The sequence below is a fragment of the Pseudopipra pipra genome, chromosome 7, assembly GCF_036250125.1.
Source record: "Pseudopipra pipra isolate bDixPip1 chromosome 7, bDixPip1.hap1, whole genome shotgun sequence".
Lineage (NCBI taxonomy): Eukaryota > Metazoa > Chordata > Aves > Passeriformes > Pipridae > Pseudopipra > Pseudopipra pipra.
In genome coordinates, this window is record NC_087555.1 from 3,122,257 (window position 1) to 3,410,614 (window position 288,358).

Sequence of the window (288,358 nt, forward strand, 5' to 3'; positions counted from 1 at the left end):
CTTTATATGTGTTAATTTTTATTTAATTTATATTTATGGGACCAAGAAAAGGGACAAACTTTTGTGCAAAAGAGGATGAAATCAAGAAATCCCTTGATGCAGCAGGCTCAGATAGATCCCAAAAATGGGAATGCTCCTCCATGGAAGCACCTACACACATATGGAGCCTGGATGAACATCAGTCCTGGATCACTTGGTCTCTGTGCCCTTGAAAGGTGACAGAAAACACCCATAACATGCAAAATATTCACTGGAAAGTAGCCAAGCACTGAGGTGGGGATGTAAAATGTACTGATTTATGGGGTTTTTAGTCAGTTTTTACTCAACCCCAGCTCAGTTTAGCACAGACAACTCCCTCATTTTCAAAAGGGGAGGAGGGGAAATCTTCAGCTTTTTGGATTTTCAGCCAGTCCTTGATTCAGATCATATGAAATAATAATAACAATAATTAAAAGAAACCCCAAACAAATCCAAATCCCAAGTGTCACCCCTTGGGATCTCTTTTCCTCTGAGGCCACCCTGTTTTCACACACTGACAGCAAGGAGGGATCAGGAAAAGGGGGAATGCTGACAATTTTTCCCGGGGATATTTGGAGATATGGAATGTTGGATTGGCTGGGACCACCTGGGCAGCATTCTGGGGTGGCAAATTCAACCCCCCTGGAAGGGTGAGAGGTCAGGGTCACCTCAGCACTGAGATCTTGGTGAGGGAAACCTAAATCCCACAGAAACCTGGGACAGGAGGGAGCTGGGAGCTGTCAGGAGTAACTTCTGGAGTCAGGAAAGGATAAATCTCTTTACTGCCATTCTGAGTGCAGTGACAAAGGGACCTGAATCAGGGTTGGACATCCAGAGGAAAACCACACCCAGAAATCCCAAGTGCTGTGAAATCACCTCACCACTCCTGGAGGAATTTCCAAGCCCTGTGGATGTGGCATTTGGGAAAACGGGTGAGTGGTGGCCTTGGCAATGCTGGGGGATGGTTGGACTGGACGATCTTAGAGGGCTTATCCATCCTTAACGACTCTTCGATTCTTCAGGCAGATAAAACCTCTTCCAGCAGCTGCTTCAGCAGCAGAGGGGTGGCTGGAAGCAAAGGAAAGCAGGAGGAGAGGTCAATCCCAGCAGGAGGAGAGGTCAATCCCAGCAGGAGGAGAGGTCAATCCCCGCAGAAGACCCTCTTCCACAGCCCATCCCTTCACACTCCAACGAGCTCTCTTCTCAAGGAATTAAAAATCCCAAGTTTGTGGTCTCATCTTTAATCCTTTCTCCCACTTCTAGGACCAAAGCTGGACTTAAGCTGCTCCCCTAAACCCCGATTAGAATAGAGGCCCTGGCACAGACTGCCCCCTCCCTGGAAGGGTCCAAGGCCAGGTTGGAGCAACCTGGGCTAGTGGGAGGTGTGGAACCAGATAGTCTTTAAGGTCCCTTCCAACTCAAACCATCCTGTGATTCCGTGATTCCATTGTTACCAGCATTTAAACCAATTTTAACGGAACAATTCAGGGCCGTGGAGGTTTCTGAGCTGTATCTCCATGAGTTTTGTGGTTTTGATGCCATTCCCCCCTCCTTTGCAGTCCCAGGATTTGTTTGGGGCATGGTAAAGTGCACTCAGCCCTTTTCTGATGTCCTGTGGCCTCCTAAAGCTTTTTCAAATGAAAATATCCCCGGAAGGGGTCAGGCTGGAACTTAATTCATATTCCAACAAAACTCTTTCACCTCAGCTTGGGTTGCTGGGGGCCAATGGAGCTTCCCGAGGGCTTCGTCCCCTCAGGGCTCTGTTCGGGAATGAGCAAGGAGTCCACTAGGCCAGGAATGGAATTGCCTTCCCAGGAAAAATTCTCTGCCGTTGGGAAGAAAAGAATTTGAAATTCTCTGGAAGCAAGGGGGGCTTTCTCCTCCCTCCCCTCCTGAACTGTGGGAACAGAACGATGGAAATGGTGTAAAGACCTTGTCAAAGGAGCCTTTGGAGAAGGAAACTAAGGATTGATTTTCCAGTCAATCCGTGGATTTTCCTTTAATTATTTTTATTTTCTGGATTCACCCCACATTTCCTGCAACATGAACAGAAGATATTGTCCTTTCCCCATCCCAAAAGGCTGGTTTTCCAGGAAAGAAAAAGGAACTAGAGGCTGGTTTCTAAGAAACGTGAGCACCTGGCAGGGATTTCTCTGAGGCGATGCCAGAATTCCAAATTGGCAAAGCCAGAATTCCAAGCTGGTAAAGCCAGAATTCCAAGTTGATAATGCTAGAATTCCAAGCTGGCAAAGTTGGAATTCCAAGCTGGCAAGGCCAGAATCTCAAGCTGGCAATGTCAGAATTCCGAGCTGGCCATGTCAGAATTCCGAGCTGCTAATGCCAGAATTCCAAGCTGGCAATGCTGGAATTCCAAGTTGTCAAAGCCAGAATTCAAAGCTGACAATGCTGGAATTCCAAGCTGGCAATGCCAGACTTTTAAGCTGGCAATGCCAGAATTCCAAGGTGGCACAGGTATGTTCGCCAAGCACACACAGTTCTCCTGGACTTTATCTGTGGTTTCCCTTTGAAATTCCTCCTTAAGCTCCACATCCTGCAGCAGCTCAGAGCAGAAGTGCTGATGGATTTAACCTTCCACATTCCCTCTGCCTTTATTCCCTATTTCCCATTCCAGCCCCAGGATCAGAGGGTGGGAAGGGCTGGTTTTGCAAACTCCAGCGACTCCCGAGCTGCCAAACCCTGAACAAAGGCTGGGAGAACAATCTTTCGGCAGGAAGCTTTTGCTGGAATATGATTCATTTCTGGGAGATAAGTCCCATTTCCTCCGGCCAACACTTACAAAAGGGATCCCTCCATCATCCCTGCTCCAACCTGGATCGTGGATACATTGGAGCACATGCTTCCAGTGGAAAATCAGCGGGGATTTGCTCTCGTGCGAAGGGAGTTTGGGGTGGGGGACTTGCATGGATCACTCTGGCTTTTCCTAATCGCCACTGTTGTCCCCATTATATTCTATAGGGAGAAAGCACTCCCATGGAGACATGGGGACATCCAGGGGGACACCCCTGGGGACAATCCTGGGGACACTGTGGGTACCCCCCAGTAAACATGAGACGGTCCTTCACCTGTTAGGGCTCACTGGGGACAACCTGGGGGACATGGGGGCAACCTGGATACAGTCAGGAGGACACTGTGAGGGACAGGGGGGGGGACACCCTTGGGGACACCCTTGAGGACAACCTTGGGGACATCTTGGCATCCCCTCAATAAACCTGAGACTGACCCTCAGCTGCCTGGGCCGACTGGGGACACTGGGAGGGACATGGGGACATCCCTGGGGGCAATCTTGGGGACATCGTGGGTACCCCCCAGTAAACATGAGATGGCCCCTCAGCTGCCTGGGCTGACTGGGGACAACCTGGGGGACATCCCTGGGGACACCCTTGGGGACAACCCCAAGGACATCGTGGATACCAATAAACCCAATGAAATCCCTCACCCATCTGGGCCGATTGAGGACACGGAGGGGGGGCATGGGGACAACCTGGGGGACACAGGGTGGGGGGTGAGGACACAGAGGTGGCCATAGGGACATCCTTGGGGATATGGGGACACCCTCAGGGGACCCCTTTGGGGACACTGTTCTCCCCGCTCCAGGCTGTGGGAGGGGACTGTCGCCCCATTCCAAGGCTCATTGTTTCCAGCCCGGGTGAGACATCCCTGCCTGGTGACATCCCCGCCTGGTGACATCCCTGCCTGATGACATCCCTGCCTGGGGGGTGACATCCCTGCCTGGTGACATCCCTGCCTAGAGGGTGACACCCCTGCCCGGGGCCGTGGCTGTGTCCCCAGCTCCCGCAGACAGTGAGCTCAGCGGGTCGTTTGCGGCTCATCACGGCGTTGGAGCTGCCCCGGGCGGTCGTTAGAAAGAAAACATTCCTGCCTCGCACGTGGCCGGGAGATCCAGTATGGAATTTCCTCACATCCCTGCTTTCGGAAAGCCTCCTGCAGGAAGGGCCCTGCCAGAGAGCGGCTTGCTTTCCCAAATTCGGGATCTGGTGGAAACTCCGCGGGAACCGGGCGAGGGAGCAGCTGGCACGGCCCGGGTGAGACACGAGGCAGCTGCTGCAGAGCCGTGGGAGAGGGAATCTCCATCCAAGGGGCAGGAAGGGCAGCTCCTCGGGGGGGGGTGGACCCAAAATCCTGGGCAGGGAGCTCCATGGCCTCAGCCCTTCTCAGAAGATCACAGGATGGGTTGGGTTGGGTTGGGAGGCACCTTAAAGCTCATCCAGTGCCACCCCCTGCCATGGGCAGGGACACCTTCCCTGTCCCAGGTTGCTCCAAGCCCCGTCCAAGCTGGCCTTGGACACAAACATTTTCCAGTGCATCCCCATTCCATTCCTCCAAATGTCCATCAGATCTGCAGAGCTCTCACTCCACACACCCCACAACCAGCCAGGATGATGGGAGCAAAGCCCCAGGTGGATGTGTCCCTGCTCCATCCTGTGCAAGGCCCTGGGTGCTCCTCTGTGTCCATCCCATCCCTCCCACGGGATGACACGAGGGAAGGAGGTGAGAAAGACACAGGAAGGCAAAAGCCCCATTCTGAGAGGTGGCTGCAGGACACACATCCCAGCCCTGGGAGGGGCAGGACGGGGAAGTCCAGCCCCAGCAACACTTGGACTGGGAGCAGCTACCTCTGGTCCAGCTCAGCTGGGCTGGAATCAGATCTTACCCCACCCGGCCTCATGCTGGGATGTGTTTATATGGCCAGACCCTTTCCCCTTCATTACTGTTGGGGTCAGGAGGAGCCAAAGGTCAGGCTTGAAGCCCATGATTTCACTTCCAAACGATGCCACCGCCTCCTTCTCCCTTCCTCCTCAAGGAGCTCGGCTCATAAATTCCCATTTAGTACGAACAGGATGACTTCCCCCCCACCACCACCTTTACATTCCCTTTAACAAGGGGGATAGTTCATCCCCCCAGAACCAACTCCTGATTACCCCAAGGTGTTTGGGAAGCTTTGACCAGGATCCTTCCCCTTGCTCCGATTTCCCAGTGCTGGAAAAATAAATGTGGCAGAGATGGGAAACCTCCGGGTTGTCCCTCAGTGCCACTGCCTGGTTTTAATGGCTCTGCCACCTGTGTTCCCACAGCAGCAGGGCCCTGTTTGACATGCCAGGGGCTGGGAAGTGCAAAACCAAACCCTGCTGTCCAAAACACATGTGTTTGCTTGGCTTTGGAGTGAAAACAAGGGGAAAAGCAGGAAACACAGCTGGTTTCAGGTGGGCTAAAGCTTGGGATCAGAGAGCAAACCGAAATGCTCAGCATCATCTGCGTTTCTCCTTGGGAAATTGCCTCTGAGCCCCAGTATTCCTTTACCAACCCTACAATCTCTTAAGGAACTTAGCCAGTGGTGGTGCTCACTGCTCACCCTCCTGTTTCCAGGGAAGTTTCAGAGCTCAGCTGCTGTGGGGAAAGAATTTGGCTTCTGCCATGCAAAGGAGAGGTGATTTAGATCAGCCCAAAATAGGTGAAGAGATTTGGCTGCTCCAGTCCTGCCAGTGGGTGACTTCTGAGCTCTGGGATTCATATCTAAGGCCAGGTTGGACAGGGCTTGGAGCAGTCTGGTCTAGTGGAAGGTGTCCCTGCCCATGGCAGGGGGTGGGATAGGTTTTAAGGTCCTTTCCAACCAAACCATTCCATGATCTTCCTGCATCCACCTGGCCAGGAACCAAAGTGCTTCTGCAGCCCACTTGGGTTACTGTCAAGGAAAATTTCCTCCCCACAAGATCATCCTCACCTCCCCAGCCCAGTTCAGTACGAAGGACAGTGCCTGGGGACTGGTGCCGTCGTGTGGATACAGCTGCAAGGAGGAGGAGGAGGAGGAGAGGTGGGGGGCAGAGTGCTGGGAAAAGGACAAGGCATTGTCCAAGTCAGGGTCGAAGCCTAGTTCCCTCCTTAGTGAGAGCTTAAGGGGGTTTATCCAACCAGCACGTTGGATAAATATAACAGCAAAAGGACATAAAAGGACTGAGCACCTGCACCTTTCCTGCCCTAGGACACCTCCTGGTGCCACAGCAGATCTTCAGGGGAAGTTTTCCCAAGTGATGCCTTAGGAAAGCAGGATTGGTTGAGGTTCAGATCTCTGTCCTGCTCCAAAGGCTCAGCAGTTGAAACCACTCGACTTTTACTGTGGCTTTCACACCTGAAATGGGGCTGGAACACAAGCCTTGCATGGATCATGCCCTGCAGGATCTCCGGGACTGGCTGGTCTACCAACACTCTTGAGCCTGAAGGAAGAGCAGGCTGTGGATTTTGGCCGCTGGCAGAGGGTGAGTTCTTCACTCGGGGCTTGCATCCTGTCCTGGAAGTCACACAGTGCCCAACCTCCCAGTCACCCCCCCAAGTGACAGAGCAGTCCCAGCTCAGGATGGGAGCACAGGCTCTGCGGGGCCCTGTCGCTCCACGTGCAATGGAGCTCCTCCATGGCACTGCTCCACTGCCTCTTACAGCCTGGAGTGGGAATGCAGCCAAGAGATGAGCAGGGGGATAAGGAACTGTGAGCCTGGGCTTTCCTCTGGACACTCAAAATCCCAAGCCAAGTCCTGCTGGCCGGGGCGTTCCCGTTATCTTCCCAACTCCAATGGGCTCCTTCCCAAGCCCCATCCAAAGCTGCTCCCCTCAGCATTCTGAGATGTGGACAGGAGGATGAGCTTGGTTCCCACAAGGAGGGGAGGCATTCCTTGAGGATCCTGTCCAGGCCCTGCTCAGCTGTGTCCCCACAGCTCCCACACTGCCTGTCCCCCCGTCATGCCTTTGGCTGCCCCCGAGCTCACTCTGCCAAGGCCTTTGCAGAGCATCTGTAGCCTTGGAGTAGAGCGACTTCCCCTTTGGAATCCCACTCTCTCTGCCAGGATGGCTCTGGATCTTGGCTCTGGAAGAGCTGGACACTGAGGACCTCCCTGGGTGAGGCACGAGGTCAACACTCAACCACAAGCCCCTGGACAGCCCCGGGCTGGTTGTTGCAGGCTGGAACACCTGTAGGTGCAGGTGAGATGTCATTCCATGGTCCACCAGGGCACATCCAGGGCTCTCCCTATCCCAGCCAGGGTCAGCAGCATGTGCACGACTCCATCCAAGCCTCATTAAGGACCCAACCCCACGGTGCTGGTTCGGATTAAACCATTCCCAGCCCTGTGTGTTGTTATTTGGGAAACGCAGGAATTTTTCCCATATGTCTCTGGCCTATAAAAGGAACATCCCTCAAAACTGGAAGGTTATTGCCAATGACGACGTGTTTTCATTTCTGGGCTTTAAACACATTTTATGCTTTGCCAGAACTTTTGAGGAGGTTAAAACTCCAGGCCTCGACTCAGGAAAGCACTTCCAGCACGTGCCAAGTGGGACTCAGGCTCACACTTGTATCCCAGCACGTGTTACAGGCCTGGGCTGGACTGAGATGTTTCCCAAATTGATGCCAAAAAACATCTTCCTCGTCATTAACTCCTCAGCTCTCAGATTCTGCCCTCGATTTCTTCATCTCCAGGTGACATTTGCCTTGCACAGGGAGCAGCTCATTCCTGCGGCCTTGGGAAGATGGAAAAAGCCTGAGTAAGTAGAGGTGGGTGGTTGGTTTTTTTTTTTCTTTCTTTATTATTAGATAAAAATTTTAAATATTTTTACATTTTTAACAATACAATAATTCGAAGAATTTTCGTGGAGGAGGAGGTTGGTTTTAACAACAACAAAAATCTGACAGAAAAAAAAATCAGGAAGGCCCATTTCAAGTGTTTCTAAATGAAAACTTTGGAATTATTCTGTTTTTAATTTTTTTTTTTAAGTTTTATAATACTTCAGTGCTCAAGTAAATATTTAATTTCAGGCTGACAAATATCTCTTTACAAAGAATGTAATTTTTTAAATTAATTTTGGCTCACCAGACATTTCCATGATTTCATTTTTCATCCCAAATCAGTGTTTTTGGAGCTTTGCTGCTTTAGAAAAGTCAGTGCTCATATATCCTGGGAGCTGAAAAGAGAGTTGAAATGAAGAGGGAATGTGAAATTCCAACTCTAAAGTTGGTCTTTAAGAACTTGCCAGTCATCCAGGAGGGATCCAAGACACCACAGGTATCCAAAGGCAGGGAATCTGCTTCCAGGGAAGAAACATTTCATCATTACAAGGGTTTGTTTGCCCCTGAAATCCCTTAAAACTGAGGAGGTTTTCCTGGGAACTGGAAAGCAGCACTAGGGTGGGTCACTGGGGTTTTATTCCTGTTGACAAATGGTAAAATAATTCTCTGATTTCAGATGTCAAAAGCCTGTGAAGCAGCAAACAAACAAAGCCCAAAGCTTCCCAACACCACAGGACACGTCCATGGATTCGTGGACACAAGGAAAAGGACTGGGAATAAAAAATGTGGAAAAAAAAATGAACCTTCCTCAGAAGGGCCAACTTTAAGAGGAAAAGAGGTTGTGAGATCTGTGGGAAATGCTGATAAAAGGGAAGGATAAAAGAGACCAAAAACAGGGGAAAAAAGGAGGAGGAAAGAGCAGAGGGAGAAAAGACTCGGGATAAGGATGTGCCAGTCAGGAGGGATTTGGCCGGATGACGGTTTTGCTGCATTTAATATTCATTTAATGTAAGATACACTTTGATTAATTCTGGTGGACTACACCGAAGTCCTACTCCCAAATCCCAGGGTGCTAATTACGGAGAAGAGGCGGACACTGACTCATCTTGGAAACTTCCCAACTTCCAGAGGGGGAAAAGAAGGAACAAAAAAAAGAGGAATCTCAGTGCTCCGACAAACACGAAGGTCCCCTGATCTGCGCTGGGGGAAAGGTCAGGGCGCTGGGCAAGGAGCCTGGGATGGGATGTTCCCAAGGAGAATGGATCTTGGATGGCTGTTTCCAAGGCAGAGGAGGATGGGGGGCATGGGGAGAGCTGGAGGTGCCCCTCCAGGGCTGGGATAGTCCCAACATTTCCCTGTGCAGGCAGGACAGCTGCTCCCCCCCACCTGGAGGCAGGAATGCTGCCATCCCAGCAGAGGTGTCCCTGGGAGGCCATCAGGGAGGACATCTGGCAAAGAACCTGCTGCCAGGAGGTGGAACCCAGGAGGGCAGGAGCTGGGGGGTCGCTCCTTGTCCCTCCACCAGCGCCTGGAGCAGCTCCGGTGCCGGGAGCACGGCCTCAACCAGGCACCCCACCAGTCCCAAGGGATCACACAGGGAAAAACCCAGCCCCAGAGCCCCTGGGAAGCCTCAGGTGCCCTGTTCCCACTCCTCTGCTTGGGAAAGATGTCCACCCAGAGATGTTTGCTCAGCAAGGATCCCCGCCAGCTCCAAAGGACCTCTTGGGATGACAGCAGAGAAACCAAGGGGGGTCCTGATGTTTGTTATCCCAGCCCAGCCCCCTTCTCATCCACTCGTTTTTAACTCTGTGAGGGGCTGACAGCACTGGGAACTGCAGCCAAAGCATCAGATTAACATCATCTTTCTTCTCCAGGCTTTGGGCCACGTTTGGATTAGTTCAGCTCACGAATAAAACGGAAAGCCCGGAATCTTACAGGCTCCAGACAAGGGTGGGGGAGAAGGAGATGACAGATTTCATGCCTTGCAGCCAGTTGTAGTCACATTTTTTTCAGCTTGTCTCTATAGGGAGAAAAAAAATAATTACTTTTTTTTTTTAATTTATTTTTGTATTTTTTTGAACGTGGGGAAGCTGCAGGTTGTGACCCACACCTCCACCACCCCGGCCCAGCCTGCAGGGATGTGGCACGTGGGCACACGAGGTCTCTCTGGACCCGAAGAGCCCCATCTTTGTCCCTTCAGATGGCATCCCTGGGGAAAAGAGGCACTGCCAAGTCCTTTCTGTGCTCCTCTCGGCCTCCACAGCCACTAGAGGGGAGTGGAAGGTCACGAGCTGAGGGGATGGTTGTGTCCTCCTGGCCAGCACAGCCAGCATGGGGCTGGGGGGCTCTGCAGCTCCAGGCAGGGGATGGATGTCCCCCACGCTGCAGGGTCACAGCAGCCATGTGGGAAGGTTTTCCCATCAGCCCCAGCACCAGCAGGATGCTGAGGAAACCTTCGGCATGGAGGAGACATGTGGGATGGCAAGACCAGGTCCAGAGAGAACTGTAGAGATGTTGGATGGGGAATGAAGCCTTTTGGGGCTCCTTGTCCTTCCTTGTCCTTCCCTTTCCTTCCTTCCTTCCTTCCTTCCTTTGCTCCAAGTCCAACCTGCCCTTGGACACTTCCAGGGATGGGGCAGCCACATCTTCTCTGGGCAACCTGTGCCCAGGCCTGGATGAGAAATCCAGACTGGACTTACCTTGTTCAGTAATTCCTGAAATTCCCCGAGGGATGCGCGGGAGATAATGGATGTTTGGATCAGTTCACTGGGGTCCACCTTGGCCTCACCATGCTCCCAGGTCTCTGTGGTCTCTCCTCAGAGGTGACGTAAAGCTCATCCCAGCACCCCTTGGAGTGGGATTCACCTGGTAGGATCTTCCCTGCTGTATTCCCACAGGCAGAGTTGGGTATCAGGGCTTCTCCTTGTCCTGTGGACATCACAAAAATGCAGGAGCAAGAGAGCTCGAACAATCCCCATGGAAAAACCTCCTGATGATTGGAGTAAATTTCCATGTGGAGAAAACAGGGAGAAAGGGCTGAACATTTTATATTTTTCAGTCTTCAAGTCCTTGAGGTGCGTTTTATTTTCCCTCTCCAAATAATTTGGTGTGTTTCCATGTGTCCAAGCATTCCTCTTGGAGCACAATCAGCAGGAAATGCTGGACATGGTGGAGATGGATATTATAGACAGGGAATTTAGTGCCAGGCCTAGGACACAAGGAATATTCCTGGGTTTACTGTTGGGAAAAACTACAGTTTACTACCCTGAGTCCCCATCCCATTTCTTTTACTTTTTGAGTAAAAAATTATAAAAATCATGATAAAAATCCAGCTGAATGAAGGAAATAGGATATTTCTGGCTGTGGCCTCAAGGGATGGACAAATTTGCTGCTCACTGTTGATTGATCCATGGATAGAAATTATTCAGTGATAGGAATAAGCCCTTCTGGTTCTGGCTAAAAATCTTGGGACCTCTTTAGGGGTAGTATTTCTATGGTTGAGCTCACCTGGGTGGGAAAAGCAGGATAAACTTTGGAAAGAGTCAGCCCAGGTTGGAAGTGGAGGGTGCAGCTGCCCCAGGGCCTGAGGGGGCATCTCTGGTGCCCAAAAATGGCATCACTGGAGGCTCCAAACGGAGCAGGGGATGAAACTACTTGACTCAAGGTCAGGAAAGAAGGTTTAGATGGGATATTGGGAAGGAATTCTTGGTTGGGAGAGTGGGGAGGGGCTGGGATGGAATTCCCCGAGAAGCTGTGGCTGCCCCATCCCTGGAAGTGTCCAAGGTCAGGTTGGATGGGGCTTGGAGCAACCTGGGCTAGTGGAAGGTGTCCCTGCCCATGGCAGGGGGGTGGAAGGAGATGAGCTTTAAGGTCCCCTCCATCCCCAGCCATCCTGGATTCTGTGATGCCCTCGGGTCACTACAACATTTCATTTATTATCTCCTCCCCCTCCCCAAAAAATGCCCCTGCATATCTTCTCAAGGTGATGGGCTGGGGCTCTGCTCTAATCAGACAGTTCCCCCTTTTATCTCTCCCTGATCTGTCCAAGTGGCTCTGGAGTCCATCATTCCCGTGATATCATCCCTTGGCACAGCCCCTGCCTGTTTGCTTCCTGCCAGGATGGATCCTGTAAACGCTCCCAAGGAATTGCAGCAGGGCCTGGGGGAAAACACTTCTTTTTGCCTCCTCCCCTTCAGAGAAACAGCCCATCCTTCAATCCCTTTTCCTTCATCCCTCATCCCTCATCCTCCATCGCTCATATTTCCCAGCTCGGGGAGGGAGAGGAGGAAACGGAGGCTGAAGGGAAAGCAGGAGGAAGGTTGGGTTTTTCCTGGCGCATTGGAGCGACGAGGATGACCCGGATAACTATGGAAAACAAACAAACCCATGGATGGAGGAGCCAGCCGGGTTCTCTGCCAGTCACTTGATTTTTTGGTGTTTTTTTTTTTTTTTTGGAATCTTTTCTTTTGCTCTGCTCGTTGAAAAGGCTTTTCCTTGATATGTCACAGGTTTTGCAGAGCAACACCCAGCTGGGCCCGACCCAAACCTGGCAGCTTGGGCTGGTTGCTCAAGCAAACGAGGCTTTGGGGATTAAGGAGATGGATCTGTCTGCTCCTTTCCTTTTCCCTGCACTCTGGAGAAATTCCAAGCCCATTCCTTGTTCCCAGACTAATCTCAGCGAGGGCAGTGATCTGGGAAACATTAAATCCCGAAATGTTTCTTGCAAAGGGGCAGGGACACCTTCCACTGGCTCTGGTGGCTCCAAGCCCTGTCCAGCCTGGCCTTGGAGACTTCCAGGAATGGGGTTTTTATGGGAGAGGTGTCAGGCTGGGAGGATGCTCCACCACCTCCCCCACAGCCTGTGCCTTCTGGGGACCCCCATCTCACCTCGTTTTTCATGCCATGGTTTGGGCTGGAAGGCACCTTAAAGCTCATCCTAAAGCCACGGGCAGGGACACCTTCCACCAGCCCAGGTTCCAAGCCCCGATCAACCTTGAGCTCTTCCAGGGGTGGGACACCCACAACTTCTCTGGAGCTGCCAGCGCTCCCAAACTTTCCACGCCACAGGGAAAGGACAAACCCCCCGAACTTCCAAGCACCGTAAAGATTTTATTATAAACAGACCTCCCAGAGCTCTCTGGGAGCTGGGATAATTAACATTCCTTAGGGAAGAAGGTGGGGCAGGGGAGACACCACACCCTCCTGCGGGGCCCACCTTCCCTCCTCACCCCCCTGTTGCCATCTGGCACTTTGACTGGCCCCAGCAACGTGGCTCCCACTGATATAATGTGGAATTGCAGGCTGGAATTGAGGAAATTCCTCATGAATTTCACTTCCCTGCCAGAAAAGTTCAGGGCTGGGTCAGACTTTTATATGTGTTTATCTATAAAATATATATATATATAAATACATATATATTTTTTTTCTTCTTTCCAGGTGATTTCCACCTTTTCCCATCTAAAGGCTCATTCATCCTCATCTTCCCTTCCCACCAGGCTTTTCCTGTTGGCCTGGGTTGGGTTAAAGGAAATAATCCAAGGGCCAAACTCCTTCTTTTGGGACAACAAGCCCTCCGATGTGTTTTTAGGTGACTCTTCTAATAAAAGCTCATGAAGGTCTCTCTCCTCCTGTTTAACCAGAGGTCTGGCAGGAGTCTGGGGGTGTTCCTGCTGCCTGGAGGCTTTGGGATGCTCATTCTGGGCACAGGCTCTCAAGGAAACCCCACTGATGAAGGGTTTCCTGGATCCTTTCCATAGGTCACCCCGGTTTATAACCCAGAATTCCTGTTCTGCATGGAACACAGCCAAAATCTAGGAGAAGGTGGAGCCCGTGTGCCCAGGAGGGCAGGTGTCCAGGGGAGCTCCCACCCAGGGTGCAGGGGGGTCCTGGTGGGCCCCAAGTAGCTCCTGGAAAATCTCAGCTCCAATACTCCTGGATTTCCTCTCCCCTGCTCCGAATTAACCACACAAATTCCTGCAGGAGGGATGCACCCTTTCCCCAGGGGATTTTCCCACTGCAGAGCAGGTTTGCCTGGACACAATTGGGCTTTTGAAGGTGACTTCCAGCAGTTTTCCTCATAGAAAAGCAGCGCTGGCATCACTGCCACGTGTCAGTGGCTTCCCAAGGCACTGTTTTCCCACCACTGGTGTTGGAGGAACCCTTGCTGGTGTTTTCCAGCCCTTCCTGCTGACTCTTCCCTGTGAGGTGAGTTGGAGCTGGGCCTTTGTGCTGGTTCCTGTGCCAGGGGGGTGAATCCCTTTCCTTGCTGGCAGCTGGGAGACAGTCTGGAGGGATTCCCTTACACAGGAGGAGCAGCCACTGCCAGCATCCCTATTCCTCAGGCCATATCTCCATCCTGCTCCTTGAGATATCCCAAACAAGTTCTCCACCACAGAAACCTGGATCATTCCCTTGAGGAGGGGAAGGAAAGGACTTGCTCCACTCAAGGCACTCCAGCTCCTTCAGGAGATGACTCTTTTCTAAGACCACAGAATTCCAGACTGGTTTGGGTTGGAAGGACCTTAAAGCCCATCCCATTCCACCCCCTGCCATGGGCAAGGACACCTTCCATGGTTGCTCCAAGCTCATCCAGCCTGGCTTTGGACACTTCCAGGGATGGGGAAGATGTTCCTGTTGTACACAAGGCCACAGAAGAGCTGCTGGAGCCTTTCCCTCCCCAAATCCCATCCCTGAACCAGCCACACACCTTCCCACCAGGACCTGCCTCCGTGCTGCCTTTTTCTCACAGTTTCAGAGTTTTCAGAGTGTTCCTCCTTTTCCATGTCATTAATCCCCACAGGCTCTGGCTCCAAGCAGGCAGGAAGCCAAATGCTGCCAGACAGCTTCCAAGGGAAATCCAAGTTGTCTGGAAAAGAAGAAAATCCAATTAAAAGCTGGGAAAGCACATGAACCACACTCGGGTCCTCCCCAACCACCCAGCAGGGCAAGTGTGAGGCTGCTCAGCCAGCTGAGGGATTTGGGTGTCTTTTCCCATTCCACTTGACTTTTCCAGTATCCAGCAAAAAAAAAAAAAAGGTGTCTGTTTGACCAAAAAGTTTTAATTGTTCCCAAAAGGACAAAAAAAAAAAAAAATCCAAAATAAAACTGGGAGGTGATTTTGAAGTTTCTCAAGGAAGGTGTTGCTTTTGGAGCTGCCACTGAGCACTGTCAGCCCAGGGAGAGTATTCCCAGCATTTCTGCTGTGACTTTTCATTTCCTCTGTTTGAGCTGCTCCGCTGGGAATCTCCAACTCCCCAGAGTTCCAAAGCTGAGGCAAAACCTCCTTCAGACAGGGCAAGGGAGAAGAAGAAACCAGTCCTATGGTAGGACAAGGGGGAAGAGCAAAAACTCACTTGGACATGCCCAGAGGTCCCTCACTGTCTTCAACACCAGGTTGCCCACATGGTCCATCTCTGCTCAGGAGGATCTGAGGACCACAGAATGGTTTGGTGGAAAGGGAGTGTCAAGATCATCCTATCCCACCCCTTGCCACTGGCAGGGACACCTTCCACTAGCCCATTGTTGCTCCAATATGGCCTTGGACACTTCCAGGGATGGGGCAGCCACAGCTTCTCTGGGCAACCTGTGCCAGGGCCTCATCCCATCACAGAGAAGAAGGATGAGGCTCAAAAGAGCAGGAATAACACCCAAGTCCACCTCTCCTGCCTTCAGTTGCCCAGGGGAGGTTTAGGTTGGATATCAGGAAAAATTTCCTCATGGAAAGGGTTGTCCAGCCCTGGCACAGCTGCCCAGGGCAGGGGTGGAGTCCCCATTCCTAGAGGGACTGAAAAGCCGTGTGGATGTGGTACCTGGGGCCGTGGGTCAGTGGTGGCCTTGGCAGGGCTGGGGGATGGTTGGACTCGATGATCTTAGAGGGCTTAGAAAGTCAGGAGCTGCCAAGTTCCATGTTTGTGTTAATTCCCTCCCTCCAGAAGCAAATGCCAGCAGGGCTTAACTCAGGGAGATGTTTGGAGCTGCCCCAGGAATAAATTGCTGAACGGCCCAGCAGCACCGGCGTGTTGAGCCGGGATCCTTGGGAACAAGGGCTCCCACAGCCCACGGAGCGATCCATCTCTCCCAGAGCAAATCCGAGGAGCCCTAATGAAATCTGCAGATACTTCACTGCTCTGCTTGGATTCCTCTTCCTTCCCTCCCCCTCCAAGCCCCTGAAAAACAGAGCTGGGGAGCAGCCCGTGGTACTTAAATCCTAAGTCCTGCCTTTCTCCAAGGGAACCGAAAGGAATTGTTTTGGAATAACAGTGCAAATCGAATTTCCCGTGGCAGATAAGGGGGAGAGAGGTCAAATATGAAAAGGCTTTAGATGAAAGAAGAATTAGCCTGGAACTCTCCCGGAATAACTCAATTCCAGGCGCATTTTCAGCACCCCCAGAATCTGAGAGGTTCCATAATGAAGCCCAACAGACAAACCTGGCCAAGGCAATTTGTTATCCCGCTGCACACGGAGCTGTGTCACCGACCACATGCTAAGAATCCTCCTAAAATGCCCCTAAAACAGGGGAGAAGTCTATCAACGTGTTTGGGGCCACCATCAATCAGCCCTGAGGAAACCAGGCAGCCCCAGGTTCCAGCCAGAGCTGTGGGAAGCCACTCTGTGGTTTGGATTTGCAGATATTCCTCCTCCTCCACCTTCTCCTCCTCCTCCCCCCTCTCCTCCCAGGCTCCACATCCCTTGGAGGTGGGGTTGGAGACCCGGCTGGCCCAGCCTGCAGACATTCCCATGGGCTCAAAAGAGCCAGGAGAGGTTGCAGCCCCTCTTCTCTTGGCTGGAGCAGCATTCCCCAGCCTTGGCAGGGTTGGTGAAGGGCTTGGGAGGCTCCCAGCGGAGTTTTCCACCATCTCCGCTTCAACTTGCCTCTCTTTCTCAGACAAAGTTCTCCCCATCTTTCCCAAAGACATATTTTACCCCTTTTGGTCCCAACCTTCCTCCTCTGGGAGCGCAGCAGAAAATTTGGGAGCAGACCCAAGGCAGCCAACGCATCCCAACCGGAGAGTTGGGCATGGGAAGGGGACTCATCCTGGAGGAGAGGGATGTCTGCTGGAGAGGGGACACCCCACGGCCCTGGGGGTACAGCACCATGTGCAACAGCACCAAGGATCTCTGGGATTTGGGGCGGGACAGAGCCAGACACACAATGCCAGCTTGTCCCTCCGTGGGTTTTCCCTGTTTTCCCTCACTGGTTGGTGGCTTTTGGGGGAAATTCAGCCATTCTTGCTGGAAACTCAATTTTAGTAGGATTTTTCGTTTTTGCAGGCACTGCCAACACACATCTCAGAGCCACAAGGGAACTGGGAAGCTCCAGGAACTTCTCCACAGACATCCCAACATCCACATGGGGATATTTTCTCCAAAACCCTCACTTTGGCCCCAAGACTCCCCTTCCACGACAGCAAGGAACCCCTTCGTTCACAATGGATGAAAGATCCCATCCCACCAAAGGCTGGGCTTGGCTTGGGGGGGCCAAGGACCCTCAGCAGCTCCAGGACCCCCCTCCTGGATAAACAGGCTCCAGGAATTCCTGTCTCTCACCATGGAGTGAACCCGGCCTGGAAGGCGGTAGCTGAGCTCACCCTGGCTCCATTATCCACGGGGATTGGGGAGGATTTCAGGAATTGCTCCATGCAGTGGGGAAGGAGGGATTTTTTCATCAGTTTTTTTCCCTTCATGTAATCGAAGAGTGAAATTCTGAAAGCTTTGCTCAAGGACTCTGGGGTTTAATCATCTTTAAAGCTCAGGAATTGCTCCCCATTCCCTTCCTGATTTAATGGGAAGCAGGTTTCTTGTCCCTGCAGGCATCTGAAGCTGGTGACCAGTGGGTAATTGTGCCTTGACAGAGCACAAATGCACCGTGTCTGCATCCTCACCCTTCTAAACACAGCAAAACCCCCTTTTTTTTAAATTTAATTGCATTGAGTTTGAAGAATTCGGTGCCCCTGCCCATGGCAGAGGAGCTGAAACAAGATCATCTTTAAGGTCCCTTCCAACCCAAACCATTGTATGATCCCAAACCTTCCCCCTGTAGGACAGGGGAATGAATTCACTAAAAAACCAGATGAAAAAGGCCCATTATAAATGAGATAAAGGACACCTGTCTGAGACCTGACCCATCCCATCCCACCAAAAGCACCGGATGAAAAGAAGATCAGCAAGAGAAATCAGGGTGGTACTATAATTAACTTTTTTCTTTTTATTTACACCACAAGAATAACAAGTTGTCATAATGTGGTACAAAATACTGGACTCCTAATAAAGTTGAAATCGAAGTCGGTACTGTCAGAGAAAGACACCATTGGCCAGTAAAAAAAAAAACCAAACAAAAACAAAACCGAAACAAAACCAAACCAGAAAAATAAAAATAAAGAGAAAAGAGAAAAATAAAATAAACCAACCAAAAAAAAAAACCAAAAAAACAAACCAAAAACCAAAACAAACCAAAACAAGAAAAAGAAAAGAACGATAAAAATATTCCAACTCCACCAAGTTAAAAGATGAGCACAAAGAATCACTGAAAGGAGGGTCCATACAATAAAGAGTGAAATTTGTCTAAATTACAGCGTAAACCGGTAGCTGCTACCAATGGTGACATCATACTGAGCATGTATAGGTATAAAGTAGAATATAATATAGTTACAACTTTTTGATACTACATATCTGTAATAAGCTCTCGGGTGAATAATGTTTCAACCCCTTCCCCCCCTCCCCACCCCCACTTTTTATATATATATTATATATATAAGTTTGTCATCCTCATAAATTGGAAAATAGCGCCTCCACTATGGAGCACAGAAAAGTGTTAATTTATTTTCTTTCAATAGGATACTTTTTTTTCCTCTTTTTTTTTTCTTTTTTTTTTGTGTGTGTGTGTGGTTTTTTTTTTTTAATTTTTTCATCAATATCAAAGACAAAGCGAAGCCGAGCTGAGAACGAGCCCGACCTCACGACAATGAAGAAACACGTTTTGCCTTTCGCTGTAAAGTCTCGTTTTTTTTTTAAACCACAGTGTTGCACAGTACAAGACTGCTTAAAGTGAAACCGAGCACTAATACATCCTGGAAAAGTAATTCCTTACAAAAGTTCGGCTGTGCTGGAGAGTTAACTCTTTCAAGTCCTCCTCAGCCACGCAGCTCTCCTCGGGATTGGCGGCTCCGACGCGAGGGTCGCGTCCGTCGCATCCAACCTCCCCACCCCGGCGAGAAACCAAAGCGAAACACCAACCCAAACGAAAGGAAATGAGAAGAATAACGAGAGTAACCAGGACACAGGCAGTTTACTTGGTGTGTTCGGCGTAGTCCCCCCTAAAAACACTGGTTCCGCATAAATACAATAAACTCTATTATTGGTAAGTCACAAGTGCTAGAGAAATGTCTTAGTTTTTTTTTTTCTTCTCTTCTTAAAATGAGAAATGTGTAAGTAGTCCTTTGTCTGCTTTCTTTGTAGTTACTCTTTTGAACAACAAAAAGCACAATTTCTTATTCAGTTCAGTGAGACAAACAAAAATTCCCACTCTCCTTCCTTTCTTGTGTGTGTGTGTGTGTGTGACAACAACATCCCAACCTTTAGTCTCCGCAAATGCCACGAGAGGAAAAAAGAAAATCTCAAACCAAAATGAAACGAAACAAAAACCAACCCAAAAAAATTAAAAAAAAACAAAAACAAAAAATCAAAAACCCAACCCCAAACCACCATTTTTTTTGTTTTGTTTTGTTTTTTTGTTATTGTTTTCAAAGCTGCCAAGTGTGGCGTGCAAAATCTGTATACAATATAAAGACATGCCAACCTTACAGACCATGCAACCTCAAGGTGTAGGAAACTTAAAAAAATATATTCATATATATTTATATATATATTTATATATATCAATGCCCGTCAAAAGAACGTGGGCCCAAAAAAGTTTACAAAAGGAAGAATGGAATGAAGACGTGACCGTGACTAATAAAAAAAGGAATGTTTTGTATCGAAAGTAAGAAGAAAAAAAAACCCAAAACAACAACGCCCCCCCGCCAAAAAAAAAACCCCCTGATGGTTGTGTACTGCAAACTGGGCCTCACTTCACTGTCAAGAGGATTTAAAGATGCTCCTTTTCTTCCCAAGCAGGTACAAAGATGCCCTGGGCAGCACCACGGTGGGATGCGGGAGCATCCCGGGCTCCTGCCCTATGGCAAAGTCATCGGAAATGAAGAAGCAAATGGCTCAAAAAGGTGAAAAAATCCCAGGGAGCCTCAAAACGGGGGCTCCTTCCCCTCTCTCCGCGCCTGCACCAGCCCCAGAGAGCATCCTCGGGGAAGAGCATCCCCAGGGGAGCGGGTGACGCTCAAACAAATCCACGTCACCCGGAGTTCGGAGGAGACGAGCTCTGACGTCTCGGGAAAAAAGTCTTTCCATCCCTGGCAAAAAGCTGAGTGAAATGGTGGAAAGGAAGGAAGGTGGGATCCCGACGAGCTCCTCCAGTTTTCCCAAAGGAACTGGCTCAGCACGGTCAGCCGGTGGCTCCTGGGAAGGCCCAAAAGGAAGGAAAAAGCTTTGCCACGACCGAGAGGAGAAATGGGAAAAAAACCTTCCAGGGAAGAGCTGGCAAGAGAAAGGAGGGTGTGAACACGGTCACCGCCCACAGAGGGAGGACAATTCCAAGGATAATTCCAAGTCAGTCACCAAACTCGGCAGCGGGATTGATTTTAGGTCACAGCAGCAAAGTGGGCGGGCGGAAAAAATCCCGGCCCACCCCATCCCCAGGTCCCTCGTGTTTTCACACGGGACTCTCTTTAGGATACACTGAGGATGGTCCTTAAAATTCCGAATTTTCGGACGTACTTGGGTTTGCACAACTCAATTACTGTAGTGTTTTCAACTGCATCAGAAATGGAGGAATAAACCAAAAGCCTCTTGCCTTTGCTCACACGTGGGGTTGCACCTCCAATGCCTCCCGTGACTCCTGAACGGAATGGAAACGGCTGCTTGGAGAACTGGAAAAAGAGGAAGTTACTGGAAGCGGCCCCGTCAGTCATCACAGGAACAGGATAAAATAACAGGGATGGTAAAATGACAGGGATTGAGGAGAAGCTGCGTGTGGGGGTTGGGAGCAGGGATGTGCTGTCCTACACTGCTCTGAGGCGGCGCCGGCGCCTCCAAGATGCTCCTCTAGGATGCTCAACTCCTCAAGGAAGGGCTGGCTGCCTCTCCCATCCGGCATTCCCGGGGGAAAAAACACCTCCAGCCCTACCAGTGAGAGGAAGAAGAGGAGAGAAAAAGAGAGAGGTGGGAGGTCTGAGGGCATCCGTCGGTCTGGCGGAGAGAAAACGCCAGGAATGAGTGTCCAACGAGCTGTCCCAAGGCTCCCGTGATCCTTGGAGGACAAAGACATCGCCCATTGGATACTACTATGTCAAAGGTAAGGAAATTCCTTATTTTCTCTACACAGCTACTAGAAGAGAACTGAGGAAATATACAGTGATACAAAAGAGCTCACCACGCCCCCTATTCCTTGAAAAAACGCACCCAATCCCGAAAAAATCAACTCTGTCCGTGTGCCACGGTTCCTCACGCCTGCAGGAAGCTGCTGACTGTCCAAAAGAGTCGAGGAAAAGGAGAGAAAACCAGAAAGGAAAAGGTAAAACCCCAAAGGAAAATCCATGTCCAAGCAAGAAAAGCGGGAAGGGAGGGAGGTTTAGATGCTATTGCTGTCGGGGAAGGAAACCTGCCAAAGGGGAAAGAAAGGTCGGAGTCACACAAACAAGGCTTCCAGAGGGGGGCGGGAAAAGATCCATATAAAAATTAACAGCAAATTCATCGTCTTCGCTATAAAAAACTCTTTGTTTTCTTGTCTTTGTTAGAAAAGGATCACAACTAAAAACCTTAAATTAAAATACAAATGTTTAGGGTAGTTGCCCAGTGGCTCAAGTGTTGGCTTTCTGAAAAACTTCCCAACCTGTCACCTGAAAAGTCCTCATGTTTCAACCTGGATCCTTTTCCAAAAGCACCTTGGACGTTCCAATTCCCAAATCTCTCCCTAGGGAGCTTCCAATGGCTACTGTTAGAGTATGCATTTATTACATATATTTCTTTTTTTCTTTTTTCCTAGAAATGCATCATAAATATTTTTCTCAATAATTCATAGGAATCCGGTTTCTAAGCTTGGAATACATTTGGACTATACATTATACACATATATATTTATACCTAACAATTTAAGCAATATCTCATGCTAGTTGCTTTTAATAAAAAGCATTCCAGTCTTAAAACCTGCAGTTGTGTCTAATACATGCTTCGACAACCAAATCGATAAGTTCAATTGCCAGATAATGTAGAAGAGAGAGAAAACATTGGAAAATTTGTTGTTAAAAATGGTTGAATTTCAAAGACCCAACAGTATTTGCCACTTTTTTTGGCAACTACCTTATTTTTTTCTTTTTTTTTTCCTTTTTTTTTTTTTTTTTTTTTGAAACAGCAATGAAAGAAAACAAAACAAATCCAAACTTGTCGAGAGTTTTTGGAGACGCTCCGTTCAGCTGATGCCTGCTTCCCACCATCATGCCAGCACAAGCCAAAAAGTCTTCCTTCCTGATGGCAGTTCTTGGCTTTCCCAACCAGAGGAAAAATATTCAGGAACTGCTGTGTTCTTTGTGGTTTTTGTTTGTTTGTTTTTATTTTTTTTTTTTACTTAAGGCATTGTTCCTCAAACTTCAGAAAATCCAGCTGCACCAAATCCATCAATTAGAAAAAAAGGCACAAACTCATCTTCAGATGGCTTTGGAGACCATAAAGCCGACTCCATCTGGGCTCACGTTTCCCCCTTTCTCCTTCCCTTTCCTTTAGATGTCAGATGAGTCCCTCATTCCCTGTCCCTCCCCGTTAAAAATACACCATCTCCCAGAGTTCCCGTTCCGACAGGAGCTGTCGCTGACTCCCAGGCAGGCAAGAGCCATTCCAAAATATCCAAGAAATGAAACTACACGATGGGCTGAGTGGTTCAAGCGGAGATTGCTCAGTTGTGGGTCATCAGCTTGTAAGCACCAGTTTTATGTTAAGGTTTGTTTTATTTTCATGTGTGTTTGTTGTTGAAGCTTTGATTTCTTTATATTTTTTTGTGTGTGTTTTTTGGCAACTCTGCCAAAGACTTCCCGGGCGTCGTTCCTCGTTCCGCTCCCAGTGAGGACCAGAGGAAGAGCACCCAACGTTGTCAGTCCTTTGCTGCTCTTCACCAGCATTTTTCGGCAAATAGAGACTCAAAGATACGCAGAGATTCCGGTTTTGTTGTCGGTTGCTTTGCTTTACACCTGGCTGTCCTTCCCGTGTTCTGGAATTAACCGCGACAGGACGCAGGAGTAACAAGAGAAAGCTTCTTGGCAGAGCTTCGAGACGAAGACGAACAGACAGGAGAACTCCAGCTCGAAGGTTAATGCTACAGGGGAGGTTCCTCTTCCATGGGCTCGTCCTCAGGTCTGAGGGGATTCACGGCCAGGCAGGATGGGGAAGGGAGGGGAGAGAGAAAAGAGGGTTGAGCACGGCAGAGCTGGACAAAGTGGTGCCAAGTTTCACCCGTGACATTCCCATGACCTTCCTACCTGCCGGGCTGGGATCAGCTGGCTCACCTGGCATCAAAACTCGCCCCTGAGAAGGGTGTTTGGACAATCTGTTCTCACCCCTGGAGCTCTGGTAGCCTTGGTGCTGCGCCCACTGCCCCGGGGAGCCTGTTCAGTGCCCCACCACCCTCTGGGAAGAACCTTTTTCTAAACTCACCCTGACACAACTCCAGGCCATTCCTTGGGGTCCTGTCAATGGTCAGCCCCTGTGCAACATTCCCATTTCCTGCAGCAAGATCAATTCCCCCTCGTGGCCCAAACCCACGCCAGGCTCTGGCAGGAGCAGCAGGGCCAGGCACGGGGAGCACACACCGAGCCCACAACCCAGGAGGGGTTTAGGAATCCATGGAGGACAGGGAATGCAGAAGGAGAGGATGAGCCCAGAAGGGGTGGGATGGGAGGTGGGAAGGGAAGCAGCTCACCTCTTCTCTGCTGGCTTCACGCCCACGGACAGCGAGGCCATGGCCGTCACCGTCTCTGCCTCCTCGTTCTCACACTTCTGAGCCTCCACAAGGGAATAGCCCACCGTGGAGGCAGAACGCTGCAGGGAGTGCCAGTACTTGCCTGGGGGACAAGGGACAACAGGGACATCAGGGCTCCTGCCCCATCACAGCTCCTGCTTTCCCGGACCCACCAGCCCTCTCAGATCCACCCCGGGAACGCTCATCACACCCATGTGACCTTGAGCCCTGCCTGCTCTCCCTTCATGGTGCTCAAATAATAACCTTCCCGCTTTTCCCTTCCCTTCCCTTTCCTGAAATTCCCTTTCCTGAAATTTCCTTTCCTTTCCTTTCCTGAAATTTATTTCCTTTCCTGAAATTTCCTGAAATTTCCTTTCCTTTCTCACATCAAAAGCCTCAGAAACCTCCAGACCTAAGGACAAACACTGGAGAGGGAAGGATTCAGTCCAGACCTAGACTGGACACCTGTATTCAGTTCCTAACTCCCACATGCTTTTTCTGGGCAAATTCCCTAAAACTAAAGAAGTCCAAGTTGGATTTAGAACCGTGAAGGTTGGAAAAGACCTCCAAGATCATCAAGTCCAAGCTTCAACCTTAGATGGATTTTTTTTTATGCAGGCAGTTTGCCACCCTTTTTTATTGGAAACACCAGAGGGAAGGGAATAAAGGACATTCTCCTGGCCCCCAGGAATTTCCTGGTACCCAAATAGCCACAGCAAAACCTGAAAGCAAGAACCCAGACAGTGAGGGTGGAACAAGGGGAGGAAGGGTCTTGTTTTCAAGCATCTCCATTTCTCCTGTACTGGGCAGCAGATCTGAGGGTCTTACTCCAAACCCCTTTTAATTTGCTGTGCTCATTTTAAAGAGAAAAATCAATGTATCACTGGCTGGCTCAAGGTGCTGCTGAGGTGTCCCAGAGGTCCTTAAAAGCTTCTGGAAATGGAATTCAAATTCTAAAGCCACCTGGCATTTTTAGGGGGAAAAAAACCCCATAGTGTGGTGTCTTTTAAGCTTTTCACCCTATAAAAGGGAGACAATCCTCCTCCAGTTTTAAACCACAAATGTTGGATGTGGGAAGATATCAGGACATAGCAGTGGGATTCCCATATCACTCAGGCTCTTCCACTCCATCCCCCAAAGAATTTCCCCAGAAAAGCTCCACTGCAGTGATTTTAACCTTCCTGGATGAATAAACCTGAAATACCAGCAAATTTCACTCACAGAATCCCAGAATATCCTGAGCTGGAAGGAACCCACAAAGGCCATCAAGTGGCCCTGCACAGGACACCCCAGCAATCCCACCCTGTGCCTGAGAGCCTGTTTCACTTCCATGCCTGTCTATCCTTAATTAGGATGTCGCAACACCCAACAAGACTTGTGTTGTTCAGAGATAATTGCTTTTGAAGGAATAAGAGTAAGCTCTGATTGCAGCACAGTCTGTGCTTTACAGAGATCTTAGAGGTTTTAATCTCATTTAGTGTTGGATTAAGGGTTGGACTCGATGATCCTAAAGATCTTTCCAACCTAAACCGTGCCCTGATTCCCTAATTCCCCCCTGAGGGCCAAAGCACTGCCCTGAGTGACCTGCTCCCTGTGCATCGTGCTGGCCCAGTCAGACCAGTTGGAGGCGGCACAAACCCAGTTCACGGTGCAGTGACCGCCAGGAAACCAGGACACGGGAACACGGAGCTGCCAGAATGTGGAGAAGGGAAACAGGTGTCCCCCCAGGGCAACCCAAAAGGGACCCAGCTGGGTCAGTGGGGTACTCACTGTGGATCTCGATGACCTTCTCCATGGAATGCACTGCATTGGCGTTGGCTCTCTGCTGGAAAACCTTCTCTGGAAGAGGGTCAAGCTGGAAGGAGAAACACCACAGAAATGTTATCATTGAATCATGGAATCACACACTGGTTTGGCTCGTGAGGGACCTGAAAGCCCATCCAGTGCCACCCCTTGCCATGGGCAGGGACACCTTCCACTAGCCCAGGGTGCTCCAAGCCCCGCCCAGCCTGGCCTTGGACACTTCCAGGGATCCAGGGGCAGCCACAGCTTCTCTGGGCAACCTGTGCCAGGGCCTCCCCACCCTCACAGACAAGAATTCCTTCCAATATCCCATCTAACCCTGCCCTCTGGCAGCTGGAAGCCATTCCCCCTTGTCCTGGCACTGCACGTGATACAAAATGCCCTTTCCATTCTTGACAGCACTTCCTCCTGTTTTCCAGGAGATATTTTCCTCCTGCCTGACGGAGAGCTCTGCCCATATCCATCCCAGCCCTGGCAGCTTTCACTCAGCATAGACAAAGGGAAATCAGATCCAAACTGCAAAGCACATCCTCCTGAGTGGTGTTTTCCAGGAGGTGGGTGTTGCAGAGCACCAAGTCAGGGCTCTTCTGGTGCCAGAAAACATCAGCAAGGACAAGAAGACTTGGACATCCTCCTGTGTCAAGACCATGAGGTCACAACCCTGGCAAAGTCTGTTCTGCAGCAGAAACATCCCAGAGAAAGGCCCTGACAGCACTGCTGGAGGGTCGTTTTGGAGTTTCTTTGATTTCCTTTAGGAAAACCTAAGAAGAGGGGAACACCTTCACCCTCCCCAGTTCTCCACTCAGAGCATGAATTCCTAACAAACCTCCAAGGCTGAGTATCCAAAATCAGAGATGTCCACTGTCTGAAAATAGCAGTCAAGGCCCAACCAAGGATATTCTCCAGCAAAGAACAGCCATGGTTTAATAGTTAAAAAACCAGAAATCCATGGCAAAGTTTAACTGCTCAAAGCCAAGAGAAGCTCCAGCCAAGACTGCTCGTATGAGCACATGGCAGCCATTCCATAGGTACTTCAGGAGAACCAGGAATTGCTGCATTCCAGATTTAGTAATTATGGATTGCACTTTTTATTAATTCTCTGCTCTAAAAATAGTTCTGGTCCAAACTGGTTTCTGTCTGACATTAAGGGAAGGCAAAGGCAGTTCCTGGAGGAGTCGTTTAAGTAAGAGCTTTCAGACACAGATCCCAAGCACGTTCCTGCTTCCAGAGCACTCTCCTCCTCCTGGAATAACCCTCACACACAACAGCCTCAGCCACTGCTCTCCTGGGAAAGGGAGGAAACACCTCTGGGCATCGAGAGCCTGATCCTGCACAAACCTCCACTACTTCCACATGAAAAACAAGGACAAAGCAATTACAGCAGGGACAGGCAGCACGGTGAGAGCTGCAGGACCACGTCCCCCTGCACGTACTTCCCATCTCACTGCATACCAGTGGCAATTCCAATGGTGGCATCCCTGCTCCAGAGGATCCAACATCACTCCCTGGGAACAGGCAGAAGGCTGGTGATGCCCCTGATGGAGGGAACAGCTCTCTGTGGTTGCCCTGCCCTCCAGCACTGCTGGCAGGGGCTGCTTTGGGTCATGAACAGTGGCTTCGTGGTCTGAACTGCCATCAGCAGAGCTCAGAACCATGGAATCTTGGAATGGTCTGGGTTGGAAGAGACATTAAAGAGCATCTCATCCCACCCCCTGCCATGGGCAGGGACACCTTCCCTGATCCCTGGTTGCTCCAACCTGGCCTTGGACACTTCCAGGGATCCAGGGGCAGCCACAGCTTCTCTGAGCAACGTGAGCCAGGGCCTCACCACCCTCCCAGCCAGGAATTCCTTCCCAATATCCCATCTAACCCTGCCCTCTGGCACTGGGAAGCCATTCCCTGTGTCCTGTCCCTCCATCCCTTGCCCCCCCAGTCCCTCTCCAGCTCTCCTGGAGCCCCTTTAGGCACTGGAAGGGGCTCTCAGGTCTCCCTGGAGCCTTCTCTTCTCCAGATGAACCCCCCCCGCTTGGATTAAACTCTCTCCCTGCACCAACCCCACCTCCGCTTTTCCAACTCATGTCCCATCAGCTTCACACGAGTGCCCACAATGTCCATCCATTCCCAAGCCCCAGCACTGCCTCCCTGCCCAGCCCAGCCCTCAGCTGCACAGCCAAAGCCCCGTTTTCATTTCCTGGCCGGTTGGAAACGCGCCGGCTCCTGCTTTTCCATAGCGCCTGTTCCGAGGCGGGAGGTTTGATCTCCGCAGACGCTTTGGGGACTGGCACCGTTCCCCTCATTTCCTACCAGTCCCCACACGGCTCTGGGATCGTTCCTGAGGCAGCAAAGCTCCCACAGCTGCCTGTCCATGTGTGTGCAGGCAGGAGCCTCTCACAGGCTGTACATCAAACTGCATCAAAGGGCCGCGGCACAAAGCACCAGCCGCTCCCTCCGACTTCCCTGCATTAAAGAGATTTGAGGAAAGGCCGTGATAAAACTCGTGTTTCCTGCTTTTTGATGTGTGGGTAAGTCAGGGGGATATTGGCCTGATATCTGCACAGCCTTACAGCCCACCTAGGACAAGCAAGAACAGGTCTAGCTTGAAGTATTTTCAAGTCTCTTAGAGCTGTGATTAAAAAATTCCGTGTTTTTTACCTCTCACTCAGCTCAATGAAACCACTCAGGCTGCTGATAATGTCCAAGGTATTGGGAGTGCTGGGATCTCCCCATAGCCTCACACTTCCCAACACATCCATTGCTTGGCTCGAGCACTTACTGCAGGCAGATCCTCACACCATGCTGCAGTCACCCCCTGCATCCCAGGAGGAATGACATCCTTCAGGTGTTATTCCCATTGTTTCCCTTTCAAAGTGCATCCTGCCACCAGAGCCAGCTGCTCCCAAAGGTGGATGGAGCCAAAGGAATTGTCTGTGGTGACAACTTGGCTTAAGAGAGGTGGCTGATGCAAAAAAATCTCACGGAATTGTGGAATGGTTTGGGTTGGAAGGGACCTCGAAGCTCATCTTATTCCACCCCCTGCCATGGGCAGGGACACCTTCCACTAGCCCAGGTTGCTCCAAGCCCCGTCCAACCTGGCCTTGGACACTTCCAGGGATGGGGACCAGGGCAGTGGTGGAGTCACCATCCCTGGAGAGGTTTAAAAGATCTGTAGATGTAGCATTTCTTCCTTAATCCTACTGACACCAAAAGTGTGGGAGGAAAAAGGCAGAAAAGCTGAAGTATCTAAAGTTTCCTGTGCAGGAAAATACCCTGAGCTTCCCAGAATCCAAACCCTGTAATTCCTTGGTGTATTTCTCTGTCTTGCTCTTATCTTGCAACCACATCTCCTGGCCTTGCCAGCCAGTTTCTCTGACACAGCTGAGCCTCTTCCTACACAGCAACATGCAGAAAATACAAAATGTAACTCCAAGGGCAAAACACAACTGCAAACAGTGCCAAGCAAGCAATGGGTCTAGAGAGGGCAATGAAGAGAAGGGAAGGCTTGGAGGATGAATTCAGAAATAAATTAAAATAGTTATTTTCCAAAAAGCACAAAGCAAGTTATTTAGATCAACCCAAAAAATCAGTTTTTAGCTGCTTCACTCTTTCTAATTCAGACTGCCAAGCACAGGTAGCTTTTATATAAAAAAACACTCTTTAAATCAATGAGTGTCAGAAGGACCCAAAGCGATGCTGAAACTTAGGTGGGTTGGCTGTTTTGTGGGATGAGCTGCCCAAATCCGAGGAAGGTGGTTTTACCAGGATCAACCAGGCTGGAAAAGACCTCTGAGATCACTGAGTCCAATCTTTGCCCCAACATCACTTTGTCATCCAGCCCATGGCACTGATGCCACATCCAGTCTGTCCTTAAACACCTCCAGGGACAGGGACTCCACCCCTCCCTGGGCAGCCCATTCCAAGGGTTGATCCCTCTCTCTGGGAAGAATTTCTTCCCAATGTCCAACCTAAACCTCCCCTGGTGCAGCTCAAGGCTGTGCCCTCTTGTCCTACTGCTGTTCCTGGGAGAAGAGCCTGACCCCCCCAGCTCCCCCCTCCTGTCAGGGAGTTGTAGAGAGTGAGGAGGTCTCCCCTGAGCCTCCTCTTCTCCAGGCTGAACAGCCCCAGCTCCCTCAGCCTCTCCTCACAGCACTTGTGCTCCAGTCCCTTCCCCAGCCTTGTTGCTCTTCCCTGGACCTGCTCCAGCCCCTCCATGTCCTTCCTGATCTGAAGGCCCAGAGCTGGACACAGCACTCGAGGTGAGGCCTCACCAGTGCCCAGTCCTGGGGCAGAGTCACCTCCCTGGTCCTGCTGCCACACTCTTCCTGATCCAGGTCAGGATGCCATGGAATGATGCCAAGAATCATCTCCCTAGTTCTGCTGCCACACTCTTCCTGATCCAGGCCAGGATGCCATGAAATGATGCCAAGAAGGCCAGCTGGGCACCCCTGGCTCATGTCCAGCCGCTGTCACCATCACCCCCAGGTCCCTCTCTGTCCCCCCACTCTGTCCCCAGCCTGGAGCTGCCAGGGGTTGTTGTGGCCAAAGGGCAGGACCCGGCACTTGGCCTGGTTGAACCTCATCCCGTTGGATTTGGCCCACGTCTCCAGCCTGTGCAGGTCGCTCTGCAGAGCCCTGCAGCAGATCCCCCATGCCCCAAGCCGGTGTCCCTGCGTGCAGTGTCCCTGTGTGCAGTGTTCGTGCAGTGTCCCTGTGTGCAGTGTCCCTGTGTGCAGTGTCCCTGTGTGCAGTGTCCCTGTGTGCAGTGTTCGTGCAGTGTCCCTGCGTGCAGTGTCCCTGTGTGCAGTGTCCCTGTGTGCAGTGTTCGTGCAGTGTCCCTGTGTGCAGTGTCCCTGTGTGCAGTGTCCCTGTGTGCAGTGTCCCTGTGTGCAGTGTTCGTGCAGTGTCCCTGTGTGCAGTGTCCCTGTGTGCAGTGTCCCTGTGTGCAGTGTCCCTGTGTGCAGTGTCCCTGTACCTCGTTGCCCAGCAGAGCAGCCACGCAGGCCTCGGAGGCGTCGCAGATGGCGGTCAGGTCGTGGCCGCCCTCGAGGGCCAGGACCACCCGGCCCCCGGCCAGGCCCATCAGCTGCTTCGTCAGGTACCCGAAGCCTGGAGGAGGGAACAGAGCAAATGCAGGAGAAGGGCAAAGGTTGTGCCTGGAATGGGGCTCCTGGCGGCGGATCAAAGAATTAGAGAGAGGAATTACATCATATTAAAAACCCACCGGGGATTTGAAAGGACTTGGTGCATAATGTGAGCCAGGCTGGGTTTTAATTCCAGAGCTGGATGGATCTCCAGAGCACCACCATCCTCCCTCAGCACCCCAGCAGGGAATATTCCCTTGGGAAGGAGGGAAAGAGGCGGATTTTGGCCCTGCTTTGGGAGTTCAGTCCAAAAGGACTCAACGCATAATGTGAGCCAGGTTGGGTTTTAATTCCAGCCACAGCTCCCTGGGTGGGTCTCCAGGAGCTTATCCCACCATCCTCCCCATCACCCCTCAGCACCCCAGCAAGGAATATTCCCTTGGGAAGGAGAGAAAGAGGCAGATTGTGGCCCTGCTTTGGGAGACGACGAATTGGAGCAGTGGTTCAGGAGACACCAAGTGGGAGCAGTGGAAGGGGAGGGAGGAGGAGGGGGAATCAGGAATATTTCAGCTGGAATAGCAGCACTGCAGTGCCCCAGAGATATCTGACATCTCGTTCTCAGCAGACAGCTCTTCCCCTATAGGATATGCTATAAAAATTCCAGGGGCACCCGGCACTTTGATCAGATGACACACAATACATTTCTCTCCCCTTTAAACAAAACAGACCCAAGCTAGGAGGATTTAAAAAACGTGTCCTCAAAGCAACCTTCCCCCTCGGAAAAAATCCCAGAAGCCAAACAAAAGAAAAGCCAGGGAACTTCTCCCCTCCATCTCCCTGCTTTGTGTTCCGCAGAACTGGCAAATTAACAAATTAACAGGTAGATAAAATGATTCACTGCTTTGGGAGAGGAGCAAACCATGGGAAATTCAAGCAGCAGGTAAATAAGAGCTTCTCATTCTCAAGTGTTTCTGGAGATCTCGAATAACTTGTCTCTTGTAAATCTATTTCACTTTATTCTTATATAAAGTTTATAGGTTCAGGTCCCTCACGAGGTTTTTGAAGTTCAGTGGAGAGAACAACTCTCCTGGCTGAAACAAACTCTTAAAAAATAATAATAAAATCCTTTTTGCAAGAAAAAACTGTCTCCTGGATTCACTGGAATGAAACAGTGCCAGGTAAACCCAGCATAACCAAGGAGGGGGGATTTCAGTGCATCTCCCAAAGACATCCCGGATCCAAAGCAAAAAGGAGATTCTTGTGGGTCTCTGCAATTGCTTCAAAGGTGGAGAACAAAAATATTCAGCTCCAAATTTTAATAAGGGGTCCTGGAGGAAGAAATGGCCTCGTGGTAGCATTGAAAGCGAGTGTTTACAGCTGCTATTTCTGCAATTTTGCTTTAAACCCAGCCTAACTCTGCAATTCAGCAGCTGTTTTCTGCAGAGATGTGTCTACAAATGAGTTTAATGATATTTATAATATTATAAATATATGAAATTATATAAATATAATTTGCACTCCAAATTGAAATATGTAATGCTTAAAAAAAAAGGTAAATATATATTGTAAAATAAAACCTCACGAAAATTCAAAGAAAAAGGCCGAAAGTTTTGCTGCTGCAATGAAAGATCTGAAGTTAAATCCCAAAATGTAAAATTTAGGAATACTGTAGAGCAGCAATTGGCCCCAGTTTTGGCTCCCTGCTCTTGCCAAGCCCCAACTTACATTTTGCTGACAGGTTATACCCTCCCAGGGGGGTGGGATGTCCTTCCACCGCGTCGAAACCGGACGACACCAGCACCACATCCGGGGCAAACTCGTTGGCAATGGGCATGACCACGGTCCTGCAGCACAAAGGAACCAGGGAACACATCAGTTGGGCTCCTGAACAAAGGCAGGAATGTTTAAACCCTCCTAATTCTCCAGGCTGGGAGCGTTTTTCCATGGCAGCAAAGTCCAGCTCCTGTTTTCCTCCGAGGTGAGAGCAGAACACGTTGTGCTGGCTGTGATTTCTTCCACCAACATCCTCATGTTGTGAGCAGGGAAACGAGTTGTAATAACTTGTGCTTCCCATTTGGGATCATATCCTGCTCTACATACATGGGAATAAGGAGGAAATGAGAGGGCATCTGCCACAGGCTGCAAATCCACCTGGAAAAAGTCAGTTCATGGCACTGTCTCCGTGTCCTCCTTCAAAATATCTCCTTCAGGTTTGGCAAAGTGGTTTCTCTTTTCCTTGCTAAACTTTTCATTTCCCATGAAATTCAAGGTTGGGGATGTCCCACGGAGCAAAAAAAAAGCTTTAAAATGCAAATGTCCCACCCAAATACACCTCTTTGAACTGGTTCCCCACCCAAAGACACCTCTCCCAGTGCCAGTTCCCCATCCTCTGACATTTTATCCACTAAAAAATGGATGGAATTGCTCAGCATCCATAAACTACTGACTGTCCAGACGTATTTAAATGAAACAAGGGGTCTGTGCCTGTGGTTTCTCACCAAAAGACCTTTTCCCTCTGGTTTCTCTCTCTTCAAACACCACAACTTCTCCTCAAAACCAACAAGAAGCTGCAAACACCCCATTCCCCACCTCAAGATGCATTTTCCAATGTTCTTTTTCCATTATAACTTCCTACAGCATGAACTGGTTTGATTCACATCCCAAAGCAGGAACCCGTAAATATCTCTGCACACACGAGAAAGTTGCTTTACTGAATAGAGTCATTAAGGGATGCTCTGAAACAGAGCCCAGAGAGGGCTGTTCCGTGCTGGGATGGTCCAAGTGCTACCAGGACACTCCTAAAGTCCACCATAAATCCATAGAATCCACCTCCCTCACCAAGGACTGGAGGAGCACTTCCAAACTCAGCACACGCGGTCAAGGGTTTTATTCTCCTTGAACTTCAAAGTCCTGCTGAGCCCTTTAGTTCCCAACTAAAGGAGAACTCCTAAAATCATCAGATTTATTTTTTCCCCCAGAGTTCTCATGGCATGGGAGTTGCCAGGACCTCGCTGGAAGTGTGGGATCACCAAGGTGTGGGGACAGAGCAACGCACAGGACCGTGGATCCTTAAGGATTCTTGGCCACGGGACAGCTCACAGAATCATGGAATGCTTTGGGTTGGGAGGGACCTTACAGACCATCTCATTCCAAACCCCCTGCCATGGGCATCCACTGACGGCCCAGGACAAAGGCTCCAGAGGAACAGGGACAGTTGGTGACCCTTGACTGGAGGTCTCCAGGGGGTGACAGTGGTTTGGAGGTGCCTCCTCCAGCCCAGCCCTGCCCCGAGGGTTAACCCTGAGCCCTGGGGGGGGAATTTTAGGAGAGGACAAGCAGCAGTTGTTGGTTCAAAGTAAAGCAGGGCTCAGAAGAAGCTGCTCTGAGGATGTCCAGAGTTTTCTGCGGCGCAGGATGGAGTGACCTCCAGCCACAAGTGGTTACTCCAGCACGTACCTCCAACTGAGAGCAGTTCCAAGAGGTGCTGTGTGTTGCTGGTAGGTCCCTCAGAGTTTTAAGGAATGTGTCCCAGGTCCCCTGGCTCCCTCTCCAAGAGGTCTAGATGGACAGTCTGTGCCCACTGACTGCCCGAACACATCCCAAGCCAAGAGCACTCCCAAATCCAGGCCTGAAGCCTCTCCTTCCCCCCTGACTCCCACTCAAACACTCAAGGGCTGCTCTTGCTTCTGATTTTCTCCGAATTCCAGAACCACAGAATCTCCTGATCCCACCAGGATCATCCAGTCCAACTCCTGGCCCTGCACAGACACCCCAACGATCCCACCCTGTCCCTGAGGGCGCTGTCCAAACGTTCTTGGAGCTCTTGACACTTCCCTGAGGAGCCTGGTCAGTGCCCAACCACCTTCTAAAGGAAGAACCTTTTCCTGAGATCCAACCTAAACCTGCCCTGGCACAGCTCCAGCCGTTCCCTGGGTCCTGTCCCTGGATATGAGAGTAAAGAGATCAATATTCCAAAGCCACAGCCCATGTTGATGCTGCTCCATATCCATAAAAGCAGCTGTATCTTTGGACATAAAACTTGAACCAGGAGGGTCAGAGGCAGCATTCCCTCATTTTGCCTTTTTAATTGGAAAAAAGGAAAAGAAATCCCATGTGTTTCCCAGATGCCATCTGTGGACAACATTTCAGGCCCATCTCATCCAGCCTTTTCCTTTCTAATCCCCACAGAAAACCAGCCCCTTCGCTCAGATCCATCCCAGGAAAGCCAAGTCCTCGAGAGAAAACAGGGATTCAACTGCAAACAATCCCAGGGCTTTGCCCTGCTGAGGAGACCAGAAAAAAGCCAGAAATTCAAATTATCATCCAGGAGATGAGCAGTTTTGCTGGGAACCGGGGCATTTAAGGACTGGCTGTAAAGTTCTTCCGTGAGGAATAAATAGTCTTAACACCGAATATTCCTTCAATCCATGTGGAATTTTTTAAAACACAAGGAAATTGAAATTTCCTGAATTTCAGAGGCTTGTTTGGCTTGCCTAAACTAAATTAAACTCTTCTTTTTGAAGAAGCTGAACAGGGACAACTGGTGGCTGCAAACAGCAAAACCTCCCCAGCGTGTCCTGCCATCGCTTGGGAGCGAGGAAAAAAAATAAATGCAATTTTAGCTCTATTTTCCAGAGGCCTGAAGGAATTATTTTTAGCCAGTGATCAGCCAATCTGCCAATTAAATGCCTAATAAATGATATGCAGGTGAAACAACCCGAGAGAGGATTAATTTGGGGTTTAAATGCTTGATTGCAGCAAGGAAATCAGGGAAATTTAGGAGGCTGAGCATTTTAGTGGAGCCTTTCTCCTGCTGTTGGCCACATATATATATATATGTTTTATCTATATTTTTATATAGTTCTGTGGATATTTATATGTGCTAAGGATATATTTTTATATATTATCCATCTATTTGTACAAAATATATCTTTTATATGTGTTATAAGTATGTGCTAAGTATATATTTTTAAAAATTATATATAATATATAAATAATACAAAAAATATAAATTATCTACATTAATATATATTATATATAATATAAATACATTTTTATATATTATGTGTATATTTATATAAGTTAAGTATATAATATACATGTATTTATATAAATTATCTATATTCCACACGTTATGTGTATATATATGTTAAGGACATATTTTTATATATTATGCATTTATATTTATATTTAATATTTATATAAATATTTTTATATATGAGTATATTTCTCAATTTTAAGTATATATTTTCTATATATTATGTATGTATGCATGCAAATACATATTTTTATTTATATGTCTAAGGATATATTTTCATATAGTATGCATCTATTTGTATAATTATATTTTTATATATATTTATATGTGCAAAGTATATATTTTTATATAGTGTGCATCTATTTATATAAATACATTTTAAGTGTACATTATACATATTTTTATATAAATTAGCCATATTTTTATACATGTTATGTGTATATTTATATGTGCTAAGTAGATGTTTTATATATTATGGATGTCTTTATTTAAATGTATTTTATTTGTTATGCATATATTTATGTGTTATGTATATATTTTTCCATGTTATGAATATATTTATGTAAATATATTTCATATATGTTATGTGCGTATTTCTATATGTTAACAATATGTTATGCATATATTTATATAAATTATCTATATTTTTATGTTATGGGTATATGTTTATAAGGATATATTATGCATCTATTTATATAAATAATATATTTTTATATATGTATACCTTTTTATATATTATCCATATATTTAGATATTATATATCTATATATCATGCATATATTTCTATACATATGTTAACTATACATTTTAATATATTCTACATATATTTCTATATTATATATTTATATATCATGTGTATATTTCTATATTATGTGTATATATTTTATATATGTTATGTATATGTATTAGATATGTTATGTACATATGTACACATTATATATATTTATGTTATGTATATATATTTTATATGTCATGTGTCTATAATTATCTATTATATATTTTTACATTTAAAATATTTATATATGTAAAATATATATCTATATATGTTATGTATATTGTATATAAATATATATATATATAAATATAAAAAATAAATGTGTACATATATAAATGTATGTATAACTCAAAATGTCATCCACTGCTCCTAAGGCTAATCAGCCTCCTGAAAATTCCAGTCTTTCTTTCTCCAGGTATCCATCTCCATGCTCATTTTCCATGTCCATAGGGATTAGGAATTTGGGGATAAAATCAGTGTCAGAAGAGCATGAAATTGAAAACACAGAAACAACCGATCCAGGCAAAACCATCATCATTCCCCCCCTCCTGGCTCCTTATTCCTGCTTTATGGCTCCCAGGGAAAACCAAAATCCCCCCCCGAACTGGTTCCTGCACTCATTTAATGCTTTTTGCAGGATCTTCCCGACAGTCCCGGCTCTTCCTTGCGCTTTTAGGTGTTTGAAACAAAAAGCTGAGCTGTGTATGGAATTCTAACTGGGGAGGAGACCTCGAGACAGGAGCACAAATCCACTCCAATCACCAGGAAAACTTTCCTGCAGTAAATTCCCAGGGAAATGCCAGCAGATAATACAATTTAATTCCATTAAATCTTGCCGTGGAACAAGGAACCGGCCGGAGTTTTCCCGTTTTTCCTGCAGGTCTCTCAGCTGGGTTTGCACGTTCCTGAGGAGGATTTGGGGATGGAAACACCACTCCTGCTTGTATAAAATATCAGGGAATGACACATCCTGGACAGAAAACCCTCCAAATCTTTTACAACTGTTTGTTTCTAGAACAACAGAGTAACAGACACCAGGAAGGTCTGGATGAGTTGATGATTTTGGGAATAACAAGTCCTGAATTTTTTCCCTTTAAGGTTGAATACATTTCTCCCTAATCTTTGCAATTTGGGTTGCCCACATATTTTGGGGGCGAGTTCAGCCCGAAATTGGGATGGAGTGGAGTTGCCCCAAGCTCCCAGAAAATTCCCTGAATCCCTTCTGGAATCTCCACCCTGCATCCCCCCCTAAAAAATGCCACCACCCCAACCCTGAGGCGGTGATTTCAGCCCTGGGTTATGAAGATAACGAGGACAAAGTGCAGGGAAAGGCACATTTTTAACCCTTGTTCTCACTTTTGGAACATCCTGGTGGGATTAAGGAGCATCCAGAGGTCAGGAGAGATTCCGTGACCCCACTGCAAGAGGAGGGAGCCAATATTTGGAGGAGAAATAATAGCAGGAAAATCACTGATACAAACCCCCAAAACAGGTTTTCAGTGTGGGGATGAGTGATTTCATTAGGAATTATTTATTCCCTCATTTCTACGGACAATTAGCTCCGTTGTTTTCATTTCTCAAACCCACACGTTGGCTCGCCCTGAAATAAAAGCATCGAGTGGGTCGCTCGCTTTCATTCTGCTCGTTTTACGCAGAAAAAGGACTTTTCCCCCCCACCCCCAAAAAATAGGCAGGAATGTGAAGAGTTAAGGCTTAAAAAAAAAAAAAGAAAAAGTCTATCAGTATCTTTGCCTGGCTCAAAGGATTTCCACTGATTCCTCTCCAGACTTCAAAGCCTTCCCAGTTTGGCACCGGGACTGGTTTGAATTAAAGCTCAGCTCTCCACTGCAGAGTTTCCAAGTTCACGGTGAAAATGCCTCCTGCTTCTGGAGTTCATTATGGCCAATTTTCTTATCTTTCCTTCATCTCCTGGTTTGATCCCCGGCAAATGCAACGTGGCATTCGATGGGGTGGAATAACAAGGTGCTGCCTTGAAGGCATGAATTGTCTCAGGGGGCTAAAGCAAGGAAAGAAGAGGGGGGAAAAATAGGATATATGACCCATTCCCTTCACTTTCTGACTCTCAGGGGACTATAAATTGCAAACTTCAAAGAGTTATTTTACATTCAAATCAATAGAAAGATTCGGGGGGGGATGTTTTTCAAAGGACCTGGTTGAGATTTCAAAAGGTCACTTGATAATGGATTATCGTGCCCAACGTTGGAGTGAGATGAAAAAAAAGCTTCCTGTTAAAGTTATGGACTGAAGGTGTGCACATGGAGTCCCGTGAGCTTCCCAAAAACTCCTGAAATAAAGGGCTGTGAGCAGCTCCGAAGTATGTTCCCCAAAGAGCTGCACTCTCTGGGCAAAGACACCAGGAATGGCTGGAAAAGGCAATTTTCCAGGAGCCTGGAAAGTTAATTAATATTTAATGTCGCTCCGTCCCCAGCTTCAGGTTCTCTGCCTACGGAAGAGATCAGGCTTGGGAATGTTGGGATAACCAGACTTCCACCTTGGAGCAAAGTGCTGCCTTCCAGGAAGAAAACAGGGATTTGACAAGATGTTATTTTAAATTGGGAATATCCTCGGAAGGCTTTTTAATGGCAGGATGAAGAGGGAGAAAAAGCTCTTTTTGCTCAGTGTAACACAAGATAAATACACGTTATTTAGGACAGGGAAGAGTGCTCCTGGATTTAATGCCATCCCAGGAAGGTGATATTCCAGAAATTCACATCCCAGGCCTTGGAAAGGACATGTCTCCCTGAATTTAGGTGAGGTGGTCACCGGAGGTCACCAAACCTGGTGTGAGGACAGAAAACCACTTGAAAGTGTTTAAAAAATTCCACTTGGAGAGGCTGGAGCCACAGGTGGGAGGCAGGTGTGGGACAGGACAGTCTAAAAAAAATCATGGAATTTGGGTTTTGGGTTGACCTTAAAGCTCATCTTGTTCCACCCCCTGCCATGGGCAGGGACACCTCCCACTAGCCCAGGTTGCTCCAAGCCCTGTCCAACCTGACCTTGGACACTTCCAGGGATGGGGCAGCCACAGCTTCTCGGGGAATTCCATCCCAGCCCCTCCCCACTCTCCCAGCCAAGAACTCCTTCCCAATATCCCATCTAAACTTTTTTTCTTGACCTTGAGTCAAGTAGTTTCATCCCCTGCTCCGTTTGGAGCCTCCAGTGATGCCATTTTTGGGCACCAGAGATGCCCCCTCAGGCCCTGGGGCAGCTGCACCCCCCACTTCCAACCTGGGCTGACTCTTTTCAAAGTTTATCCTGCTTTTCCCACCCAGGTGAGCTCAACCATAGAAATACTGCCCCTAAAGAAGTCACAAGATTTTTAGCCAGAACCAGAAGGGCTTATTCCTGTCACTGAATAATTTCTATCCATGGATCAATCAACAGTGAGCAGAAAATTTGTCCATCCCTTGAGGCCACAGCCAGAAATATCCTAATTCACCTTGTTTTTATTATGGCACTCAAAAAGTAACTGCAACTACATGCAAATCCTGCATTTCTAACTTTGGAAAGGGAGAAAGCCCAGATTAAGGAGGAGAAAGAAACCCAGTTTAGGTGCAAAGCACATTTTGAAGAGGAACTATTCACTATTACCTGAAAGCAGTTAAATATTCTGTGTCTCCCATGGGTGGATCCAGGCCACCAGTAAATGCCATGTTAACGTTGAAACCAACTCCTGCTCCTGTGCCAACCTGGAAAAGGGAAAGGGGACTCTTAATTATGCATATGGAAACAAGGAATTCTGGCAACACATCTCTTGGATTCAATAGTGAGGTGAATTTTTCTCCGGTTCACAAAACAAGAGTGAAAATAAAGTTCCTCCCTGCCCTGATCCTTATGGGACCAGTGGAGTTTGGCTGCTGCTCTCCCAAAAAACACCTCATCAGTACCTGGATCCTCTTCCTTTTTTTCAGGAATGCAATACCTTCCCATACTTAATTCTCAGCTTTATCCAGAGGCATATTTTCTATGTCATTACAGTTGCAACTGGGGAAAAAACCCCGTATTTTAATCAGAGTGAGTTCCCCCTCTGCTGGGGAAAAAGAGGATTCACAGAGAGGAGGTTTTGGCTGCTTGAGGGACACGTGAGTGGGAGATGGAGATGGAATTAAATCCCCCTCCTTGCATGTCCCCATCTGCCCTGATTGCAACTATCTGAGACAGGGGAAAACTGAAAACTAAAAGAGGGGGTTCCAGCAATTCATTTGCCAAGAAGGTCTCTGCGTGGGAAAAAAAAAGTAAAATTGAACATTAATGTTTTGAAAATGAATTGCAAGTTCTACAGTGCACAGCCAGGGGATTCAGGGTTATTTATTCAACTGGGGCTTTGACTGAATTTCTTTTGTATCCTTTTGTTTTATTCAGTCTGGAAAGACATATTAAAAATGACTCGAAGGGGTTAAATACAGAGTGCATGGTTTAGTGCTTCCTTACAAAACCAGATATTTTGTAAGACTATTGGATTATTAAAGAGCAGGACTGATGCAAGGGGCTGTTCCTTCCCAACAAACAGGGTGATGGAGCAGCATCACATCCCATTTAATTTCTTAAGGAGTTGAAATGGAAACATGGATGTTTTGTGAATCAGAAAATGTAAAACTGGTAAGAAAACAGGGTAAGAAGTTTTCAGGTGTCACCTGGAGCGTCTCAGAGCACTCAAAACTAAGTATTCCATCAAATTTCCCTTTGATAAATCCCTCTGAAGGACCCCCAGGCAGGGGTTGGGCTCTGCTCCCAGGGAACAAGGGACAGGATGAGAGGAAACAAGTTGTTTAGATTGGATATTATGGAATATTTCTCCATGGAAAGGGTGGTCAGGCATTGGAAGGGGCTGCCCAGGGCAGTGGTGGAGTCACCATCCCCAGAACTGTCCAGAAAATGTGGATGTGGCAGTTGGGGACAGGGGTTCGTGGGGAACACGGTGGTGCTGGGGAATGGTTGGACTTGGTGATCTTAGAGGGCCTTTCCAACCTTAACGATCCTGTGATCCCATAAAGGGGAAATCCTGCAAAGTGATGGGAGAGCTGGCAAAGGGCTCCTCTGGAACAGGTTGTCCTTTAAGGGCTGGAGAGCTTTAATTACTCCTTAATTGCTCATTAATTACTCATTTTGAGCTGGACACAAACCCCAAGGCCGGGAAGGCCCCAAACACACAAACCAGAGGGAAGTGTTCCCAAAGGAGCACTATTGAGGCGGTAGGAGCTTCTCTCCAAGCCTGGCAGGGGCCTCCTGGGATTTTTGGGAACACCCGAGCAGGTCCTGATGCTGATCCATGCCCTTACCTCGTCGGGAGCGCCGCTGCCTGGGAAGAAATTCCCATCATCGTAGCGATGCAGTGAGATATAAAGGACATTGGGATCGTTGTAGAAGGCCTGCTGAGTCCCATTCCCATGGTGGACATCCTGAGGGACAGAGATTAGAGGAGGGAGATTAATATCTTCAGAAAAATGTGGATTAAAGGCATAAATTTGGGATTTGGGGGGGTTCTTGCTGTTGGGCTTCGTTTTCAGTGCTTCCCTGATCCGGCTGAAGCGGTTTATGGGAAATGGGAACAACCTGCTTTGCTCACCTGGCTTCAGCTTCCTTGTTTAACACAGAATAAACACAGTCCCAAGTGTCTGTGGAACCTGAGACAGGACTGATTGACTTGGATGGAGAGAACTGGATTCACACCAGAGACTGGGGGATAGAGAAACTGTATTTTTGGCCCCAAATCTGCATCTGATACCAGTAAAGTTGTGCTGGACCCAACAGGGTTGAACAACACAACCCATCTCCAGATCCCTCACGTGGTGTAGAAACACAGCCTGGAACTGGACAGGTGTTCAAAATTCCCCTTCCTGCTGTGAAAAACAGGTGGGAAGTGAGGAAAAGGATGTTCTTCCAGCAGGTCCAGAAGACAAATAAATCCATTTTAACTCGGTTTAGCCCATTTGACAATATAATCAAAACTCTTGGCTGATGTCCACCCACTCCAATGCCTTCACAGTCACATGAAATTTATTAGAAAATATAAAAATCTATGCATTGCCACAGCAAAACCCCAAAGGAGCTCTTTCTCAGAGGCAGGACACAGGGACAAGGACAAGCTGTGTCAGGCAGCCTGTTCCTCCCAGTAACTGGTCCTTACATCTTGAAAAGAAAACTGGGATGAACCAGGAAAAAAATAACCCTTGAGTTATCCTTGAGACTGTGGATTGGGCTTGTTTTAGAAAGCAACTACTTCTTAATTACAATTTTATTTGGGAAACTGTGGATTCTTTAAGAAATTTGTCTTTGTTAAAACACTGTCAATCACTTTAAACCCCAAATTTTCGCTTGCAGAGCACAGGTAACACGTGACTAAAAAAACCAGGGTTGCCCCTTGCAAGAAAAAAACCCATCCAGAATAATTTCCACCTGCTGTACCAAAGGGAAAGAAGTGGATTTACTCACCCAGTCCACTATCAGGATTTTGCTCACGTTGAGCCTTTGCTGGAGCAGCTTCGCTGCAATTGCCACAGAGTTAAAATAGCAGAAACCCCTGGAAGGGGAGACAAGAGGAAAGGACAAGGGTTAATTACAGCTTTCCTTGGTCCCAGTGCATCCATCACCTGGATGGAACACAGGAGGAAGGAATTTCTTCTTTGCTCCTTGGAAACATGGAATGGTTTCGGTTTGTCTTGTTCCAAGCCTCTGCCACAGGTAGGACACCTTCCACTAGGACCCACTTCCCACTGAAGATGGCCATGTGCTGAATTCCAGCAGCAGGCATCCTGCCAGCACTAGGGAAACTGGGAATGCTCCACATTTGCCCAAACCCACTGCAAGGAGAGGCTGGAATGCTGATCCTTGCTACAAAACACTCACTCGAAAGCACGAAGCAGGATCTTACACCCTTCCAGAGAATTGGATATAACACATCTCACCTCTCAATAAACAGGAACTCCGGAGGGACAGCCTAACAAAATTCCTTTCGAATTTCCAGCTGTGGATCAAACAAGCCCTGGAGCAAGTCAACAAAGCCCTCCCTCATACTCACATGGGGGTGCTCTCCTCTGCGTGGTGACCTGGGGGCCGGACAACGGCAAATCCATTCTACACACAAAAGACAGGAAAGGGAAGAAGTCAGAGGCAAAGATGGATGCAGAGGTTGCAGCAAGTCCACTCTGCACACAAAAGATGGGGAGAAGTCAGGGAGGCAAAGAGGGATGCAGAGGTTGCAGGGAAAAGCCTGAACTGTGCTTTGGAACACGACTGTGGTGGCAGGGGATGCTCTCCCTCATTTGGGAAGGGGGAAGGAAAGAAGTCCCGGAGCTCCTGGAGTCCTGCATCCCTGAGCCTCCAGCACAGCCCAGGGCTTGTTCCCATACCCACCTTGAGTTCTCCTGTGGCCACTTTGAAGACCAGCTCGATGACACAGCCCACGGCCAGGCGGGCGGCCCCCGACGAGTGCACTTCGTTCCAAATGGTGTCACTGTCGACCTGAGGGACACACGGGAACCACGTGAGGAGCAGGAGGGACAGGGAGCCCTGCTTCACACTGGCACTATCCACAGGCCAGGACAAGGGGGATGGCTTCCCACTGCCAGAGGGCAGGGCTAGATGGGATATTGGGAAGGAATTGTTGTCTGTGAGGGTGGGGAGGCCCTGGCACAGGTTGCCCAGAGAAGCTGTGGCTGCCCCTGGATCCGTGGAAGTGTCCAAGGCCAGGCTGGACAGGGCTTGGAGCAACCTGGGCTAGTGGAAGGTGTTCCTGCCCATGGCAAGGGGTGGGACTGGATGAGCTTTAAGGTCCCTTACAATTCAAATAATTCTTGGATTCTGGGATTCTGTGCCCATGGTATCAGGATTTCTCTTTAATTGTGCAGGAAACTGATCCCAGATGAAATAAAAAGGTTTAGGAAATCGTTCCATGATTCCAGAAAGAAAGAGGAAGAGGAGAAAGGGAAAGGAAAAGAAAGGGGAAAAGGGAAAAAGAAAAGGGAAAAGGAAAGGAAAAAGGGAAAAGGAAAAAAGGAAAAAAGGAAAAAAGGAAAAAAGGAAAAAAGGAAAAAAGGAAAAAAAGGAAAAAAGGAAAAAAGGAAAAAAGGAAAAAAGGAAAAAAGGAAAAAAGGAAAAAAGGAAAAGGAAAAGGAAAAGGAAAAGGAAAAGGAAAAGGAAAAGGAAAAGGAAAAGGAAAAGGAAAAGGAAAAGGAAAAGGAAAAGGAAAAGGAAAAGGAGGAAGAGCCAGTGCAAAGGGTTCCAGGTCTGTTATCAGGGATGGTTTCTGGTAATATCCCCCCAGAGGATGCTTTGGAAGCCACAGAAAAAGATTTGCAGAACACCACAGAGCCACGTTTGTGCCTCTGGGAAAGCCAGGAATTGGAGGGAAAGCCCTCCAGGGACTACTTGTGGTACCAGGAGCCCCAAAAGTTTGGGCAGTAACATGGGAACAGAAGGACAATGGCATCTGTTACATACAACAGCTCCAGCAATCCTGGATCAGCACTGCAGGACGTGGCACTGACCTGACCAGGACCCTCCAAAAGCCCAGACAAGGTGGGAAGAAGACCTCCCACCAATCAGCCCAGCAGGGCTCTGTGAGGGTCCAGCTTTGGGCTCCTCTATCTGTATCTAATCCATCTTTTTGCGTCTCTGACCCATCTTGGAGCACATCTAACCCATCTCTGGGTATATCTGACCCATCTCTGAGCTTATCTGACCCGTCTTTGAGCACACTTGACCCATTCTTGAGCATATCTAACCCATCTTCGGGCATATCTGATCCATTTTGGAGCAAATTTGATCCATTTCTCTTGGTCTTGCAAGGAAATGCGGCAGGACACCGTAGGTCACAGCTTCCCTCTCTGCCTGGACACAGCAAGTACCAGGCTCCTTCTGTGGATGCAGGCTTGCAAAGGGCCATCTTCATTCCATTCCAGAGGAATGGAATACAAAAAACCCCCCAAAGTCACGTGTCTTGAGGGACCAACAGATGCTTGGATCTCCTGAAATGGCTCTGGGTGCCAGTTTTCCCTATGAAGGAGACAGGAATCACCGGTGCCGAAGCCAAGCCAAGTTCAGGCCCTCCCTTGGATGCCTGGAGAAACCAGGCTGGTGGTGGCAGCACTCAGGAAGAACGAGGAGGGCAAGGCAGAGTGGATTTACAGTGATATTACTCAGGCAGAAAGAAATGGAGTACTTGGAAAAGAGCATTCCCACTGGGATTTAGAAGCAATTCAAAGGAGTCTGCTCACACTCAGCTTCCCAGCAGGAGAGGACTGGATCCAGAGATATCCACCACCTCATCCTGCAAACATCTCCAAGGTAAGGATTTAACACCCAGCCACCCTCCTGGAATGGATGGCTGAGGTGACTCCAAGGCAGCACTTCATCCTGGGAGTGCTGGAATGGTCCCTCCAAAGCCCTCGGTGCTCTTGCCATGCTGGAAAACGTTACTCATGTTGCCCTGAGCTGGACTGTTGTGCAGCTCCAAAGCTGCTGCTGTTTGGTGCCCAGGCTGCTGTTGACTCCTCCACCATTCCTGAATCCTGAAGTTCATTACAGGGAAGAGGCTGTTTGGCTTTCCCTGTCCGGGAGCTCTTTGATGTCGCTGCCATCACAGGAGTTGTTGGGCCAGCACATCAAGCTTTGCCATCTGGAAGGACTTTAGGGAGAGAGGAAGCACATTGCTTGCCTTTTTTTGGTCTAACAGGGTGTATTTCTCTTTTTTCCTCTGGATCTGGAGGACACCCCTGGATCTGTCAGAGACACCGACTCTCCCACATCGGCCGCGGTGAGACGAGGAGCCCTTGTGCTGCTCATCTTGAGGAAAAGTTAATGCCTCGATCATTCTAATGAAAAATTTGCTAGGAGAACCCCCAGAGAGGGCTCCTAGAGGTGGGGAGAGGGAATTCAGCTCCTGGGATCTGCTGCAGGCTCGCCCCCTTCACATCTACTGTTATGTGAGGAGGGGATGCACAAGAGAAAGGTCAACAGCTTGATCCAGTCTCTGTTCTAAAAGGAATGTCCAAGAAGTTTCAGGGTGAAACCTCCCTTCCTCACAATAAAAATTACAATTTCCTTATAGGAACTCCCTCCCTTTGCTAAAAGCTCTGGGTTTTATTAATATCCATGATGAGGCTCCAACTCACACAGTGAACTCTACTGAAGTGCAGCTATTTCAGAATTAAATGAGCACCTTACAAAAGGTTTCACTATTCTACTATTTTCTTTAGCTGAAGAGCTACACAGGGAAGAAATGAAGTGCAGGGACAGGTTGTGCCACAGCTCCAGACCCTGCAAAGTGAAGCAGTTCTGCTCTTCCCTTACGGAGCTGAGGCGACAGCAGCACCCAACTGTGTCTCCTCTGACTTGCTAATTAGTTTCTCCTCATTTCCATTCCATGGAAGTCCTTTTTGAGGTCTCTGTTCTGCAATAACTACTTTATTTGCACAAGTAAAGATTTTGACACACTCTAATCAAGGCTAATCAAAAATAGAGTGGGATGTTCTGGAGGAGAACAACAACATGAAGAACACCCTTTAAAGAACTGTATCTTCAGACGCTTTTAGAAAATGTGCAGAAAAATACTACACAGAAAAGGAAACACATTTATTAGCTAACCTAAGATCAAGCCTTTGGACGTTTGGAGGAATCTGGATGGGAATGATGCTGCAGATTTTCAAAGCTTAAACTCCTTTCTTGAAAATCTTTTTGTAATTAGCCTGGATTAGGTAACGCCGTGGTGCAGCTCAGTCAGACACAGAGAGGAGAAGTGAAGCTGAGCAAAACCACCCTGTGCTGCATTTGCAGATGCTGCTGAAGATCAGCAGAAATAAATTACTGCTGCTTCAACCAGAGCCCACACCTGTTGCTGCAAGTGCTTTTATGCTTTCTTCCTTCCCTGCTACAGCTGCAGGTGGAGGAGGTCTGTTTGTGTCAGCCACGGCCACAGGAAGGTTTCTTGGGACAAACCAAGGAGGAAAAAGAGTTTCCAAGCACCTGATATCAAACTGGCCCTTCTTCTCATTGATTTCAACACATTGAGACTTAGTTTTTAAAGAGAGAGATCAAAAGGTGTTATGAGATGAAGAGATTTGCTCTAAACTTTTCCTACTGCTTCACTTCAAGAGCTCAAGGAGAGCTTGGACAACGCTCCAGGCACAGGGTGGGATTGTTGGGGTGTCCTGGGCAGGGCCAGGAGTTGGACTGGATGTTCCTGATGGGTCCTTTCCAACTCAGGATATTCTGTGATTCGCTCCCTTGAATGTCCTTTGTCTTGCTCACTGCTGAGAACTCCTGGCTGCGCAAGCACCAGGATTCATTCTCCATCCTGGAGCAAAACAGCTCTTCGTGGGGTTCCCCCACCCTAAGTGTCCCAAATCACCTTTCAGACCCATCCACTTTCTTTTCATCTACACAACATCTCCTAGAGAAGAGAACTGCTTGAAGAAAAACCTCCTGGTTTCCAGCTTTCCAGTCCATTATTCCACGTGACACCCTCAGCTCCTGAATTACAAGCAACAGGAATCACCTGCTCCAGTACAAATCCAAAAGAGGATCTGTCCCACCTTATTCCACTTTTTCCTTTCTTTCCTTTTGACTTTCTGGTATTACATGCTCCTGGGAAGTATTTGGCAAAGCAGGGTGGAGCTCTTCAGGGAAAATGCCCCTTCCAAAGCCAGCTGGAAAGCTGGGGGGAGCTGAATGCAGGGGCTCGTGAAGTGTCCCTTTGTCACTCAGAGATAAACACAGCCTAAATCAGAGAACTGAAATCTAAGCTGAAATGAATCCCTTCTCCTTCAAGCTCGGGCCACAAACCACTGAGAGCCGAGATGATTTCTCTGACCATCACGTGTGCCTCATGTTCCTTCACCATCAGGAAAAGCAGGAATGCTGGGGAAGAGAAGGCCTGGAGAAGAGATGGCTCCAGGGACACCTGAGAGCCTCTTCAAGTGCCTAAAGGGGCTCAAAGAGAGCTGGAGAGGGACAGGGGACAAGGGATGGAGAGACAGGACAAGGGGGAATGGCTTCCCACTGCCAGAGGGTTAGATGGGATGTTGGGAAGGAATTCCTCCCTGTGAGGGCAGCGAGGCTCTGGCACAGGTTTTTCTGTTAAAACTGCTGCAATATTATAAAAAACTCAGTAAATATTTAATATTTAAGGGGCTGTGGAGACAACCAAGCAGCAAGTGAACTGCAAGCACTCTCTCCAGTGGGAGCACACCAACAATCCCAGCTCCGTGGCATTTCCTGCCCTGTTTTAGGATTTAATGCCAGACTTGTGGGCCCGTGCTGGGCCCAGGCCCTGCCTCCCCTCGTTACCATTCAGCTTTCATTTGCAAATGATAATTTTATATTTTACTTTTTTTTTTTTTTTTTTTGATTTGAATGGCATGCCTGACTGCAGGGCAGGGTAAATCCAAGCCTTTAAAGCTCCAGCCAAAAATTTGCCATGAATTAGGAGGCTGCAGCATATTTACAATACAAAATAAAATCTCTCCACGAGTGGCGGGATGAAGGAACGACGATTATTCTCCTCTTTTTTTCTTTTTTTTTTGACGGGATAATTTTCAAAGCAGCGATTTTGCAAAGGCTCAGGAAGAAAACAATTTTGTTTCATTTCCATAACAGAATCCAGACCTTGAAAGCTCAACCTCACGAGCTACAATTATGCAGCAGAACTACCGCTGTGAATTTTCAAACACAATGCCTTTTATTGTCTCTTCTCATTCTTTTCCCTTCCTGTTCTCCACGATTTTCTGTCCTGTCACCCTCCACAGAAACTCTGGAGCAGAAAGTCTGACTTGAAAGGGAAACATTTAAGTTCTCAGGCTCCAAAGGAAAACGAGAAAACCTTCAAAACAAGGTATTTAGGGTTTGGGGTTTTTTTGGCTTTATGGGAGCAAACAACAACAAAAAGTCTTATAATATGGAAATCTGGTAGCTGAAAAAGTAATGTTCAGCTTTTCCAGGAGGGATGGAGGGGTGTTTTAGTCACCTCCTTCAGAATCCACATGGATTTTTCAGGAGCTGGAGGATAAAAGATGCCAAATGCTGAAGACAAATCCCTTGTGCTGCACAACCTGTGGGACATTTCAATTCAAGGACAAACTTACTATTCACAGGAACTTCCCAAATACTGTCCTTGGATAATCACTGTTTTATCACCCCCCTTTTCCACCTGCTGTCGAGGCAGCTCTGAAGTCCAAGGACTGAAGATGAAACACCTACACAGCACAAACACATCCTGCTTTCCACGGAAAAGGCATTTTTGGATGCAAAGGGAGCAACCCCGAAGCCATTAAAACATCCCTGCCTGGGAAATGATTTTTTTCCTCCTAAAAGCCAGAGCCCAAACAAGCCTCTGAATGTCCCACACACTTGGACTCTCCAAAATAGCTGAAAAACCTTCCTGCTGCTTTTGAAGAAAGGCACGTGAGGCTGAGCAGCCCCACAGCCCCTGTTTATGGGCAGCATCTGGTCGCAATTACCCACTTGCTGGAATGCAAAGCAACAATTTTGTTGGTGCTGAGGGCACTGGGAGAACAAACAGGACATTATTTACACATTAAAGAGAGTCACTCACCCCGACACCACCGCAAGGCAGCCTGACAAACATCGACGTTAGAGAACCTGCAGGGACACAAAAAAAGGGACCCTGTGAGGCCAAAAGGCAAAGTTCACCAGATTTGGGGCCAGTTTGATGGCAAACACAGCAACACAGACTGGGGGGGTTTCTTTAATTTTACAGCACACACACACACAATGTACTTGGGCTTGTTCAAAAGCCTCCCCAGAAGAAAAGGCTTCTATAAATCACTTATTTTTATGCAAGGTTTGGGTGCTGTCTGACATTTCCAGCAGTGCCACTGACTGCAAACGACAGAGATGCCACCAACAATCTGCTGGGATGAACACTTTGACCCCTTTCAACTGGAGGCGGACAGGAAATCATAAAAACACCCCAATTATCACCCATCTGCAGTTACTACAGAGCTTTGGAGAGCAGGGGCTTCACAAAAGAGGAAGACAAAAACCAAACCAGTGGCAAGCAAAAAAAAACACGTGTTTTGTCTGGAAGAGCAAAAGCAACAGGAAGAATTGGAGAAAAATGGAGAAAAGCATCTGCAGGGCTAATTTTGGATCTGTAAGAAATGTAACATCACTTTCTGGGCTTGTGTGTGAGCAAATTATCCTCCTGACAGGACTTGGAGCAACCTGGGCTAGTGGGAGGTGTCCCTGCCCACGGCAGGGGGTGGAATGGGATGAGCTTTAAGGTCCCTTCCAAGCCAAACCAGTCTGACTGAAAGAGGAGTTAATGCATCTGGATTAAGCTGAGCTCAAAGGGAGATGCACTCTTTGATTAGATCCACGTGGAAGTTCTTAGATCATCCTGCCTCAGACCTTCTGTCACATCTTTCACTGCTAATCCACCCATTATTTTGATATTTATCTTCTTGACAACACTTTCTGATTGCTCCTCACAAATTAAAACCAGCTTTATTTGCCTAAGTTTCAACTTGTCCAACAGGTTCCAAGTCCCTCCACTGTCAAAGGAGAGATGTATTTTGTATCCTTGACTGTGAGGGGAAAATGGTTTTACACTGGAAGGGAATAGGTTAGGTGGGATATTAGGATTAAATCCTTCCCTGGGAGGGTGGTGAGGCCCTGGCACAGATTGCCCAGAGAAGCTGGGAGTGTCCAAGGCCAGGTTGGACAGGGCTTGGAGCAAGCTGGGCTACTGGAAGGTGTCCCTGCCCATGGCAGGGAGTGGAATAAGATGCTCTTTAAGGTCCCTCCAACCCAAACCGTCCCGGGAATCTCTGATTCCATGAAGGCACTTCCCCCTTATCGTTTACAGAAGCTTAACAAGAACCATCCTGTGTTTCCATCCCCCAGCTTCCCAAGCTCCTCCCTTTTAGGTTGAGGTTTCTGGTGCTTTTTTTCTTCCTCCCAGACATATCAAAGGCACAGAATTTACAGAGTCATCCCACACTGTGCCAAGACACTGAGCTCTAACAGACTCCATTTGCACACTGAAGCCTCACACAGAGCTTCGCTCTCAGCCTTCAAACCTGCCCTAACCTACCTTCCAATAGGTTTAAAAGAACCCCCACAGAGCCGGTTTGGACACTTAAAAGCCTTTTAAACTCTCAGCAGGAGAGGATGGCTGAGGGAGGGGCTGTTACAGAGTGTTCACCTCCCAGGTTCCCTGTTATCCCTGCAGAATCCAACAAGGAAAGAAGGAAGATGGTCATGCAAGCTGGCAGCCAGTCCCACTGCCAGCAGCTCAAGGCTAAAATGGTGCCAAGTGGGTTTAGGAAACCAGGTTTAAGCTCAGCTAAGAGCTACTGGACAGTCCTACTGGAGATCCTTGGGGATCTTCCTCATGTCTCTGACAACTTGGTCTTCTTTGCACCCAAAGAGACAACATTTTGTTCTGGAATGCCCTCAGGTGTTCGAATGATTTCCCTTCACTACAGGAATAAATTTGATCTCCACAGACATTTTAAAATGAGGGGTTAAAGCCAAGGGGGACACAGAGCAGAACTACAGGAGGACTCCCAGGCAGAGCAAGAGTTGCTCCTCTCTCGGGTTCTCTAAGGAATGATTCAGCGAGTGGGGGTGTCCCCAGATCCAACACTATCCAAATAAACTGTGGAACCACTGATCCAGACTGTGCAAAGGGTCACAGACTGAAAAAGTATCTCAAGAGGATCTTCCTGGACCTACCAAGGCAGACTTACACACCGCTCCTGTGGACTGATGGTTTCCCACTCCCAAGGATATGACATCGGAAATTCTTCAAAGGTTACACACTAACTGAGCCATCCTTCAGCTGGAGGGGTCTACTTTTGGGTTCTCTGAGTTTAAAGAGGTGGGAAGTGAGCTATAAAGACAGTGCTAATTGCCTGTTTAATCAACTGGTTAACGGTTTCCCTCTTTGGGGATCTCATGGACACACTGAGCACATGGCAAAATCTTTCCAGCCCCTTTGCTGTGACATCATGCAGGTCATGGAGTTAATCCTCTTTTCATATCATCCAAAGCCATGCTAATCCCAAAATAAACTTTCTCAATGTCAGGGTCCCAGAAATGTCTTTTTTTTTTGCTGATCCCCACGTGAGAAGTTCCCAAAATGCCCCTCCAGCCTCTCACCTGCAAACAGGGGCTGCAGACAGGCCCCAAGTAAAGGGAGGGGATGGTGTCTACAGGGAGTTGAGGTGCTAAAATCCACGTGGTTTGGTGCTTGGGGGGCTTGGTATCTCAACATCCATCCCTTAGGATTTTTGCTGAGGAAAAGAAATCTATATTTTCCACCAGCTGAGGCTCTGCTTCAGGAAGATCCAGACTCCAGAGAAAGGGATAAACAATCTTAGTCCACATTAAACAAATCTAAGACTAAGAGGTCCCTGCATCTCTCTTGCAGATTATCCACACAAACCTCACAGCTATTGTTGATGCCTGTGCAGCTGGTTGGGGCTGCAGATCCACATCCTTAGGAGGGTATTCCAGTTCCTCCCTAGCCATGGATAACTTCCTAACACACAGGATAAAATAAACTGTATGAATTATCTTCCCTTCTCAGGGAAACCTCCCTTCAAGTTCTGAAGACGTTAAAGAAAGGAAGTTTTAGCTATTTAGGCTTTAGGGATTACCTGAAAAGAGGGAGGTGTACCCTGTACATGGAGGTGGGAACAATCCTCTTGGGAACTGCACAGGGCTAAGGATGGAGGGAACCCCAACATCCCACCCTTCGTGTTGCTAAATCAAGGATGAGGATTGCAGTGTGAGTGCCAGGGGTCAGGAAGGGGGATTTTCCCCCAGGGAATGATACCTAGAAGCTTCTTGCTGTCCAGCTTCTGCCTGTTCAGAGGGTTTGTGCCGTAGAGCAGCGTGTGGGCTTCCGAGTGAACCGTCTGCAGCTCTTCCAGAGTCGCTTTCCTTCCACGGATGCACTGCAAGAGCAAAGGAAAGGGTGAGGAAATCACTCTCACTAAAGTGCTTTTCTTTTTCCTTAGCAAATCATAAAGATAGGGAGCAAAACACCCACATTTCTGGGTTCTTACCCAGAACAATTCAGATTTTGGTTTAATCTCTTACTCAAAACACCAGCTGGACACACAAAGTCATTTTTACATTTATTTCTGTTTTCAAATGTGCATTTGCTAAATAACAAAGGCATTGCTTGACTAATGAATATTCAGGATTTATAAGCCACTAGAAAATGATTCTCTAGTGAAAATGTCCCTCCAAACCACTCTCCAGCATCTCCACCACGATTATTAACTAAAAGTTTCTGCCAGACACGATTTCCAAAGTGAACTGTCAAGCAATGAAGGGTCAGTTCCAACCTTTCTGCTCTAAAACTCATGCGGGAAATCCCTGCAGGTTCAATCTGTTGCAAGCTGCTTTCTCACAGGAGGGTGCAGGCTGGGCTGGAGGCACCATAGCAAATCTACTCATCCCTCAGGTGAAACCCAGAACGAGGTGAGCTTTAAGGTCCCTTCCAAGCCAAACCACTCTGGGATTCCGGGATATTTCTGATTTGTGCCCCTTCTGGATCACTTCCATTGACTCTGAGAGAGATCACAGAACATCCTGAGTTGGAAGGGACCCACAAGGATCATCGAGTCCAGAAACAGTGGCAGGATCTCAGCCCTTGGGCAGGGTGTTTGGGAGCCTCTCAGCTGCCTGATGGGAACAGGTTTTCCCTTAGTCTGTGCATCTGGAATTTCAAAGTCAACATTTGTTTGCGTGACTGACATAAATATTTATCTGTGAGACCTTCGGCTTGGGGCAGGTGTGGGACAGAAACACCATGGGGACATTCCAGGGGACAGGCACCCAGAACTGCTGGACGAGAGAGCAGAGTGGGGGTTTAGTTGTGTGGGGAATGAGCTGTAAAACTCCTGGAAGAGGACAGGAATCCAGTGGAGTCTCGTTTGATCCTCCACAGTGTGTAAATCATTAGTTACCATGCAGGCTCCTGTGTTTTTAATCTGTGTTGAGCAACTCCTGGCAACCAACAGCATCAAACTACCCCCCTGACCACAGCAAAGGGCAGTTCAGGAAGGAAGGGGAAATGTCAGGATGAGGAAATATCAAAGCTCCAACTGTCCTTTTACAAATATGAAACATAAGAAATGGATTAAACTACAAAATCATGGAATCTCAGAGTGGCTGACGTTGGAAGGGACCTTCTTCCACCACCCAGGCAGGGACACCTTCCACTAGACCAGGTTGCTCCAAGCCCTGTCCAACCTGGCCTGTTTTTTTTATTTGAGGGAAGTCTGGATGTAGGAAGGAGCTGGAGAAACAGGGAAAGGCTGTGCCCATCAAGCCCAAGAGAAAAGTCAAGATAAAGAAGGAAACTTTCAGACAGGCATGGGCAGGAGATGGTGGGGATAAAGCAAAGGTAACCAGAGAGACAAGGAATGCAACCTGAAATGTCAGGGCAGACCCTGGAGAAAACCAGCAGGGAATTAAGGTAGAAACCTCATTAGCAGGTATTTATCAGCTTTGGGAAAAGGAAGAGTCTGAACTTTCAGACGAGTCTGAAAGGATGAGGCTGAACATCAGCAATGGTCAGAAGGGAAACACAGCTGGAAAGCAGAGTGAACATCAACAGCAGCTCCAAAAGCAAACAAAAGTACCAAATTAAGCAGGAAAATCAGGGGAAAAAATCTTCCTAAAGGAAATTAACAGGAAATGAAGGACAATAACAGATTGTACAATGAGGAATTTGTACATCAGGGAATATTTAACACCCATTTAAGTGACCAGCACTGCACAACGAGCTCCTGGAGCAGGACAGCACCGGGCACTTGGCTTTGCAGGTTTTTTGTTCCCAAATAATCCCAGAATTCAGTGAAATGGGCATCCACGGACAGAAGCAGCTTGGAAGGGATGCTGGGGGTTAGGGAATGCAGGCAATGGCAGTGCCAGGGGTCAGGGAATATAGGCAATGGCAGTGCCAGGGTTAGGGAATGTAGGCAATGGGGGTTAGGGAATGTAGGCAATGGCAATGCCAGGGTGAGGGAATGTAGGCAATGGCAGTGCCAGGGGTTAGGGAATGTAGGCAATGGCAATGCCAGGGTTAGGGAATGTAGGCAATGGCAGTGCTGGGATTAGGGAATGAAGGCAATGGCAATGCCAGGGTTAGGGAATGCAGGCAATGGCAATGCTGGGATTACGGAATGCAGGCAATGGCAATGCCAGGGTTAGGGAATGCAGGCAATGGCAGTGCTGGGAGTAGGGAATGCAGGCAATGGCAATGCCAGGGTTAGGGAATGCAGGGAATGGCAATGCTGGGAGTAGGGAATGCAGGCAATGGCAATGCCAGGGTTAGGGAATGCAGGCAATGGCAGTGCTTGGAGTAGGGAATGCAGGCAATGGCAATGCCAGGGTTAGGGAATGCAGGGAATGGCAATGCTGGGATTAGGGAATGCAGGCAATGGCAATGCTGCCACCACGTGGAAGGCTGAGCTGAGGGCTCGGGAATGTTCCTGCGCAGGGGCTGCCACAGCTGTTTATCCCAGGACATCCAGTCCCTCAGAGCTTGAACTGATGAACACACATGTAGAGCCCTATTTATCATCACTGGTATTTCGAACTAACAACTATGAATCGATCTTAATAACAATGCTAATACTAATAATAGCAGCATATAATTTAATAATAAAGCTTATAATTTAATAACAGTAACACTGACATACTTATATATTTCATATAGAATATATATGAAATATATGATATATTATATTTCTAACATACACTATACATCATTTATTTTATATATAATATCTAATATAGTAATATAATTAATTAAAAATAATGAAGACTATTAATATAATTCTATAATACATAGTGCAATGTATGATCTAGCATATCATACAGTAATATAATTTAATAATAATAAAAGTAATATATATATTATATTTCATATAAAATATATATCCTATACATTATATTAAATATTACATTTATACTATATATGGTACATAATAGATTTAAATATCACATATATTATAGTAATATAATTAATACTTATGAATAGTAATTAATAATAGCAATAATAGCAATACAATTCACATGCCATATATTATATAGCATATAATAGATTTATATAATTACATAATGGTAATATAATAATAATAACATCTAATGTAATTTAATAATAAGAGCATATAATAATAATAACATTGATATATTTATATCATCAATTCTTCCGTGTGAGGGTGGTGAGGCACCGGAATGGATTTTTAATACATGATATATATTCTATATATTATATTATATATTATATTTATAACATCCACTACACATAATGTATTTTATATATCATATCTAATATAGCAATATAATATTAATAATAACTAGACTATGAATATAATTATATAATACACTGTACAATGCATTATATAGCATTTAATATGGTAATATAATTTAATAACAAATGGAAAATATTTATACATTATATATCTCATATATAATATATATGCTATACATTATATTACATGTTATATTTATAATATACACTGTATATATTTTAAATATCGCATATAATATAGTAATGTAATTAATATTAATGAACGATAATTAATAATATCAACAATATAAATATAATTAATGCATATATCAATGAATAGTAATTAGCAATATTAATAACATCAATATAATTAATAAGCTTTATATTATATAGCATATATTATATTAATATAATTACATAATGACAATATAATGACAATAACAAGAACAACAACCGCCCCCCTTTGCTGTGTTTTCCCGTGTTTTTCCTACCTCACACTTGCCCCGCAGCCCGGTCTCCTGGAGCCTGGACCAGATGCTCTGGATCCTCCCCGCGTGCTCCGGGTGGCTGTTGGTGTTTCCACAGGTACACTGGTGCTTCAGCATCAAGGTGTCATACACGAGGCCTGGGACAGAGGGTCCAAAATTGCTCTCAGTAAAAAAAAAAAAAACCACCCAAATTTGCCAGATTTATGGGGGGGAAAGAAGCACGGTTTGTACTTTCTATTCAATGCAACAGCTCTAGAGCAAAACTGGGTGTTGGGCTCCAAGCCATGGAGCTCCAAGAAGGGAAAATCCAAGGTGCTGCTTTGAGACAGCACCAAACCTGCAACCATGCCTTCCTCTGGAAACCCTCAATGGCTGTGGCAAAGAAACCAGCACCAACACCTGAGGGTGTGACAGTGACAGCAGGAGGTGACACCCCAAAGCATCACTTCCGTGCCAGCGAAGGAACCGCATTTGAGGAGAGGAGGCACTCTTCTACTTGCTGCTAAAATGACTCCAGGGCTTGGGATTGAAAAGCAGAAGGAATAAGTCGTTGGCAGGACCGTGTTTCATAAAACAGTTCGTGCTGAAGTCGCTGCATCACCATTATTTGACAACATGCTAATTAAGGCCATTAGCACCCACTTGGGCATCGTTATTCAGCACGAGATGAAGGATTTAGCAGTGTTGTTTCATCTCAGTGCGGGAGTAAGGCAGCTAAATCCCCTCTCGTTCCCAAGGATTTATGGCATGACAACTTTGATTCATGCTCCACAGTTGCCTGGGTCCGTTTTTGGAAGGAGAGCTGAGATTCCAAAGCCAATGTTCTGCTGGAGGAAAACAGCAGGTCCTCCCCAGCCACGTCCCAGGGACAAATGACCTGTAATTTTTTTGCTCAAGCAAAAGACACACAGTCAAATGTTCAAATCTACCCTTCCCTTCAGCCAGAAGCTCCAGAAAACAGAATAAAAGGGGTTGGTTTGGGTTTTTTTCCTCAAAGAATAAGGTTTCTTGGAAGAAATATCTGTCTGAAAGTACAGTATGAAGTTGATCCAAGGGCTGGAGCCCCTCTGCCCTGGAGCCAGGCTGGGAGAGCTGGGGGGTTCACCTGGAGAAGAAAAGGGTCCAGGAAGATCTGAGATCCCCTTCCAGGGCCTAAAGGGGCTCCAGGAGAGCTGGAGAAGGACTTGGGACAAGGGATGGAGGGACAGGACAAGGGAGAATGGCTTCCCAGTGCCAGAGGACAGGGTTAGATGGGATATTGGGAAGGAACCTTCCCTGTGAGGGTAGTAAGGCACTGGAATGGATTTTTCCAGAGAAGCTGTGGCTGTCCTTCGATCTCTGGAAGTGTTCCAGGTCAGGTTGAAGCAACCTGGGCTAGTGGAAGGTGTCCCTGCCCATGGCAGGGAGTACAAAGCAGATGGGCTTTCAGGTCCCTTCCCACCCAAGGTTTTCTATGATTTCTGTGAAATCAAGTCTTGAGAATCCAAAGCCTCTAAAGGCAGGAGCTGGTCCCAGATGCAGGTGTTCCAGGATGTGCTTTGGCTGGTATCCCTCCTCAGAAATCCCAGATGAGCACACCTACACAGGCTTCCCCATTCCCAGTTCAAGTCTGGAGAAACAGCACAACTGGCAAGAGCAGGGAGTTAAAAGGGGTTTGTGAGGAACCCGACCCTGGGAACAGCCCCAGACACGCAGCCCGGAGCTGAGGGCCCTGCTCCTGCACGTTCCCAATGCTCCTGCACATTGCCAGGCTTGGCTCCAGCTGCAATCCCACCTCCTGACTGAGTGTGGGCATGTTCTACCACTGCAAAAATGTGGCTTCTCCCCCTGAGCAAAGCCTGACACTCTCAGGTATCCAGCCTCAGGGCAGGGGCCTGGCAGCTTCTCGCTTTGCTGGAGGTGAGGGAGGGCAAAGGGAAAAAACAGCCCACAAAACCCAAGCCATGTTCAGTTCCAGGGAAAGAACAGAGCCCTGGGGAGTTGGCTGGCTCTGGGTCAGCCAAAGGTCACTTAAGAAAGAAGGGCTTGCTGCAAAGGTCTTTTGAGGTCTCCCATGTTTGATCCACAGCATCAAACATCACAGCCAGCTGCTGGGCCAAGGCAAGTCCTGAATTCACCCGAGGAGAAGCTTCCACCCCAGTCTGAGTTTATTTAAACCAGTGCAAGGTCTTAAAGAGATTTTTAGATGGGATATGGGGAAGGAATTCTTCCCTGGGAGGGCGTGGAGGCCCTGGCACAGGTTGCCCAGAGAAGCTGTGGCTGCCCCATCCCTGGAAGTGTCCAAGGCCAGGTTGGACGGGGCTTAGAGCAACCTGGGCTGGTGGAAGGTGTCCCTGCCCATGGCAGGGGGTGAGATGGGATGAGCTTTGAGGTCCCTCCCAACCCAAACCATTCTGGGATTCTATCCCACCACAAACCTGGCCTTTACAGAACCTGGTTGATCAACAGTTTCTCCTTTCCCAAGGGTTCCAGGACAACAGCAGTGTCTCAGGGAATGAGCATGTCTTCCATGCTCTAATCACACGTCACTCATCATTCCTCTTTCCTAGAAACCAACCCACTGGAAAGACAGGAGCTGTTCCCAGTTCCTTCCTGTGGTTGGGGACACTCAGCTGAACACACGCACACACACACACACAGAGACACACAAAGGGAATCTTGGCAATTTAAGCTTAAAACACAAAACTCCATTGGCCGTTACAAGTTAAATTAAGTGGTGCTGGAAGCAAGGCTCTGCTCAGACACAAGAACAATCATTTTTAAAGGTCAGCACTAAAGCAAAACCAACTGGCTTTTCTTGGCAGAACAAACATATGATTTGAGGTTCAGATAATTATATTGCTCTGCACAGGAGAGAATAAATGCCTCCATTAGAAAGGAAAAACCCTTTAATGCAGAACATCAGAATAATTTGTGGACCCATTTTTACAGGAGATCAGAGACTGGATAATTGGAGCTATGCAAATTAATGGCCCAACCTGAGGATCCTTATTCAAGTGTGTAGAACAGGGCAGGCACAAGGATTCATTAAAGTCACGGGGCTGCTTGATCTGGAGAGGGCAAGTTCAAGGACTGGCTTTCTGGGAGGAAGGAAAATTAAATGTCATGCTCTGGGACATCAAACTGATTGCTCAGAGGAGTCAGGAAGGGCACAGCTTTCACTTTGATGTGGAGTAATGGACATCATGTTTGAGAGCTGTATTACGGGTTCTTTCCCCTGTACCTTTGAAGTCTCAGGTGTTGTCACTGAGAGAGACAGGAAAATAAAATATCCCAACCCCCCCGAATTTCCAGCTGTCTGGAGTGACTCTGTTCAGACAAAACCTCAGGTTACTGTATTATTTCTATATAATATCCCAAACATGAAGGGGATGAACAATTCCTTTGCCCGTTGGACAGTAATTGATCTCTTAAGAGCCACAGTGGTGTGCAGAGTGATCCTGGTTGGCTTACTTAGGGCCATTAATGAGGTTTGGTTCTTCCAGCCCTCTCCCCACATGATCACACCAATGCCAGCCCTCATTCCTCTGCAATCCAAAGCCCATAAGCCCGTTAGGATCAGTCTCCAAAGCAGCCACTTATCAACCAGATGGATTTTCCTAGGGAAAAAGCAGCCTGATGAGCTTGAGCACTTTGAAAAATACCCAAGACTTTAATTTCCTGCCTTTCAAAGAGTGGCTCAATCCCAGTGATTAAGCTTTAGCAGCCACCTCCAAACCCACGATCTCCGACACACCGTGCACAACTCCAGGAAAACATGAGGCACTTTCACTCACACACATGCTCAGCAGCTGAGATTCCTTTCCTTTCCTTCTCCCTCCTTCCACACCCCTAGAGTTGGGCTCTTTCTTCCTGCCTCTGTTACAGAATCACAGAATCAGCTAGGTTGGAGGAGACCTCATCGAGTCCAACTTTAAGCAGTGATGGGTAATTAAACCAGTCCTTCACCTTTTATGAGGGACCAAAGTTATAGGACTGGTACAGAGGTCTCACCTTTATGCTTTGCACCTTTATTAGTGCCAGGGAATGCCCAACACTTCCCCCTTGGACAGTGATTTATTGTGTTTTCCCTCCTCCATAAATGCAGAGATGGAAAGCATTGGAAAAATTAAGCCCTTGGAGTTTTAACCTGGATAAATGCCACGAAAAGGATATTTTACAGGTGAACCACACTAAGCATCCTTCATATCAACACACTGTGCAGTGCTAAATAAAAGCAATGTGATATTCCAGCTTTTTTTAATTGTTTTAAACCCTGCCTCCAAGGAAAAGAAATCTTAACACTGGAACAGCACCTTTTCCAAGCAGCCCCGTCCTCACATTTCCATTCTTCCTGTTCCCTGTGATTTGAAATGAAATTTAGAGGTGCAAATCTGAGCCAAATGCACAGCCTGGGGTAGAAAATGTTGTTGTATGTTCAGAGTCTTGTAGGTGACTGACAAGGCAACTTCACTATGAGGGGAGGAGGAGGGAAGGGGTGAATAATCTCTTCAAGCAGGGCCAGGCTTCCTCATTTTTCAAGCTCCAAGGTTTGGGGTTAAGCGTGTTAGAAGCTCAAGTTTCATGTGCTCTGACCCTGAGCCAGGGGACCACTCACTGCATCCCTGGCAGAAGCCAAAATCTCTTCATCTGGCCAGAACTGGAAATGCAGTTTTGCTGCAATTCAAAGGTTCAGTATTAACAACAAATTAGAGATTAAAGGGCTGATTTGTCAAAATGAGCCATTTCTTGGGTTTTCACAGGGCTGACAGCACACACTTCCCACCTTGCAGCTGAGGAAAAGTCATCCTGAACATTATCTATTACTACACCACCAGGGCCTGAAAATAAACCCGACTCACAGCACCGAGTGATGCAAGAAGTGTGGGTTAAAAACGGAATAAAGGCATGAGGGAAAGGCAAACAAAATCACGAGTCACTCCCATTTGGATGTTCTGGGATCTATTCCCCTCCTTCCCTTTTCCCAAGGCGCTCGGCACGTTGCAAATTGTTCATTCACAAAATACAGCCTGACATTTGGGGAAGAAGGTGGACTCCAAAATATCCCTCATCACCCAAAACAGGGTTTGGAGAGTTGCACAGAAAATTCCCTTTCAGCTGTTGCTAAGGGCACTGAAGAGACAGGAAGGATCTGGGGGGGGGGGTGGAAAGTTGGTTGTCAGGATTCAGGGAGAATTATTCTGTTTTTAATCTTGGATCATAAAATTCCAGAGTGGGTTGGAAGGGACCTTTAAGATTATCCAGTTCCACCCCCCCTGCCATGGGCAGGGACACCTTCCACTAGCCCAGGTTGCTCCAACCTGGCCTTGGACACTTCCAGGGATGGGGCAGCCACAGCTTCTCTGGGCAACCTGTGCCAGGGCCTCACAGGGAAGGATTCCTTCCTCACATCCCATTTAACCCTTCTCTAGGTGTAAAGACATTCCCTCTTGTCCTGCCATTCCACACCCTTGTAAACAAAGCCCAGCCTAAGGCAAACCAGTCCCCCCAGCCCAAGCAGCCCCCCAAAGCCTCACCTGTTGTGAACCTTGGCTTAGTGGGGGGCTCCTGCACAGACATTGGGAAGGTGGCTGAGGCTGGAGAGGACTGTGCCCGGGACAGGGGCCGGTGTCCCCCGAAGGACACGGGCATTCCGGCCGCCTCCAGCGACGCCTGGTAGTTCCTCAGCTGGTGGATCCGCTGCTGCTCCAGGAGAAGGGCTTGCTGTGGGGAAGAGAAGCAGGGAGTTGCTGAAAGTGTCTTCTTAAAAGGGTCTTTTAGGGTTTTTAAGGTTTGGAGGCTTGGATTCCTTTCCCTTGCACACAGCAAATGAAGATGTGGACGCTTCTAGAGCCAAGCCAGGCAAGAACAGCACGTGGAACCCCAGCCCTGGGCCTGGGGCACCTGAGAGGGCACCAGCACAGGCAGCTCCTTCCTCCCCCAGAACTGGCCTTGTCTTCCTTCCCCTGTGCTCCCACCCCGCTGCATTGGGCTGTTTAACAGTGCAGTGCTCCAGATCATGGATTGAATCCAGCTCAACCAGATCCCAGGCTGGAGTGGGAGCTTCCAACCAAGCTGGTTCTCTGCACAGCCACACCATCAGCTGGACAGGCTCCTGGGCAGGAGGGAGCTGTTCCAGCCTTCCACACTCACATCCCTTTCTTCTGTTTATTCCCTCTCTCTTTGAGGCAAAGACTATTTTAAAGACTCCTCAGGTGCACTCACGGATTCAGGATTAAGGCTGCCCTTTCAGAGGAATGGGATCACTGTGGTCCATCACTAGCAACACAGAATTACACAATCCCAGAATGGTTTGGGCTGGAAGGGACCTTAAAGCTCATCCAATGCCACCCCCTGCCATAGGCAGGGACACCTCCCACTAGACCAGGGTGCTCCAAGCCCCGTCCAACCTGGCCTTGGACACTTCCAGGGACAGGGCGGCCACAGCTTTCCTGGGCAAATGTAGTCCCTGAGCAACATTCCAGTGACATTCTTGTGGGACATAGATCAGCTTGTACCTTGTGATCAGATTTATCACCTGCAATCCACAGGCCTCCAGTGCTTGCCCTCAAAAGGGAGCCTGGCTGGAGGCTCCAGGATCTCTAATTCTGCAGAAGGAACACCCTCCATTGCACATCATCCCCTGCTCTTTTACCCAGGCCTTCTCTAGTTTGCTTTACAACATAAAACCAAAACAAAATCCTCTGCTAGCAGGATTCCATTTCTACTGAAAGCAGTTCAGAAATGCTAAGATACACTTTGTCTTCCCAAAGAAACAACCCCAGAAGAGACCCAGTGGCTGTAAACACACTGTGTGTTCCACATGATCCAGATTCTCCTCCCTGGGACTTGTGAGCTGATTCCAGGGAAGGAATCACCTGATTTTACCTCAGGATTCTATACACAGCCACAGCCTTAGAGCAGCACAAGGTGACCACCAAGACCCAACCAATGTCCTACAAGGGCCCAAGTGCCAGGGCGGTGTTTTGGGCACTCACCTGACGGAAGAGCAGCTCCTGCTCCGCCTGTCTCTGCCCGGGCTCCAGCTCCTGCTGAGGCTCTGCCTCCTCCTCATCGCTCTCGATGGGTTCCTGCTTCACCTGCACCACGTTGGCCAGTCCCGGGGCCTCCTTCTGGCCCGCGGCCCGGTCGCCGTAGGGCTCCTCCAGGAGGGCCTGGTGTTCCCGCAGCTCCTCCTCCGTCTCCTCGGGGTGGCTCTCGTGCTGCCGGGCTGGCTCGTTGGGTTTGGATATAATCTGAAAGCACACAAACCAAGAGATAAACCCTTAACTCGTCTCAGGTAAAGTTCATTCTGTTCTCCAGCCTCCTGAAAAGAGCAATTGTGAATTATGGCCTTTGTCTTACGAAACGAGTGCTCCAGGGAAAGGTCAGGGCAACCTTGGCATTAAGAGCTCTGAAATTCCGTGTCCCAGGTAATGACACCCCCCTTATTTTCCACTTAGTTTTCCCTCTGAAGAAATAAGAGCCCTTGTGCCCACTCCATTCACGTCCACTCATAACAACCATCAAGATGTCTGGCAATTAAATCCTGAAAGAATACAAGAGACACAAACCCCTCTAAGAGGGTTTTTGCTGCTTGTTTGCTCAACATCACCTCGAATCGCTCCCTGAATTTTATCTGTAAGGCTGGAATAAAGATTCCTTGAGAACTTGCACTGTCACGGAGCTGGTTAAGAGGAAGCTCAGGACACCCAGCTCAGAGTGAACCTCTGGTTCTAACCAGACCTTCCTAACTAGACACAGTAAACTTCTCCAGAAGCTGCTCCTAAACCGAAAGGAACAATTTAATTTTCACTATAATTCACTCAGACTCTTTATAAGTTCATTGGCAAGATAAAATTCACAGTTCTCCACCTCAGACTGCTAATAAGTTTTATTTGGAATAAAAAAAAACCCAAAATGTGACCTGTTTTAACTCTGGCAGAGGAAAACCAATCCATTTCCTCTCTCTCAGGCTGCCCCTGTTTCACAGGCTTATAAAGAAAGTGCTGCACTTTGAAAGCTGTCAGGGCAAGGTTTAATGAGGATTAGGTCACTGGGATGGAAGACAATATTGATTTTAAATCTAATAAAGCTAAATCAAAACCTGGTTATTGAGCACATGCAGGAGGAGTTACTCGCTCTTCGAAGAGCAGCGGCTCAAACCTGAAATTAAGCCCTTTTTCCCCCCCAAATTTAGGAAGAAAGGCTCTGCCATGTAAGTCAAGCAAGGAAGAGGGGCAGGAATGCGTGGAGTTGTGTGTCTTAGTGTGGATCTGGAAGTCAAGAGCTTAAATGCCAAATGAAGTGGACAAACCAAGATGAGTCCTGACAACTCGCAGACGGGAGGGTGGAGCCAGGGGGGGATTGGGCCCTTCTACCACCTAACAAACGACAGCACAAGAGGAAATGGCCTCAAGCTGTGCCAGGGCACATTTAGATTGGATATGGGGAAAATTTCTCCATGGAAAGGTTGCTCGGGCACTGGAACAGGCTGCCCAGGGCGGGGGGAGAGTGGTTTTCCAAAGGTGTGTGGATGGAGCATGTGGATGGTGGAGCTGAAAATCTGGAGAGGAGGAAACAGAGCAAAAGGCAGGACCTCAAGCCTGGATTTCAGGAGAGCAGACTTTGCCCTCTTCAGGGATCTGCTTGCAAGCAGATACAGCCCTGGGGACCAGAGGGGTCCGGGAGAGCTGGGAGATTCAAGGATTCTACAAGATCAAGAAAGATCCATCCCAAGTAGTGAGAACTCCAGCCCTTGGGGTTAAGAAAGCCAAAGCCAACCTGGAGCTGCATCTGGCAAAGGACATGAAGGGCATCAGGAAAGAAGAAAGGAAGACCAGGGAAATCCACGACATGGAAAAGGGCCATGGCAGTTAATACCTCTTACCAGGAATCCCAGGACCCTGAGACCAGAGGGAAAGTCTGGAGCAAGGAAGACTTACCCTTGGTGGAAGAACCACCAGGGTCAGGCAACACTTAAAAAACCCTGGATATACTTAAGTCCAAGGGACCCTGAGTTGTGCTCCCAGGTGATGGGACAAGAGGCCTTGGGCACAAAACCAAACCCATGGAATTCTTTCTGAACACAAGAAAACATCTTTTTTTTCCTGTGAGGGTGGTCAAACACTTGAACTGGTTGTTCATAGAGGTTCTGGAGGCTCCATCTTTGGAGACACTCAAAAGGCAATCAAATGTGGTCTTGGGAACTGCTGGAGCAGGGACATTGCACTCAGTGATGGACTCAGTGATCCAAACCTCTTCAGGATTTTTGGGAGGGCCCCCCTGCCCTCCCAGTTTCATTCCCTATAATACACAATGAATAAACCATGTTAAGCTAAAGGTTCTTCCATCCATGTCCTTTAAGCTCTCTTAGGCTTGATGAACATAACCCCTTTTAAAGTTAATTAAATCATCATAAACCATCTGCTGCTTGGTGGGTTTTTTTTCTGCTTGGATCGAAGATCTCAAGCTTTGAACTTAATACCTTTTGAACTTCTGAACTGCAGGAGGTAATTGCTGGGAAAAGAACTTACAATGTCACTGTCACATCTAATGGGAACAAGAGGCAGTGTCATCCCTGAGAAGTTTTACATTATTCCTACTCCTTGAAAATGGAAGAATTAAATGAAAACCACAATGAAGGTTGAAAGATCAAGTGGCCCGTGCCAAGGACACTTCAAACATTCCCTTTGCTCTCCAAATGCAAAGGGAATCTCTTGCTCTGCCACCGCTTCAAGCTGCTGCAACCCTGTTTTAAAGGACAATTCTGCAGAGAAAACACTTTGTCATGAACATATTCCATAGAAAACATGAGTATCTGCATCCCAGGCCTGTTAAAACTCCCTGAAAATCTTCCATCTGTGAAATTTTGTGCAATCTAAAATTGAAGGTAATAAAAATGCAAGGGGCTGAATATAAAGGGAGCTTTGAGAATGCTCCTAAATATATCTGAAATAGTGAACACAATGCACCATAAATATCTCCTCCATCCCTTAATTAGCTCTCTGGCTTCCTCTGCAATGAGGTTACTCCTCTTTTTTTACACCCAGTGGCCTCTGACTGTCACCTACTGCCACCATAAACCCTGTTAAAGACACTGCCTCTCCAACCTTGGGCAGGCAACAAGTTTACTACAGAATAAATGAGATACCTCTGCTCACAAGCATTTTTAAAAGGCTCCATGCAGTTGGTGAGATTTCTTCTCTACACCTTGGAAATACAAAAAACCCAGAAATTTTTTAAAAAGCATAGCAATGTCAAGTCATAAATACAAGGTAAAGCAAAGAATTCTTCCTTTTTTTGTGGAATTCCTCATGAGAGGAAAAAGAAGCTGCATTTCTTCGCTGGTGAAATGTCAGCTGGCATTAGGTTTGTCTAATAGATATGAGAAATAGAATCACAGAATTGTTAAGGTTGGGAAAGACCTCCAAGATCATGAAGTCCAATTTTTGACCAGGTACTACCGTGCCCAATGATCCGTATTTATTCCTTCTTTGCAGCGGTAAGTTCTTGGGACACTGAAGACTTGGAAGGTGCTGCTGAACATGTTAGAAACATCTAGTTACTCATCCAAGTTTGATGGAGAGTTCCCACCACAAAAAAATCCCAGACTCACAGGATGGTTTGGGTTGGGAGGGACCTCAGAGCTCAACAGATCCAGGCTGGAGGCTGAAAACAACCCCAGACACCTCCGAAGCTGAGGATAAACCATCCCATTTCCATACAGCTCATCCAGGGCTCTCTGTGGGGAGGAGAAGCTCAGAGATCACATCAAAAGCCCATTTCACCTGTCAGATATGTCCAAGAGTCAAAACCTTGTGGAGAGAGGGGTGTGCTGGAAGGTGGGCTGGCTTCTGTCCACATCCACACGTCTTCTGAACACCTCCAGGGATGGGGACAGGAGTCCCCACTGCCCTGGGCAGCCTGTGCCAGGGCCTGACCAACCTTCCAGGGAAGAAATTTTCCCCGAAATCCAACCTAAAAGCTTCCCTGGTGCTCCTCTAGGTTTGGGCATTAAACATGCAAAAAGGGAGGGAATTATTAGGTCAGTTAGAATCATGGAATGCCAGAATGGTTTGGGGGGGAAGGACCTTAAAGCTCATCCAGTTCCACCTCCTGCCATGGGCAGGGACACCTTCCAGTAGCCCAGGGTGTCCTGCCCAACTTGGCCTTGGACACTTTTAGGGATGAGGCAGCCACAGTTGCTCTGGGATAAACATTTGAGCAAGAAGTAATTCAGTATCTTATCTAGAATTTCATTTAATGTCTCAAACCCCAGCTGGAAACTTCAATAATGCTCTTTTCACTCACTCAAGTCTCTCCTGTCCCCATTTTTGGGGCGTTCCATGGGGGTTTTGTGTGTGTGAGTTTATCCTCTCCTTAAAGCAAACGTCACCAGCAGGTGACAAGAAGATGAGCAGGGCTGGGAGCCACATTTTCCAGACAGGTCCTTGCTCTGAGCAGAGCAGTCACTCAGGGCAGGTCAGCTCCAAGTGGGACGAACCACATTTGCTACACTCAAGTGATCCCCAAGCTGCACCTGACAGGGGCAGACTGGGGACTTTACACCCCACATGGGAAGGGATTCCCTCCAGTCACCCCATGGAGTCTTGTCCCTCCTTCTGCTCCATCCCTTTGCCCCCTCCTTCCCTGTCCTCAGTTCTCCAATTCCAAGTCACTCCTCCAAAGCCTCGGACGTCAAGGCTTCACAGCCAGATCCTCATGTTGATTGTTCTTATTAATTTTAAGCAAATCAACATATTTTTCCTTAGTTGCCTTCTGGGAAACAGCAAGACTTCTTTTGGCTGCAAATCTCCTTAAAAACTTCATCTGCTGCAGACACCTAAGGCCAAAATCTCAAAATTTGGAAAAATCACATGGAATTGAGAAGAGCCTTGTATTATTTATGGGAAATCAGTAAATAAATAAATTAATGCTATCAGTTCTGTTAAAAATTAAATAACCTATTATTTTATTTTTAGCTGTGCCCTTAACTCTCCTACACACGAGGGTCTTAAAATATCCCTGCATCTGGGAAAAGTCTTTTTCCATGTCAGCACTTGGATATTATCCCACAGGATAAATTTGCCACACGCACACAGTGTTAGTACTGAAGTGATTTTAACTCATTCCTTCTATAAATCAAACCCAGGGAACAGCCCCTCTGCCATCAGTTTAATTAAAGCCCCCTCTGCCTGCTTTTGCTATGGATGCCACAGATCCCAGCTCCAGCAAAGCCGGAATTCTGAGCTCCTGGGAGGTCCAAGAGAAAGCCTGGATGAGCTCAGAGGTTACGTCACGGCCAAGGCTCAGGAAGAGCCTTGAAAACCCTCAAACCGTGGAGCTGACACTTATTCCTGGACAAAGAATCCCAAGCCAGCGCCCCACACCCGATGACCCCGGGCCTGGCACAGCGTCAGGAGGGGGGTGAGGGGGTTTCTGGGGCAGCAGCAGCTCCCGGTGTGAGGGGCTGAGCCGGGGTCAGGCCTGGCACCCCCAGTCCGTGCTGGCAGCGCTCCAGAAGGACAGGATTGACGTCAGTGCCTTGTGTAATCACCCTGCCCCGGCTCCAGTCCATAAACAACGGGCTGGGGGGGCTTTGGGGGCTTCTTTCATGTTGGAATCCAGCTCTTGGTAGCTGTGTTTTCTCACAGGGCTGGAACGGTGAAAATACTTGGAGAAAGCCTCTCCATAAATGAAAGCACAGCGAGCCCATGGGCTTGTCCTCCCAAGCCTCAAACCTGCTACTGGAATTGCTGGTTTCCTAAGGAAAGCCACCACTGGGACTCCTTGAGAGGACTGTTTAGAAAGCCTTAAACCAGAAAAAAATCACAGAATGGTTTGGGTTGGGAAGGAACTCCAAGTTCCAACTCCCTGCCATGGGCAGGGGCACCTTCCGCAAAACCAGGTTGCTCCAACCTGGCCTTGGACACTTCCAGGGATGGGAGTCAGAATGAAATATCCCACTGATGATGATCCATTTCTCAAGTCCCCAACAGCCCTTTTACATCGGAAGGAACACCCTGTGCCTCTAAAATCCTGGGAGAGTCCCTCTGCTGGGTAAAACAGCACAGCTCCATCCCCACCGCTTGTGATCAGACCCCTCAGGTGTAACAGGTGAGTTTTACCTTCCTACAGCCTAAAACTCTGCTTTTTTAAACATTTACTCAATGCAATCATCTCAAAGCAGCTTTTTTTCTGCTTCCTCGTAATACTGGGATACCCAGAGAGGTGATTTTGGCTACAAAGCCAAAACTCTGTGCAGGGATGAAGGAGATCTGCAATGTTCACCTGAGGGTCTCCAGGTGATTTACAGAAAGCCAGGTGATAAACAAAGTGCTTGCTTTCCTCGAAGGAATTGCTGAATCACATCTAATTCATCTTCCAAACAACCTCTGCAGGACGCACAGCCATGCTGTCCTCACTTCCAGGAGAAGAAATGGATGGGACACTGTAATGCTTTACCTAGGGCTGGAGTTAAGGAGAATATGGACCGGAGATGGGAACAGCTCTGCTCCTTCCAAAGGCAATTCCAGAAAAGTCATGGAATGGTTTGGGTTGGAAGGGACCTTAAAGAGCACCTCATCCCACCCCCTGCCATGGGCAGGGACACCTTCCACCAGCCCAGGTTGCTCCAAGCCCCATCCAGCCTGGCCTTGGACACTTCCACAGATCCAGGGGCAGCCACAGCTTCTCTGAGCAATGTGAGCCAGGGCCTCCCCACCCTCACAGGGAGGAATTCCTCCCCAATATCCCATCTAACCCTGCCCTCTGGCACTGGGAAGCCATTCCCCCTTGTCCTGTCCCTCCATCCCTTGTCCCCAGTCCCTTTCCAGCTCTCCTGAAGCCCCTTTAGGCCCTGCAAGGGGCTCTCAGGTCTCCCTGGACCCTTGTCTTCTCCGGGTGAGCACCCCTAAGTCTCTCAGCCTTTCAGTAAATCTGAATAACTTCACTCACAAATATTTCCTGGTGTTGTGGTGCCTCCCAGAGCTCCCGGGACGAAAGCAGGAGGCAGAACCGCGCCAGACCCCGAAACAGCGCGGGGAAAAAACCAGGGGGAAAAGGCCATTGAAAGCATCCTTCCTACCTTGTTGATGTGCAGCTGCTGCTGCTGGAATTGCTGTTTGTGTTTCTCCAAGAACTGCTGGTGCTGCTGCTGGATCACCAACTGCTGCAGGGCCTGGGCGTTCTGGGGCAGGGGCGCGGACTGGGTGCGCCCCAGCGGGCGGTGCTGCCGCAGCTTGTGGATGGAAGGGGAGACCCGCTCGCCTCCAACCAGGGGCTGTGCGTGGAGGGGCAGTCCTGAAAGATACCAGTCTGAAGATAATATGGAGGAAAAAACAGCAGAGGAGAAACAAAAGGAAGAAGAAAAGGAAGGGAGAAAACAGCTGTTGAGTAACGATGTATCACGTTAAACCTCCGCCACCACTTACGGCCGGAGCGGCCTCGAAAGGGAGCAGGTAATTAATGAATTCATTAACGCTGTGGGGAGAAGAGAAAGGCTTTGCTTGACTGGGGTTCTTTGCTTGGTTACCCAGAGACCCCATGGAAACACCTCATTTCCTAAAATCAGCAATATCTTACAGACCATTCCAGAGTTTGAAGTTTAAATCCTGCAGCCTGGCTTAGGCAGTAATCCCAGGTCCAAGCCAAGTTGGCATCCCACAGCATCTAGCAGTTATCCCTGGATATGCTGAAGGGTGACGGATGATGATCAAGGAAGGCATGGCTGCCCTTGGCTAGGCTCTAGTCCACACAGGGAAATGAGCAGGGATGAAAACTTCCATGTGATAACCCCCTGACCAGGTCTGTGCTGGGAAAAGGAGCATTTTGGGAATATAGGAGCTGTCAGGCTTCGTTATTTCCATATGAAGAAAGGTCAAGATGACAAATAGCTAGGATTGTTTCCACCACTGCCCTGTGCATACATGCCAGTAACTACAGGAAAACCAAAGGTTATTTTGGGATAACTGGAGTTACTCATCTATCCTTGGCAATTTGGGTGTCATTGATGACCCCTCTGTGAAATATCCATCCAAGCTCTGGGAAGGGCACGTCTTCAGGAATTATCTTGTCTTCTTAGCTGTTCTTGGGCTGAGCTCTCTGAAAACACACCTTCCTATTCTTCTTAGACAGCTGGGACACAAGATCCACCCAGCAGGGAGCCCAGCCTAAGGGTGGAGGAGCTCAGGATACACCTTTACTCCTGCTTGTTACACCTTGGGATAGAACAGCATCACTGGGAACTTGGGAACTGCTGCCTCCCCAACAGGGGTAAGGCTGCTCCCACTTTTGGGAAACAATCCCTCTGCTTCCTTCAGGCTCTGGGTTAGAAGAGAAGCTGCCCAGGAGTCTGCAGCCAGCTCAGTGCCCTGGATTAGAACCACCCTGGCATTCCTGCCCCAGGATGTGACCTTCTCCCACCGATTCACAGAAGCGCCCTACGTGGAAGGATCTGACTCATGTAAAAGCCTCTTTTCCTGGGGGAAGATTTAAGGAGTTTCTCCCACTCTTTGCTCTTCTGAAAAGATTCCTATGTATTTGATTTTATAAATGCACGTCTACAAATGTCAGTGTGTACACACACAAATCTGGGTATGGATATACGGATCACTGGGAAAGGTGTGCTCCGTTTCCCTCAGAGCACAGCTCCTCCTCCCAAAAGTTCCAGTTAGACAGCAGAGTTTGCACAGGATATTCTGGAATACCACCTTCCTCCAAGGGAATGACCAAGGTCCCCGGGAATGCTTTCCAAGGAGACTCCTTGTTCATAGAATCCTGGAGTGGTTTGGGATGGGAGAGACCTTAAAGCTCATCTTGTTCCACCATGAGCAGGGACACCTTCCACTAGACCAGGTTTCTCCAAGCCCTGTCCAACCTGGCCTTGGATTTTGCAGCTGACAGGAGTCTTCCTCCAGAGCTGAAGGCCATCAGCAGAATCCTAACAATCCCCCCTTTGCTTCCAAGGAATTTGCAAGTCCTAAGTGCAGCTTGGCAGCCAGTCCCCTCAGGGCTTTGGGGAGCACGTGGGAGCTCTCTGTCTTCCAGCTGCTGCCTCTGGAACGTGTGTTCCTGCTGGCTGCTCTGCTGTGGGGGGACTCTTTCTCCCCAGTGTGGGTTTGGAACACGTTGTGCTCGCTCGGAAAACACCGCGGGCTAGAAGGAACATGCTTGGAAGCAAACACTGCCAATGGGGGGAAGCGAATACTGCAGCTTCCCAAATGTACATGATCCCAAGCTTATCACAACCCCACTTATAGTCCTGGGATCTGGATGCAAAGCGAGCTTCCACGATCCACGCTTCCCAACAACTTCCATTGGAAATGGAAGGGAAGGAATCCAAATTAACATGGCAGTAATGTTGGCAGAGCATCCTTTGTCCCACTGTCCCACTGTGTAAACCAGGAGTGCATTCTACTAGGAATTACTGCTTGGAATCGAGCCTATGTATAAGAACACACCTTCCCACAGGCACCTCATCCTGAAAATCTGACCCTGGGAGTGACTCACAGCAATTAAATCCCGAAAATGGGACATACCCAAACAAATACAATCTGCTGGAAGGCAGCTGGTTGTGCCATGGATTTGGTATTTATATTAATGATGAGAAGGAAGCATTTTAACCTGGAATTTGTGCCCTTCCCACACGGAACAGGAACCATCCATGGAAAACAGGGATCCTAAGGCTCAACTTGCCCCCGCTTTAATCTGCAGTGGTTAGAACTCTTAGCTAGAGAGTTCTCAGCTTTTACTTTTTGTGGAATAATACCATTTATTTTCACCTCACCAAAATGACAAGGCAGCTCCCCCCTCCCTCAGGATGAAGTGGGAAACCTCGGATTTGGGAAAAGTCCCCACTATCCAAATGAATGAGCAAACACATCCCAAAGGTTCTGTGCTCCACCTGCAGAGATGATGCAGTATCCGGAGGCTGCCTTTCCAAAAACCCTCCAGGTTCCTGGAGGTTCCCTCTGTTTTCCAGCCGTGTCCGAGCGCTCTCACCTGTGACTAGGGGAGTTTGTGCAGTTGGTTGTTCCAGTAAGACCATGTGTTGCAGGAGAGGGTTATGTGCAGTTCCCCCATCCCTTTCCAACGTTGTAGTGCTCAAGTAGGGAGTGAGGTGAGTTCCAGGGAAGAGGGAGATCCGCTGCTGCAGGGTTGGGATAGCGAGTCTCTCCGCGTCCTGCTGGGCTGATCCCGCCTGCAAGGAAAAGGCCCCGCGGGCGGCAGGGAGGGAGTTAAGGGAGGAATCCATGCCAGGGCCATTCCAGAGGCTCATCCCAACCCCACTTACGCTGGAAGGGCCGGTGGCAGGCAGGCCGAGCGTGATGTTGGGCAGGGAAGGAGAGGTGTAGAGCGGGAGCTGCGTCACGGAGCCCTCGCGGTTCACGAGCCTGTGGGCCAGGCTGGGCTGGGAACAAAACAGCAACATGGGCCTGGTTAGAGACCCTGGGAAGGACCCTCCAGGATCACCAATCCACCTACGGGCCCTGCACAGACACCCCAACAATCCCACCCTGTCCCTGAGGGTGTTGTCCAAACGCTCCCTGAGCTCTGGACACTGCCCTGGGGAGCCTGGTCAGTGCCAACCACCCTCTGGGGGAAGAACCTTTCCCCAATATCCATCCCAAACTCACAGCTTCAGCTGTTCCCTTGGTACTTGCCCTTCTCAAGCTCTTTTTGAAGCTAAAACAGATTATCTTAAAAAGAAAATTGCTGTTGTTCTCTTTAGCAAATAACAGACAATTTCTGTTATTAACTGGTGTGCGTAAATCAGGCTTCAAAACCTCACCCAAAAGCCTTAAGGTTGCACTTATGCAGCTATTTCCTGATTTTCAGGCTGAAACACAAGATTTCCTGAGTTATCTTCTGGGCACTTAAAGCAAGAACACTTTAGTAAAAAGACCTTTAATTTCCAAATACACACTAGAAAACCCATTATGAAAATGACAATAAACTGCCCGATTTTCCTGTTAGGAAACAACTGTTCTGAGATCACCCTGAATTCTCTGCAGGTGATTTTCCAACTTAAATAGAATTTAGACTTCAACAAGACTTGCTATAGAATTTCTACTGTTAAAACACAGGTTGCTGTTGTGAAAAAGGCAATTTTTGATTAACCTGATGTTCTACCATGGGACAATCTTTACCTAAGCTGTGGCTGCCCCATCCCTGGAAGTGTCCAAGGCCAAGTTGGACGGGACTTGGAGTAACCTGGGACAGTGGAAGGTGTCCCTGCCCACAGCAGGGGTGGAATAGATGATCTCTAAGGTCCCTTCCAACCCAACCCACAGTTGTGTGTCCTTGCACAGGCAGCACAAACTCAGGTTTGGAGGTGTCCTGATAAAGCTGTTGGTGGGTCCACTCAAACTGTGATAAATTCAGGAGGCTCTCAAAGATTATTCTATAGCAAATGTTTGGTTTTCAGTATCAGCTCTTTCAATATGTGCTTTATTTCCTCCCCCCCCAACAGTTTGCTACAGCAGTTTTTTAATCACAGAATCATTTAGGTTGGAAAAGACCTCTAAGATCAAGTCCATGACTCACTCTGAAAGTCTCCCTGACTTACAGGACTCTGAGTTTCAGTCTAAAATGCACCTCAGTTACACCCCTCTCATGGAATCCCAGGATGGTTTGGGCTGGAAGGGTGTCATGGGCAGGGACACCTTCCACTAGCCCAGGTTGCTCCAAGCCCTGTCCAACCTGGCCTGGGACACTTCCAGGGATGGGGCAGCCACAGCTTCTCTGGGCAACCTGTGCCAGTTTTTTAACACCCTCATTATAAAAAACATCTTTTTTATCTCCGATCTAAACTTGACCTTCCACGTGACTGTTTGTACCCACACACTTCTTCCAAGTGATTCTGAGCACTACCAGCAATTTGGCTTTAATTTAAATCACACACTGTTAGTGTTCCACATGGAAAATAAGACAGTTATTGTAAGCAGAGGAATGAAATGTTTTCCTGAGATGGCAAATGAAACAAAACTACATCCATTTTCTCTTTGAGCAATCAATACTCTGGAGTTGTGCCTCAAACTATCCCCCGGGGGTTTGGGATGAAAACAGCAGGGAGAAGAACACAGCAGCTTGATGCTCTCAGCACATGGTATTTGGCAGCATTATCAGCACTTCAAACACCCAGATCCCATCTCTGGGCTGCACAAACAGGCTGCAATTGCACACAACAATTTCTGCAGGGACAATTTTCAGCTGTAGTCAAGTCCTTTTTACAGTCTTGTACCAACTGCAAAGGCAACGAATCTCAGCGAGGGAAAAACCTTTAAATCAGCATTTAAAAATAGAGAGTGTCTATTTGAAAGGAGGCAGAGCTCTAGTCATTCCCCACTGAAGGCAAGCACTGAAACCTGAATAATGAACCTGGACACCACCTTCCAACACATTTGAACTGGTTCAAATGGGGACATCATAAACTAAGAAGCAACAAGATCCATTTCTCATGGAATGTAAAACACAAAGCCGAGAATGAAACACCAAGTTGGCAACATTATCTTTTCAGAAACACTGAAATATTTCTAAATCTGTGTAAATATTTAATGGTGAGGGATCCTGGTCAACTGACCTTAAAGGAATCTCCAGCACTTGGGCTCTCAGCTCGTACAACTTCTACTGAGGAAGATTTTAAAGATTTTAAACCCCACTTATTTTTTTCCCAAATGAAGCAATACAGGCCAGTGGATCAGCTGGGATCACACAACATGGAATGCTGGCACGAAGTGCAGTTATTTTTCTTTGGGAAAGGGAAACTCTTTGGCAGGACAGGGATTGCTTTCCAAATCATCTGTGCTGCTCATGCCTCAGCCTAACTTCCAAAATTACTGCCTTACAAGCAGTTGATGGGAAGTTTTCCTTATTATCTGTGTCCATTTGATGAGGAATTGGTGGTCTGGTCCCAGATGATTAGCTCCAATTATTTAGCTGAAAAATTAAATGGATAAGGAGAGTGCTACGGGCTCACATTCCCCTGCAGGAGCTCATGGAATGGTTTGGCTTGGAAGGGACTGTCCAGTTCCAATCCCCTGCCAGGGGCAGGGATTTGGGGGAAGCTTCCTGCTCTGCTCATGCCACAGAAAACTGTCAAATCCACTAGTTTTTCCAGCAGCAATAATTGGGGATTTCCAGTTGGCTAAGGATACACAATACTGACAACTCCTGGAGCAGCAAAATCAATAACTCCGTGCTCATCTTCCCGGGGCAAGAGAAGCCTCCACCTTCCACCACCTTAATCTTTACAATAATTATTTAAGTCTAGAAGGTCTCCTATGGACTTGGAATGTGTGCTGGATAATTCGGCAGGGGAGAGGCTGCAGGAGAAGGCATATTCCCCATCTTAAATACTGTTACACTACATTAGAAATAAAAATAAAGTGAAAATCTGTCCAACACTAGAAAGCAATAAGGGCTGACATTTACACCATGAGAAGTCCTTTTCAATTCTGAGGGAATGCTTGTGGAGAACAAGCCCAAGCCTGTTCTGAGAGCCCTGATGTTAAGACAGAGTCTATATTCATGGGGAAAACAGCTAATGGGAAGCTGGATAAAAAGAAATGCACCAGTAACATCAGACAACCACACTGGTTTTCTACTTGCAAGGGAACGGTGGGAGCCAGTTACTGTGGCCCACACCCTAGGAAAAGCTGGGCTCCAGAATCCCTGGAAACAGGAGCTGCCGGGCTGAATCCAAGCCCAGCCGACCCAGTCCAACCTGCCCTGGACATCCACAGCAGATGCCTCGAGTGATGGTGAAAGTTTATGGGATTATAAACTGGCACATGGTAACAGTCACCAAGTGTTCAAAGCCCCAGCTGGTTAAATCCCTTTACTCCAGCTCTGCTTTGGTCACACTTCAACTGACCTACTGCACACAATAAATTCACCCCATACACAAGAATAAATTCCCTAAACACTAAAATACTTGCATTTGACCTTGCTAAACCACTTTATTTTTACTCTCTCCTCACTGCAAAACCACTACAAGTCACCACAAGCTGCCTGTGAGCTGCTTCAAACCAGATTTCCTAAACAGATAACGTGGCCTGTCAGCCCAGACTGAGGGTAATTCCCAAGGGCCGCTCCGAGTCACAAGCTGGGCTTTTCCTTTCGTGTGGTTCCTCAGCCTAAACTCCTCCAACCCTGCCAAACTTGGCCAGCAGCCCAAGTGGGCAGAAGCAGAGGGGGAAGGGCTCTGTACCTCTGCTGGGATACTCGTGACCGATCCCGCAATCCCGTTCTCGGTGCTGATGTTGTTGGAGCTGTTGTTTGGAGAGCTGGGACCAGATCCAGGAGCACTGTTGCATGCAGAGTCTGAAAAACACATCCAAAAGCAACTCTGAACATTCCAAACAATCGCTGGGATGGTATTTAGTCAGATAACAACCCCTCAAGCTCTGTTGTGGAGGAAAGCAACCCTCCTCCTCCTCCCCATCTTCCCCCCAGATATTCCCAAGGCTCTTAAAATACCAACAAACACTTCCAAATGGTTTGTCCAAGGACCTACTTACCATATTTATGTCTTCTCTCCATGGGGATTTCTCTCATAGTGTATTAATAACTTTAAATATGATTGAAAGATAATAAAAGGCATGGAAGGCTTTGGATTTGGTTTGCTTCATTTTTCTAGAAGTGCTTCTCTCCCTCTCTTTCCCCTCTCACCCTGAGGACACCTCAGACTTCCCTCAGAAGGTCTCTCACCTGGTGCATGGCACAGCCACCAGTGTTTCTCCTTTTACTTGGGAAGTTTAATAACATTAAACCTTTTTCTTCTGAACTTTCCTCCTCCCCAAGCACAGCATTTGCCCAGGGGCAGGAGAACCTCCCAGCAGTGGTTCAGGCTGCAGCAGGTTCCTCATTGCTCCAGGATGGCCCAGGAGAAATAAAACCTAATTATTACAAGGGCCTGGAGTGCCAGGACACAGGGAATGGCTTCCCACTGCCAGAAGGTGGGGTTAGATGGGATATTGGGAAGGAATTCTTGGCTGTCAGGGTGGGGAGGCCCTGGCACAGGTTGCCCAGAGAAGCTGTGGCTGCCCCTGGATCCCTGGAAGTGTCCAAGGCCAGGCTGGACGGGGCTTGGAGCAACCTGGGCTAGTGCAAGATATCCCACCAGAATACCCTGTATTCTTCAGGGATTAAACATCATTTTTATTCCCTGAAGTGGGACTTCTTAAAAAAGTTATTTTCCATTTAAAAATCCCCTTTTCCCATGAAAACTCCAGAGTGGCTTCTTGAATCAGCTCTATATCAGTGAGAAAGGGGAGCTCCCACTGCCATTTCTGAAGGCGTTACTGGGAGAAATGGTCACTCAAGTGACTCAAGTAAAATCCACGGGCCATACAGCAATATATGAGTGACAGAAATTTGATTTCCAGCTCTGAAAGCCTGCCAGAGCTCAAGGAGTGTTTGGACAATGCTCTCAGGGACAGGGTGGGATTGTTGTGGATGGTTCCGTGCAGAAGGACTGGACCATCCCAGGAGTTGGACTGGATGATCCTTGTGGGTCCCTTCCAACTCTGGATATTCCATGATTCTTAGCTCTTGAAATCACCTCCTCCTTCTGCAAGCAGAGAGGTTCTGACACAGAGAAGTGCCCAGGGTGTCCCAAACCCACCACGTTCTCCAAAGGGAGCTAATTTTGAGTTCCTTTGAATGGTGATCATGTGCCTTTGAGTGAGACAAGTCTGGGAAAGCTGTCACTTGGTGGTACTTACCCAGAGACATCCCTAGATGGTGCTAAGAATTAACTTTATGGGAAATATCTGTGCTATCATCTCCTTTGCTCTGAGCCCTCCTTACAAACTCCACTCCCAGAAGAACATGATTTTTCAATAGGAAACTGTCAGATACAAGTCAAAACCTATAAAAGTGCTGGATGAAGAACCTTTTCCTGATATCCAGCCTAAACCTCTCCTGACATGGAATGACAGGAGCTGAGTCCTGTCCCTGCCACAGGGAGCAGAGATGGCCGGGGAGACCCTCAGTCTCCTCCAGCTGAACAACCCAAGTTCCCTCAGCTTGGTTTCACCAAGGCACACGAGAGATCCCCTGCCAGACTCAGGAGCCCCTTTTGGGAAGGGCCATCCTTGGGCAGGGGGTGCCACGCTGCCTTACCCGCCGTACCTGTGACGTCCAGCGGGCGCTTCTTCAGCGCCGTCACCACCGGCCCGTCCTTCCTGCGCAGGAGGGGGCTGCTCCTCCTCTCTGCCACCTTCTGCTTTAGCCTGGATCTCAGCTTCAGGTTGGGTTCAGAGGCTGGGCAGGAAAAGGGAAAAAGGAAAAAGGAAACAGTGTTTTGGTTACAATTATTTTAGCAGTTTTTTACTCAACTTGCAGTTGAGTTGAGTTGAGTTGAGTTGAGCTGAGTTGACCTGGCTGCAGTGGGTTGCAGTTGAGCATTTGCAGGAGGTTCAATTGAATCAGTCATCCCATAACATATTTTTGGAACACACACCTTTTAATACAACAAACGGGTCCCAGCCTATTTGACATCTGAATTCACTGACAAGGAAAGGCAATGGCATTTGAATTAGAAATATAATAAATGTCCTGCAAAGCCTTCTCTGAGTCTTCACAGACTTACAGACTGCTGAGAACTCGCTGGGGTTAGTGCAGAGAGCATCATTCCCATCTCCCAGTTTCCCAACTCTGCCCAACTTGCTCCCAACCCAGCAATAAACCCAACTTATCCAAGGAATCAAGAGAGGAACGGGTGAGACGCCGGAGATGCTGCTGTTGGTCAGCGCGGAGCACCCCCGTGGGCTGAGGTGTATCTCTGGTGTGCTGCTGGAATGGGCAGCTCCACGCCCTCGGAGGCATCCAAGCCCAGGGTGAGGGAGGGACACCAGGAGAAGAGGAAAGAAAACACCAAACTGGAACCCCATGACCAAACCAGGGGAGTGTTTCCTGCTGGTTCCACCCCCTGAAGCAACTCAGCTTGGAGTCACGTGAGCCTCAAGGAACGTCCACTCAAGGAAAAGGGCCTCAGAGTGTGGCCAAGGAAAGCCAGCACCAGGGAGGAGAAGGTTTGTTTATTTGGGGAGCAACTTGGTTACATCATCACAGCCCCAAAGTTAAGCCAGATCTAAAAACACATCAAACGCTCGGAAGGTTCTGGGCTGCATTTCCTGTGCCCACAGTCTGACTTGCTTTGCGGACACCACGCTTTCCAGAGGCTCTTCCAAACCTCTGCTGTGCCCCAATCCTAAGATTCCATCTCTTCCAGAGCTCCTGGGAAGTCCTAAAGGCTCTGGGTTGAGGACAGCTGGAAACAGTCAACATACTTCTCAGCTCTTTATAAAGGTGATGCAGCATCAAGTCAAGATGATTTTCTCTGGAAACCTTCTCATCTGTTCTAGTCTCGAGTGAAATCTCTGCTGAGGCTTCAGGGCTCCTGACAGTTCTGAGAAGTGGGAACTGGCCCCATCTTTTCCCTTCCCCAACCTCTCAACACAATCCCTTTGAACCAGCAAATCCTGCACTCACACCATTAACAACCAACACACTCCAGGGCCAATAATCTCCATTTCTTTAGAAGAATTAAAACAGGGCTTACAAACTGATTTGAATTAACTAAGCCCAGCTACAGCTCTATTTCCCTCCAGCTGGCTTTGACCACCAGGTCACCTCAAAGATCAAGTCTGACAATGTTAATTGCAGGGCTCAAAAAATCAGAAGGCTGATGAATTCAAGATCAAATGCTTCAAGTTAAGCCATCAAAACAGTTCTTTGATGGAATTTTTAGGAGGGGAAAAAAAAAAGAAAGAGCTTGTCATGAATGTTTTGGACAGAAAAACGCCAGCAAGAGATAAAGGGAGCACTAAAAAGAGTGTCAGGTTCCGGGAGCTGATGCTTCAAATGCAGAATGAACTGCATTAGCAAGGGGGGAATCATCTGAGAGGGCATTTGCATATTAAATGGCTGCATGCAAATTGGAAGAGTGGACCAGTTCAAATACAAGCAGAGGCTCTAAAACAGCTCCTCCTCAAAGTGCTCTCCAAACCAGAAGTTGACTTGGTAGCTTAAAAGTAGTCTTTGGGTACAGAGCTCACCCCACATCCTTTAAGTCACAGCTTAAATCTGTCCCAAAGACTGAGCAGTAACAACTGCCAGGATGGTCTGATCGAGGCTGGAATGAGGTGATCTCCAAGGTCCCTTCCAGCCCCAAGCACTCTGGGATTCTATGAAGTGGGAAGGTGTCCCAGCTGGGGGCTGATACACCCATCTGAAATCAATGGAACCTAAGCTACAACTGTTGGAAGGACAAAGGAAAACATGTCAATAAAAACTGTATTTCAGCCCAAATTTTATTCCTACCCCATTCATACCCTGCTGAAGGATGGGAACACACCAGTAATTGGGTGGCTTTCAAATACAGAGAATGAATTGGTTTAAAAAACACCTTAAAAATGGGCAGGGAAACAAAAGATTCGGGGTCATAGAAGTCCCCCATGTAAAGCCACAATAAAAACATTCTTTTATATAACAAGAAAGGAATGAACATAGAAAACTGCAGCCTTAAAAAACACCTCCAGAATAAGTTGCAATGTATTGGAATTTGTCAGATTAAACTATTTTAAGGCGAAATCGTCCTGTATTTTCCTCCTTCGCTTCCTCAGCTGGAGGATCAAGTTCTGAAACACCAAAAAGTCTATTTAAAGAACTGCTCTGATTTTGTTGTTTATCCCTCAGATATAATCCCAAATCTAACATGGCATCAAGTCCTGGGAGAGCATAATCCCTACATGGATTTAATTGGGTGCTTGAGAGCCCAAAGTAGGTGAATTAAAATTCAGCACAGAACAGCCTCGAACTCGCAGAATTAACACAAAACCTATTTTACAATAAAAGATGAAGCTTCCAAAACTCAAAGCATGAATTTCACCTTATTCAGATGGTTTTTAAAGTATTTTATAGGAAAAACATTTTGAAGCTGAGGACAGCTGTTCTTCCCAAGCATAAAACAGGAATTTAAGCAACACATAACTATCAATTCCTGACAGTCAATGCACTGTTCAGTGTTCCCTCAGGAACACCCATCCCACTGGAAATCTCCCCAAATTCACCAATATGCCCAACCAAAGCCTTGTTAACTGGAGCAAATTTAAGAACTGGAGACTAAATGATGTAACTTCAATTAAAAAAAAATCCTGTTCCTCTACCTCTTAAAGTGGAATCTTTCAAACAAATGCTGTGAAGTCGATCAAAAACCCCCCTCAGTAAACAAATGAAGCCCATGCCCAAGTGTGAGTCAGCTCCCACAAAGCCAGTGGGATTTCTGGAGCCCTGACATCCTTAATTTGGCCTATAATAAGGATTTATACAAAGAATATTCTGTTTTCCTCCCAGGAAATTAATAACCAGAACATAAGCCAAAAAGCTTCCCTAGTTTTCACAGGCTCCAGCCCAAGTTACCCCTCTCCTACGTCACTGAGTGCAGCAGGACCCATGTAATCCAATTCTTCCAACATTTATGTCAGTCCCATTGTTTTTTTTCCTAGAATTGCAGCCCTTAAGCTGCTCAACTAATCAGACATTAAGTCTGAAGGCAAAAACCCACCAAGTCCTGGGCAGACTTTGCCCTGTTCCCATTGCCTATCCACATTTAGGGAATAAAAGCCAACAATGCACCAGGAAAACCCTGCTCCCAGGCCTTGGACAGCTTCATTTTGGCAGCTGGGGACTGAGAAGGGATGTTATTCTGTTGTTGTTATTATTATTATTATTATTTTTAATATTTTAATTATTTTCCTACTAAGCCTCACCAGCCAGGCAAAGGTCAACAGAATCTCTTCTAACATCCAGGTCACTCCAAGAGAAAACAGGGGAGAGGGAGAAATGCTGCCTGGAACCAGCCTTTTGCAACACCCAAAATTTGAATAAAGAGAAATTATCTCTTTGCTTCAGCAGTAGAGACAAATATAGGAGTAAAACTGCCCAGAGAGGCTGTGGCTGCCCCTGGATCCCTGGAAGTGTCCAAGGCCAGGTTGGACAGGGCTTGGAGCAACCTGGGCTAGTGGAAGGTGTCCCTGCCCATGGCAGGGGGTGGCACTGGATGGGCTTTAAGGTCCCTTCCAGCCCAAACCATCCTGGGATTCTGTGACTCTCCATAGGATTTGGAAAAAGCCCACAGCAACCAAAAAACCCAAGAGGAAAAGCATGTTAAGAAGTTAAATAATTCCCTTTAAATCTCCATGGTGGTGGTGGCAGCTTTCTAATTAACAGAGTGTTTTAATACATCCACTGCTCGAATTTCAGAAAGCAGGGAATGCCTTTAACAACCTTGTTCCCAGGGAGAAAATGAGGACAGAATTCCTTAGAAATGCAAAACTGAAAAGCTCTGTTAAAAACCACTTCAGCAGCTCCAAGAAAGCTGTTGACAAACAGCTCTTGGAGTTATCAAAACAGGTTTCCAGAGCCTCTAAAACTCCTCTGTAAGGATTCTCCAGAGATTTTCCCCTGGGGATCCCAGTGAAAGTGATTAAATTTGGAAGCCCCCACATCGACCTGGGGGCTGAAATGGTCACTTAAATTTTCCCCTCTCAACAGCTCCCAACAAAACACGGACACCAAAACATATTTAGAATAAAGGAAACTACCCAAAACTGGAAAGAAAAATCCTGGTGCTAATCCAGGTATTTCCCAGCAGCACCAACCAAACTGTTCTCAGATCAGTCAAACACAAGGAAGAGCTCAAAGAATTTGGAGAGGGAAGGAGAGAAATGCATCCCCGGGATTAAAGCAATTAGTAACTGCACCAGGAAAACGACTTCCTGCTGAAACCCAAAAACTGGAACACAAAAACTGAAACCAAAAAAACTGGAACAGCCAAGAAACTGGAACATAACTCAGGAAAGAAAATCAGAGGGAGGAGGATCTGAGGGCACAGGAGGCACCAGGAGCACGCTGCATTCCACAGTGCAGAGGGAGATGTGCAGGAATGATGTCGAGTGCATGGAAGCCTTTGGAATGCAGCCAAATGCTGCCATAACCTGTGACCACATCAGGATGCTCTAAATAAGAGTAAAGACACATAGAATTCCATGGAGTTTTGGAAGGGACCTTAAAGCTCATCTCATTCCACCCCCTGCCATGGGCAGGGACCCCTTCCACTAGCCCAGGTCACTCCAAGCCCCGTCCAACCTGGCCTTGGACAATTCCAGGGATGGGGAATATTCATTCTTCCTAAAAATTTTACAACCTGCACCCTGGAAGAGCTGATCATTCAAACTGCCTTCCTACAGCCGCCTAAGTCACCCTCTCCCCAGGGATGATGCTGGTTGGACTCCAGCCCTGGTAATCAGAACTCTATTGTGATGGATTCTGTTATTTGAGCTGCAAATATTTAATCAAATTTAATAAAATTGGGCTCCACGACACAGAGGTTTTAAATTACCAACACAAAGCCAGAGCTTTCGGTGCCAAAAATCTGAAAAGCTCACCAGCAATAAAGAACTTTATTTAGGATGGGCTCCAGCCTTCCCTGCCTTTTGTTTACACCAGACTGTTCAGGAGCCTTTCTTCTCCAAGCAACTTAACATTCTTGGCACTGGGAATTCTGCAGGATCTCGCTGTGCCAGAGCCTGACGTGCTGTTGCGTTGAAAGGAAAATAAAAGAAAACAAGGAAAAATCCCCAAATTCTGCCCTGAACTTGTTTGTATCCCAGAAGATTAATGCTGGTACCCAAAAAGGACAAGTATCAGCCTTCTGGAAAACCCAAATCAGCCCCACATCTTCCTGTTTGAAAACAACCCTGCCTTTGGTTGCTTCCCTTTCTTAATAATGTGATTAGATCCATTTATCAGCCTTAATTCCCCCTGTCTGCCAGGGTTTTATTCTCCAGGAGTCTTAGGGAGAACTCAGGCTGGGAAGCAGCACAGGGGGAGATGTGCAGATGTTTTCCTTCTCCTTCCAGAACCCTGGGAGCAAGAAGAGTGACCCCTCCTCAAACCCAGCCGGAGAAGGTCCCCGGAGGGGATGAGCTGGGGAGGCTTTGGAGCATGGCAAAGTCCATCCATACTGTGGGAATGATTAACAGCCCAGGAATGCATCACCTGGTTTCACAAGGCACAGGGAAGAGCTAAAAACCTCTTGGAATCAGGCTGGCCACAGGGATGGCACCAAGGGAAGTGCATGGAAGTGCTGTGATTGCCCAGAGGAGCCTGGGAGGTCTTTCCTCCCCCAGAGGTAGAGATTGGAGGATGCCCTGCCTTCAGCAAATCCAAGTTTTTGGAGTCCTTCAGGAAGGACACAGGCAAAAGTACCACCCCCAAAGGTCCAGGGGAACCCTTCCCAGGGAAAACCCACATCCTGGAGCCAATTTCTGATTGCCTTCTTGTGCAGCTGAAATGTTTGGCACTTGTCACCCAATCAACCCACCATGCCCGGGGAGGGGGAACAGATGGGAATGCAACCATGGATCCACCCACGGATCCCTCCAGCAGGCCACGTGCTGTGGTCCAGAATGAGAAATTCCCACAGACCTGGGAGGCAGGAGGCACAGGGAGCAGTGTGGAAGTGGATTTTTTTCTCATGAATGAACAAAAAGCCCAAGTTTACAAATGTCACAAGAATTTCCTATAAGGGTGGGGAGGCCCTGGCACAGGCTGCCCAGAGAAGCTGTGGCTGACCCTGGATCCCTGGAAGTGTCCCAGGTCAGGTTGGAGCAACCTGGGCTAGTGGAAGGTGTCCCTGCCCATGGCAGGGGGTGGGACTGGATGGGCTTTAAGTTCTTCCAACCCTTCCATCCCAAACCATCCTGGGATTCTATGAATTGTGTTAAACCATTCACTGCACCTTAAACCTGCTCCACTTCTATTAGAAGAGCTGCCATAAGAATACCCACAGCCCTCCCAGAAGGAAAGGGAGGGTTGCCAGCTCTTGGGAACTGGTTTAGGGCACTTGATTTGAGCCAAGGCTGTAGTAAAACCACAGGGAGATGTGGCTGACACTCCATCATCATTCCTGATTGCAAGGACAACACAGCTTTTGACTCCTGGTGCTCATCCCTCCCTGTCTGGAGATCCACAAGACCTGAGAACAACCTAAGGAGCACCTGCAGAAGGTGTGAAGTTCAGTCATATCCCTGCTTTCCTCCCACTCCACCTGTGGACATTCCCTGCCTCTTCTCCCAGGGAACAAGCAACAGGACAAGAGGAAACGGCCTCAAGTTGCACCAGGGGAGGTTTAGATTGGGATACTGGGAAAACTTCTTAAGAAAAGGGTGGTCAGGCATTGGAACACATGGAGTCAGCACTCTTTGAAGTGCCCAAAAACCACATGGATGTGGTGCCTGGGGACATGGTTTTGTGGTGGCCTTGGTCAGATCTTGGAGGTCTTTTCCAGCCTTATCAACTCTGTGAGCTTTCCAGAAAAGTGGTTTTCTCTGATTTCCAACACACAGCTCTGTGTCCCACCCACAGGAGCAGCTCTGCTCCCTGCCTGGCTCTGGAAGCTCGGCCGTTCCCTGAAGGCAGCAGCCGAGAATCCCGAGCTGGCCGGGCTGGGAGCTGAGATATGGAGCTGGGGATCAGGGCCAACCCAAGCAACCTGGGTTACACAGTGCAGAGCTGAGAAACAACTGACCTGCCCAGAAAACCCAGCCCAGACAGGACTGTGGAGGGGGGAACCAAGTCCTTGCAGGAAGTCCCGACGTTCCACTGGCAGCAGCTTTTTTACTGACTTTAAGTATAAACCTGCCAGTGAAATGCCAACCCCCAGAGAAATCAACTTTTCTCGATATTTTTCTCACTCAGCAAAAATATACTTGGGCTTCAGACACCCAGATCTCTGTCTTAGCTCTGAATTCGGGAATTTGCTGGATTTTTGCATGGTTTTGGAATTTTTAGGACTTCTTAAAAGCACCAGATACAGCTGCCTGTGGTTATTCCAGTTCTGCAGCTTCCTAGCATTGCAAAGATAAAAATGCTGATCCACACGTGCCGTTTCCTACACATTTCCACCACTGTTCTTGACCAGCATGGAAATGGGAACTGGTTTGGCAAAGCTGCACATGTTATCTCCCAAAAAAAACCCAAACCCAACATTTGATACGATTTCTGTACAGCAAATGGGTTCCAGGATTGTTTGGATGCTTCAATACAGTCTCTCCAAGAGGAGCAGATCAACAAGCAGCAATTCCTTCTTCAGTTTGTTTGGCAGCCAAGTTCAATCTTCAGGCCCCTGGGCTAAACTGGGAAATCTGAACATAACCTATCTCCTGCTTTTCCTCCTGGTTTCTCTAAAATCTTGAAAGGAAGCTCCTGAGATCCCTGGGGACAATTTGCTGCCTCGTGTTTTGAGTTGGAGACAGTCTGGGTCTACACCTTGTTGCTCTGAGACCACAACATCTCACAACCTTTGGCACACGACACCCGCAGCAGCTCCAGCCTCCCGGGAACACCGAGCACAGAGCCTGGGAAATAAACCACCTCCTGAAATGCAGCTTGTTGGGACCATAAAATCAAATCAGGGGACCAAATGTGCCAGCGAAGGACAGGGAAGGAACGAGGGCCTACCTGTTTTCCGGAGTGGGAAGTCGTCTTTGGAATCGTACATCCCCAGGACCGGGTGGTTGTAGGTGCCGGATACGCCGCTTTGGGGAGGGGAACTCTGGTCCAGAGAGCTGTGCTGGGTCTTCCTGCACAGGAGGAAAGACAAGGAGAAGCTTTAGAGCAGGGACACACACAGGGGACGAGCGCAGGGTCTGGGATCTCAGCACCCAACGGGGCAAAGGCGAGACTTCAGTTCTGGTTTTGTCCTTCTGGGCACTCACAGGAAAAAAGACCTAAAATCTCATACACAGGGAAGCAACTAAATTTAATTTTCAGTGTAGGAATCACCCTGTGAAGGTATTTAACCATTAGTATAAATTCTAAGCCTGTACTTGAGCTGGGTTTTGCTAAGTCATGTTCTCGAATCTAAGCATGGGTGTTGTCATCCCCTCAACCACGGCACAAACGACCAATTTCCCTTCTCAGAATAAAACCAGATTTAGCAAAGTCAAACCCAGATTTTCAGCACAGGCTCAAAGATTTAAGCTGGCCAAGAGCAGCCAAAGGTGGTCTCCTGCCTTTCCTTCGCTGCCTCCCAACCCAAGGGCTCAGCAGAGCCAGGGCCAAAGCTCTCAGCACCTTCCCAGCTGAACTTCTCCAAGCTGATAATTTATTGCTTTGTTTGAGCAGGCTGCTGGAAGTAAATTACAGTCTGTTTGCTGAGGATATTAAATAATGAATGAGTTTTCTCAGCCTCCCACCAGTCTGTTGGCTGCATCTTTCCTACTTAATGACTTGTGCCCAGCTCTGCTGTTTCTCAGGAGCTCTCCCAACCTGGGAGAAGTCTCCAGTTGGCAGAGGAGCTATACCAGCGGAATGACTGATTTAGCCATACAGGTGACAGTCACTGGGCTCTTACAACTCAACTTTCAATGAACAGAATTTAAACCCTCTATTTCTTCTAAATCCTGAAGAAAACAGGACCACAGAAAGCAGCACTTTGTTAAAAAACAGAAGGGAATATTTGAAATTTTACAGTGTCTAAAAACCAGGCATTGATGGAGACCTTGGTTGAAAATATGCTGATACAAAAGGTTCTTTAAGGAACAAAAATGAGCCATTCCCAATTGAAAACTGCACAGATTCATCCAATTCCCTGAGCAGTACCAGTCCCAAATCATCCCATTCCTTGAGTGCAAGCTCAAGCCAGAAGTCTGGGGAGATGCAGAGCATCAATTCCACTGCAAGTCAAATCCTTCAAAACCAAGGGGCTAATGAACCATCAAGAAAACAAATTGAATTTTCTACATGATTTTGTTACCAAAAAAAAAAATCCCTCTGAGAAGTTCATTTGAACATCTCCATCCCCATTTTCCACACCCACAGACCTTCGGGTGGAAGGTGTCCCTGCCCATGGCACAGGGTGCAACGAGATGGGCTTTAAGGTCCCTTCCAACCCAAACCATGCCATGAGATCTTACCAGGCAGTGTGATCCACTGTGTTCTCCCAACCCTCCCTCTCCACACTCCCGATTTCCCTGACTCCTGGGGCTCCCCCAGGGCTGTATTTCTCCCGTGTGACATTCCCAGCCCCAAAAACCCACCCAGTGCTTTAACCACCACCTGCCAGCAAAGCACACCCCAACTGAAGGATCTTTGAATCCCTCCCGAAAACAGAAGGGGCTTTCTCTGCCTGGGATCTACTCCATCCATGGGAAGGCAGCACAGAGAGATGTTTCACTCCCAGGAAGCTGCAATCCCAGAGCCCTGAGCCCCCTCCTGTCCCACACTGACATTTCTGGCTCTGCACGAGCAAGAGGCTTTTTTTTTCCTCCTGCCTTTTTTTTTTTTTCAATCATGACTTCAAGCACACAATTGAGTACATTGAAGCTCTTTTCATCCCTTTATAGGGAATGTGCAGGAATTCAAAGGGCCTGTTTTGATGTGCTCTGGGGCTGCTGAATGACAGAGATTGAGCTCTGCAAACAGGAACACATTCCATGGCTTCAGGACTGGGATGTGACGCTGCTCCCAGCAAAAGGCACTGCTCTGCATGTCTGTTCAAGAATTCCAGAGCTGTTGAAGGAGAGGAAATGGTACATAAATGGAGCCTGCAGGCATTCCTGAAAGCACATCCTTTCGTTTCAGGCATCCCCCGCTCTCTGAGGTCCCTCAAACACCCCTGTGCAGATATAAACTTGGACTCGATGATCTCGGAGGTATTTTCCAACCTTAATGACTCCATGATTTTATACTTTATCCTTCAAACATGTTCACCCAACATACACTGAATATACCTTCAAACATATGGACCTGTGCTGGAATGTTTTGTGCACACAGGATGGAGACACCTGGGAAGGTGGGAATAACGTAACATCAAATTTAATGTCTGATTTCAAGTATAATTATATCTCTCTACCTCCTCACCCTGCAAACACTCAGTTAAACTCCCTTTTAACATGGAGTGGCTGCTTCCAAAGCATTGCTGACAACTTCCCAGGGAAATCCCAGCCTTGTTTGCTGAGCCCAAGGTGCTCCTGCCAAGCCACACTTAAGGATCTCCCACAGCAAAACCTCCTGGGAGCTGAGCTGTCCAGTGGGCTCAAAATCCACAGGAGGGACAGTTTGATCAGGAAATTCCAAAAAACCTCTCCTGCTGTTGCCTACCATGGAATTTCAGACTGGTTTGGGTTGGAAGGGACCTTAAAGCCTATCAAGTGCCACCCCCTGCCACAGGCAGGGACACCTTCCACTAGCCCAGGTTGCTTCAAGCCCCGTCCAACCTGGCCTTGGACACTTCCAGGGATGGGGTATCATCCTAGAGGTCTTTTCCAACCTTCAGGACTTGGTGATTCCATGTCAGCAGGACATCTTTCATGTCACAGCCACTGCCATCATACCCTCAGGAGATGCTTTTTTTCCAAGGAACGTTTTCAATTTTTTTCAAGCAAGGAATTCACAAACCTTAATAAGACCAAAAGGAAGTGCTTAAAAGCTGGTGTGTCATTTCCAAAGGCTCTTGCAGCATCTGGTACCACTTAATTGCCTTCCCTGCTCACAGTGGGAGCATGGGGAGCATCTCCTGCAAGGCTCGTTTGCGTGTGTTCAATCCAACCACCACCCAACTGCATCACATGGCAAGTATGTGGGGACATAAATATCTCTAGAACTGAGCTGGTAACCTATGAGATGCCATATAAATAAATACTAATATGTAAGGAATTTAAAGGTTCTTTGAAATAGAACAGAAAGGAAAATCTTCCTCAACTCCTGCCTTAAGCGAAGGGTGCGTTTCCAAACCCTCCACCCCGCTGCCACATGCCCTCCCCCAAGGCTGAGCAACTCAGCACTGACACAGGCCCTAAGAAAGATCTGTGAGGCCTCTGAGGCTCCTCCTTCCACCCTGGGTTAGAAACCAGAAGACCAACCCTCACCCCACCACAAAACAGACGAAGGAATAGGCCTTAAATCCATCAGAAAAAGGAAGGATCCTTGTGCAATGGTTTGTGTGTTGTCTCTACCTGCTGGCATCCCTGGAGCATCACAGGAAGGGGATGCTGGGATTAATGAGTGCCATGAGGAAACTAAACAATATATTGGTGCTCAGAAAGTCCTCAGCATTAGCTTAGAATAGGACAGGGAACATCCTGAAACCCCAAACACGAGGAATAACCTCCTGCATCACCCCTGGCCCTGCAACACAGAGAATGCCAGGATGGTTTGGCTTGGAAGGGATCTTAAAGCTTGGGAGGGACCTTAAAACCCATCTTCTTCCATGCCCTGCCATGGGCAGGGACACCTTCCACTATCCCAGGTTGCTCCAAGCCTTGGGCACTTCAGGGATGGGGCAGCCACAGCTTCTCTGGACACACTTAATTTTTATTGGCTTTCTACCATTTCTAGATTAACTGTTATTTTAACCAACTGTTAAATGGAGAACATGAAGGCTCGGAGACTTCAACCACCTTTAAGAAAATCCCTAAGTCTCAGATTGGATTTTCAGAGATGTATTAAAACTGCTCAATCTCCCTGGACTGGAAGAACATTTGAATTCTTCTGCCAACTCCACTTCAGCAGATCTGTCCTGGCTCAGAGCTGGGAGAGCTTTCAAATTGCATTTCAGCTCAGTTTCTGGAATTTGGAAACATCTTCTGTCTATGACCTCATCCTCCCTGTACACATGTTCAGTTCTTAAGACTTGAAGCACTGTCAGAACCTCAGCTCGAACACGAATTTCATGGTAAAATGAGATATCCTTCATTTTTGTCGTTCAAAATGTCATTAATTTTATTCTTACTAATGACAACATCTGAAGCACTTCGGTTTTTTATTTAATGGAATCATAATGTTACAGCAGTGGAAGTTTTCAACTCATCTCAAATTTCCTGCTTGTCTTTTATACATGGAAGGAGTGATTTTCTGAAGCTGAAAGTGGTTTCTTGGAGACCAACAGCTGAAAATTTCCAGCTGAAAATTTGATTTTCCAGTTGGAAACAGAGATACTGGGGCAGTTGTGATTGGAAGCGTGGACAGAACTCACTGGATGTTTCCAGAAAGAGCCAAATAAACAAACCTTCCCACTTTGAGAGACTGAGATGAGCAGAAAGTGTTAAAGGCTTTAAAATGGGGGGTTGCTCAACTATCCTGATCTGAAAATCAGTGAATCACAGAATCTCCTGAGTCGGAAGGGACCCACAAAGATCAGTGAAATCCAACTCCTGACATGAACAATTATTCCTCAGTTTCCTGAAGTTCAAGTTTTATAACACCTGAAAATCAAACCCTGGGTGAAAAGCTGGACAACTTCTCCAGGGTCACGTGCAAGACTTGTGAGTTGGAATAACTGTGGATTAAAGACAGCAAAGGCCTCAACGCACAAAACACCGCGACCGTCCCGGCAGACACGGCAATTATTCCCACTGAAACCCTCTGGAAAGGGAGGGAATTCTGGTTCATTCCATGAGCACATCAGGCCTATTCCCCACATCTCCAGCAACTGGGAAGAGGCTGGATGCCAAGGCCAAGCCCCACTTACCCGTACCAGAAGCGAGGGTCACTGGAGATGCAGTGGTTGAGATTCCGGTGGGCCAAGGCCTTCTTCTTATTTAAGACAAATTCCTGCAATTTCATCTTCACTTCTGTGCTTGCCACTGCACCTGCGAGAAAAAGGAAAATAAAATAAAATACAATCAAGGTTTTTTAATCAACTCCCATCCTGGGAAGAATTTGAAATTTCTCCAAAGATTCAGAGTTAAATCTTTGATTTCGAGCCCAAAAGAAGAACTTTGCTTTCAAAGGGAAAAGAACAAAGTGCCTCCAGTAAGGAGCTCTCCTTTTTTTTTTTCCTCTTTAGCTTTGCATAGAATCACAAGTTATGTTTGAAAATAGGGATGTAATCAGAGCTTTAATTTCACTTTATTTCAAGGATTTTACACTTGTATAGAAGACACTTGGAATAAAACACTTGTCCGAGGTGTTCCAGCTCTCTTTGAATCAAAGGCATCGGAGAAAAAGGGTCTTGTGGAAACTCCAGTTGTTAAAAGTCACATCTGGAAGCAGGAGGGGAACGAGCCCAATGTCTCACATGTAGATTTTGTCTTGAAAACTCCTGCAAAGAGGGACCTCTTTGTCCCAGAGTCCCCGCGCACACTAATTCCAATTCACTTCCCAGGGTCCCACCTCCTGCTTCAAACAGAAACCCCAACGTTTCACGAAGAAACTCAGTGATTTTTGCAGAGTTAAAATGTCAGCTGTGCCATTTCTCATCATGATTCCTCTCCACAACGGAGACCAGGCTGTTTTCCTGCCCTGATGGATCCAACTGCTCATTGGGTTGACAGCCCAGACTCCCAGGCACAGCTCCTGCCGGAGCGGCGCATCCAAACTCTGGCACCAGGACACGCGGAAAATGATGCTTCATCTACACCAGGGTATAAAGCAGGAGTTCCAAAGGAAAATATCTGGGCAAGGACGGAATGAAAAGGCCATGAAAACTGTCTGCTCTACTGGGAATAAAAACTCAAAGATCACCCCGTGGTATTTTCGGCTCCCGGACCCTCCTCGACGACGTGGTGACATTTGACACACAGGGGGAACAATTCGTGGTCTCTCCTCGAGAGGAGGAAACTGCAGCATTTCTTATCAGGCAGAGCCTGAGGGTGAAATATTGTTCAAACTTTGAAAGAGTGCTCAAAAGCATAAAAATCCCCCTTTTTGGAGCCCTGCATTTCACACTCGCTCTCCAAACACGGGTTTGGGGGAAAGTTCAGCTGAGGAGATGGAGATAAATTCCTGAGCAGCAAGACCAGATGAGGTGACAAATTCAGGCTTCAAGGCCTTCTCTCTGCAAAAAGTGTTTCCTTTAATCCACCTTTAAAACAATCCAGTGTGGCTGTGTCCTGTCAGTTTGGGATAAACCTGTTCTTTGGAAGACTTGAACCTGAACAGTTTAGGATGGGGAGGGTTACAAGAGCTCCCCTGGCAGGTTTCCCTTTCAACTGGAGGTTGAAAGGCCCCAGATACCATAGAAGGGTTTGGGATGGGAGGAATCCTAAGGATCATCCAGTTCCATCCCCTGCCATGGGCAGGGACACCTTCCACTAGCCCAGGTTGCTTCAACCTGACCTGGAACACTTCCAGGGATCCAAGGACAGCCACAGCTTCTCTGGGCCCTGTGCCAGGGCCTCCCCACCCTCACAGTCAACAATTCCTTCCCAATATCCCATCCAAGCCTGCCCTCTGGCACTGGGAAGCCATTCTCCCTTGTCCTGTCCCTCCATCCCTTGTCCCCAGTCCCTCTCCAGCTCTCCTGGAGCCCCTTTAGGCCCTGGAAGGGGCTCTCAGCTCTCCCTGGACCCTTCTCTTCTCCAGGTGAACCCCCCCAGCTCTCCCAGCCTGGCTCCAGAGCAGAGGTGTTAACAAGGAGGGAGAAGAAACTCCACCTCTATCCCACACTCTCCATATTTCAGATTAGGACAATTTTAGCTGCATTGCTCCAAATTTTCCAATGTGCGAAAAATAACTTGAGTGTCCTCAAGAGCTGAGGTGCTCTAATGATTCTACACCACAGTACTTCTTAACTAAAAAGTAATTTAAAAATAAAACCGTAGCCATGGGAACAGGAGCTTCAGCTTAACATCCCCAAAATCTCTTTCATTTTTCCTCTGCACCTCTGTGTTGCATCCAAAAGGCTCTTTGATCCCACTTTACAGAGACTCGGGTTGGATATCAGGGAAAATTTCACCACTGATAGAGCGGTCAAGCATTGGAAAGTGCCCAGAGCAGTGGTGGGGTCCCTGGAAGTGTCCAAAATACATATGGATGTGGCACTTGGGGACATGGGTTAATGGTGGCTTTGGCAGTGCTGGGGGAATGGTAGCACTTGATGATCTTGGAGGCCTTTTCCAACCTTGATGATTCCAAGAATGCCACATTCACACGCAGGGAGCGGCAGAGTCAACATTCAGGTCATTTTTTTTTTTTTTACTCTCACAGACTTTCCTATTAGAAAAGTTCTTCTTGGAGCTCTATCTTATTCTTGCTTCCCAGACAGAATCCCACCTCCTGGTATCCCCTTCCACCACTTCTTCCACCAGGAGCTCCTTTATTCCCTGTGAAATGAAGACCCAGTGAGTGGAGGGCACAACTTGGCGAGGCTTTGTTCCTCCCTTTCACTCCTAAAAGAAACCAGAACAAGCAGCCCAAAGTGTCTCTGATAAGGGAAATTGTGAGGCCATAATGATCTCATCAAGTGCATAATGACACGTGGGAAGGGCCCCCACAATCTGCAACCTCCTGAAAGAAGCTCCTGCTGAATGGAAACACTTTAAAGGGAAGAACTGAGGACTCGACGACGTCTTAAAAGGAGTGGGATTCAGAGGAGTGAAAGAGAGAAGCAATGCAGGGTGCATCTGGTGTTTTATGGGCTTAATATTCTGCCTCCATTAGGAATGCTGCCAAAAATACTTCAAAAAATGTTAAATCAAGGGAAGAGAGGCCAGGCTTCCTTTTGAAAAACGCTAAAAAGGCATTTAGTGAGACAAAACTGGAGATAAAGCAGAGAAACACATTTCTCTCTTCCCCTCAATCCCTCCCAACAGTTCCCTGTGCAGCCCAGGAACTACAGAGGTTCCTCCAGGTTTAGAAAGAGGCTTTCTGGCTCCCACTCCCCTGCTCTCCCTGTCACCACCCAAACAAGGGAGCTTTGGCCACTTACTCTCTTTTCCTTTCTCCTTGTTTTTCAGCTGCTGAAGTTTCTGCTCCCGGTGCTGCTTCTCCAGCTCCTGCTCCTGCCGGTGCTGCTCCAGCTTCCTCTGGTGCTCCAACAGCTCCTGCTGGTGCTTCATGGCCAACATCTCCTGTTGCTGCTGCGGAGAAGGGAAGAGGGGAGAAAGAGCAAATTAACACCCTCGGCCTTCCCAGGGCTAAGCCAGAGGCTTTTATCCAGGGCTTTAATCCATGGGAACAAGGAGGAGCATCCTGGTCAGGAAGAACCTTGTCTGAGGACACAACAAGAAGCTTCTGCCCAAAGAGGGGCTTCCCCAACCCCTTTGCTGCTGCCAAAGGATGAGGCTGGTGCCTGGGCCTTCATATTCTCTCCACTGTCTGCTTTAATTAAAACCACCTTCAGTATTAGCTGTTGTCCAGAGGAACTGTAGGAATTGCGGCTGCCCCATCCCTGAAAGTGTCCAAGGCCAGCTTGGAGCAATCTGGTCTAATGGAAAGTGTCCTTGCCCAGGGCAAGGGGTTGGAATGAGATGGGTTTTAAGGTCCTTTCCAACCCAAATCACCCTGGGGTTCTGTGATTAATTATAAAAGAATTGCTTCAATGTACAGAAAAATAATTCCTCCAATAAGCTCTCCAGGAAGGATTTACCCTCTCGACTCACCCACATTCACAGAATAATCAAGAGACCTGATGCCTAATTAAGGTCAGGCTTTGCAAAGCTTCCATCAAATGAGATGTTCAAGGCTGGAAGCACCAAAGGCTCCTGCTCCAGCCCAAGTCCCCCCTTGGGTCTCCAAGTCTCGGCACCTGGAATTGGACTCATCAACCTCCTGGAAATTTGGGGTGGATCTCCCCAGCCCAGGGGATCCTATTTAGGTCCGGGGGGAATTCCCCTAGGGATTGAAGGTGGCAGTTTGATCTGCTGTGCCCTGGGGTAGTCTGTGTGAGAGAACACCCCGTGTCCTGACAGGAGCACACCAGGAAGAGCAGGTGACAAGTGACACATCCCAGCAGCTCCGGGAGGTGGGAATGGATCTCCCTGGGGCTAAAAATTCCTTCTTCTTTAAGAAACCCCCCTGAAACTACGATTTACCACCTCCCAGTTTTATTTGCACCCTCTCCAGCATGATCCATGCTGGAGCCAGCTGTGTGGGCTGCTCTGGCTCCTGCAAACCCCCCGGAATGCCGGAGCACTCCAGCTCCCACCGCCCGCCCCACACTCTTTATGTTGGCAGCTTATAAAGTAACAGATTGATTTGGAGCTGGCAACCTCCAGCTCCAAACCCCTGCCTGCTCCAGGGAGGGATGAGCCTTCCCCAAGGCTGCACTTAATGGGAGCCTGTGCTCGGATACCACCCACCGCTCCGGGATCACCAAATCCCAGCGTGGAAAGGGATCAGAATCACAGAATCATGGAACCCCAGAACATTCTGGGTTGGAAGGGACCTTAAAATCATCTCATTCCAAGCCCTGCCACAGCCATTGAGACAGGGAACCTCCTCTCTCCAAGAATATCTCAGTCCATCCTTCTCCAAACCCTGCACAAAAGGCTCCCACCCCACGGACACTGATTTTTCCTTCTCCTTGAGCACACTTTAATTCCTTTAATTGTAATTCTCGGGGTGTCCTGTGCAGGACCAGGAGCTGATGATTCTTGTGGGTGCCTTTCAACTCCAGAATTCTGTGTTTCCCTCATTAATTTGTGGCATTGTACATTTGGACCACCCGACACTTCAGCTGCGGGTGCACTAAAGATACACCAAAAACTCCACTATTCTATATAAAGATGCAAAAAAAAAAATCATCTAAGAGGTATTTCCAATCTGCCTGGCTATCTGCTGGAAATTTTCCATGGAGGAATCCCTGCTGCGCCTGTTCCAAGCAGGCAGACTGTTGTAAAACACCGGGATCCAGTTCTTTGCAGCGATTGCACCTAAGCTTCCCTTCCCGATCCCGCGGAATTTCACGCAAACAACCCAAAATCCGGGCAATAAAAACCTACAAAAGGAGGAGGGGGAAAAAATAGAGAAGAAAGTAACCCTAGTTATTTTTGTTTTCTAATTAAGCAGCAGCTTCTACTAACACATCTCCATTTGGAAAAAGAGGATCTTTCCCGACTTCCAACAAGTCCACCACATGGTGGGCTCCCAGAACCTCGCCATGGAAAGTATGCAAATGAACAATATTTAATGCACAATATGGTAAAACAGGTTTTGTTATTTTTCTGAAATCAGGAGCCTTTTCTCTCCATCTGCAGTCTCCTTGGCTTTGCAGGCTCTGCTTCCTGCGAGGGTTTACATACATTAGGCTGCTTTAGAAGGAGCTGTGCTTTCACTGACATCTGGAGCGAAATGGGAATGAAAAGCCCAATTTGGAGCTGGATGGTTTAGGGAAGTTTCATTAGGGATGTATTGTCCCTGCTCGTTTTGACCCTGGTTCCCACAAAGCTTATTCTTAGGAGAGTTTTTTCCTATTTGTTTCCAAGTTGAAAAAAAAAGAAAAAAGAAAATAAAAAAATGAAGCGATGTCTCCACGGAAAATGAAAGGAAATCACTGTTGGTGTCTGAGAAAATGAGCAAAGAAAACCCACCCAGGTGTCTTCTCAGGGCAGGAATGTTTCTCCACACTTCTCAGGAGCTCTGATATATTTAGACTGCATAAGCAGGGAAAGGTTCTCCCCCCAGAGGGTGGTCGGGCACTGAACAGGCTCCCCAGGGAAGTGTCCAGAGCTCAGGAAGCGTTTGGACAACGCCCTCAGAGACAGGGTGGGATTGCTGGGGTGTCCTGGACAGGCCCAGGGGTTGGACTCAATGATCCTTGAGGGTCCCTTCCAGCTCAGGATATTCTGTGATACAAGAAGTTGTCCCACGCACTGAAACTTCAGGAAAACATCCATTTGTGATCGAGTTAAAGCAACTGAGGCAAATCCGAGGCAGTGACCATTCCCACCCCTGTGCCCATCACACAGTGCCAGGCTTATTCCCCAGCTCTACTTCCCAAATATTTAAATTGCATTACCAAGTGAGACACTGAGGGAAGCCCCCGGATTTGAGACTCCGCCTGAGGAGCCCACGGTGACAGACACAAACCCTGCATTAGGGAGCTCACAACATCTGAATTAGGTGCTCTTGCCAAAATCAATATTTGTAAATATTTATAACTATGGGGATTCCTGCATATGTTTAATGTCACTGCTTCCACTGTTCAGGAAAACTGCACAAATGTTCAACTGTACCTGCAGTCAGTGTTGCTGCTGCTCCTTTAGCATATATGAATATTAATAAAGGCACGAAGGGGCATGGAGAGCATTTCCAGGTATTTATCAACTGTCAGCGCTCCAGTGGATTTTGCCTTCACATTCCTCAATTGTCTCCAGTCCTCCAGCGTGTCTACCTGGAATGGGGACTGACACCTTCTCACTGAGGGCTTTGTCACCTCCCACTGCACAAAGAAACCTCTTTTTCAGGGAAGTGCAGCTAAAACTGTTCCCTTTGGTTGTTACAACACCTTTAGTTGTTTCAACATCAGCAGAACGGCAGCGCTCCAGGAACTGTGGGGGGCTGACACCAAATCCCATTTCCCAGGGGGAATGGATTTCCTGGAGACCTCCACAACCACTCCTCAATTTGCTGAAGGAGTAGCCAAGCATGGAGGTCCTTCTTGCCCCTCCTCATTCTTCCATCAGGAGCCAGGCACTGGTTTGGGTGCAAATTCCTTGATTTAAGGCAAATCAGCTGCCCCCTGCTTTGAATTCTACAGTTTGTGAGGGTTAAATCAGGTATTTAAAATGATCTGGAGCTCAGGGTCTGAAAAAATGAAGTAAGATCGTGGGTGATGACAAAGAAAGAACTCGCCAAGAACAAACACCCCAAAAAATCACCAGCTGTAGGTGGAAGCAAAGCACGGATGGCACTGGATTTCTGGGATAACTCTGGGTTGGGTTATTCCAGAGGGATCTCAGTGCTGGCTGGACTCTCTGCCTCATGTTCTCCCCATCCTGTTTACTGAAGTCTCAGGCTGCAGCTCCAGTTTCAGGACTCGCTCCCTTGGCTCTGGCGTGGCGTGTTTGGGATTTCTCCTGGAGCACCGGAGGCCGGTCAGGATTAATCGGCTGTACTGGGAGATGGGGAGGGGGGAAAACATTGTGGTTTCCAGCAGAAGCCAAGACACAGAGATCTGAAGGAATGAGCATCCATCATCCCTTCTCCTGGGCGCACACCCAGCGTGCCCCGTTCCCGTCACCAGGCAGAGACAGCCGGAATCTGCCAGGAGCATCCCGGGCAGCTCTGCAGGGACACGATCCGGCCCAGCCGGCAGCTTCCCGGGCAGGAGGCTGATCTTGGGCAGACACATCCCACTGGGAACGTCTGGTGCTCAAGTTTACGAGGCTCAGATGTCTCCAGGAGCGGGAATGCCGGTTGTGTTCCCTCCTCTCTGGCCCTGGGTGATAAGATCCCACGTTATTACCTCGGCAGCTTGTTATGGATGTATTATGTTATATCCCGGTTTCCTTCCCTCACCTCTCCTGAAAGGCTGGAATACCTGCACAATGACAGCACTGAGAATGCTTTTGGAAGTGCCTTTTGCTTCCTGACTCCCTCTCCAGCCTTTCTCAAAAGCAGAGTACCCAAGAGCCTTTCCATTTGCAGGATCCAGCACGTTCAGTTCCTTCTCCCATTTTCCCCTTTAAAGGTGAGGAAAACTCCTTTGTGTTTGCCTCTGCTGGGCTTTCCATGGTTCTTACAGGGCGGGAGGGAGTCAGGAGCAGGGAACACCCATCCCATCATGGATGGCAACAAGTAAATCAAAGAACCGGATTTAAATCATTCCCTGGAAGCCAAAGAATCATAGAAATTCCTTAAAGGAGGAGCCCCAGATGTTTAATGCTAAATAAGAGATCCAACCTCAGTCCTTGGAGGAGCAGTTACATCCTCTGGGAACTGCTCTGGGGTTCAGGGAGCAGAGCAGTTGGAACGGGAATGTTCTGCTAAAAACAGCAGGATCCACTTGGGGATTTCCTCACTCCTGCCCTGAATCTCTGTGTGTTCTCTAACAATTATCAGTTCAAAAATCAGATAAAACTGGAGTTGAATATTCAGGTGTGGGAACTGCAAAATGTCCCTTCTGCCGCTGTTTACTTCGAAATTTCAAACTGAATTGCCCCACACAGGTTTTACTCCAGAAAAATACGGAAAATTCTGCTCCCTCCAGCCAAGAAAACATGAAGACACCCAAAGGAAACCTTGCTTTTCCCCATTTTCAGTAGGTCTGTAAGGACCAGTGCAGACCAACTTCCCTGGCTGAGCACTCCAGCTCCACCAACAGTGGCTGGATGGGAGGAAGATGCCTGAATTATCCCAGGACTTCTTCAGCCAAAGGTGTGCAAGCTGCTCCGTGGATTTGTTGACAAAACCCACCCCTCTCCATGCAGATTTATCCTTGGAAAAGTTCCTGACTCTGAAGCTGAAGGAAGTCCCCACCCAGCCCCTTCAAAGAGAGCAAACTGGTCTTCCCAAAGCTTTCCCCAGGGTTACTTCCATCAGACATGGAGTTTTGCGGGATCCAGGTCTAAGTCTTGGAGTGGGCTCTGTGCACCAGGAAAAGGTCACTGAGGGGGAACAGGAAGCCTCTGGAAACAGGGAGAGCGTTTGAGCGCACTGAAGTCGTAACGAGGCACAAAATGTTCAGTCTGGTTTTCTACCACTGGCTGTACCCAGCTGCAGCTTCCTAAGATGAATAATCCTGTCATCTCGGAATCCAGACAGAGGAGGACACCTGGTATCTCCAGGCTTTTAAGTTCCTCCAGAAAACAGGGCAGGCTGTGAGGAACAGGCGCCCCGTGGAAGAGCAGCACCAAAATGATCAGAGAGAGTCCCACAGAGGGAGCAGACACAGCCAGGAATGGGAGCTGGGACCCACAGAGGGAGCAGACACAGCCAGGAACGGGAGCTGGGACCCACAGAGGGAGCAGACACAGCCAGGAACGGGAGCTGGGACCCACAGAGGGAGCAGACACAGCCAGGAATGGGAGCTGGGACCCACAGAGGGAGCAGACACAGCCAGGAGTGGGAGCTGGGACCCACAGAGGGAGCAGACACACCCAGGAACAGGAGCTTGAATATGGGAGGGTGAGGTGTAAGTTTGCCCTTCCAGAGTCCAAGGGAAGCGGATGCTTTGCAGGAATCAAGGTGTCCCTGGCCTGGGGACACGGGGAAGGTGAACCCAGCACAGCTCCAAGGGATCAGTAGATGACACCAACCCCCTCAGCAGGACTGGAACATGCCCATTTTTTCCTGTTGAGTGGGAAGGAATATGGAGAGGCCCCGAAGAGAAGCTCTAGGCACCGTCAGGGCTACACCAAGAGCAACTAAAAGATGATGTGATTTGGGCCCAATGAGCTGTCACAGAATCATGGAATGGGTTGGAAAGGACCCTAAAGCTCATCCCATTCCACCCCTTGCCACAGGCAGGGACACATTCCGCTAGCCCAGGTTGCTCCAAGCCCTGTCCAACCTGGCCTTGGACACCTCCAGGAATATCCTGCAGGCCATTCCAAGGGCAGGTGGCTCCACATGGAAGCAAAGAGCAGTTTCTCCCTTCAGGATCCACATGACAACTGTCAAGTTGAGACACCTTTAGGGAAAAAATTTCATTTCTTTACAGTGCAGCAAAAGCTGATGGAAGATTCCCTAAAAGACTTTTACCCTCTGGAACCAAAGGAATGGCCAGAGCTTCACCCCTGAACAAGAGGCCAACACCTCTGATGTGTTACCACCCTCACTCCAAGCAGGAAATCACTGTGTCCATGGAAAGAGAACAATTTCAGGATTGCTTCAGACCGAACATCCTTACAAAGCTCCTTTCCCTCTTGCTGCTTCCACACAAACTTCCATGGGAAAACTCCCTCTCTGCTGAGGCACATAACGTCTTTTCTCAGATGACAGGAAAACTGGGAGTAGGATTGCGCGTCTCCAGGTCAGGATTGCAGGCCCAGAGGCTCAGCTGGGCTGTCCCACCACCGCCAGGCCACTCTGGTGTGTCCCACGTGTGCTCCTGCCCATGTGCGTCAGCAGCCCGGAGGAGTTTCCGGGTGTAGCCATAAAACAGCCGGAGCTGGGAAGAGCCCTGCTCCAGGCTGGGACAGAGCACATGAACCACACTCCCCACGACGTCCTTCCCTTCTCCACTGAGCTCACACCACCTCAGGAGCCTCTGGCCCTGCCAAGGCACCGATCCTGCTCCGCTCCCATCATCCCTCTCCAGCCCCTTGACCAGAAGGCAAACGGAAAAGCTTTCGGTAACTTCCAGCTGATCTTGGCTGGGAATGAGTGACTCAGAAAGGAAAAAATTCCCTGCCATCCCTTCACAACCAAAGGTCAGGCAAAGCTCACAGGGGGACCTGCGGAGAGGCTTTCCATGGCCTTATTCCAGGCTCCCGATTCCGCCCTTGGGTTTGTTCGGGAAGGCAGACTGCAAGGCCATAAACATTGTCACACATCTGCTGAGGCACGTTGGGATGGAAAATCCATCTTGGGAAGTGGCTACAGGAGAGAGGAACCTCTGCCCCCGGTGCTGCCCGGCTCCGGTGGCCTCTCTGGTGCCGCACTCCAATGTCGAGCCTCGGGAATCTGCAAAGCTGAGCTGGAGCTGTGAGACACCTTCCCTGCTCTGGATGGTGGGGAGTCTTCCAAAGGCTCAGCTTATTTTCCCTAAACACGTCAAGGTTTTCACAGGATCATCACAGGACCACAGAAGGGTTGCGGTTTAAGGTTGGAAGGGCCTTTAAAGCCCGTCTTGTTCCAACACAGGCAGGGACACCTTCCACTAGCCCAGGCTGCTCCAAGCCCCATCCCACCTCACAGCAAAGAACTTCTTCCCAACATCCAATCGAAACCTGCTCTTTCTCAGTCTAAAGCCATTCCCCTTTGTCCAGGCTCTCCACACCCACGTTTTCTCACCATGCAATGAGCCCACTGGCCATTGTAGAGCCCTTCCACAAATATTTTTTCCCTCACAGCCTGGCCCTCTCCAAACTGCACCACCTCGGAGAATTTGGCCTCTCTGTGCCAGAACACAATGTCTGTAAGAGCAAGGACTGGGACAGCCCAGGGAAGGGATCACATGCTCAGGCCATCATCCCACCGGCTTCTCCTCCTGATGGCCAGACGATAATGGAATCCAACCAAGTTCTGGGAAATGCCAGAATTTCAGTTCTTAATAGGAAAAAGTTATCTACTGGAATATAAAAACAAGCAAGGCATGCCAGCACTTTCCAAGCCAAATTTCACTTACTTGAGAAGACTTTTAAGATGTTTCTTACACTTAGGCTTTGTCTGGGGGGTGGGAAGCAGAGATGCCCCCCCTTCTTCCCATTGAATCCAACCAGTTCCTCTCTTTCCACCAACATCAAGGCAATAAAAGGAATAAAACAACCCCAAACCACAATTCCTTCTGAATGGAAGACACTGAAGACTCGGAGCTCCCCGAGAGCTCTGCATCTTCATTCAGGACTATTGCTATCCCAAATTCCACAGCTCAAGCCCCAGTGCTTCACTTACAGAGGATAAAATGGGGTTTATTTGCTTTAATATCCCCCCTGCTTCCTTCCTGAGCCCTAAAGGAGCTGGACAGCTCAAAGTCCAAATAAAAAGCTCTATATTGTAGTTCTCTGGACAAAATCATCCCTTCCCTGCACCTACAGCCACTGGAACGAACACAAGTGCCAGTTTCTGAGATCTAAAAGTCATCTCAGTGTGGGCTGACTTACGGATCCAAAGGCAAGAGGGATGTTTTCCCAAGGAAGATGCATCACAGGAACACTTGGTGTCGGGTTTGGGGGTTCTTTTCTTTGTGAGGTGTCACAGGGTTTATTTCAATAACGTGCTGTTTGATTTTTAAGGCAATTCCAGTCACACCGACCCACTGGAGATGACTCTGCAGGCCATCCTTTAGTCCAGGCTTAAATCATCCCTATTTCAAGTTTCTCATCCAGCCAAGCATCCACATGAGAGGAAGAAATTCATTACCTCATGGTCTGCATCAAAACGTGGCTCCTCAAAGTCACATCCCAGGTCCTTTGTTTGACCTGAATCAAAGCTTTCACATAAGTGAGAGCAAATATGTTCCCATCACCAGTGCTTTGGGCTTCTCCATGAACTGGGAACGAGCCTTTCTTATTTTTAAAAGATAAATCACTAAAGGCACACGGAATTGCAAGGAAATAATGGAAATATTTGTCACAGAAGTTCCCTAATCCTTTCCCCTCGAGTGCACCGCGTGATCCACAGAGCAGGAATGGTGCATGGACAACTGTGCACACAGAAAAAAGGGGGGATACAGAATAATTCTATTATTATTCTATTCTATTATTATATGTGTGTGTACACCCAGATACACATACTATGCCTCTAGGAGTGCATCTATAAATGTATTTACACCCAAGCACCTCTGTCCTGACAAGGACCCACTAAGGACAGGGTTTGCTCTTGATCAAACCTCAGACAGAAGCAGCTCTTACAAACCCAAACTCTCTGCCCTGAAAAGTCTGTAAATAACACCCCATTAACTTTTAATCCCACCTTCCCCACTCTGACATGCATTTTGTATTGAAATGCAAGTTATATAAGGTTGAATCGAGGTTGCTTTTTAATATTACATTAAGGCTATTTACCATGTGCAGCACTAATCCCCCTTTGCAGGAGGAGCCTATTAGCAATTCCAAAAGCTCCCGTTGCCATAGCAATGGGCCAGCACTGGGAAATATTTATATAATGTCTAATGTTTGCACTGTGCAACAGCCATCTTCCAAACTGGACTTCCAGCTGATCCTGGGCCTGTTCCCTCCCTGTCCCACACAGGGCAAAGCCTAATTCTGGAAAACCTGGGAGTGTGCAGAGCTACCTGCACCCACTGCCCCTGCATTCCCTGTTCCTGCAGGGAATGAGGGCCAGGCATTTGGGCTGCACCTTGTGCTGATGCCAAACGTCCAACGAGCAGTTTAGAGAATCAAGGAGTATCCAGAGTGGGAAGGGACCCACAAGGATCACCAGTACAGCTCCTGGCCCTGCCCAGGACACCCCAACAATCCCACCCTGTCCCTGAGGGTGTTGCCCAAACCCTCCAGGAGCTCTGGCAGCCTTGGGGCCGTGACCAAACCCTGCGGAGCCTGGTCAGTGCCAACCACCCTCTGGGGGAAGAACCTTTTCCTGAGACCCACCAAAACCTCCCCTGACACAGCTCCAGGCCATTCCCTGGGGTCCTGTCACTGTCCCCACAGAGATCAGTGTCTCTTTATGTGCTACTCTGCTCCTAAATATGTGACAACAGTAACAGGGAACCTCCTGGTGGGTTGAATTGTACTGGAACTTCCCAGCTGGTGCATTTTTAGTGCTGGAGCAGCAGGAGCAGCTGAGGGAGCTGGGGGGGCTCAGCCTGGAGAAAAGGAGATTCAGGGGGGACCTTCTGGCTCTGCAACTCCCTGACAGGAGGGAGGAGCCGGAGGGGGGGTCAGGCTCTGCTCCCAGAGAACAAGGGACAGGAGGAGAGGGAACGGCCTCCAGCTGTGCCAGGGGGGTTTAAATTGGATATTAGGGAAAATGTTTTCACAGAAAGGGTGGTCAGGCATTGGCACAGCTGCCCAGGGCAGTGGTGGAGTCCCCATCCCTGGAGATGTTCCAAATCCGTGTGGACGTGGCCCGTGGGGAGAGGGTTCAGTGTGGAACTGGCAGTGCTGCGGGAACGGTCGGACCGGATGACCTTGGAGCTATTTTCCAACCTTCCCGATTCCACGATCCCCAGGCGGGTGCCCGTCACTTACTTTGATGTGCTCGTGCAGCTGGGCCTCGTGCTGCCGGGAGAGCTGCTCGTGCTGCCGCTGGAACTCCGCGATCAGGATCTGCCTCTGGATCTGCTGCTTCTGCTTCAGCGCCAGCAGCTCCTGCTGCAGCTGCTGCTCCCGCAGCGTGGGCTCCGTCACCGGCATGGAGAACTGGTGGTCCAGGCGCAGATCCATCGGCACCGAACTCGGGGCAACTTGCAAGGGCAGTGCTGTGGTCACATCAACTACAACACAAGAGGAGAGGTGAGTGTACGCCACGTTCCCACAGGGATCTAATTCCCATGCTGCGTCCAGAACCTTGGACTGAGTCTAGAGCAGCACCGTTAAACTCTGGCAACAAAGCACTGCAGGAATTTAGGGATCAAGAAGTTTTCCTCCAGCCATCACCTCCTACAAACACATGCTTGCTAAAAGCAAAGGGTTTCAACACGTGGGTGACCCTTCCTGACACCGGCTGTGTCTCCAAAACACTCCCTCCTGCTCATCCAGCATCACCTGAAACAGGGAGTATTAAGGTTAACCTAAGATTTCCCAGAGAGGATTCATCCTGACTGATGGCAGATGAGGGGATGGAACACGAGGCTCTCACTTCAAGAAACTTCTGCAGAACCCCCTGTGTGCTGGGTCAGAAACCCCAGCCAGGCCTGGCTTGGGGGGCATCTCAAACACCAACCAGTGCCACCCCCTGCCACGAGCAGGGACACCTTCCACTAGCCCAGGTTGCTCCAACCTGGCCTTGGACACTTCCAGGGATCCAGGGGCAGCCACAGCTTTTCTGGGAATTCCATCCCAGACCCTCCCCACCCTCACAGCAAAGAACTCCTTCCCAATATCCCATCTAACCCTGCCCTCTGGCACTGGGAAGCCATTCCCCCTTGTCCTGTCCCTCCATCCCTTGTCCCCAGTCCCTCTCCAGCTCTCCTGGAGCCCCTTTAGGCCCTGCAAGGGGCTCTCAGGTCTCCCTGGAGCCTTCTCTTCTCCAGGTGAACACCCCCAGCTCTCCCAGCCTGGCTCCAGAGCAGAGGGGCACCAGCCCTCAGAGCACCTCCGTGGCCTCCTCTGGACTTGCTCCAGCAGCTCCATGTCCTTCCTGAAGGCAGCACTGCAGGAGGGTCTCCCCAAAGCCGAGGGGAAGAAGGAAGGGGCTTGTTGTAAAAAAGGGCAGCAAAAGACACCTCTGACAACCACCTTTGCAGTGACCGAAGTCAGCTGGTTTCTGTTTAAAACAAATATTACTGTGATGCCATGAATGACTAAAAACTTTCTGAATTCCCCCCAGATGACAGTCCTGCATTTCCCAGGATTCCTATTTGCCACATTTCCTGCTTCTCTTCCCGGGGCAATCCCTCAATGACTGCTGAGGGCTCCCAGTGAACAGCAGCTGCAGGAGAACAGCGGCCCATCCTTCAAAAACACTGAGCTCCAACAAAACTGGAAAAAAAAAAAGGTGGGTTTTTTTCATCCCCTCAGTCAGGACATCAGTCCTATCAATCCCAGGGAAAGAGTTTTAACAGGGTTTTTCCCAAATGCTACCATGGAGGAGGGCTCCAGGGGCACAGTCTGAGTGCGAGAGCTGAGTGTTCCCTCTCCCTGCTCCCGGTTTGTGCCAGGCAGGAGGAGGAGGAGGAGACTTTCTTTTTTTTGATGGAAACATTTTCTGCAAAAGGTCACATTACTGGAACTGTTGCTATTTTTCAACCCACAAGCTCTCCCCTCCACTTCCCTATTGTTTTCCTTCCTGTGGCCTTTTCCCTGCTCCCCTCTCTGCCCCGCAGGGTCAGAGCTGGGATTCCTTCCACAGTTCACTGAACCACAGGGATTCTGGGGAGAGCACCTGGAGAGAACCACTCAAACTCATCTCAACAGCATGTCTGAGGTCTCTGTGGAGACTTCAGAGCCCCTTCCAGTGCCTAAAGAGGCTCCAGAAGAGCTGGAGAGGGACTTGGGACAAGAGATGGAGGGACAGGACACAGGGAATGGCTTCCCACTGCCAGAGGGCAGGGAGAGATGGGATACTGGGAAGGAATTCCTGGCTGTGAGGGTGGGGAGACCCTGGCACAGGTTGCCCTGAGAGGCTGTGGCTGCCCCTAGATCCCTGGAAGTGTCCAAGGCCAGGTTGGAGCAACCTGGGCTAGTGGAAGGTGTCCCTGGCCCATGGCAGGGGGTGGGATGGGATGGGCTTTAAGGTCCCTTCCAACCCAAACCATTCTGGGATTCTGCCCTCCTTGGGAATGCTCAGCGCTTTCCTCGTGGTTGGTACCACGGTCAGCCCCTTCTCATTCCTGCCCACGGAGCATCCCTGTGGAAAGCACCCAGGAAAAACACTCCATCCCTTTTCCCTGCACTCGAGTGGGACCTGACAGCTCCAAACCAACCCTGCAGAGCCACCTCATTCCATGGGCCATCACTTCCAGAGCTTCTCCTCCGAGAGGAGGCACTTCCCATTAGATCCAGGTTTGCCAGAGCGACAAAGGGATGTTCTGGACTCCTCCAGTCTGCCATCCCTGTCCCAGCCCTACATCCATATGGCACCTGTCCCAGCAGCAGAGGGACTGAGGGATACACACTGTGTCCTGGGAAAGGAAGAGGGGCAAGTTTCCACCAAAATCCCATTACTATGTTGGATGTATAAGGAAAATGGGGAGACAGATGGGATCCAGGGGGAAATGATGTCCAGGCAAGCACTGGATAAAGACACCAGTGCAAAGCTCTCCTATCACTGCCCCTCTCCTAAATGTACAAGCAAACACCCCAGAGCTCCAAAACTCCCTGAATATCATCCTGAGCGTGATTTAATGCAGCTTTATACCCTCCAAGGCTCTGGGAGAGCTCCAAACAGTGAATCCTACAGGATCCAACCCAGGGAGTCAGTACACCAAACAGCTGATTCCTCTGGGAATCACAAGACTTTTAAATGCATTGACCATTCCTCTGTCCAGCTGAAGATTCCTGAGGCCTGGACACAACCTCTCCCACCTTTTATCCACGTGGACTAAGGGGCAGTGTTGCTGACACAAAGGGAGCAGCCACCTGCTCCCGCTCTCCACAGAAATCTGCTCCTCTCCAGTGCAGCTCCTGGAATTTGTCAACACTGTTTATGCCAAATGCGGTTTTCCTGGAAATCCACCCGTGTTTTCCTACCTGCACCTTTATAATCCAAACACTGTGTTTCCTAAAAGCTGAAAATGCATTTTCAACACAGAATCCCAGGATGGTTTGGGTTGGGAAGGACCTTAAAGCTCATCCAGTTCCACCCCCTGCCATGAGCAGGGACACCTTCCACTAGCCCAGGTTGCTCCAACCTGGCCTTGGACACTTCCAGGGATCCAGGGGCAGCCGCAGCTTCTCTGGGAATTCCATCCCAGACCCTCCCCACCCTCACAGCAAAGAACTCCTTCCCAATATCCCATCTAACCCTGCCCTCTGGCACTGGGAAGCCATTTCCCCTTGTCCTGTCCCTCCATCCCTTGTCCCCAGTCCCTCTCCAGCTCTCCTGGAGCCCCTTTAGGCCCTGCAAGGGGCTCTCAGCTCTCCCTGGACCCTTCTCTTCTCCAGGTGAACATCCCCAGCTCTCCTGAGCACCGAAAACCAAATCCAGAAAACCAAATCCAATCTCCAGTAGAAGGAACACCCTTTTTTCCTCGGGATCAATTCCTCCTGCTTTATTCCCTAAAAAGAGCCTTAAATGGTCCACACTGGTCCTGAGAAAACTCCCCAAACCCCCCATTTCCCATCCAAAGGGACTCATTCCCCCCAAACTGTGGGCACAGGGTGCAGCTGCAGGGATGGTGACCACAATTCCCATTGAGAGCCTGGGCAGAGCTGCGTCATTCCCGACTTTTTACTATTCCAGGCTCAAAACAAGCCCCTGTTTGCACTGCCAGGAGCTCAGCCACGGAGCCCTCCCGACACAATCCAACCCCCTCTGCCCAATGGACACATCCCCAGGACAAAAAACCCCCTGTGTTCTAAGGAATATTTCATGGAAGACTCAAAAATTGCTTTTGTAGGTCCTGCCTTGGGAACACACTGAAACAATGGGATTCATGACGTAGGCAAAGGCATAAAGACCATATTCATGGAATGAGAAATGCCAACCCCATGAATTAGGAGACCAGATCATGATTATGAATAATAAACTATCTCATGAGCTCTCCCTGCCTTTTCCTTCCCTGTAGGAACAGAAGGAATTTCATGGTTTAATTTATTTTTTTCCACCCTTGGTATATAAGGAAATTTCCCCCCCCCCATTATTTTGATTCCATGGTCATGTTACAATAATGGTTTTTATACCAAGTTAGAAACACTCTGCTGGTATTTCCCTCCCCAGGTAAATCAAACATGGTTATACATCAAAGGCTGCCTGGGTGCTGTACCTTAATTAAGACCTAAAGCACCTCAGTCCCCATCGATTGCTGATGGAGATGGGAAATTTGACAGCTTGGCCCGAACACACAGAGTGGGAAAATCCCAAATACAGTGAAATGGGAATAAATTGATCATCTCCAACCTGTGAGCACATCTGACAAAAAGGGTTTAATCACAGAATCCTGGAATGGTTTGGGTTGGAAGGACCTTAAAGCTCATCCCATCCCACCCCGTCAGGGGCAGGGACACCTTCCACTAGCCCAGCTTGCTCCAAGCCCCATCCAGCCTGGCCTTGGACACTTCCAGGGATGGAGCACTGTCTGGGAAATCTGTGCCAGGGCCTTACCACCCTCCCAGGGAAGAGTTCTTTCCCAATATCCCACCAATCCCTGCCCTCTGGCAGTGGGAAGCCATTCCCTCTTGTCCTGTCCCTCCATCCCTCGCCCCAAGTCCCTCTCCAGCTCTGCTGGAGCCCCCTGGAAGGGGGTCTAAGGTCTCCCTGGAGCCTTCCCTTTTCCAGCTGGACACTCCCAGCTCTCCCAGCCTGGCTCCAGAGGAGAAATTAAAAACATTTCCCATAAAGGCTGGAGATAAAGACGTTACCAGAGAACTCATATGGGGAGTTTCTTCCATGCTTCCACTTCTCCAAGAGTTCTGAGCCCTCTGGAAGGGATAAGGGGAAGGTGGAACTAAACCTCTGAATGTACATTTCAATAGAATTAACAGGAATACCTGAATTTTCCTCCCCTTCTCTGATACAGCCTTTTCAAGCCGGTCTTTAAAGGATGAAAATATAGGATTGAGTCCTCAAAACACACTAAAACGTAACAAAAAAGTGAAACCAAAAATTCAGTATGAGCCAGACACGGGCTACTTCAGCTGAACATTTAAATGCCAATCTTTTTACTTTAACTTGAGCTGAATTTTAAAAATATTTAAAAATTACTTCAAAATTATTTCAAAATTTTACAAATATTCACAGAATGGCTTGGGTTGGAAGGGACCTGAAGGACCATCTCATTCTACTCCCCCTGCCACAGGCAGGGACACCTTCGCTAAACCTCAACCTGGATTTTTTAAAATCAAAATCTGTTTCCAAAATTATTTTTTTCCTTCTCACTCTTTTTTTTTTTTAAAATTGAAATTTAAGCAGCACAGAAAAACTGCCTCTCCCATTTAAAATCCAACCTCACTTTCAAAGGGAAAGAGCAGGAAACGCTTTCCCTGAGCCCTCCCTCCCTCGGGCACAGAGCGAGTCCCTCTGGACACGCACAGCTCCTTCCCAGCTCCTCTTCCCTCAGCAATTCCCTTTGGAACAGGGGGAGATCACACCAACTTCCCCAAACCTGCTGCAAAACCCCGGGGATGAGACTCTGATCAAGGCTGGAGGAGGAAATCGCTCCCCTGGCAGCTCCAAGAGGATATAAAGGACAGACACACCAGGACACGCTCCCAAAATCCCAAGAAAAGAGCATTCCAGTTCCTACAGTAACTCTCCAGTGCCTGGTGCCTTCCCAAATCCCACCAGGGAGGGGACCCTCCCCAGCCAGGGCTTTCCACAATCCATGGATTCAGCTTCTCCCTCCTCTCCAGACCGAGGCTTTATTCCCAGCTAATGAGTTCCCTTTCCAATTCCTGGTGTTCCAGCCGTGCCCTCGGGCCACACTCTGCTGACAGAGCCTTGGAGCACCAACCAAAAATAAATCCAAAGCCAGAGGATGTGCTCAGGATCCCAAACTCTTGGATGTTTCATTGGAATCAGCCCCATCCTGCCCTGCTGGACCTCCCCAGCAGAATGCAGAGGAATGTCCATGGATCTCCCCCTCCAGGGATTATTTTCAGCTCTTTCATCCCTGGGCAGAAGCAAAAACCTCATGTGTTTATTCCCTGACTTTATTCCTGAGGGCTGTCCTTGGAGTCCAGCAACAGCTTGGGGTTTTTAAAAAATTCCCTATATTTTGAGAAACCTTTAAATAGCGAGTTGCTGCCACCAGGAATGATTTTGGCATGTTGGGAGCATGGAATTCAAAGTCACGGAACACCGTTCCTATAACCCATCACCTTCATTTTCCTTGGAATCAGCCTGGAAAAGGAGGGAAGCAGCTCCTGCTCGCTCCGAGCGCAGCCAAGGGAGCGTCTGAGGTGGTTTATTCTGGAAGGAGGATTTGTGCCAGTGGAGTGGCACTAAATTTTTGGGAATTAAACCAATCCCCTCAGCAGTGGGAGGCACTGCGATCCGGAATGTCGGCCGGGCAGCCCTGGGATCCTTTTCCAGAGGGGCTCCCACTTCCCAAAATGCCAAAACTCCCCGAAACACTGAGAGACAGTGAGATCAGAGCTATAAATAGCACCGAGCTACTGCAGGATCCGACTGCAGTGCCAGGAGAAAAGCAGGGATTTTGTGTGGAAAGCGGAACGAAGCTGCCGAGCTGTTTTATCCACAGTGTGGGAGATGCCCCAAATATAAGGAGAAATTAATAGGGGAGAGGTAAAATCCCACATTCCCATCGCTATTCAGCTCATTCCCTAGGCAGGACTGGACTAGAGGAGCCCCCAAACTGGTCCAGGAGCAGGGGGTGGAAGCATCCCCAGGACACCAATATTCCCTGTGGCACATCCCAAGCATCCCGTGGGGCAGGATGAAGGCACAGGCTCCTCCCTGGATCCGTGCCAGGGCAAACTGAGGGACCAGCCCAGAATCAGGGAATGCTCTGGGTTGGAAGGGACCTTACAGATCACCCAGTTCCAGCTGGGACAGCAGGGAGAAACAGTTTCTGCTCTACTGAATCCTTACCTTTACTACCCCATTTTCCAGGAGCAGATCCCAAGGAGGGCATTTTGGGCTGGAATTACTCAACAGGCTTAAGCATCACAGCCCAGATAATCCAAAGGACAACGAGCTGGAGAAGTGGGAGCACGATTTGCCCCGGGAGGTGACTCCTCACTCCGGGCACAGACAATTGGTCCGTAAGGAAAACCAGGCTGCAGCAGCACCGGAGCCATCCCTCAAAGGCAGGTCAGTCCCCGGGAATTCTTGGACAGCGTGGGTGACCTCAAAGACAGCCTGGATCCTTTGTGGGAGCACAAACAGCAGCTGAGGTTTCCTACGAGCTCCACACATGCTGCACTTCAGCAAGGGCTGGAGTCATTCCCCGCTCCCGGAATATTTCCCGCCCCATGAATGGGAACCAAAATGAATCATCCCCTCAGCCATGGAAACACGTCGTGAGGCGCCGCTCCGGAGGCAACAGATGGAGCTCGAAATGTCACTCACTCATTCATCACCGAGAAACTTTTTGCTGATTACTACCCAGACCTGAAGACATAATAAGATTCTGGATTTCTAAATCCGGCTTTTTTTGGAGCCTAATTCCTTCCCTGGAAAGATCTCATTAGCATGTATTAGAAACCTGCACCCAGATCTTATTCCTGAGGATAAGGAAGCTGAAACTCGAGGAGCAGAACTGTCTCCATCTTAAGATTTAAAGCATTAAAAAAATGTCTCTTCACTGGCAGAAAAAGAAAACCCACCAAACTACCTCCACAACAGACAGAAACCAACCTTTTCCGGTGTTTTCACAAGATACCAGAATGGTTTTGCCTGGAAAGGGATCTTGTTCCAACCCCTTTTGCCTCAGAGCAGGACATCAGAGTTTGGATAGACTGTCACGGATAAATATCTGGATCTTCCCTTCGTGGCATTCAAGGGCAGGGACAAACCCTCGATGGCACAGATGGCTCCAACAGAGATGTCTCCAAGAGATGAGCCTGTGCAGGATTAGGGAAGCTCCAAAGGAAGACAATCCAGTTCCACCACCTCCTTTTCAACCATCATCCCGCTCTGTTTCCTTGTTTTCATCAGTGACATCTCGAACAAATGAGTGTCTTGGATGGTGCCAGAGCTTTTTTTGAAATTAAGGATAATGGAATCAAAAGAGTTGGTTTGGACTGTTCCTTACTTCAGACTTCACCCAATTGTGGGAAGCCTTTGCTTCCATGGTTTCCTTGCTTGCTGGGGGTAGGCAACCCAAACCCACAAGTTTCCATAGAAAAAAGCATCTAAAGAAACAACAAACAGCAGAAAACCACAAAAATAAATGTATATCTCTTCTTAAAAGGCTCAGGGGGCCCAGAGAAGCTGTGGTTGCCCCATCCCTGCAAGTGTCCAAGGCCAGGTTGGAGCAACTCAGTCTAGTGGAAGGTGTCCCTGCCATGGAACTGGTTGAGCTTTAAGGTCCCTTCCAACCCAAACCAATCTGGGATTCTGCGATTCCTGGGAATGTAATTTCACCTGTCTCCTTGTTTCAAACCTTATCCAGCAATTGAACCTCTTTGATCCATCAGGCCAGGGAACTCCCCACCTTCCCAGATCCCCAGGAGAAAGGAACTGGCTGAAGGAAGCCCAGCTGCACTTCTGAAGAGCCAAACCCACGTGGATTTCCCACAGGCTTCGCTCTCACCTCACTCTGAACCTCCTCCAAGGGAAAATGATGCTTTAGAGGAGAGAATTAAATATGGGGGAGATGAAGCAGGAGCCAGAAAGTCTCATCCTGAGATTATACATGGAAAACTCCCCATGAGGAAAAGGAAATCCACCTGGCTAGACAGGCAAAGGGGAGTTTGAGGGACTTGCCTCCTGGTCCTCTGGAGCCTCCAAAGGGGTGACCTCTCCCTCAGCAAGAAGAAAAGCCACAGCAGGAGTGGCAGGAGTTAAACAGTGGAATTCCAGGAGCCATCACATCTCCTGCTCGCTCGGATGCTCCGAGGAAGGATTGTTTTCCCATTATAGCTCCTGTCAGAGCCCAGCGGTGCTGCTCCCGTAGCCAGAGGGATCCAGGGGCAGAGCGGGCAGGATGATGTGATGGGAGCTGAAGGGCAGGTGGGGACGGTGCCAGCTGGGAAACAGTCAGTTTGAGAGAGTGGGGGGGGAGGAAAGTAGTTATGGCCACAGGGAAATGCTGTTGGCTTCCCAAAGCCACGGAGAGGGAATGGGAGAGCAAAGGCACTTCTCTGCTGCTGAGAAGGAAGGCCAAAACCCAGTCCTTGTCCTCCTGCTTGGGAGGGAAGGGGATTGCTGTCATTAAAAGCAGGAGCACGAGCGTTGCCAGAGGTCTGGGCACCGTGAGGCAAAGAGGGGACGGATGGAACACACTCTGGGATCGGCAGCTGGTGATCCCGTGGGAATGGGAGCTCTCACAAACCGCTTAAGATCGAAGGGACCAATTTATTTAGGAATTAGGCCATGGTATGTTAATACCTTAAGATCACAGAATCCCAGAATGGGTTGGGTTGGAAGGGACAGGACACAGGGAACGGCTTCCCACTGCCAGAGGGCAGGGTTAGATGGGATGTTGGGAAAGAATCCTTCCCTATGAGGGTGGGGAGGCCTTGGCACAGATTGCCCTGAGAAGCTGTGGCCGCCCCATCCCTGGAAGTGTCCAAGGCCAGGTTGGATGGGACTTGGAGCACCCTGGGCTAGTGGAAGGTGTCCCTGCCCAAGGCAGGGGGTGGAATGGGATGATCCATAAGGTCCCTCCCATCCCAGACCATTCCAGGATTCCACAATTCTATGAAATTTCCAGCCCCTTTTAAACTTTTCCTCTTATGGAAAAACCAGTGCAGCAACAAACCCCTCTCTGAATAAACAGATTCTTTAAAAAGACCAACTTAATTTTGTTCCTATACAAGCTTCTAGACTTAAAACTTCTAATTCCTTTCCTTAAAGGCTGTAGGTTGGGTGCTCACCCCCTGTGGCTGTTGAGCAGCTTCCCAGGCTCCCTGTTGAGCAGGATTTCAGGAGGCAGGGGAGGTCTGGGAATGCCATCCCTGCTCGCCCGTCCTTGGACACCCAGTGGCAATTAAAAGGTCCCTGACATTGAGAACAGCACATGAATTTAGCAAAACACTGTTCATAAAAGGTTAATCAAGCACTGAAAATCGTCATCTCCCACAACCCCAAGGAAGAGCAACGACCACAGCACTCCTGTGCCTCTCCAGGGCTCTGGAGAGAAAATGGAAAAGGACGGTGTTCCCTTTTCCAAACGAGGGTGCAAGAATGGGGGTGAACACCCACATAAGCTCCCACTTCCCATCTTATTCTCCTCATCAAACCTCTCTGTGACACCCATAACTCTCAAAACCCTTGGGTGCTTACCCAAAGAAAAGTAGGAAGTTGGACTGCAGCCTGATCCTTCCCCAGAAAGAAATAGGATGTGGAGAGAAGCCCGAAGGTGAGAGACATAAAATATCTATATAAAGCTGGAGATCCTATATGGACCTAAAATAACCATGACTCGCTTTTCAGAGCACTTGAAAAAGAGAAAATACTTGGGAAAGAAGCTGAAGAGGGTTCAGGGATTCAGCCAACCAAGGACACGGTGGACAAAAGGCTTTCAGAAGGTTGGAAGAAAGAGATATAAAGGACATCCAGACAACTGAGAAACAGCCACAGGAGGTGAGGAAGAGGGCTTTTAAAAGCAAGTTTAAGAAGGTTCAGTTGGATTCAGTAGTATCTGGAGACAAAGAGAGATGGAAATGGCTCATCCACTCCCTCCCTGAAATGCTGCACATGCTCATCATTGTCAAGGATGGAAATGGGACATTCGGTTCTTGCATTCAGGTCAACATTCCTGGGCAAAAACCTGCTTCAAGGAGGTATCCAAACACACAGATAATCCCTACCAAAACCTTCTTTAGATAGGATTCCTGTTGGACACCAATACACAGTTAATCCCTTCTCCATCAAGCAAATCATGCTTTACATTAACTGTATTTTTAGGCCACTTTCACGAAGCCCTGTGTGATCTTTAAAGGTCTTTTCCAGCCTTAATGATTCCATGATTCTGTTCTATGTAAGGATGGATCCATGAGGGTCTATTAACAAAACCCACTGTCTGCACATCAGGAGAGTAGCACATTATTTAGAAAGGAAGTTGTTGGATCATATTTTCAAGGAAAATGATACAAACAACCCAAACCAGCACTGTTTGCCACAGACTGAGGCGTTCAGATCAACAGAGGCAGTTTTAGAGCACAACTTAATTTCCAGATAGAACAGAACTGGATAAACCCAACCAAACAAAGCTCCAAGGAGGAAGAAACATGGGGTTGAAACACGTTACAGTCAGTTTGATCACCAGCGTGTGTTTAGAAGATGCAAAATTCCTTCCTGACCTCACCCAAACTTTGACTCCCTTGTACGATCATCACTCTGTCAGAAATGCCATCTCGGTATTTTAGGTGACAGTACATTTGTTTGTACTGTACATTTCTGGGGAGAAAACTTGTGATATTTTGTAGGTCACTCGGTTTTACCATCTGCCTTGATTTGTGCTTAAGGAAAGTGTTGTTTCTGAAATCCCCGGTGTTGTACACAAATTTGAGGACGTCGTAACCAGCAGCAGCTTGGTTTTGTGCCATCCCAATGGAAATGCTCCTGGTTAAGGGAAAAAGGTATCGTTGGAGGCTTGGGGATGGTCACTGCACGTGGGAGCACCTTGGGAGATATCTGTCCACCACCAGCACCTCCTGAGGCAGGCAGTGACCTGCAGGAACCACTGCCAGAGCCATCCCTGGAGAGCCTCACAGGCACAGAATCATGGAATGGTTTGGGTTGGAAGGGATCTTAAAGCCCATCCAGTCCCACCCCCTGCCATGGGCAGGGACACCTTCCACTGGCCCAGTGGAAGGTGTCCAAGCCTCATCCAACCTGGCCTTGGACACTTCCAGGGATCCAGGGGCAGCCACAGCTTCTTTGGTCAACCTGTGCCAGGGCCTCCCCACCCTCACAGGAAAGAATTCCTTCCCAATATCCCACCTAATCCTGCCCTCTGGCACTGGGAAGCCATTTCCCCTCATCCTGTTCCTCCATGTCCTTGCCCAAAGTCCCTCTCCAGCCTTCTTGTAGGTAAATAGTTTGTCAATCCTCCAGAATGACTTTAAAAAATTATGTTAAAAAATGTAAAGATTATTGGTAAACTAAAACCAGGGTGGGAGAGGTCCTTCACTGCAAAGCTTCTCTTCTCCTTGCCAGCCCTTCTCAGATGCCTGAAGAGGCTTTACCAGCCACCCTGACAGCGACAAAATAAAGCACAACGACAACTCGCTGATCCTTGGGAAGGAAAACGCAAAATTATTCAGTAAGGTCTTGCAATTTTCTAGCGGATTTGTCCTTGTTTTGACCATAATCACACAAGTGATGCCAGCAGCAAACCCATCTGGCGCGTGTAAGACGAAATATCTGCCGCTCGGGAAGATCAACGTCTCAAAATTAGCATTTGCGTTAAGATCTGGTTTTGCAACGGCTTAAAGGACAAACGAGTTCGGCTGCACTTCAAACAGTTCAAAACTTCCAACTGTTCTACCCAGGATGTCTAAAGTTGTTTGTAGCTAAAGGAGAAAGGGAAGGGACTGAAAACCAGGAGTGACGCCCTTCATGGAATCAGGGAATGGTTTGGGTTGGAAGGACCTTAAAGCTCAAAGTCCCACCCCCTGCTGTGGGCAGGGACACCTTCCACTAGACCTGGGTGCTCCAAGCCCTGTCCAGTCCCATAGGCCACACAGGTCTTATGGGCCTCATAGGCCCTAGAGGCTCTATTGGCCCCGCTGTCCTCATGGGCCCTATAGGACCAATAGGCCCCATAGGCCTCACAGGCCCTACAGGACCAATAGGCCCCACAGGCCTCACAGGCCTTATAGGACCAATAGGCCCCGCTGTCCTCACAGGCCCTATAGGACCAATAGGCCCCACAGGCCTCATGGGCCCTACAGGACCAATAGGCCCCACAGGCCTCACAGCCTTAACGCAGTGCCCAGCTGCTGGAATTTTCTTTAGTAATCCACTTTGTGGGACACAAACAGCTCCCTAAGCAGAGCTCTTGGCCTGAGGAAGACAGAGAAGGTGACATTAGTGACACTTCAGCTCAACAGGGCTCCACTACAACCACACTGGCATTGATGGTGTTGAATCCATCAAGGAGGTGCCACTTTTAAGCCAGGTTTAACCTCCCAATTCTGTGCTGAAGTAAGAGACACCCTCAATACCTGCAGGCAGCTCTCTCTGCCCAGGGATGCACAGCTCAGTATTTTGGGTTTTAAGCAGTGTTTAGGTATAAATCAGCAGTTAATATTCAATTCCAAGGTGTAAATAACACCCTGCATTACGTAACAGCTCCTTAGAAGCTGAAATTTTCATCCCGTGTAAGAACTTAACTTCGTGAGATAAAGAGTAAAAGCGCATTTTAAACTACATAAAACTTAATATCCAACATGCTCCAGGCCTGTCTGAAAACCCCCATTAAAGTGCTTTAAAAGGACTTGACTTTGTCTCAATATTCTTACTCGTCTGTCACCTCACGCACCTCATTTAGAAGTGATTTATTTATTTCTTGTACAACAGAATTCTAGTGTAGTTCCTGCACCAGCATCCTGACCAGCAGCAGTAACTTTGTTAGCACATGCAGCCAAATCTCTACATTGCAGCCCAAATTATTTAAAACTAATAATAAAGAAATAATAACATTAAATATTTTTTTTTAAGCAACAAAGAAAGTGCACCTTGCTAAGCCTGGGAGAAGCAGTACAAAAAAGCTCGTGTTTGGCAAAAGTCTATGAATATTTGAGGATATGAGTATTTACAAGCTTCAGGAATTTGATGGGGTTCACTGATGTACAAGTTGCCAAGGAAATGCATTTCCTGCTTCTCTACTGCAACGAGCCTTTTCCAACCCAGCAAACAGCAGCAGAGCTCCAAAGCTGCCCCCTCTGTGCCAAAGAACACAACTTCTGCTGAAATTGGGCTCTTCTAAAGAGAAAACAGTTTATCCAACAAATGCAGGGGGTTTGGAATACGAGTAAAGCACATTTTGGACCTGGAAAGCGTGGAACTGGTATCTGTGAGGGAATGATTGGAAAGGCTGGGGTGGGGGAGTGTCTTTAATGAAGTTCTCCTGAAATCCCCCCCTTCATATTAGGGCAGAGGAGCAGCTTCATCTGCCTGGGCCTCCCTGAAATAAAGGGCAGGGTTAGATGGGATACTGGGAAGAAATCCTTCCCTGGGAGGGTGGGGAGGCCCTGGCACAGGTTGCCCAGAGAAGCTGTGGCTGCCCCATCCCTGGAAGTGTCCAAGGCCAGGTTGGATGGGGCTTGGAGCAACCCAGGATAATGGAAGGTGTCCCTGCCCATGACAGGGGGTGGGACTGGATGAGCTTTAAGGCCCCTCCCAGCCCAAACCAACCTGGAATTCCATGATTCGAGTGGCACTTGGGATGGGTGAGGTGGGAACGGTGCTCCAAGGCGACTCCTGGCACATGGAGTTTGAAGGCTCTGATGAACACTTCGAATGGAAAGCAACAGAGCTGAGACAGCTCCCAGGGCACAGAAGGAGTGGAGGAGGTGGCAACGCCACCTTTGTGCCCAACGCTGGCACACGAGGCAGCAAAGGGAACCTGGGCTCCCAGATGAACCAGAGAACCAAAGCACATCCTGAGCGGGAAGGGACCCACAAGGATCATCCAGTTCAACACCTGGCCCTGCACAGACACCCCAAGAATCCCACCACGTTCCTGAGAGCATTGTCCAAACATTCCCTTTGCTGCTCCCTTGTCTCCCTGGGAGCAGCAGGTCTGCAGAAGCAGGAGGTGGCAGGTCTGAGCAAGTCCATGATCTCCCTGCTGTTGATCAGTCCAGGAGGACATTCCACAGCTTCTCTGCCATAAATATCATCTGATGTTCTTTTTCATCCTGACTGCTGGGTCCCCACCACCGAGGCTTCAGGAGAGGACAGTTAAAGCAGAGTGGAGTAATCCATGTGTTCCCAAATGGAGATAAACTGCCGCTTTTCCTGGTGGTTCCCCGAATTCCCTGTTCCACTGACCGAGGTGAAACAACTCGTTACGGACACCGTGCGCACTTGGCTGCACATAAAACCAGATGAAGTTTCTTGGCTGCTTATTCAGGACACCTGATCCTTGTATCAACACAGCCAGGATCTTTCCTGCTCTGTTATTCCCAGCTCTTATCAGCATCAGGACACGGCCATATCATGTATCGCAGCGGCCGGAAAGCAATCGTCTGAACAGAAGTTAAACCTTGCCCTGTGCTGCCACTCGAGAAAGGAGACTCTAGAATTTCATTCTTTGCAATTTTAAGGATTATTTCATGCCAGTGTAGGGTCACCACGGTCCCCAAGGTGCCAAAAGGGATATTTTATCTGTTTACTTATTCTCAGTACCATTAAGAAAGATATTGGCTGGGAGCCACGTAAATCCAGCCATTCCAAGGGCTCTGCCCACTACCAGGAATTTTAGGGCATCATCTCTGAAGGTCAGTGACTTGATAACCAATGGCCACCTGGAGCTCCACCCATCCAAAGTGGCATGTTGTGGTGGATCAGAGCAGCCACAGCCATGCTCTTCCCATGAATCCAAGCACCTCCTGGTTTTTCCCCAAATGTCTGAGATATCCTTCCATGTGTTTATGGGCTAAAGCCAGAGCACTGCATTTCCCTTCCAGAGGGAACTCCCTCCCATGGACTCTTGTCCCCCACACTTGGTGGCCCATCCAGAGGGAGGATGGTGAGGGAGCAGCAGCACCTGGGGCATGAGAAGGGAAGGAACCACTTCTGGGGCTCTGCCACTCCAGTGGAGAATCCAGAGAATCATCTGTCCTGTGTGAAGTGGACAAGGTAAAGATGATTTTCCACCTTCCCCCAGGATATGTCTGCTCCAGCCCTGACTCAGTCCTCTTCCTCCAGCTTTTCCTTCTGCCCTCTCCAGTGTTATCTCTTCCCATGAGCTTTAAACTCCTGAGTCTTTATAGATTTTATCACAGACACAGCAAGGGATGGAGGACAGGGATCTGGATTTTGTTTAGTTCAAGTCATGCTAAATCCCTGGAACAGGGATTACACAAGTATAATACCAATATATATACACATATATACATATGTATTATACATATAAGTATATACAAATCCCTGGGACAGGGATTTACATGTAACATGAAAGGAATTTTGTTTTTTCTATCCATAAAAATGGGGGGGTATTTTTCTAATAATGTTCCACTTGTAGTTTGCCAGCAAAACTTTCGGTCAAAGGTTGGATTCGATGATCTTGGAATTCTTTTCCAACCTTAATGATTCTATGCTTGCCACCAGGAAAAGCTCTTTGGACCCTCTAGACTATCAAAGGCAGGAAAGGGAGACAAAGAGCCGTTCCCTCTGGAACATCTGAGCTGGCTTTAAAATCCAAACCATGATGTGTGAGGTTAAATGCCTACACACACACACACACACACACACACAGAGTTCCACTGGAATGGCAACCAGGGACAGAGCTGGGTGCTTCTCCCAAGGTCCTGCTTGGGAATGTCCCAGGGCTCTCACTGCACAGTCACTGAGCTGAAGGAGGGGAGGTTTAGATGGGACATTGGGAAGGAATCCTTCCCTGGGAGGGTGGGGAGGCCCTGGCACAGGTTGCCCAGAGAAGCTGTTGCTGCCCCATCCCTGGAAGTGTCCAAGGCCAGCCTGGATGGGGCTTGGAGCAACCTGGGCTAGTGGAAGGTGTCCTGCCCATGGCAGGTGGTGGCATGGGATGGGCTTTAAGGTCCTTCCAACCCAAAGCAGTGGGTTGGGATTCCATGATTCCTGAGTATTTGGAGGTATCAAATCCACGTGCTCCTGGACTCCAGCAGATATGTTTGAGAGGGTCACATGTCCAAGGGCTCCAGTATTTTATGGGAAGGGAATTAGTGTCGCTCTCTGAGCTGGCTTCTAACAGAAAACTGTTAGTTGCTGCTCAGTTAAGCAAAATCCCTCTGATCCAAGCTGGGGTGAGCCAGCCAGGGCAGGTCTAATGCCACCCTAAGACAGTTCCCATCCAAGTGACAGGCACACCGGGCTTACTGTTGGAAGAGCAGGAATCAGTGCTGCTCCCTTCCCTCTCTGTGCATCACAAACACCTTCCCAAACCCACTGCTGATCCCCACACCTCAAATCACCACCTTTCCACAACAGAAAACAAACAGAAAAGCCCACTGATTGTCAGAGAAGGATTTCAGAAGCGGAGGAGCAAAAGCCCACCTGCTGCCTGGTCAGATCCGTGTCTCAGGCATTGGAATCCCAGCACTCCCAGAAAACAACTCCAGCTCTGCCCCCAAAACCTCACTTGTTTGCTGGGAGAGCAGAGCTGGTGACACACATGTGGGTTGGGTGATAAAAGTCCACTGTCTCCTAAAAGGAGATCTCTGTTTGGACAAGACCAAGTGTCACAAGTCACAGATTCCCAAAATGGTTTGGGTGGGAAGTGACCTTAAAGCTCATCCAGTGCCACCCCCTGCCATGGGCAGGGACACCTTTCATTATCCCAGGTTGCTCCAGGCCCTGTCCAGCCTGGCCCCGGACACTTCCAGGGATGGGATAATGTTGTTTTCTGTATATCAAGCCTTCTAATCAACGATTTTCCATGTATATAATATGGATTTGGAAAGGCATTATGAAGAAAAAGGCATGACTTTGATAGTCATTTAAAGAGAGAATTCAAGCCTGTTATGAATTAAAAATATTCCTTAAAGACATTAATTCCTAACTCTAACTGGATTTTGGTACTTCATCAGATCTGGGTCCTAGAGAGGTCTGGATTCTTAAAGAGACCTCAAAGCTCATCCAGTCCCACTCCTGCCATGGGCAGGGACACCTCCCACTAGCCCAGGGTGCTCCAAGCCCCATCCAACCTGGCCTTGGACACTTCCAAGGATGGGGCAGCCACAGCTGCTCTGGGCAACCCGTGCCAGGGCCTCCCCACTGGAACAGGTTGCTCCCTTTGACTAGTTTTGTACTACATATTCCTTTTTAATACATTTTTACCAGCATCAAAGGTAAGAAAAGTACAGCAAAAAAGAACTAGGTCTGATATTTTTCTAATAGAGCAATTTCCCATCATACTTAAAGCATAAAAATATGCTCTTATTATATAAAACTGGAAACAACATCAAAAAATATTGAAGAGCTTAAGACAGTTTTGGAATAGGAAAATACAGAGGATAAAGGCAGTCACTCTGTAAGTACTTTTTAAATACCTTCTTGTAACAGTTGAATGTATTTTTTAGAACAAATTGAGAAAACCTGTGGTAATTTCTTTACTCTGAGGGACAATTTCACACAGGTGGTATCACTGCAAATAAAAACCTCCCATATGACACTTAACCAATGCCCACGATGCCCTGACAGCTCAAGATCTTCCAGACCTTCATCAACATCATTCCAGTGATGGGCAGGACAACAAATGGGGTGAGAAAGGCAAGTTTTGACCTAAATTTCACCCGCGGTTTGGTCATCAGTGCAACCTGGAGAAGTGCTACAGCAGCTTGGGAGCTCCTCCCTCCAAGGGGAAAGGCCATTGAATCCCATTAGAAACTTCTAAACAACTTCCCTGTATAAAATTCACCACAAGAACTGTCAGAGCTTTAAAAAATACCTCCAAAAAGTACCATTAAAACGTGCAGTACATCCCTTCTGTATATTAAAACTGCAGCTCCAAATCAATGATTTCAAAGCTTTTTATTAGGTCATAAAAAACTTCAGGCCAGCTCATAATGAAATCTCTAATCAAATATGAATGAATCATCTGATATGACACAGTCCCTTGAATGAAAAACAGATGGAAAAGTGGTGATGGTTGAGTGGTTTAAATCACAGGATGTTAAGCCAAAGGAGCAGATATTTAATCACAGAATCATGGAATGCTTTGGGTTGGAAGGGACCTTAGAGCTCATCCAGTGCCACCCCCTGCCATGGGCAGGGACATCTCCCACTAGCCCAGGTTGCTCCAAGCCCTGTCCAACTTTGAACACTTCTACACATGGGGAGTCCCCTTCCCTGGGGAATGGGGGAATATCTCCTTAATGAACCATCAGCAATTCCCCAGGGAAGCATCTGGAGTCTGCTCCGGTATTTCAGGCATTGTTGCACAAGTGATTCACCTGAGATTCCCTCCACTGGCCAAAGAAAAAGCAGAGCCAAATATAGCCCTGACAATCAATATACACCAGGGAAGAGCCTCTGGGATCTCACTAAAGGCAGCTCCGTAAGAAGAGGAATTCCTAAAACCCTTGGAACGCAGGTGCTGCTCTTTCCCCTTTGGAGATAAACCACCCCCAGTTAATTTGGGCAGAAAGGCCCCTGGGGAGAAAAACAAGGCAGGAAAAGGGAAGGAAGACCAAAGGAACAGTCCATCCTCATCCTCCAGCTCACATCCATCCACCAGGAGAAGCTGATGGAAAGGAGGAGTGGAGTCCAGGCTGTCAGACCCTGCAATCCCAGGGCTGCTCCTTTTTGGCTTCCCTTGAAAAAGTGACAGGATTAAAAATCAAAACTAACCAACAAAGACCTCACCTTGGTTACCTCCCTAAGGCTGCAAATCCAGGTGAAGTATCCAGAGTGGGAACACACCTGGCAGACAAGACACGGCACAGGCACCTCCAAGATCACATCTGATTTTTTCCCTGAAAAACCCCTCAATCCATGACCAACTTTCCATGAAAAATTTATCCCTTTTCATTCATCTCACAGTACTGTGATTTTTAGCAAAGCCAGAGGCAATGGGAACAAATTCCTGATTAACCTTTCATGGGAGTCTTTCCATGTCTGCTCCCATCCCACCACCTCCTCCTTCCCTAGGAAGTCACCAAGTTCAAGCATTCCAAGGCTCTTCCCTCCACCACCTGCCCCATTAATTTTGAAAATAACACTTTGGTGAACAGTCAGGACTAAGGGAACCCAGTGAAATCCAGAGCTGATCAGTGGGAATTAATGAACTAAACAAGGTGAGGGAAGAATAAAGAAAATTAGCAAGTTGGGGCTTGCAGTAGAGTAAACTTTCCTGCCAGTTCCTTCTCATCCAGGAAACCAGCTCTGCATCCAAGAGCTGCAGATTTAAGTGCTGCTTTCAGCTGCTGAAAGAGGAATAAGTTAACAATTCATCCCACCCCCTCCAATTCATAACCATTTCCTTGTGGGTAAGAAAGGAGGAGCTGGAGAAATATTTTTCCAGAGACGAAGGCCAACAAAGCAGAGTTGAGGAGCTGTGGGCTCCCGCTCTTCCCACCCCACAGGGTGAGGAGATCCATGTTCTGGGCTTCAGCTCTGGCAGAAGATAAGATGCCCAGAGAAGCTCTGGCTGCCCCTGGACCCCTGGAAGTGTCCAAGGCCAGGTCAGAGCAACCTGGGCTAGTGGAAGATGCCCCTGCCCATGGCAGAGGTGGAGCTGGATGGGCTTTAAGGTCCCTCCAAACCCAAACCATCCTGGGATTCTGTGACTGCCAGCTTGGCTAGAGAAGTGGTTTAATTCCATGCAGAATGTGGATCCTGAAGGTGAGGCAGAAGGGGGCCACAAAGCTCCTCCCTGTTCCATCCACCCCTCCACACACACACAGCCCTGCAATGGGCACATGCCGACAAAGTTAAGAGAGGCCAGAAATCATCCTCTGACCAACAAAACAGGAGTTTGAGAACAATATCAGCCCAGAAATGAGGTTCTGAAACTTCAGCTTCCCTGCTGCTCTGCAGGGAGCTGCCCAGAGCCTCTGGGGCAATTCCCTTCTCTCTCCTGCATAAATAACCCCAAATTTCCTGACTGAGTTCTGGGAGTGCCGCAAAGGGCTTTTCTTTTAACTATCAAGGCTCTAAACTACATCAATCTGTAGTTTTTCTTCTATCTTGAAATCCCAGAACGGTTTGGGTTGGAAGGACCTTAAAGCCCATCTCATCCCACCCCCTGCCATGGGCAGGGACACCTTCCACTAGCCCAGGTTGCTCTGACCTGGCTTGGACACTTCCAGGGATGGGGCAGCCACAGTTACTCTGGGAATCTTATCTTGTGCCACCATAAATGGTGGCAAAATTAACACCCCAAGCCTGGCAAAACCAGCTCTGGCTTTTCAATAACCCCACAAGAGGACAATAAACCAATGAGGTTGTGACATTAAATGGTTTCTCTAGAACTCACTTCTATCAATAATTTGGGGGGCTTGGATGGGTTTCTCCCCCTCCTGGACTCCATATATATGACTCCATATATAATATCAGGATATTTTTAACATTAAAGAGAAGCCTTTCTGCAGATGAGCTACTTTTGGGCACCATAAAACCTCACGTTGTTCCCAAACTCACACAGCCCAGGGTAAACGAGGCCAGTGGGATCCTGGCTGTCAGGAGCCCAAGTCCCACGGGCAGCAACCTGAACCTGCTTCAAAGCTGCTTTGGTACCTTCCTGAAGGAGCTTTGGAAGCAGCCCTGGCCCAGTGAGGGCATCCCCTGCCTTGGAAAAGGGGAATTCACAATTCCAAGCGTGGATTTTGGACCGACTGGAATAGCCCTCCTTCCTCCTGCAGACAGGGATTAATCTCTGATTTCAAAAGCCTCTAAAATCATGGAACAATATTAGTCCAGAGGCTCTTACAAACCTTTTATCCCTAAACACATCAACATTTTTTTTTGCAAAGGAATGTGGAAGTGAGAGTGGATAATTAGCTCCAGGGAGAAGGAAAAGCAGCAGGGAACTGAAATCTCCCACAGGATCCCCTGGCTGCCTCTGCCCTGCTGCCCCTGCTGTTCCCAGATCCAGCAGAGCTCCAGTGCTGTGCTGGAAGAGCCATGCCAAGGGATGGGCAGCAGGAAGTGCAGAGGCAGCAGGTCCAGGATGGAGAGTGGGAAGCAGCCACGTATGGAAGAGCAGAGGGGAAGCTGAAGCTCCAAGGTGAAGTCCCCAAACTCCTGGTTTGTTGGTCAGAGGATAATTTCTGGACTCTCTAACTCTCTGTGTGCACATGGAGGGATACATGGAAGACAGATGAGCTTTCTGGATATATTTTATCACAGCTTGGGAAGGCATCCCTGAAAAATCAATGGAAACACGACGTGAAAGGGAATCATTTTTTTCCCAATTGTATCACACAGAGATATCCTTAAAATTCCACCTAGTGGAAAAACACAGCTGCTCAGCTGAGCCTGTTCATCCCAATTCCCAGTTTTATTACCTAAAAGAAAGCTTTAAGTTTAAAAGGGGTAATTTCCACTTTATTCAGCATTTTACTTATAGCATAGAATCCCAGAGTGGTTTGGGTTGGGAGTGACCTTAAGGATCATCTCACTACAACCCCCCTGCCATGGGCAGGGCACCTTCCACTAGCCCAAGTTGCTCCAACCTGGCCTTGGACACTTCCAGGGATGCAGGGGCAGCCACAGCTTCTGTGGGTAACCTGTGCCAGGGTCTCCCCACCCTGACTTAAATAAAAAAAATTAAGGAAAACAATTTTGCTCAATCATTTCAATTACTACTGAACTTCAATTCCACTCAACCCAGTTCACTCCTAAAAGCATTTCATAAAAATGCCCTAAATGTTCCTTTTTTGCAGTTGAAATGCTCTGCAGGACAGAGGATTTTTAGGACTTTCTCACCATTTCACACCAGAGGATAACAACTAACAAGGGTCAAACCTCTCCTTCACTTGGTTGGTAGTGAGGACAAAACCATTTTGGTTTCCTACAGTCGCACCACAGTGATTTTATCTCCCACCCAAGTGCAGGATAAAAGCCCTGAGACCACTCAAGTTCATTCAACTCCAGCCTGCCAAGGCAGGAGAACATTTTAAACCAAATCTCCCAGGACACAATCAAACCATTTTTTTTCCTTAAGCTGTTTTCCAACACCATTATTTCAGCCGTGCCTGAGACCTGAGACACCCTCCCCCCAATCCCACACATAACTTGCTTTTCCAGATCAGAATCCCAGAATGGTTTGGGTTGGAAGGGACCTTAAGGATCATCCCATTCCACCCCCTGCCATGGGCAGGGACACCTTCCACTAGCCCAGGTTGCTCCAACCTGGCCACTTCCAGGGATGGGGCAGCCACAGCTTCTCTGGGCAACCTGTGCCAGGGCCTCCCCACCCTCACAGCCAGAATTCCTTCCCAACATCCCATCTATCCCTGCCCTCTGGCACTGGGAAGCCATTCCCCCTCATCCTGTCCCTCCAGGCCCTTGTCCAAAGTCCCTCTCCAGTTCTGGATGGATCCCTGGCTTATTGTTTTCTCAAAAGCATAGAGGTGAGCTATTAAAAACATTCAAACCAGAGTCCAAACAGCCAGAATTCCCTAAATCCTGAATGAGTCCATTCCACCTCAAAGCAGGGAAGAACAGAGGCCAGCAGACTCCGCCAGCAGGTTCCCCGAGCTGGGAACCAGCACTGGCCTCTGGCTGAAAGACCTCAGAAAGAAATCCTAAACTTAGCCAGCAACAAAATCAACACCAAAACACAAGAATAAAAGGCTCCAAGCTATCCCATTCCCAATGCCGGCCAACGAGCCACTGATGGATCCACTCCTCTTGTGCGGAGCCACGGAATCCAACCCGGCACAGAGATCCCAAACAGGGAGTCAAACCTGTCAGTTGACCTGTGTTACCAGAGTCATTTAAAAATGGGAATCTCTCTGAGGGTTGGGAAAACAGAACCTCCCTTACCTGCTGGACACGTTTGGGAGCACACAGATGAGAGGGAGATTCCTCACAATCCGAAGCCCAACGCTGGTCAACAACCACCTCTTCTTTTCTTTCCCCAATGCTCGACCTCCTTAAAAGATTCCTTCCCCAGATATGTATTTAAGTCCACAAAACTCCAGGTTAGATCACAGCCCATTTTTCCCCCCTCCCAATCTCCTGAAGTTGTTTTGAATAAACCTCGTTTACATCTTTCCAACTGGCACCACCAGAAAGGCTCAGATCTCCTGCGAGATCTTTTCCTTATTATGAAAAGCCCTGGAGGCATTTTGGAAGGCAACAGAGAAGGGAAAGTTGGGCTTTTGGAAGATTTGAGCTGCTACCTGCAAAGCAGAATGTGTTTTCTATCTCCTGGTATAAATCTCTCTCTGTTTGCACCTGGAAACAAAACACTTTGAGGACAGAGAAGGGGGGAAACACAAAGGCCAGCAGCAGATTGTTTTCCACACGATCCCAGGTGTTGGGAGCAGAACTTTGGTTCCCATCCCTTGAAAAGCTGCAGCTGTGAGGAGCAGCCAGGCTCCAGGATGGGCACCACAAGACCCAGGAGAGGCCATGGCAGGATCTTGGGAAGAGAAAGAAGAGCAAAGAGCTCCGAGCCCGGCGTGACACCCTTGGTGGAGGATCTGTGCGGCCTCGGCTCCTCTTTCCACATGAGATTCCTCCTCAATAAAAACAGCAACTCAAAAACCTCCCTGGCTTCCCAGTGCTCCTTTTGGGCTGGGAAAGGACTCCTTAAGGTGCTGCTTTGCTCTCCTGCCCTCTCCTTTCTAAGGAAAACCAGGCAGCTCCCACCAGGCTGGGCTCTCCTCAACCCCCTGCCTTTTATTTAAGACTCCCAAGGCTGCTGTGCTCCATTCCCAAATCCCACTCTCCCAGCTTGGGAAAGCAGAGGTGTGCAAGTCCTAACAGACTTTGTGCCAGCATCTGGCATTTGCATCCTGCTCTCCCACTTGCAAGGCAGAGCTGCAGGAGGTTTGCCTGCACCCCCAGAGTAGGAAGGAGGCTTAATAAGAAGTTTTTCCTTACCAGAGCTGGGCATGTGGTTCACTCGAGGTGGATTCAGCAGCTCCACTGGCTGGTCTCTGCCAGAAAGCCCATCTGGAAAGAGGAAAAGCAATAAAATCACATCAACACTTTGGGCAGCTGAGCTATTTTTAGCCAGGGGAAAAAAAAAATAAAAAATCAGTAACCAATTATCAATGCAGAGCAGAAACACAAGGAGCACAAATCAATGGAAACGAGAACGTTCCCAGGACAGCTGGAGCAGAAAATAAAAGAGAATGTATCCCAAATTACACTCAGCTTTTCCCAGCCTTTCAATCCACAACTGGTACTGCTCCCAGTCCAAAGAAACAGGCATGGCAGCTTATAAACCTTACCAGAGAATGACCAAATTGCAGCTCCTTCCTCGCTGGGAGAGCTGAGCTGCCACAGAGACGCAGCCCCACAAAGCAAAGTTGAGGAATGGCTGGAATATGCCAGGGAGATGTTAAGGAAAACTGACAAATCACTGCAGGAGATTAAAATGCAGAGACATGCATAACAAGCCCCATTTTGCATAAGTTTGGATTTCAGAAAGGCATTAAAAACATACTTTGTAAATGAGATGCACAAATCCATCTTGCTGAAGCAGTTCCCTGTTTAAAATATTTCCAAGATTGTATCTTGCAGCCAGGTAGAGTCAAACGGAACCAGACCCAGTGCTGAGACTGCCAGACCTGATTTTCTACTCACCCATTCCCTTCCCAGCTGCATCCCCCCTCCAATAGAAGTTGAAGCAAAAAGTGCTAAATGATGTTTTCGGTGTAATTATGAATATGTGAAGGCAGAAAATTTATCTCAACCCTATTTGTTCCAGTCTGTCTCCCTTTTCCCCTCTAACCCCCTTCTGTGCTGCAGCTCTGATAGGATCAAGCCAAACCCTGTCTGGAGACATCAAAGAAGACACCCCATCTCTCACAGGCAAAGGACAGAGTTAGAAAAACATGAAGACTCATTTCCTTCTCCCTATTTTCTCCTTTTTTTCTGGAGATAAAGCACAGCTGGGACTTCTCCTGGGTTCACCATTCCCAAGGTGCAGCCTCAGGCAATATGTCAATAAATTAAATTATGACCCTGCTTGTTTCCCTCCTCTCAAACAAGTCCTATGGATTATTCACATTATAATTCGGGGGGGTTTGCTTTGTTACTCCAGGGCTGGATGTGCTGGAATAGCCAACCTATGGCACTGGGGGGTGATGCTTGGCCAGCAGGGCTTCACCTGCACCAACAGCAGAGAACAGCAGCAAATGAGAACACCAGACTGAAAAGGTAGAGCAAAACCTCACTATTTTAAATACAACTCACCCACCAGCAGCTCCAGATTCAATGGGCAGCACAGCCCTGGGAACCTCCCAGTTTTTTGGGAGTGGAATATTTTCAGCCTCTCAGCTGAGCTGTTTCAGATGAAGGACCCAACACGGGTGCTCTGGGAGGCAGCTCCAAGTCAGTTCGGGGGATTTTTAAGCCTTGTTTAATTCTAAAAAATAAAGTGCTTGTATTTCTCAAATAGTTAAGAAAAAAAGAGAAAACCCACAAATCAGCACTGTTCAATCTTGGTTTCGAAATAAGTAATAGATTAAGATAAATCACAGAAGAAAATGAAGAATATCTGACACCTGAAACACCAAGTGGAACCAAAGTGTGTCAGGACTGAGTTTCTGGATTTGCTGGATCAGGGGATTAACAAATAAATCTCTGTTTGGAGGAGAAAACAAACAAACAAACAAGGAGGTGGTTTATCAGGAGATATTTGTATAAGGCCCTTCTTCTCCAAAAACACTGGTGTGGATAGAGGAAGGTTAAAATGCCCCTCTAGCCTGTCCTTGGGTAGGGTCTGGAGTTCCAGGCCTGGACTTCCCAGCACAGGAAGGACGTGGAGCTGCTGCAGAGAGTCCAGAGGAGGCACCAAGATGCTCCCAGGGCTGGAGCCCCTCTGCTCTGGAGCCAGGCTGGGAGAGCTGGAGGGGTTCACCTGGAGAAGAGAAGGCTCCAAGGAGACCTGAGAGCCCCTTGCAGGGCCTAAAGGGGCTCCAGGAGAGCTGGAGAGGGACTGGGGACAAGGGATGGAGGGACAGGACAAGGGGGAATGGCTTCCCACTGCCAGAGGACAGGAATAGATGGGATATTGGGAAGGAATTGTTGGCTGTGAGGGTGGGGAGGGTCTGGGATGGAATTCCCAGAGAAGCTGTGGCTGTCCCTGGATCCCTGGAAGGTGTCCAAGGCCAGGCTGGACGGGGCTTGGAGTAACCTGGGCTAGTGGAAGGTGTCCCTGCCCATGGCAGGGGGTGGGATGAGCTTTGAGGTCCCTTTAAGAATCCAAACGTCTCTAGGACCCAAATCTGACAAAGTACCAAAACCCACCTCCCAACTCACCAGGACTCCTCCTGGCTTTACCATCCTGAGCCCACAAAAGAGTTTGCTTTGATTGATTCCTTCTCTCAAACAGATGAACTAAATCTTATCAAACATCAAAGAACTATCTGCTAAAAACTTCCAAGGACTGGCCACTGAAGGATGGGGAATTTGGAGTCCCAGGCCGTAGTTCTGTGCTTTATTTCACTTTAAAGGGGAAATAAATCCCCTATTTTTTTTTTTCAACCAAGTTGCTCCCCAGGCCCTGCTGCACCATCACACTGAAGATTACCTTGGAGGGGGACACAAGCTCAAGAAGAGTGTTTTCAGCCACTGCTGCTCTGGGCTTTCTTGCCATCATCACTGGACAGGGATGGAAGCAGCCTGGAGTGCCACCATTGCAAAGGGGTCAAACCAGGCAGGGTTTGACTCTCTTCCCAGCCACAAACCCTGCTTTGAACACTGAGACAAACCAGATTAACTACAAAATATCCCCGAGGTCTCCACTGGCCAAATTTGTCTCAAGCTACTAAAAACCACTGGCAAGAAAACATCCTCTTGAGTTGGTTCTGTCTAATGATTTCCCAAAACCTCTGCAACAACCTGCTCTGTCCATCGAGCCTGGAGGGAAGCAAACACCAGTCTGAGAACAATTAGTGCAGCTTAATTTCCAGATGGGTATTTCTACTCATTAATTAATCAAACGAAGCCATAATTCACTGATAGAAACTTGAACACTTTTGTTTTTCTCTTAATCTGTTCCAAAGAGTTATTTAAAAATATAGGTTTGGAAGTAGCTGGGTTTGCAGGGTTTAAAGATGTTGAAAATAGTTAAAAACAAAGGCAAAACGGTGACAACTCACTCCAGAACAAACCAGAAACAGGATGGATAAAAACCATCAGGAAAGATGAAGCAGCAAAATCAACAAATCACAAAATCAGAGAATAACTAGGGGTGGAAAAAAAATCATCAAGTGGATGATCCAGGGCAAATCCAGACCAGATGAGGACAGGGAAATACAACTTAACTAGTTGCATTAATTAAAAAAAAAAAAAAAAAAAAAAAAAAAAAAAGACAAATTAGCTGTAAAAAAAAAAAAATCATGAACAAAAAGAGGTTGAAGCATTTTTGCTTGCAGAAACCTGGAAGCAGCCTTACTATAATTATGAGTTTAAAAACTCAGGGCAGAACTGGGAACCAAGAGGTCATTTGAATAGTTTTCCATGTATTCAGACCTTTGGATCTGATGCAAATCACCCTGGCCTACTTGAATTCCTGGAGGGAAGTGATGAGCAACCAGAAATTATCTTTAAAGGACACCTGGAGCAGAGGGAAAATTCTACAGAGTTGTAGAAGCAAAACTTTAGGAGAGACGGGGGAAAGAAGCAGAGAAAATCAGCATCATTGGCTCAGCTCTGTCCCTCTGGAGCCCAAAACTGAGAATCCAAGCTGGAAAATGGCTGGATGTGAAGTGACAAGAGCAAAACCCCTCCCACACTAATGAGGGGACGTGAGATGGTGGCCCCGAGATGTTTTGAGGATGAGCAATTTTCTGCTCACACAGAGAGTTTGAGACCAGTCCACCCATTTCTGATCTTCTTGAGTCATAAACCTTCTGCACAGCCCCTCACTGCACAGCACGAATCAGGGATCTCTGAGAAGGCAGGGAATTTACTCCGAGGGTGGGGAGGCCCCAGCACAGGTTGCCCAGAGAAGCTGTGGCTGCCCCATCCCTGGAAGTGTCCAAGGCCAGGCTGGACGGGACTTGGAGCAACCTGGGCTAGTGGAAGGTGTCCCTGCCCATGGCAGGGGGTTGGAATGAAATGGGCTTCAAGGTCCCTCCCAACCCAAAGCAGTCTGGGATTCTGCATTATGGTGAATGGTGATACATCACATTCATCATCATCATTCATTAATTTGACAATCGTTTCTCTGTGGACCCCTCCCAAGGCAGTTACCAGATTTTGGCTATTTTTACCAAAATGCAGCTCAGGGGCTTAGTCCCCAAGGCCTCCCAGCCAAAAGGGAAACTCTAATTCCTCAGTCCCCAATCCAGAAAAAGCCTCAGGCAATACAAGGAGGCCCACAGCAAGCCCAGGATCAACATCCATCCCTTGGCATCTGGGGGACCACCCCAACCACATCCTTCCCAGAGCATGGATCCAGATTTAAAATTAAGGGCAGAAAGAAGGGGCAGTTTCTGGATCAGTGACCGCTGGATTTGTATCAAGACAACTCCCTTGTTGTCCTCACTGCTTTCCAGTAGAACAATTCCGAGCTTGCCTCCCAAAGAAAAGAGATCCCTTCCCTTTTCCCCACTGTGCCACCTTCCCGTCAGGTTCATGGGACAACCCAAAAACACCTGGATACAACAACACTTCAGGGACAGGCCCGAGGAGAGATTGAGCCTCTCTGTTCTCCTCCCTCCACAGAGGAGTGACTGCCTGGCCAGGGTTACCTTTAATTCCTCCAGGAAGAGGAGCATTGCCAGGATCAGCACAATCTTCTGGCTGCCCCACTTCCAATACTATCCCATATCCCCTAGTTTTGGTTGCATCAAGGAGCAGTTTGAGCACACAGACTGCATATTTTTTTGGGGGGATGCATCTTAAACTTGACCCAAAACCCCATCCAGTTCACCTAATACACTCCAGCCACCAGTGGGTGATCAGACTGGGTGCAGCCCTAAAGCAAACTTCCCAAAAACCCCACATGAGCATCACTTGCTCCAACTCACAGAGCTGATCCTCTTGGAACTTATTGTTCCTCTTCTTCTCTATCCCTGGAAGTGTCCAAGGCCAGGCTGGACGGGGCTTGGAGCAACCTGGGATAGTGGAAGGTGTCCCTGCCCATGGCAGGAGGTGGCACTGGATGAGCTTTAAGGTCACTTCCAATCCAAACCACTCTGGGATTCTGGGATTGTTGTCATGCCCTTCCCACAGCTCCTCCTCTCCAAGGAAGGCTGCCCAGCGCTCCACAAGCCAGGACAAGCCCCATCCCCTGGAATCAGGCTGTTTCCAGAGAGGTGCAGGCTGTCCAAAGCCGGAGCTCTCCCTGTCCCTGGCAGTGCCCAGGAGTTATGTGCTGTCCCCATGACACGTGTAAGCCCACAGCAATCCCATGGATCTCTTCCAGGCGCAGGGATTTCTGTTCCCTGCTCTCAGTATCCATGTGCCACGGCCACACTAGAAAAAGCCCCCTGTGCTTTCCACGGGAGCCAGGGGAGCAACGTGCAACCCCTTCTTGGCAGGGTTTGGGGAGGGGCTGGTGAATTTAAAAACCACACCGTGCCCTAACCCTGCATCCCTGGGATACCGAAACGGGAATAAAACCCTCCATCCCTGCCCGCTGAGCACAGTCCACTGACAGATCCTGCCTCGCATATCAACGGCGTGTGACAAGTTACAATATTAGCGATGAGAACACTAATTACCACGGACGGGTTATTTATTTGTCTGCTCACTCAGAATGTACAGGAGGGGGGGAAAAGCCTTCAACATTTACAAGAAAGCAATTAGGGCAGCAAATGGATTATTTCTCTTTAAACCTATGAGAAAATGTTCAGTGCATATTTCCTCTCTAATTTGTCTGCACTCAAGGATCTATTTTTGGAAGTCTCCCTAGACTGTATTGTAGCACCACATGTACTGTAATGGCATTTTAATTAGCCCAGAGAGCTGGAAGATGCACTCTGCATCCCAAAGAGAAGCAGCCTAACAAAATGAGAGCATCCTTCCCTTCCCTTCTTGGAGATTTATAGCCTCTATCAACCCCAAATACCAATTATGGCTGGAACTGACTGTGACTGCTACAAAAACCCACCCAGCCTCTGGAACTCAAACACAAACCCAGGATTTGAGCACTATTTACTCAGACTGTAAAGGTGGATGGTAAAAATAAAATGCTGCAGGCAGAAGGGGGAGAGAAGGAGAGGAGACAATTAAAATAAAAAGACGGATCTCTTAGAGTTGGGCTCTAAACATGTTCAGGTTTGGCCTGCAAGTGTTATCAAAACAGCCATTTAGATCAGAGTTAATCCAATCCTGTTCAGCTGCGGTTGTTTGGGGTATTTTTTCATTATTATGATTACTACAACTACATCTGAAATTCCAGTGAGCCACCTTGCACTGCCAGCAAGTGACACAACACATCCCCATCCCCAGCACTGCCTGTACATAGATTTAACTGGCCATAATTCTGATTGCCTGCTTTGGGTGCAGCAGAAACTGGGTCAGGCTGGTGTCCATCCTAGCTACAGAAGAGGCTGGCACATCTGGAATCACAAACCTCCTCCAATCCCTTGACAACTCAGATTTATCCAGAGACATTCCTATGTCCAGGTGTGAGGTGGGACGTTCCCCCAGAGCCAACAGACCCCACAGCACCCCACAACTGAGAGCCAGGATGGCTTTCAAGCTTTCTTTTGCATTCAGATCCACGGGAATATCTCCCAAGAATCTGAAGATACTCAGGCATAACCTCAACAAGAGCCTGGTCCTGCTTTCCTACCCCGAACCTGGAAAGATAAATCCAACAGGTCCCACTTTGGTTGACAGCAAGGTAAAAGCAATCAAAAATAAAAACCTTGGAGCAACCTGGCAGAGTGGAAGGTGTCCCTGCCTATGGCAGGGGGTGGGACTGGATGAGTTTTAAGGTCCCTTCCGACCCAAACTATTCTGGGATTCTAATGCCCAGCAGCAGTTCATACAAAAAGCACCTTTAATGTATTCCTAGGAAGTTATCCCAGAAGCCAAAATACCCAAGAAGTGTTAAACCAGGAAACTGTGGCCCCCAAGGTGTTGACAGACTAATATCCAAATGACAAGACACTGCTTTTCAAATGCCAAGCCCTGAAAGGATTGTGTTCCACTTCCCAGGCCGTTATTTTCCTTAATTCCTGGCAGTGGGAGGACAAAGCAACTCCTACTAAACATGACAATCTTCAGTCTCTCCAGCAGACTCTGGTGACTTCATCCACCCAGAACTTAAAAGATGTGTCATTCTGGAAATCCATGGGAATAAAATCATCCTTTCCACGTAAATGCAAGGGATGTGAGGTGTGGAATAACCCATCCATGGGATCAGAGAGATAATGCTCCCTGCACGTGGCCCTGATGGAATTACAGCAAGAAGGAAGAGCTGCCCCATTCCAGAAGATTTGCTTCCCCCTTTGGGCAAGGAGAGGCAGAACCCCCCACAGCCAACCTTTCCACTGCCCCCCAGGCAGAGAATCCAGGGAAGAAACAATAAAATACAAAGGAAAAATTACCCCATTAAAGGAAGAGAATGCATATCACACTTTTAGGGGGTGCTTTTCCTTTTTAAGCCAAAAATGCCCATCTTTAATGCTGAGTTTCACTCCATTTCTCTACAGCCAGTTTCAAAATCAGCCTGTTCAGTGCATGGAAAATAAAGGCCAAGTCCAATTAGGGCCAAGCTCAAGCACAGGGAGCAGGAGAGGCCACATCTCGATCCCATGTCCCACCCTGGCAGCTCAGAGAGGGCTCAGAATCCACCAAGGAACCCCCCTGCTCCCACCCAACACCCACCTGGCAAAGGCAGCCTCTCCCAGAGAAGCGTGGAGCACCAGGATTCCCAGCGGTTCCCAAAAGTGCTCTGGAGCTGCTCAGGCTCCTCCAAGCTCCCGGTCCCGCTGCAGTTCCACCTCTCCAGTGCCAGGCAGGAAAGGCTGACATCTGATTCCACCCTCCCAGCACCGCCCAGCCAGTGACATTCCCAGGCACAGAGCTCTGTCCCAGCCAGTGACATTCCCAGGCACAGAGCTCTGTCCCAGCCAGTGACATTCCCAGGCACAGAGCTCTGTCCCAAGCCGAGCTCGCCCCACCACATCCCCCAGCCTCTCTTCCTGGCCAGTGTCAGCAGCTCTCTGCTGGTGGGTGTCCAACACCTCCCCAGGGGTTCCACTCCCACCATTCCCACCGTGCCCCTGTCTCCCAGAGTGCTGGGAGACTCCCGCTCTGCAGGATCCAAGATGTCCTGATGTTAAACCCATGGCAGGTGAGGTGCTGCAGGCAAAGTCAACCTGGGACTTGCACAGCACTCCCCTGTTATCCCAGTCCTACCAACACCAGGCAGCAGGAAAAATGTCCCAGCCTACCTGTTGCTGACCTAATTCCTTGACCACAGGGTTGGAGCCCCTCTGCCACGGAGCCAGGCTGGGAAAGCTGGGGGGGTTCCCCTGGAGAAGAGAAGGATCCAGGGAGAGCTGAGAGCCCCTTGCAGGGCCTAAAGGGGCTCCAGGAAAGCTGGAGAGGGACTGGGGACAAGGGATGGAGGGACAGGGAATGGTTTCCCAGTGCCAGAGGGCAGGGTTAGATGGGATATTGGGAAGGAATTCCTGGCTGGGAGGGTGGGGAGGGTCTGAGATGAATTCCCAGAAAAGCTGTGGCTGCCCCATCCCTGGAAGTGTCCAAGTTGGATGGGGCTTGGAGCAACCTGGGCTAGTGGAAGGTGTCCCTGCCCATGGCAGGGGGTGGAATGGGATGAGCTTTAAGGTCCCTTCCAACCCAAACCATCCAGGGATTCCAAGATTCCATAATCCCTGCCATTATCTCCCAGCTTTACCTTGTCCATATATTTCATCTTCCTGTCCATTCTGTGCAGATTTCTAAAATCTGGCCTTCAGATATTTTTAAATGCTGGATAAAAAAACAGACTATCATTTCAAAGCATCTAAAAGTAGATTCCACTTTCACAGACTCGGTGGAGCAGCAATTTCCCCACTTGCTCCGAAGCAGCCGAGACTCCGCTGTTCAGAACTATAAATATATTCATGGATATTTTCCCTGGCACGAAGCACTTCAGTTTTAAAGGCAAGAGATTCATCAACTCTTCTGGAGAGCTCCATCCTCACTGCTTTGATTCTGTCAGTGAGCACAGGCTCCTGGCAGGAGTGGAGGAGGGCACAATCTGCCACCATCTGCAGGGTGCAATCCATCGGAAAAGGTGACTGTCCTCAAGAAATTAGCACAGCCCAAGCGTTTAACTTCCCTCTGGAATGTTATGTTCAACCAACAGGCTCTTTCCAGAGCCATTCTGCAAAATGTTCCCATTCCCTGCGTGGTGTTGTGTTTTTTTTTTTTCTTTGAAGTTTTAATGTAGTCTTTTATCCAAAGTGGGTAAAATTTTCCATCCTTCCTGGGAGCATTCCACAATCCCAGCTAAATATTTCTACAGGAGATCAGTGTTATCAACGTGAGGAGCTTAATCTGCTGAGACAGATCCCCTGAACTTCAGCACACTAAAGAAAGCCCCCCCCAGGGCTGCCTCTGCCGCTGGCACCCGGCCATTTCCCAATCACCCACTATTCAGAGCCCACGGATTCCCATTGGATGGCTCCAAACTCACAGCCACAGTGCCCCTTTAGCCCAGCCGCAGATTTCAGGAGGTTTTTCAGAACTGATTGCTGATACAAGTATGAAGTGAGGGAAAAGGAAGAAAAGCCACCTTGAAATTATCCCCAATTGTCAGCAGCAGGAGAGCAACGGAGCACATTTCCGAGGCAGGAGAGAAGGTTCAATAACCTGCTTAATTTTCCCTTCTCTCCAGAATGAATAAACTGTCAGGAAGAAATCCAGCTGAAAGATAGCCTGGCTCTTCCACAGCTTCAAAGGAGGCTCCAGCTCCTGCCCACACGCTCCCAGGACATGCTGTTCAAGCTAAAGAGACACCACGGGAAGGAAAGGCTCCGAGAGGGAACAAACTGTGTGTTACAGGAACCAAAGAGCCTGTATTTCCTTCCTTGCCCCAGTCCTGCTGGCTCACACGCTAAATAACACTCACCCACCAAAGGGATTCTTCAGGAAGGGAATGGTCACGGCCCCAAAGCTGCCAGAGCTCCAAGAGGGTTTGGATAACACCTTAAGGGATGTTGGGGTGTCCTGGGCAGCGGCCAGGAGCTGGACTGGATGGTCCTTGTGGGTCCCTTCCAGCCCAGGAGATTCCATGACCCTGTGAACCATTTCCAAAGCAGGCTGCATCCAAAGGCTCCGATCCTTTCCACTCCAGAAAAAGGGAAGTGATAATAATTACTCAGCAACTCATGACACCAATGCTAAACCCAATAAAAATTCCTGGATGAAGCAGAGGGCAGGGAGAAAACAGGCAAAGGAAAACTGATGCTTGGAGCCTTCCCTGGACATTGCTGGCCATGGGAACCATCCAGGACTTCACTACTCAGCTGCAGCTCCTTGAGCACATGGCAGAGTTGGAAGGAGCAGAGGAAAAAAGGGGGAATTTTTCGTTGAGGAAAATAAATACAGAGACATGGAAACAGCAAATGGATCAGGGCTCAGGTTTATGGAGCTGCTGGGTCCCAGGTGGCTCCCAGACTCCAAGGCTTCCAGCCCCAACCTTTCACATGCTCCATCGAGCCTTTCTGCTACAAGACAAGAGAGGAAATACTGAGGGAGAACCCCACAGAGGCGAACAAAATCTTTCAGGGATCTGAGAAAACTTCCAGTTGAAGGCAAAAACCAAACAGCAGGATCAGGGAAGCTGGACAGGACACGTCTGCTTCACACACAGCTTCTGGGAGACCTACAGCTTGAGCAGGACCCTGGGAAGGCTCCTCCACCTCCCTGCTGTCCCCAGCATTCCCCAGGGTGCACCAGGACAACACAGCCAGAAACAACAGCTCCACATCTCCATCCCCCAGGTATCCCAGGAAGCACACCTCCCCTCTTCCCCAGGGCTGGAATTACGCAGGCCAGTGCCATCTGTTCAGACCCAGATCCCTGTGTTCTCACCTTAAGAACTGCCCCATCCTGGGGAGAGCAGCCTGTTCCCTTATCCCTGGGGGAAAAAATTTCATCCTGAGAGCTTGGATTTAAACAGATATTTGGAGTTCAGCAGGAAAGGACCCATTTCAGCTCATCCCTCTGGACTGGGCTCGGAGCCAGCAGCCAACCCACCCTGCACAGCCTCAGCAGCTCTGCCTTCCCAAGAATCCTGGAACCATCAGAGGGGTTGGGTTGGAAGGGACCCTAAGGATCATCTCATTCCACCCCCTGCCATGGGCAGGGACACCTTCCACCAGCCCAGGTTGCTCCAAGCCCCATCCAACCTGGCCTGGGACACTTCCAAGGATGGGGCAGCCACAGCTTCTCTGGGAATTCCATTCCAAGGTCTCACCACCCTCACAGGGAAGAATTTCTTCCCAATATCCAACCTAACCCCACCCTCTGTCAGGGCAGAAAACTCATCCTCACACATTGTCCCATCTCCACATCCAAGCCTGTTACTGCAACAGCATCAAATCTGCTGCTCACCAGTGACAATTCCTTTTGGTCCAACATTTTAAGGATCACAGACAAAGCACCAATCTCAGGGTATTACACACCAAGCACCCCCAAAGTTATTCACATCCAGAGGTGAGAATCCTTTCCCAACATGCTAATTCAGGAGGCGCAAACCAGAAGTGCAGAGAGTGCCCACCAAAGGGCAGCTGCTTAACCAAAATCACCAGGTAAGGTCTGAAACAAGCCTAGAAGTGCACAAATAAACTGCAATTAAAGCAAAGGACTTTGAAACCGCTCCTGACCAAATTCTGGGAGCAGTCCAAGGTTCACCAGGGGCTCTCCCAGCTCACGCCAAAGCTGTGGCAGATCTTCCCAGGGCTATGGAGGGCCCTGTTCAGGTGTTGGGCAGATTTCACAGCAGGAAAAGCATCACTTGTCCCACCTCACATCCTCTGAAGGTCAAGGAGATCCCGAGCACTCGACCTTCTTGTAAAGAACATTCCCTGCCCCAGGCCCAGGTTGCTCCACTCCCTGGAATGAGGCTTTCCAGCTGGCTTCCAGATTCTCCCCTCTAACAGGAGGCACGATTTTACCTGCTGGCCACCAGGGAAGGCGCCAGGAACTCCTCCAAGGAAGAAATGTTAATGGGAAGGGAAAGCAGAGCTACAGCAAGAAGCAGCTGAAGAGGCACAAGGCCTCCAGAGGTGTTTTGAGGATGCCCCAAGCAGCGTGTTCCTTAAAATTATCCTCCAGGGACCTTGGCATTTTACCCTCGAAGTTACACAGGTTCATCCTGAGTGTTTCCAGCTGGGATTCATTCACTCAGAGGACAGCTCCCAACACCTCCCTTCATTCACTTTGATGATGGAAAGCAACAGAAAGCTCCAACAGAGGAAAATCCCCCCCAGTGCCCCCAGAAAGGTACAACCCACAACTCCCTCCCACTCAGAATTTCCCTTTTTTCCCCTGTTCTGTTGGAAATAAGGGGTTAACACAAGCTGAAATGCTCATGGAATACACAATGCTTTTGCCTTGCCACACTGGCTCATTATTCCACGGTGATCTAACCTAGTAATAGTAGATAATACCAGAATGTGGATTTGCTTTAGTGAAAGCATTTGAAATGGCATTAAACACAGGGACAGGAGGGTGGCACGTTACTGAATGAAAACCTCCCATTCCTGGGGTGGAGAGGAGCAACTCCTGTTTCCAAGCCAAGGAGAAGCGAGTCCACCTTTCCATGAGGCCAACCCAAAACACCAGAGCCATTCAGGTTGGAAAAGCCCTCCAGGATCCCCAAGTCCAACCATTAGCCAGCACCAGCACCGTGTTCAGCACTAACCCCTGTCCCCAGGTGCCACATCCACACGGCTTTGGAACCCCTCCCGGGATGGGGACTGCACCACTGACTGCCCTGGGCAGCCCCTGCCAAGGCCTGATCACCCTTTCCAGCAAGAAATTTTCCCAATATCCAACCTGACCCTCCCCTGGCACAGCTGGAGGCCGTTCCCTCTCCTCCTGTCCCTTGTTCCCTGGGAGCAGAGCCCGACCCCCCCCGGCTCCCCCCTCCTGTCAGGGAGTTGCAGAGCCAGAAGGTCCCCCCTGAGCCTCCTTTTCCCCAGGCTGAGCCCCCCCAGCTCCTGCTGCTCCAGCCCCTTCCCAGCTCCGTTCTCTTCCCTGCACACACTCCAGCCCCTCCATGTCCTTCTTGTCCCGAGGGGCCAAAACTGCCCCCAGGATTCCAACAGGCATCGTCAAGGCTGGATGGACTTTGTGTATGTCCAAAATGATGTGACAAACAGCATAAAGGAAGTTTAAAAAGTGTATTAATGAGTATTATTGTCCTTCCTTTAGGGCACAGCAGCTTTTCCCCACAATGTACAGCCTCCCAGGGGAATAAACAGCCCCAAAGCACCCCCTGGGCTGCACCTGCAGCAGTGCCCGGATTGCCCAGCGCTCCAGGACTGCCTGGAGACACCACTGACACATCCTGAGGATCCTCAGGAGCTGGAACACCCAGGTGAGCTCTGAAATCCGGGAGGGTTTCTCAGATGACTGCATGATGAAATATTTTTGCGTGTTACAAAAGGAAACAAATGTTCTAAACCTTCTTCTGCGGAGGACTCCAAATATAACGGTGGGTTTGGGTTGGAAGGACCTTAAAGCTCATCCCATCTCACCCCCTGCCATGGGCAGGGACACCTTCCACTAGCCCAGGGTGCTCCAAGCCCCATCCAACCTGGCCTTGGACACTTCCAGGGATCCAGGGGCAGCCACAGCTTCTCTGGGCAACCTGTGCCAGGGCCTCACCACCCTCACAGCCAGGAATTCCTTCCCAATATCCCATCTAACCCTGCCCTCTGGCAGTGGGAAGCCATTCCCTGTGTCCTGTCCCTCCATCCCTTGTCCCCAGTCCCTCTCCAGCTCTCCTGGAGCCCCTTTAGACACTGGAATGGGCTCCAAGGTCTCCCTGGAGCCTTCTCTTCTCCAGGCTGACCAACTCAATTGTCCATGCGCCATCAGATGTCTTAAGCTGCCCTACAGGTCTTCCCAACCCTCTTCTCCCAAAAAACCACCATAATCCCCACATCCTCCAACACAACCAGGAAAATAAAACCCACAGCTAAGTAAAACAAGGGCCAAGAGTTGCAAGGAGCAGAATCAGCCACTTGTACCGACAGCGGCGCTGAGAAGGGCCATCGTTCTCAGTGAGCAAAAATCCATGAAAAAAGCAAAAAAAAAGCCTTGCTTTCTCATTTTTAAGTCATTTCTCTGTTATGTCGGGGTTTTTTGATAACAAATCAATAATGATAAATCAAAATGTGCTCAGCCTAGAGAAAAGGAGGCTCAGGGGGGACCTTCTCACCCTCTGCAACTCCCTGACAGGAGGGGGGAACCGGGGGGAATTCGGGCTCTGCTCCCAGGGAACAAGGGACAGGATCCTTGTTAGGATCCTCAAGCTGTGCCAGGGGAGGTTTATTTTGGATACTGGGGAAAATTTCTTCCTGGAAAGGGTGGTCAGGCACTGGCAGGGGCTGCCCAGGGTGGTGGTGGAGTCCCCATCCCTGGAGGTGTCCAAACAACACATGGATGTGGTATCTGAGGACAGGGGTTTGTGCTGCCTGTTGGACTTGATGGCCTTAAAGGGCTTTTCCAACTTTAATTCCATGATTTAGGAAAGCCTCAAAAGTGATTCAAGCCTTCTTGGGGTGGCAGGGAAGCTTGAGATCAGCAAATTTTAATTGGGAGCTGCTACAAAAAGCATCCAGAACCCTCTCCCATTGCTGCTCCAGGGATTGTTTGTGTCAGGAAAAGACAACCCTGGGTTACTCTGCTGCACAGCCCGGGAGAGGAAAAGGCTCTGAGCTGGCCAAAATCAGCCAGGCTGTTCCAAGCCAGTGATCCTGTGCCTCCAGAGCTGCTGCTCTCCCAAGGAGGGCTCTCTGGGGAGGAGGCACATGCTGCTTGGAGTTAGGAATTAATGTCTTTAAGGAATATTTTTAATTCATAACAGGCTTGAATTCTCTCTTTAAATGACTATCAAAGTCATGCCTTTTTCTTCATAATGCCTTTCCAAATCCATATTATATACATGGAAAATCATTGAATAGAAGGCTTGATATACAGAAAACAACATTATCCCATCCCTGGAAGTGTCCGGGGCCAGGCTGGACAGGGCCTGGAGCAACCTGGGATAATGGAAAGTGTCCCTGCCCATGGCAGGGGGTGGAATGGGATGAGCTCCAACCCAAATCGTTCTGTGACTCTGTGATGACCTCATCAATTAACACATTGATATCAATGTGTGTCTATGTATGGATTCTATGCATTTATCCATATAATTGGTGGCCTAATACAACAATATCCTCCATCAGTTGGCCTGAACAGCAGGCTCAGCATGTCCAGTAACTACAACACATCCCAAAAACCAGTGAGAGAAGTTAACAGTGGTATTAAGAGGACCTGAATTTCTCTGGAGATGTTTCAGCTGGAAATGCCTTTCTGAAAGCTTTATCCTCCTCTCTTCCAGGGTGGCAAAGAGTGACTGGAATCAGCAGCTTCCTTAGACAGTGTGGCCCTGGTTTCCCACTACACAACTGCCTCCCTGCTTACTGGTGGCACTGGTGACACTGGTGGCCTCTGCCTGCAGCACAGTTCGAGCCCTGCACAGCCTATGGGAGAAAATCCCAAGGTGGACCCCAAATGCAGGTGAACAGCCCTGAAACGGCCCACAGAAGAACTCAAACTGAGGCAGGGGAAGGAGGGCACAGGGGCTGCTCTCCCATCACGTTTGGGGAGCTCATCCCTGCCTCTGGAACCACCATACAGGACACAGTCCTTGCTCCAGAGCCTGGAAGGAACCAGGCAGCTCCCAGTGGTCCTGGCAGCACCTTTCACTTTTCACTTCTAGCTTAGCTCATGCCCTGCAACGATTTAAACACCTTCAGGATGAGCTTTTCTCCTCGTGCCAAGGAGAAAGCCGTGAGCAGGGAGGTGGGATCTGAGGATGAGGAAGCTGGCAGTGGATAAGCAGAAGGAGTAAGGCAGGGGAAGAGGAGCCTGCTGGTGTGTCCCACACTCCAAGGCATTCACCACTAACTAAATGCTCATCTTCCCAGTTTCTCACTCCCTGGAACTAGTGCACATTGTTATCCCAAACATCCCTGGATGTTATTTACAATCAGGAACTGCCATGATTACAAACTTTGCTAAATAGCAAATTTCTCCATCAGCTTTGTCCACATCCTCCAGTGTTTTACACCAACAGCTATTTTTGGGTTCCTTTCCCCCAGCCACTGCTGGAAAATCCATCCCTGTCCACGGAATCACACACAGCTGCCTTTTGCTGGTGCAAGTGCATCCGGAGGCAGCGCTGCGCTGACATTCCCATCAAACCAGCAGTGCCAATCAATCCATGGCCTCCCAGGAAAATCAATCCTGACCCACATTTCAACACTCCTAAGGCCCAGCCAGCAGGAATTGTTCATCCTTTGTGCACCACGAGCAAAGGAGCAGCTGAAAACACTCGACACTCGTCAATGCTGTGACTCCAGGGAGATTCCCTGGGGATGGTTTTTCCCTCCATGGATTGGAAATGCATCAAGGCAAAGCTGATCCTGCAATCACTGCAGGGCTCTACAAGGACTCATCCAAACCAAAACCTTTCACAGAACCACAGAATATCCTGAGTTGGAAGGGACCCACAAGGATCATCTCTTGTTCCACCCCCTGCCATGGGCAGAGACACCTTCCACTAGCCTACATTGCCTGTCCAAGCCCAACCTGGCCTTGGACACTTCCAGGGATGGGGAAATTATTGATAGATCATCCAGTCTAACTCCTGGCCCTGCCCAGGACACCCCAACAATCCCACCCTGTCCCTGAGGGCGTTCTCCAAACCCTCCTGGAGCTCTGGCAGCCTTGGTGCTGTGCCCACTGCCCTGGGGAGCCTGGGCAGTGCCAACCACCCTCTGGGGGAAGAACCTTTGCCTGAGATCCAACCTAAACCTCCTGACTCAGCTCCAGCTGTTCCCTGGGGTCCTGTCCCTGGCCAGAGACAGCCTTTGGACAGTCTTCCAGACAAGAGCAGTGAGCTCCCCCAGGAAGGACCTGTGGAACACAACTCAACTCAAGGCACCTTTGGCCAACAGGAAAACCCCTGGAACTGCCGCTTCCCCAGGTATTACCTCGCTGCTGGGATCCCTCAGGCGAAGAAAGTGGACACAAAGACCTCCCACCTTTCTCCTGGCCACAAATCCTGTGGTTTGATCCCTCTCTGCTCTGAAGTCACAGAGTAACACCAGTAAATCCTCACTGCTTTCCCTCCAACTCCTCCTCGGTACCCAAGGCATCTCCTCGAACCGTTTTCTTCGAACACATTGTTCTCCAGCCATGCTTTAAAATCCAGTGGTGTCCCTGCATCCCTGTCATCCTGTTCTCCTGTCTCTGGAATACGTGAGCTTTGACCTTTTCAGGTTTACATTCCCAGCCTTCAGAACCCTTGAGTGCTTTGCTACAGAGACAAAAAACGAACCAGAGGAATTTCTGGAATGGTGACTGGACTACTGATGTTTCCTAAGGCAGAACACACACTGCTTCTATTCCAGCTTCCTAATTCCCTGGTAAACAAGAGAAAATTGAATGACAAAAGAGCCCTAAGGAGCTGGAATCTTCAGAAAGATGGGAAACAGACTTCCAGGGCTGCCCACACAAGCGAAGAAGTTTCCAAGGGTAGCACAAACAATGCTCCAAATGAGGAATGCAGCAGTAAGAAAAAAATATGCAGCCCAGCAACTGGATTTCCAAGTGAAGGAAAGCCAGGCAATCACTTCCCAAGGCATCCCACCATGGATCCAGCCTCACGTTTCTCCTTTTCCTTTGTGCTGTAAATGCCAGACTGATTTTCCTGCTGTCCCTAATTTTCACAGATCCCTTCCACCCAGCTGCCTCAGCACCACACAGAGCCACGGTGTTCCCAGGCTGTGGGAAGCCCCAGCCTGGAGCAGCCCTTCCTCGCCACTGCCAGCTCCGAGAGGGAGGCATGCATGCTCTTCCCGACACATCCACCACTCACAACACCCCCTCAGGCCCCAAAATTCTGCATTTTATAAGGGCATGGAGGGACAGGACACAGGGAATGGCTTCCCACTGCCAGAGGGCAGGGTTAGATGGGATATCGGGATGAAATTCTCCCCTGGGAGGGAGGTGAGGGGCTGGGATGGAATTCCCAGAGAAGCTGTGGCTGCCCCATCCCTGGAATTGCCCAAGGCCAGGTTGGATGGGGCTTGGAGCAACCTGGGCTAGTGGAAGGTGTCCCTGCCCATGGCAGGGGGTGGGATGAGATGCTCTTTAAGGTCCCTTCCAACCCAAACCATTCCATGCTCCAGCCCCTTCCCCGCACACGCTCCAGCCCCTCAGCGTCTTCCCTGGCATGAGGGGCCCAGAGCTGATCCCAGGATTCCAGGTGTGCCCTCAGGCTCAGCTTCGGTGGCTCTGGGAGGGGCTCTCAATCTCTCCTTAGGCCTGGTTCCCTAAACACACACCAAACCAGGAATAAAACCACCCAAGGCAAAGCTTTTTCCATGAGAAGCACAATCCAGGGGGTTTATTACACACCTCAAATTATCATCAGCCCTCAAAAGTAGCTCCTACATATAAAAACCATCACAAAGGACTTAGGAGGTAGGAACACAGATCCATGAGCCACAGCTTCTCTGGGCAACCTGTGCCAGGCCTCACTCCCCTCACAGGAAAGGATTTATCATCTAAACCTTCCCTCCTTCACCTTAAGGCCATTCCTCCTTGTCCCATCACTCCAAGCCTTTGTGAAAAGCCTCCTTTTCCTTCCCCATCTCGCTCCTGCCTGCCATTCCTGCCTCTGGGATAACTTCTGGATTGAAGCAAAGCAACTGTGCCTGCAGACCAGCAAGGGGATTCAATAAAATCAAAGCAAATAACAATATATCAAAAACCCCACAGAAGAGACTCTAATACAAATGAAGACCCATATTTTGAGGCACCAGGAACAAGTCAAAGTTAAGTTTATATTTCCAGAGGACCAAGATTTTGCAGAACTTCTCAAAACCAAACAATTTTCACCTGAAGTCAAAGTTTGGTTGCAGACACTGCTCAGAGCTCAAGGAGCATTTGGACAACACTCCGAGGCACAGGGTGGGATTGTTGGGGTGTCAGAGCTGGACAGGATGATGCTTGTGGGTCCCTTCCAACTCAGGATATTCTGTGATTCTCCTTTCCCCCATTTCTGTCTGCCCAGCCCCTGGATCAGGGAGCCAGGCTCCAGATCCACTCCAAAAGCACTTCAGGGCTCCACTGCCTAAGGGTAAAAAGGTTTTTGAAGCATCTGTAGTTATTGAATCAAACTGAACATCACTTACTAAAGCAGCACAAAACAGGAGGTGCTGCCCTGTGGATTCTGTGTTAATATCGACACTTTCGAGCTCAGGAGCATTACTTATAAAGAGTTTAAAAACAGAGGAAAACACAACATGAAGATTTTTTTTTTTGTTGTGAAACCTTTAAAAAATGGAAGAGCCAGTCAAGGACTCAGAAACTGGGGAAGAAAAGCAAAAACATCTCAAAAACCTTCTAAATGCAGTCCTAGGTTCCAGAACGACAGCATCCCAGAGTATTCACCAGTTTCCACTCAAGTCGAGCTAATAGAAAGTCTGAACTTTAATTTCCACTGAATTACTGCCAAAAGCTTGCCTTCAGTTTAGGGTGGAAAAAGTCTTCTCCCTCCTGCTTTTTCAGCTTGTTCAGGACACACAGTCAGGAAAGGAGATTTTCACATGGGTCTGGAATAACAGGACAAGGGGGAATGGCTTTCCACTGGCAGAGGGCAGGGTTAGATGGGATATTGGGAAGGAATTTCTGGCTGTCAGGGTGGGGAGGCCCTGGCACAGGTTGCCCAGAGAAGCTGTGGCTGCCCCTGGATCCCTGGAAGTGTCCAAGGCCAGGTTGGATGGGGCTTGGAGCAACCTGAGGGGTGGAACTGGATGATCTTTAAGGTCCCTCCAACCCAAACCATTCCATGAGGTGAAGCACAAAGAGGGTGCCAAAATCAAGCATGGTTTGATTGATCACAGCTTTCCCTTGGATCTGGGTCCTCTCAGGAGGGCTGGTTTCCTCCTCAGCACAACTTTATGCCTCTCCCACGCCCCAGGCCACAAGCCATCACAAAATCCAGGCACAAACCTGAGGCATTCCCTACTGTTCCCACATTCCCAAACTGAAGCTTGCCCAGGTAGGAGACATTTGGAGATGGAGCACTGAGTGGGGCACTCACAGTCCTAAAAACACCCAGCTCGGTGCTGGGCTGGCTTTTAGGGCCTCCCTTCCCTAAGCCCAAGCACAGTCTGGTGTCTTCAAAGCCTTTTAGAACTCACTGCCCTTCTCTTCAGTCTGAGCCTCAGCTGCAGCCATTCCCCAATTTCGAAATGTTCACAAACCAAAGGTCAGGAGGGGCTTCCAAACAGCTCAGTCCCAAAGTGACCATTGAGCTTTCCAGCCCCAGGAACCCCTGGGCAGGGAGGCAACAGCATCACTCTGGCACATCCCCAACTCATCTGGGCTTAGGCCATATTCCTGAGGTTTGGGCAGCCTGGAAAAGCAAGAGGAGGTGGCCAAGTATCCATGAAAACACTGGAGATTAGGCTTGTCAGCCACAGACCTGCACGACCAGAGAGGCGGAAGGTGCAAGAATCCACACGGGTGCTTCATTAAACAACTGGAATTTGTTACATATCCCACAAACCAGAGGAAAATTCCTGCCCTAGGGATCCAGCTGACTCCACAGGACTTTTCTGTCCTGTCTCCCACCCCAGCCAGGCTGGGGAAGGGTTCCTAAACACCAAAGGGCACCTGAATGCTGCACTTTTTGCCTTGTACCAAAGTCATGACTGCAGGTGCTTGTCAGTGATAAAACACAAGGACACAACAGGTATCCCTCCTTTAAGTTGTCCTGCTCAAGCAAAGGAAAACAGGATGTCACCTAAAAGCCTCGAGAAAGGAAAGTCACACTTCCTAAAGCCCCCCACCCAAACCCCTCCTCTGACACACCTTGAATCAGAGCCAAGATTCCAAACAGAGGAAAGACCTATTTCATAGAATCATAAAATCCTCAAGGTTGGAAAAGCCCTCTAAGACCACCAGGTCCAACCCCAAACCCAGCACTGCCAAGGCCAACACTCACCCATGAACCCACGTCCCACATCCCCAGGTTCTCTGAACCCCTCCAGGGATGGGGATTCCACCCTTTATGGAGTTATTTCCAGGGCTGGGTGCAACACGAGGAGTTAACAGACCATCATCTGCCCCTGTGCTGCATCTGCCACAGCCCCCTCTTCTTACAGCTCTTTGATTACCTTCTTTGGGAACTGAATGAGATAAGGATCAGCATCCTGACACTTGGAAATTAGCTCTTTTCCATGACTGTCAGAGCAGGAAAGCAGGAATTAATCCTCTAATTTCAGCCTGGAAAACAGTGAAAGCGAGTCCAGCGAAGAAAATAAAAATCATTTCTGTGTTTGGAGGGGGGGGGGGAAGTGTTTGGAAGAGCAGTGGCCTTATTATGCTGGCAAAGCTCCAGCCCATGAGATCAATGTTTTGATGAGCACAAGGACTGGTGCCAGAGGGGGACGGGAAGGAGGAGAAGAGGCTTCAATGAGCTGAAAGCATGGAGAGAGGAAGAGGCAGGGAAGTGGTTCGAGAATGAACTAGGTCAGGGGTGGGTTTAGGACAAGGGAAAGCAGGGAATGTTTGGACAGGAACATGGGAGTTAGGGAGGACCTCAGCTCCCGGCTGGGAAGGCTGGGAGGAGGGATGAAAGCAGGGAATGTGGTCGCTCACACTTGCAAGTGAAAGGAGGTGGGAAAAAAAGGAAAAGTATTTACAGTGGACCTGGATACAGCAAGACAAGCACCATCTGCCTAAGGCAGCTCCAAAGGGAGCCCACAAAACCTCCGCTGACTCCCAGAAAAAACAGCTTCCCATCCGTATTCAGGATCTCCTGGTGGGACCAGCACCTTCAGGCGAAGGGCAGAAAGACTCTTGTGGAGTTTGGTTGTTTCCTGGGCTCTTTTCACACCTCTCCCAAAGCCTTCCTGCACATCAGCAGCAGTGAGTCCTGTCCCACCCACCCCAAGGCTGAGTTTGCCAGAGGGATTTTATTTCTGGGCTCCGAGGTGGGAGCTGCATTCCGGCTCCACCACCGCCTGGCTCCTGATCCACAGTTTCTAGGTCAGGAACAATCACAGTATCACGGAATCTCCTGAGCTGCAAGGGAGATCAGCAAGTCCAACCTCTGGCCCCGCATAGGACACCCCAAAAATCTCAACAGGTGCCTGAGAGCATCATCCAAACTCTCCTTGAACAAGTTCGATTGAAATTCTCGTTGAAAAAAAAAACAAAACCCAAACCTAAACCTCACAAATAATTAAAGATAAAACCCGTATCCCTTTATATAAAAACACTTGGGAATAAACCCTGTGCTTACACAAAGAATCCTGCACAGAGGAGTTTCCTGAACACAGATCTGTACATTCCAAGATGTACAGACTCAGCATCCAGCGGGAGAAGGAAAAGAACAGCAACTTCCCACCTCTGGCTCAAACCACGGGCTCTCTCCCCCGAGTTTAAGCCCGGCCTATTGAACCCGGCTCGAGGCGGGGCCGCTCCAAGCAGCCTCTCGCACACTCGCCCGGGTCTTGTGTTCCAAACAGCGAACAAAGGCTGCCTTAAATGTGGTTTGATTGACGCAAATCAAGGGCTGAGCGGGTGATTCAGAGTTGTCAGAGCGGAACGCTCGCATAAAACCAGCCTTGGGACGGACTTGCTGATGCGCTACCGGGAGACTCAACCAGACCCCCCACGACAAGCCGGGGGTCTATTTACCAACTCCCTCCCCCCCCAAAAAAAGACATTTTGGATTTTCCTAGGCTGCAATAAATCTCCAGGCAGAAATGTGTAATTAGCATCGCGTTGTACTTCCCCACAGCTTGGCAGGAAGGATTAGTGTGTCAAACAATAATCATCCCAGCAGAGCTCTGGGATAACCCAGAGCCAGATCCCACCGAACTCCTGCTGTTTGACAGACGTGGGTTTTGACCTTTCCGTGCCCAACCCAAGTCCACTCCCTTTCCCTCCACCATAAATACACTTTCCCTCCTTTTTTTCCTATCCCAGGAGCACAAAGAGCAGGACCAAAGAGGTTCAGGGCTGGGGACATAAAGGTTTTCCCTCATTTCAGGAAAGAGCCAAAGGCAGCACCTGACCCCAAGCTACAGCTCTTACGCTGGTCCTGCCTTCCTTGCACTTCAGGAAGCTCTGCACAGGGTATCCAGAGGTGTGGATCCAGCTGGGATCACAGGAAGGGTCAGGCTGCAAGTCAGGATGGATCATCCTGGAGCACCCTGCCCAAGGATCCTTCTATACATTCCACGCATCTCAGTCCAACTTACCCGGGAAATTTGCCAATCTGGGAGAGACTGCACTGATCATGAAGCCCCCAGTTCTCCTCCTGGCTGGAAGAGGGTGGGAACTGTGGGAAGGGCGGCAGGAGGGTCCCTGCCAGCAGCAGCAGGCTGGGGCTGTGCTGCTGCAGCTCTGCCCCCCACACGGCACCGAGAGCAAACAAACTTCCCCCATAATTAACTCATGCAAACGACACCATTATGGTCCTGCAAACAATTAGGAGACAAAAGAGAATGTACAAAGATCCTGCCAACACCACAAAATCAACTGAGGACATTGTTTCAGACCAAGCTTTCATTGTTTCATACCAGTCAGCTTCAGGACCCATTACAAGGCAAATGTGCCTGTAGGTGAGAAGTTCCAACCCCATCACTTCCAAAGTCACTCAAATCCAAGGAGCACCCTGATAATCCTCAGGTTCCCACTGTCCCTACAGCAGCACGCACCTCTTCCCTCTCCCTGTGAGGGGTGGAAAAGTGTGTCCAGATGTGCCCAGTGGCAGATCAAACCTGCTCCTCAACCCTCAACTCTGCTACCACAGCAATCTGTCCCAAAGCCTCCCAGGATCCTGAGCTGGCTTTGCTGGAACAAGCCCACGGCTTCCAAAAGAGCCCCCTGATCCATGCATCTCCCACAGCCCTCTGGCTCCTGATGTTTTGGGGTCTCCCCCATCACCACCTGCATTTCCCAGTCCCTCACCTCTCCTTCCAGCTGGAGTCTGGACCGGCTGCCTCACAGTGATCCAGGGAAAGCAGCTCCAAAAAGACCAAGCAATGGAAGTGCTCTCCGTCACAACTCTCCACCAGGCTCACCTCCTCCCACCACTTCCTTAAGTTTAGATGGAAATAAACACTAAACCAAGCTGGCAGCAGCATCCAGGATCCTGGAGAAAAGAGAATCCAAGCAGTGAGTCCCAGAGACACAGGATACATCCACGGCAACATCTCCAGACAGGCATCTCCTGGGACGCACCACTTCCATGTTCTGCTTTGTGTCTCGGGGCACAGACAAGACTCCCCTGCAGAAAAATTCCCCCAGAAGAGGTACTCCAGGAGCACAACCCATGGACTCTCCACTTCAGGATATTCTGTCCACACAAACAGATTAGAGCTGGCACAAAGTGAGTATTCCTGCTGTGGAATACTTAGAAAGGACCCCAGGGAATGGCTGGAGCTGTGTCAGGGCAGGGTCAGGTTGGATCTCAGGCAAAGGTTCTTCCCCCAGAGGGTGGTTGGCACTGCCCAGGCTCCCCAGGGCAGTGGGCACAGCACCAAGGCCAACAGAGCTCCAGGAGGGTTTGGAAAACACCCTCAGGGACAGGGTGGGATTGTTGGGGTGTCCTGGGCAGGGCCAGGAGTTGGACTGGATGATCCCTTCCAGATCTGGATGTCCTATGAAACAGTGCTACTCCACCACAAAGAAGATATTTTAAATGAAAGGTAAGACCTAAAAGAGCTTCCAGTACAACAGAGCCCTTCCAGTGCCTCAAAAATGCCTCTGACCACTCTGCACCTGGCACCAGCCTAAGGAGAACTCACTCCATCAGCTCCAGAATATCAGATCCAAGTCACCAGGATGAAAATAGAGGGGGAGGAGCAGAAAACAACTTTTCTCAGAAACCCACTGCCATGAAAGAGTGAAGCACGTGAGGTTTAATCCCACAGCCCTGCAGTTGTCACCCCCCCTCGGGTTCTGGTTCAAAAACACAACTCAGAGACAAAACCCTCCCAAAGTTGGGAAGAGCCTGTGCAGCCACGGCAGGATTTTCCCCCTGGCATTGCTGCCCAAGGATCTGGCAGGATGTGCCTTCAGCTGTGCTCTCCAAACAACAGATCACTTCTTATTCCCTCGGCCAAAGGAAGAGGGAAAGGATTTTGCAGGCAGGACCCTACAAGCAGCTGCCTACAAGTGTCAACAGCTGGAAACAAGGAAATATTTTTCAAACAGAGAGAGCAGCAGCAGATCAACACATGAAGATCAGGACAAGATGACAGACAAGAGCAAATACTTTCATTTCTAGTATGAATTTCTACAGCTCTCAGGGTTTGGGGCTTAGGAAGCCGTCAGCATGACTACCATTTTTAGGAAGTCCAGAAATGGAATCTGGGGTTGTTTTTGGCTTAATGCAGGAAATCAGCTTTAATGACAACCTACAGTTCAGCTCTGGAGTAATTTTCTTTCTGCTTCATTGACATACACGACAAGACTTTATTAGCGGGGCTAAAATTAAAACCAAAACATTTCCCCCAGCTGCACAAAACACTTCAAACTCTCACTGACACCCCGAGAAAAGAGACCTAAAAAATCATTTCAGAGCAATTTCATCACTTTTTTGTATTCCAGCTTTCCCTACTATTTGGCAGCAGAAGTTTTGCCCTCTGCATGCCCGTGACCAGAGCTTTCCCATCAGCAAGGTTAACCACTGTCCAGCTGATTTTCATGGAATCCCACAATGGTTGGGGTTGGAAAAGACCTTAAAGCTCATCTTGTTCCACGGGCAGGGACACCTTCCACCCCACCCAATCCCACTGGACAATATGGATTCTGGCCTGGCTCAATACTTTCAGGATTGCACACAATCCAATTACTATCATTAGAAGCAGCATCTAAGCAGATAAAGGGGTTTTACAGGAACTTTTTTTTTAGGGAATATTGCACGTGGAAAGATTTTAAAAACCAAACCAAGTTTAAAGGGATGCCTGGCAGGATCAAAGCTTTGGGAGATGCTACTTCCCCTTTAAAAGTTGTGGAAGGATTATTGGGTATCAAACAACAAGCTTTTATAACCTTTCCTTTTTTTTAATTCTTTTTTAATGACCCCTATTTAACAGAGTGCAATTTGAGGCGATTTCTCATGAATTGGAGGGGTTTGAATGCTTACATCACAAGGTTTAACACTGTTGAGGAACAGAGAGTATATAAAATATTGATAGGACAAGGGGAAATGGATCTAAACTAAAAGAGGGTCGATTTAGATCAAATATAATAAAGAAGGTTTTTTTTACAATGAGGGTGGGGAGGCCCTGGCACAGGTTGCCCAGAGAAGCTGTGGCTGCCCCATCCCTGGAATTGTCCAAGGCCAGGTTGGAGCAACCTGGGCTCGTGGAAGGTGTCCCTGCCCATGGAACAAGATGAGCTTTAAGGTCTTTTCCAACCCCAACCATTCTGGGATTCAACAAGACCAGTTTCCACAACAGCCACGTTTAAAAATGTAAGTCAATCAAACGTGCTCCTTAAACATGAGAATAATGTTCAGGGTGCAGATCTGCTGAGGATGTTCCCATCACCACCTCAATTAACATTAAGAGCTGGTAAAACAGAGGATTTGTTGCCACACTGGATATCTTGGAACAGCAAACAAGGGGAAAAACACCAGCCCAAGGAACTGTGCTCACCCCTCTGGAAGAGATCACATGGATAATTTCAGATTATCAAACCCGAGGCAGAAATAGGGGTTGGGTTTTTTGCTTTGCTTCAGCAGTTTAAAGCACGAGGGCTGGCTGGAAACCTTTAAAGGAAACAGAAAAAAAAGGCAAAACCCCTAAAGGTTTTGCTTGAGCTCCTCTGTCTGACATTGGGGAACCTCTGCTTTGGAAAAAGAAAGGAGGGGGGGAGAAAGAGTAAGAAATGATGATTATGGAAATAAAACTTGGTTTTGCTGGAGAGGAAAGTTCTCCAAGCAAGTGATCCTGCAGCACAGCAAACCCCTCCCAGGACTCCCCAATCCAACTCTAACAGGAATGCTCAACAAAAACCTCCCAAACCTTCACGAGGGTAAAGAAAAACATCCCAATTTCCAGGAAGTCAGCAAAAGCAGAGTTCTTGACATGCTCAGCAGAGTCCTCACCTGGCTCCAAAGAGCTTCTCCTGGAGGATCTGGGAACAAGGGAACTTCCCTGCCTGTGCAACAAGTGCCCGGGCTCCGAGGGGAAAACGGGATGAAGCAATGCAAACTCTGGGATCACCAGGAATGCTGTGGCTCCTGGCTGCAGTACCTTGACTCCTCTGCTTTGTGTGGCTGAAACTCTCGGTACAGGTTTGTTTATTTTTTGCCTGCAAGTCAACGACTGTGTCAGATTAAAAACATGTCAGTCACCCAAATAAAGCAAATATTGCCCTCCCCAGAGCTGACCTCGGACGTGTTCCTGACACGTGCGGTTTCAACAGGGACTTAAAAGAATCACCAACTCCAAATATTTACCGTAAAACTGGAGAGAATTTTCTAGATCCCTCAGGAATACGAGTTGCTCCAAGAGTCCCTGAAGAGCTTCGGCTGATCGATTGCTTGGATCCCACTTTGGCAACTGGAGGAAGGAGGGAGCTGGGATTGTCCAGCCTGGAGAAGAAAAGACTCCAGGGAGCCCCTTCCAGTGCCTGATGGGGTCCGAGATGGCTGGAGATGGACTTTGGACAAGGGATAGAGGGACTGGACACAGGGAATGGTTTCTCACTGCCAGAGGGCAGGGATAGATGGAATATTGGGCAGGGATTCTTCCCTGGGAGGGTGAGGAGGGGCTGGAATGGATTTTTCCAGAGCAGCTGTGGCTGCCCCTGGATCCCCATCCCTGGAAGTGTCCAAGGCCAGGTTGGACAGGGCTTGGAGCAACCTGGGCTAGTGGAAGGTGTCCCTGCCCATGGCAGGGGCTGGAGCTGGATGAGCTTTCAGGTCCCTTCCAATCCAAACCATTCCATGATTCTATGAAATCCAGTACAGCACAGCTCCAGGTTAGGAAAGGGCACTTTTTAAACCCTCCCAAAAAAATGGAGGAGCAGCAGAGAGATCCTCAGCACCCGCCTTCCCCACAGTGGGAACCACTCCCAGCTAACCACGAGTTCCCCCATCCCAGGAGCCCACAAAGGAGTTGGAATTGGCCCTGGGAAGACACGGCCCTGGAGCTATTTATAGCAGCTCAAGGTGTGCTGCGGCAGGCAGGGAACAGCTTGTTTTCCCAGGAATTGATCTATACAGGCAGATTATCCAAACAGTTGTTTGGGTATCTCCTGGGATCCAACTGTGTCAGTGCAGCAGCTGCCTCCCGCAGAGCCCTCGGCAGCTGTGAGGCCTTTAACTGGGAATTCTGGGTGAGGTCAGCAGAGATTCCTGAAAATCCAGCTGCAAGGCCACCCCCTGCAGCTGGATGCAGACAGAGGAGAGCCCTGATTTTATGCCATGCTATTCCTCTGCTCTTCAAAAAGCACCTCAAGCCAATTTTCTCAGTTCCCCTCTGTAAATCCTTGTTTAGGCCTATCTGCACCATTCTCTTGGAATAGCTGGATGGTAAACTCGGTATCCAGCTTCTGTTTTGGGCAGAGACAGCCCAATTTCTTTCAAAGATGTTCTTTCTACTTCAATGGTTATTGCTTTCCACAGATTTATCCTTCCCTTTCTGCATCCCTGCATGGCAAGCACAGCTGGATCATGCCTGGGAAGCCCAGGAAGGGTATCCAAAGCTGCCCAGCTCTCCCTGCTCGGTGCTGCAGGGCAGACAAAGGTGGTGGATCTGACTCTGTGATTCTATTATTCTATAACTTCACTGAAAGCAGCCAACCATCACAAAAAATAGGCAAGTATTGGAATCTGTAATTGGAAAACCACCTCTGACCCCAGTTAAGCCGGTGATACAGCTGGGTAGGAGCCTCACTTTGGATATTTGGGCTCTTGCCCTTGGCTGTATTGGTGGTTCAGGGCCTGATCCAGCCCTGGGGAAGCCAGCTGGGATCTCCCCTTTGACTCCAGCTGGTACCCCAAAGTGCCAACATTCCTGTGGAGCCGCAGGGGGGAAGCTCTGGGCTCTCCTGGGCCAGCACAGCTCTGGGTCTGGACATTTAGGTTGGACACGAGGAAGAATTCCTTCCCTGAAAGGGTGGGCAGGCATTGGAAGGTGTTCAGGGAGTGGCTGGACGTGGCACTCAGTGCTCCAAGGTTGGACTCCGTGATCCTGGAGGTCTTTTCCACTGGAGCCAGGGAAGGCTGGGAAGCTGCTCTGAACAGGTGGAGAAGAAACAACGGAGTCACTCACCACATGTGTGAGTGCTTTGCTTTATCTGGCATCACCCATGGCACACCTCATCTCCTCCAGGTTAATCAGATTTCCAGAGCAGGACCCAAAAGCTGCAGCTGAACTCCATGGGATGAGGAATGTTCCCTGCACAAAGATTCCTTATCGTTTTTCCCTTTCCAAATGTAATGACAAACCGGAGCAGGGAACCCAGGCAGGAGCCTGGGACTGCCCAGTCCGAGCTCAGGGCCCTGAAACTCAGTCACCCACAGCAAAAGCCACTGAAAGGGGGGGAAAAAAGCCACCCCCAAGCCTTTGTTTTCCCCTCAGTGATTTCCCCAGGTTAATTTTGCTGGCTGGGCATTGCAAAACCAACACTTACCTCAAGAGCTGCCTATTGAGCAACACGGTCCTGCCTCTGTTGCAACCACAGCTGAGACTCACTCAGGAACAGCCCCACTCCTCAATCCCTCTGCTCCAGCTTGGAAAAGGCAACTCTGAGTTCCAGGACTCCAGCAGGGAAGTGCAGATCACGCCAAACACACATAAACCCTGTGCTCAGCTCTGCTTCAGCAACTCCCTTCTCCCTGCTCAGGAAGGCACAAGCACCAGGAGCAGCTGAGGGAGCTGGGGGGGCTCAGCCTGGAGAAAAGGAGGCTCAGGGGGGACCTTCTGGCTCTGCAACCCCCTGACAGGAGGGAGGAGCTGGGGGGGGGGGTCGGGCTCTGCTCCCAGGGAACAAGGGACAGGAGGAGAGGGAACGGCCTCCAGCTGTGCCAGGGGAGGGTCAGGTTGGATACTGGGAAATTTCTTCACCAAAGGGTGGTCAGGCACTGGACCAGGTTCCCAGGGCTGTGGTGGAGTCCCCATCCCTGGAAGTGTTCAAAGAGTGTGTGGATGTGGAGCTTGGGGCCATGGCTTAGTGGTGGAAGTGGCAGTGCTGGGTTAGGGGTTGGACTCAATTACCTTGGAGGTCTTTTCCAGCCTTAATGATTCCATGATTCTGATTGACCCTGCAGAGAGAAACAGCTGAACCTCCTTTCTTTGCTGTGTCTCCAGGCTGGAAGTCCATCCCAGAGAGTTAAATCCAGTCCTGGCTCTGCCCTGCAAAGGCACCGCTGACCAAGACATTGATTTCAGGGAGCTTTTAAGGAATTTTTACAAAACCAGCAGCAAACACCCAAATGCAAAGGTCAGTCCTGAGCACTGCTGGAGAACACTCAACTCTTCCAGCCAAGGCAGGAGTGTTGTACATGAGGGGCCCACAAGGCTCTCACCTGAGCAGCTGCTTTCACACAAGAGGATCCCATCTGACCAGGCAGCACTGAACCAGCTTCCACTCCAACAGCAACCCCTAAATATCCACCACTACACCCTCCAAGCCTGGAGAGCCTTCCCAAAGAGCCATAAACCCTTCCACCTCCAGGCTGACACGGACTGCACACGCATCTTGCTGCAGCCTCAGCAGGTGAGAAGCCATCCCCTCCTCAGAGCCGAGCGACAAGTGCCCAGGAGGCTTTGTTTTATTCTTTTAGATTTAAAGGGGGCAATCTCAAGTCAGCCCTGGCTGACTGAACACAAAATATCTGGGTGTGAAGGAGCCATTCCCTTTATCCAGTGTTGTCCTTGCTGCCATCTCCCTTTGGGCAAAGAGGGTATGGAGACAAGATCATGGAATCACAGAACGGTTTGGGTTGGAAGGGACCTTAAAGATGGAAGGGACCTTAAAGACCATCTCATTCCAACCCCTTGCCACGTAAGAGATGTCTTCCAGGTGCTTGTTAGTGCACAGGAGATGCATATATACATCTTCAATATGTATTCTGGATACACAAGCATATTTAACAGCAGTAGAAATTCCCAGTTATCATGAAAACCCCATTAGCCCCATCCTGCTTCCAGACAGGTCCTTGTGCCTTTTACAAAGGAGTGACAGGACAAGGGGGAATGGTTTCCAACTGAGAGAGGGCAGGGTTGGATGGGATACTGGGAAGCAATTCCTCCCCATGAGGCTGGGGAGGCACTGGAATGGATTTTTCTAGAGAAGCTGTGGCTGCCCCATCCCTGGAAGTGTCCAAGGCCAGGCTGGACGAGGCTTGGAGCAACCTGGGCTAGTGGGAGGTGTCCCTGCCCAGGGCAGGGGGTGGGATGAGACAGGCTTTAAGGTTCCTTGCAACCCAAACCATTCTGGGATTCTGAGATCCACAAGGGAAAGATGTGCAGGATGGGAAGCCTGGTATCCTTAGCAGCCACCTGGAATATGTGGCTCCAACCCCTTCTTCAGCGAGGTGAAGATCTACCCCAAAATGGTGAACCAGTGACTGACCTTACAGTCCCCATGCAGACACTTAGGAGGGAAGGTACTGGAAAAGCTGGATTGTGGGGGGAAGGTGGTAAGGGGACACCCCAGCACAATACCACCAAACAGCAGTTCCTCTGAGCTCCCTCATCCTTCTGGGGAAGATGACAAAGGTTTAGGAAGCAGCAGCTGCCTTGGGGTGAGAGATGAAAGGATCAGCTTGAATGTGCTCTCAAACAAAACATTCCCAGCAGGTGAGTGCAGCTGAAAGCAAACAAACCCCCACCATAGAAGGGGCAGCAGTGGAGAGAATGCAATTGCACTCCTCAGCTTTCATTCGCTATGAAATTAGGGAAAAACCTATTCCACAAGCACATTAACCCCCTGGCTGAAACTGGCACCCAAATTTCCTGCTGTCCCAGCAGGCTCCATGTCCAGGAGGGTCATTGGTGCTCCTTTCTCCTGCTACAGGAGGAGGGCCAGGTAAAAGTTATGCAAAAGTCAGGGTAAATAACCTGCCAAATCTGTGATTCGCTGCCCATCTCGCAGGAGTCAGACAGTTAATTCACACTTCAAAAGACAGAAACACAGCAGCTGCCTCTTCCCTGCAGGGCTGGAAAAGCTTATGGATTTAAACCTGCAATTCTCTGGAAAAGAGACTACCCCAGCACTGGAGGAATTGTTTCCCAATATCCCATCCAACCCTGCCCTCTCTCAGTTGGAAACCATTCCCCCTTGTCCTGTCACTCCTTTGTAAAAGGCACAAGGATCTGTCTGGAAGCAGGATGGGGCTAATGGGGTTTTCATGATAACTGGGAATTTCCACTGCTGTTAAATATGCTTGTATATTTACAAGTATATTTACTGGCTGGGCTTCGTGAACGAAGATTTGGGAAGGCTCTATCCACATTTGTTACAGATATACAGCACTGGAATAGCATGATAAATTGACAAAGTCTGCATGTTAATTTGTATCAGCCTTAAATCAGGTCCATTTCTAGTGGTTTTTCTCTATTATTGCCTCAGTGTCAAGGATAAATTAAGAGTTATCCCGAATGCATCCCCCCCGACACACAGCTCTGGGAGCACTGGCAGGGCTTGGCAGAGCAGCTGTGGCTGCCCCATCCCTATAGTGTCCAAGGCCAGACTGGAGCAACCTGGGATAGTGGGAGGTGTCCCTGCCCACGGCAGGATGGGATGAGCTCTAAGGCCCCTCCCAACCCAAACCACTCTGGGATTCCATGAGACCCAGCACCACAGCCCACAAACATGGAAGCAAAGGACACACATGCAAGTCCAAATATTGCCATCACCTTCCAATTCCAGGTACAGGAAGGGGTGGGATCACCATCCCTGGACATGTTCATAAAATATATGGATGTGGCACTTACAGCTGTAATTTAGTGGGGAACACAACAGTGCTGGGTTGAAGGTTGGACTCAATCCCAGAGGTCTTTTCCAGCCTTAGTGATTCCACCTGAAAGCTGCTGCTGTCCATGGGATCTTTTAACTTTTACCTGCTGCCTGTGGATGTGGGATTTCTCCTGAGGCTGCCCAGCAGAGGGCAAGAGACTGACAGCCAGAGCTGGGGACAGATGAACGCTGCTCCTCCTCAAGGAGGAGTAGGCAGAACTCAACAGTCCTTAAACAGCACCCACCGGAGACACCAGGGCTAAAAATGGGCTTCCCTTGGATCAGCAGTTTGAGTTCACAGCTCCCCTCAACACCAACACAGAAAGCAGCTCCCATTCCACTTCTTTTTCTTAATCCAGCTACAAATTTCCCGTGATAGCCGAGAGCTGTCCCTGCCCATGGCAGGGGGTGGAATGAGAGGGTCTCTGAGGTCCCTTCCAACCCAAAACCATTCCACGAAAACTTCCTTTTGGGACACTTCATGCTCCAGGAACCAGATTTTAGACACAAGTGCTTACAGGAAACTATGAGTGCTTTCTGCTGCTGTTGAAACAGTGGGATTTGGGACCACGGAAACTCTGGGGACAGGGGAGAGGGTCCGAGAAGCTCCAGCAGCTGAACACGCAATTTGTATTTGCCAGATCAACAGCTTTAGCTTGGGACTCCCTATAAAAACAGACTTGTAACTTTGCAATAATTAAAACTAAAAAAAGTGAATTAGAGCAACTACTCTGAGTGAAAACATCAAATAAGTGGCAGAGAAATGCACGTGCTGCACTCAAAGCCACGCTGGGCTGAAACTGCTCCTATTTCACCTCTGTAGGTCCTATTTTCTAGGATTCCTCTCTGTAGAACATCCATCACCCGTCTGTTCAGGAAGCCATCCAGCCAGGATCCACACAGCTCCCACTTTATATTTTACCAAGTCCAATCCAGTTCAGTGTCCTCCTCCACCAAACTACCACCACCACGGCAACACAAACACCTACAACGATCCTCCCACACGTCACAAACTCCCTGCTGCCATATAAAATTAAGCCAGTAGGGGAGAAAGCCAGAGTTCAGGAATACTGAGGGCAAGGACACGGCTGGAGCAGAGCTTGTTCCCCCCACAGGGGACAGAAATATCCCCATTTGTGTAAATACAGCCTTAGTCAACAGGGCAAATCCTACAGAGATAAATGTCACCCTCTGACGTCAGTGCCACAGCAACCTAATCAAAGTGCAGCCTTCAGCTATTTTTAAACCCCGCTTCAAGTATTTTTCTTAAAAAAATAAAAACTAAACTAAGATAGCATAAAAATCCATCTTGGGAAAAAAAAAAAAGACTCTTTAAAAATAAATCTGTTTAGCAGCAAAAACAGAGCTGAAATATTTCTTTCTCTCTGGTGCCGTGGACATAAAAGCAAAAGCTTTCCCCGAGCCTGAAACTTGCTGTTCCATCTGATGCGTCAGAGCACTAGAAAGCAAAAGATAAGGATTTGGGAAAGCACAGGGATCAGATTGGCACCAGCCTTTGTATTGGAAATTTCCCCAGACAGGTTAAAAATAACCCCGGAGCGTTGGAAGCCATGCTGAAGGTTGGAAGCCATGCTGAAGGTCGCTCTCCAGAGCTGCTGTGTTTATAGTACCAGCTCCCGGTGACATGTGACTGCCACTGCCAGCATTTCTGTCCCCAGAAAACACGGGATCCCCTGGCTCCGGATTCCGGGCACGGAGGCTGCTCACAGCCAACAGGACAGGGGAGTCAAGCCCAACTCCTCCTTGGTTGACTTGTTTTCCTTCTTACAACTAGTCCTCTGGGACTCAGATTGAAAGGAGACGTTTCTGTCCACCACATGCTCCGGCCAACATTCCCATCGGGCATTCCCAGGGGTTTAAGGCCCAGTTTCAGTGACACAAGAGTCACCACAGCACAAGGACCATTTCCATGAGGAAATGGCCTCCCAGAGCTCAGCCAGGAGAGAAAAAGACGGACACCTTCACAAAGTGCCTTTGCTGGAGAGATGGTCAAACATCCCTCATGACCCACCTGAGGGGATGTTCTCCATGGAGAGCTGGTCAAACATCCTCATGACCCACGTGAGGGGATGTTCTCCATGGGGAGATGGTCAAACATCCTCATGACCCACCTGAGGGGATGTTCTCCATGGAGAGCTGGTCAAACATCCTCATGACCCAAGTGAGGGGATGTTCTCCATGGAGAGCTGGTCAAACATCCTCATGACCCATGTGAGGGGATGTTCTCCATGGGGAGATGGTCAAACATCCCTCCGACCCTCCTGAGGGGATGTTCTCCGTGAAGAGCTGGTCAAACATCCCTCATGACCCACCTGAGGGGATGTTCTCCATGGAGAGATGGTCAAACATCCTCATGACCCACCTGAGGGGATGTTCTCCATGGGGAGATGGTCAAACAGCCCTCATGACCCACCTGAGGGGATGTTCTCCGTGGTGACCCTGGGGATCACATCTGGGCTCCACAGTCTCCATTTACAAAGAATCACAAGATCATCAAGGCTGGAAGAGACCTTCAAGATCATCCAGTCCAACCAACCCCACCATAATCACCCCTAAACCACACCCACAAGCCTCTTCAATGCTTCCAGAAACTCCACCACCTCCCTGGGTAAGTTATTCCAATGCCTGACCACTTTTTCAGGGAATTTTTTTTTAATACCTAATTTGAACCTCCCCTGGTGCAACTTGAGGCCATTTCACCTCACCCATAGCAGAACAGAGTAACCCCCACCTCACTACAACCTCCTGTCAAGTACTTGTAGAAAGCAACAAGGTTCCCCTTGACCTCTTCCTCAGAAGGAAAGAGTTGGGAAAGGAAGGAATTCCACCTGGGAACATCTGATTCTGCCTTCAGCTCCAGCTTCACTGCCATTCCAAGGACTTCACGGGCTGCCTCCTTACAGCTGTAAAGTTCCCTATAAATGCCTCGTGGGAGAAAGTGTCTTCAACAGTAAAATCTTTGATTTAGGGGAATGGACTCTCTCAGGAAGCTTCATCCTTCCTGGGAACAACCCAACTGGCCAAAGGACAGGAGGGGAAGGGCAGGCCATGCAAAGTTCAACACAACCCACACCAATCAGTATTCCAAGGCTGAATCGAAATCCCGAGATCAGAACAAGTTACAAGAGGAAACAACCAAACAACAGCCAAGTAAGTCCCTGTTCCCATCCAAACTTTCTCAGAGGATCTGGCATTTCTGTTTCTGAAGAGCATGAGGAAAACAGACCCTTTTTTGCATTTTGATCCCATCCAGCCTCCTTCCCTTAATATTTGCCACCTTCCCACAAGCTCAGCTCAGACTCCACTGGGAACTTGTAGAAGTGTCAGTAGAGCTGAGCAGTAACCACACAATGAACCCAAGTCCTCTTTCCATGTTGTCCTTGAAAGGAGAGGTGGCATGGATTGGATGCTGTTGGAAAAGGCTGGGAACAAGTGTTCACAGTGATCCCTTCTCTTCCTTCTCTGCTGGGTTTTAAAGGAATAAATTTAGAAGGAGCAAGTACCTTTAATTCTTCCTTCCTCTGGAACATACAGCTGATTTAAGGGTTTCTTGAAGTTATCTGTATTTAACAGGGGGATCCCTGAAGTGGCTCCCAGCACCGTCCTGCTCCCATGGAAAAATCGGATCTCCAGCCACTGTGGCCTCCTCCAAGCGGGGACTCCAGCAGCAAGGCTCTGCTGGCTTCTGAGCTCACAACACAGAAGGGCAGGGAATAAATCTTCAGCAACAAAAGAACCAACATCAACGCAGGAGGATGGAAAACAGGAGGGAAGGAAAGAGGAGAATCCACGTCAGCTCCCACGTGGTGAGATCACACACACCCCTGACTTGGGAGGATGCACATGAAGACGAAGACAGACGTGTATTGATTTGTCTCCCAACACAGGGGCTGCCTTATTTAATGGAAGACAGCACAGAGAAACCTCTGGGATAAACCAGCAGTGGAAGAATCCATTTCCCCACCAGGAAAAATCGATGATTATCCATTTTCCCTCTTATCCTCCTGAATTGGAGAAAACGAGCTCAGTGCAGCTCCCATCTGCTCCCCTCCCAGATGTTCCTCCAGCTCTGGAATCCCTAGCACAGTCTGTACCAAACCTTCTTTGATAGGATTTCCTTCCCAAACTTGATCAGTAAAGCAGCTTCACTCGGGCTGCTAAATTTAGTGCCTTGACCGTGTAACCCACAGAGCCGGACACACCGAGGGGCTCTCCCGGGATTCAGCAGTTCTGTCCAGCTCATTTTAAGCTGGGAATAGGCTCACTCCTCATTCTGGAGCAGCACACAGGCTCCAATTACGTAAAAGAACACAAGTGCAGAATAACAAAGTCTTTAAGCAAGACCCACGCTGAGAGCTCCGAGCTCCCCTGCAGCACTTTCCCAAATAAAAAGGGAGGGGGAGAAGGAATACAAAGCCCATTTACTGCAACACTCGCAGATGAAAAACTGCAATTGCTCTGCCTTGACATCTGGTTTCTATTTCGCTCCCATTCTATCAGGTTACATAACAAACAGATGATGCACCAGAGCCCCGGAGTTCTTCGAGGCTTGGATTTGGTGTTTACATTCCTCGGCACAAAAATCCCAGCTATGCCACACACGGGGTGTGCGGGGCAGACAAAGCACTCGAGACAAACAGCTCACAAAGGGAAAGTCAGACCAAGTCAGAGAGATTGGGGAGTGTGGGCGTGTTTGTAACAGAAAATCCCGTATGGAAAACGCCGCGTCTCCCAGCGCAGCTCAGGAACTGGATGTGCACACGACAGCACTCGCAGCTGTGCAGACAAAGTTTATGCGAACAGGCCACAGGGAACACACAAGTTTACACTCAGCAAGTGCCAACTGTAATGATGCAAACACGAATTCCACCCTGCCCTGTTATCTAACCGAGTGCAACCTCCCAGGGCCTTCCTCCACCTTCTCATTTGGGGCTTTCCTTTTCTTCCAGACCCGGGTACTTGTCAGTCCCTTGTGCTGTCAGGGTGATTCACAGCCTGGACAGCACGTGGCCAGCTTTGGAAATCGGGCATCCACTTTGCTGACCTTGTCCCCAGACACTACAAACTTTCTTCTGAGTGGACAGCACATCCTTCCTCGGCAGCAATTCAGGAAGTCATGCAGTGCTAATAGAGCTGACTCAGCTGAACACGGGGCCCAGTGACCCCCCCTCCCTCCCCAAAACACAGCAGGCAGGGATGAACACACCATGGGCTGCACGGGCACAGAGCTCGGCTGCTCCAGTGCTGCTCTCTCAGGTTCAAGCTGGAATAATCCTCAATCATTCACAGATCCCATGGCCATGGAAAACTGCGTTCACAAAAGCGTCCCCAGACTTTTAAGTTACCCCCAAGCTTCTCACTGCACATTTAATTGCCAGCTTGGCCTTCTTCACCTGCACTTTTCATTACAAAGCACCAGAAAAGCCAGAATTCTATACTCATCTAACATTATTCTATACTCTGTGCTCATCCTGGGTTCCCTGTTTTGGTTTCTTAGCAGCCCTAAACATCTCGTGCTGCTCACTGTCAGGCAGGACTCTGGACCAGATAAACCTGCAGGTACAACCCACTCTAAGACAGGATTTAGAGCTTCAGGAAAGCCCAAGTCCCACAGGAACTTGCCCATTTTGGCAAGTTCTTTTTAAGAGAAGCAAACACAGGCCCCCACTCTGTGTGAGAGGAATAAAAGAGGCAGAGGAACAATCACTACAATCTGAGGGTGTAAAATGTGTCCTGTAAGGGAGCAAACCAACAAGAACAGGTACAAGATCCCTGTTCTGTGGTGGGAAAACACCTGCCAAGACTCCCTGTGGATGGGACCTCTCCGAGTAGGAGATTAGTGACATTTAAGCTGGAGCCAAATATGAAAAATAATAAAAGCACTGACGGATATCACTGCAATTCTTGCTCATTTCCAAAGGCCACTTACTGGTTTTTCTCCTCACCTTCTCCTTCCATAAATCTGCACACATTCCCTCAGATGACATCAGAAACAGGGAAGGCATTAGTCATGTGCAGACAAGTGGAAAAATGCTCTAAAATACCACTTTTCAAGGAGCCTGTTCCTCAGGTACTACAAGTGTCTCTCTGCCACCAACTCCAGCAAACACCTGAGGAAAAAGGATATTTTCCTGGTCATAAATCACTTCTGGCCATGTCTTAATAAGTTTATCACTGAGCTGCAAGCAGGCAATTAATAGTAGTAGTAGAAGTAGTAGTAGTAGTATCCTTTTTAGAACAAACCAGATGCATTCCACTCTTACTATGAGGTGTTTTTCCCCTCTGAATATTTTCACCCTGGACTAGGTTCTTACAAAGCCCACAGAGAGCTACTCCAAGAGCAGCTTGGGGGAAGACAAAAGGAAAAAGGGAAAAAAAAAAAAAAGAGGAAAAAAGCAACAAAACAATGCTGTCTCCCATTACAAAAAATCCAACAGCTCAGATATTTCAGGTGTCCTAAGGAAATCCCCTGAAAACCAAACACAGAGGAAGAGAGCCCAGAGCAGAGGCAGAGCTGCTCCAGCCAACATCCCCACAAGGGATGGCAGTTCCTTACTCCAAGACATAACTTACACCTACCCCCACCCTACTGCTGTTCTGGAAGCATCCAAATTCCTATGTTCAGTCTTCCATTTCGCCTTCAAGAGATCTTTAGGTGTCCATGAAAGCACATCAGGGTCGTGTTCCACACTTCAAACAATTCAACTGCAACAGCTTTTTTACAAATCTAAGAAATCCCAGCGAGTTACTCAAAGGCAGCTGCTTTTTTGGGAGTTCCCCACAGCAAAATGGGCTGTTGGGGCAAAAATTTGTCATTGCAGCAGGGGGGAAAAGAAAAAAAACAGGAGAGGGGAACCCCCCAGGGCAGCTGGAGGATACAGAGGGAGTTTTAATTCCATGACTCCCAATTTAGAGCAGCAAGTGACAGCAGCACAGGGGCTGCAAGGCTGGGACTTGCTCAGAGGCCACGATGCAAAAGCTGTTCCTTCAGCACCAAAATTTTTAAGTGCTTATTCATCCCTGCTTGTCATCTGTAAGCAACTACTCCTCCATTCACTCCAGGCTGGCAGAACACACAGGAGCTTCACTTTTACTATTAGAAATGATGCTATTTTTGCCTCTGAGTAGCACAAATCCCACATCCTCCACACGCCGCACCCCCAGCTATTGTGTCTTCCCGAGCTGGAGGTGTTTTCCTGCCGTAGCTTCACCTGCTGGGAGCAGTGGGGAGCGAACTGTGCCACGTGCGAGACTGGGAACAGCCACTGTTTAATTAATGAAGAGCCACACGTGGCCACCAAACCACGGCTGCCACCACAACAGTCCCATCTGTGCCCAACCCCCCGAGCTTTTGGCACCACCATCACCTTCCCCTACCAAGGGTTGAGCTGCCACGGCCCAATCCAGCACCGAGGGGACAAACCTCACATGGTTTAATTTATTTCCTCAGCATCTAAACAAGGGCTTGAGCTGAAAGTACGATGGGGCAGCTCAGATACCTCTGATTGCATCCCAGGCCTGAGTCAGGAGATGTGGAAGCTCCAAGTGAGACATTTTCTAATTAAAGGACTCAGCAGGAGACTAGTGAGTGTCCAGCAGCCACCACTGGTTTCAGTCTGGGAGGAGGAAGGAGAAACACCTCCCTGTGGGATTTTTTTCTCCCTGTGCACAAAGGTATCCCCTGTGTGGCTCAGTCAGCAAAATGATTCACTTGGAAGAGGCAGAGTGATAAATAACAGGGATGTAAGCTGATAAATCACTCAGAATTTTGCAATACAAAGAATATATTAACAAACCAAGATGTCATTAACAGCTTGTCAATGTGACCAGACCAGTGGAGCTCACAGACATGATGAACACAGGTGGAAAACAGTAACAAAAAGATATTAAAACAGTGAATATTGAGCATTCTGCTCAAAACCTCTGAGAGATGTCCACGAGATTGTATCTTTGCCAGAGACCAATCTCACCAACAGTTCCTAAACACTACTTAATGCTTCTTAGTGCAAAGTAATTCCAGGTGGAGATACTGGGGGGGGGGGGGAGGGAGGGAAGCCACTGCAGTTCAAAAGAAACAGTCCCACACTTGTTTCTTGCAAGAGAAAAAAGGAGTTTCTAGCAAAACAAATTATCTTCCAACACAACCGTGTCTCCTGCCTCTGCCTGCTAAAGCCACAAACATGTACGTGCCTAAACCAACTACTACAGAATTATTTCTGAATAAAAACAAGCTCCTCCTGCAGAGCTCTGTGGCTTCGGGAGCCTGAAAAGCAAACTGAAGCACCACAACCACAGTCCTTGATCCCAGCTCACCATCCCTCGCAGAAATCCAGCTCTCGTGACCGGTGGTTCCTGAGGATTCTCCAGCCAGCCCCTCCCAAAGAAAGCAGCTTCCACAGTGAAATTCAAACCAAAATGAGCAGCAAAGAAGGAATTGTAGAGTCCATATGAAGCTATTTTGAAATTCCTTCCATAAGGAAGAAAGCTGATACAGTTTTAGGCTCCAAGGGTCCCTTGCTCCTGCCTAAAGTCCCAAGGGATGGGTGGGATGCTGTGCTCTGCTCTCTTTCCAGCTCGGGATTATGAGGGTGCCACAGGAATTGCAGCCTTAGGGGGAAAACAGCAAGGCAAGTAAGGCCTGGCTTTCCCTGAGAGCATCTGCTCAGCTGGCCAATCCCAAATTTACAAAAACACTGCCCAGGGCATCCCCCCAAACCCTGTCCATGCTCCAGGAATGAGCTCCAGCAAAGGGAGATGCTGGAACAGCCATGAGACAGGGCAGGGATGTCTCACAAGTACCTCTAGGGACTCCACAGAATCATGGAATCATTAAGGTTGGAGAAGCCCTCTAAGATCATCAAGTCCAACCTCCAACCCAGCACCACCACCACTGTGTCCCACTAAACCACGGCCTCAGGTGGCACATCCACATGTTCTTTGAACACTTCCAGGGATGGGGACTCCACCACTGCCCTGGGCAGTCTGTTCCAATGCCTTACATCCCTTTCCATAAAAAAGCTGCCTCCAGGCCCAAAGGAAGTCAAAGACACTCCTCAGTGTGTGATGGCCAGCCCAGAACCAACCCTCAGCTCCAGGGAGGGAACAACCACACCATGTCCCAGCCTGATTGATGGATTTTCACTCTCAAGCTCCACTGGGAAAAAAGGGCTGGGGGAATACTCTGTGCACATATTCTGCATTAAAATTGATCAACACAGGTAGATCTCAACGAGTATCAGTCTGAAATGGAGGACAGGTGGAGGAAGGCAAAGGGGAGCCACCGACGCTGCAGCTCCAACACTTGGAACAAGATGAAAAATCCGAGAAAATACAGAGCTTCTCAAATCCCTAAGTCAGGCTGAGAACAAGCCACACTCTTTGGCAGTGCAAGGCAACTCTGAGTGGACGGTTTTCTCACCAAACAGGTGTCCTGCCTCTTAAAAGTATTTCCAGACCCAAATCCCACCTAGGCCTGTCCTTCCAGGCTTCCTCCTGCCTGCAGCAGGGGCATGGGGCATCAGCATCACCCCCCTGGTTGTTTTTCAAAGCACAGGAAGAGTATCTGCAGGAATTTCTGGTGGAACAAACAGTTTGGTTTAGAGCAGCTACAGCTGGTTTCTCAAAACTGGCAAAAGTAACTTTCAAAAGCTGCTTTCATCCACAAGTGGGATGTTGAGGAATTTTCCCCACCCTTCCACCAGCAGTTTTTGATTGTATTTAGATACAGATTAGGAGAATTAAAAAAAAAAAAAAAATCTAAATTTTAGAAATATTCTTACTTATAAAATATTCTTATCAAAGCTGCTCAACTACTCCATTCCAGGCAGGGCAGCTGGGGAGGTTTCGGCTCAGTGGTGCAAGTGGGAGGAGGAAGATGCTCCCAGAAAGCCCAAACGAGCTGTTCCATCAGGGCATTCTCCAAGGAGAAACCTCTGGAGTCTGGGAGAACCAACAGGGTCCATCCCACCCTCTGATTGCACTGCCAAGCAGCAGCACACGGATCATTCCAGCCTCTCCAGCAGCTCCCTCAAGCTTCCCTGCAGGAATTAAAGGGCAGAGTGATGACTGAAGTGTCCCACTGCTGCTACTCTGCGATGGGGGAAGGAGGTCTTTAAATCTAAATCCACCACTCACAGGCATTTCTGTGGTGTCTCCAGCAGGAGGACAACATTTCAGGGGTTTCTCTCTCCTACTTAATACATACAGACACCACGTGTCCCCAAAATGAAGCTCTGAAACCTGCCCACCCCTTCACCAGGTTCCTCTCCCCCCATTTCCAGCAGCTTTCAGCACCTGGTTTGCACAACAGTTGTTCCAGCAAAGGGCTTTGGAGAAAGTTTCTTTCATCTGGTGGCTGGAACATCTAAAGATCAAGTCACTGTTGCCCAATTCCTTTGGGCAATCATTCCCCAAACATCACGTTCCTTTGTGCAACACCATCCACAGTTTCCCTGACAAAAGCAAACATCAGAATTGCTGGTAAAGTAAAAAAAAAAAAAAAAAAAAAAAGGGCAGCTCAAAAACAAGCCTCACAAACCACCAGAGGTGAGGAAGTGAAACGAGTTTGCCTTCACTCAGGAGAACCCAAAACCAAGGAGAGCACGGAGCAGACACAGGGGATGCTCCTCCAAGCTCAGCTGCCTCTGCCAGGTGACAGTTCTGTAGCAGAGCAGTGACACAAGTGACACACACCGGGATGGCCCCTGAGCTCTCTGGAGACAACCTGAGTTCCGGGGATCTTCCCTTCCCCACTCACACAAACACATCCCAGGCAGCTGAGGTGGGATTTGTGGCAAAGGCATCGCCACAAACACCTTTTTTTTCCCTAGTAAATCCAACAAACATACTTGAAAAATTATCCTCTAAGTTTAAATCAATTTTTACAGATGAAGTAAAATTCCAGAAGCCAAAACGTTAAGGGGGGGGGTGGGAAGGGGGCTTGTAACCCGAGATGCAGCAGCTCTGCCACCCCAAACGTGCACTCTTGGACTTGACCGCTTTGCAGCTGCAAAATTGGCAACCTCTGGCCCGCTTTGGGGGCTGCTGGAGTCCAAGTGTATTTACGCTGACAGAGACAAGCAAAGGTTGTGACGATTTATTGACGCAAGAGCCACTTGGTGCTCCCTGCCAGGAATTAATCAGTGCAGGAGGAGCAGGAATTCTCTGTAAGCGCTTTGGTGAGCTGCTAAAAACAACAAGAACGACAACACGATCAAAAAGAGAGGAGGGGGGGAAAAAAAAGGATTAAGAGGGCAACTTTTCCACAGCAGCTTCTTTAGAAGGACTCAGAAATCACCAGCAGGCAGTGCCAGAACAGAACTATTTCATAACTTTCCTTGTGAAAAAGAAAATACGTGAGAAGACTAAATCAGAGCTTTCCCAAACCTCTGTCAACACAACCTGATGCTGTGTTTGTTCAGATGAAACTGCCTCAGATACATTTGGGGGAGGTGGAGGTGGTGACTGAGGGGCAGTGACCCTCCAGGTTGGCTCAACCTGCCGCCATTCGGGATCCAAAGGAGGGAAAGAGGCACCAGTCCCATCACCTGTTTGAAAGAGCTGCTGCACAAAGCTCCACTTGAAATTCAAAATCCAAAGGAAAGGGTTTAATGCAGACTGAAGGAACAGCACCAGCCCTACCTGCCAAGAAGGCATCATGATAAACCTGTCAAGAGCTCCGAGCCTGCAGAACAGGCCTTCCACCTGCTGGAAAGGGAAAAAAAAAGGAAGGGAAAAAGCCATCTCATGCCAATCAGATTCTTGCTGCTGGCAGGGAAGAGATGCCAAAGCCCTTCTCATGGTTTTGGTAAGCTGTGAGGATCACATGCCTTCTCCTGGCAGGGGTCCTGTGAGACCAGTGGCACCTTAGTTAGAATAAAGCAAGTTCTTGGAAGTTTCAGAGATTTTTTTCCTAAAGTGACAGACATCAAAGATTCAATACTTGGATGGACTTTCAGAGTTTGCTGTATGGTCTTTTTACTGTTGTGGGTTATTTTTTGACTAGAGAAGTTGGTTAAAACTTGGTGCTAATAATGCCAAGGTCACAGGTTCGATCCCCTGGAAGGGCCATTCACTTAAGAGCTGGACTTGATGATCCTTGTGGGTCCCTTCCACCCCAGAATATCCTGTGATTCTGCTTGCTCTAGTTCAGGTTTTTCTGTCTTCCCATAGGAGCAGCTCAAGCATTTTCTAGATCGGGAGTGAAAAGAGTTTTAACCTGTTTCTTTTTATAGGCAGCACAAAATAAAGGTCACGGTTAACAGAGGGGTTAAGTCTGTTTAAGCAGACAGTGTGAGTCTGGAGTGCTGACACAGAAGAGCAAAACACAACTCTCAATGGATTCCCTGAAAATCACCAAGCTTTAAGGGCTTCCTGCCTGAAGAACTGTCAATTGATCAAAACTACCTTTACAAAAGTAGTTCACAAACCACCCGCCCTCAGTTCCCTTAGCAAACAACCCAGGGGAGGGAGCATTTCCCCCCTCCCAGCTGCTCCCAAAGAGTTATCCATGGGCACAGCCCCCCTGGGCACAGCCCCCCCAGCCCTCGGGGCTGCCCCACTGCAGCCGCTGCCTCCCAGGACAGAAGAGTCACCTGGAGCCAAGGCTGGCAGTTCAACCCTCCCAAACCAGACCTTGCTCCCATTCCAGTTCCAATGTGCCCCAGAAAGCTATTTATGTGGTTTGGCAACACAACAGCTGCAAACAACACGAGGGAAGAGATTCCAGAATAGTCAAAGGGGCAGAATTGATTTTTTTTTTTTATTTTTTGTTAACAAATTATTTCTTTGAATTCAGCTGCAATTTCTCCAACATCCTGATCCCAGCCCTGCCCCATAGAGTTTCCTCCACTGGAAGCAACTCTTCCTTGCCCATGGTTGGAAGTTTCTTCTGGAGAAGGTGGCACTGGCAAAAAACTGCTTGTTCAGGGTTAAGTCAAAGGAATTATTTGGGATTACTCAGCCCCTGGTATGACAGAATGGAAAAAAACGGGACTGATAAAGTAAAATTTACTGATAAAGTAAAATTTACTTTATCAGCCCTCCCCCCCAAAAAAAATCCCCATCACACATGACTAGAGGTTCAGACAGTATTTTAATGGTGTTGCCACAACCTTCCCCATTCTTCCCCCCTTTCCCAGGTATCCACAGGCTCCCAGTCTCCCCAGGCTGACCTTGCACAGCCAATCTGGCAGAACCTACTCCCACTCTGGAATTCACGCCTTCAAAATAAACCTGGTGTGGCTACATCAAAGTTGAGCAGAGCAGCTACAAACACTGGGAAGAGTAATCCCAGCCTGTGGATTCCTTGGCAAAGCCCATGGTGCCAGGGTTCAAAGGAGGATGAACAATTCCCCACTGAACCCCAAACACGCTCGTGGGCCCCTGAAAACACCCGCAAGAACCGGTGCCAACGGTGGGACCTTCAAGCTGAGACAGGACGATCTCAAAAAAGCCCACTTGAGGTTATTCCTGTCTGGAATTCACCTTTCAATAGGTGGGAAGTTTAATATCAGCCTTCGGAGAGGCTAAAAACCTGCTGCAACATTTCAGCACATCAGTCCATCAAGGATTAGCCAAAGCAATTCCCGGGGGAACAGGGAGAGCTGCTGAGCTTCTCCAGGCAAACAAGGGCATCTGATTTCCCCCAATAACCGATGAAACGACAGTATTTCGATTTGGGTGATAGAAACAAGATGTTTCAAAGATGTGCTGAAGTATTAATTTTAGTTTTCTTAAAGGAATGATAAATTTTATGCCCCATTTCTCAGGGGTTTGACCACCCCACCTTGCAGGTGTCAGTGCACTTCAAAGCCCTTCCTTAAGGGCCTAAATATCAATAATGAAATAAATAAATAAAAGCATGTGGGGAAATTCCTGGTATCTGGCACGTTCTGGGGAGAAAGGGATCCCAAAGCCTTTACTGAAGGATGGGAGAATTACTAACACATCCACAATTTTTCCTTCTCCAGTCAGGCACCTGCTACGCCATGTTCACTCACTCCTGGCTGTTTTCTGACTCTAAAAATCAGATGTTAAAGGATGAAGAAATATACTAAAAACTGCACCAAAAGAAGAAGTGTCATTGCAATTGTTTCTCACTCTTCTTCCTGACCCAACAATATCACAGACTCACAGAACCATGGAATCTCCTGGGCTGGAAGGAACTCTCAAGGATCATCCAGCCCTGCCCAGGACACCTCAACAATCCCACCCTGTGCCTGAAAGTATAATCCAAATTATCCTGGAGCTCTGGCAGCCTTGGAGCTGTGCCCACTGCCCTGAGGAGCCTGGTCAGTGCCAACCACCCTCTGGGGGAAGAACCTTTCCCTGAGATCCAGCCTAAGCTTCCCCTGGCACAGCTCCAGCCGTTCCCTGGGGTCCTACGTGGAAACAACTTTAAAAAAATCTTCAGCAGAGTTTGACCAAGAGCTCTCAGAAATAAGGCCCTATTTTCCCTTTTGCAGTACCTGCCAAAGCACAGGTACCAGACAGCCAAATTCCCAGACTTAAAGGATGAAAAATTCTGTGTACGGCTGACATCCCTCTGGGAATAAGTGGATTTTCTGCCCCTGTTCTCATATCACTTTCAGAATCAGTGGGATGACTGAAGTGGTCCTTCTCCATCAGCTCTGTCCCAATTATCTGCCCACATCAAGGGCACCCCAAGAAGCCTCATCAGTGTGAGAGCCTGGCATGAAGGCCACAAGCTGAATAATTCAAAATAAACCCCCAGAAATCCTTGTTCAGCCCAGTAACAAATGTAATTTGGGCAGGTACACACAGATGAGATACAGGTCAAACTGAGGTTGACTAAAAGTGAGTAACAAAAATGTAGCAACCGCATAGAAAAAGGTTTGTCTCCCTTCCAACTGAGACACAAGATTCCAAGGACTATCTCAAACGTTATTATAGAATCACCTGACTTTAAAAGTATGACCTTTTTTATATCCTTTACCTACCCTGTACCTCATTCAAAATAATCCAGAGTTCTCTGCCTCTCATCACAAGTACCTGCTTCTCATCTTTGCACTGCAGGACACATCACAGGCTGAAAAACTTCCTTTAGAAACAGGCTTTTAAAGAATTCCTAAGTGCAAGAACTGCATTTAAAGAAAAAGCAGAAATGAGAGGAATGTACTTGGCAGGGACACTGACCTAGCAGGAACTTCAACTTGAACCCCAAGTTGAAGCACAAAACAATTCTTCTCTTTTGAGGGTACAATAAAACCCTGGTACAGAAAGTCCCAACTATTTGATGCTCCAGAAAGTGAAAACTTCACAGGTTTCATGGGAGCAGACTTAAAACTTTCAAGGTCCTTAAAATGACACTGTTCCTGGAGGAAATCCAGGACAGGCTCAGCTCCCACGTACGGAAGAACTGGAATGCAGGTGGAGTAGGTGTCCTGTCATGGGTTGAAGAAAGAGAAGCGGATGGAGACATGGCCAGTTCCCACCCGCACAGGTTTGCAGCTCTTCTGCCAGAGCTTGTTGCTGAGTTTTACTCCACAGCCAACCTCAAAGTTTTAATCAACAAGTGCAAAGCATTTATTTCACAAAATCTCAGAATGGTTTGGGTTGGAAAGGACATTAAAGCTCATCCAGTGCCACCCCCTGCCACGGGCAGGGACACCTTCCACTAGCCCAGGTTGCTCCAAGCCCTGTCCAGTCTGGCCTTGGACACTTCCAGGGATGGGGAATCGACAACCATCCTGTTACCTCTGCTGGGCCTGCCAAGCAGTTGAACTTTTCCCTAAAACTTCAGCTTCCCATGAAGCACAGATGTGGCAATGTGGGAAGAGGACAGGTCTGGAGACATCTTTGTATTTGCAATTAAAGAAAGCACCAGAGAGAAGAAGGCTGGACCTGCAGTCACCATAGCAATGACTTACTTGTAAACAGGAGCCTGAATGCCCAAGCCTAGAATTATCCAGCAGCAATGACCCACAGCACCAGATCGGTGGGGAGAAGCAGGAATCCCTGGAAGTGTCCAAGGCCAGGTTGGACGGGGCTTGGAGCACCCTGGCAAGTAGAAGGTGTTCCTGCCCGTGGCAGGGGGTGGAATGAGATGAGCTTTAAGTTCCCTTCCAACCCAAACCCTTCTATGATTCCATGATATGCCACGTCCAGGTGTTGTTCCAGAGCACAGCCACCGAGTATCTGCCAAAGGAGGGCTGGAATTTACCACCCCAGTCCTTCTGTTTATTGAAAGAACACTCTTGCCCCCAGATAACTTACACAGACAGACCCATTACTGCCAGAAAGTAGGTCAGTGTCATTTAAAGCCGCTTTGAAATGCATCTCCACAGAAACTTCTTAATCTTTCAAAAGAGAACCCATCAAATATTTATTGCACGGTGCAAAACGCTGGAGACGCTCACGCTCACGGGGGAAAGCTCTTCTGTGTGCTGCATGAAATGGCTTTCCATGCCTCGTTGAGCCGTGGAATATGAAAGGAGAGTGGCTTTGTGCAGATAAAACCCTGTACAAAAGTCCTTATCAGCCCAGCAAATCACAGCACGTGACTCCCCGACTCGTTTTCCCAGCGCTGTGTGATCACACGAAGCTTTCCTGGTGTCTCCTCTCAGTCTTAATGATCCCCCTGCAGATTTTTCCCCTACCAGCCAGGCAAGCACGTTCTTCAAACTTCAATATTCCTAATTATCAAACATTCAGCACTGCAAAATGTAGCTGAAATTTGCATCTCTGCAAGAGTGGCTCCGGAAAAAAAGGATGGAGCATTTGCATTCAGACTGGCTAATTCCTGCAAGATAACATTTCATACACAAAATGCTCCATTGAACAGGGAGATCTGCAGCTTTTACAAAGGAAAGTGAACTTTAAACAAATACAAATCAGTTGAGTGATTAACTTTAAGTGTTTTGGTTTTTTAAAACTAATCTTTATGTATAACCAGTATCAGCAGAACAATCTTTACTGATTAAAGAAGCGAATGAGAGCGAAACTCAAGCCACTGAAAATTAAGAGGGGAGGGAGAAGGAGACTGCAAGGAATCATTTAAGGTCAATGAGAGAGGGAAAAACCTCAAAGCACAAAAAAAAAAGCCTATAAAAAACCCCCCACATACTCACAGCCCAGTGAGCCTGGGTAAGGTGAGCACCATCAGCACCACGGGTTACATAAGGCAAGTTTAAATCGTGGCCAACAGGTTAAGGAGTGAAACTAAACACACTTTCCCCTGCCCCTCCAAGCTTTGTCATAATCCTAAATGTTATCTTAATTAGCCTAATTTTCTTAATTATACTTTGCAGCAACTTGAGCTTTCGTAGCAGAATTTCCGCGGTTTTTTTCCAGCTTTGTTCCAGCACTGGAAGAGGCGGCGGCTCCTCTGCCAAAAGCCAAAGAGCACGTGATGCCTCCGAGCTTGGTCTTGGCTGGGTCTGCACAGCACAGGGAAAAGCCCATCCTCCTGTCACCTCACTCTCCAGTTTCAGCCCCTTTCCCATCCAAAGCAACTCCCATTCCCGCCCAGGAATCTCCAAAACCTCCCCGACACCTGCCGGGAGCTGACTGTGCCTGCAGTGAGAGGGACACCAGCACCCCACCAGCTTCTCCTGCTCCACACGTGTTTCTGTGGCAAGTTAAGCTCACAAGAGCTGCTGGTCTTAACCCAAATTTCAAGAAGGACACCATGGAAAGAGCCTTCAGCCCAGGAAACAGAGCTCAAGGTCTTCACTCTGTGCGCAGGGCTCAGACTGATTCACTCATCAAAGTTCTTGAGGATTAACTTTTCCCACCTGGGTATTCGGCTTCTCCAAAAGCTGCTCCTTGTTCTCTGAGAAATCTCGCTCCAAAAGACAACAAAAGGGGCAGTGATGGGGGAAGAAGTCACACTTTTCTCCCCCAACTTAGTTTTCTCCATATCTCTTCACCCTGTTCCGTGAGAAGCCCTCAGCGCCCAACACTTCTCACAGGAGTGAAAGGACAATAAAGAAAAAGCACAGGAAAGAAACCCCCAAACCACTTTCATTCATCTACCCTGCAACAACTTTATGGCACTGTTCCTAAAACATCCCATTAGTGCTGGGTTTGGAGAAGATTAGAGAAGAAAGCTTGTACCCACTGAAGCAAGGTTTAATAGGCTCTCGAGTTAAGCCAGAGCCATCCCTTAAACAATGCACATCATTAGGAATAATTACCTCGAGCTGTATAATCAACACCCCTATCACAACTGACATAAGAAGTCCAGATGTCATCTCTGGCAAGGGCTGGGAAATATTTCTGCTCCTTGTTATAAAACTGACTCTTAAAAGAGAAATGAGCCCTAAGAACACCGGGCAGGGGGGGAAAAACCACCATGATGAACTGGAGAACTTCAACCCAAAATAAGAATCCAGCACCCAGGGGAACACAGGGTGCCCAAAGCAATCCTGCTGAGCTGCCACATCCCATTGTAGACATGGTTGTTAGAAAAAGGAAACTCAAACCGACTTTTAGTGTTCCAGACACACTGAGCCAAAGCAGCAGAACCAGTAGAGTCAGGACAAAGAAGAGGCAGATGACAAATTATAAAGGAAAGCAAGAGAAATCAGCAGCAGGGTTCCATCAACACAACCCAACCAGGAAGGTCATCACCACTTCCTGGATATCTGGAGGTCTGCTCCTTAAGAAGCAAAGCAATATCCATGGCTGGGTTTGGAATACAGGGAGGTATTTAAGGTATCCCACCACAACAAGAGCAGGCGGCCACAGCTCCCCAGTCTCACCCCAAAGTGAGACAGGAAAATACTGAACTAACAATTATCCATTCTCTGAAGAACAGATCTCTTGAAAAACATCACTTTGCAAGAGGTGTCCCAGGTATACTGAAGTTTCCCAACTCCTCCTCACAGTTTCAAAATCTATGTAATGGAAGTAGAGGCCAGATTTTTGTTTTTTCTTTTTTGATAACACTGATCATTTCAGAGACTTAGAAACTTGTTCCAGTTGCTAGGGGAATGTGAGATTTAACACTGCTGCTTGGGAGCTCCAGCATCCTTATTTATTGCAGGATTTGTTTGCCCACAAATAAGCAGTTCCTTAAGTCTTAGGAGCTGTTTGCTGGCTTCTAACACTTCAGTCTTATTTAACTCTTAACCCAAACCTGATTAAAATGAAGTCATGAAGTAATCTCTCGGAGGCAGAGTTAAATAAGTCCTTCCACGTGCCTGGTTGTTGTTGGATTACTTGATTCCCAGCAGCCATTTTCTGTACCATAAACTGACACAGCCAAAGGATAATTAAAAGTCCTCTCCCAAAGTTCACAAAGCTCTGCCTAACTAACACAAAGTTACCCAAAACTCACTACATACAAATGTATGAGGCACCTCTAAGCTCAAGAGCAGGTAACTGAGTAGCTACAGATCCTCTTGACAGACAGAAATGCCCAATTTTGTAGTGATGAATCGGGTCTTAAATTACAAGACACGTTAGAGATAATCCCCCAGACAACAGTGAGGTGGATCAACTGACTCCTGTTCCAGCAAAACTATTCTTTCCTATTAAAAAGTACTTTAAAAGTCAAAGAGTTTTCTTAAATTTCCGTAAAGACACCAGCAGGACCGTGCCCATTCCTTACAGGTACGTTCCATATCCTGAAGGCTCATCAGCATAGATTTAACAAATTAAACATCTGGTTAATGACTCAGAAAACTCCAACAGCTTCCAGTGATGCCACAATTAGAAACCTAAATTTTAGAGCAATTAGAAACCCAAAATGGTAAGATTTCCTTGTAACTCTGGTAACAGCAACAGCATTTTCCACCTTCACACAAAGTTTTAGTTTTAAACCAAGCAGAGGAACAGGGAGAGGGTCTGGATTATCATTTCAACACCACAAAAGGTCTGTTGGTGCAGCAAATACCGTGTGTTTTGGGGTCGTGGCTGGAATTCCAGGTGGTGTTGCCCTTACCTGGATGGCTTTGGGAGCTCATTGCTGGTAGTGTCTAGTCCTTGGGAGAAGGGACTCGAGATCAGTTCCACGGAGTAAGAGCAGCTCAAAAGAGCTCCAAAGCTTCACCAATACATAGGAATTGGAAGTGGGGATTAAATCATGGCCACCTTATAAAATCCAGGGCACAGTGACATGCTGAGTTGTATGGGAAGTAATCCAAGAGGGTGGCAGAATATCTTCTAATGGCTTTTAAAATGGGAACCTGCAATTAAAGAAAAAGATGTCTATGTTAGCAAATTAAGAGTAACAACCATTTAAATTACACATTGTGTAATTTATTTATCCCTTAGATTAAACTCCAATACAATTTAGTCATTAAAGGTTGCAGAAAGAGTAATTTTCAGAGTTATAAATGTTATTTTGATCGATAATCAGAAAAAATGCAGACTGGCACTTAACATTATTAAAAAAAAAAAAACAAACAAAAAACAAACAAAATAAAAAACCCCAACAATTCAAAACCCAACTTTTCAACATTCAAGTCTTAAAAACCCAAACTTCCGTGTTAATTCTCATCCTCCAACAGCACCATATGAAGCCACTTCAGTCCAACAGCTTCCATATTTTAAAAGCCATATGTATGAGTGGTAACTGTGCTTCATGCATCTGTTCCCCAAAGAAGCCGAAAGAAAAATCCCTCGGTGCCAAGAAGTGGTCTTGGAGCAGGAAGGAAAAAAACCCACACAATCAATTCCACTCCCACTCTACCCAAGCCTCCAGCAGATTACTAAGCAGCAACTTCATCCTGCCCCGGGGGGGGGGGAAATCCACCATTCCTAATTATTTTTAAGATGTGTATTAGAGGGAAGGAGGGAGAAGAGAGGAAAAGCACCCACAGAGTCAGCAACCTTGTGTACCCCTGCCCCCCAAAAATATAAACACAGACTGACGTTCACTTTGGGGGCATTCAGGGGGTTTCTGGCACTACACCAAGTGACATCCAGTATTGCCCATCCCTGGAAGTGTCCAAGGCCAGGCTGGACAGAGCTTGGAGCAACGTGGACTATGGAAGGTGGATGGGCTTTAAGGTCACTCCCAACCCAATCCATTGTGAGATTCCGTGATCCCTGAGCATCCCTGTTTTCCAGGTGGGTATCTCAGGGATTCTGCTCTGTCTGGGATTCCGTGATTCTCGAACATCCCTGTTTTCCAGGCGGGGTTTCCCAGGGATTCTGCTCTGGTCTACCACACCTGCCACTGGTCCCTCCCAGCCAACAAACAGATTGAACTCACTGTGTCCTTTGTGCACAGTATGTGACAACAAGGGTTATTTCCCTTCTTTGCACCCAAAAATCCCTCAGCACAGAGGCTCCCACCTCTCCTGGATACAGGGATGAGGTGTGAACAGGCAGCACCCAGAGGAGGCTCCTCCTGCCCTGACCAGGCATCACCCAGCATCACCAGTTTACACCCAGTGCTCCCCAGCCCACCACAGGGATGAGGTCACCCCTGGCAGCACCCAGCTCCTTAACCCATCCCAAGGGATCCAGCTGACTCTGCTCACCCCAAACTGCTCCAGCAGCACATCCCAAGGAGTGGTGCCCTCCAGCAGCGCTGGGATCACCGGGATGGGAACTCCTCCTGCCTTGCACAATGAGCAGCTGCCCAGAGTTTAGCTGTGCCCTTGCATTCCAAGCAGTGCCATCTATTCTTGGAAGAGCTCCTATCACACCCAGATTTGTGTGCTCCTTTTCAAGAAGGCACCAAACCCACGTCTAATCACCACATTGCTTAGGATGGGCTTCCCAAGGTTCCTTCCCTGATGTGCAGAATAATGCCCCGGCAGATGCTGCAGAACACAAGGCCTTCCTTGCTGTACTTCATTAAAAACCCTCTTTAATTGGCTGTTTCTCTCCAGCCCAAGTGTCTCAGCATTACCCTCTCCAAGCTCCATCTTGCATTCTGAGAGACATGGAACGTGCCTTCATGTTATGAGTCAAATTCAAGAGAAAATCACTTAAATGTCATTTCTAATCCCTGCAAGCCTCTGCCATCCCAAATGTTCAAGATCTTCCAGTTCCATTAATCTGCACGTCCTGTTGCACAGTCAGGTCAGCTTAGACCAGGCATTAGCAAGACATTACCATGATTTATTTCCAATCAGACCAGCAGGTACTGGGAGAGCAGAAGCAATCTCAGCTGTAGACAAGAAGGATTTGCAATGGTGTCACCAGATTTGCCTCCTCATTTTCACAGCACAAGGATGAAAATGTGAGCATGAACAGTGGGAAGAGGCAGATTCATTTCCCAAGGAAATTGGACTGAAACAGTGGCACCAAATCCATTTGACAGCACCACCAGTTTACCTGTTCCTACTTCTGCCCCATCCCTGGAAGTGTCCAAGGCCAGGCTGGACAGGGCTTGGAGCAACCAGGTGTAGTTGGAGGTGTGGGAAGGGGTGGGACTGGATGAACTTTAGGATCCTTTCCAACCCAACCACTCTGTGATTCCGTGATTCTTTCCAGGACACAGACAGCACTCAGGCCCCAACTTATCTCCCCCTCAAACCCTAATTTTTGGTTACCCCTTGCTCTGATCTCAATGCAGACCAATGAGGCATTTCCAAAGAGACCATTGGGCCCCACCTGCAACAATTCTTATGCCAACTCATCACTTTGCCACTGTCTCAGTGAAAACACTTCTTAAATCAGGAGAAGCAAAACGCTGTGTAACCCAATGCCTCGGATATCTGCAGGTCCAGAGGGTTTTCCAAGGAGATTATCTCATTTTAAAAACATAAAGAAATAAAATAAGATTAAAAAGAAAAACAAACCAGAGTTTGTTCAACTTCTACTCCAGTGCCTTCCAGGACCAGGGCAATCACCTCTGGCCTGCACAGAAGAACAGAGTGTCCATCCACCCTGAGCATCATTCCAGAGGCACATTCCCTGCGGGCTCCTGAGGCAAGGACTGGGTCAGGGCCACCAGACGGGATGGGACGGGCATGGGTGTGCTCAGAGCAGCACGAGCCTCTCAGGAGGAACCTCAGAACCAACGGGGTTGGGCAGAAGGGTCACACCCCTGTTTGATGGGGGCGGCTGGGAGCACCTCGGGCTCCAGGAGGCACACGGGGAACTGCTGCCACGGGAGCACAGCGCTCATCCCGCTGCCTCCCGGGATCAGCTATGTGGATGGCCTTGGCAGACAACAAGCACTGGCACATAGTGACAGCTTTGCCCCCTCCCATGGAGTCCTTCCCCAGGCACAGAGCACAGGACGGGTTCGGGAGAGCATCAAGGGGAGGGCACCGCGTGTGTCAGGATTCTGGGGCAGAAAGGCCGAGCGGAACCAAGGGCAGGCTGAGACAGGCAGGGGTGCAAAACACACTCATTGAACCAGCTGTAGCACACAGGAGAATATTTCAGAGTCTGGGCCCTGCTGGATTTTTAAAAATAAAAAAACCTCGGAAACAGGAGCACAAGGAACCACTTAATGCCTGTTTATATGAGCCTACTTCTGCCAGGGAGCACCTGAGAGCACACACTCCCAAAAACCACACAGGCTGGATGTACTGGCTTGAAATACTTCCATGAGACTCCCTCTGCTTCTTCCAGAAGCCGGGAAGAAAACAGTGGCAAATTCACCAACAGGCTGGGTCATCACCTGTGGCAACAAACCACCTAAACACAGGTGGGCAGGAATAACGTGGATAGGGATGGGGGAAAGGCACATGGCTCCGAACACAACACTGATTAGCACCTCCCTAAAACAGGAGGTCCCTCACTTTCCTCTTCTCCAGCTTCAGGACCAGGCTTGGCCCCCAAAACCACACACACAACACAGCTCCACAACTCACTACAACACTATTCCCTCCACATACTTTCCAAAAGCACGTTTTCCCCCACCAGGCACCTAGAACCCGTTAAGAGACAAAATACACGTGACCTAGGAAATGTCAGTAGTCCTCCAGTTTTCTTTCAGGTCCATTCCAACCCCTTAACATTCCGATTCTTTGACAGTATGAATATTCCCCCTCCTCTTTCCAGCCCATTCCAGATGTGCCTCTCTGCTCATCACAAGTACAGATGTGCAGCAACCAGTAATTACAGTTATGATAGAACTTTATTTACAATTTTTCTAGAGCTTAAATTGAGCCAAGGTGCTTCAGCAGAGATAAAAATCTCAGCCTAAGGGTGACATTTCAGGATTGTTCCAAGCTGAGTCAGCCCAGCTACTCCAGGACCACAAACTATGGATGACCCGGCTTCCTCCCCCTCAGACACACCATCAACACCGCTGGCACTGCAGCCAGCTCACAGATCACTGCAGCCAGCTCACAGATCACTGACAACCTCAGCTAAACAAGCCCCAGTGCCTGCTGACTCAAAACACAGTGTAAGTCGTGCTCCTACTACACAAAGGGCTGTGCTTTGAGGTTTAGTCCCAGTCTGGAGAGACCTGCTCAGCCTTTCAGACCCCTCAGACGTGGAAACACCGCAGAAGATGCTGTTTTAGCAGGGCAAGAAAGCCAGCTCTGTGAAAGCAGCAGCAGAAGGGATGCTAGAACACCTTCCACATCCTGGAACTCCTCTAGCAGCATTCCAGAACTGTGGGGTCTGGTCTCCAAAAGCCATGCAAACATCATCTTCCAAAAGCCACTATCACCTCTTCTCCTACCTGGCACTGCTGATTAAATACTGATAACAAGATCATTAATTTTTCCCCCAAATTATGTCCCTTGCTGCATTTGCAAGCAAACAGTATTGAGTCTAACCCCACGTGCTCCATGTAAGATGCCAACATCATCCTGATGTTTCCTTGGATTCCCCCTCGTAAGGCACAGCCTGCAAACAACCCATGGCTACAGCACAGACCGACCTAAGAAGAGGCAGAGCCTCTGTCAGAGCTTATTGATTAAATCTTTCCTTTGACAACAGATCCTGAACTTCAACCAGAGGGGAGAAGAAAAGAGCTGCCCTTGCTTTACAGGGGTTGTTTATAAAATACTGCCAATATAGGATGTCTGTGTGAAAAGAGGAGGAGACAAGGAAGAGGCTCAGAGCTGTCTGAAAACAATGGACTGTGACCACAAAATGATTGACTGCACCTCTATTTAGAATCCCAGACCGGTTTGGCTTGGAAGGGACCTTAAAGCCCATCCCCATTCCACCTCCTGCCTTGGGCAGGGACACCTTCCACTAGACCATGTTGCTCCAAGCCCCGTCCTCTGCTCTCAATAAAGCTTGACTCAGGGCAGAGGCAGTGTGGAACAGGCTCCTGAGCTGATCTCCTCGCCAGGGACCATGTCTCTGCAGCCATCCCTTTGCAAGATGACAAAACCAGTGGCAGGAGTCCTGAGGATCCACACAACCCACTGACAACATCCCTTCAACTCCTGGTTTTCCAGCAGAACACAACTTTACTGGATCTGTCCCAGGAGACCAGTTCTCACAAGCATTGCCCACTCCCAGAAGTGCTGGTTTTCAACTACAGTTTCAACTCAGACCTCTTCCAGAAAATATATTTGAAAACCTCAAACATCATCAGACATCCCCTCAAAGAGTTTGAATCTCTGAAGTCAGTGTTTCTGTCTCTAAATACACTGTGGGAATAACAGCACTGTAAAATCCACCATCAGCTTAATGCTCAGCTGTGGCCAGAGGAGAAATTCTAATACCGGAGAATAATAGAAAATAAAAATAGAACAGCAAATTTGCAGCTGTATCAGCCCAGTTCCCCCAAAACCATGAATATTTTGTGCAAATCCAGACACCCCCCCTCCTCTTCCAAAACACAGTACAAGAGTTTTAAAAGGGCAAGGAAAAAAAACCCAGAGATGTGGTACCAATTCCTCGTGCAGGTGAAGCAGATTATAAACCTGCAGCCCAGACAGAGATGGCTTAAAGGTATTACAGTGATGCAGACAAATCACCGATTGTTCTGCTTTCCTGTTTGTTTCAGAGCTGGAAGTTTTTCCCATTCTTCTGCAGGGAGAGAGGCTGGGTGGACACGGGAGGGAGGGAAGGTACTGGAAAAGGTGCCAAGGTGAAGAGCGTTCTCTGCATGTCCTGCTCCTCCTCTGCTGCACCGAGAAACTCTGACCTGGGGGGCTGGGAAGAACAAAAGTTCTCCTGAATTCCAGAATGCACAAACTTCTTAGGAAAGAGGGCAAACATAAGAGGACAAACACCAAGTGCTTCTGCAGGAGGCCAGGAAACCCAGGAGACAAGTCACTGGCTCTCAGGAGAGCGTTTGAGAAGAGTCAGCACGCACACGTCCTGCTGTGAAACGCCTCCCAGGGGATGTAATCCTGGAAAATTTACTCCATATAACTTCCTACATTGCACTGAAATCCCACATCAGAGCCCTCACAGTTACCACACCAGTGGTGAGCACACCTGCACTCGGCAAGTTCCATAAAATACTCGGATGAACCGGCAAGGGGAAGTATCCCCGTGCTGCTGGGGTATCCTCATGGAAGAGGGACAGAGCACCACCAGTGTGAGCACCCAAAGCCCTCAGGACAGTTAGAATCGTGTGAGTAAGGATTAAAAGCAAACCCAGCCTAATCCAGCTGTTCCAAACAGCTTCCCAGCAAGAGAATGCCAGGTACGTACATGTCACAGTGCATCCAGACTGACCAGTCCAGCCCTTATTCCCAGGACATCCCATCCTTACTAAACTCATTATTTCCTTGCCCTTATCCTGCAGCAGCAAAACCAGAGGTACCAACCTTTAAGATCAAAAGCTCAGCACAGGCACTCAAAGGCACAAACCATTTCATTACCCAGCACTTCAAGGAATCAACCCCAGTGCATTTGTTTAGCAAATGCTGACATTTCCCTGCCACCACCACAAGTGATTCTCACACGACAGCCCAGAGCAGAACAAACACTGTGCTTCCGCCTCTCCCTGAAACTCCCACAGTGTGGGACACACGCACTGTGCAGGTTTCTTGCCGGTGTGCTCACACCAAACATCCTCACCTCGTGACAGGCTTTGGGGGAAGTGTTCAGGCAGAGATTTCACCTCTAACCACATCTTCCCAAGTGTTAAATTACAGTCTGTGTGCACTGAGACTTCAGGACCAACCGATACCTCCTCTGGATTTAGGCAGTCCCTCCAGGAACTCTAATCCCTTACTCGACAGTCCCTGGTAGTTTCCTTTGGAGCAATCCTGCTATTATTCCAGGCAGTGGCTTGCTAAGCAAGTCTGTGCAATATAAGCAGTGCTATACATGCATTGAAGTCACTGTCAGACATGAAAAGAAAACAAAATGAACAACAGCCACAAATGGCAAGACACCATTAACTAATTATGAGCTACTTTATTAACATGGAACTAATCCACAGCTATTCAGGGGGAGCAAACCTAGATGGAAATAATTAATCTAATTACATGTAACAGAAATTCCCTATAAAAATAAGCAAGAAAAATTGCATTCTGCAGTGTCATATCCTCTTGCTTCTCATTGTCAAGGAACACTCCACTCCTCGTTTCCAGGGCACGCAGATTCCTGGAGTAAGGCTGCCTTTCCCAGGCTCTTTCCAGTTGTGTTCCAAAGCCAGCTGCCCAGACTGATCTCTGGTGGCTTTAGCTCTGTAAATCCAAGCACTGAGGCACTGGCCCAAACTGAAAACATGGGGACACTGATATGTCAGTACAAGAGAAGACACCCTTCACCCATTTCAGTGTTAATACAGAAGTAACACAGTTAGCACTTCTGCCAGTTCTCCTCACTGAGCTTTAAACCAAGGGCTCCTTGGACAAAATCCCTCATGGTACCTTCCCACAGAATCTTTTGCAGAGCACCACCTTGACCAACACTTAGAGCTGCTCTGAAAGCTGAAGGTGCCTCCACAGCCTAAGAGCAAAAACCTTAAATCTTCTGGTAGACACCTGAAACCCCAAAAGTTTTGTGGCCCTTCTCCCTCCTTGCTAAGGAGTATACAAGATTTACACTCCCCCAGGTCTCACACCGCTAGCAATAGCACTGGGCAGATCTCTCCTCTCCTTTTACTGATGTGGAAACCACGGCAGGTATATCGAACACAAACGGAAGCAAAAACACTTTGGGAACAACCAAGTGGGTGAGAAGTGGACTTAGAAACCCTCCAGTGCATCATCCAAGACTCAGAACAAAAGATCCCCAGCAAGTCTGGAAATACCACCTCATGTTCACTCTGTGGGAGCTCCAATTTAAAGTGGTCAACAGCTTGGAAGTGTTTTTTTTCTTTTGGAGTCGAGTAGGAAGAGCTGCAGATTCAGAAATGCAAGTGAGTGTGCGTAAAACCTGGGCCTGGGCAGATTCGCAGGAATACAGAGCCCTCCTTGACTAGCAAGACTCTGGCAGAGGGTCTGAAAGAGCAGGATGCTTCTGAGCTCCATCCAGTTTCTCAGCAAGAGCAGCAAGAACAAGCAGTCTCACAGATGGATCCGCGTGGGAGGGAGAAAGGATAAAAGTCTGCCTCGGGAGCCTGTTCCAGCTGCTACTGAAGCCTTAGGAGTCGGTACAAATTGGGCAGAGTTACCTATAAAAATCTAGAGCCTTGGCTTTTTCTGAAGCCCTCTTCTTTCCCAATTCCATGTTTTTCCTCCATCCTACTATTTCTGCATTTGAAAGAGTTCAAATCAGAGCTGAAAGCAGTGCCTGACAGAAGGTAAGTGAATACTGGGAGTGTGTCCCATTTCTTCACTCCTTCCTTGCAGATCACCCTGGCTACACTCACTCAGCAGCAGAGAAATCAAAACTCCTTTTAAACACTTGACTGAGAAGTGACTAAAAATGGTATATTCGAGGCCAGGCTGGAGCAACCCGATGCAGTGAGGGGCAGTGCTGCCTAGGGCAGAGGGGTGGGGCACGTAGTTTTTCAGGTCCCTTCCAACCCAAACCCTTCTGCGATTCTATGTTTCTGTATTCTTTTTATCCAAAATCCCCCTGACAACATTTTCAGTGCCAGGGAGCTCACCTCCCTGACCGGAGCCAGTTCTTTACTTGGGGTTCTTTTTCAGTTCCTCAGGTAGTCAAAGGCAGAGAGAAAAACCTTTTCACGTACTTGGGCTGTTCAAGCCACATCTGAACTTTTTGTTCCTTCTGACAAAGAATCAAAATTACTGGTCACTAGCTGTGCCTAACCCATCTGGTCTCCCAGCATAAAATAGCTGAGTACATGTGTCATCAATCACTGTTAATTACTTCATTAACTTGGAAAAAGAATATTGACTTTTTTTTAAAGAACAAACATTGTTTAAGGTCAGCCTAGTTTTGTTGGTTTGTTGTTTTTTTTTTTAAATTGAATGCTATCTGATTACCCAGAGAAAATAATTTAGTCTGAACACTAAAGCAACCCTGTCACATAACTCGTGCAGTTCTTTTGTCTTATATGAAACATTTCCCTGGGTCTCTTCTGGAACCGACAACGTGGCAGTGCCAGTTTTAACCAGAAACTTCGTGGTGTGTGTTCTCAAACACCCCGTGCTCATGTGAACTGGGCTGCTGTTCTCACCTAATGCCCCAGTGCCTTTGGAAGCCCTGACCTTTGTCATGCTCTGGGAAAGAAAAATGCCTCAAGGCCTCCACAAACAAGTTGCATCATTTTGGAGTGGACATTTAGCCCTGCGCTGTTGGCTACAAAATAGTGACACAAAGAGAGAGAGAGAGATGACAGAGGTTTGTGCATTTTCATGTGTGACAGATCCCCTGCCAGCACGGGCTGAAGTTGGTCAGGATCCACACGGCGTGACGCACGTTCCCCCTGGATTCTCCCACTGCTCCAGAGGCTGGCTGGGATCATCCCGGATGGTCTCAGCCCTGCTCCACACCTGGGTGTCCCCTCAGGTGAGCTCACCCCCCTTCCAGGCAGAGGGATCCCCCGCTTACCTGGCCCTGCCCACAGAGCCCCATCCCGCCTGGCTCTCTGGGAAGAGCCCCTTAGCTCAGGACCTGTTACATTTTCCATCCCCCAGTTGGTGGCTCAAACACTGTTTTGTTTGAGGGCCGTGACCATCCACACACATCCCCTGTCGCTCCTTTCCTCCACGTCCCAAAAGTCTGCCCCCAAAAACAGGGATGTGCTTGCCATGCAGACCTCCCTCATTGGAACACCCTTGGCCTTAGACACAGCACATCCTCACCCACAAGAACTTTGGGATCCCATCACGGCATCCAAAGTTTACATTTCTGCCTATTTTGCTACTTCTGTCTGGCACTGAATGCTAATTATGCTCCCAAAACACTGCAACCCAATCAGCCAGGCCCCAGTCCCAATGGACTTCACAGAATCATGGAACCCCACAGTGGTTTGGGTTGGAAGGGACCTTAAAGACCATCTTGTTCCAACCTCCAACTTGTGGTGTCACTGCCCTTTCTCCTTTTAATGTGCCTCTTTTCCTACATCCAGTAGGAAAAAAAACCCCTTCCAGTGTCTGAGTGCATCGTGCCCTTGTGTATGTTCTCCCTCAGAGGATCTCAGTCAGGGCATCACCAAAACCCAAATTTTACACAGGGGCATAAAAGATACTGCATTGAACAGAAGGAAAAAACACTCCAATTTCCCCTTTAAAGTGCAAAATAACATTTGTTTTCATTTGTTGGGAAAAACCTGTTCTCCTCTATCAGCAGCATGTGAAAAGTGATGCTGACACACACCTGGAACAGCTCCTGGAGCTGAGAGCCAGGCTCTGGAATTCAGGTGACTGATGGAGCACTAAACGCTGAGTGAACAGATATTTTTGCCGTGTAAAAAAAACTTCCAGCAGCAGCTGGATTTTTTTTTTTCCTTTAAATGATACCTGACAAGTCTGATAGCAGTGATTTTTTTTTTTTTTTGCCTTTTGGAAAAATCCAGAGAAGCACCTTTGCTAAAAGATGCTGCTTTCAGGCCCAGGTTTCTCGGGCAGCACAGCCAAGTCCCTACAGAGCACCATGCAGCTCACAGGATCATCCCTGGGGATACAGGGCAGTCCTGGGCACCCTGCTCAGCCCATGACTGAGTAACTGAAAGGGCAGCAATCCCCATGGGAAGCTGAAGTAAATATATGGGTTTATATTCACAGAGGTTCCACGTCTTCCAGTTGCTCTAGTTTTAAATTACAAGCCATGTTTTTGAGCCACAACCACGGCCAGAATACAAAAAACAAGTCAATCACCACTGAACTGTAAATTCTTGTGTTGTATCCCTCTAAATAAGGTTAATATTTTCATGACCAGCATCACCCTTTAATAAAAACTAGAATCTTCAGGCAAATTTTTCAACCTTAAAAGCTGACAAGCAAGAAAAGCAAGGAAGGAACAACTGGCACTACTCAGACTTGAGGGGGTTTGAGCTTCGTTTTTATATATTTATCTTTTTTTATAACACCATCAAAACCAAAAAGGATAAAATCCTTCAAAGAAGTACTTGCAGGTTACCTTGAGAGACAGGAGCCAACAGACTTTTGGGAGTTTACCTCCAAGGTGTTGCTTCCAACATCGGAGCTGTTCCTTAGCTCAGTGGGAAGGAAATGCTCCATTTACTTTAGGATTTACACCACATTTTATATGGCCCACGTTGTCTGTTTGCACAACGTGAGCACAGCAAGACACACTGGAATTATTCTCTGAAATAAGTAAAAATTGGATTGTGAAGCCATGAAAAGTTGGACATATTTCAAGGACTGATCCAGCACCTGCCGGGGGGGTGGGTTAAGGTATGCTTTAAAATACTGTCTGTCAGCTGAAAAGAGAGATTTCAACTCAGTGTCCTCAAGGAAGCATCAGAGCCCTAACTTAGGGTTTGGGTTGGAAGGGACCTTAAAGCCCATCCCATCCCACCCCCTGCCATGGGCAGGGGCACCTTCCACTAGCCCAGGGTGCTCCAACCTGGTCTTGGACATTTCCAGGGATGGGGCAGCCACAGCTTCTCTGGGTAACCTTCCACCCTCACAGCCAACAATTCCTTCCCAATACCCCTATCCCAATAACTGCCCTCTGGCAGTGGGAAGCCATTCCCTGGGTCCTGTCCCTCCATCCCTTGTCCCCAGTCTCTCTCCAGCTCTCCTGGAGCCCCTTTAGGCCCTGGAAGGGGCTCTCAGCTCTCCCTGGACCCTTCTCCTCTCCAGGTGAACCCCCCCAGCTCTCCCAGCCTGGCTCCAGAGCAGAGGGGCTCCAGCTCTTGGAGCATCTCCAGGGCCTCCTCTGGACTTCCTCCAACAGCTCCACATCCTTCCTGTGCTGGGACCCCCGAGCTGGAGGCAGCTCTGCAGGTGGGGTCTCACCTGAGTGGTGAGAATCCCCCTGCCCTGCTGACCACACTCCCTGCCATGCAGGAGATGGGGGTTTGGGCATTTCTGGGCTGCTGGGGCACTTGGAGCTTCTCATCCACCAACACCCCCAAGCACAGACAGAACATTCCTCCCCGTAACACACTCCTCTTTCAGGGTGGGAATCAAGCAAAGTAATTTACACCTGAATTTGTCCCTCTTCAGCCTTCCCTCCCCATTTTTAAAACATCACAGCCCAACCTTCAGAGTGTTTTATTCACTCTTTTGAGTTTGGGGATTTTGGACTTTTCCATGCTCCTAAATACCCTCCTGTAACTCCACACCAACAGTTTCAGCCACCACACCAGGAGCAATTGCTTGGCTTTCAAGATAAGCTGCCATTAGTCACCAAAGCTATGCTGTGCAAGATCTCCTTTCACTGTATCACCTGCCACTTGGAATACTCCAAAATATATGGACAGGAAGGAATACAAGACAAAAACAACAAAGATTTTGAATGGAAGTGTTAATCTGGGTACATCTTGTGCTTTGTAAGGGGGTTGGAGTGAGGCAGGGGTCAGTCTGTTCTCCCAGTGACAGGACTGCAGGAAAGAGCCTCAAGTTGTGCAGGGGAGGTTTAGGTTGGATATTGGGGAATATTTCTTCATGGAAAGGGCTGGGCAGTGGTGGAGTCCTCATCCCTGGGAGGGATTTAAAGCTGTGCAGATGTGGCACTTGGGGACACGGGTTAGTGGTGGAACTGGCAGCGCTGGAGGAACAGTTGGGACTCAATGATCTTAAAGAACTTTTCCAACCTAAATGATTCTGTGATTCCATGAACGTAGTGATTAATAAGTTATTTTATGGCAGGGAAGAAAAATGGCCTGACAGCCAACGCCTGCAGCCACCTCCAGCCAACAGCACAGTCCCCTCCTGAAGGAAAACACAACCCCTGTTACCTCAAAGCACACTCCTAGGCTGGGGCGGGGGAAGGAGATTGCAGGAATATTTTCCTGAAATGGAACGGGGAGATAAGATTGAGTGAGAAGGAGCAGAGGCTGCTGACACATCCAGAAGCACAGAAGCCAGTAAATATGCAAATAGGCACCATTCCTGCCAGTAACGCTCAAACCAACTTTGGTTCTGCTAAAATATATCACATTAAACAAGAGAGATAAGCCCAGCACGGATCTAGACAGAACAGTTCCCTTTCACCAGCACAGCTTTACTTCTCATTCAAGGAAATCCTGAACAAAGCTCTCCATTCAAAAAGTCTCCACTTTGACTAACCCAGTATGTGTGAATAACTCTGGACATTTACCTGTTAGTTGTCTAATCTGTCTATTAAAAACCTTACTCAAAGCCATAAAGCACCCTGACAAAGCTGCCTCCATCACCAATTACAAACCCTTCCCCAAGCCAGCCGAGGCCTTGCTGCCCCAAAGCCACCAACAGCAAATTTCACACGAGATGTCAGAGAAGACAAAATAAAGGCTGCATTGACCAGGTATTCCTGAGATTCCAGAGCAGGAACTGCAGTTGATGTGGCCTGATAGGGGATGACAAACTCTGGAGATAATAAAGGCATTACTTGGACATCCATTTGTTTTCCCTGGAGTTTGGAGAGACCCGACAAGCAGAAATAGGAAAAAACGAAATATATACAGGATTTCTTTTCATCTACAGGAAGTACAGACATGTGAAATAAATATATATACATTAAAACACCACAGGCAAAGAAAGGATTGCTTATTTTCACTTCATTTTATCTGCCTACCACCTCTGAATCAGCAACACGAGCTCAAAGGCCAGCTCCGGGTACAGTCTGAGCCACATGTTTTGCACATTTCTAAGCTCTTCCCTGCTATGGCAAGGACTGAACTCAGCTTCAGCAACTTATTCCAGTCAATGAGCCTGTTCCCTAATAGAGGAAAACCAGTACTCCAACCTTTCCTAGTAGAAGAAAACCAGTCCTCCAACCTGGCCCCCTTGGATCCTCTTCTGAGATTTCGGTACACCAGGAAGAGCACTGAGAACTTCAAGCAATTGCCAGCATCAAAAAACGAGTGTGGACAAAAACTGGAAAGATGTAAAAAATAAAGCTCAGACCTTTCCAGGCTGAACAAGCCTCCCACTGACGGCACAACACAACAGGAATGATTTGCCCAGCACTGCAGAGGGATTAAAGCAGGTTCCAGCTCTCCAGGAGCAGGAAGACTGCAGGAACTAGCATGGGCAGGAAAGCAGCCCCACACCTGTGGTGAACACAACAGAGAGCAACTTAACAAGGGATCCTCGGGAAAACTCCCAGGGCTGCAGCTCCTGAGGAGCTAAATGGAGACATAGGGAGGGGCTGGGAGAGAAGAGCCTCGGGAAAAGGGAAAAGCCCAGCAATTGGAAAATGCCAACACCTGTGCTCAGAGCTCACCTGTGCTCAATCCCTGCTCCTTCCATCCCAAGCACAAGCACTGGGAGGAAAACCCCAGGACCTTTGCCTCTGGTTGCCTCAATTTGACACCCACACTTGTTGGTTGGCTCCAGCATATGCTCAGAATTCCCTTATCCGGATTCTGTGCCTGCGATAATTCCCATTTTCCTTGCCAGGGCTAAGAAGGAGCCTCAGAGCTATATGCTGAGGCCCTGGAATTTAAATATACGATAACACTGTAAATAAAAGGAAACAAATTCCTTAAGGAAAACCTTTCTTCGTGCCAGATCAGTTCCCAATAGTAACTGCTCTGCTTTGACAAGAGATAAATATTTACAGTCTGAAACAGAGAACACCTTGTGTTGCAATGCTGGAACACAAACCTCATCAGTCCCCAGGATCCTTAAGGGGGGCTTTTGATATTTAAAAGAAAAAAAAAGAGAATTAAACCCCCAAGCTGAGCACTCAGAAGCTCCCACACACTATTGTGCTCATTCACCCCACCACAAGGAAAACCTCAAGGTACTCACACAGAGAAACTGTCAAACACACTGAACCCAGAACAGATTTTCACGAAAGGAGACCTCATCCCCCAGGGAATGTAGACAGTTTACAGCAAAAGTCGAAATTATTGCCAAGAATGCGCTGCCTTTTTTTTTTATTTATTTAAATATAGTCTAACTTGCTCCTCTTAGATGTTCCTCTAGTGAATGCAGACACTGAAGATTTTTCTTCCTGGAGCAAAAAGGCAGCAAGGAGGCTCAGATGTCCATGTCAAACTCCTTGGATTGGGAGATTCCACACTGGGAATACCCTTGGGAGAAGGAAGGGAAAGCTCAGGCTCTGTTAGGTTATCTCTCAGCTTCCAGCTGCCTCCAACATCCCAGCTGCATCAGCTCCTTCCAGCTAAGGAAAGAATGTGGGGAATGTCATTCATAATGGCACTTGGGAAGCCTGAGGAATGGCAAGTGTACAATAACTGGATATCCTTGTCCCAAGGAGGGGGATAACCTCGTGCAAGGAGATGTTCTCACTTCCAGCAGCTACCGCTCAACTCGCTCGGCTCTGGGGCCACTTTAAGCGAGGTAAACACCTAATTAAACAGGAATGGGGTTTTTTGTGCTGTCTGTGCAGTCCAAACTCCCATTTCTAACAGGGCCTGCACAGCCTGGCTGAGCTGTTACACTCCGGGATTCCATATCTGACGTGTCACGTTCCTCACCCAACTGCTATTTGGGCTTTTATGGCACGTTCCCTTTGAAATGGGGCGGCCCGACGGAAGAGTTCAATGTCTATCTCCCAGCCTCAGCTTCCTTACTTCCTCCTCCTCTTACTACCACAGGGAATTATTACCTTGTACAGAACTCTCCTGCCTTGGCCCCGCTGCTGCTCTGCAATCCCATCCCTGCAGTCAGCCAGGCCTTCTGTTCCCTGCACAAGTCCTCCCTTTGCTCCCCTGCTTCCAGCATCCCTGCACAGCAGTTTATTTTTAGACCAGCTTTTTTATAGCAAAGCCCAGAAGCAGCACACTTTCAGTGCCAAACGGGATTCAGTGTGATTTCTAACACTGTCAGTGGACAGAAGGACACCCAAGTTTGGTGGTCACAGAATGCTGGTGGGACTCCGTGCCTGTCACCCAGGGCTGTCCCCTGGGCACTTGCTGCAATGTTCTCCCAGCTCCACGTGCAGCTGCACGGAGAAGGATCTGATCCCCCAAACCAGCACACCCTGATTTTCACACTTGCAGTGCCAGGAACCAGACAAGAATCCCGGAATCATTGAGGTTGGAAAAGACCTCCAAGATCATGGAGTCCAACCTTGGAGCACTGAGTGCCACGTCCAGCCACTCCCTGAACACCTTCCAATGCCTGCCCACCCTTTCAGGGAAGGAATTCTTCCTTGTGTCCAACCTAAATGTCCAGACCCAGAGCTGTGCTGGCCCAGGAGAGCCCAGAGCTTCCCCCCTGCGGCTCCACAGGAATGTTGGCAGTTTGGGGTCCCCACTCACAGCCAGCTGCAGTCAAAGGGGAGATCCCAGCTGGCTTCCCCAGGGCTGGATCAGGCCCTGAACCACCAATACAGCCAAGGACAAGAGCCCAAATATCCAAAGCGAGGCTCCTACCCAGCTGTATCACCAGCTTAACTGGGGTCAGAGGTGGTTTTCTGATTACAAATTCCAATACTTGCCTATTTTTTGTGATGGTTGGCTGCTTTCAGAGCAATTATAGAATAACAGAACTACAGAATCAGATCCACCAGGTACCACCACCACTTTTATCTGTTCACAAAGCACAACCTAGTGCAGGAAACAGCAGCCAAAGATACCCAGATACAGAGGTGAAGAGACCGTGTAATCTGAGTAAAGGCACCCCAAAAATCACACAGTAAAAGTCTTTTCTGTTTTGAACCATTTCCAGTATGTCCTCATGAACAATATTTCAATGCCAAGGCCATCTTCTCCAAGGTACAGAGCACCAAAATCAGAGCTACACTTTGCCCTGAAATCACATCAGTAGAAGCTTTTCTGTCCTCTGGTCCAGAAGTTCTCCCACAGGTTTGATAATTCGTAACACAAAAACTCTTGATTCCCTTTCTCCAAAACAAGTGTTTGCAAAGCTTCAGGCAGGAGGTGTTTTCCCCAGTTGGAAATATTTCCTTCCCTGTTGTGATTAAGCCCGTCCGAGGCGCAGGGAGCAGATGAGGCCGCAGGGATGAACAAACAGGACGAGGCAAAGCCTGACAGAGACAGGCAAACACAGCCCCCAGCAAAGCATCCAACACCTACCACCTGCAATCAGAATAAACACTCGTTTCCAGTCCTCTCCCTCCTCCTTTGTCGTGCTCCCAGGTTAAAAATCCTGCAAGAGACAGCCCTGACTCCAGTGCCTCCAACCAGCACCTGACAGCAGGGGACAGTTGTGGAAGTAAGTAAGTAAAGTACATTTTTCTCCCAACCAAAGCATTGCTATTAAATTCAACCAGAAGATCAGTGCTGGGTGGGAGAAATGCACAACATGATCCTGATAGAGAGTCATTTATTTTGGGAGGTTCCTGTACGCCAAGTAGTGAGGAAGAACTGAAAAGCAACAGCAGCTCATGGTACTGCTGTCCAGCCCACTGGAAGGACTGGTTACCCAGCAGGACATCCAGCACCAGATTCCAACACTCCTGACTGCGTGGCCTCTTCGCCTTGCGTTCCCCTCCTCTTCAGCACAGAACAAGGACAAGGCACAGAGTTTTGAGCATTCTCACAACCAAACACCCGGGCCTTGCTCCAGCACAGTGCTGAGCAAACGTGGAGAACTCAGTCTGAGCAGCAATTCCCACCCCCAGCAGAGCCGAGGGCACAGAACCCAGGGGCTGGTTTGTTGTCCTACAGCAGGAACTGCAGTGGCAGACCAGGCTCCCTGGGGAGCGAGGAAGGGCTGTGCCTCACAACAACCCCACAGAGACCCTGCCAGCATCCATGGAATCACTGAGGTTGGAAAAGGCCTCCAGGAGTCCAGATATTAACCCAGCACTGTGAGGGCCATTTCTTTCCCCGCCCCTGACGATGCTCCAGCGGCACAAACCACACTCAGACTGCACCAGCTCCTTGGGAAGGCAGCACGAGGCACCTCAATGAGTTCCTGCCCTCTCCAGCTTTAGAAGAGGTGCCAGCCTTCATCCCCTCTGCAAGAAACATGTCTCCATATCTTCTGAGATATTCCAAGATACGTGTGTGCTCCCTTTTCCCCCAAATGGCCCAAGGGAACAAGCCAGGCTTCCCAGGAGGACAGGAAGAGGCCAAGCTCCGTGGCAGAGTCCTGCAACATTGGTCCCAGTGAGACTCTGAGGTTCCCTCCTGACTCACCCACAGCACCAGGGACAGCAATTTTATTTGAATTCTACCTCTGCTGGCTGGAGAAGGGACTCTTTTCCTGGGATGAAATGAGTTCCACATCTGCAGTGCTGTAAAATATAATCCTGCCTGCAGGAAAGCTCAGTTTTATCTACAAATTCTCCTTCCAGGAGAGGCCCTCTTGCCTCACAGTTTGCACCACAGCTCTTCCTCTTCCAATGATCCACGGGAATTCAATAATCTTTACATCCCTACTGGTTTGCAGTTGGAGCCACTGCGTTCAAAGGCCAACATCCCACTGTCCACCCCATCCCATCTCCTTCCAACTCAGCCAGTGTCCACAAACACCTGCCGTGTTCCAGGGTAGAGACTTTCTCCCTCCTCCCTGTCCTGTTTTAGCTCCCAAGGCTAAAACTCCCAGAGTGTTCCAGTTTTCGGAATCCTCGTCGTTTTAAAGGCGTGAATAATGCAATTTTTCTTCACCTTTGTGCAGGTTATTTGGGCAGAAAAACAAATCCCTCCCACTCTCCAGGAACCTGCAGCAAGGCAGGTTTTTTTGCTCTCTGGAAGAACTACCTGTATTTAGGATTTTAACAGAAACAAGAACCAGGTAAGTGTAGCTCCTATGGGGAAAAATGTAACCTTCCTAATACTGTGAGCAACACTCCCTTTGTGAATACTTGGGAATAGCACACAACAACAGGATTAATTCCCTGTTTCAGGCTCCCAACGTGGATCCTTTTCTTGGAACGATGCAAAAGTTTTGTCAACACAACCCCAGAATTAAGTCGAACATTATTTCTCCGAGCAAATGCAACATAAGCTGTTGGAGCACATTGGGAAAATCCAGCCGGCAGAAGGATGGGAACTGACTGTGACAGCCCCGTTATGAATAACAGCTATTTCTCAAGTTAAAGCAAATTCTATCAGCAAACCAACACCACCACGTGCCCATGACAAATGAAACCCCATTTTGCACAGAGCGACTCGCAGTGTACTAATGTTCACAGAAATTAGCTGTAATTAAGTCTCACTGACAGACACCTCATTAAAGGCCCCGTTCTCCCGAAAAATTAATAAAGTGAATTATTTCCTGCTTGTGAAATATCAGAATTGTTCACTGCTCATAAAAGATACATGAAATTCAGTTCAACTGGATGTCAGTGCTCCCCGGGATGAAAGAGTGACACGCTTAAAAAGACATTTAAAACAACACACTGCTCTGCTGCCAGCACCCAGAAAGAGATGCTCAGCCCCTACACATGATTTCATCCCAGGGTGGCAAAAAATAAACCCCTTAAAATACAATTCCTCAGCCAGCAGCTATATCTATCTATGTATATAAATAAAATAACTGGGTTGCTATTAAACGCACATTAAACAAAAAACAAACCACCCCCCTCCAACAAAACAAACAAAAAAGTAACAAACAAACAAAAACCAAACAAACAAACAAAAAACCAACCAACCAAACAAAAAAAAAAGGAAAATTAAGAGAACATAATCTTGATCAAACTAGAAAAAGAGGGTTCTAATTAGCTGGTTCTAAGATCCAGTTTTCAAATTGTCACTTTTGGGGGTTAAATGCTTCTCATGTGAGGAACAAAGGGTCAGGCACTGCTGAGGGCACAGGGCTGAGTGTGCCCATGAGCACGAGCCAGCACAAATTCCCCTGCACTAGGAGATGGCAGTTGGAAGCAGATTTTGATCAAACTTTTCTGAAGTAACACCTAATAGAAAAATGAACCAAAAAAACCAAAGTTGATCAAGAGGCGGCCAGGAACGAACGCCACAAAAAAAAGGCCTGAATTTTTAGGGAGCTACAAAGGGAAAACCACCGAAGCTTTTCAAGAGATTTTACAGCCTTTTCCTAATTGTTCCCTTTTTCAACATCATTATGCAACCTCCTTGTGCTTTCCTGCTTCTTCTACCCCCCTTCTTTTTTCACCCATTCCCTCTCCCCAGTTTCTCCTGGATGCTGTGAGGCAGCTCCTTTAAGACAGCCAGAAATCCAGTGCAGATTTTTCTCTCCTCCTCCTCCTCCTCCTCCTCCTCTCAGTTTAAACTGCCCAAATCTTTCCGGTGAAGAAGCGTTGCCCAAAATCTGCTCACTGCTCAAGCAGCCCTGGCAATGACAGGCAGCACTTCATGAATCATCTGTTATATATTGCCTTATCAACACAGTCCACTGCAGGAGAAAGTAAACCTGGCCCACTTTGGCTTTGTGCAGAACACAATCAAAATGCAAGTGGCATCAGTTGCTGGAGCGCTCTGAGGAGCTCCCTCCTCCAAGGACTCAAATATATATATATATTTATATGTATATATGAGACAACCTAAACTGAACCACAATGCTGAGATCCCTCCACCACACACAGCTTTTACTTTAATTTTTTAGAAGACTATTCACGCCTTTTCACTATTTTGCAACATTGCTATATTTCTAAGTATTAAAGCTTTAGTGTTTCTGCTGTTTCTCAGCTCAAATTGAGAGGTAAACACACATATTTGCACGACTTTTTTAGCCCTCAGCCCTCTGAGCTCCGCAAGTGAGGAGAACCAGGTTCCTTCCACCCGCTCTGGAGCATTGGTGTGCTTGGATCTGGGGATCCTGGGAGCAAAGGGAATGGGAAAGAGAAGCCACCCAGGGGGGATGTGGGCTCGAAACTCAAAAGCAATTATGAATTCAGTGGCAAGACACATCCTGTCACCTTCTCTGCCCAGTAAAACATGCTCTTACAGAAGCACTAATTCCAAGGATTCCAGCAGGACTCTGATAAAATGTAAACCATTGTACACCAGGTAGCAGGATTGAAAAAGATCACGGGAAAGCGATGGGATAACTGGAGCAATGAAGTAGGAGATGACACCACCAAAGAAACCAGCAAGAGTACTTGGCAAATATTTAATGAGTGTCATTACCAGTGGCCAAATAACATGTTCAATTAATATTTCCTTGTGGTTTGGGACAAGCTTTGCTGTTTGGAACAGGCCAGCAACAGATACCACTCAGCAAATCCATTCCTCTGGTAACATCACTGTGTGTGCTCACCCATGGATGCAGGAGGAGTAAAAATACAGTCCCAAGGGCTCAGGGCCTTAGATTATACATAGAGATATATATAGATATACACACAATGCCAAGGAGTATTTCTTTCCAGTAAATACAAATATCCACAACACCAAGGAGTGTGACACAATCACTGTAAAGGATGCTAAAGAACTGTTTTAACCCCAAGATTCAGCTGGCACAGCAGGGCAGTGAGCACTCAGGTTTTTATGCCCTGAAGGGAGCATCACTTCAGCACACACTTAGAGCACTTAACCCACACAGATCCAGGCTGAGCTCGGGAAAACACGAGGACAACCAGTCCCATTGAACTTACAAAGGCAGGCATGGCAATGGAATAGTGGAAGAGGAAGGAAAACTGGCCTAGAATATTTGATTCTATCACATATTATGCATTTGGGGGCAAGTTTTTGTCTCAACACTTGGTTTGGGACTGTTCCTGTGTAGAAAGTTTGCGGCTTCCCCTGATTTGAAAGCCGCACATTAATCTTGAGGCCAAGTTTCAGGATCACAGATACACCTTAGGCTGGCTTTGGAAGGCCTGTTGCATAGAAAGTACAAACCATTTCAAAGAGGGATTAAGAGGGCTAACTACCCTGAACCCATGGACTCCTGGGCAGTTTTAACCTTCATTTTTAACAAGTCCAGCTCCTCACCCCTGCAGCTCAACATGAGACTGAAGGGTGAAGACTCACCTCCACCTTTCCAGCAGCTATGAACAGGCAGCTCCTGGGCTTCCACTCGAGAAAATCCTTCCCTGTGATGCGGTGAGGCCCTGGCACAGGTTGCCCAGAGAAGCTGTGGCTGCCCCATCCCTGGAAGTGTCCAAGGCCAGGTTGGACAGGGCTTGGAGCAACCTGGGCTAGTGGAAGGTGTCCCTGCCTGTAGCAGGGGTTTGAATGAGATGAGCTTTAAGGTCCCTTCCAACCCAAACTATCCCATGATTCTGTGGCAGAAGGAGCAGAGAAAAACAAGCACAAGAGCTGGAATTCCCATGAGCTCAAGCTGCTGCTTTTGAGGAGAAGGCAAACCACAAGGCCACTGCTCATGGTGAAAGCACAACGACCTGCCAGGTTGGACAAAGCTTCCATCCAAAACCTTCCCTAACCCAGCACAGGTCCATGGGACCTGCAAACCTATCCCAATCCAGATGCTCCAAGGGTTCAGGAGGTAGCTTGGAATTCAAGCCCCTAAGGATCTGGGCAAACCACATTTCTTCAAGACAACCCCCCAGCAATCTGCACCCACCGAAACATCTCTTACCAGCTCCTGTTACCAGGTAACTCCCTCAGGAGTTCATCATCAGGTGTCTGTAAACACACCACTCCTACCTCAAAAAAAAAACCCCAAAAAAACCAAAAAAGAAAACAACAACCTAATGTTTGTTTTTACTCTTTTGGTGGGGTTTTTTTAACCTTGTTTGTTTGTTTGTTTTACTGCAATGTTGGTTTTACCCTTTCAGCAGAGTTGCATCTTCACCAGCACAAAGATTATGAGATAAACTACTTTCTTTTCCTATTTTCAGAGACTCATGGAATGGTTTGGGTGGGAAGGGACCTTAAACCCCATTTGTTCCATCCCCCTTCCACCAGCCCAGGTTGCTCCGAGCCCTGTCCAATATGGCCTTTTTTCATTCTGCCAGTGATTCACCATCAAAAGACAAGTAACAAGTGAAACTCAGCTCCACTAAGGAGTTCACCTGCATCCCACATCAGGATCTTGATATCCTCCACCTGCCATCTCCTCACTGGACACTCCCTGGGCTCCTCAAGAACTTCACTGCTTCCCCTCCCACCTGCCAGTTTTCCTCTACTTTAGGACAGTCTGTTTAGGAGGAATACAAGGAACACAAGCTTTTTAAGTGCTTTTCTTCCCTGTCTCCGATCCCATTAAGCAAACGACCTATTCCTCTGGTATTCCGAGGTGATTTTCCAAATGCTTTTCCCCTTCCTAAAGCCAAGCCCTGAAGCAAAACCAAAAAATACTAGAGGGTGGCAAAGTTAAGATCTTAAAGATTTAGCTGCGTTTTTTTTGCACCGAGTTCTGCCCACCAAGGGCAGGGCTGATCATCAGCGAGGGGAATCCGCGGGACGCACGTGCCGGGAGGCGAAGGAAAACACGGAATCCTGGAAAGCCGCAGCTTCCACATTTCGCTTTCTCCAGAAAATCTGCAGTCGCTAAAACTTACTCTTTCTAACTGGGTGGCATTTTACATTTCCAAATGCAATTGAGTGAGCGTGTTGCCATGGTGACGGCAGGGTTCTGCAATAACTTTGTTGCCTCGTAATTGCTGTATATTTGTATACAAGCAGCTGAGCTTTCTTAATTCCAGTGCCCTCAACTCTTCCCCAGCGAGGCTGCTGCAGCTTTTTAGGCTCAGAACTCCAAACAGTGGTGCTGGAAACATCAGAAACGATTAAAACTCAGCGCCGCGACCGCATCACACACACACACACACACAAAACCACCACGGAGCCTTGCCAAGAACCAGATTATTATATAAACTTCAGAGCTCCCGAGCTTTTAAAAATGTTGCCGTTACAACAACAACAAGAAGAAAAAAAAAAAAAGCCCAATTCAGATAATTAACTCCAGGTAGCTTTTGGCAGCGGGAGAAGCACTTTGAGGGCAGCGAGTGCAGCACGAGTCCCATGTATTGACAGGCCATGATACCAGTAAATCAAAATGCACTGGCCAGGGGGATTATTCCCTCAGGAGTGAAATTCGCTGTGGTTCCTGGGGCCAAAATAATACTTGCTCCATCTTTTCAGCCTCAAATCGACTGTGGGAAATGAGCACGGCAACGAGGTGCCTGGTGGGATCAAAGGGCAAGAAACGGGCAAGAAACGGGCAAGAAACGGGCAAGAAACGGGCAAGAAACGGGCAAGAAACGGGCAAGAAACGGGCAAGAAACGGGCAAGAAACGGGCAAGAAACGGGCAAGAAACGGGCAAGAAACGGGCAAGAAACGGGCAAGAAACGGGCAAGAAACGAGAGCACCGATATCCCGCCGCACGCCCCATCGCAGATTTTAACAAGCCATTTTCACACCCTGAATCCACCCACACCTTTCCAACACCGATCCCCCACTCCTCGGGAGCGTTTTTAGAGCTCTAATGCAGCCTGGAATATGAGGCAAGGCTGGAACGCGACGGCGAGGAGCCTAATTGATGCGAATCCGCCGAAACAGCCTTACTGCCAAGCGAAAAAACCACCAAAAAAAAAAAGCACCTCTTCCACTATCAGCAAACGGGCGCACGACACAATTACGCAAGTGCTTTGAGCGAAGGGCAGGTTCCCTTCCCTCCAGACGCTGCCCAGCGTCAAATGATTGTTATGGAAATCCATCTGCTTACCCCTGAGCTGCCAGAGGGCCGCGGACGCTCCGGGAACAACATTTGGGGAGCGGGGAGCGTTCCGGGGAGCGCCGGGATCGCGCAGCATCTTCCCTGATAAATCCCTGCAGCAAAACCCACACGCGGCCGCCGGGCAGCACCTCCCTCCCCGCTCCTCGCCAGCCTCAAACCTCCTCCTTAGGGGTTCATTTAGCCCGGCGTGCAGGTTTGGGGTGATTTTGCCCCCCCCAGGTTCACCCCAAAAGGTGAGTTTTGGGAGATGAAGCTGCAGCCCTGGGCCTCGGACCTGTCACTGCCACCTCCGGGCTCGCGGGGAGCGAACACCGTGTTAATCCTCCCGGGCGCAAGGAAAAAGCCATTTTTGGTGGTTTTTTTAAGGAGGGGGGTTCGAGGCCGCGGGCCCGGCGGGAGCGCGCAAACTTTCCGCAAGTCCCGCGTTATTCCCGGGATAAGAGGAGGAGTAGGGAGGGGGGCAGGGATGGAAGGACTGACCCCCGGGCCGCGGCCCGCTCGGCGCCGCAGGGCCCCGCCGCGGGCGTCGCCCCCGCCGCCGCCGCCGCAGGGCCGCGCCCGCCCCGCCGCCCCCGGGGCCGGGCCCCCGCGCTCCGTCGCTCCCGGTCACTCACCGCCGCCCGCATCGCCCCGCCGAGCCCCGCACGGACCGAGCCCCGCACGGACCGAGCGCCGCCGCCGCCGCCGGGGACGAGGCGGAGCCGCGGCCGCCCGGGAGGGGCGGGGCCGGCGCGGGCGCTGCCCCCGCCCCCTGCGAACAGGCCCCGCCCTCCCCATTCACAAAAACCGGGGCCCCGCGCGATGATTGGGTGACGGCGCTGCCCGTCACGCCCCCCTCCCGGCCGCGCCCCGCCCGCCGCCGCGCGCCACGCCCGCGCCGCGGTGATGGCGCGCGGCGGGCCCCGCCCCCCCCGGCGCCGCGCCGCCCAATCAGCGCGCGACGCTGGGGGGGCCGCGCAGCTCAAATCCGCCCGCCACCGCCGCCGATTGGCTGCGCCACCTGCCCGTCACCTCCTCCTCCCGCCCCTCGCCCCCTCCCCCGACCCCACAGTGCGTGCGCGGCCCCCGGGAGCGGCTCGCGGCGCAGCGCGCGCGGCCTCTTAAAGGGCCCGCGGCGCGGGCGGCGCCGGTACGGCCTTGGGGGCGGCGGCGCCGCGGACTGACCTGTGCGGCGGACGAGGCGGGGAAGCGGCGCGGCGGTGGGCTCCCCCCCCGGCGCCGAGCGCGCCACCGACGGACTCAGCCCGTGACGGGACCCGCCATCTTGGAATTTATTTTTTCCCCCCCCCCACCGCCCCCCCAGATGGGCAGTCACGTGGCGCAACCATTTTCGCGCCGCGGCCAATCAGGACGCGCGGGTTATTTATAGCCCAGCGGGGGGAAGGGAACCAATCCGGCCCCGCCCCGCGCTCCCGCCCGGCTCCGCCCCGTGGCGCGCGGCCCGTCGCCATGGCAACGGGGGGGCGGGCCGGGTCCGCCATGTTGGCGCTGCGCCCGCGGCCCCTCGGGGGTCCGGGAATGGGAGCGGGATCCGCGTCCCTGAGGAGCCCGGCACGGGGCTTGGCACCCCGCGGAGGGACGGCAGCCCACACGAAGCACAATCCCTGCTAGATACACAGTGCCGTAATCAAACAGGAAACTTTTTTTTCTTGACCCGGTTTTCCGCACCCAATCCCGAAGGGCTGTTTTGTTTTATCCGTCAAGCGTTGTCAATAAGACCGGCGAACTGCTGAAATGAGGGATAAAAAGGCAAAAGGGGCAGGGCATGGTTCAAAATCTTTGCCTGAATTGCCAAGAGTCAATAAATAAATAAACAAACATAAAAAGGAATTGTCCTGCACTTACCTCTACCTCTGTTTTCCTTTCAACAGTTCAACATTTAACTGATTTTTTGGTATTCTGAGGAGTTACCCCATTGAACTTCGATTAATGCACTGCCTGAAACTCCCCCAAGTCCTGCTTCAAACATTCCAGGTCATGGGAAGCAAAATATTTCAGCAACTCGGGCGAGAAAGTGAGACGGGATCCCATGGGAACATCCCACCTGAGATGCTTTAAATACTCGTCTCCTTTTCCCAGAGATACCCCATCCCTGGAATTCTCCAAGCCCAGGTTGGATGAGGCTTTGCTCAACCAACCTGGGATAGTGGAAGAGGGACTTCCCACTAAAGCTTCCGAGGAGTTTCTTCCCATCCTCGCCTGAGAGAAGCTGAACCACGACATTCCCGCTCGTAGGCAGCCATCCCAGCCCGCTTCTGCTGCATTTGATTAATTGGCTCTTGCTAAATTGTTTTTAAAACTTCCAGATTTCCCTTAAAGAAAAAAAATGAACTCGTGTCGTTCAGCCATCTGGATTTACATAAATTCTGGGACCTGATGGGAATCACTAACAACTCTGTCCCTCCCTCAAAATTTGCATGTATGTGGTAGTATAGAAACACTGCTCCTTTTTCCTTTGACTTTTTTGGGACATTTTCGTTTGAAAGGGCCACCCTTATAAAAATCCTTGGAATATTGATCCGACCCTTACAGTTGCTTTTTTCCTCATGCTGGGAACGGGCTCCCCAGGGCAGTGGGCATGGCCCCAAGGCTGCCAGAGCTCAAGGAGTGTTTGGACAATGCCCTCAGGGACAGTGTGGGATTGTTGGGGTGTCCTGGGCAGGGCCAGGAGCCGGACTGGATGATCTATCAATAATTTCCTCATCCCTAAAAGTGCTCAAGGCCAGGTTGGAGCAACCTGGTCTAGTGAAGGTGTCCCTGCCCATGGCAGGTTGTTGGAATTAGATGAGCTTTAAGGTCTCTTTCAACTCAAACCTGTTCTGGGATTCTGTGATCCCTGTGGGTCCCATCCAGCTCAGGATGTTCTGGGATTCTCTACCCTAGTGTTGGCAGAGGTCAAAATGACTCCGACAGTTCCACCAACAATAACATCCCTTTAACTTTAGCTTTCCATCTTACTTTATTTTTAAGAGATTAATTTATTCCTGTCAACTTGCAAACATTACATTCTGATTATTCTAAGATCGAGCCTACAGGCATCATGGCCTGCCCTGGAGCCCAAAATTTCGGGCTATTCTGCCTGTGATACCCACCTGAGAACACCACTGGCATTAAGAACACTGCTTCTACCTAAAGCTGAAGTCCCTTTTGTTTCATTTTTAGCTCCTGTGGGCTCGTGGGCTTGTTTGTTGTTCTTTGGTTGGTGAGGTTTTAGGTTTCCTCGCATGGTTGTTCTGCTCTCAGTATTGAGGGCCAGCTTGTGTGCTCAGATAGATGGATGGAAGTGTGTATAAATAATCTTTATATTATTTTTAAGTGTCGGGAGACCTATGGGTGGAAGGCCTTTAGGACTAGAAGGTGACTAATGCCAGCTGTGACAAGGGAATATTTGCTAAGGAATCCGATGCTGGGTGGTCATCATCCGATGCTGTGGCAGCCAAGTGAGTGTCTGCCCTCTCTTGTCCCCATTTCCACTTCAGAATTTAGTCCCAAACCCACCAAATATGGGTTACAACCAGTATTTTGCCTAACTGGTCGTTGAAGCTCCTAAACACAGCCCTACCTATGTCCCCTGTCCCCATTCCCCCATCACTAAGGGCTGGATGTTGAACTGCAGACCTGGTCCCTCTCTGCGCCACTGAAGTAGTTTCAAAAGAGGAAACAAGAGAAGAAAACTGTGCCCTAAAAGTTGCCAGGGAGTGTAAGTTTTATCTTCAAAATTTGATTGATACCCTACTAGTGGCTGTGGGTGTGAATTATGTGTCTCTATTAATATCCAGTCTAGGCTAACCTGTGCATAATGACAGAAAATTAAACCTTTGTCATTCTTCATGTAAATTAGACCTCAGAGATTCACAAGGAAAAGGATTCTTCCTATATGTTAAATCCAACATATTGGCTATAGCTGTATATAGTCTGTTTTTACTGTAATTGCAGCTGAAAAATTTACTCAGAAGCCATTTCAAGCAAAAAATAAAAATCTAAAAAAAACCCCCCAACCTTGGCAGAGCTAATTCATAAAGATTTAAATAAAAAGCAATTACAGAACTTCCCGCCTACCTCCACTTCATCTTTAGCTGAACTCCTTGTTTGTCAGGAATGGTTCCATTTTTTATGTTCTTAAGCAGGAAACAGCCATCACAACACTCCAGCTTAATTTCCCTCTCTAGTCACACGGAGCTGCTGAAAGTAAAAGAGGTGTCTCAGCTTTCCACTCTGATCCTGCCTCTCCATGGCCTAAAAAATAAAAGAGGATAAAGTGAGGAAAAAAGCCAAGAGGAACTTCCTCTGGAGCCTAGACAACAAGGACCCACTCCAAGTCCCGGTGCCACTTGGTTCCTTGGAGAAAGTCAAACCTAGACACAAGTCCCTACCTGGTGACTGCTCCCTCTTCTTCGTCCTGATCCAACAGTCCTCATCCCTCCTCTCCCTTGGTTTTCCTGTCCCACCCATCACCCTTCTTTGCTTTATCTCCCACTCCCATCTGTTCTCTATCCTTCCCTCAGCACGTTATTTTCTCCTTCCTGCCATCAAAAGAAAACCCAAACCCCAGCAAACGAACGTGGAGCAGAGAATGTTCAATTCACATCGCCCCACTCCTGTGTTTGCCACCCCAGTACCTTTACTTTTGTGCTTTGTATTGTTTTTCCTGGTGAATTTTGCTCCAGCTGGGACTCCTCCTTCTATCTTGGTACAACACCTCTTGCAGAGATGAACATTTCTTGTTCCCCATGCTGCCAAATCCATCCCCTGAGCAGTCCTGCCTGGCTCAGTGGAGCTGTGAAGGAGAACAAGGTGGTTCTCCTCCACTTTTGAGGCTGATGAAGCCTGGCTTTGGCTGTAAAAGCCATTTTCCAGCTTGTCTGCACACCCAACACTTCATCAAGTCTTCAGCACTCAAGGCCTGAAAAGCTTAAACTCCGAAGCAATAAGAGCCAGACTCTGAGAAACAACTTACTGCTGTTGGTTTGGGCAAAATCGAGTCCCTGTCCCCCACCTGAGGGGAAAAGAAAGCAAGGAGTGAGTGAAGCTCCAAGTGAAGGTCACAATGTAAATTTTGCTCTCTTCCCCATGTTTACTTTCCCTCCCCCCCCCGTTTTTTTTTTTTTTTGCTGATTGGATTGTTATGGCAGTCATTTTACAATGACTAAGTAGAATGCACTTTTACATTAAAGTTCCTGGCTAAAATTTGATTTTTCTGGATTTTCTAAGTTTCCTATTTATTTAGCAGCTTTGCTCTCAACTATATTATAGAATATCCTGAGTTGGAAGGGATCCACAAGGACCATCATTCTTTTATGCAGAGAAGAATTATTCTGTGGCCATTACAAACCACTGTCCAAAAGTTCTTACTGTGTCATCATCCCTCTTGATTAAAGGGAAGAATTAAAGAGTATGAAAGAAGTCTCTTTTCCCCTTCGACTGTCTTTTTACTTCAGTCAATTTTAGTAGCACACAAAGGCTTAAATTTAGATAAAACCAAGAAATAAGTCTAAAATTAATACTGAATCTTGCTGAAGTCGTGGCTACAATAATTGCTGGATTTCACTTTGCTTAACCAGTGATTGTTTTCTGATTTTTAATAGTAAAAATAAGGGAAATATGTATCAATTTATGACATTTAGTTCCTTGAATTTTCCTCCATGGCAGCTGCTGGGAGAAAAACGTGGGGTGTGTCTCTCTATAGTGGGAACCTCGGGGGAAATATTGATTCATTTTTTTTCTCTTCTATCTCTTTCAACCAGAAAAACAAAACAAAACAAAAAGACATCATACAGGGCAAAACCCAACTAAAATCTAAATAAATGTAAGGAACAAAGGAGAAAATATATATATATATAAATAAAAATATATCAGCTTGGCCCCTGGGTGTTGGTTTTACGTGAAGATCCTGACTTGCAGCTGAATGACTAGTAGGATATTTTTCTACTGAAATATTGATAGTAGATTACACTAAACCACAAACTATCTCCATAAAGCCCATCATTTCTAATCCTAATGGTGTTTTCTTTCCCTTGGCTGACTCCTACATTCATGAGATGATGGCTTTATTCTATCTGGGGGAAAAACTTTTTACCATACAGCTAAATTAACTTGTCAAAAGACTTCAAACTTCGGAAGCTTTTACAGCTCGATTCAGAGCTATTATTCAGGATTGAATGAGAAGGCTGTGGACTGTAAAAGCTGGCAAAAAAAAAAAAATAATAATTTTCAGCAGCATTCAGGGGTTGAATGGAAGGTTTACTTTTTGTTCAGGTGGTGTGTGTTTCATTGAGCTGCCTTGGAATAGCCAGATTTTTGTATTTTGAGGCAAAATGCTGCTTTCTGCTGCTCTGGAAGCTGTGCCCCAGCCCGTGCTCTTTCACACACACTTGGTTATATTTAGTTGGTGCCAACCTAAATAAGTGTCAACCGGCTCTCCAGAAATGTGGGGAGCACAAAAGAGCCCGGCCAGCCGCTAAATTGAGGCAGAGCAAGAACACAATTAGACTTATTTTTATCCTTTTCTTTTAAAATCAGATCACAGACTATCTCCCAGTCAGCTCCAGCTTTCTCATGCAAATAAAACTGCCTGGCTTCAGGAGCAGCAACTTTTAGATTTTACAGACAAGTAGCAGCTGGCAGAGCTTGTGCTTGGAGCCTTTCCTGTCGTGGATCCAACCTACTTTGGGACAAAGCTGGGATAAAAAGCCAAGCCAACGACTGCAGCCCCCGGAAGGGAACCCAGGGCCCTCTGGGAGAGCGTGCAAATGGATTCAGGATGCAGCAGGATGGGATCCACAATGGCCAGCGTGGCAAGTGGCCTGGATTCGGCATGTTTGGGATGCAGCTGCCTGGAGCTGGTCCGCTGGGAATGCTGAGCACAGGAGCAAGTCTTAAATCCGGCTTGTCACCAAGGCTGCGGGGAGGCTGTGCCACCCCCCTGGGACCCACAACTCAGTCTCTCTCGTTCAAAAACCAAATCAGAGGCACTTGACTGTTTTCAGGGATACCCAGAGCTTGCAGAGGGCACATATCCAAGGAATGGGGGAATCCAGGGTCACATCCCTCTTCTGCCTGGCAGGTTCCTCCTCTCTACGGACCGTGGTCGTGACGGCACAGGAGAACGTCCCTCCTGCTGCAAAGACAGGCCACTGGGCACAAAGATGTGCAGGATGCACGAGATGAAGAGCAGGCAAGACTTTAACTTCCTTGGTTGCTCTAGGCAAGGCTGAGAAATGTTTAGGGTCTGGAATATCATCAGAGAATCCCAGAATGGTTGGCGTTGGGAGGGACCTCAAAGCTCATCTCTGTCCACGGGCAGGGACACCTTCCACTAGCTCAGGTTGCTCCAAGCCCCGTCCAACCTGGCCTTGGACACTTCCAGGGGATCCAGGGGCAGCCACAGCTTCTCTGAGCAACCTGTGCCAGGGCCTCCCCACCCTCACAGGGAAGGATTTCCTTCTAAATCATCTCCCTGTCATCTGAGTTTAGGCTGGTTTTGAGAGAACCGGCAGCATAGCACCAAGGGGTTTTGGGGCTTGGCACTCCAGAAGCCAAGCTCTGGGGAGCACTTAATTGCTGCCTCTTTAATAAAGTAGCAACCTCCTGTAGCTTGGGAAAGCTCATCTCTGAACATGGGTTACTAAAAGAAACCTCCCTGTATTCTTGGATCTGGTCTCTGAAAGTACCTTCATCCTGCAGCTGTAAAATAGGAATATTACTGTTTCCCTTCCTGAGAATAAGATGGGGATAAAGATGATGTGTGGGGACAAAGTTGCATGGACCTTTCAAATCCCCAACTTCTTCTCCCTCTGTTTTGTTGTTTTAGGGGTTATTTAATCTCTTTTCAGATGGGTCACAGCATTTCCTGAATACCAAAAGCTATTAAAAGGCACCAGTGCTTTGCATTTGACAAAACCTCAGTGGACTTGTTTTCCCTTTTCCATGGCAAAACCAAAAGCACAGAAAGGGCTTTCCACTAGAAAGCCCTAAAAGATCTCAAATTTTCTTTATCTGCTTCTCAGGAAGCAGTCACCAGGGTGTACCAGCTTTTCAGATCAAACCTTCCTGCTGCACATCCAATAAAGGGACGAGAAGACAGGCACAGAAAGGAGGAACACGTGAGCAGAAGCATCAGCTGGGTGCACCCAAATAGCAGAGCAGAGCATTGGAATAAAATACAGGAAGGAGCAAGATCTGTTCATGCTGAGTGGGGAGGCCCTGGCACAGATTCCCCCATCCCTGGAAGTGTCCAAGGCCAGGTTGGACGGGGCTTGGAGCAACCTGGGATAATGGAAGGTGTCCCTGCCCATGGCAGGGGGTGGAATGGGATGACCTTTCAGGTCCCTTCCAACCCAAACCGTTCTATGATTCCGTGGATGTGACCTGAATTTGCTCCTAAAATAATCCAGCAAATCTGAAAGTTGAAGCCTGGAGCTCACGCTGGGAGGCTTTCTGTGGCTATTCAGGCCTTGTGCTGAAACACGTCTGCAGCTCACTGCTGCAGCACCACTGCAGCTCTCGGGGCTGAACACAGAGGCGCCTAAAGAGCAAAAGTGCTCAGATCCTCAGCTCTCCTCCTCCTCCTCAAGGTTTTGTTTCCCAGTGCAAGTTCCTTAAATGTCGTATCTTCGAAATTTGTGTTCCTTACAGGCGTCTTCACCGAGTTCTCAAAAAGCATCACAGCGGATCAAGATGTTTCACCAGAAGTACAAGTGTCCAGAATAACAACAGGGGCTGGTGGAAAATGGTATCAAAATCATGAAAGGAATGTCTGAAAAGTCTGGAGAGTTACACTCAGCCCCAGTTTGGCATTGTTACATAGTTGGGTGGGACTTTGGAATCCAGCACTCATTTGCAGATATGTTGTTTAATAGAAAGGTAAGAAGTGAATACAAGGCCATTAATGATTAAAATAAAATGTATTAGGATGAGAGGTCAGAGGAGTCAACACCTCTGCTGCCCTAGAAATGTCTGTGTATGTGACTACAAAACACAGGCAGAAAGGACAGATACTTCCCTCTTCCAGGATCACTGGGCAAGATCAGGCCTGTAAAAGACCAGGAGGTCCCTCTCACTTTTTTTTCACAAGAAAAAAGGGAAGAAAAAAGGCAGACTTCTCATCCTGGAAAAGAGCAGATAGCAGGAACCCCACAGTTTCCTGGACTAGATCCAAGGACAGGAGTGAATGCGGGAGAGTGGGAACTCTAAGGGAAGAGTTGTTTCAAAAAGCTGCAAGGCAATGGGGACCAGCCCAGAAATGGAATGTGAGGAACTGAGATACAGATCAATAATACCTCCACTGCATAATAAGGACTGGGTATTTTTCCTTTTGGGAAAGGAAGAGTTTGCAATAGGAACCTCTAGAGCTGATGTTGCAATGGCACTGTTGGATTGGTTTGGGTTGTTCACACTGGAATCCTTTGGCATCCAAAGAGCACCCAGGCCTTGGGTCATCCTTATCAGGAGCTTCCTATGACATTGTTGCATATTAAAGACTCACTTATTAACACTGATGGGAATGTTTGAAACATCCCACGTTAGCAGGATAACATGGATAAACTCTGGGAGAGCTGATGGACTGGCTGAGAAACAGGAGTATGATAAAAAGAGCCTTTGCCTTGGACCAGAACGAGGGGCAGGGCTTGTTCTGGCTCATAGAGACTAAGATGCAGAGATCATGTGGTGGGAAGCACAGTGGTCCAAAATTGGGATGTGCTTCTGCATAACTGAGGACAAGAGAGAAGGTGTTAGAGCTTGTTTTTTCTGCTTATGTGGGCAAGTAAACCACAGAATCACAGAATGGTTTGGGTGGGAAGGGACCTTAAAGTCCATCCCATTCCACCTCCTGCCATGGGCAGGGACACCTTCCACTAGCCCAGGTTGCTCCAAGCCCCGTCCAACCTGCCCTTGGACACTTCCAGGGATCCAGGGGCAGCCACAGCTTCTCTGGGAATTCCATCCCAGCCCCTCCCCACCCTCCCAGGGAAGAATTCCTTCCCAATATCCCATCTAACCCTGCCCTCTGGCACTGGGAAGCCATTCCCCCTTGTCCTGTCTCTCCATCCCTTGTCCCCAGTCCCTCTCCAGCTCTCCTGGAGCCCCTTTAGGCCCTGGAAGGGGCTCTCAGGTCTCCCTGGAGCCTTCTCTTCTCCAGGTGAGCACCCCCAGCTCTTCCAGCATGTCTCCACAGGAAAGGTGCCCCTATCTTATCTCCAGCACCAAAGAACACTTTTCATCACCTTGCTCTTGGTAAATCAAGGCAGCTGTTCCAGGGGAGATTACTTGGTAAATTATCCACAGTGCTCCAGATGCTCTGCTGTTTATTTTGGTCATATATTTCAAAGAACAGTTTCTCCAGCAAACAGTGGAACAGCTGTGGCTGATGAAACTCCTGGGTGCCATCATTATCCTCTTTTTCCTGATAGAGACTGTCACAGATTTACCATCGAGTTTTGGCCTGGATGCTGCTGCTCTACAGTCAGCCAAAAATAAAATAGAACTGGATATCCTTAACATGATAAAAGAAGGATTGTCAAGGTTGAAAAACTAATGGAATTGCAGTTGTTCAGACCAGAGAAAGGAGCTGTGTCCAGCACAGGTACAGGATTATACTTCGGATGTGACTGTATTGCTGGAGATCCCTTTCTCCCTTGCTTGCCCATAGGGATCTTGCCACAAAACTTGAGGGGTTTGGAAGGTGGGCTCCTGTGCCATGATGAAAGAAGTTCTCTGAAGATCTCTTAGTGTTTCTGAACTGAATTCCCAGGAGCATCCACCAGCCTGACTCTCTGCAAAACCGTCACTGACGTCACACTCCAAAAATCTCTCCTGAGGTTTTATCTCGTACAGAAACCAAAATCAGACCTGGAAACCTCTTTTAAAGCGTGGGCATCCTTAGTCTGTAAGATAGAACTGTACGGCGTGCGAGGTACAGCTCACACCTTGGGCAGAATACTTGGAATCATGGAATCACTGAGGCTGGAGAAGACCTCTGGAAACATTGAGTCCAACCGTTCCACGGCCAGCATGCCCCAAATGCCACATCCACACATTCTTTGAACACCTCCAGGGACGGTGATCCCACCACTTCCATACATGTCTGCAAGGCAACTTACCCCCCAAAACCCCCTTTCCAAGCAGTGAATCCCTGGCTCCTACAAGCCCACAGCCTTTGGCCTTGGGTTTCCTCTCACACGAGCAGCAGCCCCTCACAGGGCGAAGCTCCCGCCGCCTGCCTCACCAGCCCTGCTCAGCAGCAGCCCTGAAGGCTTAATCCTAAAATTGTAGGGCTGTTCAGGCCCTTCCCCGAGGAGTCAATGGGGTCTGTGTGCTGTGTGCTGGCGGGGGTGCCAGGGGAAGTGGTGGTTTGGGTGATGCCCACACCTGACCACCGGCAGCTGGAGCCGCACCGCCGCTCGCCCCCGAACCACGGCAGCTTGGCAGCTTCCCGTGGCTGCCAGCCTGGATGGCATTCAAACCAGAAAAAAAAAAAAAAAAAAAAAATTAAAAAAAATCCCCGCTCCTGAAGCATCCCATCTTCCATGGGTTTTCACAGGACAGCCCCCTGTTACAGAACAGCAGCCTTACAGTTGGGTTTAAAGAAGCGTTTTTGCTTTTCTGGACCTGAGCCCAAAATCCCGCTTGGAGTAACTCACATTCACGTCAGCAGAACAACCCCAGCCAAACAGAAAGTTCTTTTTCTTTTTTTTTTCCCCCCTTAATTAAACTGTTGTTCTATCAAATCAAATGTGTTTTCATCATTGCAAACTAAGAAAGATCACAGGTGAATGCTGCCAGTGAAATTAAAAACCAGCTTGAGACAGCTTTACTTTTAGCAGAAAGTCTTTTTTTGCTGGATGCTTCCTCATCAAACCAACTGTTAGAACTGAAGTGGGGCAGGGTTTTAGATTATCAAGTGCAAAAGGCATTTTCTGTCTGCATTCTTCCTTCAGAAGAGATGCAGCATCCTCATTTCTCTAGGCTTGGTTTAACGCCTCGTGTTTCGGAGGGATGATCATGCCAAAAACATACCCGTGTGCCACAGCTGCTCCCTTCATTCCCAGGACCAAAAACAAGTCCTCCCTGTCCCTGCTGAGCCGATTTGCTCCCACAGCTCTGCAGGTTGTGGCATTTCTGGTGTTATTCGTGCCCAAAAGTCCCAACAGCAGAAGAGCAGCACTTACACCCAGCCCAGATGCCTTGGAGTCACGGAATCATGGAAGAATCATTATGGTTGGAAAAGACCTTTAAGATTGAGTCCAACTCTCAGCCCAGCACCACCACCATGTTCTCCATTAAACCATGTCCCCAAGTGTCACATCTACATCTTTCAAACACTTCCAGGGATGGGGAGTCCAGTCCACCACTGCCCTGGGCAGTCCCTTCCGATGCTTTACAACCCTTTCCATGAAGAAATTTTCCCTGATGTCCAATCTAAATTTCCCCTGGTGCAACTTGAGGCCATTTCCTCTCATCCTGTCCCTCGTTCCCTGGGAGCAGAGCTCGACCCCCACCCAGCTCCACCTCCCTCTCAGGGAGTTGTAGAATCCTCAGCTCCCACCAGCCCTTCCCAAAAACCCATTCCTAAAACCCTTATCCTTTGCTTCCAGCCTGAATGGGTGTGTTACTGTGAGCTGAGTACAAAAACCCTGGAGACTGACAGAAAACAGGGTTAAAAAATCCAGAGTGGAATTACCCATCTCCTGCTCATTAACTGACTTCAGATGATACCAGTTTGCTGGGTTTTTTTCCCTGCAGCTCTGGCAGGGAATGTTTTATTTGCTCAGTAAAAGTTTTCACATGCAATATGTTGTCGCTGGTTTGTTTTGTTCCTGAAATCCCTCACCTATATATTTATTACAGACAGATATTACACCCTCACAGTAAAGAAAGGCTGCAAAGTGCTAGTTAACTTCTCAGAGCTGACTGAATAATTCCATAAATACGAGGGGACTGGAGTGACGACAATAAAAGGATCTGTACTTTGAACAATAAATATGAACTGGAGCTCTGCTTTGGATTTTAGGCAGGCTGCAGCTAATAGGTATTCAGCTTGTGTGGGCCACTGACATTTAAATAAACACATGTGCAGTCCAAGGGGGTTGGCTGCAGAGCCTCTTGTCAATTGAATCCAGCCCTGGGAACGCCAGTAGAGCATTTCAGGATTGCAGGAATTCCACGCTGGGCTCTAGCCCTCAATGGTATCTCTCCTGAAACCATAAGAAGCCCTCCGTGGGGAAAATAAATAAATAAATAAATAAATAAAGGGACAATGGGGATGAGGAGGGGGGTGGAAACCCCCCCCAAAACATGTGGCTTTAAAGAAATGCAGAAAATATTTCTATGAAAAATGTCTGGCAGGCTGCCCATGTCAGACTGAAGGAGAACTCAGCTCCTCAAACGCAGCCCAGCAACCTGACCAGCATTCCTGTGCTGCCCAGGGAAAAAAATCACCTTTAAACACAGTCATTAGAATTGAATTTGCAGAGCAAGGCCAGGGTACACTCACACAAATCCATTACTGATGGGGAAGGAGCAGGCTACAGCCCCCAGAAGGATCCTGAGACAACACCTTCCTGCAGCACACGAGCTGCTGGAGCCACCTCTGCCTGCAAAGACAGGTTTGGTTACGGTGGAATGAGCTTTTCTGGCAGGGAGAAGGACTAACTCTAAGTCTTTCCAGCAAACCCATTGTTAACCCTAACAATCAAAAATTATTTGGCAGCATCAGACACCCTGAGCAGCACAGGGATGGTGTGCACCCTCAGCACCTCACTCCAAAGGAGCAGAAAGCCCAGGAAGTGTCTCCAGCACTTGTTTTGTGTGATTCCCATAAACCACAGGAAATGCCTTAAGCACTTGTAGGTCAAATATTCTCCCTCAGTGTTGTAGAAAGCAGCATTTCCCATCCAGGTGTTGCCTTTTCCATCACCAGAGCAAACGAGGGATAACCCAGGAATAAGGAGACATCAACTGTGAGGCTGTCAGCCTCAGAAGGGGGGAAGTGGCCAGTTAAAAAATAAAATTAAAAAAAAAAAAAAAAAAAGAAAACCAAACACAAAACCAAATTAAAAAACCCCAACAACAAAGCAAGCAACAGCAAAAAGAGCCACCAAAAAAAAAATCCAAAGAGGAATTAATTGAGCTACTTATCACTGAGTTTAACACTGAGCAAAGCAGTAGAGGCTCTGTAATAACATTCTAGATAATTAGAAAACTAGGATGGAAAGAAACCATTCTTTTGGTAGCTGGAATCATGGCTCCTGGGGAATTCTTTGTGGGCATCAATGCATACAGAACTAGGGGCAATGTAGTTGATACACCAGGGGTTCCTCAGAAATTAATCTCCCCTGGGATCAGAGGACAGGTTCTCCAGTGAATTCCAAATGGGTGGAAAACAGGAAGGGGCAGGTAGGAATAAGTGGTTATTTCGCACCCTGGAGGGAATCCCAGTGGAATCCCCAAGCAATTGGGGCTGTTGGCATGTGTTGTTCTCAGAGTCTAAAGGATCGGGGGAAGGGATAGAGGAGCAACTTGCTGAGGATAAAGAAAAAAAATAATGCCTTAAAGTAGCAGAAATTAGTGTGATCTGCAAAGAGCTGCAGGAGGGCTGAGGGACATGGCAATAACACAGAGCCCCAGGGGCAGGGACACCAAACCACAGTGACCTCACCAGAGTCCTTTAGTTGTTGCCACTCAGGAAAGAGAGAATCCAATCCAGCAGAATCCTCAGTTCATTCCCAAATAGCAAAAAAAGACATGGACAGTTGGTAAGGAATTCATGGAATTGTGGAATCACAGAATGGTTTGGATTGGGAGGGACTTCAAAGCCATCCAGTTCCACCCCCCCTGCCATGGGCAGGGACACCTTCCACCAGCCCAGGTTGCTCCAAGCCCCGTCCAACCTGGCCTTGGACACTTCCAGGGATGGGGCAGCCACAGCTTCCCTGAGACCCTGTGCCAGGGCCTCCCCACTCTCCCAGGGAAGGATTTCTTCCCAGTATCCCATCTAACCCTGCCCTCTGGCAGTGGGAAGCCACCCCCTTGTCCTGGCATTCCTGGCGAATCAGGAGGTGTATGGTGGCAGCTCCTTCTGACAGTACAACAGCACTTTGGGTGCACGTTAGTAAAGCAAAATAAGGCCCTTTCTCCATGGGAATTGTGGGCTCTGCTGCCACATCTAGTTGTGGAAGCCAGAGCACTCTCCAAAGGCGGGAGCAAGCATCATGGAAGGTGAACTGAACAAAACCATCTAGGAAACATCAAAACAGAGGGAAAAGGCTCAGCAGGCTGGGAAGCTGCAGCACAGTGGAGGGTCCGCCGGAGCTGCTGTAATGCCTGGGTTTATTCCATTAAACACCCACTTCCATTAAACATCCCTTCCCAGGCAGTGTCAGGGAGCAAAGCCATCCGAGCCCTCGGCTGCCTCCGGACAGCTGCTCCTGTGTTTCACAGATTAACTTTGGATCCGGCCATAATTGGTACAGAAAGGAAAACATTGAAAGGAGTCTGGGAGAGAATGTCCAGCATGCGTTCCTAATGGAGCCAGGGCTCTCAAAACAGCTCCTCTAAATAGAGCTCCCAAAAAAACACTGGAGTCAGTAGGATTTAGGCATGGATGTAACTTCCAAAGCATGCCACACCGGGGTAGGGAAAGGAAGATTTGGAGCAAGAGGATTTTTTTTTTTTCCCACAACCATTTTCTTGGTGGAGGACAATCAGGGAGAGAACTTTGTTGCCTGAAGTGTCTGGAAAAGAGTTTAGACAGATAAAATAAACAATAAAGTCACTGGAATCAATTACTTCTCATTAGCAAAGTCATTTGTGCCTTCTAAAGGAAATTAAAGATGAAATAATTGAGCTCCCTGCCAAGCTTGTGACGGGTCACCCTAAGCTGAGTTCCTCTTCTCAAACTTGGCATTTAAAAAGGGAGCACATTTGGATGAGCAAGGACATGGCCGTGGAGAATCAGCAGGAATTCTGAAAAGGGAGGTTTTGCCTCACCAAACCACGGGGGTTCTGTGCAGGAGTCAGCAAATGGATAAGGGAGACAGTTGCTCTGATCTCAGAGTTCCCAAAATGTTTCTACTGTTCTCCTTCACCGAGCGCTCTGAGGTGCCATGGGATGAGAGGGAAGTGTTCCCTTGAGGGATGAGCATCACCCTGCTGGAGAGGCCAGGAGGTTGCAGGTAAAGAATCCAGCCCCAAATCCTGAGGCAGTGCCCACCAGGAAGCACAATATCAGGTGCCAAATCCAAGGGTGGTCTTAGGGAATATATGCAAACACCTGCCTGAAAAGCAATGGAATCCCGGCCACCAGCTAATTTTGCACAGACTACACAACATTTACTGGAATTTCCATTCCCCAGCAGGGAAGGCTCAGGTGGATTGGGTGCAATGCAAGAAGTTTGACAGGCAGAACCAACGTGGAACAATCTGGGAAGCACAGGAATCTGGGCTCCGTGGAATAACAGGTATTCCTCAAGGCAACCAAACGCGAGTATTTGTACGTAGGGAAAAGAGCTCACGTTGCATTTTGAGGACAAGGGGCTGCATTCGTGGGGGCCTGAAAACAGAGTCCCTGGCAAATAACAGGAACCTGCAGGAAGAAAGGGAGAGCTCCTTTCAGTGCTTGGATATATCCAAAGCACAAAACCAGCAGAGCACTTTGCCAAGACCATGGCTGGAAGAGTGCAGGAAGCACATCTGGAAAGCAGCTCTCGAGGGAAGAGGCACAGATCTCAGCTGAATCCTGGAAAACCCACCCTGAAGTCCAAGGCTTAGGCTGGAGAAGTGGTCTGACAAGTCTGTCAGTCACTGGAAGAATTTCTAGCAGAAGAGGTCTCCTGAATTTGGGAGAAACAGGCCAGGAACCCGCTGGGGCTGAGCTCAGTGGGACTCTGTCCCTGCACCAGCAGTGAAATGTTCCTGTGCCAACAAGAAGAGCCATTGAACCAGCCCTGCCATGCAGCTGAGTCCTGCCCAGCCACCTCCTGACAAGGCTAAGGCCAAAAGAGATATTTGGATAAAAAGTTTGTTCCAAAGGAAACCCCAGGAGACCTATTGTTTAAAAACCTGTGTCTTTTTGGAGCATCACAGCAACAGAGACTTCCTGGAGCAGGATCAGTCTCTCCCCTTAGGTTTCCACATGAAGCTCCCAGAGTGTCTTTATTATTTTTTTTCCATGTTTTACTAGACAAGCCAATTTCTTCATCTGTCTGTAGTGACCAGACAGCTGGATTTATCTCGGGTAGGGGAATATTGCCTTCAAGATCTGAGGACAGCAAATGCCCCAAAAAGATCCTTTCAGTCCTGTGAGAAGCTGTTCTAGGATGTTGATAATACCGCCTATATATTTTGGTGATCTACTGCTATGCCTTAGGTTGAGTTTAAAGAGCTGACTTGTGTTGTGGAGCATAATGGAGATTTGTTTACACTCAGCTGAGTTATTGCTGACCAGAAGGCTTTGCAAAGCATCACAGAATTGTATTTCTTTGTGATGGAAGGGGGATGTCATTACACTAACACCAAGGATCAGGGGAAATGGCTTCCCATTAGATGGGATATTGGGAAAGAATTCCTGGCTGTGAGGGTGGTGGGGCCCTGGCACAGGTTACCCAGAGAAGCTGTGGCTGCCCCATCCCTGGAAGTGTCCAAGGCCAGGTTGGACGGGGCTTGGAGCAACCTGGGCTAGTGGAAGGTGTCCCTGCCCATGGCAGGGGGTGGGACTGGATGGGCTTTAAGGTTCCTTCCAACCCAAACCCTTCTGGGACTAAAGACAGCAGCATTATGTGACCTGAGTGTTCATACAGACACTGTTTGTACCATCTGTTTATAGAAAGCGTCGTTACCTGGTGGAAGGTGCTCTGGCTCCCAGTGATCTGATTAATTGAACTTGTTTTAAACTGTTATAGATGGTTTAAGCATGAGTGGTGTCCCAGGTACAGCCTGAACTGTCAGCATCACTGATGGCAGCTCCCAGCTCCAGGGTGTCCTCACGGCAGCCTCCTGGACGGGTTATTTTTCCGAGTGGTTTCAGATAAAACAGGGCAGGAAGTGTTCTGCTGTCAGTGAAATATCAACACAGGCAGCTCTCAGCAGGTGTAAAAGAAATCAATTCCTGCTTGTAACAATCCATGGATTCACTACTAAACTGCTGAAACCAAACTGCTAATGCTAAATCAGATTATTTCCCCCACATCTCACTGTAGTTCTAACTCTTGTTTGAGGGGAGGGGAGTTTTCAGTGGTAAATTGAATCTTAGCAAATCTATCTCCTTATATCCTTAAGAGGGAAGTGCAGGTACATGGGGATATACACATGTAGTGTGTATTTTCTGCTGTTTTGGCAATCTATAAATTATTTTCTTAGAGGTCACGAGTGTTTCTGGCCAGAAGCTCTGGAAAGAAACAGTAAGGGCTGGTGGCTACAGGCTCAACAGCTCAGCTGAGCAGTGAGGACAATGGTCCCTTGTGCATTCCCTGATTTATCCTTCTGTTCTTATCAACTTCCAAAGTGATGCTGACTCCACAGGGGACTCTCTTCCCCAAGCTTCCCGTGTTGGTTGCCTGAGGAAGGAGTTGAGCAGCCAAGAGCTTTCTCCTATAATTAACTTGCAAGGGAAAGGCTCGTTTCAGCTGGGAGCGCTGAAGGAGCCGGGCTTCCTACTGAAAGCAGAGAACTGTCAAGGAATAACTGATCACAAGAGAATCCCTCTTAAGAAAAGCTGGATATAAATTAACTGGGAGGGAAGTGAAGATGCTGCTCTGCAGCTTTCGGCTTCTAAAGAGGTTTCTCTGCCTCGGAGCTCGAGACCTCAAATCCCCTGTAACAACTGCAATTGCTGCAGCTCTGAGGAGTGGATTGTTTTCCAACTCGGCCTTGGACACTTCCAGGGATCCAGGGGCAGCCACAGCTTCTCTGAGCAACCTGTGCCAGGGCCTCACCACTCTCACAGCCAAGAATTTCTCCCCAGTGTCCCATCTAACCCTGCCCTCTGACAGTGGGAAGCCATTCCCTCTCGTCCTGTCCCTCCAACCCTTGTCCAAAGTCCCTCTCCAGCTCTCTTGGAGCCCTTTCAGATACTGGGAGGGGCTCTCAGGTCTCCCTGGAGCCTTCTCTTCTCCAGGTGAACACCCCCACAGCCCACGCTCCATCAGAAGACTTAAGTTGCCCTATGGGTCTTGCCAACCCTCTTCTCCTTTCCTCCAAAACACCCACGATAATCGCATTCCAAAAATGAAATACATTAGTATTAGTATTAATCCCAGAATGGCCTGTGTTGGAGGGGACCTTAAAGCTCATGCAATCCCACCCCCTGCCGTGGGCAGGGACACCTTCCACTAGCCCAGCTTGCTCCAAGCCCTGTCCAACCTGGCCTTGGACACTTCCCAGTCTCTTACTGTCACTTCTCAGGAGGTTATAGGAGCTGCAATCAGAACCTCTTTGCAGTATCCCCAGTAAAACTGTCACAGCCAAGTGCACTTTGCTCTGAGTCCAGTTTCAGTTCTCTTCATCTGACTGTCTGGGTCAGTCTTTCCCAATTCCAATAACATCCTGAAACAAACCCACTATTCCACTGTGAGGAAAACAGCTGCTTCACAGGTAGCAACAAATGTTGCTCCGATTCTCAGGATGGAGGGCAGGAAATCTCAGAAAGACAAAGGCAAGTGTAAACTAAGCTGTGTGTTCAAAACACAATGTCAGTGGTGAGTTTTTTCTCCCTGCTGTTTATCTAAAATACTGCAACTTAATTTTCCTCCTTCTCTTGTCTCCCATGCCACAAACTCTAGCCCCTCCCTTCGCCACCAACCCCTTGCCATCAGCAGAGATGAAATAAGCAGCTGGGCTGCTCCTGCCAAGAGCAGTTCCACCTCCCAGCAGTGCCAAAAACCCCGCTGCCGGCACCCTGGCATCGGCCATGTCAGCACAGCCTCAGGAACAGGAGCTGCACAGCCAGCAACAGAAAGAACTTGGCTTTTCGTGTGTCCAACCGAAATAATGGCTAGTTAAAAATATCCTTGGCAAGGGAATGGCCTTAAAATATACATCAAACCACTTAAAAACTGCGGGGACCCAACGAGACGTCGGGGGAGAGCGGTTTAACGCTCCACACAGCAAAGAGGGACATTGTTTGAGCTGCATGGAAAGAAAAGTGCTGCCTTTTCAAAGGGCAGTCAGGACCAGAGTTTAGTTTCAGGGGGTTTGGGTCGGTTTGAGGTCTGGATTTCCCTTTTCTAACCATCTCTGTGGAAGGGGAGGCAGCCAAGTGCCAGGACTGAGCCGGGATCGGCGCGAGGAGAAGAGCCTTGCCCAGCAGCAGAGGAACCAGATGCTGGGGCGGTGCTCTCCTCTCTGCCCACCGGGCAGCCAGAAGAAGAAAAGCAGGGAGAAAGAAGGTGGGCATCCAGTGGAAACCTCCTTGAGTTCCTTGACACCAAACTGAGCCCATGAAACATTTTCGTATCAGCACAAGAGGATTTCCACCCCCCCCCAGTCAGAATTACCATTTGCCTGAAGAGTTTCCTGTGAGGTGGGAGGAGCAGCTAACACAGCAGAGGTTGTCTCAGCAGGTCCCTGGAGATAGCCCAGTCCCATATGGATCTTTGGGGTGCTCTTCTCTCCAAGAACATCCCAGCTCTACCTGTAAAAACACACCACCTTGGGTTAATGGTTGGACTCGATCTCAGAGGCCTTTTCCAACCTTAGTGATTCTGTGGTTCTGTGACAAGTGGGTTATGAATTTTCTGTTCCTCTTTTCCGTGTCTGTAAGTCCTGTGGGCTCAAACACCAGAACAGAAGAGCAGCAGAGAGAGAGCCGCTTCCCAGCACTAAGAATTCCCACAAAAGCTCTTGTTGGAAAAGGATGTCCATACAAAATAGACACAGAACTGGCTACGAGCTGTAGAGGTATGGAAAAGTACTATTTTCCAAAGGGAATGGAATGGGAAGAAATGCTATTGCCAGGATTACACCTGAAGCAGCCAACTGTGGTAAGAACATCCTAGAGTGGACTCCAATGATCTTAGAGGGTTTTTCCAACCTTAATCCTAGAATGTCCTATGTTGGAAGGGACCTTAAACCCATCCAGTTCCACCCCCTGCCATGGGCAGGGACACCTTCCACTAGCCCAGGTTGCTCCAAACCCTGTCCAGCCTGGCCTTGGACACTCCCAGGGATCCAGGGGCAGCCACAGCTTCTCTGGGCAACCTGTGCCAGAGTCTCCCCACCCTCACAGCCAGGAATTCCTTGCCAATATCCCATTTAACCCTGCCCTCTGGCAGTGGGAAGCCATTCCCCCTTCTCCTGGCATTCCAGGCCCTTGTAAATAATCTCTCTCCATTTTTCTTGCAGGCTCCCTTCGGGTTTTACGTGGAAGGAGAGTGACAACTCAGCTGGAAGGAGCATCATGTTTTCAGAGCTAAAACTTCTGGAAAAAGGTGCCTGCAGCAGAGCTCAGGCAGATCCGAGGGTGTCCACGGGCTGCAGAAGAAAACCAGCCCCAGGTACAGAGGGTTTGCTGGAGGCCAAGGCCAGAAAAGCCTTGTGGTTTGATGCAGGACAGGGAAAAGGCATCAACTACCTGAGCAATAAAGAATCACAGGGCACTGCACGTGGACCCATGAGCTTCCCTCCCAGCAACCACACAAAAACAAGCTGGAAACTGGTTCAAAGACCACAAGAAACAAGAAACTACAGGATCCAACAGAGACTTGAGCTCAGATTATCATTTCCTGTGCTCCACACTGCCCATTTTGACTGTGCTGAGCAGCTGACCAGGGAGACTACAGGCAGGAACAGTCTGTACCTACCTGGATCGGGATTGCTGGAGCAGAGCAGAGCGAAACAGCTGCTCTACATCCACGTTATATACGTTTTAGAGTTTCACTCTGGGGAGCTCTAGGCTGCTCCTGTGACCTGGATGCCTGGTATCAGTGGTTGTGCGTCAGACACGGGGTCTGAGGGAAAGTGTTTGTCCCAGTGCAGCCCCAGCTCACGTGACATTCTGCAGGCAGGGGCCAGGGGAGCTGTGCCCCCACAGCATCCCACAGCAGGGCTGCCAGCACAGATGTTCCAGCAGCTGCTGTGCTCATCGCTGGGATGCTGCCAGCATCAGAGGATGGGAAGGGGCCTGGGGGGCTGTATTTGGGTCAGAAACCATTTGCTGAAGTGAGTTTCCAGGGGATGTGGCATTAGGCAGAATAAGATGCTCTGGAGGGAAATGACTTCTGCACAGCACAGAGAGCTTTGTCCCACTTGAGCAGCATCATCCCACACTATCCCCCCTCTGCTTCCTCAGCAGATCTCTCTGATCACCTGACCATGATCCAGGGATGATGGATGATGATCCCATCATTCCCCCTTAGGTCTGGATCCCCACGAACATGAGAGAACAAACCAGTTTGTTATTGATGTGCTTTGGCATCGCTCTGTTCATTATTGATGAATTCATGAACGATGGCCCTCTGTCCATTTCCTCTGTTGTAAAGTGTTAATATCAATTATTAAAAACAGTCTCAGGCACGAAGAGGGGCATAAAAACACTTGCCTGGGAGCTATGATAGAGCTACATCCAACTGCATCCTTGATGTGACAGCACCAAAGATTCCTATGAGCAACAGCAGCCTCTGCAATGCCACTGCCCTCCCCTGCTGAGACACAGGGCTGGAACTGATGGAGGGGTCCTCTCTGGAAGGGGAGGAGCTGCCAGGATGCACGTTACAGGTAGAGCTTTCCAAGATGGACTAAAGATCCAACACTTGACACAGGTGGCAACAAAAAAAAGCCAAAATGAAAAAATAAGGAGCGATGTCTTTCAGAGGGAAGTTCTGTCCCACTCAGAGGTGGATTGCACGGCCCAAACCAGAAGCAAAGGGTCTCATGTCCTCTCATCCCACTCCAGGCCCATAATTCTATAGGACATCAGCTCCCAGCACCCCCGGGGACAGCTCCCTGTCACACAGGGAAATGATGCACAGGCAGGAAGGCAAGAGCAGGGCAGAAAAAGAATTTAAAAAAGGAGAGAGAACCCAAGTGGCAGTAGTTAGTTATTCAGAGCTTCAGCTACTCTCCCCCTAGAAAAGAGGAATTTCTGAGGCTGGAGCACACTCTAAGGGGGAGGAGGGCCTGGTTCTCCCAGTGCTGTAGGAAGCCTCTGGAGCACAGGATCTGATTCCAGCTCAGTCATTTCGAGCCATCTGTTCAACATGGTCAACAGGTACCCCAGGTACCCCACAGCCAGTTTGTTGCTCTGGTCTTGGGGACCTTTCAGGCAGGCAGGAGATGCACAAATCCTGGAGTTCAACATTCCCCACCTCTCCTTCAGGGCAAGGACCATCCCCCTCCACCCCCGTGAGCACATCCACATTTCACATGCAGGATCATACACTTCCATTCCCCAAGGGCCCCTGGGACTGCCATCCCAGTAAGGGGAGGAGGAATTCTCTTGTCTGGGATATGCTGTTGGAGAACCACAACATGGAGAGAAAAAAGGCAAGTTATAAGTGGCCTCACTGGGAGCCACGTACACCAGAGAGGGAGAGCCTTTTCCATCTTTACAAGTCCAGAGTCAGCAAGAAACACAAGGTGAGGGAGAGCCACAGGCCATGTGGACCAGTCCAACATGTCTTGGGGTTCACTGCTCCAAAAAAGAGCCTGATGGGACAAGAGACACCACAGCCAGGCTTGCAGCAACCCCGTCGGCTTGTGTGACCCCATGAGACAACAAGGGCCTCTGAAGGGGTGGAGATGCTTCAGCATCCCTTGGCTATGTGGAAAACAGCTCTGAAAACTGCACACCCAGAGTTTTCCCCTCCCTCCCTCCCTCCCTGTCTCCTCCACCCCCCCCGTTTGTGGGGAGCAAACGCTGGGTTTATTCATCCCCTCTCCATTGATTGCGTCGTGCGTCACCGGCTGCACGAGTGTGGGAGGTGCAAGTGTGCCACAGTCAAACCAGCAGCCTTTCAGCTCCACAGCACCTCGGGGGGGGCAGGCTGCCTTCCCCTCTGCAGAGAGAAAAACAGGAGAAATGTTCCAACAAAATAAACTGAAAAGGAATGGGGAAAAAAAACCAAAACAACAAAACAAAACACAAACCCCACACCTCGAAACCTCCACAGCAAGAGGGGAGGAAAAAACAACCTGGAAAATACATCAATAAATAATTAAAGCTCATTGTCTTTTGCACGAAGCCGAGGAATCATAGAATCACAGGATGGTTTGGTTTGGGAGGGAACTTAAAACCCATCCAATTCCAACCCCCTGCCACGGGCAGGGACACCTTCCACCAGCCCAGGTTGCTCCAAGCCCCCTCCAACCTGGCCTTGGACACTTCCAGGGATCCAGGGGCAGCCACACCTTCTCTGGGCAACCTGTGCCAGGGCCTCCCCACCCTCACAGCCAAGAATTCCTTCCTAAAAAAGAGAGCTGTTAAGGATGGAGGACAGATGGTGAGGACCTTGGCCCAGGGATGCTGAGCAGCAGCACAGGACGAGGGGGTTGGGTTGCACCAGCCCTGAGCAAGGTCAGGCCACTGTGCTGCAGTCAGGGTTACACTTGGGTAGAGCCACCCAGTCCCAGAAAACTGGGCACGATGGCACTGAAAAACTAACCATTTCCATGAGCACTTGTGCATTTGGGAGCTCTTTTTAGGAGGAAGTTTTGAAGGCTCGACATGGACACCTGGGAAGAGCCCGTACCATGAGCTGGGCAACATCACTCCTGGCATTCCTCAGCTCTTGCAAACCCAAATCCCCACAAGTAGGTCCTGCCACCACCTCCACAGGCATCTCCAAAGGCAGACTCTCCACCACATGGTTGCTTAAGGCTGGAAAAGGCCTCCAAGTCCAACCTTTGACCAAGTCCATTAAACTGTATGTGCCACATAGTGCCACATCCACTTGCTTTTTGAGCACTTCCAGGGATGGTTATTCCACCACTGCCCTGAGCAGGCTGCAGCAAACTTGCTCTCTGATATTTTTATCCCTGGAGAGCTGACATGCCATCCCAGGAATGCTGATCAGCCAGACACATTCCCAGGCTGTATTGAGAGGAGGCATTTTGTTTGCTCAGTGGTTCCAAGCAGTCCCAGCAGATCCCATGGATGCGATGGGTCTTCTACTGCCAGGGAGATTCCAGTGGGATTGACAAACCTGATGCCTTCCCTCACATAATGCAACAGTGAGATCAGCCATTCACCACGAGATGAAGACCCCAAAAATGCAAGTGCTCAGCACCATGGGAGAAGGAACACAGGGGTGGAGGACAGTAGACATGTCCTGTAGGATGAGGGAAAGGAACCTGCCTTCCATATACACAGGATTCCTTTAAAGCAGAGGATATCAAGGACCATTTCTAGACAGAGCTTTTACACCTGAGTGTAAATAAGAGGAGCAGCACAGCCTGCCCAGACCCACATCTCCAGCTGGAGAGCCAGGAAAGCTGCCAGGAGCCCACTCATCCCATTATAATGAACTTTCCAGGAATTTAGGGATATTGAGCCATAGGAAACCCCAGTGCTTTGAGGAGTCACAGCATTTAGCAGGGATCCACATGCCTCGTGAAGGTCATGAAACACAGCAAGACTTCACAGCTTGGGCAACCTGTGCCAGGTTGCTGGCACACCTCTTGCTTCTTCCCAGCAAGACCCAGTTGGCTCTGCCAGTGATGACCTGCCCAAACCTTGCCCGTATCCCTCACTGTCCCCCAGCGCCAGCTCCGCAGCCTGGGCTCCTGGAGCGCCATCCCTGCTGACACTGGGATGCTGAGGGCCCCCAAACCTCCCCCAAAACAGCTCCAGTGCAGGCTGGGCAGCACCCGGAGCCCGAGGCTGGCTCAGGACTCACGGGATGCTGGCGTCCCACACGGACCCATCCACGTGCCGTCACAATCCGCCCGTGCCGAGGAGCCCACGCTCCGGCAGGCAGATGATGTTTTTCTGAATGCATCCCCATCTATAATGAGACATTACTCACAAGCTGGAGAATAAAATAGAATAATAGCATCTCTCAGCGTTAGTCATGTTTTAAATGCGTACCTTTCAGAGCAGGATGGGATTTGATAGGATAATCTCCCAATAGACACGTAGGAAGCTTTCATTGAGGGACACAGCCCTGTTGGCAAATTACAGCTTGCTGCTCTTTGTGCTGCTGCACTCAATGATGCCGGGGGGAGGGGGGGGACAAAGTGTGGGGCAGGGGGGCCACAGCCCCTTGGAGAGCAGTTCAGAGCCAAACAACGGGATTTGGGAGCTTTGCTGACTCCAGGTACCACAATGCTTTCAGCTCTTGATGCCAGGCCCTGCCTGACCACAGCTACGCCAGGGTTGTTTCTTCCCTTTTCCCTGCTCTCCCACTCCAGCATCCCCAGTGGATGTGTTCCCTACCCAAACAAACCCTGTGGGGCTGAAAAAGAACAACATGAGGCGGCTCAGAAGAATTTCCACATGTGGAATCAGGCCCCAAACCTCTGGGAGCAAGGAATGCCTCGGCCTCCCGCAGGCACCACGTTGGGGATGCCTTACCAGAAGGGGCTGGGAATTCTGCAGGGAAACTGGTGAAGCTGGGAAAAGGCAGTTTTGCCACAAAACCACTTCACTCCCGCAAAGTCTGTTTTGATGATCCCCTGATAAAAAGCAGGAACCCTCTTGCTGGGAAGGCCCAGCTCTGCACATCCTCCCCGGGGTCTGCCCTTCTGGGGAGCCCAGCGAGACAGGCTGGCTCAGCACCGGTGCCGCTGCGCTCTGCTCGGGAAAACTCATCGCAGGGTCTCAGCCCTGTGCTGAACAGCTCATCTCTTTTCCCCTTCCCTGTGTCTGAGGCACGGGAAGGGCTGCCAAGCGATCTTTCCTGTGTGCTTAAGGAGATGGAGAGAAAATTTGGTTCCCAGTCAGATGCTCTTAACCACTTTCGGCAGCGGCGCGACGCGAGAGAGCAGCGATTGTGCACAGCGGTGCAGGGGACATTCCACCAGCCTCCTGCCAACCCCACAAAGTCTGCTGGGATGGATAAAAAAACCAGGACAGAGCAGGTGGGATAAAGCCCAAAGCCTCGTGTCCTGCCCCAGGGGAAGACCTCCTGCACCCTGGATCACCCGGGATAAGCGTGCTTTGCTCTCGGTGGCTGCCGGCCCCAGGTCAAGGCTGCAGGAGGTGGTCAGCCAGTTCCCCACCCTTCAGACGAGGGATGCAAAGGCTTCCAGCTCTGTTAGAAAACACAGGCAGCCTCCAGGAAAGCACAAACCCACCGGGTGCCCTTGCCCAGAGGCTTCTTGTATTTAAAAAAAAAAGGGGGTAGAGAAAAGTAGAGTCACATGAGGATGCTGCAGTTCACACAGTGAGGACCAGTGTCCTCGGTCACAGGTAAGCTGTGAGCAAGTCTGCACGTCTGAGTGGCAGGGGATGAGGTTTGGGGGCCTCTGCAAGCCCAAGAGAGGCATTAAAGCAACCTTATTTTCACAGAGTGGATCCACAAACACACAGTGCACCTCAGGTCATTGCTGAACCTCCGAGGGTGCCTCAGATCACCCCAAAGGGACAAAACCTCCCCTTTCCCATGGCAGTGCTGCACCTGCTACACCACCAGTGCAAAGATTTGGAATAGCAAAAGCACAGTATTCCCTCGCCTTCTCTTTTGCATCCAGAGAGCAAATGAATTTGGAAAAACAGCAGCTAATGGTGCCATGGAGCTTTCTGTGGGAGGGATGATGACCCCTGCACACCTCTCCCCCATCTCTCTGGGGACCTCAGACCCAACCAGGGCTGCAGACCCTGGCCCCTGTTGCAGAAAAAGAGGTGGGAGAGCAGTGACTTCCCCTTTAAACTAAATCAGGGTGAAAGCAAAAAATAAAAAGAGTATCCTGCACGTTTTTGAGCATGAGACTCCCATACAAATGGTCCCTGCAATGTTTAAACCATTTGGGCTCCTTCCTTATGCTGTTTCTAAGTTTGAAGAATGCCTGCTGGGTATGATTAATATTCCTCCTCCTACACTTACCCGTTACTCCTGACAGCAAAAATTAAAACAGGAGCTTCTCTTCATTCAACCCCAGCCCACAGGAACGTGGTTACATGGGGAAAGTTGCTAATAAAAAAGGGGGGAAGGCTTGTAAATGTGCTGCATTCACAGCCAGGAGAGGTGTAGCTCTCATTCAGCATCCCTGATGGATGAAAGATCCCTCACCTCCTCCTGACTGGATTGCTGGCACAAGCACTGCTCAGACAACTTTTGGGGGAAAGCAGCAGCAGGCCCCTGGCTTGGCAGGGATGCCCGTGGGATCCCCGCACCAGGCAGTGTTGCTATGGGCACTGCTGCCTAGGAGCAGCCAACAGGGTGGGGAAGGGAGAGGAGCTGTCCCAGAGCCTTCAAAAATCCAGCTTCTTATTATTCTGCACGTGTTCCTCCCCTCATCTTCCCTCCCTCTGCATGTTTCAAGTTCCCTTTCACCACTGAACCAAGTTTCCTCCTCAATCCAAGCGCCGCCGGCAGTTGTGTTAACCCACTGCTGACATGGATGTTTAACAAGGGGTGGCACAGGAGGCCACAGCAGCTCAATAGCAATCAATATCCATCAATAATTAGTCTGGGCAAGCCCACCTCGGCCCAGCCCTTTGCATACATGCCCGTGTATGGCACCTGATGGGATGCTGGGGAGACGCTGCAGGGCCCTCCAGGGAAAACCCCTCATGACCCATAGTCGGGTGTTTTCCCCAGGATCACAGAATAGTTTAGGTCAGAAGGCACCTTTAAAGGTGACCTAATCCAACCCTCAGTGACACAGTAGGTTGGCCTGGGCTTCAGCTCACTGGTACAAGAGTGGTTTTGTCATCCTGACTCTGTTTTCAAAGGCTCGTTCTGCACGTGGGGCTGGTCTTGACCCGGCACTGCCACAAGAACCTTTTCCCACATGCAGAGGGTACAGCAAGAACTGTTTTCCATCTCCAAGAATACTCAAAGTCTCCCTGCATGAAGAGCAGAGCAGGGTGTTCCCACCCCCAAGCAGGCTTTTCCAGCATAAATCCCAGAAGGTGATGTAGGCAGCCACCAGGGTCCAACCCACCCCACAAAACAGCAGCATCCCAAGAACTTCATAGGCTGCACCTCAAAACACATGTGAAAACCATCAAAGACTATTCAAGGTTATCCAGCATCCTACAGTAGAACATTACAGGTACCAAACAGCTCCAAAGCTCACAGCATGGATGTGTGAAGCAGGTCACCACACTGTGCTGGTATCCAAAGTTAAACCCAAAGAGGCCTGAGGGATTAGCCAGAGCATCCCAGAACTTGATTTGCTGGGAGGATCCATGTCTACAATGCTGCAGGACCCTGCAGAGGTTGGGTCAACCCTCCTGGTTGGGACTGTATCCCAGTGCAGTGAAGTCAATGACAAAGTACCAGAGTCAATGTTGGTATACCCTTTGGAAAGAGCTGGATCCAAAGGCAGCATCCCATGCTGGGTTTTGTGCCTTTTCTGCTTGGCCTGTGGGTGGCTCGAATTCAGAGCAGAGCAAGGCAAGCCTCAAACCTCCCTTCCCTAATAACAGGCAGTTTCTGGCTGAGAAAACACCTGAAGTCACCTGGGCCCAGGGGCCTCCCACAGGCATTTGGAGATGCCCTGCATCCCAAACTCAACAGGGTCATACCCTGATTTTGGTCAGCCCAGGGCACTTTCACATCTTTTTTCCAAATCCCAGATAACCCCTGCCATAGTCAGAGGGGTTGTGCTCATCCCCTGCAGGCTGGGAACCCAAGCCAAAGCCATCAGCTCCCTACAAAAGTGCTATCCCATCAAGTTTGCCCATTTAGTTTTCTGCCAGGGATAGGAGGTTGCCTTTCCTTTATCCTCCTTGCATAAAGGGGTAGGGAAGTTCCTTTCCCACCCATACTTCACCATTTGCCTTGGCTCCAGCAGATCACTGAATACCAGAGGGCAGAGCTTGGCTTGGATTCTGCAAAGCTTCGAGGGGCATCGTGCAGGAGACACTTACAACACTAACGAGCCAGACACGTCCTCGAGAAAAAAAAAAACTGCAAGAAACATTTTTAATTGCAACCCTTTCCCTTCAATTACCTTCCTTCCATTTAAAAGTCATCAGGAATTCGAGGCAAACCTAAGAAAGCTGGTGTTCCAAAGCAGCCTAAGCTTGAGGTGCAAGCAGGACTGGGGCAGTGTGGCAGCCACTGCCAACCTCTGCTGCACTTCTCCACGCATTTTATTTACCTCCAAGTCCTTTTTAAGACCCTTGAAAGCCTCTGTGGTTGTACCACGAGGTGTAGCATCCCTAGGGAGAAAGGACAGGGCAAGACTGTTCATCAGGAACTGTGTGATAGGACAAGGAGTAATGGGCCCCGACGGAAAGAGGGGAAATTTCGGTGAAATATATGGAAGAAACTCTTCCCTGGGAGGGTGGGGAGGCCCTGGCACAGGTCACCCAGAGAAGCTGTGGCTGCCCCATCCCTGGAAGTGTCCAAGGCCAGGCTGGACGGGGCTTGGAGCAACCTGGGCTAGTGGAAGGTGTCCCTGCCAGGTGGGACTGGATGGGCTTTAAGGTCCCTTCCCACCCAAACCATTCTGGGATTCCAAGCGTGCAAGGCTCCTCATGGGCTGGGAAGTAGGAGATTCCCCAGCCCCATCACCATGACAGTTGGATGCCCTCAAGCTGCACACAAAAATAGAGTTAATCACTGCCTCACACAAAGCACCTTCACAGGGCGGGTGGAGAGACAGCGAGGAACAACTACGTTCCTCTTTAATGAGGATAAAGAACAAAATGAAGTCAATTAAGTCTGCTGCTGGTGACATTTGTCTAAGTACATGAAAATTGGTATAAGCTAAAGCAAGACAAGTTGTTTGAACTCCGTGGGCGGGATTATTTCTCTCCCCCCACCCCTCCTCAAAATTAGTTTTTCATGATGCATTTCAATTTATTTTTTTTTCCCCCTCCGTTTCTGGGAGGTTCAAGGGACATGTGGGACAGATTCGACTCAACAGTTTGTAAACAGCTGACGTGGGAGGGAGAGGGCACTCGAGTTATTGGAATTGTTTTCATTCAAAAAATTTTGTAAATTAATTCCTCCCCCAACTGCCTGCTATAAACACCACCGAGCCGTGTTCCTCCTCTTCAAACGGCTCACGCAGACAGATGTGCCTTCTGTTCTCTCACAAACATCAAGGCTGCCTCGCTCGCTGTGCAAATGTCAAGGTGCTAATTAGTTGTAACGGGATCAGACGAGGACAGGGAACACGACAGCAGCCACACAGCAGCCAGAGCAGGAGTCGCTGCTGGGCCTGGAATGGCTCCTCCACAGCCTCTGAGAAGAGGGATGGGGAACATTGCAGCCACCAAGGGGTCACGAACCACCAGCAGGAGCAGGAGGAGCAATGTAGGGCTGATGGTCCCTTCCTCACACCTGCTGGATGCCCGGCAGCCGAGGGACGCTCCCACAGGGATGGACACCTGGAAGCAGGGACAAGGGAGGTGGATGTCCTGTCAGCAGGTCCCTCCCACCTCAGGAAATTCTGCCATTCCATGTCTGGCATGCAGCCTTGCCACTGAGTTTGTAATCTCTTATTTTTACAATAAACACCAGTCCCTTGTTCTCCAGGGACCAACAAATGAGAGGTTTCCTTCTCTCACTCAGAGAAGCCAGAGAGTTGTGACATTCATCACAAGTCCATCAATACTTTACCGTTTCCATTTCCCCCTTTACCACACTGTAATATTTTAAGCCTCAGGACAGAGATGTCGCTTAAGTCCTCTTTGTTTAGATGATACCTGTTGACCATTTAATTACATGGTAATTACCATATAGTAATTACACGGTAAATGCAATTTCCTTGCAAGTGAACGCTCCTCTCTTCCTGCCCGATGCTGCATTCCATGGGGCAGCTCCTCCTGGCTCTGCCAGACATGACTAGTGATTTATTACAGCCCATAATTATCCTGCTGTTACGAGGTGTTTACCTGGAGTCCCTCAAATTACCATCCAGTAAAGCAGCGAAGAAGGCCGAGGGGACACCAGGAAGGTGCCCAGTGTGGAGCCACAGCCCCAGGTACCAGCACCCACCACAGATTTCCACCCCCTTGTAGCTGCAGAGGAAGGGCAGGAGCTCAGCTCAGGCACAACCTCCCACCTGCCACATCTTTGCTCTCAACCAGCCAACCCCAAGAGCTGGTTCTTCACCTGGCAAAGAATTATCAGCCACAGCCACAAAACAACATGGTCCCTTTCCACCAGGCATCAGAGATCTCCTTTCCCAGACTGGTAGGAGTGAGAAGTAATTAAATGTTATTTCTCACTAGTTATTGCTTCCCCTGCCTCTGTGAGCAGCTGTCTCCTGGCTCTTGCTGGAAGCAGCATCCCTGGGTTGCCCTTTCTGCTCTTCAGCAGTCTGATTTTCCCAAGGACTCCCTCCTGCACTTCCCTGCAGGAAACACAGAAAGCTCTGCCTCCTCCACTGACTCATAATCCTTTACTCAAACATACAGATTACTTAAACATAAGCAGGGATTTCATGCTGGGTTTCGGAATGCAAGGGACTGGCGAGTATTCAATTCCACCATTTTATCTTTAGCTGTGAAGTCCCAACACCCCGAGATGGAATCTCCGTGCTGAGCTCCGGAGGAGCCACCGCTGTCCCAGCCCGGGCACGGAGCTCAGCACCTCCCACCGAGTGGGAAACACCCGTGTCACCAGCCAGCACTGCCCAGCCAGCACTGCCCAGCTCCTGGAAGCAAAGCAGGGAGGATTCAGAAGATCCTTCCACTGCTGATCATGTTGTGAGTTGAGCTCCTGGAAGGAGGTTCCACCTCCTCCTCGTACACTTTATCCCAGTCCCCAGCAGCACTGGACTGTAGGGCCACTTTGACACCAAAGAAGTGCCTCTGCCTGCTGAGGTTGTGCCATGGTGACCAAGGGCTGAGCTTGCCCTTCCCCTCTCCCTGGCCTCCAAACTTTTCCTAGAAGTCTTAAGAAAGCCGAGTTTCAGCCACATCTCTCAGCAGGCAACAGCACAGGGATCTGGAGTCTGGATCCCCAGCAAATGAGCTAATGGGAATACAAAAAATCAAAGGAAAAGCACTAGGATATCCTCAATTATAAGAGCTATGAGAGCAAATCCAAGCCCTCCCAGTGGCCCACAGCAGCAAGGGCTGGCTGGGCAAGGCAGTGCCACCAGCAGCAGGAGGGTGGGACAGGGGACAGGGGCAGTTCAGCAGCACTGCCGGAGCAGAAAGACCCGAGAACATGGGGCTGGTGCCAAGGGCTGCAGCCTGGGCAGGCACAGAGCACCCTGTTTATCTTTTCCATTGCTGCCCTGCACGGGGATGTGGGACACGGCTGGGTCTCACCAGGATGCTGTGGTCCACAAACAAGGGGCTCCGAGCTGGAAGGGTCGGGCTGACACAGGAGCACGTGCAGGAGGAGAGCTGCCCTCGGGTGAGGATCCGGGAGGGCCAGGTCACAGCAGTGCCTTGCCAGAGCACAGCCACGCTCCTGCACTGCTGCTCCTCCTGCTGCTCCGTCCCTGAGGGCCCTGCCCAGCACAGCTCACCAGAGACACGGCCGGGACAGCAGGAGAGAAACCCTTCACTCGCACATTTAATCCCAGGGCAAATATCCATGTCGCGGGCAAGCACTCGGGCAGCAAACACTACCCCAGGAGCACAACTCTCACTCTTCCAACAAGCCCACACACCGGCCCATCTCCACCTCCTTCCCCAGGTTGATTCCATCTTTCCCAGGGAGCTATTTCCCCCCCTATCAACCTAAAAACCCCAACAGGACTCTTTACCTCTTGCTCACGTAGCTCCAGCGGCATTAACAGTCCCCGCCAACACCTCAGCTCTCCTGTGACCTTCACTGGCTACAGCCCCTGCTCTGACATCCAGCACGACCAAGTACTCCCCAAACTCTTGCTGCAGCCCTGCCCTTCCTTTTAAACCTCTTGTTCTTCTTAATTGGGCACTCGATTACAGCCTGGGTCAGTAATGAGGCACCTCATTAACCCCTTCCAGGCAGGAACAAGATGGGATGTGCTCGTCCTTCTGGTTGGGGTGAGAGGGTTTTCCCTGTCCTCTTTTAAATCCATCTTTTTTTCATCCATCATGGAGGGATGGGACGGTGCTCTGGCAGCTGTGGGTGGCTCCAGGGTCATCAGGCACGATGGGATGGGGGGTGCAGGACATCACGGAGTGCCCTGCTCTCCAAAAAAGGGGGATGCCATCCCTCTGTACAGAAATTGCTCCACGTGCTGTGGTGCTGGGGGTGACCACAACGGTGTGGGGAGGCCTCATGTGGCTCCCCAAACCACAGTGTGCCCCCATGTGCCCCTGTCTCCACACACAGGGGTGACAGCACAAGCCCTGCCAGCGTGTGTGTGCACCTGGGAGCCAAAATAATGAAGCTGTGTGGGAGGGAGGCTGGCTCTGACTCACCCACTGCTCCGAAATACCCTTTCCTCCCAAGGAATCAGCTTTTTCCTCAGTTCCTTGCTCCAGAGAGAGCTTTGAAGGGGTCTTTCTTCCTCCCCCCCCCCCCCCCCCCAGCCTGCAGCGTCTTGCTAGTGCTGTGGCAGGGGATAAGTTCCCGTGTGCCCCGTGGTGTGGCAGGATTTTTTAGTGAAAAGAAGGGAGAAGCATCGGGGCATCTGCAGCTCACCGTGCTCATCATCAGACTCATCCCAGAGCTACTCTGCTCGAGCACCATCCTCTTCATTCCCTGTGACCTTCCCCCATTTTCTTTATGGAAAGGTCTTCACATAATGACGCGTGAAAACACTTAGTAAAAGGTCTCTTCGAATATGCTGTCAGTCCTTCTTTTTTCTGTTTCTTCCCTCCTTTGATTCCACCCAATTAGCCTGTCACAGAGAAGCTGTATTTCTCCTTCTAAACCAGAGGTAGCGTTTATTGTTGACTCTGTGCTTGCCACCTGTATTTTCTGTTGGGTTTTTCCCCCCACCCCCAGCAGCTTCAGCGGCTCCGTGTGATGATTCCGCAGCTTAGTCACTGATCTCTGACTCCGAAAGTTGACACCGTGCTCAAAGAAACCACCCCCCCCCCAGCACATCCTTGCATCCGTCCCCGCACGCTCTCACTTTTGGCACCGCAGCACACCAGCCATCCTATAATACGGTCATTTTCACCCAACTTCAAACCCAGCATCTTTATTAGCAGGTGCTAAATTGCCGCTCCAGCTGCTGAATGGTAACAATTAACTCAATTAACATCTAAACAGATGCAATTTCGGAGGAAACGAACAACATTAATAACAACCAAAAGGGGAAAAAGGCTGCAATTACAAATGTGGAAAAAATCCTGCACAGCTCCAGACAGGCGTGTGCTGTTCCCGGTGTCCCCTGGAGAGCTGTCAGAGCACGGCCCTCGCCGAGCGCTGCCAGTACGTGCAGCTCATAATATCCATCGTTCTTCCCGCTACGGCTGGGGCTGGATCTGCCAGGGATGTGGCACGGCTTGGCTCTGCACAAAGGGTTCAGGGCTTTGAGGTTTGCTTTGTCATCCTGAGACCCCCCACACGCTGGGATTGCAGAGGGACCAGCCCCTTCCAGCGAAAGCGGGGCTTTGCCAAAGCGGCTCAGCGGAGCACGTTGCAAATGGTGTGCTTGGAAAAATGGGGAGAGCTTAAAATGATGTTTTCTTGCATCCCATCCCCCCCCCCCCCCCCCCGCTCCTGGCTGGCCATAGGATGCAGTCAGGAGGCACTGGTCGCGTTGTGTGGTGCACTGAACCACACCAACCTGTCGGGGAACAGCCACACTCTGCAGTTTGCAACTCCAGCACCCCCACGGGCTCCAGCTTTTTGCTGCTGCTCCATTCCACAGCCCTGGAGAGAACATTCCCAGAGCACTACAAGCACATGGATACAGAACCACCTAAACCCATCCACGCACCAGCTTCGTCCTGGGGAGTCACAGCCTCTCCTGCAGAGAAGGGATTTATAAAAGGAACCACACAGAAGCTGCGACACCAAATGATTTCTGCATTGCTCCCTCTCCAGCTTGGTGACCTTTGTTTCCCAGGAGTGACCTCCAGCCTGAGCTCCGTGTAGGACACAGGGACATCTAATGGCAGAAGAACAACACTGCGAAAATCGTGTCATCACCATGCAAAAAATTCTGGTGCAAAATGCAAATTCCCAGCCTGAGCCCTGGCCGTGACCTTCCTCATGCCCTTCCAGCTCACAGGTCTTGGGAATGTTTGCAGGATGAGATGTTGCTCCCCAAATGTTCATGGAAAGGAAGATTTATTTCTTCCAAAATGCCTTTATTTTTGTATCCACAGCTGCTCCCTGCCAGCTCAGGTCTTCAAACTGCCCTCCTGCTGCATTTCAGTTATCATGAAGCAGCTTTCATGGAACCACAGAATCCCAGACTGGATTGGGCCGGAAGGGATCTTAAAACCCATCTCATTCCATGGGCAGGGACATCTTCCACTAGCCCAGGTTGCTCCAAGCCCCGTCCAACCTGGCCTTGGACACTTTCAGGGATCCAGGGGCAGCCACAGCTTCTCTGGGCAACCTGTGCCAGGGCCTCCCCACCCTCCTAGGGAGAAATTTCTTCCCAAGATCCAGTCTAAACAATGATACCTTGGGTGCTACTCTCAGGGCAATAGTGTTGTCCTTCTGGGAGGATGGGCAAGGATGTTCTCAGGTAGCCCCAGCTTGGTCACCAGCCCCCCAAAAAGCCCCCCCCCCTTGTTGCTGATGTTCATGGACCCCTTTTCCCAGCCAGTTGTGCTCCCTGTGAGCAGAGGACTGGAGCCCTTCCCTTGGGTCCTCTGTGCCCAGGACTGGGAGAGCAGCACAACAGGCTCACCAGTGGGCAGGGACTGTAAGTGCAGATCTCAGTTGGTTTTAATGTTCAGATGAAATTTTAAAGAGCATTTAATTGCCAATCACTCTGCTCTTCCCATTTCCTCACCGGGTAGGTGTTTTTCCACGGGCAGAGGGGGAACACGGTTTGCTTCCACCAGCCACAAGGAGCTAAAAAAGTGGATGGGTCTCCCCTGGAACCCAAATTCCTCCTCTCAGAGACTGGAGAAGCTCTGTGTTGATTTGAGAGGGATTTGACTTGATTTTGTGGGTTTTAGAGATCGATTGTTTACGCACATTTGCATCTCGTTCCAGATGTCGGTGCGGGGGAAGTCAAACCCCAGATTTGTGTTTTCCACATTCATTTTCCTTGCATTCAGGAGGAAAATAAAATGTGCCGGGACAAGCAGGAACATTCCCTTTCTTTGTTCCAGCCAATTCTTGAAATTTTGTAATTACCATTTAGGTCAGGGGTTTCTAAAGAAAGCAAACCCCAAATTCCCATGAAAGCAGAGACCGTGGCGTTCCGATGGCACCGTTTGCCGATGGAACAGGATTGCATCCCATTAATACCTCCCCACTAAAAGGCTCCACTTTGGCTAAACAGCAAGTGACTTTGCTGAAAAAATTTGGGGCTAATTGTGCACAAACAAGGTACATGGGGTTTTGCCCTACCTCCAGTTTGTCTTTATTCCAGTGTAAATCAGGATCCCTGGAGCGACGCCCTCAGCCCTGTAGCCCATCAGGACCGGTTGTTGACAAAGCTTATCCACTGCTCCCTGCCATCCTCTCCTTTAATTTTTAATTCCCTGTAATTAAGAGGTCTACTGGAAACAAAGCAAACTTGGGGATAAAAACACTCGCTTCACGAGGCTTGGCGAGGCAGCGGCTTCACCCAAGGATTCATCCTGCAAAAGGCAGCTAAAAGAGATTCAAGACCTTTCCCGATGCAAATGGGAACATCAGTCTCCATCTAATCTTTATTTAGTCTCCCTTTCAGCTTAAGTGTTATGGACTGGGCTGGCTGTTTGCAAGGCACACACACTGGCTGTGCTCCTGCTACAGCATCCTGGGATTGTGGGATCTTCAACAGCATCCCCATCTCTGCTGTTTTTCAGCCAACACTCAGAAAAAGCCTGTCTTGACACCTGTTCTCCAGGTGGTTTGGGGTTTTTCCCCAGTGGCAGTGGGGCAATGATTTGGGTAACGATACCTGTGGAATTATTTATCACCAGCCAAGGTTTGGGAGGGGTTTATCTGGCCACAAGTAGATCAGAATTTCCTTCTGGATGCAGGCAATGGATGCTCACACCACCCTACTCCAGCATCACTGTTTTGGTGGGCTGCTGGCAGTCCTGCTTGAGTTTCCCTGGAAATCAGAATCAGTGCCAAGACTTCCCAAGGCAGGAATCAGCCTTCCCTGGGAAACGAGCCTGGCAAACCCCAGCACTGCCCAATTCCCCTCCCACTGGCCCTAATGAGCTGCAAAACCTTCACAAGGTAAGAAATGGAAGCATTTGGATTTTGGTTTTCCATGAGGACAGAAACAGGAGCAGGGGGTTTCCCTGGTGGTCCTACAGACAGGAGCTGCAGCAGCAACCCTGGCATGGGCTTTGTCCAGCCAGGGTGCATCAGTTCCCCACTGTGGTACCCAAGCTCAGTCAGCCTGCTGGAAAATAAGTAAGTAAGTAAGTAAGTAAGTAAATAAGTAAATAAATAAATAAATAAATGAATAAATGGAATAAAGGAGGGAAGTCTTTTTGGCTGGATAATCTACTGCACATCAGTGGCTGGGTAGGGCCTCCCCAAAAACCTCCGTGCCAGGTCTCAGCAGCTTGTGCTGGTCTCAGATCCCAAGTGCCACAACACCTCGTGCCCTGTGCTAGATGGGCGCTGGTCACTCCTGAGCCAGCCCCTCGTGAGAAGGGCCCCGTGACCTTGTGGGACAGGAGTGACAGCACCTGGCTCCCATCCTCCAAACCCTTTGAGCTTGCTGGGGTCACAAGTCTTGCTGCTCACGTGCCCAGAAACACTCGGGTTCCTGCCTGCTCCCAGAGGTCCTGTGCTCCAGACCTGTTCCTGTCTGCACTGGGAGATGTCTTGAATCCCTCTTAGCTGACACTTTCAGAACACAGGATGTGGTGCTTAGGGACGTGGTTCAGCGATGGACCTGCCAGTGCTGGGTTAATGGTTGGACCCGGCAGTCCCAGAGGTCTTTTCCAACTGTAAAGATTCCATGATTCTATGGTTCTATGTCCTCTCTTGAGCCCCAGCTGGAGCTGCCCGAGGATGCAGGAGCGGGAGCTGATCACACCCGCTCCTCCAGCGGGATGCTCTGCACTTCCTTGTAGCCCTGGTGCTCCAGAGGGGTTTGTGGGGATGGCAGGAGTCCTGGAAGCACCAAACCATCTGCAGCAATTCTCCTCACGCTCTCGGGGCCATTGGTCCCATGAAAGAGCCTTTCAAGCAGGGCAGGGTCCGGGCAATCTCCTCCGAATTGGTCGTGCGTGCCTGTTCCCTAATGAGGTTTATTCATGTCCGTGTTTCTGGGTATTATGTGCAGTATCTGGATAAAATAACCCTGTCCCTCAGCGGGGAGTCTCCAGCACAGTGGTCTACACAAATACAATAACAAAACTCCGCTGCTTTTTCAAGCAATAATGGAAGTCGTGCAGGATATGAGCCAATTCCCATCTCTTTTAGCATCCACTTGGTCTCCACGCCAAAGCTTTTTGGAAACCCTTAACTGGTAGCTTTGAAGCATTTGGGAAAAAATTGGTTTCCCCTCTTCATTGATGTACTGTCTGTTTTTTCTGCCAAAACCCACAATTTTTTTTGCCAAAATAAAAACCCACTAGTGTATGAAAGCAGAGCTCGTCCTCCAGGGAGGGGAGAGTAGCAAGTAAGAGCTGACAGAAATAGAAAAGCTTCCAGGAAATAATATCTTCGGTGCTGTTTTATCTGCTCCATCATGCTGCAGTCAGAAGAGATTTTTACCAGGGTCCAGATGAGCCCAATTAAAGCTTTCTAATTTCCACAGACCTCTCCAGAAAATATGTCTCTACGAAAGTCACGGAGACCGTGTGGAGACCGTGTTGCTCTTCACTGTCACTGCAACCCTGCTCTCGTGACGGTGACGAGCCTGGCTGGGATTTACTGTGCCAGAGTGTGGCTTATGCCAGGTCCCACATTGTCCTCAGGAGTGTGGAGATGTCCATCAAACCATCATATCTCTGCAAGAAATTCATCAGCTGTTTGTGGTTCCTTAGGGAGGGACAATGGACATTTCCAGAGAGGTTTGCAGGAAAGGGATGTCAGAAGTGACCCTATCTGGGTGGAATTCGGGGCTAAGGAAGCAAGCACACTGCGGACATCAAGCTCTCCAAGGCCCACCAAGGTTCACTCTGTGCAGCTCGTGTAGGAGATGTTTTCAGTGAGGGGGCAGAAGGGATGCCAAAACACAACCCCTTCCACGAAAGCAGGAGCAGGGTCACCTCCCCAGTGACTTGAGGACTCCAAGCAACAACAGTCCCAGTTTCCCACAGGTTTTTCTGAACTCCCATCCCATTTTCTGAACTCCCATCCCACCACATCTGAGCTCTCCAGATGAGACCAACAGCCCTTTCCAAGGCAGATGTTTGGGAGGTGTTTGTGATCAGCACCTTCCCAGCGGTATTTCCCAAATGCCAAGCCATGGCACTCCAGGGAGGGCTTTGCCTCAGGGCACGTTGCAAGAAGGGCTGGTTAAAACCCCTCGAAACAACCCCAACCCACCTTGCACTTAACCAGGAGCTTGCTGAGGTTAGAGGTGACTTTGTGAGAGGGAGAGTGGAGCCATGGGGGCTCTCACTGCCCTCCTGCCCTGCTGTGGAGTGACACCAGCCTGGGGACATCCCCGTCACACCACAGTGATGCACATCACCCAGTCCCCCGATGCCAGCCCAGCATCTCCCCAGCTCAGGAAAGCCCAAGGTCCCAGAGTCAGTTTTCAATTAACCTTTTCCCACAGGGAAAGGTTCATTTTTTTCCTTTCCCACAGGATTCAAGCTTCTCCCTGAGCAGGGACTGGGAAAAACCTGGCAAGTCTGGCTTAGAGGTGCTGCTGGTGTGACTTCACAGGGTACCAAGCGTGCACTCCGTGCCTGGTGCGGCAGCCTGGCACTCTGGAAGATGCTCTTTGGGGAGATCAGCAGCAGGTCAGGCTGGGAAAGTCCCACTAGGACACGTGTGTGTCCCTTTATGGGTCCAAAGGGAACATTTCTCATTATCTCTCCTCGCAATTTAATTAATCTGCATTCAGTAATGAACCTTGAAATTTCAATTAAAAACATCATTACTAATCAGGGCAGGATTCAAAACAGTCAAGGGCCTCTTGGTAGCTTTGCAGTGGCAGGAAGTTTGGGGTTGTGTGCTCTGCTCTCTTTGTCTTGGACAGGGATCCACAGTGTTTTACACTCCCCTGTGTCTCTGCCCCGCTGCAGGCAAACCCAGGCACGGGAGATGCAGCTTGGATTTGCTTTCTACAGACAACCACAAGACTCCAAAATAAACCCAAAAGGGGGAAGTAACCCAAAAAAAATCAGGAAAAAAAAATAAAAAATTCATCGCTGGTGTCTCTCCCGGGACATCTTTGCCTGCTCATTGTCCAGCGATTGAGATCTTGGGAATCTGCGTCTCCTCAGCCCGTTAATGAGGCAGCCTCGGCGTGGCTGGGCTGGCAGCAAATCACAGGAGCTGCAGGATGCGAGTTCTGCCCCAGTAATGTCAGGATAACCTGACCCAAACAAGGCATCCCTGCCTGTGCCCAAAAAAGAGCCTCCTCTGGCGGGGCTGGATGCGACCCCGCTGCTCCCAAATCACTGTCCTTCCAATGCCAGTGCTTGAACATCCCGTGGCTGTAAATCCCACAGAGGTAATGGAGCCCTTTCCCTGGCTGCAGTCCACTGAGTAAAAACTGGATCACGGTCATAAATCCAAAGGACACTTATCTGGAAAAAATAGCAAAAGTAAGCAAGGCAGGAAGGGGCAGAAGAGAAATGGATCCTGTGTTTTGTTTGCCCGTGTTCTTTAGAATATAAAAGAAAGAATAAATTTGCTGGAAGAGGATAACATTAATATTTTTCACTTTTTTCAGAGGAAAGCTGTACCTCCAGCAAGGTTTTAAGAGGATCAGGAAAGCTCAGGGGGCAGGAGACACAGGAATGCCAAATGTCCTGGCAGTGCAACCTTCAAAGGGAAAACCAGACAGAGGAAGGCAAAGCCATGGCTTTTTATCTGCTCCCCCAACTTTTGCACTGTGGTTTGCATTGCATTGTCTGTTATTTCCCAGCCCCACAATCCCAGGCTGACTGTAGCCCTTTGGAAAGGCCCAGCAGATTGAATTCTCCCCCCCAAGGGTATCTGTGTAACAGTGCTTATTTGGTTTCCAGCACTACAGCAGCCCCAAGCCCTTCTTGACCACTAAACTCCCACGTGGGATTACAGACACAGATTATTCCCTGAGGCTCCTTCACAGATAATTTTGAACTGTGAACATGGTGAGAGGGTGGGAGTTTGAGCATAGCTCTGTGAAGTGCAGGTGAAAGCCCCACCATCCCAGCTGCCTCTCCAAGGAAAACCCAAATGGAAGAGGGTGAATGACAACTCTGGGGAAAGGTAACCCTCTTATTTCATGTGCCGTTTCCAAAGCCTGGCTGGTTTACAGCTCAGATAATTAGATTTAAGCCGTAGAGGCGAAATTCACAGAATAAATTATTAATCACAGATTGTTTGCCCAGTATCAAGTGAGAAAGCACTGAGCATTCCAAAAGGCAGCAGCTCCACAGCGTTTCTGCTGCGTTACAAAAACATGAGGTGCAACATCAGCCCCTACAGCTGAAGGATATTCTCCTCTTTGTCTGCCCTACAGCCCTGATTCCTGGGGTTGGGATGGGAAGGTGTCTCCTTCATGTACTGGATTGCCCATGCCTGGATGACAAGGGCCAGGAGTTCCAGGACAAGGGGGAATGGCTTCCCACTGACAGAAGGCAGGGTTAGATGGGATAGTGGGAAGAAATTCCTCCTTGTGAGGGTGGGGAGGCCCTGGCACAGGTTGCCCAGAGAAGCTGTGGCTGCCCCTGGATCCCTGGAAGTGTCCAAGGCCAGGTTGGAGGGGATTTGGAGCAACCTGGGCTAGTGGAAGGTGTCCCTGCCCATGGCAGGGCGTTGGAATGAGATGATCCTTAGGGTCCCTTCCAACCCCAACCATTCAGGGATGACCAGCACAGTTGTACCAGGGCTATGCAGAGAGCAGATGCTTCCCAAGCATCTCCCTAAAAACCCCTCCTGGAGGGGCTCAGTCAGGGCAAGGGGGTTCTAAACCCACTTTATATCTCTTGGCCCCTACAGCTGCTTTGTGCCCTTTGTTATGGCCATGTTTGCCCACAAATTGAGCCTCTTTCTCTGAGCCTGGCTGGGCTCGGGGCTCAGAGATGTTCCCTGGCACGGAGCACTGGGGTAATTTTCTGTGGGGCCCACACCCAGGATTATGGCTTTGAAAAAGGAGGAAACATGGGAGCTTGGTTCAAAGGAACTAATTACCTGAGCAGGAAAAAAAAAGAGCCTTTTCTTTCCTGGTAGAAAGCATCTGATAAAAGCCTGAGACCAGTGGTATTTATATTAGCAGATTTTACATCCTCCTTGTGTGTACTTGGACTATGAGATATAAATCAAAGCAAGGGTTCATTCCAAGAACAGTTTATTTTTATCAGAGAAGTATGTGCTGGCAAACCAGATATTGGTGTGTTGATTCTGTTGGTTCAGTGCGATTTATAATAGTTTGTATTGTTTCATAGTGTGTTTCACTTAATTTATCCGACTCATGGCTTTAGTTTTTTTTTTGGTTTGCTTCATTTAATGTATATTTTCTTAGGGGTGGGTTTGGGTTTTGGTGGTTGGCTGCAGCGTTGTAGCACTTTAATGCAAAGGAAGAACCTAAAACCATGAAAACAAATTCTAAATGGGTTTGCAATCAAGCATCTCCCTCCCTAAATGGATCTGTTTGAGGTGGAGAGCAAAGCAGCACTTTTCAGTATATCGGTGCCCTTTAAGGACCGTGAATCCTCACCAGAGTTTGGGGAGCAGCCTGCATCCCTAGGAGTGATGCATCCAGAGGCTGAGATCCAGGAAGTACCTCCTGCAGGGGAGGGACAACCAAAGAATCTCAGAATCACAGAATCTCCTGAGCTGGAAGGGACCCACAAAGATCATCGAGTCCAACTCCTGGGCCTGTACAGGACACCCCAAGGATCCCAGCATGTGCTATGTCTTGTGCCATGTGCTGGCACAGGCAGACTTTGGAGCCCTTGCTTGGCTGATCCTGTGCACAGGATGCCATTAAAATTGCCAGCCTGAAATGTTTCCTCACCAGGAGGAAAATCCCGGGGGGGTGAAGGGATGTGGCAGAAAGGAGATGGTGGGAAGCACCATCTGCCTCCAGAGCAGCCTGACCTAGTGGAAGGTCTCCCTGCCCATGGCAGGAGGCTTGGAATGAAATGCTTCTTGAAGTCCCTTCCAACCCAGTCCATGATTCCATGAATGAACAGGGTTATCAGGGAGGGAGCAGCCCAGGGAAAGGCTGAATTCCCAGCCCTGCACCCCGGTGTGCTCAGCGTCCCCTGGGCTCTCCCTGCAGATTACAACCAGAGCCCTGGGAAACGTTTGCAGGGGAATTTCGGGAATTTCAGCGATTCCCAGAGCGTGGCTTTGCCCGGGCTGTGCTGGCCAGGGCAGCGTGCCCTGGGCTGGGCTGTGCCTCAGTGCCCTGCCCGCGGCTGTAATTACAGCAGGGCAGGAGAGAAGGGGGGGGGGAAGGAAGGAAAAATCACCTTCCTGAAGATTTATGAGAATATAAACTCGGGAGCTGAGATGTTCCTATCACCACCTATGAGGCCCAAGGGACAGCTTTGCCTTAATGCAGAGTCGGATGTTTCTCTCGGTGATGAATTCGGAAGGTGAACGAGGAGCTGGGAGAGGAGGCACTCGAGTGCTTGAAGAGGAGCCTCGGGGCTGCCAGTTATTTACTGCAGTACCCACAGCCTGAGGGGGAGCAGGGAAGGTCCCCCACTCCTGGCCAGGGAGAGGTTTGGAGAAGGGGCAGGTGGGCAGCAAGGTCAGGAGCCGCATCCCTGAAGCCCCACGGACACCCATTACAGCAGCAGCAGGGCTGAAGGGGGGCTGTCCCACCACAGAGGGGTTTGCTGCCTTGGGGGGCTCTGAGATGCATTTTAGACTCTGCCCTGGGGCTTTGCTGCTGTTATACCCTCCCTGCTTCCCCTCAAATCCTTTCATTCCCTGGTGAAGGCACCCGTCAGGGAGGCCAGAAGGATCATGGCCCTGCTGTGAAAAGCCATTTGTTACTCAGAGATAGCAAGGAAGAGCAATGATTAGGGCTCTCCTGCCCCAAGAACCCCAAAGCCATAGCCAGGAGGAATCTCATCGAGGATAGACACCCCAGATCCTACTATCTCCTAATCCAAAAAGAAGGATAAACCAAAATAATAACTATAAATAAATAAATAAAGCAGTGACAAGAAGAGTCCTTGGGAGGAGGGGGTTTTTTTAAAACACAAAAATGGAAACATCCAACCTGAAGGCTCCAAGGTGTCCGCTTGGGAGCAGGACAGGGCGATCCAGAGCCGAAGTTTCTGTAACTGCTGCAGACTTCCCGCAAAAGCCAGGAGAGCCTTTAGCATTTCGGGTTTCCAACCCTCCATGGGGAGCCTGTCCACCCCTCAGAGTGATACCCAACTTCCCTGATGAAACATTCCAGTCAAGGTAATCTCCTGCCTTAATAATTCATGGCCTGCTTTCAGGAGAGCTCGGAGGAAAGCTGAAAGCTGCTGTTTACATTTTGATGAGCAGCACCAATCAGTGCCTGCCTTTATAAAAGAATAAAAATCAGTGAAAGCATTTTTATTAAGCTACAGGGTCAAGTAATAGCTCCTTCCAAGCTACAGAAGTCACATCTGGCTTATTTACACATTTTTCCTCCCCTTAAATCACGTAATAAAAGCATAATCCTGGAAAGAAGAGAGAGATCTTTAGCTGAAAGCAGTGCTACCTGGCAAATATGCTTTTTAACACCAGAGTGCCTTGTGGGGATTGTTCTCAAGGAGTTGCCCTTCAGAGGAAACGTCTCCATGGATGGTTTGCATCCCTGCTTCCACATTGCCCTCATTACACTCTGCACTTGTCCCAGTTGCATTAGTGGGGGTGGATATTAGTCCCGTGGGGAATATTCCTGTTGGCTCACCTAGCAGGTCAGGTAAGGGGAGGTGTGGAGGGACAGGGTGACTGCTCCAGTAGCAGCCAGAGATGCAGGTCCTCAGCAGGCAATCAAACACTGCTGGCCTGGCATCAATCCCCTGCCATGCCCAGGGACCTCCTGAAGGGTCCTCCCTCAGCCCCTGGAGTTGTGAGAGGTTGGGCTTCATCAAAAGGCGAAAGCACCTCCCCTTGTAAACTGCTTCCTGGCAGAAAACATCTCTTTTTTTAAGTGGCTGAAGATGAGATGCTCTTCTAAGTAAAGCTGGAGTTGGACATGCTGTTCAAATCAGAGAGAGGCTAAAAAATACAGCAGGGTGGCTGTAAAACACCAGAGCTCGTGGAGGTCCATCTACACCAGCTCGAGGTCTGACCCGTTACTGTTCAAAGACTCATCTTCTGCTGTACAAAGGCCAGGCTGGAGGGGGCTTGGACCAGCCTGGCCTAATGGAAAGTGTCCCTTCCAACCCAAACCATTCTGTGATTTCTTGTTAAGGATGCACTTTTTCAGATGAGAAGGTGTTGGTTTTTCTCCTCCTAGCCCAGACACTCCTCTTTTCATTTTCTCACCACACCCACCCCTTTTTTTCTTTTTTTCACACACCTTTTCCATTTTACGAGGAGTTCTGGCTTTCAGCAAGGTTTTGTAATCCTTTATGAGCCTTGGCTGATTTAACACAATTCTCAGAGATGACTGAGAGACAGAGACAAGCATCTGACAGGGAGAAGAAAAAGTCCTGTAAAACAGCTGTTGGGTGTTTCAGAAGCTGGTTTGAACACCCTCAAGATACAGACATGTTCTGGCCCACCACCAGGGCTCTGGGATCCATCTTCCAGGAATCAGAAAGATCTCAAGTGACTCTACACTGTTCAAAAGGATGTTGGTGATGAAATGCAAGCAGCCACCGGAGCGGCACAGCAGGACCTGTCCCACCAGCCTTTTGAAGTTCATGGGAACTCCTCTGACACAATCTCAGGAGGTTTTCCCCATCAAGATCCATCTCCAAGAGTCACTGCCTGAGGACAAACACTCCAAAGCTGCCAGTCTCCAGGACCTTGGTTATTGTCTTCTAGCCCGTGATTTCCGAGTCCCCGTGGGATTTGTTGAAGTGGCACCTGGATAATGGTGTCTAATTGCACCAAAAGACTCAACCAACCTTCCGGCGTGGATCCGACTCCCTGTCACACTCACAGACACTGTACTTTTATTTCAGGCAGCAGAGAATAATCCTGCAGTCAATTACTCCCACTTTGGGCCCTTTGTGCACTGCCAGGTATTTCAGACAGTATGAAAGACACTCTTAAAATATTCTGAATGACTGCTCCAGGCTGTTGCGAGCAAACACTTAACACAATGCATGGAAAAGAAGAAATAAATCCCTCTTTTCACTGCAGAAGTCAGTGGGCTGCAGCTGTGATGAGGAAGGAGCTTGTTCTGCAAAGCTCCACGGCCGGAGCAGCAGCTCGGGCTGGCTGTGGAGAGGGCTCAGCACCACGGATTGATGCTTCTGGAACAATGTTTCCTGACACGGCAGAGTTCAAGGCTAGACTGAATCCATCAAGTGATGCTCCCTTTTAATTTCTTCAGGAGGAAAGGAAGAAAAAGAGCCAGGAAAGGAATAAATAGCTCAGAGGCATCCAGGGCCAGAGTGGGGAGATGAGAATCCTGTAGCAATAGCTCTAATAAACCCTGTTTTTTACTTTTCAGTGAAGCTAAAATTACTGGCTTCCTCTCTCAGCAAAGGCAATGGAGACAGACAGACCCCACACAGGACAAGCAAGGAACAAGTGTAGAGGTATAAATGCCTTTTTTAGCAGAAGATGCAGCTTTAACTGGTTGGTTTAGCACCTAAATTTCAGCCACACTGCTGGGAGCCAGCAGAGATGGTGTGGCCATCACCATATAACCGAATTAACTGAGGCTGCAGTGCTGCCTCCACTGACCTCCACTGCTTTACCATCTGGACCTGCTGCAGACAGGGATGTCCCAAAGCTGGGGTGGAGATGCAGGATGGTGGAGAGTCAGTGACACAGCAGAACGCAGGGATGTATCATGGGCCAGCTGCTAAAGCTGCTCTTTGAGACCTGACACTTTTCTCCAGCTGCCCATGATGAAGGGAGAGGCAGAACACATGGGCCTTGAACCCTGGCCAGGAGCAGGTCTGACCCCAAATTATCCTTCAGTCCTGCCTGCTCCACAAACACACAGTAAGAAAATTCGGAAAAATCAGCAGAAAATGAGGTCTTTCCTTTTGAAAGGAGGTGAAAAATCTCAGAGACCTTTCAAACGGGGTAGAAAATGTCTCCTTTGAAATGCTTCTCCTGTCACTTGAAAGGAAATAGAGCCGTGTGAGCGCCGTGGCTGCGCGTGCAGATAACCCCTCACACCACCAGGAACCTCTGACTCCCGCCTGGAGGTGCCATAAATAGCCCTGTGCACAATTAGCAGGTTTCAGGGCAACCTACAGAAAATGATAATTCACATAAAATCGATGGGATCAGCTTTCCCAGCAAAGGTCAGAGGGAGATCAAAGCAGCAGGAGATACGACCCCTGGGACGAGCGGCAGCGGCAGCTCTGCATCCCGGCAATGCTCCAGGGTCCCTCTGCTTCCCGGGATGATCCCCACGGCTGTGGATGCAGGGCAGCATCTCCCCACCCCACTGCATGGCAAAACATGTCCCTTTGATTAAAAATTTATGGAATCCACCATGGCTGAGGTCCCCCAGCCGTGTATTAAATATTTTATCCATGCTGGAAAATATTTTATCCCGTTTGATGGGAGAGAACCTTTCACCTGCCTCTCCAGCTGGCCACTGCCCCAAAGCTGGGATGACATAATCTGACAAGGAGTTTTCTCCTTTCTCACATCTGCAGAATCCCAGCAGCAGCAGCAGCAACAGCATCCAGGACATGGAAAACCAACTGTCACAAGCATTTTCTTCACCCTTAAGGCAGCCTGGGGACTAAAAGCCTCAACAGAGACTGGATCACAGACTGGTTTGGGTTGGGAGGGACCTTAAAGAACATCTGGTTTTATCCCCTGCCAGGGCAGGGACACCTTCCACCGGACCAGGTTGCTCCAAGCGCCATCCAACCTGGCCTTGGACACTTCCAGGGATGGGGCAGCCACAGCTTCTCTTTCTGGTGAACCCCAGTGCTAAGGGTTGGACCTGAAGGAGTTTCCTTCTGAAGTCATTCCAGGAGTGAGCTATGTAGATTTGGCTCAGGAGAGCCTCAGGAATTCTTGTGCTTTACGTTCCCTCCGTGGTGCTTTCACTCTTGAGCCATTAGGCCATAACCTGGATGGTGGAGGCGCTCAGAGTTGGGCAGTGTGGGAGATCACCCGGGTGATCTCACACCGAGGGGCCCTGGCCAGGGCAGGCACACCCACTCACAGCCTCTTAGCCAGAGCCAGCCTGGGCTTGCAGCTGGACCAAGCCTTGGGGTGACACCACCACACGTGTGGTCATCCCCCGGGCTGAGGCAATTTATTCCCACAGGCCATGTTATTTCTGCCTGCTCACTGGGGTGTGCAGGCTGGGACTTGTTCCCTCTGCCCTCAGACACCTGTGGGTCAGGCACACACGGCCACCATCAGCACAGAGTCATGGAATGGTTTGGGTTGGAAGGGACCATAAACATCATGTTGTTCCACCCCCTGCCATGGGCAGGGACACCTTTCACTGGCCCAGGTTGCTCCAAGCCCCGTCCAACCTGGCCTTGGACACTTCCAGGAATCCAGGGGCAGCCACAGCTTCTCTGGGCAACCTGTGCCAGGGCCTCCCCACCTTCACAGCCAACAATTTCTTCCCAATATCCCATCTAACCCTGCCCTCTGGCAGTGGGAAGCCATTCCCCCTTGTCCTGTCCCTCCATCCCTTGTCCCCAGTCCCTCTCCAGCTCTCCTGGAGCCCCTTTAGGCCCTGGAAGGAGCTCTCAGGTCTCCCTGGAGCCTTCTCTTCTCCAGGTGAATCCCCCCAGTTCTCCCAGCCTGGCTCCAGAGCAGAGGGGCTCCAGCCCTGGGAGCATCTTGGTGCCTCCTCTGGACTCTCTCCAGCAGCTCCATGTCCTTGCTGTGCTGTTCCCCAGGGCTGGAGGCAGCTCTGCAGGGGGGTCTCAGCTGAGGGGGCAGAGGGGCAGGATCCCCCCTGTCCTGCTGCCCACGCTGTGGGACCAGCCCAGGGCATGAGGGGTTTCTGGGCTGGGGCATGTCCAGCCTCTCCCCCACCAGCACCCCCAAACCCTTCTCCCCAGGGCTGCTCTCAATCCCTTCATCCCCAGCTGATATTGATACTGGGGATTGCCCTGAACCCTCGGGGCAGCTCCAGGGAGACACCAGTGGGAATCTGGCCCATTCTTCCTCAAATCTCCACTCAGCTGGGAAAAGGAGATGGAGCCTCAGATCCTGGGTGGGAATGAGAGGGAAGGCAGTTCATCAGCAGTCTCTCAAGCACCCCAGCTTGCTCCAGGGTGGGTGCTGTTGTGCTCCGAATAGGAGCATCTTCCCAGTGCGCTTGGCAAGGACAGGGGTGGAGGGAGGTGGAGGGAGCGGGGGTGGGAATGCCTCCAGGGTCCAGATGAAAGAGGATGGAGTTCAGCCCACGCTCTGCTTGGAGTCCATCAGAGACATCGTTTCGTGTGAGAAAAAGAAGGAAAGCGTGTTTAAAAGAGAGGAGCAGCATTTCAGAAATGCCCTTTCCCCCTCTCTGGCAGGGCTGGGTGGGGCCTGCCCGCCGGGGCCGGGCGGGAGCTCACCCTGCCACCGCTTCCTTCGGGGCAGAATTTCCCTTTACAAATGTCACGGAGGAAATCGTTTCCCCGAGAGCTTTCCCACTGATTTGACAGGGAAAGCCTGGCGTGTGCTTTCCCGGGGGGACGCTTGTCGTTGGGGACAGCTGGGGAGCAAACAGCTTGCAGGGGTGAAAGCCCAAAAGCAGGGAAGAAAAGGCTCTGCCTAGGAAACACATCAACAATTCCCAAGGCGGGTGGTGAATCTTCAGGTTTACAGCCTCAGAAGCAAAAACAACTCGCAGCCATGTCACCTCCAAGTGTTTTGATGTTTTTGCAAAGCTGTTCTCTACCAGCCTGTTGATAATTGGGGTGCTTTATTTTGGGTGGAATGATCTCTCTTTATGCTCCAATCACACTGTATTCACCCTCCTCTTCCCTCCCCTTTAATCTTCTCCCCCTTTCAAATAGGCCACTTTCCATACAAGTATCTCCATCTCCTTCCAGCAAAAATATATCAACCTAATGACTAATGAGCAATTAAGGCATTTGAATGCTACAGTTGACTCTTCTTTACATCAGAATCACTCACAACAAAAAGAGTATTACTCTGTCTGTTTTAAAGGCATATTATTGTCTCTTTTTCTGCTGCTTGGTGGGTTTTTTCAGGTGAACAATATGTGCTCAGCCTCCTTTCTGACCTTGACCTGCACGCCTCAATCAAGCTTTGCATGAGAGAAGAGACCCACAGTCAGAGGGAGCAGATGCCTATTCCCTGACCAGAAGGAATTATCAGGAGAGACTTGAGCCTTTGTTACTTGGAATAAATTGTCAAGCCAAAAATTGAATACAGAAATGCCCATGGAGTGCAAAGCTTTCCATGACAGGAGCCTTTCTTTTTTCAGACAAGGGCTCACGTTTTCATTTTTTAATGTGTTTTTCTGATGTCGTGATCGAACACAGTGAGGCCAAGTGCTCCAACAGCAGCCACCTTCCATCAGGAGCTGGAGGGAGGCTCTGGTTGAATGCAGGCCATGAGGAGGTGTGCAGATTTGTGATGGAGGGCTGGGAAGGGGGAAAAGAGGTTGTCTGAGGTTTGTCTGGCCATGGGAAGTCGACAGCAAACTTCCAAACTCTTGTGTTTCCTGTGTTCTGTGATGTTCTCTGTGCTGTGAGAGGCAGCATGGCAGGCAACTAAGGTCATAACAGGAGGGACCAGAGTGGGGTGATCCATATCCTAGGCCAGACTTACTCCAAGTAACCTTTTGGTATTCCCCGAATTTGTTCACTGTCTAAGCACAGTGTCCCCTGGTGGGATAACGACCTCCCCAAAGCACTGGGGTGGAGAGAAGATGCCATTTTAAACACCACCAAAGCGACTTTGGAGCCAAAGTCTGGATTCCAAAAGCCTTTTTAAACAATCAACATTTGGAGACAGGATGCTGTGGGCCAGGTCCTCCAGAGGTGAGACTCATCATAGTCCCATTGATCCCATCAGGAACACCTAATAAGGTCCCTGCTCACCACTGTGTCCTCCCGCAGACCCCGCATGGGCAAGGTGGGTCTGTGCAAAGAAGGATCCTCTTCCTCACCTTCATATCCCAGGGAGAAGGTCATGGCTCTGGGTGCCAGTGTTCTGGGTCTCTGCAGATGTGGTGCATCCGTTGGTGTTGGCTCGTGTGTTCAGGGTTATCCACACAGCCTTCTGGATTCACCCTAGAGAAAGACAATGAATTTTTGGGAAGTGGCTCCATGCTTCACCTTTTACCACAGACCAGCACCACGAGGAAGCCTGTCCAGACACTGACAGATGTTTCATTGAGGGAAGGCCACTGAGGGGAAGCAGAGAATCTCACAGTCCTCTCTAAGGGTCTCATCTGTGGGGCAAAACACAGGGAGAAAATGTTCTCCCTCATCAGGCTCTGCTACAAATTTCACCCAGGTAGCTGCTGTTATCTCAGATGACCTGCTAATCCTCACCCATGCAGTGCCCTCTCCTCATGCCCTACTCTCCTTAAACACACCCCAAGCAAGCTCACAGCTGTGGGACCCAGCTACACCCTTGCCAAGACCAGGGAAAGCCACTGCAGCTCAATCTGGCCCCAGAGCTTTACGCCCATCTGTGGAAGGTTGTCTCCTCTCCAGCCTGAGGCAGAAACAACACGCAGAGCAGCACCACCACCATCTCTGATGGGCCCTTTCCAGCCTTGTTTTGGGAGTGCAGTAACCCACAGCTGAGCAACTCGGCGTCCCCTTGCTGAGGGGTCACGGAGTGTTTCGGGCAGAGACCGCGACTGTTACGGCAGCAAAGAGGAGAATCGTGCTGTGCATGTCTGGTCCTGTGCTCCTGGCTCCCAGACTGGAAATGTCCATGACGACACAATGGCAAGTACAGATGTGCTCTGTTGAGCACTGCACGGAATGGGGAAATACAAAGAGAGGACATGGAATTGTGGTGGCAGTTTTCACCCTGGAAAATGACTCTGGACGTGTGTTGCACTGGGCAACTGAAGGAGCACCATCTCCAGTTATAAAATCCAGCAGTCGCTTTCCCGTGCTGCACAGGAAGGGGGAAACATTCTCCAGTTAACACTGGAGGAAGCATCCAGGTGGGCAACAAGGAAAGGCTCCCATGGGAACATCAGCCAGGTACTTGGAGCAGGAGTGGCAGAAGTGTTTGGGAACTCTGGCACTGGCAGGAGGTGAGATCCTTGTGAAAGCATCCTTTCCTTCCCCTTGCCACAACTCAAAGGACAACCTTAATTTCTTGTCCCTGGGTAGAATCCAGACCCAGGAATTTCTGGCTCAGTATCTGTTCCTGCTGCTGACTGCAGCTGCAGAGCATCCCCCAAAACTGCCCCAGGACTGTTCCCTGCAGCACCTTTCTCCTGGGGGTCCACTGGTGTGTTTGGATACACAGCACTTATCCAGAGATCCACAAAACACAGGGAAGTCTGCTTTTCCACTGTAGATAGACTGGGAGCCTGCAAATCCAAAGAGTGTGAGGACAACTGCAGTGGGGTACAAATCCTGTTGTGAGGATTCAATGTGGGGAGGAGACTTTGCCAGTCTGTATATACCCCCCATCCATCAGCTTGGAAATGTGACCTCTTCAAGGAAAACTGGAAAATGCAATAGGGAAGGGAAGGGAAGGGAAGGGAAAAAGGGAAAAAGGGGAAAAAAAGGGAAAAAAAAGGGAAAAAAAAGGGAAAAAAAGGGGAAAAAAAGGGAAAAAGGGAAAAGAAAAACCATACCAAACAGAAACCAAAGAAAAAAAATCCCAGAACTATATATTACCATGAGCCATTGCTGCAAAATGTGGGTGTTCAGCACCTGGCAGCCTATTTTCTGAGGCTATACAGAAGCACAGGGCAGGGTTGGCTCCGGAGCCACTTGAAGAGAAGTGTCAGGACCAGGCTGCTCTAAAAAAAGGGGAGAAGAGAAAGGAGAAAATGCCGAGGAAGAATGGCAGGGCGTCTAACACTTTGCATCTAATGCCTCCACATGGCTGCAAGTGCCGTGGCAATTTGGCCCCGCTAACAGGGATGGAGGGATGTTGGTAACATATTGCTTCCTTGTCAAATGTCTCACTGGTTTTGCAGCCAAGTCTCCTGCCAGCGAGGCCGCAGCAGCGCCTCTCCTCTACTTTCATATGCAAAGAGGTTGTTAACTCAATTGCCAATAAAATCCTAGTGGGTGGAGAGGAGGACATCTGCCTGTCTAGTCCTGCACTTGCCAACGTGGTTCTTTTATTCCTCCAGAAGCCGCGAGCTCCTACTCGAGCTGGTATTTTGACAAGCATTTCTGTTTTCTTGACACAATGGGCAAAGTGGGCACAGATCTTGCGTGCCACTCGTAATATGTTTTCGGTGCCGTGATTTGCATCCTTCTCCTGGAGGGACGCCTGGCACGGCGCGGAGCGGAGCGAGCAGCTTGGACAGTGGGTTTAGTCTGACATGTGAATGTGCCGCTTAATTTTGTGTAATTGCGTTAGGAGAGCGTGAGGAGGAGGAGGCCTCACAGGCGGCGAGGCTCTGAGGGGTCCGGGCTGGGGGCTGGGGGTGAGGGAAGCAGCTTTGGAGGAGGGATAATACTGAGGGAGAGGAGTTGTGGTCGGGAATACAGCGATGACCGTCCATGTTAATGGCACAGCTCTTGGCTGCTGCGACCCCGGGGCCCAACTGAGCAACCCTGCAGCCCCTTATGGAGGCTCCTCCAGGGCAAAGGGTGCTGATGGGGCATCTGTGCTCTTGGCACAGCCACAAATCCACCCTCAAGTGAAATGGCAGCTGAAAATGGAAGCTACCAAGTCATTAGAGTGGCAGCCCGGTCACCAGGAGTGGGGCGGGTGGGCTTCACCCCCCAGCACTCCTGGCCAGACAACATGATCTCTCCCAGTCCTTTCCAGGCCTGAATTTTGGGTAATCTCTGCTTTCACAGCTGAGGATGAGCACCTTTGTATCACTGTGATGTGCTTGTACCTGCAGGAGGAGGCCGAGCAGCCGGAGGGACTTCTGCGGGAAAGGTTTAGGCACACCAGACTGTACAGATGGCCAGAGCCAGAGTCTCTCAGGTATCACACAGGGCACAGTCAGCTCTCCTCCATCCTCATCCACGCCCCGCGTGCCAACCCTGCTGCCAAGCCTCATAAATCATCCATCGGCTCTCCGAGCGCGGCTCGGCGCAGGGGGGTGGGAGGACGCTCCAACTGCACGGGCCAACGGCTGCCCAAGGGCACAGCCAGCACTGCTGCTCTGCCCCCAGCCCCAAAAACAGAGCCCTCCCCTCAGCACGGCCACCCAGCTAAAGGACAGCTAATTTCATGCCTTATAAACCAGATTCCCTTCAGCACAAAAATATAACAGAGAACTTTCTTATCTCTCTGGGGAATGTCTTGAGACTCGAGCTGGTTTATTATCTGGGTTAGTTTGACATCCGAGAGGAGAAGATTGTGATCTGGAATCTGGAATGGGAAGGGGGTTACTCAGTGTTGTTTCCTACGTTCATAAATAAATGACCAAGAAGAGATACATGTCACTCTGTTTTCATTTACCGGGCTGGAGGTTCATCTTTAGAACAAAAGATCAGGAGTTTATTGTCTTATTAAATATCTGGAGGCTGTTAATAAGGTGCTGTGTTACTTTGACCATCTTACCATTCTCTGATTTGATTATCCAGTCGTTCTAGTTCCTAATTGATAATTAATTTGAATAATGTGCAAAGAATTGAATGATGGAAGAGAGAAAGGGAAACAGATGGTTGGTCCATGCAGATAGAAAACATTTAACAGGGGAAAAAAAGTATTGCATTTGGAGCATAACAATATACTTTGTTCATCTCTAGGAAGAGACCATGGCATATGTTGTGGCTCGTGTCTTCAAACTTCTGCCCTGGTAAGAGAAAGGAAGGGAAAGATATCAACACTGTGGCACAGAAAGGTGGATGGCAAAACATGTGAGGACTTGGGAGCCGGCAGATATGAAATCTGGCATCATCTTCACTGGAAAAGAGGGATCCAGGCCATGTCATTTGTTGGAGGTCGTGTTGGTGTGGACAACCTTAAATTCAAGTTCTCCTTTAATGTGCAAAACAGTTGAAGGCAGAGAGATATAAAGCTGCAGCATAAGGGGACTCTAAGGGTTGTTTGGAAGAGATCTGTGTATTTTATGTTCTCAGATAAATTCCTTGCCTCCGAGTACATTACGGAGAAGATCCGACTGCAGGAAGCTGAGAACAGGGATAACGGCACAGGAATGCCACAGCTTTTCTTCCCTCCCCCGGCAACACCGCTCCTGAAAGCCCCACTGCCCCTCCCAGCTCCTTATTGCCATCTTCACAATTTCCACCAACCACCAGACCCTTGGGTGGGACGTGGGTACCAGCGTGTCTGCAGAGACACCAGTCCCTGCCAAGGCATGTGCTCAGGAGCTGATTCCCGCTGCGAGCCATGGGCAGCTGCTCCAGGCTGCTCCCGCCAGCACCACGCTGGCTTTCTTCCTTCCCTGAGCCACATTGCAGGCTCCTGAGCATGTATTTTTTAAGCCATGGCCTCTGGCTGCAGAGCTCTTCCTTCTGGTGTTTCTGGCCATCACACGCCTGAGCCTCCTACAACGCTGAGTTTTGTGGAAGCATCTTTTCCTGGAATCTACACCCACTTGTTTTTTTGGGGTTGGTTTTTTCTTTTTTTTTTTTTTTGGAAGGAATGTTACTTAAATGCATTCATTTCTCTTTCAAGGACAGACTATACTTACAGAGACAGAAGAAGACAGAGTTATGACTGAAGGTAATTCTGGCTCCAACTCCGGGAGTGTAATAGGAACAAATAAGCAATATATTTTCACCCACACACCCCCAGATGTCAGAGGCCCAAAGCCTTTACATCACTGGAAAGATGAATCAGTAGCCCACAAACACATTTGTTTTATTCCATGGCCGGTGCCACACTGGTTTTGGATGTGAAAGCAGCAAAGGACTCTGCAGACACTGCTTTTTCTTTCCTTCAGCCCAGATAAATCATGTCTTGCATGTGGAGGATGTGCAGGAGAACTTATCTTTTGTCCAAACCAGTGTCCAATGCTTGATCTGTATTTATGAGCTAGAATTTCAAAAGCAGTTGAGCTGAGGTGAGCAGGATGGCCAGGGGATGCCCAAGGTCAGACATCAAGCACAATCAGTTTTTATAGGGCCTACAAAAATCATTCCTTCCATTTTTTTCTAGCTTTCCAATCCCTCCACTGGAGTAAGGAACCAAAAAAAAATGTGATTAAAGAGACTTTCATAGATTCAAATGGATTGCAACAGTTTTTAAAAGAGTTAAATTTGCAGCCTGAACTGCTTGGCAGAATCTCTGAAATCATTATTCTTTTATTCATAGCAGTAATAAATAATAATAAACCTAAACATCCCAATGGTCCCCGCACCTCCTGCATCTCCCTAGCTGCAGATCTCAAACATGAATAATAATTACAGCTTATCAAATCAGCCCGTGATTAGAGACAACAGAAAGACATTTCATATTGTTAACTTCCTCGCACAAGAGGGGGAAAAAAAATCAGGTCATGGGGGTATTAAAAATTTATATCATAGCATTTGACTTGACTCATCTCTTAAAAAGGAAAAAAAAGCCAGCATGTATTATGTATTTAGGCAATTCCTTTTAAACCCTTTCCCGACTGAGCACAAGATAGGCCAATAACTTGATGGATGGATGGCTCTACCCAGCCCCGGTGCATATTTTATAGACACATGCACGTGCAGGCACTTAGCGTGCGCTCACACCTATAGAAAAAACCCCTATGCACAGGGACAGAGGTATAAATCTATTTATATCTCTTAGCTGAAGGCAGATGCAGAGCTAATGTTAAAAAATCTCCCGGCAGATATCATCTTACTGAAATCTGGCAGCTTCAGAAGAGCGACTTTTTTGCCAATTTTTCATCGAGTCGCAGCAACCTCAGCAGAGCCTGGTTCATTAGCTGCCTTATTGCTGCTTGTGTTCGCTGCTTGGGTTGTTTGTTTGTTTTTCCTTTGGTCATTTTTCTGGCTTTCCTGGTTAAAAAAAAAAAAAAAACAAAAAAAAAAAAAACAACAAAACAAAACAAAAACCTTGACGAGGGAAAAAGTGAGTCCTCGGTGCCCGCGCAGCGCTTGGAGCACAGATGACTGGGATAAATCAAGTCGAGCGAGAGGCTGAATTTTCAACTCCTCGCTCAGGAGATCAGGAGAGGAAACCAGCTCCTGCTTGGATGGTTTTCAGGCCCCACATCATGCCCTGTTCACCTGCTGGGGCTGCAGATTTGCTCCAGGAGCTCTGACAGCACAGGCAAAGCAGCACATTCCGCACTGGGGGTTTTGTGTGTGCAGCACGTGTGCAAATATGCACCAGCCCTCTGGTAAGAGGGTTTTCCTCAGATGAGGGCTGCCCAGAAAACAAGGGAAAGGTGTTTGTGCCAGCTCTGCATGAAACCCAGAGACCACAGTCACTGGTCTACAGAGGTGACTACAGACATGAAGTGGGCAGGGGAGCCCTGCAGAGCTGGTGTCCCTGTGGGCAGGTCCCATCCCATCCATCCCTTCCCATGCCATGCCATCCTTCTCATCCCATGCCATGCCATCCTTCTCATCCCATCCCATCCCCTGCCCTGCCAAAGCTGTGCTCAGCCACCTGCCCAGTTCAAGGGGAAAAGGCACAGTTTCCATTCCAAGTCTGCCTTGATCCCGGTGCCTGCTACTGTCCATGGAAAAAGATGCCTCCAAAGCTCTCTGGTTGCCTCCTGGCTCCTTAAATCCCCACTTAGAATTGTCTCTAACCTGTTATAACAGTTATAAAACCCAACCAGAATTCTCACACTACTCAGAAAAATCCTTCCATGCGTTTCCATGCAAAAATCCCTTTTTATAAGAGACCTAGTTCCATGTCCAAGGGACACATCTTTCCAAAATGCTGCTGGAAACCTTAGGAAGGCCAAGCCCGCAGCAAACACCTCTGTGCACATGCCCTGGCATCAGCCTGCTCTTTTCAGGAGAGGTCAGCACATTTCCATGGATGCGTTAATAGAGCAGCCACCAAAATCTCCTCTAAGATGTTTTGAAAGCTTCAAGAAAAAAAAAAGCCCCAACCCTCAAATGTATTTTTTTTTCAACATCTGCAGTCAATGAAAGGGGAGATGCAAATCTGCTGTCATTTGCATGCAAATTTTTTTTACATCAAATCAGTGACAGAATGCACAATAAACACACTTTAAATTGAAATATTCCACGTTCACTTCCTCCTAGCCTTGCCTGCAGCTGGGATCCAATTTTCATGCACAGCTCCACACAGGTGACCATCCTCCAGCGGCTCGGAAGCCAGGAAGAGTGTGGGAAAGATGGAATTACAGAGGCAAAGTAATTGCAACCAGCTCATGACTCAAAACCCAGCTGTCACGAGAGAGAGTAAAGATGAAGGTTCTTCAGAAATAAATGCTGTTGAAAGAGTCTGTATCTGCCTCAAAGCCTAAAGCATCCTTTATGATAATCACTAACATTTTGATCACAGGGAAATATGATAATCGGTCGCCCTGGAGTCCACACAATCAGGAATAATAGCAAATATCTCTGTAAGGCTTGTTTGCTACAGGCTTTAAACAGCTCATCCGATGTACGATGGCACTGCAGGGGAGGGCAGTGCCCAGACAGCAGGGCCAGGGATGTGCAGCACAGGGGTTTGCTGGGGCCACGTGGGAAGTGCAGCAAAGCTGGGAACTGAGCTGTGTTCCCCCAGCTCCTGCAGTCACACCTTTGTGTCCCATCGCCAGCCCAGCTTGCAGCTCCAGTCCCATCCATCCTCATCCCCTTGCTCATCCATCCCCATCTCCATCCCCAATCTCATCTCCACCTTCAGCTTCTTCCCCATTTCTATTCCCAACCCTATCTCCCTCCCCATTTCCATTTCCATCTCCATCCCCATCTCCATCCATATCCCCCTCCCCAACCCCATTCCCGTCCTCATCCATCCCCAACCCCATTCCCTTCCCCATCCCTGTCCCCCTCCTCGCCTTCATCCCCATCTCCATCTCCATCTCCGTCTCCATCCTGGCTCAGGTTGGATCTCAGGCAAAGGTTCTTCTCCCAGAGGGTGGTTGGCACTGACCAGGCTCCCCAGGGCAGTGGGCACAGCCCCAAGGCTGCCAGAGCTCCAGGAGGGTTTGGATGATCCTCTGGGGCACAGGGGGTGACTCTTGGGGATGGGCCTGTGCAGGGCCAGGAGTTGGACTGGATGATCCTTGTGGGACCCTTCCAACTCAGCACATTCTGGGATTCTGGGATAGGTGGGCACCCAGCAAGGCTCCAAAGGCACTTAAGGCCAGTTACTGAGATCTCCCGGGGAGTTCAGCACAGAACCCACCTGCCTTTTAGAAATGAAATGCCTTTTAAAATTGAGCCTCAGGCACCTCTGGACTCCTTCTGAAACCCCAGGTCTCCCAGGACACAGGTGAGCAAGAGCTGCACACACTTTCCCTCCTCAGTCATCATGGAATCATTGAAGGGTTTGGGCAGGAAGGGACCTTGAAGATTATCCTGTTCTAACCCCCCTGCCATGGGCAGGGACATCTTCAACTAGACCAGATTGCTCAGAGCCTTGTCTAACCTTGAAACCTGGACTCCCTTCTGCACATGGCAAAGCCTTCAAGCCTGGGCAAGCAGGGAGGACACACACCAGGAAATCCTCCCCAAAAAGCCATTGTTTTGCCCACTTGTTGCACCACTGCAACCAAGGATTTTGTGGGGAACTTCTCCAGACTGCCAGAGTCACTGAAAAAAAGGACCAGAAAAGAAAAGGGTCCCAGGTTTATCTGTTTCTTGTTTTGCTGCAAAACTCTCCACAGAGCCCAAGAAGGAATGTCAAGGATAGGGCAGGGAGGTGTGATGGAGCACCACCAGCCCACGTGTGAGCACGGACACGTGTGTGTCTGTGCTTTCCTGCGGCTTCCTGAGACGAAACACCGTTTGCATTTGCTATGCAAAGCCATTGAAAATACAGAGCTGCTGAGCTGCCTCTTTTCTCCTTTTTCTTTTTGCTCCCAAGAAGTTAAAAAACCTATTTGAGGCCACCTTATGTGGCAGGTGAGGGGATTAACTGGCAATGCCTTGGTGGAGCTGACATGTCTGGAGATGCAGCGAGGAGCGGCAGGAACATCTCAGACACACACAGAAACTTAATAAATGTTGGGGACAAATCTAATAACGGCTTTGCTGTCTCAACAGCTCTTCAGCCGATAGAACTACACATATTTTCCCAGTGTTTTCTCTGTTCTTTAACCCTGTGGGGGCTCAGGATCTGCAGCAGTGCCCTGCAAGCTCACGTCAAACACCCACAGTCCGACGTTCCCTGAGTCAGCAGCGTGTCTGCCCAAGCTCTCCTTGGCAAACCTTGTCAGCTGCCTCTGGAAAAGCCCAGGCTGCAGGTCAGCCAGCAAATATTTCCTCCCTGTCCTATGTGCCCAGAGGCTGGAAAAACACTATTTGTGCCAATCTCCCACCTTTTCCATTAAAAATAAAGCTGGAGAGCAGCTCAGGGCTTCCCGGAAAACAATCGGGAAAGCGATGGCATAAGGAATTTAGAGGGAAGCAGGCAATGCCCATCTGGTGCTTCGCTCCTTTTTCCATTTCCCCTCACATTTGTTGGGCAAGAGCCTTCAAGGATCATATCCAGCACCTGCCTGCAGTGACACCTCCCCATCACAAGCTAAACCCTTGCTCTGGAGAAGACGTGCTGGCACAGGCAGTTATTCCGGACGAGGCACAATAAAAGCAATCCCAGCTACATTTCCTCGTGCACAAGCAGGTTTTCCTGCCCTTTGGCCCCCCATGGAGTTTGCATTTTATGCACAACCGGCCAGCGGCTGTTTTGGGGATGGCGTGACCGATTACCTCAACAAAGGCTGTGGCAAATTCCTTGATGGGGCTGTGGGGGACGGCAAAAGAGTCAGGCAGCCTTTCCCAGTGCTGATGGGAATACTGTCCACCATGGATCTGTGGTCACCAGCAGTGATGTTTTGGCCAGGAGGGAGCTCTGGCCCGACCTGTGCTCGTGCAGGCAGCCGAGCTCATCGTGGGTGTGCTTTCCTGGAATCATGGAATCACTAATGTTGGAAAAGGCCTCTAAGATCATCGAGTCCAACCATGAACCCAGAACCACCGTGTTTCCCACCAAACCATGTCCCCAGATGCCACATCCACTCATCTTCTAGACACTTCCAGGGATGGTGACTCCACCACTGCCCTGGGCAGCCCCTTCCAATGACCTTCCTTTCACTGAAGAAATCTTTCCTAATATCCAACCTGAACCTCCCCTGGCACAGTTTGAGGCCATTTCTCCTTGTCCTCTCCTTTGTTCCCTGGGAGAAGAGGCCGACCTCCATCTGGCTCCACCCTCCTTTTAGGAGGCCCTTGCCCCACGTGAGCACCATGCCAGAGGTGGGGTGAGCTGCTGGTCCCAGGATGAGGCTGGAAACCATTAGTTCTCCTAAAGAGTGGTTTTGTGGAGGCCTCAGCTGCAGTGTGAGGGCTGGTTGGGCCCTGCTAGAGAGAAAATAAAATTTAAAATTTAAATTTAAATTTAAATTTAAAAATAAAAATTATGGGATGCTTCAACAGGGAAATGAATGTTGGAGCTCACACCAGGTCGTGCTCTCAGGCACAGGGTGTGATCCTGGGGTGTCCTGTGCAGGGCCAGGAGCTGGACTCAGTGATAGACTCCTTGTGCATCCATCTCAGGATACTCCATGATTTTAGGTCCTGCATCCTCCATGGACAGTAGGGAAGAGGGGAAGCCCGGTGTGGAGAAATCCAAGCAGCTGGAGCAGAAAAAAAATTAATCAGCCCTTTTCCAGGAAAGTGCTTTGCAACCTGATTGCTCTTGTATTTGTTTATTCAACGAGGGTTTGGGGAGGAAATTCCTTGCTGCGGTGACAGACCGTGTTTCCAAGGTTATCCCAGAGCACAAAGAAAGACAACAGTCATTTTTCATCCCAGTAATTAGAGAAAGCTTTTTAGCAGATTAGTGCTAAGCAACATTTACATACAGTAATATGGTCCTAACCAAATGAAGGGCTGCCTCTCCCCCTGCCTTGCAGCAGGAGGGACTGTGCTCACAGCACTGTTCCCAGGGGATTTGAACACCCCATCCAAAGGCAGTCCAAACCCAGCCATAATCTTATGGCCCGTCAGGACATCGTGTTTCTGGAATTTGCTTCCCCTGCTGCTCGTTGTGTCTCAGAGTCTCTTCCCAGAGGTAGATTTAAGAACAACATCCCTCCACCGCTCGGGTTTCCTTGGGTTTGCTCATCACTGACAGCAATGCACATCCCAGGCCGGGATGCCTGGCAGGGATTGGGAATGGGGCAGACACGAAGCATTCCCAGGTTCCCCAAACCACCTTTGATGAAATGCTCCCTGTCCCCTCCCCCCCCTCCCGAAAAACAACCCAAGCCCAGCCACTCCCAGCTCCTCCACAGCCATTTCCAGGTTCCCAGACTTAACAGTCGAAGGCTGCAGACACATTTATTATCTTTTTTTGTGGTGCCATCTGGCATTTGTGTATCACAAGAAGATTATATCTATGTCAAACAGGGGGAAAAATATCTCTCCCAGTAACAGTTGTAGAAGCAAGGGGGAGAAGAAATACATAAAAAAAAAATTAAATCCTGTGGACCATATGGAAGGTTTTTTCTGAAGTGATCTATCTTGAGCAGTTAGGAGGTGTCACAGCCAATATGCAGATCTTGGGCTGGCTGGGAGTGCTGGGACGGGAGCAGGGTGGCAGCGTCAGGGTACCTGAGTCACCAACACTGTGACTGCCTGAAATAGCCTGGGAACATGAAATATCCCCCTCAGCTCTCCCAAAATGGGGGAAGAAGAGAAAGTAAGATGAGAGGGAACAAAGCAAGGCAGTTTGCAGCACGTTAAGTGAATCAGAGCAATGGCCTTTCTTTGCCTTTCGGGGTTTTATCACCGCACGTCTTGCGAAAGCAATAGGTGTGAACCCGCCGTGGAGCCCGGCCAGGTTTGCAGTGCTCGCTCGGTGCCTCCCGACGCCGGGGATAGTGGAAAATTACCGGCTTCTCCTCCCAGGCTGCCACACGAGCCTTGTCAGGGTGAAGGAATCAACCGCTGGCACGACTCGGGAAGCACCGAAGGGAGACAGCGTTGCCACCACATCCTGTGGAGAAGGAGGTGGCGAGCGTGGTGTGCTCATGGTGCCCTCCCGTGCCAGGGTGGGCACGGGACCTCCCTGCCTGGCAAGGGGGCTCCACGGTCACCTCCTCACCGAGAGCATCCCCTGCAGCACGCCGGCTGCATCCCCGGCTGCTGACCGGCACCACCGGGAGGTCACGGGGAGGAGAAGCACAGCCAGCACCGACCACGGGAAAGCCTCGGCGGGGAGGTGGAAATGTCAGCCTGGGACCTGCAGGTCCTCCTTTCCCAGCCCGTGGTTTGCAGCCTCTCTGCGCGTACGGGAGCTGCTGCAGCAGCCGGCTCCTGTCGGGAAGAGGGGCATCGGTCTCCAGCCTGGTGCTGGGCTGGGAAAGCAGCTCCCACCACGCCCTGGCAAAGCAAACGGGCTCAGGCACACGCCACAAAGGCAGCCCAGCCCCATCCTGCTCGGATACAGGGAAAACAAAAGAAATACCACAAAATCAAACAGCATCACTGCCCGGGGCACAGAGGGCCAGCTTCCCCCACTCCTCTCTGCAAGGCTCCTCCACTCCTCTTTTTTTCCCCTTCCATCATCACTACTCTTGTGAGTGAGAGGGCCAGAGGTTCTCTGGGAACCAGTTTAGTCGGGTATTTATTCTTTTCCCAGCCCCTCAAAAATTTCCCCTGGGTTTTATCAGCGTCAACCAGAGACATCCCCTCCTTGCCCCGTCCTCTGCTGATTCCCTCTGGCCTGGGCAGATGTTTGCTGATGTGGTGGCGGGAGGGAGTCAAACCCCAGCCACTCTCTACCCTTCCTGCTGTGGCAGTTTATGCCACGGAGTTATTTTTACCAGGAAATCCAGCAGTGGTCAGCCCTCTTCTGGTAGCTGCCCAGCCCTGGGGATGAGGAGCACCACCACCCACTGCTCCACCACCATCAGCACTGCTGTGCCACCCTCCCTGCTGGGTGCCCCTCCCTGCCCTCCAGCACCCTCCCAGCATCCCCCACAGCAGCACCAGCTGCAAAACATCCCATGGTGCAGGGTCGTGCCTGTGGCTTCCCCCAGCAACCTTCTCCCTCCTCGTCCTGCAGGTTCCAATGCAACCCCCCCCCAGAGGCATCTCTGCCCTGGGCCATGTGCCACTCACAACAGCCTGAGTCACCGGGAACCTTCCACTGGGGCTTCACTCTCTCAGCCCAGATTCTGGGGAGAGGTGGAAAGCGGCCAAGGGGCAGAGAGGCAGCTGAACAGCAGCAGGGTGATTGAAAGGGCTAGGAGGTGAAGCTGGGCAGGAAGCACAGGGGAGGCACATCATGCAGGAAAGGCTTTATCTCAGGCGTGTGCCCCCCATCGCCTCCAGCAAGGGCCATGGGTGAGATAGGGCAGCAGGGAGGGATGTCCAGGACAGACACAGCGAGTGTGAGCACCCTGGGGATGCTCCAGGCTTCACCTTCCTCTGCTTTGCCCCAGAAACACAGTAGCCCCCACACTGAAGGGTATCCCCATGGCAGCCTACCATTGCCCCTGTGCTTAGAATGACTCAGAAGTCAGTCAGATGGGGGAAAATGTCTTTTCACTGTAAAAATCCTTTCTAAAATGAAGAATAAGCATAAAAGCCCTGCTCCCGAGCCAAGCATGGCTGTGGACCCAGGGTGAGAAGATCCCTGCTGGGGTGCACCACGTTGAAACTGCTCCCTGCAGGTCTGTGGCAGAGGAAAGGGGGCTGTGAGGTTTGTTTATTAAAGTTGATAAAAAACCTCTCAAAAATAACTGTTGTTAGAAAACTCACTCAACTGGTGTCCCGGGAGAAATGTCTCTGAAGTTCCTCATGGCTTCCTTGCTCAGGCTTCCCCATCCTCCCCAAGGACGCACCTGGAGACTGATCTAGGCTCCAGATTCCCCTCTTCAGGGTTCAGGGTCGTATTGACAGCTCTTACTCCTGAGAACAGGACACTCACCCCTGCCTGGATCTCTTTGCAGAATCATCTCCAAACTCATTCATTCTTCTTTGGCTCCCACCTTGAAAGTTTCCAACATTTCCCATCCCCACTTTGCTCTGGCAGCCCCAGACCTGCCCAGCAGTGGTCCTCTGCCCTTCTGCACCTGCTTTTCCCCTTTTGTCCCCTTGTCCCTCTGTTAGAAAATCCCTCCCCTCTGTAAATCCCACCTGACTCAAACTCATCAGGAGCTCTTCCATCTCTGCAGATTTGGGCAGGAGGTCTGCCCACCCCTTCTCCCAGCATCTTTGCTCTGCTTTGGAAACCCCCATCCTGCACCCCCAGCTCTATGCAGGCTGCAGAAAAGTGGGAAAATCAGCATTACTTACTCCCCAGGAGGAGCAGTTCAGCTGCCATCCCTTCCACCACGGAGCTTTTCCGAGCAGAAAAGGCTCCTGCTCGTTCACCACAAGATGCTTCAGGCAGCATCAAATAAAAACTGGTCACCACCAGAACAATTCCCTGCACAAACACCTGTACAGCCACACTGGGATTCAGCCCCTGGCTGCTGCCAGGAATGGAACCCCGGGCCTGTGAGTCCTCACCCTGTGGTGCTGCTGTTCCATGAAAAAATAAGGGGATGAGAGAAATGGAGAAGGATGAGGGGACAGTGGATGTCAGCTCAGGAACATCTGAGTGGAAATGAGAGCTGCAACTCTGTGAGGATCCCAGTTTTTCATCTACTCTCTGTTTCTTTAGATTTTATTTCTGTTCTGGGAAAACTGGGGGGAGGGAAATGTATCTGAGGCCAAACAAACCATTTTCTTTTGCTAAAAGGGAAAGATTTCATCTCTTCCTCAGCATTAGAATAATTTCCATTTCAAAAGGAGGCTGTGATTTTGAAATGAAAATCCAGACTGTCCCATCCCCGAAGGCTGAAGTGGGATGTTTTGACAGACCTTTCTCTTTTTTTTTTTTTTTTCACCTCTAGGGCCCTTTTGCCTGGAATCAATATATCCCTGCAGCGAGCTCTACATTTGACAAGCAGCAACTTTTCACCAGCTAAACATCCCCTTAAATCTTCATCAGTTGAGGACAAGCCGCAGAGGTACGGAGTCCTTGTCGAGGTCCCTCTGCCCTTGGATGCAGTTTACTCCATCCTTACTAATTCCTCCAGGATGTCACCTGGCAATCCACACACTAGTTAGCACTTAATGCACAGCAAGAGGAGACGATACCTATTCCTCCCACCCAAAATAATGCCCTAATGTTTGAAAATAAATGGCAGAAATATGTACGAGCAGGTGTTGCCTCCTCAATGTTGTCTTGTTTGTAGCCAGTCACAAGACAACATTCTCATAACACCAGAGGTAAGCAGATGGCACTTATTAATTTACATCGTAAATATACTCTAATATGTACATGGAAAAGCCAGTTCTGTGGGAGGCAGCTCTACCTGGCTCCCAGGAAACACCACGGCACAGACCCTTCACCCGAGATCAGAGACGGAGGTCCCGTGTCCCTCCTCTGCTTCCCCAGGGAGGATCTGTGCCTCAGGGGGAACATGTGCCAGTTTCCTACAGCAGCAGCAAAGGAGTTCCAGAGGAACCAAGGCATTTTGCACCCCCTTGGAGGCCTATTTCCACAGCTGTCGCTCGGTTGCCCCAGGCACCAAACCGGAGAAAATTACACCCAAAGTTATTAGAGGCAGCAAGACTCCAGGCAGCATCAACACAGCATATGTCCCAAAGTAAACAGATTGCACGGATCTTCTCCGACACGCTGAGGGGCCGCCGGAGCCGAAATCGCTGTTCCGGAGGTGCGGAGCCGACTGCAGGGAGAGGGCCGGGCGGTGGGAAGGAGCTGTTGGTTCCCTGGCCCACGGAGAGGTGTCCAAAGGCTCTCCCGAGGCACGTGCTGACCCCGCTCTGTGAGCAGGGACACGCGGGCGTGTGGGGACGGAAGCGCTCCAGAGGCACACGAGGAATTCTCCTGGCCAGGCCACCCGCCAAAGCCTGCCATGGTCAGGGCTGGGTGGAGAATTGTCCACGCAGATGGATTCAGGCTGAAAGAGCTCCATCCTGTCTTCCCTTCCTGCCTCTGCCCTGCTCTCCTCTGCAAACAGACACAGTTGAAAATTGGTGAGTTTTTTATTTTTTCAAAAATTTTTTTTTTTTTTTGTTCTGGAAGAGGCACAAATAAATGGGCAGCAAAGGGAACCCAACTTCTCCATGGAATCTAAGAGTGGTAGCTTTTGGCTGAAGGTGGTTCTGAGCTGGGAGAGCAGCAGCCCAGCCTTCCCACGGACACTGTGGCTGCAAAACTCAGCCCAGTTCCGAGGGCTGTGGAGCAGGAGAAGGAAGGACAGTCCAAAGACTGCAGACTCCAACCTGCCAAGAGCATCCAGCCTGCCTGGAAATCACTCTCTGTGCTGGCTAATGCAGGGGCTGACCCCAAAATCCATCTGCCACTCATCCTGTTTGGAGACCTTGCCTCTCAGATCCATACCTGGCTTCAGACTGGGGAGGTGGGGTCCAGGTCCTTCCCTGTGCATGGCTGGCTTGCAGAATCACAGCAGGATCACACCAGATTGGAGGCAGGCATCTCACACACCCTGCTCCACCTCGCTTCTGGACCACCTCGATGACTCGTGGACCAGACACAGGCTCAGGGCATCCCCAAAATGTGGCAGGGGTTCTGCCAGGCCTCGTGGGGCTGTAGCAGTGCCGGGCACTGGAGATGCCTTGGGGAACCCAGAAGTGATGCCACAGGAAGGGAGAGGGTGCTGGGGGGCCCTGGGGAGCTAGGAGCTGAACCCAGCAGGGAACAGCAGAAGACAATAGACGCCTCTGTTCCAAAAATAGCTGGCAATGTGGCCGCTTTCCAAGGAGGAACCCAAATCTGGAGAGCACACGAGGCAGGCAGCAGCTTGTTGGATGCCAGAGGAGCCGGACAGGCACATTTCAGAGAGTCAAACAGGCACCCTGACAAATAGGTAACGTGGCAACCAGGGGCCTGAACGAGCAGGTGCTGAACTGCACGTCCTGCTGAAAGACACACCGGGCTTGGAAACCGGTCACGGGAGGCTGGCAGGGAACCCACAGGCTGGCAGGGAGCCCGCCTGGCTCCCGCTCCTCCAGAGCGCTCCAACGCTCCCTCTCCCCAGGGCAGGACAGAGCAGCCAAGCACTGGGAGCCTGGTCCCACCATGACCTCGTCGTGTTCTGCTCCGCTCCCCGCTGCCCTTTGATAGGTTCCTGCAGTGCTTCCAAAAGGGAGGGGAGTGCAATGGTCCGGCTCCCGGAGTTATCCGTCTTATCAGTTTCCCAGGCACTGAACCAGGAGCAGTGCCAGGTGGCAGGGTGGCCGTGTACCTGGCAGGGCACTGAGTGCTTATGGAGCTGCTGCTTATCTCACACGGGCTCCAGGCTGGAGGATGCACAGCTCCTGTGCTGGAAGCTGCATCCTTCCCTCGGGGCTGCAGCACCAGGGCTGCAACGTGCCCTCAGCTTGGGAGGGATCATTGCTTGTGGGAGACTGAGGAACAGGCAGAGCAAAAGTGCCATCGTGGTGTCTGACTCTCTCCAGACACGAGGCTGATATTCCCGAACAGGAGCAAGGAGAGCATCCCAGCATGCCTTACACTGCCACCGTGTTTGGGAGGCTGCCTCTCCCCCTCTCCTCCCAGTCTCTCCATCTCCACCACTCAGTGGGTGTTTGGCCACAACCTCCAGCTCACACCCGTGACCCTGGGGACATCCCAACAGTCACCAGCTGAGCACTGGTCAGCACAGTGAGGGCGTTTCTTCCAGGCCATGTCCCCAGTGTCACCTGCATCCAGCAACCGCCCTGAGCACCAAGGATAGAAAAACAACCAACGCGTGTCAGGAGGTTGTGGTAAAAGGCACATGGTGTAACCTCAGCCATGTGATTGAAAATCCACATGCCATCAGATCTGAGCAAGGTGAGGCGCAGACCTGGTCCTGCTGACCCCCCTCTCCTGCACCCACCCCAGTGCCCACGATCCACAGGACCTGAATGATGGGAGAACATCACCCACGCTGCAGAGTCTGCACTGGGGAGAGGAAATTCGCTCCAGCTGCCAGCTCTGGGTGATAAGACAATCTCCCTTCATCTCTTATTGCCTCTTGCTCCACCCTTTCGTTGGTGTTTTTTTTCTGGTTGCACCCACAGCCTGCGCTCCCCGGGTTGCCCCACGTCACATTGACGTCAGGGAGGCAGCAAGGGGCAGGATAATGGGGCTTCTTTCATAACCTGCCTGCCCCGGGGACACTCATTAATCATGATACGCAGATAACGGCCCGGGAGACCGGCTGCCAGCAGGCCCAGGGGAGCCCACACTGGTTTTTCCGCACAGCCACCCCTGCCAGTCCAGGAACAGGGCAAACACATGGAGAAAGGAGGCTGGAAAAGGGCAGGTACCAGGCCGGGGGGGCTCAAGGTGGGTGCACAGGCAGTTTGCAGCAGGGATGTTGGTGCAGCAGGGACTGACAGGGCTCAGAGTAAACTGGGCTAGTGGAAAGTGTCCCTGTCCACGGCAGGGGGTGGAATGAGATGGGCTTTAGGGTCCTTTCCAACCCAAGCCATTCCATGATTCTATGGCACTGTTCAGCAGGGTTGCTCCAGTGTTGGCACAGGACCTTCTGCACCCACCCTGGGACAAAAAATTATGGATTTAGCCACAAGCCTCTGAATTCTTATTTATCCATCTGGCTCAGTGCTCAGCTGTGGGTATTTGCACCAAGCATCATCCCCATCAGGAGCACAACAGAGTCATCCCACACTCCCAGGCTGGACACATCCATGGCACGGGAACGAGTCTTCAGTTTTTCCATTTTGCTTCTTCTTGAGCACCTTTAAAAAAAAATCAATAAAAATATCTTTAAGAGTTCCCCAGCCCTACCTCCTTCTCTTTCATGCCTGCTCCTTGCTGGAAAAAAAGGACTACCTTGGCTGCTGGATTTCTCTTGCTCAAGGAGGGTTAGTTGCAATCACTCCTGGCGTGGCTTTATGTTAAATACTGGCCCAAGCCTGCTTTTGGGAAGAGGGCATAAATTTAGGGCTCGTTTTGAGCCACAACCCTCATTTTCAGACTTTGATCCCTCTCTGTGTAACGAAAACCCATTTCTTGTCTTGGGGGAGTCTATTGTAGACAGAAGAGACCAGTGTGGTTTGCACGTGGAAAAGAATTACTATGAGACGCTTTTCAAAACATTTTTTTAATTGATGTGCTCTCAGTCTCCTGTTTGCTGGTGGGTAATTAAGTCAATTAACAAGCATCTGTTTATTTATTTCCCTCATTTATGGATGTAAGCAGTTTGCAACAAGGGCCTGTTGTATCTTGCCTGCCGATACACGAATATTCAGGCAATCGCTTGACTCTATCTCTGGACCTGCCTCCTCCACCTCCAGGAACCCAGGCACGAGCTCCAGGGTGGCCAGGGATGGCACAGGCTGTGCCTTGGCTGGATGGGGCTTGGAGCAACCTGGTCTAGTGGAGGTGGCCCTAACCAAGGCAGGACCTTGGAATGAGATGGGCTTTGAGGTCCCTTCCAACCCGAGCCATGCAGTGATACTTTGATTCTAAGTTCCCTCCTAATCTGCATTTTGGCAAAGCCCTTAAGACATTCTCTAAACCCTCCTGGCGCTGTTTTTGTGTTCCTCCTGCAGACCAAGGCTTCAGCATCCCTCAGAAAACCAGGCTTCGGCTGCAGGGAAGCCTGTGGAACCTGGAAAGCAGCACCCACCTGCCCTCAGCCCATGGCAAGATGGTCTGATTTAACACATCAGCCCAACCATAGAATCACAGAATATCCTGAGCTGGAAGGGACCCACAAGGACCATCCAATCCAACTCCTGGCCCTGCCCAGGACATCCCAACAATCCCACCCTGTCCCTGAGGGTGTTGTCCAAACACTCCTGGAGCTCTGGCAGCCTTGGGGCTGTGACCAAACCCTGGGGAGCCTGGTCAGTGCCAACCACCCTCTGGGGGAAGAACCTTTCCCTGAGATCCAACCTAAACCTCCCTGGCACAGCTCCAGCCATTCCCTCATCCTGTCACTGATCAGGAGAGCGAAGTGATCGATACCTGCCCCTCCACTGCCCCTCGGGAGGATGCTGAAGACCACAATGAGGTCTTCCCTCAGTCTCCTCTTCTCCACTCTGAACAGACCAAGTGACCTCATTCGGTTTCCCCTCTCCTCCCTACACCCATGCTCTTCCTGGATGGCTGGGAGAGGAAGCACCACCATGAAAGCAGCAGCTCCCTGGGAATTTGTCATCCTTGGGGATCATGTGGGGCATCCCGGTGCATCTCCACCAAGCACACTGACCATCCTGGGGGTCTCCCCAGAACCTTTTTGGGGTCATCCAAAAACTCAGAGCACTTTGGGATCACCAGAGCACCCCGGACACCACTCTGTCCCACCTCCTTTGTAAAGCAAGCTCCATGTGCCCAGAGCCAAAGGCCGCGATCCTGGCAAGCGCCATTCCCACGTGGATGAAATGACTCCCAGTGATGCCTTCAAAGAGTTATTTAATCACAGGGGAGCACAATTAAGGAGGCCTAGGAGCAAGAGAAAAAAGGATTAGCAGTATCTGGGAAGAGCATTCATCACAGGGAGCAGTTTGCAGGGGCACATCTGCTGCTGACTCCTCTCTTCCAGCCGCACCGGTTTTGTTGCCGTGTCAGCAGGATGGATGTTTACTCCCTTCTAAAGCCGTCAGGCAACTCAGATGCCGAAACCCTGGAACGCTGAACACGCTTGTGTTCCAGAAGGGGGGGGGGAAGGATGCTTGGAGATGAGGGAATATCCAGAGCAGATCAGACTGGCCTTGCATCCCCTGCTCCTGGCGTGAGATGCCATCAGCAGCTCAGAAAGCAGCCGTGGGGCTCCCTGCCCGCCCTCTATCCCATGCTTGGGACAAGGGAGGGTAAGACTCCTCAGGAGCCTTTCAAAATTCCTTGAGTTTGGTAAATTAATTAGTTTAAATGAGCAATTAGAGCTCAATTTAGTGTTATCTCAGTGCAGCACCCGCTGACTGGCTGCACCTTCCCCTCTCCCGCTCTTGAAACAAGAGTTTTGGTGTCTTATAGTGAAAAAACATCGGGTCTGGCAATGCCAGAATCAGGGATGGAGGGGCTGCATGCTGAGAAAACAGAGGTGATGGTCGGTGAGGGAGGGTGTGTCATCTCCAGGGTGTGGGGAGCACCAGGGAGCTGCAGATTTGGTCAAATCCTGCTATTTTTGGCTGAAGATCTCCAGGGTGGCTGGAGCTGGCCAGTCCCTGCTTCCAGCCAGGATACCCCTGCAACATGGATCCAGGGAATTGCTGCTACTGTTTGGGGGGTGGGCTGAATTCCACCTCACCAAATGTGAGGAAGGGATGGGAATGGAGGTGGAAGGTAGAAAACTCCAAGCAGAAGCAGTGGCATGGCTGACTACAAATGGCCTGGAGCAGGCAGAGCACCTCAGGCATGATCCACGGCAGTTCCCAGGCTTCAGGGGTGGGATTTGTGGTGTCTGGGAGCCAGCACAAACACACAAAGAGCCTCCTCCCATGAGCAACATGACCACAGGGTCCTTGAAGAGGCTGGACTCTCACTACCACTTATTTCTGAGCTCCCAGAACTTTGACATCCAGTTCTGAGACAACTCCAAAAAGCCCAACAAAAGACCTGGGAAACACCTCCACAGTCTTATTTACAGCAGAGTGGGAGGTATAATAATAACAACAATAACAATAACGATAATTGGATAAAAGTTTGGAGGCTGTGAAGTGGCCACCATCCATCTCCACCACCTCCCAGCCCTGTCAGAGGACCCCCCCACAGACACTGGTGGGATCACAGCTGACAGGACAGGGCCTGTTGTTGGGTTCTGCTTTGTATTTTGGCAGGGAGAGAATCAAAAGTTTTAGTTTCTGTCTTAAATGCTGGATAGCATCCCATATTGGGTGGGGTCTGGCTTGAAAAGTTAACAATAAACAGCCCCGTGACAGGTTTTGGTGTTTGGCCTCTTCCAGTGCTTCATTTTGGATGTGAGGTTTTGGGGGCTGTGGTGGGGGGGACAAGGAGGTACCAACATGAGGACAGGGGCAGTGAACAGCAGCAGCAGGAAAAGCATAAACACCCAGGACACAGGGGAGGAGGGAAATTTCTTCCACCCACTTTTCCCTCAGAGAAACCACCCTCAGGTCTGGCTGCCCCATCCCTGGAAGTGTCCAAGGCCAGGTTGGACGGGACTTGGAGCAACCTGGGATAGTGGAAGGTGTCCCTGCCAGTGGGGGTTGGTTTGGGATGAGTTTTAAGGACCCTCCCAACCCAAACCATTGCGAGATTCCGTGATTCTGTCAGAATTACATCCTCTGAGCCCTCATTTAATTCTTTTTTGAGTCTCTGGAAGACACCAATGAAGACATTCTTTTCCTGGGCAAATGAAATAATTTGCTTTCCCCCATGGAAATTATTTCTATTCTGCACCTTTTCCTTAATCCCACACAATTTGAGAGAAGGTTGATTTATAGATTTTGGAGGCTCTCTTTTTCCCCACTGCTGCCAGAAATGAAACGGATCATGGAGCAGTTTAAATCCCACACTGGATGAGGTATCAGGGTGTGTGCTGAGCACTCCCCTTGACCCCATGGACAGGGCATGTGGGGACGAGGGTGGGAGAGGATTTGAAACAGCACCCGTGGCTCCAAAGGACAAGAGAAATTACACTGCTTTGTGAGGTGGCTCTTGGATGGGAGAACACCCCAGGGATTGCCCTCCTGAAAAGCACTGAGGGCATTGTTTGGGATCCTGTTTCCTCATGCTGACAGCCTCTGGGAGCTGGGCTCTGCTTCCCGTGGCTTTGGGATAGGAGGACACACTGAGTGTCATCAGAGGGCTGACAAGGCATTAAAATGATCATTATTATCCTTATTATTCCCCCCTCTTTTTCTTTACACATGACAAACTAGGTGGAAGATACAGAGGAGGTGTATTCTGGCCACAGAAAGGGGCACCTAATCCAAATTCCAGGGAGGAGAAGGAAAAAATGGGAAGTGAGAGAAGTAATTGGTGCACAGGAGGATGAAAGACAAAGAGTGAGCAAAGGGGTCACTCTGCAGGGGTGGGTTGGTTTGGAGGATCTTTATAACCCAGCCCAAGTAAGGTTCCACTCACAGTCTTATTACCATTAATTATTACCTCCACCTAATCTGTGATTCTCCTAATCCACCTATTTTTCCTCTTCCAAGCCCTTTACAGGCACTTGTGTGCTGCACATGGAGCCAACAAGGATGGCAGGGGCACTAAAGGCAAGATGCAGCAAGGATGAGGCCTTTGGAAAACACAGAGAGTGGGAGAGGGGCTGACACCCCATCATTGCCTCCCTGCCAAACCCCCCTCCCTGGAGGGCCAGCACTGTGCCGTGGTGTTTATTTGGAGAGAAAAAAACCAAAACCAACCAACCAAAACAAACAGAAAAGCCTGATCCCTCAGAGAAAGTAAATTAGAAAAAAACCCCTCCCCTATAAAAAACAAGAAAGCCCACCAAAAAAATCTGAAATCGTCAAAAAACAACAAACAAAAACCCAAACAAAATAACCCAAAAACCCCACAAAAAGCCCCTAAACTCCTCCAAAAATCCAACCCCCCCAAAAACAACCCTCCCAGAAAAAGTCCAAAAATCCCTGAAAACAAACAAAAAACCTCAACCTCCCCCCAAAAACCAAAATAACACCCAAAAATCAACCTCCCCCAAACCAAAAAAGCTATCCCAAAATAACAAAACAAAACACAAAAATACAAAAAAAACCCTAACACCAACCAACCAAAAAAACCCTCCCAAAATAAAACCCAACCCTACTCCAAAAGCCCCTCAAGAAAAACCTCACAACCCTCCTCCAAAAGCAACACCCAAAAAAACCTCCCCAAAATATTCAAACCAACCCAAAAAAAAGAAAAAAAAATCCAAAACACCCTCTCCCCAACCCCCCAACAAAACAACAGATTTTGAGTTGAATGTGGAAAACTTTCTCAGTGGGGAAAGGAGGTGCTTTATCCACATAGAACTCCACTTCACTGACCTTCAGATCACAGCAAAGGCAAACACAGTTTTCCTGGATTTCCTCTTAGAAGGGACTGAGCAAAGGATTTGGAAAAGCTAAACCTAAAAAAAAGAAAAATAAAGATAACAAATAAGCTGGAGGCACCAGCACAACTGCCCCAGCACCTCCATGGTGCCCTGTGTTTTAGGGTGGGTTGAAAGCCAGCTGAGTTCCAATCCTACTGAAAGCTCAGCCTGCTGCTTCCTCACCTCCTGCCACGCCTTTGGTTCAGGCAGAAGAGCTGAACAACCCCCATTCCCATGGGGGCTTTTTGGGATGGTGGAAGCCTTATGGGGATGGTGGAGACCTTTTGGAGATGGTGGAAGCTTTGGCTGCTTCACAGTCTGTGGGCAAATCTGACCCTGCTCTTCCCGGAGGTCTTCTCCACGAGTTTTCTCCTAAACTGGGAAGGGGAATGAAGCCACGACAAACACAGGTTCTAAGGCACCCAAGAGACTCCTGGTCTCACTCCCAGGCTGACTTGTCTGAGTTTCTTCCTTCAAAAACTTCTTGCCTTTACTAAGGACTAACTAGAAATCATTAAATGGTTTGGGTTGGAAGGAATCTTAGAGTTCATCTCACTCCAACCCTCTGCCACAGGCAGGGTCATCTTCCACTAGCTCAGATTGCTCCAAGCCCTGTCCAATCTGGCCTTGAACACTTCCAGGGATGGGGAGTCCACAACCTGGACTTGCTCCCTGTTTTCTTGGTGCCCAGAAACTCTCACTCACACAGATGTTATGGACTTTCCCCCTTGAACCAGAGACTCCTCTCTCTGAGAATTTTCCCAAATGGCACAAAAATGTGTTACTGCTGGACTGGCTGAGAACAGATACAGGCTGAGCTTGGAAAGGAGAGAGCAGAACTCTCAGCTTTCAGGGGGAACAAGCAAAAATTTCTCTCATATTCACATTTTCCCCAGAGGAAAAAAAACTTGATGTGGAAGACAC

The 288,358-nt window shown here is 49.1% G+C and overlaps 1 protein-coding gene and 1 pseudogene across 9 annotated transcripts; both read right to left on the minus strand.

Moving 5' to 3' along the window:
* Window positions 1-17,681: 17,681 nt before the first annotated feature.
* On the minus strand, window positions 17,682-20,632 carry LOC135417532 (uncharacterized; annotated as a pseudogene).
* A 1,191-nt stretch (window positions 20,633-21,823) lies between these two features.
* Window positions 21,824-212,118, minus strand: HDAC4 (histone deacetylase 4). 9 transcript variants are annotated; one of them, XM_064660250.1, is made up of 27 exons: window positions 211,997-212,118; window positions 185,904-186,147; window positions 132,644-132,715; window positions 107,677-107,921; window positions 96,849-96,999; window positions 93,669-93,789; window positions 88,658-88,779; window positions 80,264-80,395; window positions 78,339-78,451; window positions 74,421-74,537; window positions 74,129-74,327; window positions 71,214-71,428; window positions 64,123-64,380; window positions 62,662-62,848; window positions 57,149-57,282; window positions 53,184-53,304; window positions 49,932-49,978; window positions 43,736-43,843; window positions 43,401-43,456; window positions 42,815-42,902; window positions 41,662-41,781; window positions 39,974-40,071; window positions 32,274-32,392; window positions 30,440-30,573; window positions 25,438-25,522; window positions 23,629-23,770; window positions 21,824-23,065 (listed from the first exon to the last, which is right to left on the minus strand). In XM_064660250.1, the coding sequence occupies exons 2-27, from the start codon at window positions 185,923-185,925 to the stop codon at window positions 23,026-23,028; spliced, it is 3,246 nt and encodes a 1,081-aa protein (XP_064516320.1). In that variant the 5' UTR covers window positions 185,926-186,147; window positions 211,997-212,118; the 3' UTR covers window positions 21,824-23,025. The 9 variants fall into 9 exon arrangements, with proteins under 9 accessions (XP_064516320.1, XP_064516321.1, XP_064516319.1 ...); XM_064660251.1 differs by lacking the exon at window positions 211,997-212,118 and having other exon boundaries at window positions 22,021-23,065; window positions 93,675-93,789; window positions 185,904-186,071; XM_064660249.1 differs by lacking the exon at window positions 211,997-212,118 and having other exon boundaries at window positions 22,021-23,065; window positions 71,214-71,443; window positions 93,675-93,789; window positions 185,904-186,071.
* Between the last annotated feature and the right edge of the window lie 76,240 nt (window positions 212,119-288,358).

What these genes read in the sequence shown, in the direction of transcription:
- HDAC4 (XM_064660245.1), bottom strand. Translation starts at nt 185,925, where the DNA reads ATGAGCTCCCAAAGCCATCCAG. An exon ending in TGCCTTGCGGTGGTGTCGGG is followed by an intron (nt 43,844 to 49,931) that starts GTGAGTGACTCT and finishes TGTGTCCCTCAG; the next exon opens with GTCGACAGTGACACCATTTG. An exon ending in GCAGCGGCGCTCCCGACGAG is followed by an intron (nt 40,072 to 41,661) that starts GTAAGGGCATGG and finishes TCCCTTTTCCAG; the next exon opens with GTTGGCACAGGAGCAGGAGT.